Genomic DNA, 288,358 nt, shown 5'->3' with positions numbered 1-288,358 from the left:
TAGTCAGCATGAGTGTAAATTATTATAAAACAATTATTTTCTTTTTTCAATGTTGACCAGTTAATATTTTGGGGCAAAAGTTTCTGTTACCTAAAACAAACAACAAACAAACTCTGCATTTTTAAGTGGGAAGTATTCAGTGATCCCCAAATCATAAAATAGAGCTTTACCTGTCATCCCTTCTCCATAAACCAGATTAACAGATTAAGTTTTTTCAGATAGTGAGAGTATAGTTTGCATAAGTTCATGAAGAAAATCAGTGGCTCTTTGCCTTAGTATGCCTCATCGCTCTTCCCACACGGATGCAGAAGTACGTAAGGAGTGTTACACATACAGGTAGATGAAGAGGATATTGATTTATATTATTTTATTTTAGTGGATTAGGTTAATCAGAGGAAATTATTTTCTGGTTTGGGTCAATATAATTCTAGACATCTCTCTATGTTCATATGCCAAAAAAGGTACAGATATGTATTTGGATAAAGTATTTTTATAGAATTATGACAATAATATACAACAGTGAAGAGTTTTATAATATAAATCATTAGCTTTATTGAATTCAATTTAAACAGGAAGAATAACATGCTTTGAGAAAGATTATTGAACTTCATATAATTTTTCACCAAAACAGTATTTTTCAAAGGCATTCTGACTTCATATAATTTTTCACCAAAACAGTATTTTTCAAAGGCATTCTGACATTTTGCCCCTTGTTTATAAGGTCTAGAGATCTTTATTCAAAACTGGGAGAGTGTGTGAATGCTTCAGCCAATAAAGTATGCCAAATTCAAGGCTATCTTACTTCTGAGGTTAGTTAGGTCACGAAAGGTCATACAGCTTCTACATGATTCACTTGGGACTCTCACTGGGGGGAAGTCAGCTGCCATGCACAAAGCCCCATTATCCTCTGACAGCGTGGACTCATCAGAGCAGCTCAGTGCAGCCTCCTGTGTAGGTCCAGATGTGGGTGTGAAGCCCTCTTCCATCGCTCAGCTGGTCCAGCTGACAGCTGAGTATCTCTCAGTGTTCTCAGTCCCTCCCATTAGACACAGAAAAATCACTAAAAATCACTCTACTCATTCCTGGCCAAATTCCTGATCTACTAAGCCTGTGAGATAAATTAGAGTGGCTGAACTTTGTGGTAATTTCTTTTAATATAGTATTGTATAACTGGAACAGCTCCCCCCCCAAAAAAAAGAAAGAAAAAAGGAAATCTCAATGAGTTTCAAAGAAAGGTAGTATAAATACCTCTGTGCCAAACCAAGAAATCTCATATTGTATATTATAAGCTTAGGCCAAGAACCCAGCCTATATGAAGCCCAACACAAAAGATAAGCCAAGGATGCTGAAGATATTTTAAAGTAAAAAACAAAATAAATTCTTGTTCCAAATGACATGATCATGCTGAATAATTTGAACAAGAATATGGAAGGCTATTATAACACTATATATTTATAAATAATTATAATCTGCCCATTTCCTGACCTTATTCCTTCTCTCAGGTTTTCTTAGGTGTATTTATTATTTTAAAGAAAAATATCTAATAACTATGGACTATATTACTTTCTTCATAGCACAAAAATCCATTGCTTTTTGTTTTTCTGAAGTGTGTAAGTGTACACACATATATAAAACACTATATGGATTACTTAATAAAATAAATGTTAATTATGTTTCTATGTCATTTTATTTATAAGCACCTTGTTTTATCCAATATCCACAGGAAAGGTTGAAAACTGAAATGTTGTTAATTATAAGGCAGCATGACCAATGTAGCATTTTTTTAATACATCTATCACGTCACCCGCTACCATATATTTTTGTCAGAACTTTAGAGCTATAAATTTGGCTCCTTAGTTTAGAGAAGATAACCGGAAAATGTCAGTCCTTATTGTCATTATCTATCAGCCAAATTATTCCATTAGGGTAAGAGTCTGCCCTGTTTTTCAATTCAAATGAGCATGTTAATATGCACCACAGTCCTGCTCCCCCACCCCCACCTCCCAACACTAAGAAGAAAAGATGAGGCGTGGTAGCACCTTGCCTTCACTGTTTTTAAGGATGTTTTGCTTGTATTTGTTTCAAATGACTCACACTCAGATGTCATTCATCCTTTGACAAGAGGGAATGGAAAAGTTAAATTTTTCAAAATATTCCTCTGATAAGCAGCCAGATGTTGTCACATCTGGAGGCAACACTTCACTTTAAGACTCAGGATCCTTGCAGGAAGGGCCTTCTTTCTGGAGTGGAGCTTGGAAAGAGCAAGATGTAAAGGTGAGCCCCCTCGATAGCTATGTAAGTTGTTGGCACATTCTAAAGCAGATCAGTTTTAGAAAGGAATATATTTGTAAATTAAAAATCTATAAGGTGACTTGTTTAAAACTCCCTCCCTTTACCTACCACCTCTCTTGAAAATCCAGATGTAAATCAAGGTTTAAAAATGTCTTATTTAAAGAAATCAACAAACACATCAGATTTTACATTGATTTAATATATTACTTAATGGCAAGTAACTAATAAACTTAACTATTGTTATTTTATTTCTATTGATATTTATACTTTATTTATATTATTAGTATTTTATGTAATTTGGACTTTACTCCAAAGTCCTCCAACTCTATTGTTATTTATTATTTATTAACCCCTTCAGTGTGGGAATGAGTGTTGAGTAATGGGGAAGTGCCTATTATAAATCCCCAGACCATAGAGGATTAGCTATCATTAGTTGGCCCAAAATGACACAAACCATCAATGACATCTATATTATTTAATTTGTTGCAACAAATTAATAAAATTAAGATTATGCATTTTTATTAAAAATAATTCCATATTTGAAAGTATATAATATCAATTCATTCATAATGCTTTTTTATTTCCTTAAGGTCATATGCCCAGTCTGAACATCATTGTTTAGTAAGAGCTCAGTCATGTATGCATCATATTTCCACTGTTATTGTCTACAGTCTCTCACGTGCATCTCATCATTTGGACAACCCTCATCACCATTCCAGCCCAACATTTTGTGTGTGCCCTACAACCATATCTGTTTTGTCCAGCAATTAGCCTAATGTCTGATTTTCAGATGGGTTAAACAATTTTGAGGAATAAACTAATTAACAAATTTATTCTTGATTAATATTACTAGGCTTGCTATTTATTTTTCAGATTTTTGTTTGATTATTTTTTGGGAGAATGTAAATTAGCAGCACCCCCAAAAATTACTTAGCAGCTCCTAAATCAAATTACTTTAACCTAGGAAGCAAAGTATATGATGGCACATTGGCCAGGCTCAAGTTACAGAATTGTGTCCCTATCAAAATCTCTGAACGTTTAAAAAGAATAATAATACCATCTTCTTAATAATAATCATAAAATAACCCCCTAATCCATACAGCGGCTGTGGCACTTAATCTTTAAAAAATCTAAATGTTGACTTGTTTTTTTTTTTTTTTTTTTTTTTTTTTAAATGTTGACTTGTTTTAAATTTATTTGCTCTTTATGACTCTGATGAAATTCATGCCGTTTTTCCCAAGTTTGAGCATTCCTTTGATATATGTTATTTTATATTTTGGGATAATATCTTTCAGTGTCCTTGTTTTCTAGAATGCTTTAAAATAATTTTTGTACTAAGTGGACCCACGTTTACTTTGAAAAACATCATAAAAATTTTATGTAATGAAGTGTTATTTTAATGCAGTTGAAACCTATTTGTCTTATTGAAAATTTCTTCTCATTTTGTCCTACTATTATTGTCATTTGACAACTTTTTTGTTTACAGATTCTATCTATCCCTTTAAGAATAAATTTCACATGTATGCATGTTTTTCTCTCATGTATTTTTAAAGGATTTCACTTGGAATTATTTTAGTATAGCTATTCATTTTTAAATGATTTTATTTTCATTAAATAATTGAATTATATCTATGATCTTCTATCTGTTTATATAAAATGCTGTGTTAGAATAATCACTGAGCAACCTTTAATTGCGAGTTATAATATGTTTCATTATTATTATAAAACTGCTGACCTGTACTTGCTGGACTTGGAAAGACAATATCCTGTTCAGTGGACATGTCTTCTGTGAAAACTTCTGAAAAGTAATACCGGGACCAACATGAGTACTATCCAACTGTGCTTGGTTAAAAGCCCAGTACACTAATTTTTTATAGTATTCTCTGAATGCTCTTCTTTGTCCAGAATTTTGAAGGCTACTCCATCTCCTCTGACTCAGGTTGGTCCAGACTGACTTTGCTGATAATGACTTGATAATTTATGACTAGCTGTCTCCACGGAAGAGGCCTGTAATTCTATTTCACAAGCACTTCTGTATAGTTCAAGGAGATGACAATGCCAGGAGATAAGAAGAAGAAGAGCACCTTTTCTGATCCTATGATTATAAAAGCTATCAATTTCATTGTAGTCTGAGGTTTTTATCTGAAAACTGAAAAAAATTATTGATGTAACGCATCCAATTTATTGCTAGGTTATCGAACTGATTGCTTTTTGGTCAAACATCCCTGTAAACACCTTAGCAACTGTTTTCTAAACAGATATTCAAGTGTACTTCAGGTTATTAAGTTAATTTTTTTTGATAAAATGAAGACACCTGGAGAAGCCCCCTGGAAGGTCAGAGCCTGTGATTTAGGATTCAGATTGTGCATGGGAATGTGTGTGAGAATTCAGGACGACTGCGCCAAGGGAGCCGATGCACTGTATCTGGGAGGCAGAGCAGGGAAGCTGACCGTGAAAACTCTAGAAAGGAAGGTAAGAAAAAAGGTATGTTCGTCTCACTGGAGCACACAGTTAGTTAGATGGGAGGAATATTAGGATGCCTTTGGTAGAGGAAAAACAATAGTATCCTGAATTATATTAATTTAATTTGCTTTAATTTATAATAATTTCTCTGAATTGTGTTAAATGTTAGTGTACTGATATTTTTCTCAGAGTTGACTGAAATAAAAGAATATTGCTTTAAGTACAAATGTTTTCTTATGTAATGATAGTAGAGAAACTGTTTACAGGAGGCAATAGTATATTGATTTTAATAAGGATAATGTTTTTATATGAACCAATAAATGAATGGTAAATGTTTTATTCAGTTCATCAAACATTGATTGAATATATGAAGAAGAGTTCTTGTCTGAAGTAGAAGTTATTTGGCTGCAAGTGGCATATTGAATGAGAGCTGGCATAAGCAAATAAGGGAATTTATTGGAAAGCCAGACTATCTTGTCTCACAGAGAAGCAGAAATGAAAGAGATTAGACATTAAGTCGTTTCCCCCAGAATTTCACTTTCTGCTCAAAGTTTTTTTTTTTTTAATTTGCTGCCCAGATTACAAACTCTGCCAAGAACAAAATTAGCTTCCCTCAAAATGTCTGTTGCTTTGGAAGTATTGAGTCGAGGTGTAGCGTTTCATGTCCAGCTGCCTGGAAGGGCTGCCTGCGTGCGTTTGCACTGTTGCTCTGGCTTCTTGGGCCCCGATCAATGAGAAGAGCGCCGTTCTGTCCCGTGCAGTTCTTTGCGTTGGATGATGGCAGCTTTGCTTGTGCTCAGAGTTTTACCAGACCCCTTGGGAATTATTCCTCTGCTTCAATAACTTTGTAGAATTTTAGATTTCTCCCGAAAATTTTACCTTCAGTAAAATTCTCATCTTGAAATCCAGTAAGCTCATGGCAAGTCCAAGCAAACCAGAAACCACCATCCCATCCCTTTAATCTTCTACCTTTCTAGGCGCTTCACCCTCCTCCTATCAAAGCTCCTGCGAACCCTTGCTGTAAGCAGGTTCTAGGTGAGGAGACAAGCGTACACATATTCGCTTTGGCTCTAGGATACAAGTCATTGTTACTGAGAAAAGATCTTTCCTTTTGGATGAGAGAAGACTTCAAAATGCAGGTCTCCTTTCCTAGACTGTAGTGCTCTTGGCCTTATTAGTGTCACTTGCTTCTTACACTCAAGTTGGCAAGGCGATCAGTTCTGCTCAGTCCTGACTTCTACATCCTGACATTAGAATGGGACCGACAGTTGCCTCAGTCAGAACACCTTCTTAGTGTGTTTTCACCAGTGGCTGGTGGGTGCTCTGCAGATTAATTCTGATCAATGTCCTGGATAAATGTACACTTGATTATTGATCATTTCTCTGACTGATAGGTTCTTAAAGGGTTTGATTTTGATGATGTACATTTCTGACCCTTAGAAATCTGGAGACATAATCTACAAGCATGAATTTGGATTTGTGAATGTTTATCAAGGCCTCTGACTCACTACCCTAATCATTCTGGGGCCCACTTCAAATGAGAAAGGGGAAGATGCTTTCAAAAATTAACTATTTTAATGGCCTGAGCTGTACTTGACAAGAGTTAAAACAATAACAAAAAAATCCTATTTTTTCCCCTCTCTCTTTAAAAACTGCTCTGTGAACCACTCTTTGCTCTCTTTTTGAATGAAATATTAGGCAGGCACAATAGTTTTTCTCAGCACTCTTGGGTAATAAAAAGTCCTCCAGACATTTCCTTACTATATAGGGCAATCATCAAAAATGTAAAACATGTTTGTTATAAATCATATCTTTTTTTCCCTCTCCCTAATTATAGTAGGAAGGCTGCAGTGGTGTAAGAGAACATGAGGGACTTCTGCACTATTTCTACAACATGCTTTTGTTTTGTTTTGTTTTTTTGCTCCCCTAGCTTACCATGGTTCCTGATGTATGTAGAATTGGTGCTATCAGGGGAGAAGAATAAAGGAAAAGCCACATGGCCACATATATGGTCGCCACTGCCATGTTTAGGTCCCAGTGTTTGGCGGATACTTAATGTTCAGTATCTTGCAGAACACTTTTTATGTTTTTAGAGACTTTCCCAGGGAGTATTCGAGTGCAATGCCTGTGGTGTGGGCTGGGCAGTTTGTGCTGCCGTCTCTGAGGTTCTGAGAGCTGCAACTTGCAAGACAGAATGCTGCCGTGTTACTCTTGTTTGTCCTTCAGGGCGTGAGGCTCTCTTTGTCGGAGTCGCACAGGCCCCTAGGTAGGCTTCTTCGGCAAAGCCTTTTATGGGATGACTTTTAGTATTTGTCGTGGCCCTGGTCATCGCAGGAAAAGCAGTCTGCTTCAGATGCATCTCTCTTCTTGGATCTACTGTCCCAAGCTTGAGGTGGACTTCAGTCACTTGTTGCTTTAGACTCTGGGGGACACACACAAGAATAACAAGCTCTCTAAGTGATCATTTGAGGCCCTTTTGACTAAACCTTCAGGAGAAGAAAGCATTTGTCTCCTAAGTTGATATGGGGATGGAAAATAATTGTAATTCTACATATTTTTTAGAACAAACATCCATTCTTTAAGCATAGCCACAAATGTTTAGACTCTTCAGATGGGTCATGGGCTGAGGATGACTCAGTCAGTTTAGGCAGCTCCTTGTACAAGTCCTGTATCAGCGGTCTTGCAGACCAGGTGCCCCAGTAAGGGAATGGGAGGTCAACTTGGCATCCCTTACATTCTGCTCTACTTGTGAGTTATCAGCTGAAACTTTCATCTTAATATGCATTCATATATTATCATTGTATAGAAGGAGAAAATAATGGAAGCTAATTCAATAATATCAGTGGGAGGAAAATAAAAAATGAGATTGTAGATAATACAATTAAAAGAAAGGCAAGTAAAGAAAGAGATTATAGGGAGAAGGCCTAAATAGCAAAAATCCTGTAGCAGAATGACAAAAGGATGATTGATTCAGTCAAACCATTTTTATTAATAATTTACAAAGTATAGGAGAGAGTAGGAAAGTGTTCAATTTAATAATATTTTCATATTTCAATAATATATCAATATTTTGAAATCCTAAAGCAAAGGCGTGAAAGCTGAAATATAATTTAAAATGTTTTTAAGTTAAAGATGATTATGATGTAAATAAAGATTTATAAAAATAGACTAGCGTGTTTTAAAGAGAAATAGACAAAGCATTTTTGGTGTCTTCTAATGTCTAAATGCAGTTAGATGTGATTCAGTAGGACTAGAGTGAAGTGTAAACAAGTATGACATTGTGGTTATTCTTAAAAAATTGTTTTGGTAAAACATATTTTCAATGACTCTGAAAGTAAATATCATGAACCATTATTAACAGCGTGTCCATTAGCACCTTAAAAAAAGAATGACATACTCCATATGGTGGGTAATTTTTATTGTCTGACCACAAATATCAGATTTCATTTGCATCAGCAATCTGATACAATAAATGTAGAGTGGAGGGGAAACAATTTTTAAAAAATAAAACTAATCACACTGCAGGGTAAAACGGAACTATCCTCTATTGTCATATGATTATTTTTTGACATCAGTAAGTGTATAATCATGTTTTTCAATTGAAAATGCGAACTCATTTTCACTAATTCTTTTAACTTTTTTCTATATGCTTAGAATCAATGGTAGTCAATCTCAAGGGATGGTGATTATCAAAATAGCTAAAACAAGACAGCTATTCCAATAGCTCAGATCTACAGAAAACATAACCTATTGCACAATATAAAATACGGAACACTGGTATTACTTTTTTTGAAAATTGTGGTTGAGATCTTGTTAAAAATGTAATTGATGCTAAAACATATTTTAAAAAAGTGTATAAGTGGTTTACTTAAGTAGTATGGATAATAAAATATCAAAATGCCCAATACTATAAAATATAATTATTGGAAAATTACTATGGACAATCTTTTAGGAATAGCCAGGAACAACCCCTCAAGAAAATGAAATAAAACAAAACAAAAACAGGAGACAGTTGACATTGAAATTGCCTTTATTCTCATAATTGAAGAAGATGGATGCTGCAGAGTTTGAAACATAATATGAATCTTTCCTTTTTTTATCCTTACCCTAGGACTTTTATTCCATTGCTTTTAGAGAGAGAGAGAGAGAAACATCAATAAGAGAGAGAAACATCAATTGGCTGCTTTCTCGTAAGTGCTCTGACTGGGGATTGAACCCACAACCTTCTGGTCTACTGGATGACACTCCAACTAACAGAGCCACACTGGCCAAGGATAAGCATAATATAAATTTTGAGAAATCCAAAGGAAAAGCTGTAAATAATAAGGTCATAAGTAGTCAGAAATACAATCTGGGGTTAGGGCTGAAATGGTGGGAGCTAATGAGGATACACAAGAAAAGGGCTAGTGAGGCTAAATTCACTTCCTCTTCTGATGTGGTTACTACTCTCACCGATGTGGAAAGTAGTGCAAGTAATTTGTATCTATATTATACTAAACCATTTCACAAAGGCCTGCACAATTTTCGTGGAGCAAGAAGAAGAATGACAATTGAGAGTTTTTAAATATTCAAAAGTGGTTGGCATATTGTGCTTATCAATCACTTATTATCTGAAGAGAGGTGACTGATTGTGTTACTTGGCAATTGAATTGTACCTGTCCTGTTGTTTTAAGCTTAAAACAACAGTTCATACAAACACATGGTTTTTCTGAGCAAGCATATGTTCAAAGAATTGAATTTTAGAGAAAGAATGAGAAATTTAAAAAGTTGACAATTTTGAATAATGGGCAGACACAACACAAAGAAATGTAATAATTTCCCTTGTATTAGAAAACAATAAACAAAAACAAAACTGAAATTAGGAGCTTCAACACAATAGGTGTTTTTTTCATTAGTTTTGACTATAATCCCAAAGTTAATAGAGTAAATGTTGCTATGCATAAAATGATTAACAAAGCCACAAGTCGATTATTTTTAGTCCATTTAAAAATGTATCATTTACAAAACTTTTTTGAGTACACATATTTTAATGCATTTTATATAAAGATAAGATATAATGAAATATTTTAAATGATAGATGAAGTTATTAAATCTTTAAGTCCAATGTAAATGATTTTTAAATGAACAAGTAATAAAAAATGTGTTTTATAATTGCAGATATTTTTACATTTAGAATACTGCATGGAGAATAAATAAAAGTAAGAATATGTGGATCTTTCAAATGTTTAAAGGAGACTATGAAAGGAAAGAAATCATTATCCTTGTGGGCTGAAAAGATTATCGTAAATGCTAAGATGCTGATATAGCAATATTCATTAACTAATGTATGTTCACTCTCTCTTTTATCATAATGAAGCTATCTAACCACCTTCAGGGGATGTTATAAAGATTAATTACTTCATTTTTGCAAGACTTCATAAAGTTTAATAATATTAAATAAAAGGACAAATGAAAATTGAGGGAAGCGCTATTAAACATTGTTATAAGCCCACCCATTATTATTATTACTTATAGGGCTGAAGGTCATCATTTCAGTTGCAGTCAGAAAACATTGTAAAATATTATTAAAAATTTAACGAATCTACTTTATATATTCTGTGAATAAAATGTTTATGGGGGTTTTAATTAAACCTTGACAAACTATACTCTTTCTAACACTTAACCTTCTTTCTCATTCATGATAGTGTGCTCTGCCTCTGTTTCTAGCTCTGTGACCCTTCTTCATTCTCTCTCCTTCATTGGCATCTCCTTAAAGGAGGGTATTTCTTAGTGTTCTAACACTGAATTTATCTAAGTGTCTGCATTTTTAGAGTATATTAGCTTTCATCTCCTATTAACTAACTTCACAATCTATATTAGTAGGTCTTAACTATCTTTTACATTCAGATACAAAACTTCATATAAGTTAACAGTTATACATGGGGTGTACTCTAAGGACAGCTCAAAATTAATATACTCAATATGGAGCTCCTTATGTTACTTCTAGAACTTATGATTTCTAAGGACTGGATCAATACATTACAGTATAATCTCTGGAGCCCAACTACCTGGGATTGTATTACTCATTTTCCAATCACTGGTTTCACAATGTTGTGTGAGTCACTTATCTTTTCTGGGATTTCATATCCTCATCTGTAACTAGGGGTGATAAAAAGTTGTTATGAGAATTGAATGAACTAATAAGTGTGAAGTGCTACAGTAGGCATCTTAAAAATCTGGTTATATTATTGCTTCTCTTTTCTTAGTAAGAAACCAAGTACTTGTCTTTTGGTCATTAGGGCTCAGATACATACTAGGCAACTTCACTTCTCAGTTCAACAAGTTACTCAAAACAAAACAAAACCACAACAAAAAAGTTTGATTTCCACATTACTTTTTAGACAAGACAAGGACAACCTCCAACTCATCTCATCTCATTATATTATTACTTTTAGAATTCTCCTCCTACTCTTAATCTGCTGGCAAACCTTTGTTAACTGTTAGACCAATATAAGGAATCAGTTGATTACCTTCTGACCTTCACTCCTATCAGACAAAAAATACAGTTTACCCCCTTTCCTGTATTACTGATAGATGTACCTACATACATAACATACATACATACATATATACATACACATACAGTATATTTACTATTACATTTTTTAACTGAATCACTTAATAGTTACAGTGTATTTCATTATGTTGACACACCTTATTTAACCAATCCTCTATGGTTGGCCTTTAAGCTGCTTCTTATTTTTTGCATCCTTGTACATACATTTTTATATATTTGTCTGATTGTTCTTTTGGGTAAATTTTTGAAAGTGTAACTGCTTGATCAAAGAGTCCCCAGATGTTTTTAGACTTTCGATTGGGTTGCCAAGTGGAATGGTTGGGGACGTGTAATGAGCTGCATCTGGAAGGAGTTGAATTGAAGTGACAAAAAATGCTGTTATAGAGAGTGGAAACAGTGGTATAATTTGTACTTAAAATTACAGCTGAAGGGAGGAGGGGAAAATGAGACATGACTTTAACTCAGAATTTATGTCCTTGAAAGGTGGAAGCATGCTCAAGTGGGTACCAGAAAACCTAATATATTGGACTGCTGTCAGAGATCTTGTAAGTTTGAGCTTTGAGACTACTAAGCTCAGCTGCCTCCTGGGCTATAAATATTATTTCTTCTGTTCAGATTGGGAATGTGCAACTGTATTAGCTCCTGCTGCAGTTCCATTATGTTTCCCATCTCAGTGGTTCAGAATAACAAATGCTATTCTCACTCATCGTCTGCAGGTCAGCAGCAGTGACTCCTCTTCAGGCCGAATATGGGCTTTCAGGGTGTAGAGCTCTCCTGCGTACCTTCTAGGACCCATGCTAAAGGACCATGGGCTTCTAGAGCATGATCTAATTGCAGCATCCTGCAAAGCTCCTAAAACTGCTGCACAAATTGTCACCTGGACATCTTTGTCCACATCCCATTGGCCAAAGTGAGTCACAAGGTGAAGCCCACTGCCTGAAAAAGAGGGAGGCAGACTCTTCCATTCATTATGCAATCTCCCACTTAATCCCTCTGATTTCACTTGCTGTTTATTTTTACTTTTTATGTCATCAGTTCTAGAGGTCAGAAGTCTAAAATGTGTCACTAGAGCTGCATTCCTTTGGAGGATCTAAGAGAGAATCCCTTTTCTTGTCTCTCCAGCTTCCAGAAGCTGCCTGTATTTTTTAGTTTGTGGCCCTGGATCACTCCAGCCTCTGCTTCCATCATCTTCTCTTTTTTATTCCTGCATTTGATGATGCGCTCTGGTAGGAATGGACCAAAGCTTATCATTGGTGTACAGAAAAGTGTCCACTATATAATGTTTACAGAATATTTGTTAAATTTCAATATTTAAATTCTCTGAAATGCTATTTGTAACTGTGCATAATAGCAGTTTAACAAATTATTACAGTTTTGCCTTCCATGACCTGTTCTTAACAACAACAAAAAAAGGAAAAAAATGAAACTGTCTATTGTTTCTTTTCTACATTTTAGTATATTAACATAAGTTGTTATATAAGATACATAAATTGTTGCCCCTGCATTGGAACATTTGTCATAATCTGCCTGAGGTAGAGTTGCTAATTTGGAGTAGAAGGATAGGTAATAAGCTGTGGGCTTCAGAAGGAACAATGATGCTTCATTTTGTGGCTAAAATGTTTATTGAACTAACTTAAACTAGTATAAACTAATAAGAATATATTTCTGTCTTGCCCTCTCTGGGTGCTCAGCTGGTTGGAGCGTCATCAGGTAGACCAAAGGCTGTGGGCTCGATTCTCGGTCAAGACACATACCTGGGTTAATGGTTCTCTCCCTGGTGGGGGTCTGTACGGGAGGCCACCAATCAGTGTTTCTCTAAAAATATTGTCCTTTTGTCTTGCTTATAGGAAATGAGATTTTTTGTACATTTTATTTCTATAAACATTCAAAAGAGAATGACAGCTCTGTGTTAGGAGTATGTGTGGTGAGTGTGTCACGTGCAAAGAGCAAACTTCCCCCGTCGGGAACATAGGAAAGCTGAGCAACTTAGATCAGTTTACTGAATGAGAATTAATATTCTGAAGAGAGGACATATTTTTGAGTATAGATACTTACATTCAAAGGGACCCCTGGTATAACCTTGGAGAAACCTGAACTTTGTGTATACAAGTATAGGTTATCTTTTCTTCAGTATGCTCAATTCAAAAAGGATAGTGATGTTTTCTGCATGGGCTCGAGTCACTAAAGTGAATCATGCCTGAAATGGCAAAGCTGAATTAAATCTCAGTCCTGAAGAGGCAACCAGGTTTACCACCTTAATTTCTTCCTCCTATGTACTAGCCTCTCAGGATATTTTATTGAAAATTGGGCTTCAGAAATGTTGCAAGTTATTTAATTTTTAAAGGAAACAAAACTGAATGGGTATTTTGTTCTAGGTTAAGAGATCTCGCAGGATATAGCAGTGAATAGGGGAGATAAAACCCCTACACTCATGGATGAACATGTCCACTAGAGGAAATAGGGATTGAACACAAACACAACAAAGTAATTACACTGTGATAAATGTTATAAAGAAACATACAGAGCATTACAAGACTCTATAATAAAGTTTTGATAGCTAATGAGAAGTGATATTTACAGTGATGAATATCATGGAGGAATTGATATTTAGGCTAGGACCCGAAAAAATTATTAGCAGTTGGCCATGTAAAGTAGTGAAATATTCCAAGCAGAAAAAATCAGCATGTTTATGAACTTTTTTCAGTCCTACATAAAATAAAGTACCTACAGAATTTAGTAGAATGTACTTTTATTTCGTTGCTGTATTTTAATGTACATATAGTATCAATTTTCTACTATTTATGGAAGTGGTAAGCATACAAAATAAATAACGATCTGGTAAATGAAAACCCTAGGATTCTTTCCAATGTTCATATTATTTTCTAGAGTTCAGATGGGAGAATATAAGCAGCTTATCTGAATAACTGACATTTAATTGCAAGTTACAATAAGGACTTTTCAGTGGAATAGAATATCTGGCGCACATTTATTTGAATTTTCGTGAATCACTTAACATATGTATATTCACAATGATTGGCTCATACAAGATATCCTGAACTGGGGATCAATCTTGAAGATTTATTTACTCATCAAAACTTGCATATACCCCTGAAAGTAATGATAATTGTGAAATTACAGATTCTGCCCTAATTGGCATTGTTCTGTGCCTATTTTTGTACTCCAAGACATTCTAAAATGTAACTCATTAAGGCAAGGAGGATGTGGAGAGGATATGTAAAACAAGGACTTTTTAATCAGACATTTCTGGTTGAAATCACATCTTCATTTCTATGTATCATGGAAAATTATTTAATTCCTGCGTGCCTCATTTCCCTTTCATTGAAAATGCAACTGATAATATCTCTGGCAACTCCTATAGTTAATACTGTTCTGGCCTTTGACAAGTTGTTGTTTTGGCTATTAGGACCCATTCTGTCAGTGATCATGGTGCCTTTGGGGTCCTGAAGTAATAAAGAGGACATTGTGAGGATGGAATTTTGTGTTTTATTTGTTACAGTATGTTCTGCCTGATCTGAGAATATGTTAAGTGCCCATTAGAGCACAACTAAAAAATATTCACAAATCTATTATAAGCTCAAATTTTTAATTTCTCTTCTTAAATTTTTCTACCTGTAACATAAAACCATAATTTCCAGTATTCTATGGTTGGGTAAAAGGAAGCTGCAATGGGAAATATGTTTAATTTTGTCTTTTCCCTTTATCTGAGATGTATTCTCTTACACTGTCCTCCTAAAAAAACTTGGTATTTTACCATATTTATCATTAGCACTTAAAAAACGTAATAATTGAGAGTGGGTTTGAATGTGGGTGTGGATGTTCACCTGGAAGTGGAGAAATGGATGTAAATATATATACTGGAAGACAATGAAGCTTTTTTTCTTTGTAGACTCCAGCTTTTCTTTATTTTTAGAACTGTCCCGACACATTATATTTTCTGACATTTTTTCCATTATCGTCTTGAAGTTCAACTACCTTCAAGTTCAACTACCTTTACTTTAGGTCATCCCTAGCTGAGTTAACACACAGATAATATTATCAAATTGGACTCATGGATCAAAGTTCTCACCCAGTATCATGTTTTAATATTACTGTGAAGAATATGAGAAAACAACAGGCTCCGTGCAGGTGGTCCGGGGTCATCAAGGGTAGCTCCTCAGAACCTGTCCCTCACTCGTTATGTACTTCTGCTCCCGAACAATAGACATGACCCACAGGTAAGGCCACAGTATCATTTCCCACTGAGGGAGCATTTCCATCTTGAACCATCTCCATTCTTAACCCCTGAGTTGTGCAGCTCCTCAGGGAAACATGCCTCATAGATTCTGAGTGCTATTTACCAGCGGGAGTCCTTGGTCAGGGATATCTTGTTGGGGGCAATTCAACTATGAGATCTCTTTCTCCTAGCAGATAGCAGTAGACTGTGTTCCCAGAGGTCCAGTTGACAAAAAGAGTACACCAGCTTATCTGCTTACTCCCCCCACCGTTCGAGCATCACTCCTGTAAAAGAAGAGACTGAATCCCCGACCAGAAGCTTTAAAACTTCTTCCTGCCAGGAGTTAATATCACTTTTCATTCTTATCCTACCTGTTTTCCTCTAAGTCTGTGCCAGTTTGCGACGACTACTACGCAGCTCAGTGCAATGCTGTACCTGCTTCTCATAGGATATTCTCATTAAATATTGCTGCTATGGTTTTCTGCTTAGTTTCTTCTTGTATCTTTCTCTTGATTTCTATGAATGAGTCATCTCCTTTTATAGTTATTTTTTAAATAGACATAGTCTACATTAAATTTGCTGGAACTTATAGACAAGTATCACTTCATTTGTTTTTCACCTTTCTCTTCTTTAAATACAACTTCTGCCAAGCAAATTCTTTGTTCTTTTCCATATCATCTTATTGCCTTTTACTTTTTCTCAGAATTTTTACATAGTCTCAATAATATTTACTTTGTTAATTGTATTTTAATTTTATACCTTTTCATAATATTTTATACAAATAGTTTTACAAGTCAAATATTGCTAAATATCTTCTAATTAAATTTACTGTATGTTTCTTTCTGTGCTCAGCCCTATCCAATAATGTAAAATCTTGTCACTGATTTCAGTATGAATCTTTCAATTTTTGAAATGTGTAACTTGTTAAATCTATCTAAACATATATTTGCTATTTTATTACTTATTTTTATTATATATAATTTGTATTTTTATTATTATCTCATCCCTTGATTACTATTTTTGTTTATTAATTCAATGATTATGTTGATCAATTAGTATCCTTTTAGGGATTCCTTTCTTTTTTTTTCTACCTTTTTTTTATTGCTTTTCAAGTACAGGTGTCTCCATTTTCCCCACACCATTCCCTGCACCCCAGCCTTCCCCACTTCCCACCCTTGATTCTAGCCCCCTTTGGCTTTGTCCATGTGTCCTTTATACATGTTCCTGACAACCCTTCTCCGCCTCCCTCCATTATCCCCTCCCACCTCACTTCTGGTTACTGTCAGTTTGTTGTTAATTTCAAGGCCTCTGGTTATATTTTGCTTGTCTAAATATCTAAAACCCTATCTATTATATATTCTATTTGTACTCATAAGCTCTAGTGTCTCTTTTGAGTTTTAAACTTCCTTCTACTTCTCAAGTTTTTATACCTCATAAACCACACCTTTATTGTGATATATAAATGTCTTTGGTTTATAGTAAAAAAAAAAATCTGTTTCCCAGGGTGGCAGTTACTGTGATTCTGTGTGCTCATTTCTTTCTCAGACCCTCACTCCAGGAGAACATTTGCTAAGCTGAGATTTACTTCCTGCGGAGTCTGACTGTCAGGGTGAAGCTTGCAGGTACGGGCTGCACGCCAGACTGCCTTTCTACTCTTGGCGGTCTCTCACTCTGGGAAGAAGTTTTGCAACGCTGACATTCTGTGTTTCCTGGAAGATAACTCTGTAAGGAAGCTTTTCCTCTACACCCATGTTTCTTATAAATACACCTCTGCCTTCTGGGATCTAAAAAGGGCTTGACCTGTGTTATTTTACTTATTCTTCACAGCATGTTCATAAGGTAGATACTTTTCTAGTGATTACAATTTACAAATAAGAAAACTGAGTTTAAGAAGTTAAATTACCAAATCACTCTGTGAGCAGTAGAGTTTGGACTTCAATTCCAAATTGCCTTATTACAGAGCCTTGAAACAATGTGTATTATATTAGTTTGGTTGCAGAACTGTAGGCGTGTAGGTGTGGGAAGTAGGGGTGAGTTTCTATGACTTAGATACTTGTTCATTAATCATCAACTCTCACAGGAAGCTTTGCCCTGAAGGCTTACTGCTTAGTTGAGTCACTTTCTCAATAAAAAAAAATCTTCACAACACTTGCTGTTTGCCGTTTCTTAGCCTGCATGTCCCAGAGCTATGTTCACACTTCCAAATAAGGGGTCAGAATATGATTTTATTAAGGTGCCCTTCACTGCTTTCCAAGACCTTCTTTCACCTAAGTGAAAATGAGAGTTTATCTTATGTCTCTTTAAGTCTGGCCTTCTATGCCTTTAACAACCAAATTATTAATGTTTCTGCCATATATATGAAACTATATTTACTTTTCTGTGTGGATGAAAATATGTTTCTATTTGTGTGCTTAGCTGATCATTTCATGGATACCCTTCAATGGTAGCATTGGGCACCAGTTTTCATATCACTATTTTAATTCACCTGATGTTTTTTTCATTAGGAGTGATCAAAACAGGGCAAGAGGCAAATAGGCTCATCTGATTTTGCCACCTTATTTCCTTTCTTCACAATTTTCAAATACACATACTGTAGTCAAACATGTCTACTTCTTCTCTGTAATGCTAAGCTAAGTATAGTCAGTATATTCGTCATATGTCACTATTATTTCCTTAATTTTTATTATCTCCTTTACCCTTCTCTGAATTTATCCAAATCCATTCACAACATCCATCTTAAGTCATATGTTCTCTATAAAGCCTCCAGAGGTTCCTAAACAAATCTGTAGCCAAGTTTGACAACACTTGCCCTAGCATTAGGTTGAGAATTTGGGTTTAGTACACTTGAAATTAACCATACATCAAAGAACATGGAAGAGTCTGAAATCATGTGGTATTTGTCTTTCTCTGAGTGGCTTAATCCACTTAGCATAATGTTCTGCAGGTCCATCCATGCTTTCACGGAGGATAAAATCTTCTTTTTCATAACCAAGTGATATTCCATAGTGTAAATATACTATAGACTCATAGATAGAGAGCAGCCTGACAGCACTGGAGTGGGGATTGGGGGTGGAAGGATAGAGAAAAAAAAAAAAGCCCTCATGGACACAGACAACAGGGTGGTGATTGTGGGGGGAGGAGTAGGGGGGAGGTTGAAGAGTGTATAATGGGATAAATGGTAGTGAAAAAATACGTAAAAGAAAAAAAATTAAAAAAGGATCAAAGAAATCCAGGGAAATTCCAAGTAGGAAAGCTTCAGACTTCAACATGAGTCAATGAGCCATAAATTGTGAGGGCAGCTGATTGAAGCAAAAGTAATGATTTAGAGATAATTGATAAAAGAGGTGTAATAATGGAGACTTTCAAGTTTTTCAACTAAATTGGATTTTATAAGCATAAAAAATAAGGTACCATCGATATAAAAGATAATTCAGACTCTGTCAATTTGGCTTCATCTGAGTGAGGAAAAATGGAAATACAGCTAGTTGAAAAGTAAAAGATTGAAGTGTCAGAGTATGAAAGAAGGTCTTTGATAATAACTATATGAAAATAATTAAACAGAGTATAAGCTGTAAAATGAGGAGCTTATTTAGCATAGCTGCAGGTACCTTCCTGCCTTGGATGATGGGTGGTTTGGGATGTTGGAAGGAGTTAAGTGGAGTTTAAATAATTGTAGCTAAAGGAAAAATTCTTTGCTGATCTTACCCTCTCTGATGAGTTGACAGGTCCAGCTACTGGTAAGCAATAAAATAAAGAATTTTAAAAAGCAAACTGGCCCAAGAAGTTATGGAAATTAAGAAGCAGAATTACTCTGGTTTCAGGCAGTTAGAATACTAGGTTAAGATGAAAGATTAATTTGAGACCACATCTGAAGGAAGCAAGAGGACTTATTTAGGTCCTTAATGCATTTTTCAGGACTGGTGCAGACCCTGCTGGAGCTCTGCCTGGCCTGACTGCTCAAGTACAGAGAAAATAAAGTTCCTATGTGTTTAAATTAGTGTGCTTGTTGGAATGTAAGTGAAGGCATTGTGATACAGCTAAAGGCAAACCTATATAAGAGAAATATTTGGGAAGCAATATAGATAAAAGTACACTACATAATCATTGCTTGAATGCAGCCAATTTTGTTACACAAACATCTTTCACCTGTAGGCTTAATAGATGATCAAGTGTGATTCAATAATTTAGTGATATTCTGAGTTTTCACAGATATTATACACATACACACACATATAGCTACATGTGCATACATACTAACACACCCTCATTTTTTACTTTTACTGGAAAGTAATCCATTTTTGGAAAAATAAAAATATTTTTCCCTGCTGTCATGTAATCTGCTCTTGACATTCATTTTTATTATGTTCTGCAAAGTACAGATTGTCTCCACAGTAGAGCCTTAACCAAAGAACACACCTTCAGAGAGGAAAAAGGCATTAAAAATATCTACACATCTGCTTTCAGCCTCTCCATTATTACCGAGAATGTTCTAAATCACCTATGTCTGATGACATTAAATCAGAGAGAACAGGCAAAGGAGGCCATGGCAGCGCGCTGATAATGCATCCCCTGCACTGTCTGGTCGGTTTATACTCTGCCACTTTCCATTGAAAGGGCACTAAATAGAGCAATTTTTATCCAGGACAAGTTTGTAAAAGTAATTCCACATTTTATTTTTTTGTCTGCAATAGCAATTAGCTTGTAATGACAATTGCAATATCATGTGTCTGAATTTTCATTGAATTCATTTCATGTCTTTTACTTCTCTCTTGCTTATTTTAAGCCTTTTACAAAATACAGTATAAAACTGGGAGGATTCAAAAATTCTCCTAACTTCAGTTTTTTTAGAGCTAAGATTGCCAGGGTGGTTTAACTATACTGCATGCATTTTATTTTTTTAATTTAGGAAAGTTTACTAATACCTTCTGCAAGTTGTTCTGTTTTCAGATTTTTAGAAATAATATATGTTTGTTGTAGAGAATTTAGGCAATAGAAAAAATATACAGAGTAGAAAATAAAGAACATCCTAAGGGCAAGGATCCAGAAATAGTTGCTGCTACTGTTTCAAATATAACTTTCCAGTCCTCTGTGTGTATGTCTGTGTGTTGTGTGTTGTGTTGTGTGTGTGTATGTGTGTGTGTGTGTGTGAAAACAATGTTCCAGCCAGAGGAGAGAAACCACAGTTGCTTTGTAATCTGAATAAGGGAAGCTTACTCTAACGAATAATTAACTATTTGTAGGAGATTAGCTACTAAAAGGGAATGAACAGAAATCTAATGAAGAGCCTAGAGGTGAGGGAGACTAACCAAGGACAGCACAAACTTGAATGTAGGCCCCCCATTTCTAAGGATGAAATTCATACTCCATTGGAAAAAGCAGGGCTGACGTCTACTGGACAGAGAAGCAGTTGGCTTACCCTGGGATTCAGCTAGTCTCCTGACGGTGGACCAAGACTGGGGTACTACTGCAAGGTGAGCACTGCTGCATGGCTTGCTGGAGAAAACTGAAAAAAAAAAAAACATATGAGGGTAAGCAAGATACCCCTTTCATCCTGCACTGTCCCTCCAGCACCTCTTCTGACGATGGAAAGATAACAGCCAGCTCCACTGTGACAAGTGGGCCAACTATGGGTGGATCTGGAGGAAATGAACTGTAACTGACACAGTCTATAGCTTTGTCTTTAAAAAAATATATTACACATGTTTTCCTAAATTTGCTTTTTTATCTGTCAATGTATGTCAAAGGATTTTTATATCTTTCTTTTACAGCAGAATTTTAAAATCTAAATACCATTTTATAACAACCATAATGTTCCATGGAAATTTTAGGCATACTCTGCCTGCATAGCAGAGACAGGGCGTGCCTTGGTAATTCACTTAAGTAGTATCTGTGAAGAAACATTGTTTTCTTTCCACTTTCTCCATTGCTTTGGCAGTTTCGATTGTCCCTTTGTCTGATGGGCTCCTAGCTGTTGCTAATCAAGATTGTCCTCATATTTTCCCTTGCAGTTCTGGGAAAATTCATTCACTAAAAATTCTTAATTCTGAGGAAAATAAATCCTAAGGCTGAATATTTTCTTGTATTTGAGATCACAAAGCCACAGCCATCTTGACAGTAATCCATACTCATCTCTACCAGTAATTATTCACTTCCTATGATAACAGAGTTTTATATCATGCACATTCTTTTTCAGGTAGGAATTGTTGAGAAATCCAAACTGGAAATATTACCAATATTTTCTTCATTTGCAATTGAACTCACTTTATGTACTCAAAATTATTCTCTCAGTGTCTTCTGGTCCCTTACTTGTTATTATTAGTTATGAAGAAAAATACTCTGATGTTTACATCAAAAAATGAAATATGTATCTTGAATTAGTTTTGTTGCATTTTTAAAAACTCATAAGTAACACATTATCTCTAGATATCATTAAGATAAAGCTATAGTTCTTTCACGTGATGCATAGAGCAGAATTCACATGTAATTAATTTAAGCATTATAAAAGAAGTTAAACAGTAGCCATGAAAAAAACTAACGTTTCTAGTATTATTTCCAAACTATTCCCTTCCTCCTCATTTAAATGCCCCCCAGTTGTTATAAATTACCTGACTCTAGTTATACCCTTTCACTAATTATTGAACAATTTTAGCACTTTGCCTTACTTTTTTATATTTAATTGAATCGTGTCACCATTATTGGTGTTTGTAAGTCTTTCTTCAACTGATTCAAAATTTTTGTTCACACTAAAATCTGTACATGAATGTTCATACCACCTTTATTGATTATCATCAAAAACTGGGAACATCCAAGATGTCCTTCAATAAGTGACTGGAAAAATAGATTGCAGTACACCGACACTTTGGAATATTATTGAGAGTTTAAAAGAAATGACTATCAAGGTTCTCAAAGACATGGGTGAAATGTAAATACATAAAAGTAAATAAAAGAAGTCAACCTGAAAGGCCTACAAATTGTATAATTTTCATTATGTGAAATATAGGAAAAACAAATTTATAGAAATGCTAAAAAAGATTATTTGTCACCAGGGGCTTGAGGAAGGGGAAAGTTAAAAAATTTATTTTGCATGATGATGTAATGATGGATATGTGACAAAATTCATTTGAAAATCCATAGAACTTTACTGAAGAAAGATTAAACCTTAATGTATGCAAATTTAAGAAAAATCCATTTGGAAGTCAAGGGATCCCAGGATAGAATGCAAAGTGTGATAAAGTGATTTAACTGTATTAAAAATATATGAAGTCACCTTGCTGAAAGGGGGGGGTGGAATAAAATGATGCTGACCTGCGTAACTTTGAAGTGGAGTCTATTAGAATAAAGACAAGGAAAACTGTACATGGTACTGTACTCCAGTTGATAGTGGTTTTCCCTGGGGTGTGTGTTAACATTATGAAAACTGCAAGAAATGTGTACTGCAGTTGATGGGTTCCATACGTGTATGGCAGATGATAGGAGTCAGGTTTTTCATGTGGGAATGGGAGTTTATCAGTAAGCATGGGAAGGAACCTAGAATGATCTACATAGCAATGGATCAGAGCTGGGCACGTCAAAATGAACTCAGGATTTTATTTTTAGGTTACTGTAAAGATAGATGGCTACATATAGGAATATTTATAGTTTGGTATATATACACACGGGTTAGTGTACAGAAATGTATTTCCTTGCTCTGTTAGCTGAGAGGACTTAGAAAGAAGATCCCAATAATGATGAGCATGCCTAGCACTCAGAACTTGATTTCTAATATCATTTCATAAGAGAGGTACCAGGGCCCCTTGGAGAGTTGAACTATTCTAGGTTGGAGCAGGAAATAGATGCTGTGAGCTTGGTGTATCTTTGAACGCTAGAATGTAAGAAGTGCTTAAAAAAGAAGAAAAGTGAAGACGAGACAATGATGAAGTGTCAAAGAAAAGGACATAGAAGCCAACTAAAAGAGCTCCCCATGTCCAAATTTGGGACAAGTTGAACCCCCAAATAAATAAATGGTATTGGAATATAAATGAGACATAAATAAATAAGTTATTAAATAAATAAACCAACAAATAAAGGAGAGAGGACATATCTGTGCAGAAGAATTCCAAACATCTTCCATAGATACTCCACCCTCAAGAAAGTGGAACATAACTCCCCATACCTTAAGTGTGCATGGCACATAGTTATTTACTTCTAAAGAGTAAAAAATGGAATGGGGGAGGCTTTTATCGTGAAGAGACCTCGCAAATACGATCACAGCCATGTGGACAAAGTAACACCCACAGTACATAATCTTTGTACTTAACCACAGCTAGTGCATCCCTTTGAAAAAATGTGATGAAAATGCCATTTTACCTCCATGGTCTTTCTATAAAAATATATAGCCCCAAATTAATAATGAGAAAAAAAGTCAGACAAATCCCAATTGACAAATATTCTATAAAATTCATGATCACTTCTCCTCAAAACTGTTAAGGTCAACAGAATCAAAGCAAGTCAGAGAATTTGTTACAGCCAAGGGGGGCCTGAAGAGACATAAAAAAACATGTGATCTGGTATCCTGAGTATGTCTTGAACAGAAAATGGACATTAGATAAAAACTAAAAAAATCTGAGTAAATTATAGGCTTTAGTTCATAACAATATATAGATATTGGTTCATAGCGAATGAACCATACTAATGTGAGATGGAAATACTAGGGGAACGGGGTGTGGAATGTCTGGGAACTCAATTTTTGTATTCTCAGTTTTTCTTCAATCAGTAACTGTTATATAGTAAAATGTTTATTTAAAAACAATCAGAGGAGAGTGAGTGGTATGGGGATGTGTGGGGAGGTGTGATTTTACATAGGGTGGTCATGATACATTTGATTGGTAAACTGACACTTGAGGATTTGGAAGAGGTGAGGGCATTTGCCATGTGAAAATTGAGAAGGGGGCATTCCAAGCCAAGGGATCAGTCAGGGCAAAGGTGCTGAGGCTGAGCATGTACCCCCTCTTTTAGAGGAACCCATATGGCTGCTGTAGAGTTAGTAAGGAGGAAATATTGGGAAACTCATCATCATTGGACTGATTACGACTTGTACACAGAAACAGATCATGGAGACCATTACAAACACAGTTCTTTTTACAGTAATTGGAATTAGATGTCACTGGAGGGATTTGATCAGAGGACTGGCTTGAACTGACTGATATAAAGTATCTCTCTGCTTCTTGTACGAAAATAGAGTGTGTGTGTTTGCAAGGATTGGGGGAAGAATGGAGGACAAGGTTGGGAACACAGAAAGTTAGGTGGTCACTACTGTAATAGAGTTAAGAAATACTAGCAGCTGGGACAAAAGTTAGAACACTGGGGTTTCTTGAGGAATGGTCAGATGATGGACATATTTTGAATATAGAACCAACACATTTACTGATGAATTGTGAAAAAGAGAAAACTGTCAAAGATATATACTAGATTTTGATCTAAATAATTCAAAGGTCATGTTAAAGATGCCAATATTTTTAGTCATCTAAGTGGAAATGTGAATAGGTGCACCTATCTGAAAATCAAGGGGGAAGACCAAGGTATAAATGTAAACCAGTGAGTTATAATATACTGATAGTTTTTAAACCCATGGAAGTTGTTAGCATCTTCAAGCAGTGAAGACAGAGAAATAAACAGAAGGAAGGACTTAGCACTGTGAGACTACAAAATAAAACGACCAGGGAGAAGAGCCACTGAAGATGTTATAATGGAGCGGCCAGTGAGGACAGAAGAAACCAAGAGAGTATAATGTCTTGGAAGCCAAGAAATGGATCAAAGAGAGCAAGTGATCAACTATGGCAAATGCTACTGATAAAGTAAGTGAGGTTAAGACTGAAAAATTAACTTTATGCTTAGTTATGTAGCCATCACTGGTGACAATTGTAAGAGCAGTACTGACAAAATACTGTGAATGAAAGCCTAAGTCACTGTGAGTTTGTTCAGGATGGGAGAAGAGGGATTGCAGAGAGGAGTCTTACTGCAAAAGAGAACAAAGAAACAACGGCATGGTATTTGGTGAGGAAAGTAAAGTCAACAATTTTTTAATGAATAGCACATTTATATTTATTGATAGTAATTTCGCAGAAAGGCGTAAATTATGACGTAGAAAGAGGATCACTGCTGACGTGATGCAGGGACAGTCCCATGCATGGTTAATAACCACGTGGACGAATCGGCTTTGGATATGAGCATGGAAGGCAGACTATCTGAGTGTGGGTGATGACAGCTGTGTTGATGTGTGGAAGCTCTCAGATTAACTGACATTTTTTTTCATGAAGTAGAAATTAAGGTTTCATGTAAGAATGAAAATAGAGCAGAAGGTATTGAAAGTTTCAGGAGAGATTAGAAACTATGAAATTGTATCGTGGATGTCAGGACAGTGATGCATCTAGGGAAGTATGATGAGATTACCAGGAAACACTTAGGACTATTTTAGGCTTATGATTATACATTTATTTTATTTTTAAAAGATTTTATTTATTTTTAAATTTTTATTGTTATTCAATTACAGTTGTCTGCGTTTTCTCCCCATCCCTCCACCCCACCCCATCTGAACCCACCTCCCTCCCCCACCTCCACCCTCCCCCTTGATTTTGTCCATGTGTCCTTTATAGTAGTTCCTGTAAGCCCCTCTCCCCACTCCTCTCTGGCCATTGTTAAATTATTCTTAACTTCAATGTCTCTGGTTATATTTTGCTTGCTTTTTTCTTTTGTTGATTATGTTCCAGTTCAAGGTGAGATCATATGGTATTTGTTTATTTTTAGAGAGAGGAAGGGAGGGAGAAAGAGAGGGAGAAAAACATCAGTGTATAGTAGATACATCAATAAGTTGCCTCTCACACACCCCCAGCTGGGGACCTGGCCTACAACCCAGGCATGTGCCCTGACTGGGAATTGAACTGGCTACCCTTCAGTTCTCAGGCCAGCACTCAATCTACTGAGCCACACCAACCAGGGCTATTATTATACATATAGAGTGATGTAGTCAGTGGCAGTCAATGTAGTTGTATATTGTTCTTTTTAAATATTTATGTTGCACCAATTTCAGGTGTAGGGAAGGCAGAAAAGTTGAATTAAACAGGCTTTTTATTTTCCTTGGCGAATACAACAAAATGTGGAAAAGGCCAGAGAGTGGAATATGTGTATAAAAAGGATTTAATAATTGACCATGGTATTTGAGCTAGTTTAGGGGCAAGTAGAAAATACCACAGATCTGAGTGACAGAAGAAAATTATAGGATAAATACATTGGAGAAGTGGGTAACAGAAGAATTAAGAAAACAGGCTGATTATCAAAGAGTGACTTGTATGTGATTGTTATTGTGGGGGTTGTCTTCATTGGTAATATAAGCGCCAGGATAAGATCATGTGAGTGTGTGGCAATGGCCAAGTGGAGGGCAAAATCACTGGGAGGTACATTAAGGAAATCAGGAGCCTGGTGATTATCAGGATCCAGTACATATATACTGAAATCACCAAGAATTAAGGCTGGAGTAGTGCAGAAAGAGTGACAGCGAGCCAGGAACAGACATCATAGGAACACACAGGTTGAATGACTGGGATCTGAAAATGACAGTAACAAATGATGAGTAGTAGGTGACATAATCCATTAATGTGAGATTAAAAGCTGGCTGTTTTAGGGAACAGATTGTAAAATTTTATAAAAATAACAGAGAGGGGTGAAAAGACCCCTACCACACCTCCTATCCCAATGAGCATAACAATACCATCTACCACCCTGGAGGATTGCAGGGGACACAGTGTCCTCAGGGAGAAACCAGGTACTTTTGTTTAGCACAATAAAATAAATACAACATTTCAGAGAAGAAGTTGAAAGAATGTATTTTGCTTATGATGGTCTTTGAATATGCTGTTTTGCATAACTGAAGAATTTCTGGAATTGAAGAGGGATGTGATGAGGCTATAGAATAGAAGGTGCTCACAACTTCATTAGATTAGTGCTTGTGGAAGAAACAGGCTATCCGGGTGTCTTGGGATGCTAGGCTGACTGTGTGACAGGAAAGTAGGAGCATAGTGAGATTTTTTCCTGGTAGTCTCAAGGCTGAGAATGGTAATCAGACTGATGACTGAGGGGGTGGGAATCATGGAGGCCTAGGCTTCCTCTCCACTCTTGTAAAGGGCCACTAGTTGGTCTCAGGAAAGCTGCGTGTGGATACCCTGCTTGACCTCAAGTAATTCACATGAAAGGCTTAGGAAAGATGTAATTTCGTTTTCAAGTGATGTAATTTTCAGTGTATGAAGGCTGTATTTGACATAGACCTGACTCAGAGTCTTATCATGAGTCTGCTTACACTTCGTTTCACACTAAGGACACTCATTTTGTACTATTATGCTGATGATCTCAAGGTTATAAACTCAGCCCTGACCTTTCCCTGGGATTTTGGGTTTGTTTATCAAGCTATATGCCTGGTGGCATCTTTGCTTGACTGTCTAATGGGGTATTTCAAACTTGAGTTGTCCAAAACAGAACTTTTAACTTTAAATGTTTTTTCAAATGCTTTTCTCCCATTCTCCACATTTCAGTCAAGAGCACTAGCATCCATACCACATTTTAAGAGAAAAATTGGGATTATCCTTGTTTCCTCTTTCATCCTTCTTTCCTCTTTTCTGATGTATCTGTATGTGCTCTTGAATACCTATCAATCCAAGAGCAATCTCCACGTGTTCATCTAAACTATAGTCCCAACAGTCATAATTTCCCAACTCCACTGATTTAACAGCCTTACAACTAATATAATCATGCCCCTATGGGATTCATTCTATATCCAGAAACCACGCTGGTATTTTAAAATAAAATTAGGTGATCTACTTCACGATTCCATGTTTCTACCCCCATACCTACCACTAGCACATACTCCAAAGGCTTAACGTCATTTTGAGAATACAACTACTTTCCTTACCCCAGGCTATAAAGCCCTGGGATCTAGCTCCTGCCTTTTCCCCAGTGTCACATCAGTCCTCTCTCGTTCTTGCTCATTGCACTTCAGCCGCATTGTACTCTTCTTTGTTCTTTAACTAAAGCTTGTTACTTTCCTCGGGTCATTCGCAAGCCCTTTCTCTGCATGAAATGTTCTTATTCTGACAATGAATAGCTTTTTCTTACTTTTTTTTTTCTCCATGAAATATCACTTCTTCAAGAAAGCTTCTTTTTTCTTGAACTTTCAATTTCACTTGAAAACTTGCAATATCCATCATTTCAGCCAATTTAATTCTCTGAAGTAATTAATACTATCTCACATTATCTTACTGAGAGAAGTTTTCAGTTGTTTACTGCTCTAGTTAGTCCCAACACTTAAAAAGCAATCCAATTAGTGCTCAATATATATTCACTGAACCAATGAGCAAGTAAGTGAATGACAAGTATTTCCCAGATAAGGTCAGGTTAAAGGAGTTCATCATCAATAAGCACTTATTATATGAAATGTTAAAGGAACTTATCTAAGAAAAAGAAGAAGATATATGAACAGTAAAATGACAACAAACTCACAACTATCAACAACTGAACCTAAAAAAACAAAAACCAAAACAAACTAAGCAAACATCCACACCAGGAACAGAATCACAGAAATGGAGATCACATGGAGGTTATCTTGGGGAAGGGGAGGGGGAGAATGGAGGAAAAGGTACAGGGAATAAGAAGCATAAATGATAGGTATAAAATAGACAGGGGGAGGTTAAGAATAGTATAGGGAATGGAGAAGCCAAAGGACTCATATGTACGACCCATGGACATGAACTAAGGGGGGAGGGATGCTGCTGGGAGGTGGGCTGCAGGGTGGAGGGGAATAAAGGGGGGGAATAGGACAACTGTAATAGCATAATCAATAAAATATATTAAAAAATAAAATAAAAGAACAAGTGAATGACTAGTGAATGATCGTCTGACCTGATTACCTCTCTCCTTACATGTTAACCCACCCCCACTCCAGCCACAGTGGACTTCCTTTTAGCACACTTTAAGGTGTTAAGCTTCCTTCTCTATCTGTAGTGAACTTGTATTTATCCTTTAGATTCCAGCTCACATACTATCTCCTCCTCAGAGAAATCTTTTCTGTACTCCATGACAACGGAAAATGTTTATTATAAAGTTTCATAACATCATGTACACTATTTATATTCAATTTTTTATTCCCATGTTTCTCCTCAATAAAATGATAAGCTCCTCGGAGTTGGGATTAGGTCTTATTTTACACTTTATTATATCCTCATCAAATAGGCAGCTATGTCTTGCTCAAAAATATTCATTCTCTTTATCTCACTTATTTGTCTAAACAAAAATGAAAATTTAAAATTCCATGAAATCACCCAATAAATACATTCTCAGCCAGAGTACTATTTCCCTCCACAACTTGTGACTGAGTTAAGTCAACAATTAGAGCATTTTGAGCTCAAATGGACCATGGATAGCAATTTGCTTGGTCTAGCTCTCAGTTCTCCCAAAGATACATGCAGGTCAGACAGAAACAAGATGGCAGAGCTGCATAACCAGTGAGGTAATCCTTGTGGGCACCTGGACACCCCCAATAATAGCTGACAGTGAGATGGCGGAAGTAATGACTGAGCACCTTGCCTGTTTCTCATTCTGGCGGCAGGCTGAGAATTGCTAAGGCATGTGAACTTTCCTCCTTATTATGTGTCTTTAGTTGACAACAGGGTAGGCCAAATATTTCTCTCATTGTCCCTATTCTTTTGTTCCTTGTTCAAACTGTACTTCAAGGAAAACCTGGGTTAGAGTAGACATGAGAAGTTGGCCTGTTTTTCAGAACATGCTGTCAATGAGCTCCTGTTTCTCCTCCATTCCTATGGGTTTTGTTACTTTTAATGAAATGTGATAATTAATAACAAATCAGTCTCTTAAGCAATAGGGCTAAATAAATGATGTTTGACCTGGTATTTTCTGCCACTTTGATATTGATTAAATCATCGGAGGCCAGGGCAATCAATAGAGGCCACGTGCTGTGGACACTGAAGAGCTCCAGGGCCCTGGTTAGGATTTCTGAGGTATGCGAGCTCTAGGTAGCAGCAGGAAACGGGGTTGCGATGTGTCAGTAACTTCTGTTTTGGAAAAATAAATAAATTTGGCTTTGTCCTACCCCCAAACAAATAATAGCCATAAAATGAGAACTCTACCAGATGACAACATTTTGGTACACTCAGCATATTCTGACCCCTATCGTAGGCATTTTCCATGTGTTACTTTTCATAACAAGTTTATGTATTTGTATTTTTCTTATAACAAATTTGAGGCTCAGAGAAAATAAATCTCCTGCCAAAGTGCCAAAGTGAAATTTGAACTCCACATTGATTTTTCTGCATGAAAAGATATCAAAGGAAAACAAGATAAAAACACTAAGATTAAACAATAACCTTTGCTAAACATAATTAACATCTGTTGAACGAGAACAAACACTGTGATAAACAAGTGGGAGTTCTGGGGAACATGGTTCTGATATTCTCTGTTACTACATCTGAGCTACATCGTTCCAGTTTGGCAGTTACAATAGCCAGAAAAGAGTTACTGTTTTCTTTACTTTGCAATTTGAGAATACTTGGAAAATACGATCTCAAGTGTCCTAACTGTGAAGTATATGAATATCTTGCTGTTGTCCATCTAGAACACCTCACGGTTGATTGCTACAGCTTCATCCATCTGTACCTAACATTTGCCATAGGACTTAGAGCCAGATATAGGGCTACAATTTGCTCGTATTTAGGTGTTATAATTTCTGCTAAAGTCAGACTCTCAGGGTAAATGGCAGTGAAAAATAGTAATAGAAATTTTCATTCAGCATTCACTTTGTTTGCTATTTATGATGATTTCAGAGACAATTCTCAGCTTCTGTGTTCTGCATCCTCCTCATAACTGGCTTTCCTTGCACATGAAATGTAGACTCAAATCTAGATGAAGTCTAGATCCAATGCTGACTGACCTGATAACTGTATGTAGTGCTATGTCATCTTTAAAATTTCTGATATTGAAACGTTAGATGGTACAGCTCTGTAATGCATTCAGTAAACAGTTGAATTATTTTTGGAATTATTGTGCTGAAATATAAATGAAGGTGTTGGTGGAATGATTTAGCCTTAAGTGAAGTATAAAAAAAAAGTGAAAGGTTTAATTTGCATATGATTGAATTTCAGAAGCTCTTAAGATGATAGCATAATTTTCTTCATGCCCTTTGGTTATTATTTGCTTCAAATTTGAATAAAAGACTTTCAGTCCAAATATTAAAATATATTATACAATTTTAGGGATTAAAGTAGACACTTACTGGCATTGGAATTGACAAACTGGTGAAACAGAATGGAAAAGTCTGAAACTTGAAAAACAAATAAGAATTTAATGTGTAATAAAGGTTTTAGATATATGAAGAACTCTTACTTATCAATAATAAAAGGATGAACACTGATGTAGAAAACTGCCAGTTGACATGAATAAGAATTTACAAAAGAATAAATATGTAACATGTATGAATATATAGAAAATATTTGATGTCAGGAATAATTTAACATATGCAAATTAAGTCTACCAAAGACTACTTTTACTTGTAGAACTCAATACATATTTAAAAAACTGTAACAGTCCTAGCTGGTGTGGCTCAGTAGACTGAGCACTGGCCTTCAAAATGAAAGGTCACCAGTTGGATTCCCAGTCAGGGCACATGCCTGGGTTTCAGGCTAGGTCCCCAGCTGGGGGCGTGTGAGAGGCAACCAATCCATGTTTCTCTCATACATTAATGTGTCTCTCCCTCTCTTTTTTTCCTCCCTTCCCATCTCTCTAAAAATAAATAAAATCTTAAAAAATGAAAAATAAAAACCTGTAACACTTATTGATAAAGCTATATGGAAATAGGAACTTTCATGCCCTACCAGTGAGAGTATGGTACAGACTTTAATTTGGAATAACTATGAAAATCCTTAAAACATGTTTAATCTATGACCCACCATTTCAGTTGACACCTTTTCAACTCTGAAACCTGGACAGACCCTAAGACAAGGAACAAGGTAAGGATGTCTACTTACCCCACTCCTAGTAAACATAGTCCTCTAAGCTCTAGTCATTATAATAGGCAAGAAAATAAATAAAAGAATGTAGTTTGGAAATAAAGCAATAAAATGGCCCTCTTATCAATGGTATGCTTACCTATGTAAGAAATCCCAAGAGGTTTACAACACTCCTAGAACTAATCAATGGGTTCAGCAAAGTTGCAGAATAAGATCAATAAACAAAAATCCTTCACATTTCTGTGTACTAACAATGAATATGAAGAAAAGTAAATGAAAAACAATACCATTTATAGTTTCTTCAAGGAAATAAAATAGGTATTCATGTATCAAATCATACAGAATCTTTTTGCTGAAAATTAAAAATTGTTTATGAAAGAAATTTTTAAAACTAAACAAGTGGAAGTCTGTGTCCATGGGTTCATGGGACATCATCACAAATATGCCAGTTCTCCCCAAGCTGATCTATTGTTTTAGTGCATTTTTATCAAAACATTAGCATGTTCTTGTTAATATTGACACATTCTAAAATTTATATGGAATGGAACAGCCCATAGAATAGCTAAAATGATCTTTATGAAGAAGAATAAGATGGAAGGAATTACCTTACGCAATATTTTCAGATTATTCTGTAACTACATTAATCAAGACATTGTAGTGCGGTATTAGTGGAGGTGTAGATATACAGATGAATGGAACAAAGTAAAGAATCCAGAAACTGCCGCACAAATATCCTCAACCGAAGTTTTTACAAAAAAGCAACTCAAAGGAGGAAGGCTAGCCTTTTGAACAAATGGTTCTGGAGAACATAGGTATTCATTATAAAAATATAAGAAAAAGAAAGAATAAAATTGTCCAAAACATCATAGTTACATAAAATTTAACTCAAAATGAATCATAGATGTAAAATACAAAACTTCTATGAGAAGATATGAGAAAATATTCAGGACTTAGGATTAGGTAAAGAGTCTTTGACTGGTTACCAAAATATCCTGCAAAGCAAATATTGACAATATAAGCACAATGAAAATGGAAAACTTTGCTGTGTCAAAGCCAGTATGAAGGGGATGAAAAGACAAGCTATTTGACATGAAAAGACAAGCTAGAGATTGGGAGGTAATATTTACAAACCACGTTTTTGACCAAAGACTAGTGTCTAGAACATATAAAGAACCTTCAAAACTCAAGAATAGCAAAACAAACAATCCAATTAGAAAATGGGCAACAGACATGGACAGATATTTAGGTGAAGAGGGTACATAGAGGACAAATAAGCACATGGAAAGATGTTCAATTGTATTAGTCACCAGGCAAGTGCAATGTAGAGTCACGATGAGACAAGGCCACGCACTTACTAGAATAGCTAAAATAAAAAGTAACAATGCCATCACATCCTGACAAGGATGCAGAGATGAATCAACTCCTGCGTTGCTAGTGGGAATGTAAAATGGTCCAGTCATTCTGGAAAACTATTGGCAGTTTCTTATAAAACATGCAATTTCCATACAACATAGCATTTGCAATCTTGGATAAATATCCCAGACAAATAAAACTTATGCCCACATAAAAATCTCTATGTATTAATGTTCATAGATGTTTTGTCTGTAATAGCCAATAATTGGAATCCCTACAGATATTTTTCAACAAGTGGATAGTTAAATAGTGACATACACATAGAATACCAGTCAGCAATGAAAAGGAATGACAGTTTGAATCAATTCCCAAGGAATTATGCTGAGTGAGAAAACCAATCCCATGAGTTTGCATACTGTATCATTTCACTTACATGAGTTTTGAAAAGACAAACAATTAACAGTGGAAAAGAGATTACTGTCAGCCAGGGCTTGGAGCCAAGCTGGCACGAGAGAGGTGAAGGTTGTTGTAAAAGGTCAAGGTGTCTATGTGGTGATGGGAATTTCCAGGACCTTTACTGTTGTGTTTGTGTTTCACAAACCACACATGTGACACAAGTGTGTAGACCTACTATACACTCAAATGAGTATAACTAAAACTGGGAAATCTGTATAAAATGGGTGGGTTATATCAATGTTAATATCCTGGTTGTGATTATTGTACCACAGTTTTGCAAGAAGTTACCATTGAGAGCAACTGAGTTAAGGGTACATGGAATCTTTCTATATTATGTCTTACAATTGCATGTGAATCTACAATTATCTCATTAAGATAGGAATTTAAAATTCATGAGAGTATGTCCAAAAGACACAGGATTCCCACTGGCCAAATCTAGGACAATATAAGCATAAAAAAATTATGATAATGATCAAAACTCCTTAGGTAATATAATTACCCATGTGCTACATTGATACAAATAAATAAATAAAGAGACAGAAAAGTGTTTTCTTACCATAGAATGCCAACTAATAAAAAGCAGAAGTTATGGCTTTTAAACAAATGTATGAATTTTTTTCGAAGGAATGTGGTATTTACATGATTTCTTCTTAAATTAGCTATTAATTACAAATGAAAAAGTAACTTTATAGTGGAGAAACATGGAGAATAATGATGAAAAAAGGTCATCTAAAATCACAATTATTGGGAAAAATACATCAAATGCCTTATAAGGAGCACATAGAAACATATACCACGTCCGCAGTATCCCTGCCAATAATACTAAACCTAAACTCAATCACAAGGAAACAGGCAAATCCAATTGAAGGACATTTTGAAAAGTGTTCCTAACACTCAAAAGTGCCAAAAATGCCAACAATGGAAAACAGAGACTGCTGCGAACGTGTTCTAGAACAAAGGGCACTAAAGAGCCCTGACCACTAGATCCAGGGGCAGTCCTGAATCGGATCCGGGTTCAGGAAAAGAGAATCGTACATGAAATTATCGGAGGTATTAAATATGGAATATGATTCAGACAAGAATTTCCTATCATTGCAGTGCTTTTAATTTTCAAACCTGTACTTTATAAAAGATACCATCTTTATTCTTAGGAAATATACATAAAGTATTTAGGGACAAAGGGGTATGGTTTTGCTAACTTATTTTCATATAATTCAGCAAAATATAATTTTTATATGTAAATGTGCTATTTTATATGAGGAGAGAAGGTAAATAGTGACAGAGGAAAGAAGGAGAGGGAGAGAAATTTGAAAGTTAGAAATTACATCAAAATAGGAAGTGAATGAGATATGTGGGATATTAGACAATGGAATGATATGCGACAATTACAAGTTCTCTTGCTGAAATATATCTACTGGCACTGACATGTTCGCAAGTATATTTTAAAAGTGGAAGTTACAAAAACATGTTATGGAATAATTCATGTACAGACATTGTACATGGTTTTAACAATGAGTTGGGGCAAAAATTAGCTATTATTTCTTTGCTTTTGCTTATCTCTCTGCTTTAATTTGTGAGAAACATTTTGCTTTTCTAATAAAAATATTAAAAAATTATCTTTTAAACAAAATACCCTTTCAGCATTTATAGCCCAGGAACAAATTATTATTATTTTTATTGTTCTAGTACAGTTGTCCCCATTTCCCCCCTCCAATGCTTTCCCCTGCTTTGCTCCCACATAATAAAACCTCCCCCCATTCCCACTGTCTCTGTCCATGGGTCCTTAATACACCTTCTATTTTTTCACTTTACCCTTCCCCTTCTTCCCTCCATTTTCCCCCTTCCCCCACTCTAATCACTGTCAGTTTGTTCTTTATTTGCTCACTTGTTTGTTTTGCTGAATAGGTTCCACTTAAAGGTGAGATCATATGGTATTTGCCTTTCACCTCCCAGCTTATTTCACTTAGCATAATGCTCTCCAGTTCCATCCATGCTGTCACAAAGAAATTATTTTTTACTGTATTCCTTTAAGCTATCATTTAACTGTGGATGGAGACTATCAAACTTCAGAGACCATATTCAGCACTTGCCAGTTTTAACTGGGATGGAATTTACTCTACCAGCTGTATTTTGTTTTCCCCTCTACTAGTGTTTCATCTTGATTGACTTGAGCTATATGGTGTGACTCGAAAATTGCAAAATAAAAAAAAATCCTAACTTTAATGTAAATCTCCATAGAAACTTGGCAATAGATGTCAGGAGTACAAAATACACACAAATACACACATAACATAAAAATCATCATTTAAGCTAAATTATTTATTCCTGACATATACTCTCAAGCTAATATAGAAAACAATCGAGATTATTTCTTTTATAGAAATAAATTAAGTGTTGTTAAACAATGTTCCGGCATGCTATAAATAATTTCTTGTTATACAATGTTAAATGATCCCAACCAAATGAGAATTAAATAATCATTTTGGGGTAAATTAAAAATAATTCATACATTATATCTTATGAATATGTTAAAGAATTTAAGACGTGCCAAATATTTGTTTATAATGGCATGTTTTAGGTCAGCTGGGTATAAGAACTTATTATAAAGGGATGCCATTCTCTTACAAAAAGGTCACAGTTCATCCCCAATGTACTACTTCCCCTATTAACAATTTAAAGGCAGTAAGTTACAGAGCTATCAAGGTGTTCAGCAAATAATTTACATATGAAAATTGAAAAGTGTCAGTCCACTAAATAGTGGCAGAATTCGGCAAAGGTATTGAATGACTTAAAGTGCAAGTTTATCTCCATGGAACCTCTCTAAAGTGCCGTTTTATAAAATCAACATAATGTAACTCTCATAACTGGTTTATGTAAAGTATCTGTACTCTCATCCTTTACATTAAATTATTCTTTTTCCACTAGGTAATTCTTAAACTGAAAATTCCTACCATAATAATTGATATAGGACCCTGTACCTTCTTTTTTTGCTGTTGTTGAGAAGAGCAAACCATAATTGTTATTTGCTAGTAATAAGCAATAAACAACCTCTGTGAAAGTACCCTAATCATTTTCTTTCCTTTGACTCCCTGAGCCAATTAGGCAGTGACCTTGCATTTGCTTTTCTTCCAATAATTATGTCAAATTATATAGGACAAGAAAATGTATCTATTTCAGAGTATGCAAAACGCACACACACAATAACCCCATTTTACCAGAGTAATAGGAGTATTAATTCTATCACTATTATTCATGTATGAGTAAGTGAAATTTAATGACTCTAATGAAATAAAAAGTTCTTAAAAGAATCATTTATTTTTATGCCAGACAATAGAGGAGACAGAAAAATTGAAAAATGAATCAAGTTAATAAAATATTGTAAAAGGGAAACCTATTTTACAAATAAGCTATGTACAAAATGTGAAATATAGGAAAATAGTTGGAAAATAATGTCATGTATAAGTGGTTTGAAATATTGAACTCATTTTTATCTTCCCATAGAATTAGAAAAAAAGTAGGTATAAGAGAACCAGTGAAAATTATCATCATCAACTATTCATTGAACACTGTCTGTGTGCATAGATTCACAATTATGGTCATTGATCAAAAGCAGGGAAGGTATGTTGACCTTGGAAAATGTCGACATGGTAAAAAAAATAGTAAACAAACAACTACAAGTTATCTTTTATTTTCAAACCCATACTTTAAACAAGGAATTTTGGGGGAAGAAGATAACAAAGGGCAGATAACTTTCTTTAAATGGTTACTTAATGTTAACATGTTTTGGGGGTATGAGCTCATACTTGGGGTGCAGCTTCATGCTGCACATCAATTTCAGATTCTGTTTTTTGTCATATTCTTAGCAACATCTTTGCGAAGAAAGGGTGACTGCAATTCCTTATTCTATTATGAGTCTTCTCCTCCTGTTTTTTTCTTACCATCTATTTCTATCCTCATTATTCAAAAATATTCTTATACACATATCTTTTCCTCAGCCTGCTTTTCTAATGTATGAAACTATTTTACCAGGTAGCTAAACTTTATTTTTCCAATCAAATTAGCATTGGAAGATAACTTTCCAATTCCTTCTATAGGATTTTAAAAATAATCTAATAATACTGTTTAAAATGTCACTACTCCCAGTAATTATGACCCCCCCCATGGTAATGACATATTAGGATTGTAATTCTCAGTGGGTGATGAAAACATGATATCCCTCTATCAAAATCAACATCTCTTAAGTACTCAGAATCATTTATTTTAGAATAGGAATATAAAAACTACATTAAAGAGTACAGGTACAAAATCATACAGATTATTTCATTTTTTATTTCAAAATTACAAATGTTATTTTTGTAGTTTTCCTATTTCCTATACTTCCAGTTTTTCTAAATCTGTGAATGCCACCAGATTATATGATAAAAATTAGAATTATTGGCATATTTGTTCACCCATTCATTTATCCAAACTTGAGAAAAATTTTCTCACATGTATAACAGGCAGAAATTTTTACTTTTTATGTAAGTAGTATCCTAAATTCTTATGGCAAGAAAGAAATATGGTTTTGTTCAAGACAACTTGTTTCATTTGCTCATACAGAACTGCATTATTAAAATCTTTTTCATATTGTTTGCCATATATGAGCAGTTCTTTATTTAATGCTGTTACTAAATTATTTTTAGCTGTTAAAACATCATAACCCATAGACATCCTAAGGCCTTTATACTGTGAATACTTTAGTTGTAAAAGATCACTTTCTGTGATAATATATTTTTAGCTATTGCAATGCTTACATAGTACTCCACAGGTAAAATTTCAATTTACAGATGAACAAATTTAGCCCCAGAAAAAATAAGTAACTCACTTAATATCATATTGAAATATATTTACTCTTATTCCAGTTTATTCTGTTATACTGGCATTTACAGAACCTTTTTTGTCAAACTTTGGTATAAATTCCCAAAGTCGATTTGCTTGATATTACATTTTTTAGGCTTTCAGAGGTGTTCAAAAGCTAGTTATTTAGAAATGCTTTGGGGGCACAGAAAAAGTATGGATGTGTGTCTCTGTCTCTTTCTAGTTTGGTCCAGCCTGCAAAGGTTTTTAGATTTTGGAGACATACATTTTATTTTAAATTAAATAGGAAGTCTTGGGAGGTTAAAGCAGGCAATTAATACAATCAGCATTAACCTTTGGGAACACCAGACAGTTTGTTACGATGGGGAGAAAGAGGTCTCTTAACCAGTTTAGACTTCAAGGGAAAAACATTTATACATGCACACACACACACACACACACACAGGTATCCGCATCTAAGTAACTAAGTTTCAGAAAATTCTAAGTTGATTTCAGTTCTTTTAAAAATGATCGCCTAGAGATTTGAGATGCTGTGGAAATGGGGCTGCAGAGGAGGACTGGGGGCAGTAGCTGTTGGCTAACTGTACCTTGTGTACCTGGGAAAGATCCCAGGGCCAACCTTGTGATCTTTCTAGGGCAGTGATTATCCACACAAGTCATGTAAGATGTCTTCCTGACTCTCGATAAACAAGATGTATCTGCATAGGTTATTTTTCCTCTTACAATATATGAAAATATTGGTAGTTTGTTGTTTTCACAATGGCAAAGGTTACCAAAAAAAGTAGTGAGTAACCCATTTAAAATGTATTTAAAGAAATTACCAGTTTTTGAGTATCAGATCTATCCTAAAAATCTCATGTAAATAAATGTGTTTAAGGTAGAAATAAGTTATGTAAAACTTTGAGGTGGTGGCTCTGACAATAAGGCTTGGGGAGACTAATAGAATAAAAGAGAAGAGAACCCGAGGGTTACAGAAATAATAGGAATGATAATAGAGAAAGGAGAGATGCAACTCTCTTCATCAGAAAATGCATATACATTAGTAAGAAAACATCATATCAAAATTATATTCTCTATACTGTGTGGTTTTTTTTTTCATTCAGTTTAGTCATACAACAAACATACATTGAACTTTGGCTATGAGCTGGAACTGCTCTCGTGCCAGTTACAGTGATGAAAAGAGAGTTGACATGGGTCTTCATAGAACTTTCATGATGTTAGGAGTACATGACAATAAACAGGTAAAAATATTAAATTCGATATAGGGATAGATATTAAAGTTGGGCATGGGGATAGAAAGTATTTTAGGAGTGAGAGGAGGGAATACTTTAGGTGAGATTTTTAAGGAAGAATTCTTTGAGAAAACGGTTTTTGACTTGACACCTATTGTTCAATAAAATATCATGGAAAACAGATTCCCCAGAGATATGGACAGAAAGAACAAATGCTTAAAGTGAGAATGAGGTGGTATATTTGAGGAACACAATTAATGTCAGCTCTGGAGAGCGGCAATGAGGGAGAAGGTGTATGAGACAAGGCAAAAAACACAGTCTGGACGTGAGGGATCCATCATCCCATCATGTAGAATCAGCCTAGATTGCATCCTGAGCAGAGTTACACCTCAGAGGAGTCGACCCAGCCCTGGCCAGGTGGCTCAGTTGGAGTTTTGTCCAGTACACCAGAAAAGTTGTGGGTTTGATTCAGGTCAGGGCACATACCTAGGTTACTGATTTGATCTTGGTCGGGTCAGGCAACAGATCTCTTTCTGTCTCTGCCTCTGAATCTCTCTCTCTTCCTCTCTTTCTCAAATCAAAAAGCATATCCTCAGGTGAGGATTAAAGACATCAAGAAGTGATTATTATAAAAGGATACTGGGTGTTTTTGGAGGGAGAAGAGCCATAATTAAGACAGGAAAATGGAGGGACTTCTGGGATGCTGCTAAAGTTCCACCTCTTGATCTGGGTGATGGTTATAAGAATATTCACTGTATAACAATTCACCGATCTCTACTTTCATTTTTTGTAGTTGTTTTTCTGTGCAACAAAAGGTTAAAAATGTCTTAATGAAAGTAGCCACCATGTATAAGGTCTATCCAGAAGGTATTCAACAATATATTATGAAAAATAGAGACATTTATTGAAGAAAATACAAAACACGAGAAACATTGTACATTGGACAATGATGCCTCAGTCCCCTTCAAAGTGGGCACCTTGGGACCTCACACCATTCTCCCAATCACTAACAGCTGCCCCATTGTATTTTCCCAAATCTCCTTGATGGTCTGAAATATCTTCCCTTTCAAAGGTGATTTTAGTTTTGGGAAAAGCCACAAGTCACAGGGCACCAAATATGGGCTGTAGGTGGGTGGCAGGAGGGCTGAGTCACCTGAGTAATTTGATGTTTCACCAAAAAACTCTGCATGAGATATGATGTGTGAGCAGGCACGTTGTTGTGATGAAGCTGCCAACCTCCAGTTGCTCACAGCTGCAGCCTTCTGAATCATCTGAATAGTTTCCGCAGCGGAGTGTTCATGGGTGACGCAAAATCTGATACAGGTTCATTGCTCTACTCAGTCAGTCATTCTGAATGTGATGGCCACACAGTACACATGCTCACTCAGTGGTGTCACTGCCCCCCATTACCTGGTAAAATGAGTCATCATTGTTCACAAATGTGCATTCCAGTCCACTCTCTTTGGCTACCAGGTTACATCAATTTCACACAATCCATTCTCGTTATAATAACAATGGCTGGACTTTTTCTGGGCAGACCTCATACACATATCTCTTTTTGGATAAAATTATGCTTATAACAATGTTTGAAATATTATTTCCTAAATTAGATGTTGTGTGCTGGGGTGGGGGACAGTGAAAGAAAATAATTGATCCATATGTTTTCCACTTTTGCTGTTCTTCTATGTTTTAATCTGTTGGAAAATTCAGCTCCTTGTTAAGAAATATGAAAATGCAGACCATTATACCTAAGTTACTTCCAAGCAAAGGTATTTGAAATTCTCTTTTCACAATGCATTTTTAAAAAATTACCTTGACTGACCGTTATTCTTCCAAAAGGAAAAAATATCATAGAGTGTATTTTTTAGCTGTTAAGAGTTGTCAGATATTAGTCAAGAATATGTAGGTGCTGACCTCTATTTCAGGATGCCTTTTTTAAAGTGATGAATTTCTATTTTAAAATAATTTTGTTTCCTGATTTCAACAGTGACAAATAGAACAGGAACTCTGTGTCATATCGGGTTTTTCCAATATTAGGTGATGCTACAGACTATATTCCGAGAGAACTAATGTAGCCTCTTTAAAAAGGAAGTATCACTGGCTGCATCCACAGTGCAAACAGAATGTGCTCAGAATGAGCCATTTTCAGTAGAGAAAGAGAATAATGTTGTAATATAGATTCAAAAAGTAGGAAAAATTTTTACATTATAGTTCAATCCCGAGACTATTATGACAAAAAGAAGCCAATAATTTACAAGCATTTTCAGAAGCGACTAAACCTGGATTTTATAACATTTGAATTCAAAAATGTTCTTTCTACCATTTCTTAAGTCTAAGTGTTTTTTCCCTTTATATCTACCAAGAAAACAACATCTACAGTGTTCAAAAGGATCTTTGCATTATGTACGCTGCTCTATTATTTTTCTGCTTGTCAAACTGAGATTCAAATCCATACCCTTATAATATGTGGAACATGCTGGGGTAAATACAACTTCAATATTAACACAATTCATCTTCCCATAATGTGACTTAGAATGTTTACTGGCAAGTAATTAAGGAATTTGCTTACAACATCTGTCATGCACCTTCTCCGTGGAAGGCGGTGTGCTGAGCACAAGGGCTAGTCTATTGCACAAGGACCACTGCCTTTGGTAAAGACCTTCCATTCCAGTAGATGATACAGATATATAAGTAAATACATTGATAAGATAAATTCCCGGTTGTGATAGGTGACATAATGGTAATGAAAAGCATGCTAATACCAAGATTGGGCATTTGGAGGGAGTGCACTTTATGCACTGCCATTAAGCCGACGCCCAAAGGGCCAGGGACTAGGCATGTGAAGACTGTGCAAACAAGGCTCTAGGGAGAGGAAGTGCCATGTCAAAGACTTTAAAAACAGTGAGACTGGAGCTTAGTGAGCAGGGAAAGAGGTGGAGAATGTTGTGATGAGAGAGGAGAGGCTGTCACACATCATATCATGGTGATCTTTCCTTTTGTAAAGGTTTTGTACAAAGGAGTGTGACATGGCACTATGCTCCCAGGGTCCAGTGGCTCATTTCTAGTAAACAGTAAATTGTTGTCAGAGTTATACTAAGATGCCACATTGTTTATATAATAATTTATGTGACCCTAATAAATAAATTTTGCTATGGAGATAGAGATTGGGTAAGCAACACTCCCTTTCTTCACCAAAAGATTCCTGATCTCCAGCCATACACATTGACCTTTGGAATATGGACCCCAGCCACCTTCTCAAAGTGATGAGTTGGCAATCCATTCAAAAGCATATATTTAGCATTTCTTAATGCACTCAGCAAAACCAGATCAAAATCCTAATATGTATTCTCTCTCATGAATTGGTAAAATATATTTTCTCATTCAATTTTATGTGCATATATACATATATTCTCACACATGAAATATACACATATACACAAAGAAAAGAATTTCAAAGCAGGGCAAGGAGGTGGGGAGGAGGGGAACTAGAGTGAGAGAGGGGCAGTCTAGAGTTTTGAAAAAAGCTTTACTGAGGGCAAGATATATAAGAAAAGGCAGGAAGTGGTACCGTTACAAATCCTAGGGATGACTAAGGATCTTAGGGAAGTGTATTCTAGGCAGAGAAGAACAAGTGCAAAGCCTATGAGGTTAGATCATTCTTTGCATATATGAGGAAGAGGAAGGTGTGGGATGAGAATGTGACAGAGTAGAACAGGAGGTAAGTAGCTTTAGAGGTAAAGGGTATGAAACTCAAGAGTCAAGTTATCTATAAAGTTCTCACCCAGAACAAACAAAAAATAAATGAAGTGGAGGATGTTATTGGTGAAGTCAGGATTTGCTTTCATCCATAAGCAATGTTAAGCCTTTTAGATACCAAGGTGAAGATGTCAAGTCACCATTCTGATTTTGCCATCTTTCTCCATGAAAATGAGCACCAGACATGTTTGGCACCGAGGGCTTGTGGTAAGAGAACAATGATAGACTCTCCGGATTGAACTTGACCCTAAACAAATGTTTGTGCTTAGGAAAATCAGACCTTAGTTAGTCATAGATGAACTCTAGGCCAGTAGTGCCTGAAAGAAATATAATGGCAGCTACATATGCAATTGGAAGTTTTCTAGTCACCACACTAAAACATGTAAAAATAAGTGGGTGAAATATATATTAATACAATATTTTATTTCACCCAGCTTATCCAAATATTATCCACAATGCAGAAATCACACCTCTCTCTTTCTTATAAGGATGTTTCTCGCTCTCGCTCTCTCTTTTTCTCTCTCTATCCTCTCCATCTTTCCCTCCCTCTCCCTCTCCCTGTTCTCAGCCCACCTTCTGTGCTCCTTATACAGAATTATAGTTGTATCCTTCAATGCATCCTTCAACACAACTTTTTAACTGTAACTTCTATTTTGAAAATCAGTTCTTATCTGCTAGTTAGCAAATTAGCAAATTAGAATGAACCTACTTAGTTTTCAACTTTTAATGTTTCTCTCTATAAAACTCTTCTACTTGTGAACATACTTTCTTCATTTTCTTTGGTACTTATGTATGATTCAGAGCTATCCCCTAAGTATAGTTTAGCTTTGTCTTTATCCACTTCTTTATTTTCTGTAAAGGTGGGTATTAATCAAGGGATCACATGTGAAAACTTTTAAATATATAAAACCCTGAAATTTGTGGAGATTTTGATTTAATAGTACTAATGTTAAACTTAGTTATCTGTATATTTGAAAAGACTCAAGACTAACATTAATGCCTATGTAGGACTGAGAAATACTGATCAAATAAAACCAATTGCAGACATATGTATACCCTCCTCATACTCTTTTCTGCCTCAGGGTACTTATTGATTACTCTTCTTTTGCCTGTAAGTCCTCAAATCAGAACCTGTGGATATTTAGCTGCACTTTAGTACCAAGATGCTTACCTAATTCCAGCTGGCCCAGCTTCATTACCTGTTCCCAGCCTTTTGGTTTAAAAAGCTCTAATTTTTTAGCTGGAAGATAAAGGACAAAACATATTCAGGGTAAGAGCCTTATTTATTTATTATTTTAATAAAAAAGTGGCAGTATACTTTACAATACAATTTTGTTGAATAAAAATCTCTAATGTGTTTATGTTGGTATGCACTTGCTGTCTCTGTATTTTCTATGCCATTAATACCTATGCCATTGTATCTAATTTGTACTCTCATAGAATTACATAAACACGTTCACATTAGTATTTCAATTTAAAAAAATGAATACCTTCTATTTACAATAACTCAGTTTAATTTTTTAAATGAAAGCATTGAGTATATACCATAATTCTAAAATAAATCTTTAAGACATGTAGCTATTATAACATTATAACTCAAGATGTGTGTCTTGAGACTATTTTTTCATGATTCATTGATAATTAATTACCTTCAAACATTTCCCATGTAATGATGATTTAACTTTCTAAGATATTGAAACCAGTCAATATAATTTTACCTCATAATACGCAACTAGTTCTATGAAAATGCAAATGAAAGAGCAGAGTATTAGGCAAATTGAATTTGCATGAATATGGTGCATGTGTATAAAATGATTCAGAATATTGGATATCATTATCCAATCATTATATTCATAGACCATAATAAAGAACAAGAGGAATTTGCCTCATAAAAGACATTAACAAAATGGAAACTTTTATAGGCATACAATTTATATCCTATATCCTAACATGGGCCTGAATGCCAATATCTATACAACTAAGAAAATGAAGGTAAAAACAACATTTCTTTCAATATACTGAAGAATATAGGGAATAAGCTTAAAGAGGTTGAATATTTTCTAAATCTATTCAAAAGGACTTGAAAATACACAACTAGTTTTTCTTTTTTATTTAGGTGTTGGGATAACTCACTAAAGTGAACATGATTATATAGTATAGTAAATAGAGGTTAAGAATATATTTTTGAAATTAGATACCAGAGGTTTGATTTGTGGATTTGCTATTTACCAATTATATTTTGCGTGAAGTGTTAACAATGCATTACCTGTTATTTTGCCATTGAAACAAATAGAAACATGCACTTTTAATCTTTTACAAATTATTTTTTAAAAATATAGTGTAAATGGAGTCAGTTTGGCTCCCTCACCCAGATGTCTGGGTGACTAAGATAAGCAGTATTCCCATAGCCTTGAGGCAGGGTCCAATAAACTGTATTCCCATAACTTCCATAACCTTGAGTGGCCCCACATGTGCAGAATCACACTCTGTTATACAATATTTTGGCACCCTGCCAGCTTTGTGTGCATTTAGTACATAAGGGACTTGGGGGCTTCCCACTGTGTGACATGCAGCTTGTGCTAGTGTGGCTCGCCCACCCTCGAATAAAGGCATGTCTGGCGTTCCCATGGCCCCACACATTTTCTTCCATCTGCCCGAATCCTGTGAACCTGCCTGGCCTTGACAGGCTGCAAGACAATAAGCTTAATTCTTCTCATCTTAAATGATAAATAAATGCATTTATTGGAAAGTCTTGAATATCAGCAAACACAGCACATTTCATAAATCAGATATTTGGAATGCTTACTAAATTCCACATTTAATATTTTTGAAAGTAGAAGTGCTAGAATACCTAATGCTAGAACACAAAGAAAACACTTAATATTTATTATTCAAAAGTCAAATTAAAAAAAAATCCACAGCAAGTTTTAAAAGAAAAAAGTTGAATTTGCATTTTTTCTTGGAGTCTCAAGATTTGAGCCCTTAATTTTAGCTCCTAGCTTTTATTTTTTTTGTGTAAATTTGAACAATTCACTAAACCTCTTTAAAGCTTAATTTCCTTCTGTAACATAGAAATAATAGCAAATTATAGCTTATACTTTTTAATTTAACTGGGGTTAATTATAGAAAATATAGAAAAGACTGTAAATATGAGAACTCTTTAAATATTGTTCATATATACTTTAAATTTACTCATTAGAAATGTAATAAAATATATATTCTTCACTTTATCTGCAATTTACTTAATTTAAAATATAAAAAATAAGAAAAAACAAATGTAATGCTGGAAGTTCCTTCTAAATGTAATTATATTTCATTTCTATCTTAAACTTTTCTAAAAGCTTTGTATCATGTTGGTTTCAGAAATTCAATGGAGTAAAAATAGTTCTTATGTTAAGGTCTAGCTCTAAAATATACCCAGGTTTATGGAATATTATATAGTCCTAAGAATGATTTGTAAAAAAAAATAACTGAAATTATTAGAAAATGAAAAAAGAGAAAATTCTCAGATTTGTAGAATAACATTTTTATATGAATTAATCAATTTTAACAGTGGTTCCCAACCTTTTTGGCACCAGAGACTTTCATGGAAGACAATATTTTCGTGGATTGGGTGGGGGGAGCAGGAGGCGGAGCTCAAGAAGTGATGTGAGGGGCATCCACGGAAGGGGAGGTGGGAGATTGGGGACCCCTAAATTAAAATATGCCTGTGTATATTTATATGTTTTTATGTCACTATAGAACAGGAAGGATATACATCAAACTATTGACAAACTGCCTCTGAGAGAAGGACATAAAAATAAAGGATTTTCACCTTTTACTTTACATACTTTTGAACTGATATTTTCAGTGAGACTATTTATATGTATTATTTGCATTATTGAAACACCAATAAAGAGAAAAAAACATTTAGTATTTATTAAGGAAGAATAGTTACTTGAAGTTAATATCTACATAATAGCATGTCAAGCCAAATTTCTAATATTTGTCAGATAAAATCTCTGATACACTTGAAAAATCTAACCTCAAAGCTAAGCAGTCAAATTTAAAATATATATTAAAGAGTTTAAACATTCCACTATTATTATTAGTTAAATCAATACCAGCTTTTAAAAATAGAAAGATATTATTTTATTCTCTTTTTGTGTCCACACGAACACTGTGGGGGCCAGAAGAGATATTCAGTAAGAACTATAAACATTAAACTATGTCTACTTGCAAAATGAAACTTCCTTAAGTTTATCCACCTTTGAGTCTGCTGATACATTTGTTTTAAAAAATTTAAGGTGCTATACATCTACTATTATGTATGCATATGGCATTTGATACATACTATATATGTGTAGTATATATTAAACAAATTTCTTAAACAGATTTCTACCATAAAGAAAGATAAATAGTTAAATGGTTTACTTTGTAGGTGATGCCCTATCAAGTTCTTAAAATTAAATGTAGTTTAGGTTTTCTGCCTTTATAATCTTTCAATTTATATGTAAGTATATAATTTATATATGTGATTAAAACACATATGTGACTTTGAACTTTTATTTTGTTTCTATCTAAACTGAGGTAGGAAACTGAAAAATCATAGAAATAAGAGGAATGGCTTATTGGATAGAAATATGAAAATGATGCTTTATTAAAGTTCTGGGTAGATATGTAATTTTGCCTTCAGATTAAACAAACAGAATAATTATGTTTATGTAAAACTCTGCCAGAGGTAGTTTCCTGATTACAAAAAATTGTTGAGTTGACATCATGACATATGGTAAAGAAATTAAAAAATGTTAAGCTTCTAGGAATCTCTCCTTATTCCACTGAAATAGACCTGCAGCCTATTTAAGTGGTAACAAAAATTTTTGATGAAATTATTAAAACTGTAATCAAGTTACATGAAATTTGACTTTTCATTCTTCCCAAAGCACTTTTATTAAAATTTCAATGCAAGATTTCAGAAGCTAAGCTCAGATATTGATAGTCTTTCTATTTGTTTTTTCTCATATTCATTCACACAAATATTCATTTTCTTCTCCAATTTCCACATGAAACATTTTTTTGACTGCGTCTTTGTGCTAAGAGCTGCTTTACTTGCATAAATTAAAATATTCCTTTAAAATTCCTGCATTCTAATAAGGTTAGGCAGCCATTGAATATAAAAAAATTCTGATTTATAAGGTAAGGAGGTTAAAAGGAAACAAACACTAAGACAAACCATAGAGTAAAAAACAAACTAAAGAGCAGGGCGTAGGCAAGGAGAACTACATTGCAGTGTTAACTAGAATAGTCACTGTATATGTCCAAAAGAAAAGGTGTCAAATGAGTAAGACTTGAAAGGAAAGAAGGAACAGACATACATATATCTGAAGGAAGATATTTCCAAACAGAGCAAGAAGCCAGTGCAAGGATCCTTGAGACTGTTAAGATAACTCCAGAAAGCTTTGTGTGAGGAATGTACTTTTGAGAGGAAAGAAGAGTAGAGGAGATCAAGTTAGTAAGGAAACAGGGAGCGAGTTAATGTATGCTCTTCAGGCCATTGTAAATACAGCCAAACATCACTTAACTACAGGGATGCATTCTAAGAAATGCGTCCTTAGGCAATTTCATCACTGTGCAAACATTGTAGACTATACCTACACTAACCTACGTGGTGTAGCCTACTACACACCTAGGCTATATTGTATATAGCCAATGGCTCCTAGGTTACAAGCCCATATAGCACATTGTTGTACAAAACATAATATTAAAGCACAAAAGAAAAATGATGAAATCAAGATATGTGATAAACACAAGGTGTATAAGGCTGCTGCCAGTTTAGCATGGTGTGTTGTTTTACCATAGACTTTTTTTTAAATAGAAGAGTATACTCTAAAATAATGAGTAAAAGTATGATACAGTAAACACATAATCCAGTAACAGTTACTTATTATCACTATCAAGTATTATGCAATGTACATAATGGTATGCACTATACTGTCATATGACTGTCAGCATGGTAGGTTTGTTTATACCAGCTTCACCACAAATACATGGTAATGCATAGCCCTCCGATGTTGCAATAGCTATGACATTACTAGGTGATAGGGATTTTTCAGCTACATCATATATGTAGTCTGTTGTTGACGGAAACATCATTATGCAGCACATGACTGTACATTGGTCATTTGTGGAGCTATTCTAGGGTTTTGCACAAGACTAATATGACATTTACCTATATTTTAAAATAACTACTTTAGGAGATAGGCTGAGTGTAGACTATAGGGGCCCAAGCGTGGAAGCAAGGATATGAAGTAAAAGGCTTAGGAGGCAACACAGCTCCTGCTGTGAAGGTCACGTGTGACACACATGCACCTCCTTTTCTTGTGTTCTCCTGACTTGGTCCGTGATGGGAAAGTCCTCACTGGGCCACTGAGGCGGTGCCATGGTGAGGCTGGGTAAAGAAACCAAGCAGTGGGTGAAGCAGCTCTCCAAGGGCAACAAGTTTGCCATCTGCTAGGGCTTTATCCCTCCTAATACTGACCTGGCTTACTTTGGAGATCAAAGACTATTTGATCATACGAATTTGGAAGCAATCAATGAACAGGAGCAACGTGGAAGGCATGTGCTTTGGCTGGGATGAGACATTCACTAGTTGGATGGCACAGTGTGCTTACTTCACAGATGCATCTGTGGCAGAATAGAACCTCTACTGATTTATGATAGACTGTATCAAAATAAACATTTTTCACAATGTTAAATGAAAGAGGGGATGAGTGGCTCAGTAGGAATACAAAGGACCATATGAACATTAGCATGCAGAAGTGAGGGATGACTCGGAATTCTGGGCCTTCCTATGATGACTAACATAAACAGATGAAAGGGCCTATTTAGTCTCCATAAATTCAAGGCCAAGTGTGGTGGCAAGGCTGGAGATGTTCTACACAGAAGAAATAGTTCTCTCTCCCTAAACATGTGTGAAGAGGCAGAGGAGTCTGGGAAAGTGGTATCTTAAACTTTATGCTTAAATATGATACTGGATAAAAATGCTGTAGAGAAAGCTTGTCTCACTTCCTATATGGGCTTCAGGATGTTTAGTTGGTGATAACAGTTTCAACTGCTGTTCTAGAAGAAATCTCTTTATTATAGCTAATCAATAGCATGTATCACCAGATAAATGGCTGTTTATCTAAAATGTTTGTTTCTTTATTACAAAAAAGTAAGCTGATTATTTAGTCCTTCTGATAGCAATATGCCCACCAGATATACTCATAGATATGACATTAAATTTAAATCTGGGGGACTTTAGAGATATCTGAAAAACATATCTCAGGCTCTTTAAATGCCTTGTAAAAAGTCATATCAAAGACAAGTCAATACTCCTTGAATTTACTACCACTCAGAAAGAGACATGCCTTTTGTTGGGTTTGGTGGATTTTCCATGGAGTTTGAATGCAGAGTATAACATATTTGGCACACGTTACCATGTACTTCACGGAGTGGTCCCTGATATTTTAAGTACACACGTGGCCTCCCATACATAGTTATTGCAATATTATCTGCTATATTCCCTATGCTGTACTTCACATCACGGTGACTGTTCTGTAACTACCAATTTGTACTTCTCAATACCTTCAGCTTTCTCACCCAGCCCTCCAGGCCCTCTCCCCTCTGGCAACCATCAGTCTGTTCTCTGTATCCATGTGTATCTATTTCCATTTCTATGTGTAAAACAGGACATTTTCAGATCTTAAAATTATCCCTTGAAATCATTATGCACCAATTTATTTTCCATCTTTTATAGAAATGAAGTTTCATGAGTGCAAGGACTCTGTCTTGTTCAATGCTATATCATCCATCAACTAGAAAAATTTTGTCACATAGTAAGAAATATATGAAACTAAAAAAAATAGAGTTCTGGTTCAAGATGGTAATGCAGGAAGATCCTAAACTCACCTCCTCTCATGGACACACTGAGTCTACAGCTATATGTGGGACAATTTCCTCTTAGTGAAACATTAACTCTGGTTGAATGATGACTACACTTTGGGAAAAGAAGAAAATCACATCAAAGCAGATAGGAGAGGCTGAGACACAATCTTGCCATAAATCCCTCCCCCAGAGTGATGACCCACAACTGGGCAGAAACACAAAGCGTGGAGCTTCTTCCTGGGGAGTGAAGATTTCCAAACCTACATTGGGTACCTCAACTTTTAGGACCTGAACCTCAGAGATGAGTCCCCCAAGATTCTAAATTGAAAATTAACAGGGCCCACAACCCAGGACCCACAAAAACGGCAGGGAGACAGCTCTTCAAGGGCCCACATACCTGGACTTACCATCTCATGACCCAGCTCAGAGGTAGCCGATCATACCCAGACTTAAGGTGAAGTAGGCTCACCTGCTTATATTAAAGTGTTCACCTGAGGGCAAGCGTCTGATTTAATACATTGATCTACAAGCCTGCAGGAACACTCTCTGGGATTGGAGACTGGTGGGTGCCCACCTCCTACTCTCCTTTTGCTATGCATCAGAGTACCAGTGTATCCTGGAAAGAAGCTTGTACATGAGCCTCTTTATTGCCTGATTCTGGAGGCCAGAGAGCTTATGCTCCTGGTCCCATGGGACTGGCAGTGATCAGTGGTACCCAGAAAGGCACTCATAACACTGTCTAGTGTGTTGATTTTTGTGGCTGCTGTTAGGGGCTGCTTGTACATTGCCTGGCTTTGGTGTCCAGTGGGACTTATGCTCATGGGTCCCAGAGGACTATAACTAATGGACAAAAACTGCTTAAACAGCTACCAGCCCCAGGGCACAGCAAGAGGCAACAAATGCAGGAGCTCAGTCTTGATGTGAAGGAGACATACTAGTTAATCATTATGATTGTGGCCTGAGGGGCAGTCTTCTAATTAAACACACATCTTGGGGCTGACTATAGTCCTTTCCAGTGACTTCAGAGGACAGGTGATATCTTCACATTCTCCCTTTGCCATGCTCCAGAGTGCCAGTGTCTCCTGCAGGTGACATTTACATGGCTTTGGTACCCTGGTTTTTATATCTGGTGCCCCAGATTTTACAGCTTCTGCCAAGAGGATGCCCCTTGATTGCTTGGCTGTAGTAGCCAAGGACACTTGGATTTTTGTGTTCCAGGGGTTTGGCAATGAGGGATGGTTTTTGGCAGGCTGCTACCTACAAAGCTCATACGATAGCAGGCTGAGGCCCACTCCCCTCTTTTTCTGCCAAGGAGGCCTGCATGCTTGTTCTGGAATTTCAGGCTTTAGGTTTGGTGCACATCCAGTGGATCACAGAGCTGCTCTCAAGGAACACAGGCTGTAGGTGCCGGTGTGGCATTCTTCTGTCTTGCTTCACCTCAAAGGTGTCCTCCAGAAAAGAGCTCATGTGCTTTTATGGAGCCCCAATTTTTGCAACTGCCACCCTGGAGACACCATCAGATTGCCTTGGGGCCTCAGAAACTATATATTTTCACATTTTTAAAGCTTCTGCCTGAGGGTTTTGTTTTCAAATAGCCTGAGTGTAGGTGCTGAGATCTGATCCTCTCTCCACCACTTAGGGGCACTGATGGGTCTTGGCACATCCTCAAGTACTGGGGGAATTTTAAAATATAGTAGATTGCTTAGACAAGCACACAGGTTTGAGAGCTAACAAAGAGATGGGCAGACTTGAATGACAAGTTTCACCTCCTCCATGAGGCCAATCCTTCAAGAATATGAGAGGTGGTTTCTTCACCTACTGTACAGACACCAACATGGAGGGTCAACAAAATGAAGAAATAGAGGAATGTATTTCAAATGAAAGAACAAGATGAGACCTCAGGGAGAAAAAAAAAGTAAAGAAATGGGAATAAGTAATTTACCCAACAGAATTAAGAATAATGGTTATAAAGGTGCTCACTGCACTGGGAAGAAGAATGGATGAACACAGTGAGACCTTGAACAAAGAGATGGAAATTATAAGAACAAATAAAAGTCACAGAACTGCAGCATATAACAACTGAACTTAAACATATACCATGGACATTCATCAGCAAACTGGATGAAGCATAAATAAATTTCAGTCAACTTGAAGACAAGATAAAAGTCATATGATCCTCTCAATAGAGGCAGGAAAATCATTTGGCAAAGTTCAAAACCCATTTATGATAAAAATGCTCAACAAAATGGATATAGAGGGAATGTGCCTCAACATATTAAATGCCATGCCTGGCAGACTCACAGACTGCATTACAATCAATGGTGCAATGGTAAACACCTTCCTTCTAAGATCAGGAGCCAGACAAAGATGCTGATACATGCCACTTTTGTTCAATATTGGAAGCCCTAGGCAGAGAAATTAGGCAAGAAAAAAATAAAAGACATCCACATCTGAAAGGAAGAAGTAGTATAATGGTTCCTATTAGTGGATGACATGATATTATATGAAGAAATCCCTAAGAGCTCCATCAAGAAACTGTTAGAAGTAGCAAATGAATTATGTAACATTATAGTATGCAAAATATACAATGATCTTTTGCATTTCTATACACTAATAAAAACTATTAGAAAGAGAAGTAAAGAAAACAATAACATTTACAATTGTATCAAAAAGAATGAAAAATAATAAAATGGAGGAACAAATTGAACCAAGGAGGTAAAAGGCATGCATATTGAAAACTATGCAATATTAATGAAAAATTGAAGAAAACAAATGGAAAGATATTTCATGCTCATGATTGGAAAAATTGATATTGTTAAAATGTTCACATTACCCAAAGCAATCTGTAGATTCTATAGAATGTCTAAGTTCCCATGGCAATTTTTACATAAATAGAACAATTAATTCTAAATTCTAGGAACCACAAAATACTGCAAGTAGCCAAAGCAATCTTGAGAAAGAACAACAAAGCAGGAGGCATCATGCTCCCTAATTTCAAATAATATACAAAGCTATAGTAATTAAACCAGTATGGTACTGGCATAAACATTAATGGGACAATATAGAGAGCTCAGAAATAAACCCACAAATTTATGGGCAACTAATTTACAACAAAGAAGTGAAGGATGTAGAGGATGTAGAGGATGAAGAGGATGTCCTTCATCCTTGATCATGTAGAAGGATGTAGAAGGATGAAAGGCAATCTCTTCAATAAATGGTGTTGAGAAAATTAGATAGCAGCATGACAAAGAATGAAACTTGACCATTATCTTATAGCATACAAAAACTTAACTCAAAATGAATTAAGGACCTTACACATAACCTGAAACTATAAAATTCCTAGAAGAAAGCGTGGGTGGTAAACTCCTTGACTTTGGTTTTAGCAATGATTTTTGAAAGCTGACAGCAAAATCAAGAGCAACCAAAGCAAAAAGAAACAAATAGGACCATATCAAAATCAAAAAGCTTCTTCACAGCAAAGAAAACCATCAAGAAAATGAAAAGGCAACCTACTGATTGATGTATACAAATCATGTATCTGATACGGGACTAATATCTAAAATATATATTTAAAAACATATATAACTCAATAGCAAAGACAAAAATCTAATTAAAAACTGGGCAGAAGGTCTGAATAGATGTTTTTCCAAAGAAGTTTTACAGATGTCAGCAGATATATAGAAAAATACTCATCATCATTTATAGTCAGGGAAATGCAAATTAAAACCACAGTGAGGTGTCACCTCATACCTGTTAGAATGGCTGTTACCAAAAAGACAAGAGAATAGCATGTGCTGGCGAGGATATAGAGAAAAGGGTACTTTTGTGCACTGTTGATTTGAATGTGAATTGGTGTAACCACTATGGGAGATAGTATGAAGCTTCCTCTAGAATATAAAAATTAAACTATATGATCCAACAATTCCACTTTTGGGTATTTATCTCTAGAAAATAAAAATACTAACTCAAAAAGATCTATGCACTCCATGTTTATTAAGCATTAGTTATAACAGCAACAATATGGAAACAATCTAAGTGTTGCTGAATGGTAAAAAAAATGTAGTATATATTATTCTCAACCATAATAAAAGAAATCTTGTTGTTTTGACAACATAGATGAACCTTGAGGGCATTATGCTAAGTGACATAAGTCAGAGAGAGAAAGACAAATACCATATGATCCCTCTTACATGTAGAATCTAAAAATTTTTTCTGAGATGAGAAACAAGAAAACGACGTCCACTCTTGCCTACGATTGTTTGTTGAAGGACTCAGTGAAAGGGAGTTACGTAAAATTTATGTTCTAGATCTAGATAGCCTGCATTCTCCAATAGCACTTTGCCCTTTCTGCAAATTGCTTTTTTAAATTACTATTTTTCTTTTGTTACACATGTGGTTAGTAATAGCTTCAACCATAATTATCTCCTATATTCTGCTTAATATAGTAATGAGGGGGAAAACTCCAGTAGAAAATAATAAAAGAAACAGTGAATAGGACTTTCTCCAGAGAAATTATTTCTAACATTTTGTAAGAATCAGAAAAGGAGAATTAGACTCATTCTAAAACTCTACATAAATATTTTCACATTCCTCTCATCATTCTACTCTGTGAATGGTTTTATCCAGAAATTTTAATATACTAACATTTGAATAGTACAATTAGTATTCAGTTAAAAATTTTTACCCTTTCTGAAATTTAGTTTGCAATTAAAAGGCTTGCATATAGTAATTAATCAGCTACTTTTGAATCCATATTATATTATTTGACTTCTAACCTCTGATAATGATTATTTTACTACCTACCATGAACAATATTTTCTCTAGGCTTAATTTTCCTTATTGAAATGTACTCTAACTCTGCATTATTCCATGGTAGTATAATATTATAACAACAAACAGAAGATCAATTTTTATTATATTTTTAGTAATAATGATAGAACCTTTCCATTTTTCAAATAACACAGTCAAAACACTCTATACAGCAATTTTAAAATAGAGTAGAGCTTCTATGATAGAATATGATATATTGAAACAGCTCCTAGAATATTCTTTCATTCTATCCTGACATACTAGCCTTATTTATTATTTCTAAGCCCTGGTGAGTCCTTTTAACAATATCTAAAGGCAAATTGAGTTCACAGGAGTCTTGCCATGTGGCTTGCATTATTTTTCTGGTGTTTCTATAGTCACACTTACAGTAAATTATAATAATAGCATTCATAATAATAATAATAATAATATCAAATAACATTTTTGTGAGCCTACTATGTACCAGATGGCATGTTGAACATTTCACATTTATCATTTTATTATAATACCTACTATGAAATAGGTGTTAATGATGTCTATACAGCTTAGGGAAGAACAGGAGCCTATGATTGTATAGCTGGCAAGTCAAATAAGTGGCATTAAAATTTAAGAGTAACTCTGTGCTCTGTAATTACACCAGCCCTTTACAGCCAGGATGAGGTATAGGTGTGCCAGTATTCATTTATCTTATAACCAGATATAATCCTTAATTGTGGCCCTTGAAATTTTCAATGAGATAATAAATCTTGTTTAATGAAAGGAAACATTTAATGAAAGGAAACCTATGTCTGGATAACTCAGGTGTTAAGCACATAATAGTAATGATGCTATTGTTGATTTTTGTTCGACAAATGACTTGTACTTTGTCATTTATACATTACACTGACTAAGAACATGCATCATTCATTGGGTTTGGGTGAACCACTAAATTCATCCTCACAATTTTAAGTACAGATTTGATTGTTACTGTCATGATTAATCAGATTATATGGCATTTTTAAGAGTGCATGGAAAATGTTCTAGTGCACATATTAGTCATTTTTGCCCAATATTTGGTGTATTTCAAATATCTATTTATTGCACCAAGGTGGTGATTAGTGCCTCCCAGGAAATGGTGTCCTGACTTTATCTCCAGCATCCTGCAGTCATGATGATTCTTGGAAAAAAGCAGTCATGCAGGGCTTAGTTCTCAGAGCCTGCAGTGATTCCCATGCAAAAGGACATTCTACTATTATAAAGTAAACATTGGACTGGTTTATTTATTTCAGTCCTGTCATGGTTGGCCACCTCTCCAAAATGAAGACTTTTTTCCTATCTTCTTTCACACTTCTAGTGGACAAGAAACACTATTGGAGAAGAATCACATAAATATGCAAATCAACCTATCTATGTTTGGATGACACTCCCCAATATTGTGTTTCTAATCAGCTCTATTGCACATTTTTTAATGCTACCCCCACTTTGTGTACTGTAAAGACATCACATCTAATCATTAAACATTATTACCTCACATTCTCATTTTTTAGAAGCATATTTTCACTACTTCCTTGCCTGTACCAAATTCTGGCTCTTCTATGTGGATGCTGCTTTCCTCAGGCTGCTCAGCATGTGGGCACCACGTCATTAAAATTTCGATGCAAAACTTTGATGCAAGTAACGTGTACTCAGACTACCTCATTGCTTCTTCCACGCCTTCGCTATCTTCATTACCAGTCACTACACTGCTTAACTACTGCCACCTACCTCCTCACCACTGCCCTACGTTTTGAGGACTTCATTATGTGGCTAATCTTCCTACACGTAAGTTCCGCGGAACCTAATGATCATATAAATGAAGTTTTTTCCACCTAGCACTCATAGTTTCTTGACATTCTCATTGTTAATTTCATTATCTTATTAGACCTGAATAAGGATGCTCCACAGACATTCTTTATATTAGCACAAATGCACACGATGTTATCCTCATAGAATTTGTCATAAGGAGAGCAGTTAGAAAATTTAAAAAATGGGGGGAAACTTCTCGAATATCTAGTTTAACCTGAAGGAGAAGAAAAAAGAAATAGATTTTAAAAAACAATCTTTTTCCTGTCAGTTACTACAAATTATTTTTTAATTTTAGAACTAAAGTAGTCATTTTTAAGCCTCTAATGTATTAACACTTTCCATTTTTGCCAACACATACCTTTGGGTATATGTGCATTTTGTTATTCATGGAAATGCTCTACTTTTGACATCTTAAACTCTAATCGCACACCTGGCAATTAGCACCATATCTTTTCAGACTCTAGCTCATTTACTCACAGTTGACATTCTATCTCTTTAGTTTGTTTTAACCACTTGCTCTTTGAGTGCTCTTGGGCTGCTTATGTAATCTTTGTGCTTCAATTATTTCATCTGTAAAATGAGTTAATAATGGCACCAATTTTGTTTGTTGTAAGAAAGAATTCAATCAGAACAATAAGAACCGTTCCTGACACATAGTGATCACTAAATAATTCTTAGCCATTTATATTAATCAAACTATTTATATCCCTATTATTATTCCATTATTATTTTATGTATTATCCAAATTAGCCCTTCCTCATTTCTCTTCCTTCCTTAACTAAGATTCTTCATTGTTTATACACTTTCTTCCAGGTATGTGCCACTGTTCTGTTGATGTTACCATTTTCTATACCCTTAAAACAAAGTGCCAATAATAAACTAATCCCATAAATATGTACTCTGTTTCTCTAGTTACACTTCTGAGTGCTTCTGAAGAAAAGTCATGAACAAAAACTGCTAGGGTCATTAGAAATTCATGGTTCCTTACATCAGCTCCCAGTTCAACACTTTGGGGCAATTCTATAATAGGTCACTTAGTCAACTCCTTCATTATTCCCTTGGGTGGCTAGTATAAATTTTCACTGCCCTCCTCAAGTCTCCTTTACCAACTTTTTCTTCCACATTATCTAGTGATTAAATTTTTTCTTACTTCATAACATAAACTAAAAATAACTGGATGTCAACATGCTGAATTTCCTAATGACTCTCATTTACAGATTCATCTACACTTGATGTCATATATACTTCCTATTTTCCTTGACATGGAGGAAAATTCACCCCTCTGTCTACTGCAGTCTAAGTCATCCATGTGGTTTTATTTTATTCTGGCTTCTCCTATCTCTTCTTTGGAGCTATTTTATCACTTAGGTCTGATTTTTTTTTTGCCTCAAAATAAACAGTTCGCACTGTATTCCATTAAGACAAGAAAATAAAACAAAAACCTTTCTCCTTCTAGCTTTTAACTCCTTCCTGCTACAGCTAAACTCTAAGCAAGTGAATCTGTGCTCATTGTTTTCATTTTCTCAGGATTAATCTACCCTTTCACCCAAACCATGTTGTGTTCTACTTACTGATTCATGAAGCTACTTTTGTTAAATAAGTTTATTGAACCGTTATTTGTAATGAAGAGTAAGCAATGATAAACATAATCCAAAGTATATATCTATATCTGTGTCTATCTTCATTTGTCAATTTATCACAGGCGTTGTCCTCCAGGGGTTATTCCAATTCACTGTAGGAAGCAAAATGAACAGCCTATAGAGCAAACATACAAGGTGCTGTATTCTCAAATCTGTCTCCTTTTAGTGCAGGGAAGCTCAAGGGTAACCAGAAATGATATGTTCTCATCCCAGTCCAGTGTGGCCCATGGATATTTCTGATGCTGCTTTAATAGACTGGCATTTTTTCCATACTACATTGGTAATTTTCAAAATTGTATACATTAGGGCAACTTTCTATAGTATGGTCCCCTTTGGCTTATTTCATTTATGTTGTTATAGAACCTTGTAATATGTATAGTGGCTGCCAAGCTCTTCCACTGGGTTCTTGGGGGTTATGCAGAACACCATTAATTGCTACTGCAGCAGGGAAGGGCCATAGGGGGAGAGTAGGGCTATGTGAGCACTTTTTCAATAAACCCCAGGGACACCACCTTCAACCAGAGTTATCCCATCATAAAATATATTCCAAATATATTTAGCTTCTCCATAAATTTTGTTCTTAAAGTTTCCATGCTCAAATCTAATGAACTGCACAGAGGCTTTGGCATTTGACATACCTAGGATTTATTTTTATCTCTCCCACTTTCTAGCAAAATTATTTTTGAATTTATTTCTTTATTTTTTTCTCGTCCCTTTCTAAGGGGTTATAATTTCAAATTTCAAGGTTGCAAGACATATGCAACACATAAATAATAGCAATAATCACCTTTATTTGCAAACTTATAAGGTAGGTTACATTATTTGCATTCTATAAATAAAGAAATTATAGTTTTAAAATATGATGTACATGAGATTTTCTGATTTTTTCCAGCACTAGTTATTGAAAAGGCTTTCTTTTCACCACTGTGTGCTTTTGGCTCCTTTGTCAATAAGTATTTCCCCATATACATGTGGGTTTATTTCTGGGCTCTCAATTCTCTTTGATTGGTTTACATGTCTGTATTTCTGTCAATATCATGCTGTTTTGATTACTGTCATTTTGTAGTATAATTTAAATTCTGGGAGTGTGATACTTCCAGCTTCATCCCATTTTTCTCAGGATTGCTTTGGCTATCAGAGGCCTTTTGTGTTTCCACATGCGACAACATGGGTGAATCTTGAGAATATCACACTAAATGAAATGTTAGACCGAAAAATTCAAGAACCATATTTTTTCACTCATATGTTGAATATAAATTTGAAAGCAACAAATGAACAAACAAGAAGTACAAATGAAAACTCTTAGATGTCAAAGGGAAGGGGGTGGGGAAGTAAAGGGTAACGGGGTTCAAATATTGCAATATACAGATAATGTATCATAGAATTTTATACTTTAAATCTACATGATTTTATTAAACAATGTCACAAAAATTAAAATGATGCAATGCTGAAGATGACTCAACTTGCCATGGATAGAACTAAACCCAGATAAATCTGATTCCAAGCTCTATACTCTGAAATATGATGTCATACTTGGTAATTTATGTAACACAGTGAGTGCTGGGCCAATGGGAAGTAATAGGTAGAGTCTAACAAAATTTGTTACCTAATAAGATCTTATTTAGAATAAGTATATTACTTACATTTATAAAATAGCTTAAATTTTACATTGTTTTTCTATGGTCATGTTTATATTTGAAGCTTAAAATACTCCTATAAAGGAGACAGAATAGATACTGACATCCCCATTTTACAGATAAGCACCCAGAGATTTATAAAAAGGACTTACTAAAACATTAGTAAGTGGCATAACTATATGAGTTTTTGCATTTTCCCTTCAATGTCAGAGTGATATATGAGAAACAAACTTTTTATTCCACTTGTAACACAGAAGAACAATATTATAATATAGTTCAAACCATTCTTATTTAGTACCACTTAGTTGTATTAACTTGAGAAAATCTTACTTTATCTCCTCATTTCCCATTAGCTTTAGACACCCTTTCCCTTCCTTTCCTTTCCTTTCCTTTCCTTTCCTTTCCTTTCCTTTCCTTTCCTTTCCTTTCCTTTCCTTTCCTTTCCTTTCCTTTCCACTTTACTTCTCCTTCCTTCCTTCCTCTCTTCCTTCCTTCCTTCCTCCCTCCCTCCCTCCCTCCCTCCCTCCCTCCCTTCCTTCCTTCCTTCCTTCCTTCCTTCCTTCCTTCCTTCCTTCCTTCCTTCCTTCCTTCCAAAACAAGTATCTTTAGTCAATGCTTAGATGTGAAAGGTAACACAGGAGACTTAGATTTAAATAAGCATTCTCTGAATGTTAACTAGTTTTACCACAATCTCAGTATTATAATATTTTCCTCAATCATTTATCCTTTAATGTCCCTTGTTACTGACCTTAAACAATACTCTGCTGATTCAGATGTACTCTGATTCACTGTGATTTAGAATAGTCTGGTGGTAGACAGTAATCATTGTTATAATTGTGGACTTCAAATAGGATTCTGTTATAGTAGTTTCAGATATTTACTGAATAGAATATCAGATGCAGAGAATAGGGAACCCTAGTTCACTGTTAGTGGGAATGCAGACTGGTACAGCCACTGTGGAAAACAGTATGGGATTTCCTCAAAAAACTAGAAATGGAATTGCCTTTTGACCCAGAGATTCCACTGCTGAGATTATACCCTAAGAATCCCAAAACACCAATTCAAAAGAACCTATGCACCCCTATGTTCATAGCAATGCTATTTACAATAGTCAAGTGCTGGAAACAGCTTAAGTGCCCATCAGTAAACGAGTGGATCAAAAAACTGTGGTACATTTGTACAATGGATTACTACACAGCAGAAAGAAAGAAGGAATGCCTACCCTTCTTGATAGCATGGATGGAACTGGTGTTATGTTAAGTGAAATAAGCCAGGAGGCAAAATGCAAATACCATATGATCTCACCTATAATAGGAACCTAGTGAACAAAACAAACAAATGAACAAATTAGAACCAGAGGCATGGAAATAAGGAACAAACTGGCACCAGAGGGGAGGGGGGACAGGAGTTACGGAAGGAAAGAAGGGGAAGGGCCTAGTTAAAGAGCAAGTATAAGTGGAAAACATGTTCGGAATTGACTGTGGGAAGGCGGTGGGGGTGGGAATTGGGACAACTGTAATAGAACAACAACAAAAAAATTCATGTGTGTTTATATGTGCATGTTAGAAAACAACTCTGGGATATAAAATAAAATGTTAGTCATGAAAAAAAAAAAGAAAAATAGAACAGCAGTTTCTCTTCTCTGTATCTCTTTATATGTACGTTATTTTAAAAAGGAATAAAAATGATGTGACATATTTGATTTTGTCATACACAGGTTTAGTTGGTGAATATAATTATAAAAGAATATAATTTATTTCCATTTTTTTAAAAAACAGCATATGTCTTGGCATTCAAAATTACTTTTTATTCATTAAGATAATTTTTTGCTTTCCATCATCTGAATAGCTTTTGAATTGTCACAAATCCCCAAATGTTAGTATACTAGCATTTCCAAATAACTTAAAATAGCGCTAAGAGTTTTAGACACCTTGTATAAAAGCCAGTTGCCTTCAATCACATAAACTCATATTCATGGCCTTCCTTTTTTAAATTGCATTTTAAAGTCTACAAAGACCTTTCGACACTTGTGCTTAAAAAACGAGATAGGACAGTATTTCTTCAAGCATGGCGCTGCAGGTCGGATTCTTCAGAAACAGATTCTGAGATGAAGGTGGAGGTACGATCGTTCATTTGAAATCAATACTTGAGAAAGGAAGGGAGCAAGGCAGCATTGGGCGGAGAGGAAATCAAAGTATAAAGCAGGCCTGACAAAACCTGGGGCACTCCTGTGGGGAAGTTTGGAGCAAATATATTGTTGATCAGAATTGACATGCATTGAGTTGAAATGGCCAGACCTTAGGACCACTGCCTCTCCGGGAATCCAGGTTCAGGTTGCTCTGTGAGAATGTGACCTCTGGTGAGCTGGTATCTGCAGACCTGACCTAGAAGGAGCTGACGGCTGGAGGCTGTCTGCTGACCATGATCCTGGGAGCAGGGCAACACGTCTTTCCTTGAAGGCAGATCTGGACAGCAGAGCTCTGTGTGCATGAGATTGCTTTCGGACAAAGTCAGATGAATAGTAAACATTTTAAGGTACAGAGGCAAACATTTATGTCATTTTTCATTAAAATAATTCCACAGAAGAAAGAGTAAAACATATAGGATATATGGCTGTCATTGAACTGGAAGATTAATTCTTATTAAAAAAAAAAGTTGATAGGATGGGGAGAAAATTCAGACAACTATAACTGAACAACAATAAAAATTTTTTAAAAAGTTGAAACAGATCACTGATTTTCCTGTGAGAAATTTGAGAATCTAGCTGATGAAACTACCCTTTAATGTCTGTAGCTATAAATGCCTCAGCATTTATGAGCTTTAAGAAGCATGTAAGAAGCTCATGCTTCTTACATGACCCATCATATTGTAATCCAGTGTGAACTAACTTTCTGGTCCAGAGATTTGTTTAAAAATAACAAAACACAAAAACCTGAGAAACAGACTATCTACATCTAATAGTAGACAAATGTCAAAACACAAGTAGCTGGGACTGTTAGTATCTTTACAGACTCCTGCTCTGAATTTTATTCCCATAGGTGAAAATGGTATCTCTATAATAGCCAAAAAAAAAAAAAAGCCAGAAAAAAAGAAAACGCTTTGCATTATGTTTAGAAGACAAAAATATAATTGCCTGCATACGATATCAAATATTGTAAAAAGAAAAATATCTTCTAGTAGTGTGAACATTATATTTCTTTAAAAATAGTAAGATGCAGAGGTAGTGATGGAGAATATAGAATCTCAAACAGTAGTGATTAACATAACACTATAAGATTGCATTTATTATTGTCGATCAACATATTGTGATATTTTATACTAGTAATTTTCCTATGAGATCGCATATTTTTATGCAAATTCTCTTTGATTAGGGGTGTGTATGTATCTCTATGTGTTTCTTCTACTCTTTCTTAAGATTCTATAATTTTAGGTTGAAATGATGCATCAGAGTATTGTAGGGTATCATACTAAAATATGAAACACTGAGTGTTCTGTTTATGTTTGAGAGTTTAGATCACTAGAAATTTTAACTTTGAGCCCTGGCTGGTGTGGTTCAATGTATTGAGCACCAGCCTGTGAACCGAAGGGTCACTGGTTCGATTCCCAGTCAGGGCACATGACTGGCTTGCATGTGCCCCCTACTGGGGCCAGGTTCCCAGTAGGGGGCATGTGAGAGGCTACCACACACTGATGTTTCTCTTCCTTTTCTTCTCCCTCCCTTCACCTCTTTCTAAAAATAAATAAATAAAATCTTAAAAAAATAAACTTCAGCTTTGGGATGTAAAAATAATCAGTCAGTTACTAAGAACTATCTCCCTAGCTATAAGCAAGACTGTATGCTAGTGGAAGAAGGAGTGATCAGTTAGATCAGCTCGTGCCAGCCAAGTGCTGATGTTTCCATTTTAACTAATATAGAAACTAAAATGGATTCTAAAAACTAAGGATTTTGTTTAAACTCATTCACACAAATGCACACTTATAGTAAAAGTAGCATAGTAGTTCCAAATTTGAAATATATACTTCTATAACCTAAATTTTCAACTTCTCTTAATCTGAGAAAGGAAATTATGTCTACATACCTTAGTTTTCTTGCCTGTAAAATGTGAGAACAAATATGATTGTTGTATAGGTGAGTTAATGGCAAATTCTTAAAAGAGACCTTGGGCTTATTCATCAACAATGTTCTATGAGATATTCTGATTCTGTATTAGTGATTTCTGCTATTATTATTTTAATAACTTTCATTTCTATTTCTATTTGCATTCTACCTCTGCACATATAATGCTACATATCTATGCAAAAACTAACTTTCCAGTAAACAAAATTTTATTTATTTTCATTTTGACTTTTATATGTATTTGATATGTTGCAGTATAATGTTTTAGGATTCCTTTCTCTGAGATTCGCTATTCACAAAGATGCACATATTGTCCTTCCTTCTTTCTAGTCTATTTTCAAGGCTGCTTTAGTATTGGCTGAATTTTCCCTAAAATACATGTAATATTCTTGGAGCAATAAGTTTTGATCATGCTGTACCTATTAATAAAGGTTTATGTTTTTATTTATTTACAGTTGGTTTTTGAACAAAAAATGTATCACATAATTGAGATTATTTTTTTTAATTCCTGCAACATTTAAAGTAAAATAAAAAAATGATAATTTAATGTAATTTAAAAATTATTTAGTTTGTATTTACTATTTGGATTCTTTATTAGGCTGAGAAACAACTCAGTTTGGTTTCTCAGTATAAAATCTTTATTGTTTTTTCTGCATTTGATGACATAACAATAAAAATATTAACCTGTTTTTAAGGCATTAAGTGTTCACAGGTGTAATTTTGAAATGTGACAATGGAAATCAAAAGAAAAAGCTATGTTCTCTCATAACAGGAAATGATGTGACAGGTACACTTATTAAAATAATGGAAATTTTCTAACATTAAACATTACATAAAGAATCAACTCCCTAATCTATAAATTTGCAATATGTAATACTTTTATAATTAATTTTGCTGTAATGTATGTTACTTATTTTATTCACTGACAAAATGTCAAACTGAAAACAGAAGAACTTTGAAGCATTACATTAAATTCTTGATTCTTTTATATTGTGAAAATTTAGACTAGTGGGAATAATGCCCATCATATTGCTATGTGCTACACACAGGTGGTTTGGTGGTTATCAAATAGGCCTGCTTTGTTTCGGCATTCCGCTACCTTTGCGACTATTTATTGACCCATATACTCAACTACTATAAACATAATGCCTTCTTTAGAAAATGTATTGTGATGGAAAAAAAGCACTAGTCAAATAATGATTTATAGCTTGCAAGAGCTTTATCATTTAATTCAGAGTATAAACACATTAACATATCAATATTAAACAAGGAAATGTTGGGAGTTTGCTTTTAGTTTATGTATTATACTATAAATCATATAAATAGACTTAAGCACATGTGTCCTTAAGTTTTCAAGCTATATATAAGATTTTCTTTTTATCCTTACCTAAGGATACGTTCATTGATTTTAGAGAGAAAGAGAGGGAGAGAAAAACTGTGACAGAAACATTGGTTGTCACCCTCACATGCCCCCACTGGGGATTGAACCCATGACCTGGGAATGTGCCCTGACTAGGATCGAACCCACAACTTTTTTTTAATGTATGGGACAATAATACAACCAATGAAGCAACCAGGCCAAGGTATGTACCATAAATTTTTTGACATACATATCTGTATGACATGCCTTGATCTTAGGATGATTTATAAGAGAAAATACTTTAAAGGTAATTTTAATGTCATGCAGGATCATTCTTATTGTTTTAAAAATTAATGGTGTTATTTAGTTCTTTCTTTCTTTTAATTTCATTATTAAATGGTTTACCCATGCTCTCATATACAGGGGTACACAATGAAAAAGAAATTTTTAATTAAGACATTTATAGGCCTTATATTTGGTAGGAACCCTGAGGATATTTTAATCTGTTCCCTTCCAATACTCTATGAGAACCTGAAAGTTAAGGGGAAGCTACACCTTGGCATCCTATAATCAGAATCAGACAGGGCCAATACCTAACCAGCCTGAGCCAAAGGAGGCTCGTCCAGACTAATAGGATCTACACAAACACGATTTTGTAATTTTCTCTGAACAATGGATTCATTTCTGCTTGCCTACAAGTAGTACTACGAGCATATTATTTCTTCTGACTGAAATATGACACTTATGTCACTTAATTATCACATCTGCTTGTCATTCATCAGGGAAGAAAGTAATTGATAACAGCTGTTGTAAACAGCCTGCGTTTGATCTTTGGCTCACCAAAATTTTTTTGTTGTTTTAAGTTCTGGAAAAGTAGCAAATGTAGAGTATGTAGTACAGTTTTGCCCTAAATATGCATCATAGCCTACTTTGTTTACTAGACTTTTTAAAAAAAATTTTATCGTTATTCAATTACAGTTGTATGCCTTTTCTCCCCTTCCCTCCCCCCCACCCCAGCTGAACCCACCTCCCTCCCCCACCCCCACCCCCCCAATTTTGTCCATGTGTCCTTTATAATAGTTCCTGCAATCCCCTCTTCCCACTGTCCCCACCCCACTCCCCCCTGGCCACTGCTAGACTGTTGCCAACCTCAATGTCTCTGGTTGTATTTTGTTTGCTTTTTTCTTCTATTGATTATGTTATACCCTAAGAACCCTGAAACACCAATCCAAAAGAACTTGTGCACCCCAATGTTCATAGCAGCACAATTTACAATAGCCAAGTACTGGAAGCAACCTAAGTGCCCATCAGCAAACGAGTGGATCCAAAAACCATGGTATATTTACACAATGGAATTCTACGCAGCAGAGAGAAAGAAGGAGCTTATACCCTTTGCAACAGCATGGATGGAACTGGAGAGCATTATGCTAAGTGAAATAAGCCAGGCGGTGAGGGACAAATACCATACGATCTCACCCTTAACTGTTTACTAGACTTTTTAGGTAGTGTTTTTCAACACTAAAGTCTGCAAAGAACTGGTGTGTACTGAAAGTCTATCAAGTGTGGAACAGTTTTGAGGTGAAAGGGAGTTAAGCAATGACACATCTGACATATATGAAATATATTATTAATTATTATTATTACATATTTGGTATTCACATTATGTTTTTTTATACTTTGTCCCACTTGTCAAAATCGTGTTCTTAGAACTTAAAAAACATTTTTAACTGGTTAAATGTAGACTTTCAGAAGGGTTGCAAAAGTAGTATGGATATCATATATCTTTCGTAGCCAGGAAATTAACTGCTCTGTAAATGTACTAAAATGTTACATAAAATATTATGTTACTTAATTTAAGTAATATTTAGTTAAGACTACAATGTGTTTTGTAATGTATTTTCATGGAATTTTCTTATGTGTCAATATTGCTTTGCATAACTTATCTCTAAATCACAGAGACTGACCAATGCCTCCAAACTGAAAAGGTAAATTAATGACAAAAAAGTAACAGAAATCTATGGGTAAGAACAAGTTTGTAAATGCTCATATAAATAGTCGTGCTGATGTAGAATGTGAATTCTATTGATAAACAGGAAAGTAGCAGAATCTTTCAGGGCTCTGCCAGTGTACCTCAGATCCATTTACCATTTCAATGTCTGTCAGCCTGAATTCTGGTGGTCAACACCTACATCATGGTCATTGTCACCTTTGACTTGCCCTATGAACATGCTTCCTATGAGCATACCAATTGGAATTTGCTAAGATTTAATGTCCCTCAGAGATAGCTCTTAACCAATGACTGATTTGTGTGTAAATATAGATAAAATATAGTTTTATACACATATAAAACTATAATTATTCCAGCTCCCTTACCCCATGATCAATTTGAAGCATGTGCTTTATACTATTTCCACGATTTTCTCTAAGAGTTTAAGCTCAGTCACTCACTGCAATAACAGCTGGGTCAGTGACTCTCCTCTTATTGGCTGCCTGCACTTTGTTTATCACTTCCTTTCTGCGTCCAATGTCCCTTCTACCTTTCCCGTTGAAGACCTGTGCTTAATCCTTCTCTCAGGGTCTGTTTCTTAGGCATGCAGAGTGGATTAATTAAGACAATACATATAATTGATAATTGTTTTAAATCTATTATCCATGGAATTTTTTGCTAAGTTAAAACAGTTGGCTTTCTGCATTTCGATGTGATATATACATACCTCTTTTCCCAACAATGGATTTTTCTGAGAATTTTGTTTAACTTATGAGTTTATTTTTTTCCAACAAACCAAACATTTTCTGATATAATTATGAGATGTTGACTCTTGAGGTAAAGCTCTTGATATTTTCTGATTTAGTAGAAATGGTATGAAAGAAAAGATTCTGATGGATATGGAATTGTGGTACAATTTGTCACCTAACCAGAGACCCAACTGGTGACTTTACAGTCAATATAATGCCGGCCAATCATAGGAAACAGCTGCATCTACTAATTTTAGTTATATCATGTTCTAATTTCATGGTATAAAATTGTGATGACTCATTTTCTTTATAGTTATCTAAAATATTTTTCCATTTGTGAGCTTATGCTCATTAAATGGATTTTAACTGTCAAAATTATTGAGCAAAATAGGGTAAGGGTAACATTGCAATGCTTTTTAACCATAATTGTAGAATAGTGAAAACAACAGTTATGGCTACTTAAGTATTTATAACTCTTAAATAAGAGGGAGTGCTACTAATGAGTTGTAACAGGAATCATAAAAAGAGTCTTTATTCAACCCCTTTCCCAATCCTATAATTTCTTTTCTTTTTCGGAGCTCATTCTTGTTTTGAGAAGCAAACATATCTCTTGGGGAAGTTTACCACCAACATCGACATTCAGGTCAGAAGGATTTTATTTCTATTGTAACTCAGTAATGTGAGATGTTTAAATGTATGTTGTCATTCCCTACATAATATCAATACACATACTTTTTAGAGTATAAATGTTATATTTGGTATAAAATGAATTAGGAACTGGTTATGAGTGTCTCTACTTACCTATCATTTGTGTCTCTTCTTTATCATTCAATATGTGAGATTTAAACACTTATTTCCCATACTAATACACAAAAACTTTCCCTTGACTTCTCACAATAGCCTGAGCTTTTCAAAATTATTTATAAACAGATTAAACTCATGTAAAGTACATTTAAATAATCCACATTTCCTGCCCCTTGTATAATCAAATAGTCAACACTGTGGACTCAACAGCTATGTGATTAGAATATATTCTTACGTATTCTCAGAAATGGAAGGGATTTTATGATGTTTATTTTTCAGTCTTTATTTAACATTCTACCTTTGTAAACAGGATGTATTCCTAGTGTTGATAAATGAGCTACTGAGATTTTAAAAATTCTACTCTCATACTCTCCTGAATGGCTATTGCTTAATTTATAGTAACCTGCCACTCCTTATCTAACAGCTTTGCATTCAGTGTTTCACTAAATGGACTCCATTTAGCTCAGGAAATTTACATTTCACATTATCGTGGGCTTTGTTTCTCTGGTAAATCAGCATGAAATATCATAAAAGAGAGGGAGAAGAAAGAAAATTCAAATAGAAAATGTACTTGCCATCCTAAAAGAGATTACTGGTTTTATTTCCCATCCCATAATGAATAAAATAGCTAATATTGTCTTAACTTTGGAGGCGCCCTTAGTATACTTTAAGTAATGAAAGGGAAATGATTTATGATGATGCATTTTATGCTATTACATTTGGACATGTATAAATGATGTGCAGCATTTCTGTAATGCATCAATTTACCCATTTTATCTAAAGGTACAGCACCTCTCTCTTTTTGGCAGACTGTGTACTTCTGCTGTATAAAAATTATTTCAAGCCATATGCAGAAAAATACCCTCAATTTGCATTGAAATATAAGTATAACATGAACAACATAGATTTGATGTTATTTAATTATTTAATTAAGTCAAACTTCTGTTATATAAACATGCTTCATAAAAATATTTGATAAACATGTAGAACAAACAAGTTTTGTTAATGAGATACTTTTCATAAGTTATTATCCAAATCCTAATTTCATTTTCATGTTATATTATTTCATATTAACTCATTCTTAGCAGTTCAATCCAAAAACAGACTTCAAGGATAGCTCTTTAGTAAAGTTTAAGCAAAATGTCTTAAATGCCCAGATTATTCCTCATATTACTAGAACAATAATAATTTCAGCATATATTACTGCAGTATGTATTGCACTGGGGCCTCACAATTTAAATTAGACACAAGCTAGGATGATATGCAGGCAGCTGGGGACAGTCATACCTATGACAATCAGGCAGTTTGCGTCTGTTATTGCATACAATAAAAAGACTATTCTCTAGGGGCATTCCCGGGGTGGTGAGGATCCCCACCAAGCCAGAAGAAGAAATTTGGCTTAATTATTCTCAATACAAAAAAGTAATGGTGAGCATGTAACATGACGGAAGCGTTAGCAAACCTTATGGTGGTTTTGTTTTGCCTTTGTGTATTGTTTTTTTTATGAAATGAACTTTGGGAATACTAATAATTTACTGATTATAATAATAACATTTTTGCCTGTCTATTAAATGGTTCAAAAATTTGTTTTTGTTCATAATTCCACTTAATGTACTTTAATTACATTAGTTTCATCAATCCAGCTTTAAGTTACCATTATAACCGGATATGTTGAATGAATTTTGACAATCCTCTGAAGCTACCATTCTGTTTTGGGAATTTGTTTCTCACTAGAGAGTATTTGGAGAGTACATAGAAGATATAAAATTACTTACACTGAAGAACAAATGGGTGGGTAATTAGGTTTGCATAAGAATATTATGGAATCCAGATGCAGGGCTATAGCTTGTGCTAATAGGAAGTAGAAGATGTAAATTTGTGCTGGATTCACTCATTTTTTTATTTGTCTTTTGGTTCTCTACTCTATTCTCCTTTCTGCAACAGGATTACAAAGGTTTTACAAAGGCTTGAGGTGTCTCCTTACCACTGACATGTGGATTGCTCCAGTTTACCCTTCTACACTCTGGGATGGTCTTGGATTTAGCATTGAGGATTAACTGACTAGAATATCTATGTCTTTTGTCATAACATTGTTCAAAATAATGTAGTCAGATTATGTCATTTTGTGGATTGATTTCTCTTCATTTGGTTCAATATTCCCACTCCATTCAGCTTTGTTTTGGTTAGTACAAGACATGGGTTGTAGATAAATCTGGATCTGAAGAATATGTTTTATTTTTCCAGGTAGACATAATGGCCAAAGTTACCTGGTGACTTTTTTAGTAGAGTAGATTATCAGTTGATACACAGTAAATCTATAACATTGTAAAGAAATTGTATCACTTGGAAGTGAAAGAATTAATCAGCATGTAATGAAAAGAAGCTTTTTACAGACAGGAAGTAAGTTTGGGAAGAGAGTTGCAGACTGGGCCACTTTGTACAGAAATGGAGGTGTCACTCAGAGAATGGAAGCAAGAGCCCAGAACAGAGTCAGAAGGCAACGAGAGCACTAAGCAAGCACTGACAAGCCCTAACTGAGGAAGTAGGAACGTGATCCTGGCTGGAATTTTGAATTGCTATGAACCAGTGACTATAATGTGCTTTCAATTTCCCCATTTTTGGACTTAATGTGTTATGGATTGAATTCCCCTCATAATCCATATGTTGAAGTCCTAACCCCCAGTGGGACTACATTTGGAGAGAGGGTCTTTAAGGAGGTTATTAGTGTTAAATGAAATCATGAGGTAGGGCTCTAATCCAATAGAACTGACACCAGTATAAGAAGAGGAGGAGACACCAGAGATAGGAATGCAAAGAGAATAGGCATGTGAGGACACAGTGAGGAAGAGGCTGTCTGTAAGCCAGGATGAGAGGTCTCACAAGAAACTAGAGAGAAACAAGTATGATGCCCTAAGGAGTAGTCCCAGTAACACCATTGCTGGAAGAGAGCCAGGAGCCAGGAGCCAAGGAATAAGGACAGCTTCTAAAAGTTGGCAAAAGCAAGTGAACTTCCCGCTGGAGTCACCAGAAGAACAGCAGGCCTGCTGACACCATCACCATAGCCAGGTACAAACTCCTGGGAGGAGCACTGAGTTGGCTTTACTTAAGTCACCTGGCACCTTCTGGCTAATCTGGGGTAAGGAGTGGAAGATCTGTAGTGGGAAGCAACCATCTCCTTCAGGGCCACACAACTCGGGGGATTCCACAAAAGGAAGTTGAGTAAACTGAGGTTCTGAGAAGAATAAAATGTTCAAGGAATCACCAAGATCCAATGGTAAAGATACTATGAAGTTCAAGAAAATCAGCCAGGGAATCTTCCCTCAAATTGTCTGAAATTCAATTATACCAAAATTTCTAATTTCACATTTTATTTGCCATTTTGATATCAACTAGAATATCACTTCCCAGTATTAGATCCACGTTGTAAAATAAAACCAACCTTTATTTTGTTTGAGGATTGTGAAATTAAAATACCTTTCTGTTAAAAAAAAAAAAGAAAGAAAGAAAGTAAGAGTGAAAGAAACCTTCCTGGCACTCTGATCTTGGGCTCTCAGCTTACAGAATTATGAAAAAATAAATTTCTGTTGTTTAAGCCACTCAGTTTGGGGGATTCTATTATGGCAGCCCAAGGAGTCTAATATAGAGTATGTATGGTTGTTATTCTATGCAAGTCACATTGTTACATGTTGGCTATAGGAATGGTAGAAGCGTTGTCTTTTCACTCTACCAGAGGAACTACACTTGGGGAGTCTATTCCACATGTGGAGCTGATAGAGATCACGAGTATCTCAGCTTTGGGTACACAGTCTTTGAGCGAACAGTGTCATGAGCTGAGATTGAAGTCTTTAGGGAAAGACAGTATATTTTGCATATAAAATGAGGTGAATTGTAGCCAACAAGCAGACTATGGCAGGTTATACTTTTCATTGATGGTAAAAACAAGTTCTGCCATGCCATCTACTTTTCTACAATGTGACCTTTATAGTTCTATCAAGAGAGAGATCTATGGGTAGATCTGTGTTCTGTCCTCTCAATCTCGAACAGCCTTGTGACTTATTTTTAACCGAGAACAGGTGGAATAAATACTGCCGTATTTTGAGGCAAGGTTATGAAAGGCGATGTTGATTCCACCTCATTTGCCCACATACTTTCTTTTAGAGTCCCAAGGTGCTATATAGAAGAAAATATAACCATCTTGGTCCCAGACCATAGAGACAAGGCACTCCTTTTTCAAACTCTTCTACCATGGATTCTGGGAGAATAACAAATTATTTTAACTCACAACATAATAATTTACTACAAAAGTTAGTAGCTTAAAATATAACCATCAGGAAGAGAAAGAGATTTTTATACAATCTGAGGAAAAACAACTGCTCGTATATAGATACAAGGGAAAGAGTCACATGATTTTAACTGGGGATGACTGAGATAATTATACCATTACTAGAAATAGAAAAATTGGTGCAGAAGAATGTTATTTTGATAACTGAATTTTAGAGACTGGAAGGAGTTGTGGAATTTATTGTCTGATAGTATGAAAGTATGAAAAGAAAATGGAGAAAATTGAAAATAGTAGGTTATTTGTCAGAGAAATGTTAGAAGCCATAGGGTGGTTTCTTGAACTTTTGCTGAGAGACTACATGAAGAGAGAAGAGGATAAAGTATATTTATTGGATGATAAGAGAAAGGCAAGCTGTTGAAAATTGGAAAACAAGGTAATTTACATATTTCTGAAAATAAGAAAATAAAGAGTTATAAGAAAGAGTAATCATCAGCGTCAAATAACATGTAAAGGGCACCTTTATTTATTTTGCTGGCTGATTAAAAATAGAAATACATAATGGTAAACTTTCACATATCTTAAAATGCATAGAAGTCCTGTAATGACGCAAGTAGAAGTAAATGATGCCTTTTTGTGGTTTATCACAATCAACATCAATAATATTTATGTGTTGGTCACTTTGATAGGTACTGGTGATAAAAAGACAAGGAAAACCCTATCTTACCTTTGAGGGATAGGCATATAATAGGAGAGGGAGAGATTTGAATAAGCAAATCCAATAAATTGCATAGGTGAGCTGATACATCTGTGTGAGTCCTACAGTAGAATACTTCTGAAATACAATTCAGACTGATTCGTGAGTCTGTTAAAGAGATGTTATTTCTGGGAAATGGCCCATCAATTCAAAAGTGCTTAGGAAACATTCAGGGTTACACACAGCATGCAGCCACTTGAGAGGGTAGGCACGTAGCCAGAGTTTCTCAAGCATTTCAAATAAATCAGGGCATGAATCTGAGAGTGGCAAAGGAAGATTTGTGAAGGTTTGACTATCATCCATGTAGGTCTGATCGTTATCCTTGCCCCAAGTGGGACAATTTGTACTTTGGCCCTGTGATAGGGGATTGTAGACCTGGGAAGTTTGCCTCCTGCTCAGATACACAGCTGTGCTTTCCACTATGTGTGGGGACCCGTGCGCAAATGAGTAAAAGCCTTGACCTTCATCAACAAAACTTTGCCTGTGTCTGTTGATGTCTATGCATCATTCACTCAACTTTAAACTCTTATAAAACCTGAAGCTAACAGGAAAGGGAATTCCTGTTGAGCCAGATGTCAGGATAAGTTTTATCAAAAGAATACCTCAACCTGATTCTTGAAAGGTAAAAAGCTGTTTGCCCTGTGAGTGGGGGAGAAGGTAGATCTTTCTGACACAGTGTGAAGTTTGATTAAAATTCAGAGATATCAATAACTTGACATTTCTGTGGTTTGAAAAATGTATAGTATAACTATAGAATAAACAAAAGGGATAGTAGGAACGTATCTTTTTTTTTTATGTAAATGTTATTTGATCCAGGAGACCTTTGCAGTGATGAGATTATGTGGTAATACTGAGTTCTGTTAGAAATTCCTTATCAGTCCCCACAGTTAAGTTCCCATCTCCATGTTAACCATGAATGCATATTAGTTAGAGGAATGTTGTAACTACTGAAGGTTCAGGCTAACTAAATAGAATGATTTAAAGATTTTCCCTAGGATTGTTTTCAGATAGGATAGAGAACTATATTAATAAAATAGCTTTAGTTCCTTTTATGGATAGAGAGCCAGACTAAGCATTTTCTGTAATTCAACCTACCTTGCAGATGCTATAATTTATTTTTTTGCATCTAATTGTAAGGTTAATGTTTATATAGCTAAATAAAAACAAATATTTTACTTTTAAAAACAATTCTGGATTTTGATTCTTATACATGATTAGGCATGTCTTTGATTTTTTTTCCTGAAAATATATAAAATAAAAGTACTTCTAAAATATAAATAAATGCTAGTGAAAGCCATCTGGGTGAAACCTTATAAACTATTATCAGGAAAACCCAAACTATTAAAAATATAATGAAAGGTGACATATGTTTAAAAAATAAGATATTCCCTATCTTTTAAAAATACATTTATTGATTATGCTACTACAGTTGTCCCATTTCCCCCCTTCACTCCCCTCCACCCTGCACACCCCCTCCCTCCCACATGTCCCCCCCTATAGTTCATGTCCATGGATCATACTTATAAGTTCTTTGGCTTCTACATTTCCTATACTGTTCTTACCCTCCCCCTGTCTATTTTCTACCTACCATTTGTGCTACTTATTCTCTGTACCTTTCCCCCTTCTCTCCCCCTCCCACTCCCCTGATGATGAACTTTTTTAACTTGATCTTATCTGAGAAGCACTTTATCTTCCCTTCCATTCTAAATGATAGCTTTGCTGGATACAGTAATCTTGGATGTAGGTCCTTGCCTTTCATGACTTGGAATACTTCTTGCCAGCCTCTTCCTGCCTGTAAGGTCTCTTTTGAGAAATTAGCTGACAGTCTTATGGGAATTCCTTTGTAGGTGACTGTGTCCTTTCCTCTTGCTGCTTCTAAGATTCTCTCCTTTTGTTTCATCTTGGGTAATGTAATTATGATGTGCCTTGGTGAGTTCCTCCTTGAGTCCAGTTTCTTTGGGACTCTCTGAGCTTCCTGGACTTCCTGGAAGTCTATTTCCTTTGCCAGATGAGGGAAGTTCTCCTTCATTATTTGTTCAAATAAGTTTTCCATTTTTTGTTCTTCCTCTTCTCCTTCTGGCACCCCTATAATTTGGATGTTGGAATGTTTGAAGATGTCCTGGAGGTTACTAAGCCTCTCCTCATGTTTTTGAATTCTTGTTTCTTCATTCTTTTCTGGTTGGATGTTTCTTTCTTCCTTCTGGACCACACCGTTGATTTGAGTCCCAGTTTCCTTCCTATTGGTTCCCTGTACATTTTCCTTTGTTTCTCTTAGCATAGCCTTCATTTTTTCATCTAATTTGTGACCAAATTCAACCAATTCTGTGAGCTTCCTGATTACCAGTGTTTTGAACTGTGCATCTGATAGGTTGGCCATCTCTTTGTTGCTTAGTTGTATTTTTTCTGGAGCTTTGATCTGTTCTTTCATTTGGGTTTTTTGTTTTTGTTTTTGTTTTTTTGTTTTGGCGCTGATGTCCCCTATCTTAACTGAGTTAGAAGACTATGTCTTATAGGCAAATTACCTTCTGTTATAAAGACTTAAAATCTCTTTGCATGAGGTTTTCTCTTGATTATGGCTTTGTTTTATTTAATTCACTATTTGATCACTTGACTATGAAATCATATAATCCATGCTGAAATGGGTAATCAAGCCTGTTTTATTATTTACCAAATATATTTCTAATGTTCCTAGGTTAATGGTATGAAGTAGTTTGTGTTTATTATTCTACATAAAAGGCTTTTTTTTTAAAGCTAGCCTAAGTATAGAGATATGTTGATTTAAAATACATTTATTCTGAGGGGAAGGAAAAGCTGAATAGTGAACTAAGTAACAGAAAAATAAAAGTCTGAAAATATCATCCATTCTAATATTTCTCGTAATGTAGAAATGCCTTTCTACATGTTAAGAAGACTGTCCTTTCAGATCCAAATTCTTCCAGCAATGGTAAACTCCCTATGGTGTATCCATTCATCTAATGCTGACTTGTGCAGGACTTCCTGCAAATCATCTGAAACCTGCTTCCTTGTAACTTCCAACCATTGATCCTGTTCTTTGGAGAAATGCAAAGACTAACCTCCTTAAAGGATCATGATACAGGGAAAATGTTTTGCTTTAATGACTTTTTTTTTTTGCCAAGTTCAACTTGATTTCCTTTTTTATAAGAAATTGATTTGTGCATAATTGTATAATTTATATTTCCCGAGATACTCTTCTCCTCCTTTCCCCTTTTTCTCTTCTATAATACATGTTTTTGCATGTTATCATTTACTGTATTTGATTGTGTTCAGTTGCAAGATTTGTTTAATATATTAGATGAATGTGAAGTGAAAACAGTTATACATATACACACATATACATTTGTTTGCCTATCATTTATCTATATATCATTTATATCCACATACACATATCAGAATATCTTTACTAGTATGTAATATCTTCTCTTTTATTATCCTGATATTTCAATGATCTTATATTTTTCAAATAGCTCACTACTTTGATCAACTTTTCAGGAAAAAGAATCCTTTATAGAAGCCATATTAAGGAAGGACAAAGATGGTGTAAGAAAGTAAAACATTTATCATAAAAATTATGGAGTTTTGAGGCTATATTAGCTCTGTGTAATAAGTATCTGTCTCTATACCCACCTTGTCCAAATTTGTTTCCTACCTCTGCCTCAAATTATCTATATACTTGCAAACAAGAGGGCTGTGTGCAAAAACTGCAAGAACTATTATGAAATGCACCTATTGCATGCTAAAGGGTAAAGGGATTACCCATCATTTTCTGTGGATTCCTGTCTCTGGAAACCAAAGTGTTTTTTTTTGTTGGTTTGCTTGTTTTTGGTTTTGATTTTGTTTTGTTTTTTAACTAAAAAGGGGGTCAACAAATGGGAATGGTGAAGAAAACCTGATAGAGGGAGCTGAGAGAAATTGCTGATAAACTGAGGCACCTGGGGCCAAGATCAGATAAGTTTTTACTTTTATTTTATTTTTCTAATGTAACATCTATTCTGATTTTGCTGAAGATATGTCCCTTTAAAAGGAAGTTCTAGAAAATAAAAATTAAACAGGGCTTAATGTTTCCAAGAAACAGGTTAGGAAATTAATTTAGTGGACCAAAGGTAAGACCTCTAATATGACCTTATCTTATATCCATTTACTTAAAATTAGTGAATTATACTCATTATAGTTGTGATATTAGCTGATATAACATGTTTCCCTCTTTCTGTTATTATCACAGTAAATGTATAGCTGCGACCTAGAAGGCTCTTCTGCATTCCATGGCATATCTAATGGCCTATTCACAATTTCTTCCTGGATTTATTCAGCCACAAATAGTTGCCAAGGGCATAATATGAAGGATACTGCTCTAGCATGCTGATCGTGATATCAGTAGTTTTCTACTTAAAAGCTTGCCTTCCAATGGAGAAAGTAGGAGTGTGAACCAACTGTCATACATGATTAAAACAAAAGAGACTGAGAAAATATAGAGGTTTTCATTAGTTTCTTAGGGAAGATCTCAAGAAAGTGAATTTAAGCTCAAGATGAAAGAAAAGAGAAGGAACTAATCATAAAAATGGTGAAAATGTATCCCAGGAAAAATTCTTTGTGTGTCCAAATTATTTTATTAAGAGAAACATGATTTCTGATACAGAAGGGAGGTTGAGAGTGAATAAAATCAGGTTTGTGATAATAGGCAGTGGTAAGATCATATAATGAACCATGGTATGAAGCATGATTTGATTTTAAGTAGAAGTACAATGACAAGGCACTAAAAGATTTTAGTTAGCAGGGGTGACGTGACTTGATTGAGATATGGGAAGGTTGGTTTCATTATTGTTTAAGTTAGACGAGAGGGGAACAAATGTAGAAATTGAGAGAAAGGTTATTTTGTGTAATGATCCCTGATAAAAGTCATGGATGAAGCAGACAGCAGTGATGATGAGAAAAAGGAGGTAGAACTTGAATTATACTCTAAAATAGGATCAGGGCAGAAATACTGTTTTGACATAGCTGACTTATGTAGAATTTCATTCTAATGAACCAAAACCTACCTCATTAGAATTGTCAACCATTGATTCTTTTCTTTGGCAATAAGCAAAATAAGACTTAATCTTTCATCTCACCCCACCATGTATCATGAAACTTTATGGTAGATTTATTTAAACTCGTGATACAGAAAAATACTACTCTGTTTTCTAAGGAATATGTGGTTACATGAAGCAAGGACTCATGGATAATTCAGTTATGGGGCTTCTTGCATCAATGGCTAGTGATAATATTTAACTTGATGGGGGAGACATAAAATAGGAAGTAGGTTGTTGGAAAAATATAGATTTCTGTTTTATATATGTTAACACATATATCTTTATTATGATTTATGGAAGATGTCTAATTAGAAGTGACAAGTAGTCCTTTGGATATTCAAGGTTTGAGCTCAGAGGAAAGATTTTGATTAAGGATAAGAATTTAGAAGTCATCTACATAAAGATAGCATTTAAACAATTGGGAAAGGATGACATTCCTTGGTGAGAGTATGTGGGAGAGAGAAGAATTCCCAGGGACAGCCTCTGAGAAACCCAATCTTTTCAAGAAGAACCAATTTAAAAAAAACCCTCAAAACATTATTTGTTTTAGAAGGATATTCCTAGGTATGACAGAAATATAAACTCATCATTTCTGAGCCAGCTTCATCTAGCTATATCTTCATTGTCTACTTTAATATTGGCTCCTTAATCTAGTCAAAGCGTATGTTCAATATTCTAGTATAAACCCTGGTTTGAAAACCCTCCTGGGATAGGCTGAGTGGCTTTTTAACCAGCTTTTTTTTTTAACTCAAATGATGAAGAATATAATGAGAGATCAGCCTGAGAATTTCTGAAGCAACTAAGAATATTGGGAAGTAGGAAAGGAATCTTTGCTTTGTGATGGTATCTCACCATCACAAAGCAAATTTAGGAAGAAGAGATGGAGATACTAATTATTATTGTAGTACTGGGTTTAACATTAAGTTTTTATATTATCTCATAGTTTTGTTGGCTTATTTCTCCACTTGAAAACATCAGGTAAAACATTTTCCACTGAAATAAAAGAATATGGAAAGCATATCATCTTCTTCTATTAGAATATTTTATAGTCTTCTGATTCTTTAGCAGGTACTAATTTTATGTTCTAAATTGAGAGATGATGGTTTACTGTGAAACTAGTCTGAAACCATTCCAATTAAGTTAAATGATGAAAAAGAAGGTTAAAAATTTGGTTCTCAAGATATCAATATATGTTACTGTTATCTGAGAAATTATATATTTCATTCTCTGAAATTATTTTTTATAGCTATTCAGTACCTTGGACACACAAATTATTCTCCTTTTATAGCTATTCAGTACCTTGGACTCACATAGCTTTCATTTTTATAGAACTGGGTTATTTGAATAAATGTAAGCATCAGATTGATCAGATTTTTAAAAAAATTTTAAAGATTTTATTTATTTATTTTTAGAGAGATGGGAAGGGAGGGAGAGAAGAGAGAAATGTCAATGTGTGGTTGCCTCCTGCGCCCCTACACTGAGGACCTGGCCTTCAGCCCAGGCGTGTACCCTGATTGGGAATCGAACCCATGATCCTTTGGTTTGCAGGCTGGCACTCAGTCGACTGAGCTACACCAGCCAGTGTTCAAATTGATCAGATTTCAATCTGCATTCATTCTGTAAAAAAAAATAAAATAATAACATACAGCTAAAAATGAAAGTAACACTTTCAACAGTGTTAACATTAACAATATACAATATAAACCAAAAACTTCAAACATACTTTTTAAAGAAAGCAACCTGGAATAAGATTCAATGCTTTTTAAATACAATAAAAAGTCAAGAATATTGCTTGTAAAATAGTTTTTCTAAACAAAATTGTGACTTCCTAAAGTTTGAGCTATTTTACTTTAACAGCTAACATTGTTTATAATAAAATCTGTGTGAAAAATATGTTGTTCAATAAATAGTAATTCATTGACACAACATTACTACATTCATTGACTACAAACAAAAAGGTAAATGTTCTTATTTTAAGATAAGAAAAAGTGTACTCCAAAATTCTTCAGTATTTTTCTTACACTTGAAAACTTTACAAATTCTGCAACATGAGTAGATTGTGTTATAATAAAAAGAGACTAGAGCATAGTTATCAATTATTGCAGATTTACCTCTGATTTTAGCTATTTATGTGTGGTAGCAAAAAATGTTGAAATTCAAATTGAGCTAAATTTATATTTATGTTGTACTTAATGAGGTAGTGATTGAGAGAGAGAGAGAGAGAGAGAGAGACTACCACAAAGAAAATTTAGAAAAAAGTGGAGATGCTGATTATTATTATAGCACTGAATTTAAATTAAGTTGTTATAGTTTTCCTGGCTTGTTTCTCCACTTAGGAATTTGAAGATCTCCAGTTTTCACTAACTCCTTCTATAACTAATTCTTATAGAAGGTATTTGCCAAAATAGAGAACTAAATACATTCAGGTAAGCAAAAAACAGAAACTCTATCTTCAATAAAAGCACATGAAACATATTGAAGGAAATGTTTTTAGGCAGAAAGAGAATGGTTCCAAATATAAGCACATTAACATAAGAAGGAATATAGAGCACAGGAAAAGGTGAATATCCAGGTAAGATTAAATGAATATTAACTATTTAAAACAATAATAATATCTTGTGCAAATATATGTAGAATTATAATGAATAAGAAGTAAAAAAGATAGGGGTATGTCACAGGAATGAAAGTGCCATGAGACTTATAATGAGGTGGAGTGACGAAGGTAGTAATTTAATACAATTGTATTGTCATGAATGCATAGTGTAATCTGAATGCAATCTCAAAAAGATGAACAAACTATTAATAGTGAAATAAGATAACAAAATTACTTGATTAATCCAAAATATGGAGAAGAAATTGTTTATACACACATGCACACACAGAGCACAAATATAATTTATTAATAAAAAGATCATCCAGGCAATATAAACATTGTCTGCAAGCAAATATGAGAAAAAATAAGCCACACTCAACACATCATGCAAAAACTGGATTATTTGCTCTCAGGTTATGATATGCTTGAAATGAGACTAACAAATTCTAATTCATTATACATAAGTATCTTCTAAGAACATACAAAAATAAAGATCTTTTATTTCCTTTCCCCCCCTAAATTTCCTTTATGTAATCTTTCAGAAACTGGTCCACTTGGAGTCTTTTTCAAATTAAATATATTGAATTGACAAAATTAGATTTTACTGTATTTTATCAAAACAATTGATAATATTTTATCTAAAATGAATCATGAGTAACATAAATTAATATATATAGTTATACAGATATGTAATGTGTATAGTCATATATCATAAAAAAGAGAGATGGAAGGAATGTAAAAGTTATGAGGAAAAATCAAATATTTGTGAAGATTTTATGAACAGAAAGAATATGTCAAATTTTCAAAATGACAGATTTTCCTGAATTCCTCAAATATACCAAAGGATTAATTAAAATTAATTTTAATGTATATAATTGAGGATATAACCTAGGACTGAAATTATTATTCAAGTAGTAAAATTAAATAAAAATATAACAACATTTGTTTTAAAAAATCAAATATACTTATATTTAAAATGCTCCTATTATCTCTGGAATTAAAGTTTAAGTTTTAGGAAAAACAAATTTCTAACACAAAAAGAAATAGGTTGGAGAGTAATGAACCACTGAAGATGGCCATGTGTGTATTTTTGAAGATAACTATAAATGTGCTTTTCTAAGTAATCTCTTTTCCTAGTGGAGCATGCCAGATTATCATGTAGTTATTTGTGTATATTTTTAATGTCCTGATTAAAAGAGGGAATAATTCCAATTATAACTCATTAGCATAAAAATGGGAAAGCCAGATGGTGTATTTATAGAAATAACTGGCTCAGGTATTGGCCTTCACACTCCTGACTTACAGAGGTTTACCCTTTAGGCATGTAGCACATGCCCCTTTGCTATTCAGAGTAAGACAACTCTTAGAAATAAACAAGGACAAGTTAAAATACCCAGTTCAAGTTGTACACAGGCAAATCAATGGAGACAATAAAAAGATCAGCAGTTTCAGGGGGTTGTTGGTGGGGAGAAGAACAGGCAGAGCACAGAGGATTTTAGGGCAGTGAGAAGACTTTGTATGATATTATAATGATGAATATATGTCATTAGATATTTGTCCAAACTCATAGAATGGATAACAGTGAGTGAATCCTAAGAGAAGTTATGGAATTTTTATCTGAGCTATATTTTCTCTAACACATGCTGCATCATTTTAAAATATACACTTAGCTTCTGTATTTCAGAAAAAAATCTTCATTGTATAAGTCATACATATGAATACCTGGATTTTTTTTCATTCTATGTCTTTTATACTTGGTAAATCCAAAATTTATGTGTTGTTTTTCCAATATTACCAATCTTTATTTAAAATTACTAAAATTTTGTTACTTTTTGTTAGTTTTTCTCATTAATATCTATGTCATTTTCATGGACTCAATTGGACGCTCCCTAATATTTGCAGAGATCTCCTGTTGATAAAGGAGGAGCTATTCTCCTAGGCTTCATGGTTGGTTACATCACAGGAAACTTTATTGTTCAATAGAGTCTGTTTGCCATGTACTACAATGGCTCCTTCTTGTCTTTAACTTTTTTTTTTAACTGTCAATTTTATTTATTTATTTATTTATTTTTTATTGTTATTCAAGTACATTTGTTTCCATTTTCACTCTACCACCCCCCCACACCCCATTCGTCCCTGACTCCCATCTGGATCCTACCCCACTTTGGCTTTGTCCATGTGTGCTTTATACATGTTCCTTGACAACCCTTCTCCCTTTTCCCCCCATTATGCCCTCCCAACTCTTGACTTGTTTCACTCAGCATAATGCTCTCCAAATCCATCCATGCTGTCACAAAGAGTAGGAGCTCCTTCTTCCTTTCTGCTGCATAGTATTCCATTGTGTAAATGTAGCACAGTTTTTTTATCCACTCATTTACTGATGGGCACATAGGTTGCTTCCAGCACTTGGTTATTGTGAATTGTGCTGCTATGAACATTGGGGTGCATAGGTTCTTTTGAATTCATGTTTCAGGATCCTCAGGGTATAATCCCAGCAGTGGTATTGCCAGGTCAAAAGGCAGTTCCATTTCTAGTTTTCTGAGGAAAGTCCATACTGTTTTCTACAGTGGCTTCACTAGTCTGCATTCCCACCAAAGTGCACTAGGGTTCTCTCTTCTCCACAACCTTTCCAACACTTGTTGATTTGTTTATGATGGCCATTCTTACTGGTATGAAGTGGTATCTCATTGTGGTTTTAATTTGTATCTCTCAGATGCTAGTGATGCTGAGTATCTTTTCAAGTGTCTCTGGCCCCTCTGTATGTCCTCCTTGGAGAAGTGTCTATTCAGATATTTTGCCCATTTTTTAACTGGGTTGTATGTCTTCCTGGAGTGGAGTCATGTGAGTTCTTTATATATTCTGGAGATCAGACCCTTGTCCAAGGTATCTGCAAATATGTTTTCCCATACATTTGGTTCTCTTTTGACTTTAATGCTCTTGTCTTTAGCTGTGCAGAAGGTTTTTATTGTGATGATATCTCATTTGTTTTTCTTTCCTTTATGTCTCTTGCTGAAGGGGACATATTGGCAAAAATATTGCTGCATGGAATATCTGAGATTTTCCTGCCTATGTTCTCCTCTAGGACTTTTATGGTGTCACAAATTACATTTAAGTCTTTTATCCACCTTGAATTTATTTTTGTGTATGGTTAAGTTGGTGGTCAAGTTTCATTTTTTTGCATGTAGCTGTCCAGATCTCCCAACACCATTTGTTGAAGAGGCTATTTTTACTCCATTTTATGTTTCTGCCCCCTTTGTCAAATATTAATTGACCATAAAGACTTTGGTTTATTTCTGGGCTCTCTATTCCATTCCATTCATCTGTGTTTCTGTTCTTATGCCAGTACCATACTGGTTTGATTACAGTGGCCTTGTAATAAAGTTTCATATCAGGTATTGTGATCCCTCCTACTTTGTTCTTCTCTCTGAAAATTGCTGAGGCTATTAGGGGTGTCTTTAAATCTTTGCTTAACTGAATGGGGAGTCATTTCTAAGAATGTTCTGCCACCAGACCTGGTGGCCTTTGCATTCTACACTCACCCTGACCTCTTCCTCAAGTAGCTTATATTTTTATATATTCATGACTGTTTACAATTCTCTGAACATTATCAATACAACTGCATATCTAAATTTTTGAAAATTAATACTATTTTTAGGAATGAATATTGTGTTTATATTTTTCCCATTTGGTTCACTTTCTATATAATATAGTTTCAAACCACAAAGATAACTGTTTTGTAGTAATCAGTCTTAGACACAGTTACCTTGACTCTATTAAATATATGAAATATATTTTGAAAAACAATGTTATTGAGGAAAATATTATTCATGTATAAAATTACCTGAAAGTATAATTAAAATGTTAAAATTTGCAATGTAAACAATCATTTATAATGAAAACAAGTGACACTGCAGGGAAAAGTTAATAACTATAAGAACAAGATAAATCGATTGAGGGGAAAAAAAGAACCTAAAAATGCATGAAGCAAGGAAAGTAATTTGAATAACATTACTTCCAAATAACACCCAAATCACTGGGAATTATGAATAGAAGAATTAAGTTGCAATTATTAAATATAAGCAATAAGATAATCCTACACACAGATCATGTGATCTTCCTTAGCTGAAGAATCTAATTAAAAATTGCATTACACATTTTATATGACAATGTTAAATTTGACATGAAAATTTTCAAAACTGATAATGGGACTAGTTTGGAAATTTGAAATTATGTTTTAAATAATTATATTGCTCATAAAATTTTATTTTTTGTATAGTCAAAAGTGGGGAGATTACTGAATATAGAACCAAAATGGTGTGTATGCAATTAACTTGGTTACATTCTCTTTAGTGAGTTCAACTGAAAAATTGTCAATGTGTCTTAAACATATCACACTGCCCCTCATTCTGGTGCATCTCCATTGACCCATTGCTTTTTAATTTATTGGGTAACATTCTGTACTGAAATACAGAAATGTGTGTGTGCTTACAGTGACTTGCACTATGAAAAATTGTCATAATGTGTTATTAGAATATGTATTTATTAAATATTCACTTATTAAAAGCAAAACATATTTACTAGCTGATAATTTTAGAGTGTTCTAGTTCATACTAGGATATGAAAGCCTTCTTGAATGACTTTTGTAATATTAATTATTATTATCATACAATATTATGATTAATAAACATTTTTATTTGAAAATAGAGTATACATAGGTTTTCTGAATGACATAGAATGCAAGTATGTGTCTATCAGTATTTTTATTTGTTTTGTTCTTTGAATGACTAATATTCTGCAAAATCAGGGATTATTTCTCTAATTTAATCTGTTGCATGAATTTAAAAAGATCCAAATGAAAGCAGATCTTTAATTAGTAACAACTATTTTTCAATCAACTTGAAAAATGCATTTTTAATCCAGATTTCCTCAGAGTAAATGAAACATTGCTCAACTAATTTTAATAGCATTATTTGAAGTTCCTAAAATGCTAAAATATCACTACCGAAAGAAATTTAACATGCTTTTGTCAACTCAAAGGAAAAAAAAATTGGGATTAGCCTAGGGATGTGAGAGTGATTTACATAATTTAATATATTAACAGATTAAAAGATCACATTTGTATATGTTAGAAATATTTTATTAAAATTTAATATCTATTGATAAATAATTCTAACACACTAAAATACAGAAAACTTCCTTGTCTTTATGATATATACTCTAAAATGTAAATAGAAAATATTAGGTAATAGTAATATTTATTTTGTGTAAATTAACCTTCTTAGAAAAAGTTTTAATGTTATGAAAAGTTAGTATCAAAGTTATTTAAATAAATAGGTTAAATTATATATATTTTTGAAATGCAATTAATAATAAAAGTTATTTTATGTTCTCTTTTTGATGTATTTGTGTCACGTGTAAAAATGCAAATGAGATTTTAAGAGTTTGTGACTCCTATTCATCTTAGTGTTACATGACCATTTATATTAGTCATTTTATGTTCATATTATATTATATAAGTACTCCGCCTACTTCAGCTATCCAATGGTGGACTAGGTCATATTAGTCTGTTGGTTACAGAATATTTCTGGAACAAATAAGAACATTTACAAACACAGCCTAGTATAGTTATCTCTAGTCTCTCTTCAGTTTGGGGGTATCTTGAACATCCTTTAAAAAGCAAGCAATACAAATGAGGTAAAAATCTTATCGAGCATTACTGACCAAATAAAAAATAAATGTTGATACACGTTGCCTTTCTTCTCCACTTTTCCATGAATAGCATTTGTTTCCAGTACTTCATTTTGTGTCTTCTCATCCTGACTCTCCAAGGTTAGTACATCACTAAAAGTAATCTTTTATTTCTCTGAATCCTGTATGTGTGTCAGTAAAGTGGTTGCAGTGATACATGCCCTGTTCACCTTAAATGTTCTATGAAGATCAAAAAAGTAATTGTGCAGAATTGCTTGGGATATTATCTGTGCTCTACTAATTTAAAGTAATGGCAATAGATCAGCATACTTGCAAGGAAGCCTGATATATCAACAATGCTAAGACATTTCTAGATATATTATAATTGACTCACATAATTTTCAGATAATAAATAGGAAACCAGAGACTTTGGTGCTGGATATATCTTCCCTTAAAATAACATGTCTTAGTAATAGAGACTAAGCTCCAAACAGATGATGCAGTGGCATTAGTCTTAGTTATTCTGTTTGGATTAGCTACAACCGAATGATATTCCATTTGTTTCTAGCTACCTTCAGTAGTTTTTAGTCTGTTTTGGAAGTTCCTAATTATGCCATTAAAGTCTGTAGAATTGTAATTTTGTAGGGTAAAAGTTATTTTAATTATTTATTTTCTTATTCATATAATATTCTGGCATGAAAATACATATATCTTTTTCATGGGCTACACTGACTATTGAGATGTACATGAGGAATTTCTTTTAGAAATGGATATTGATATAATTTTTTTCCAATAAAGAATAGTTATGTTAGTATTGTCCACAGTGACCAAGATAACTTTAAAGTTCCCTTTGTCTTAACCAATCTTTAGACAGCAATCTTTCTGATTATAGGACCCTGACTTCCCTTTTCTTATATTATTTACTTTGGAAAACTTGTAATTACAAGTTGCTTCTCTCTCCTTTGATATGTGAGGATCCTCTTGCAAGTCTTACAACCTAAGAATTTCTTTCTCAAGATCCATCCCTGGGATCCATCCCTCTTAAATTTCAAGTGCTTGAAATAATCAAGAAATACAGTATCTCCGTCTCTCCATCTCTGTAGGAAGATAGGAGCCTAACCTCATCAAGTGGCAATTAGCAAACACAGCTGATCTCATCACATGACCAACCTCCCACTGACATCTGCCTGTTCTTTACCACCATCTCAACCAAATGCTTAAATAACTTCCCACTTTTTACTTCAACAGAGTTGAGTTCAATCTCTATCCTTGTTGTAGTAGTTCTTCTTAAGTCTTCCTTGTTTCTTTAATTGCATTTGGTGCATTTTTTCTTGGTCAACAGAAAATATGATTCATGTAACTGAGTATGCTGTTTGCTAGGAAGTTCAAAGCCAGTTTTGGAGCTGAAATTGAAAAAAAAATCATATAGTATATTCTCTTAGATCCTGTTTCCATGACAAAATATCATAGACTGATGGCTTAAACAAATTCTGGAGGCTGGGAATTCCAAGAATAAGGTGCTAACACTTTTGGAGTCTGGTGAGAGCGCCTTTCATGGTTTGCAGATGGCTGCTTTCTTGTTATGTGCTAACAGTGTCTTCCTTTGGTGCATGCTCAAAGAAGTGGGGTGGGGAGAGAGGGCAGGAGAAGAGAGTGAAGGAGAGTTATCCTGTATCCTTCTGTTTTTATAAGGACCATAATCCCATGACAAGGATCCTACCCTTATGACCTAAACTAATCCTAATTAGTTCCCAAACATCTCATCTTCAAATATCATCAAACTGGGGATTAGGGATTTAACATACTAATTTGGAGGGACACAAATTTTCATTCTATAGTAGGTACTGTGACCTGTGACTATGATCTAACATTCCTTTTATTAATTAATGTTTTAATTACTTAATGCTGAATTTTAACTTAATTATTGTATTTTTGTTAGTATTTCAATATTCTTTGCAAGTAAATAGAATATTGCATTAGAATAAAAAACAATCTTAGCTAAATTTATAAATTTTACAGAGAGAGGGAATCAGTTAGAGCTTGATGGGACTTAATATATTATCTTGTATACTTTACCAAGGAATGAAATGTGTTATCTAGAAACATAATTGTTAGGGTTGTCTAGTACCTACTTTTAAAAATCTAACCTGTGTTTTTTAAAAATATATTTTATTGATTATGCTATTACAGTTGTCCCATTTCCCCCCCCTTCCATCCCCTCCTCCCTGCACACCCCCTCCCACCCACATTCTCCCCCTATAGTTCATGTCCATGGGTCATACTTATAAGTTCTTTGGCTTCTACATTTCCTACACTATTCTTACCTTCCCCCTGTCTATTTTCTACCTACCATTTATGCTACTTATTCTCTGTACCTTTTCCCCCTCTCCCCCACCCAGTCTCCTGTTGATAACCCCCCCATGTGATCTCCATTTCTGTGATTCTGTTCCTGTTCTAGTTGTTTGCTTAGTTTGCTTTTGTTTTTGATTTAGGTGTGATTGTTAATTAACTGTGAGTTTGCTGTCATTTTACTGTTCATATTTTTGTCTTCTTTTTCTTAGATAAATCCCTTTAACATTTCATAAAATAAGGGCTTGGTTATGATGAACTCCTTTAACTTGACCTTATCTGGGAAGCACTTTATTTGCCCTTCCATTCTAAATGAGAACTTTGCTAGATAGAGCAATCTTGGATGTAGATCATTGGCTTTCATGACTTGGAATGCTCCTTTCCAGCCTCTTCTTGCCTGTAAGGTCTCTTTTGAGAAACCAGCTGACAGTCTTATGGGAACTCCTTTGTAAGTAACTGTGTACTTATCCTTTGCTGCTTCTAAGATTCTCTCCTTCTGTTTAATCTTGGGTGATCTAATTATGATGTGCCTTGGTGTGTTGCTCCTTGGGTTCAGCTTCTTTGGGACTCTCTGAGCTTCCTGGACTTCCTGGAAGTCTATTTCCTTTGCCAGATTGGGGAAGTTCTCCTTCATTATTTGTTCAAATAAGTTTTCAATTTTTTGTTCTTTCTCTTCTCCTTCTGGTACCCCTATAACTTGGATGTTGGAATGTTTAAAGATATCCTGGAGCTTTCTGGAACATAATCAACAGAAGAAAAAAGTAAACAAAATATAGCCAGAGACACTGAAGTTAAGAACAATCTAACAATAGCCAGAGGGGAGCGGGGAGGAAACAGTGGAGAGAAGCATTTTCAGGAACTACTACAAAGGACACATGGGCAAAACCAAGGGGTGGGGTGGAAGCAAGGGAGGGAGGTCGGTTTGGCTGGGGTGGGGGGGAGGGGTGGGGAGAAAACACAGACAACTGTAATTGAACAACAATAAAATAATTTAAAAAAAAGATGTACTGGAGCTTTCTAAGCCTCTCCTCATTTTTTTAGATTCTTATTTCTTCATTCTTTTCTGGTTGGATGTTTCTTCCTTCTGGACCACACCATTGATCTGAGTCCCAGTTTCCTTCCCATCACTATTGGTTCCCTGTACATTTTTCTTTATTTCATTTGGATCTCATTCCATATTTCATTCATTCGTTGGGTCTCTCCAACGAACTCTCCTATGAGGTTGGGAGTTTCTCCTGATGCTGCTTCAACACCAACAGGTGTTTTCAATCAGTGGTTTGAGGCTTTATTTCCCTGGGCTGGAGCCCTGGGTTACATGGTCTGTGTCACTCCCTAATTGTTCCTCTAGGTTTTTCTGCACGAGAATGTGGGGCTGCCTGCTCCACAATCCACCACCTCGCTTGGTCCTCCAGCCGCCACCTTGCCAAGAGTCCTCTCCACCCGGCTACCCATCTCCACCCCTCCTACCAGTCTAGATGAATGTGTCTTCTTTAACTCCTTGGTTGTCAGACTTCCATACGGTTCAATTTTCTGTCAGTTCTGGTTGTTTTTTGTTTTTAAATTGTTGTTGTCCTTCTTTTGGTTGTGCGAAGAGGTGTAGTGTGTCTACCTACACTTCCATCTTGGCTGGAAGTGCTAACCTGTGGTTTTAAGGTAGGCAGGGTTGGGAGGGGCAGGCCTGCCCTATTTAATCAGTACTATCCCTCCCCCATTTCTACTTCACGCCATCTGAAGGGCTTCCAGCTCTAAGATCCCATTGTCAAAAACAGTCAGCTTGTCTTTTTCTTATTTGCTTACCAGATGCATGTTTTAAATGCCAAAGAAGAATAAGTAAAATTAATCTAATGTAATATATCAAATTAGATACAGAGACAAACTAAAAATCTAGTCTGTGTAGGACATTTCTTATATTCAGAAAATGAAATATGGAAAATGTAATGGTCGGTCTTCTGATATTTCAAGGAAACAGTAGGACAGATTTGTTTTGTAACCTTGTGTTACTTTTCTGTTCTATGCTTCACTGTCAAACAATAAAAGAAGTATCTGTTTTTTAATTTTTTGAAATGGCATTGATTTTAAATACAGTTCCAAGTATCTTTAAGTAGATTTTTTTATTGAGATCGCCTGTTAATTTTATATGTAATATTTAATGCTGATCACCATATACAGCAAACAGATTTACCTTCTCCTGTCCATGACTTGCATAGGTTTTCCTTGTTTGTAATTCCAATTTGGGTCCATTTACAAATGTTATCTTATAACTTTCTTAAGTTTCAGCAAAGACAATAAAAGGTATTTAAAAGCTCAGAAAAATCCCAGCGCTATCTATGGCTGGACTACATGCACCTCTCTTTGAATCTTTGTTACAGAAGTCAGAATTTCCAAACAGGATTTTGAATATCTAATAGGTAGTTACCTGTTCAGTTCATCATATAATTTTAATAGCCTTGCAGAGAGCACACAAGCTCTCTTCCTCTTTTACTTTTGAAATTCCAATTATTTAGTAGATGATCTTTGTCTAATGGATCAGAGACTCACGAGTGACTCAGACTTCGCTTTCTTCAGATGCTTAGAAAGGAACATTAACTTTTTCAGGCCTCTCGGGGCCACTTAGTGTACTGCAGCTCAAAACACATAATTTTCCTTAGATAAAGAGGTTACACTTGTACTATTAGATGACATTATAAATCTATTTTTTATTATCCTTCAGGTGACGTTTGCATATATTTTCAAAACTAAATAGTGCTACAGGATGTTCTCCATAACAGCAATGCCCTGCTTCGTCCTTTCCCAGTTTTGCAATGGGTCCGCAGGATCAAACCCTTCCAAATATTTCACATTTCTTTTGGTACATATTTTGCTATTCTGAATAATGCCCTTATTTTGAATGCTCTTGACTCACTGAGTTTTACCATAATACAATAAATTGTATTACAGTAAATGAGTCTGTTCGTCTTATATCTTTATTATGTTTGAAGCCTTTAAATATGTTCTTTTAAAGCAATTTTTTAATTAAACCAGTACTCAGTTCTCTGCTATTACACTAATATAGACATGACTCAAAGCTGAGTCAACTAGTTTACCAAAATTACCTTCCTCTCACCCTGGAATATAACTGTAGTCCATTTGTTTAGCCACCTAGTATACCAAAGTTATGTTATTTTCCTCTTGAATTGGCTTTCCAGTATACTTAATTTTTCATTTTTTAAAACTATTGCTAATCTTCCCAAACACTCTTACATCTTCCAATTCAATATGTAGCAAGTTAAAGGGATTTCATTTCTTCTTGAAGCTTTAGTTTGTGAATTTGAATCCTCCTGGTCCAGTGTAGTTGATTATTTTCAATGCCTATCCATTTGTACTCTGTAATGATGCGCTGGGGAAGTGATTGAACACTCTGGGCACACGGACAGGATGCCAACTATTGGGCATTACCATGAGTCAATTGTGCTATAAAGCAGCTGTTTTATGTGGAATTTCAAAACTTAAATTGCCTTAATTTTTCTGGAGCCCTTTCCTTCATCTAGAGGATGCTTCTTCAGGTCCTTGCATAAGAGATTTGTTTTTCTGCATTTAAAAAAGTTACCACAAATAAAACATATTACTATCTCACAGTTTTTGTGGATAAGAAGTCTGGGCATAGCCAAGCTAGGTCCTCTGTTTATACCCTCTCAAGGCTACAATCAAGATATCAGACAGGCTGAGGTTGAGGTTCTCTTCCAGCTTCATTCAGATGCTGGCAGGATTCAGTTCCTTGCATTTGTAGAACTGAGCCCCTTAGCTCCTATAGGCTGCACTTTTCCATTGGCTGTTAAAGCAGTGCTGGATCCTTCAAGGCCAGGGAAGGGCATCTCAGAGTCCAGGAGAGAACTAAGCCCTCTTTAAATGATTCATCTAAATAGATCAGACCTATCTTGGATGATTTTTCTTTGAAAAGTAAGATTATTAGGGACCTTATTTACATCTGCAAAATTCTTCCACTTTTGTAGTGCAACCATGGGAGTAATATCTCACTATATTCACAGGTCTATTCACACTCAGGAGAAGGAGATTAAAATAGGTGTGGGTCACTAGGGATCATCAAAATGTTCTGCCTACCAGAGTTCTAAGAGCTCTGTTGCTTTTCAGTAGTGAGGAAGGTGTAATTCTAAGTTTTCCAGGTAAATCTGATTTTTTTTCATATCAGAGCCTCATCCTGTTCTCAGCTGCATCTGGTGTCACTTGGTTAAACAATCATTCTCCTGTAAGGGTGAAGATGGGGTTCTGAAATTTTAAAAGCTGTCTTGTTTTAGAATTATGCCTTCTGCTTATGGTACCTAGCTTTTCAGTTCCTCAACAGAGACAAGTTCCTGCAGAATGAAGTGGCTGGCCTTTCATAGGTACCTCCATCTGCAGCCAGTTATGTTCATACTGCTGCTGCTCTGCCTTCCCTGTCTGGTGCTCATCTTTAAGTATTATTGTAAAATATACAATATTCCTATTTTTCTACTTTTATTATATTTTATCAAAGTCATTTTTGTTATCTTTTTCATGTGATTTCTGAGAGGCAAATGGGACAGAAGACTCTCTATAACACATTTAAAAACATATTTCTGATTATAAATAATAGCATGGAATGATGTAATCATCACTCAACACAGGAAATGTAGGACATTACTAACACTGCAGAACCTCACCCTCATGTATTCTTGCAATCAACCCCTTTCCTAATCCTCAGAAACGAATATGTGCCTGACTCCTAATACTTGTGGGGGTATCTGTTTTGAGTGGAATCATAAGGTAAGATCTCTTCCTTTGTGTCAGAAATCTTTCAGTCAACAATATGTTTGGACATTTGTGTTGTCCAAACATATTGTTGTAGTTGTAGTTTTGTCCATTTAAATTACTTTGTGATGTTCTGTTATTTGACAACACCAAAAGTAATTTATTCATGCATGTAGATGGGTATTCGGGTTATTTCCATTTTGGGTTGTTATGAATAGTGCTCACTAGGACATTCTTGTTCATACCTTTAATGCACATAAATGTATTTCCGACAGACATCTACCTTGTGATGGAATTACTGGGCCATTATGTATGCCTATGCTGAAGTCAGTAGATATTGCCAAACTATTTTTCAAAGCAGTGAATAAAAATTCCCATTTTTATATATTTGCTGACTCTTGCTATTTTTATTTTTTAAGTAATTTTAGCCATTCTTATGGAAAATTAATATTACCCATCTTTATTTCAATTTTTATATTCACGATGACTATAAGTTGAAATTCTGTTGCGTGTTTATTGACAAGTTGGGTTCCTTTTTTTTGTAGTGGTGGTTTTCCATTTTGCCCAATGTTCTCTTTCCTTTTCTCTGGTGGGTGTTTCTTACCTTTTAAAAATTTCTTTGTAATTTAAAAAAATTTAATCTTTTTTTAAAAAAGATTTTATTTATTTCTTAGAGAGGGTAAGGGAGGGAGAAAGAGAAACATCAATGTGTGCTTACCTCTTCCACACCCCCTACTGGGGGCCTGGCCTGCAACCCAGGCATGTGCCCTAGACTAGGAAATGAACTGGCAACCCTTTGATTCTCAGGCCAGCACTCAACCACTGAGCCATACCAGCCAGGGCAAATTTAATTTTTATTGTATTTTTCCCCATTACCATTTAGTCCCTTAAACGCCTGCCCCCACCCAGCAATCACCACACTGTTGTCCATGGCCATGAGTTCTTTTCCTTTTTGCCCAATCCCTCTGCCCCCTAACCTCCCCTACCACTAGCTGTCATCCTGCTCTCTGTGAGTTTGTTCCCATTTTCCTTGTTAGTTCATTCAGGTTGTTCATTAGATTCCACATATGAGTGAAATCATATGGTATTTGTCTTTGACTGACTGGCTTATTTCACTTTGCATAATGTTCTCCAGTTCCATCTATACTGTCACAAAGTGTTAAGTTGTCTTTTTTATAGCCAAGTAGTATTCCATTGTGTAAGTGCCCCATAGTTGTTTTATCCACTGATCTATTGATGGACACTTTGGCTGCTTTCATTTTTTGGCAATTATAAATAACACTGCAATGAACATAGGGGTGATTATATTTTTTCAAATTAGTGTTTTGGGTTCCTCTGGATATATTCCCAGAAGTGGGATTGCTGGCTCAAAAGGCAGATCCATTTTTTAATTTTTTTGAGGCAATCCTATACTTCTTTCCACAGTGGCTGCACCAGTCTGCATTCTCCCCAACAGTACATGAGGGTTCCCCTTTCTCCACATCCTCGTCAGCACTTGTCATTTGTTGATTTATTGATAATAGGCATTTTGATAGGTGCGAGATGATATCTCATAGTGGTTTTACTTTGCATCTCTCTGATGGTTAGTGATGCTGGGCATCCTTTCATATGTCTCTCGGTCCTCTGTATGTCCTCCTTGGAAAAGTGTCTATTCAGGTCCTTTGACCATTTTTAATTGTTTTTTGTTTTTTTCGGGGGGGGTTGGCATTGAGTTTTGTAAGTACTTTATAAATTCTGGATAATAACCTCTCATCAGATATATCAGTGAATATGTTCTCCCATTCTATGGGTTGTCTTTTTATTTTGTTGATGATTTCCTTTGCTGTGCAAAACCTTTTTAGTTTGATGTAGTCCCATTTATTTATTTTTTATTTTGTTTCCCTTGCCTGGGGATATATATCTGATAAAAAATTGCTATGAGCAATGTGCAAGATTTTGCTGCCAATGTTTTCTTCTAGAATTATTGGGGAAAAGGTAAGGATGTCTACTTTCACCTCAATTATTCAACATAGTACTGGAAGTCCTAGCCACAGCAATCAGATTGGAAGAAGAAATAATAGGCATCCAAATTGGAAAGGAAGAAGTAAAACTCTTTATTTGCAGATGACGTGATACTTTATATAGAGACCCCAAAGATCCCACCAAAAAAATACTAGAACTGATAAATGAACTCAGCAAAATAGCAGGATACAAAATTAATATCCACAAGTCAGTTGTATTTTATGTGCTAATAATGAAAACAAAAGGAAATTAATAAAGCAGTCCCACTCACAATTGCTTCAGAAAGGATAAAATACTTAGGAATAAACCTAACTAAGGGTGTAAAAGACCTGTACATGGAAAATTATAAGACACTCAAGAAAGAAATTGAAGAAGATACAAATGAGTAGAAGCACATACCATGTTCATGGATAGGAAGAATTAACATCATTAAAATGACCACACTACCCAAAGCAACCTATAGATTCAATGAAATTCCTATCAAGATTCCAATGACATATTTCACAGAACTAGAACAAATATTTAAAAAACTTATAACAACCACAGAAGGCCCTGCATAGTAACAGCAATGCTGAGAAAAAAGAACAAAGTTGGAGGATTCATGCTACCTAATATCAAACTATACCACAAGGCCATAGTAATCAAAACAGCATGGTACTGGCATAAAAAGAGACACATAGATCAATTAAACAGAATAGAGAGCCCAGAAATAAACCCATGGCATTATAGTCAATTAATATTCAACAGAGGAAGCAAGCACATATAATGGGTTAAAGATAGTTTATTCAATAAATGGTGTTGGGAAAGTTGGACAGATATATGCAGAAAAATGAAACTAGACCACCTTCTTACACCACACACAGGAATAAATTCAAAATGAATGAATGTAATATTTTTAACCTTTATTTTTATAATCTGAACAAAAATCCTTTTCCAATTTTACATGTTGCAATATCTTCTCCTGCTCCATGGCTTCCCTTTTCACTGTTTGACTAGTATATTTTTATGAGTGCTATTTCTTACTATTAATGCAGTTCCGCTTATCAGTTACTTACTTTATGATTAATGCTTTTTGTGTCCTTTAAAAGGAATCTTTGCCTCTACTCAGATAATGAAGTTATTGTTCCATGTTGTTCGTGAAAACACTTAACTCTTATAACTTTCACATTTAAAAATACAGTGCAGACAAATTGTGGGGTGTGGTATAAGTTACTGGTTAATTTAATTTTGTTTCTTCTGTAAGGAGAGCCAGTTAGACCAGAATTATCATTAAAAAGAATGACATTTGCTACTGAACTGAATATTATTGTCATCTGTGCATAGGTCTGGTTTCTGAACTCTCTTTTGTTCCAACATTCTATGAATATCTTTGTGCTGATACTAGACTTGGTATGTAATATAGTAAATTTGTTCTACTTTTCTTTTCAAATTTGTCTTATGTATTCTTGGCTCCTTGAATTTACAGGTACATTTTAGAATTAATTCATATATTTTCATGAAATTCCTATTGGGGTTTTAATTGGGTCTGCCTTGAATGCATAAATGCATTTGGGGATAGGTAGCATCATTATAACAGTGAATTTTCAAATGACTGATGACCATATATCCCTTCATTTATTTAAGTTGTCTTTATTTTTGCTTAGTCTAGTTTTACTCTTTTGTATGGCAAGTTCTTAAGCATTTTATACATAGGGGTTAAACACTTGGTATTGTAAATGTAATTTATTGAATAGTTGGTTTCCTAACTGTTCTCTTCCAGTATATAGAACCACAACTGACTTTGAATATTGGTCTTGTATCCAGTAAAGTTACAAATTTTCTTTGATTATTTCTAATTTTTTGTGCAATTTAAAATTACTACATATGTAATCATGTAATTTGTTGATAAAAGTCCTTCAATTTATCCCTCTCCAGTACTTATAGTTTCCATTACTTAAATTAAACTAATGCTCAGGCTAGTACCTCTAGTGTATGTTAAATATGTTGCATGATAATGGGCATCTGTGTTCCTTTTTTATTTTAGAAAGAAATATTTTAACATTTCACCATTGAGTATAATTTTCTTGTAGTATTTTTCAAATATCTTTTATCACATTAGGTGAGTTCCATAACTTACTACAGTTTTTGTCATGTATGACTACTGAGATTTATCAATTTTTCTTAATTTGTTGAGAGTATCATATGATTTTTATTTCTTTTAAAAAAAAAATTCCTATATTTGTACTAATGAGCTTTCTCCAGTCAAATGTACATGAGCAGAACTTTTTCATGACAGCACTGAATTATAATTTTTCTTCTTTTAATAGACACACAGTGGCTCTTTAAGGTTCCAACATACTATTAGTCATTTCAAGTCTCTAGGGTGTTAAAATATAAAGGATCTTATAAAGTTTTCAAAGTAGCAACATGGAGACATAGGTAGACATATTTGCCTCCTTGTACAACCAAAAGAAGGACAACAACAAATTCAAAAACAAAAAACAACCAGAACTGCCAGAAAATCAAACTGTATGGGAGTCCAACAGCCAAGGAGTTAAAGAAGAAAGATTGATTCAGACTGGTACGAGGGTGGACACAAGCAGTCAGGAGGAGAGGACATCTGGAAAGGTGGTGGCTTGTGGACCTGGTGGGTGAGGCGGCAGCAGCTGGTGGACCAGGCAGCCCCACATTTGCAAGAAGATAAACCGGGAGGAACAACTGGGGAGCGAGATAGACCACACAACTCACGGTACCAGGATGGGAAAAGAAAGCCCCCCAAACTCTGTGGAGGTTGTAGCAGTGAAAGAAACCCTCATCCTCACAGGAGACTTGTTGGAGAGACCTACAGGGTCCTAGAACATATACAATCCCACCCACCTGGAAGTCAGCACCAGAAGGGCCCGATTTGATTGTGGGTAGCAGAGGAAGTGACTGAAAACCGGCAGAGAGTTGAGCAAGGGGCATTGTTCCCTCTTTGTCCCCTCCCCCACAAATAGCACCACGATGCTGCAATGTGAATTGCCCTGCCCTGGCAAATACCAAAGGCTCCACCCCTTACTACAAAACAGGCATGTCAAAACAAAAAAAAAAATATGTCCCAAATGGAAGAAGAGATCAAAGCTCTAAAAATAGAACTAAGTGATGAAGAGATATCCAGACTGTCAGGTGCAGAGTTCAAAACACTGGTAATCGGGATGCTCACAGAAATGGTTGAGTATGGTCACGAAATGGAGAAAAAAGTGAAGGCTATGAAAGGTGAAATAAAGAAAAATACACAGGGAACCAACAGTCAAGGGAAGGAAACCAGACTCAAGTCAATGGTTTGGACCAGAAGTTAGAAATAAACATTCAACCAGAACAGAATGAAGAAACTAGAATTCAAAAAAAATGAGGAGAGGCTTAGGAACTTCCAGGACAACTTTAAACATTCCAATATCTGAATCATAGGGGTGCCAGAAGTAGAAGAGGAAGAACAAGAAATTGAAAACTTATTTGAAAAAATAATAGAGAACTTCCCCAATCTGGCAAGGGAAATAGACTTCCAGGAAGCTCAGAGAGTCCCAAAGAAGTTGGACCTAAGGAAACACACACCAAGGCACATCATAATTGCATTACCAAAGATTAAAGATAAAGAGAGAATCTTAAAAGCAGCAAGAGAAAAGGAGACAGTTACCTACAAAGGAGTTCCCATAAGACTGTCAGCTGATTTCTCAAAAGAAACCTTGCAGGCAAGAAGGGACTGGAAAGAAGTATTTGAAGTCATGAAAGGCAAGTACCTAAATCCAAGATTGCTCTATCCAACAAAGCTATCATTTAGAATGGAAGGGAAGATAAAGTGCTTCCCAGATAAGATCAAGTTAAAGGAGTTCCTCACCACTAAGCTCTTATTATATGAAATGTTAAAGGAACATATCTAAGATAAAGAAGATGATCCAAACTATGAACAGTAAAATAACAAACTCACAACTACAACAGAACCTTTAACAAACAAAAACAAACAAAAAACCTAAGCAAACAACTAGAACAGGAACAGAACCACAGAAATGGAGATCACATGGAGGGTTATCAGTGGGGTGGGAGAGGAGAATGGGGAAAAGGTACAGGGAATAAGAAGCATAAATGGTAGGTATAAAATAGACAGGGGGAAGTTAAAAATAGTATAGGAAATGGAGAAGCCAAAGAACTTATATGTACAACCAATGGATATGAACTTCGGGTGAGGGGGCAGTTGCAGGGCAGAGGGGAATAAAGGGGAGAAAAAAAAAATGGGACAATTTAATAACATAATCAATAAAATAATCTTAGAAAAGTTTTCAAAATAAATATTTATTTTGAATATGTGTAATTATTGAAAAGTCCACGCCTGTGAATTCTACCTTCCTCCCCTGTTTTAAATGATGTTTTTTATTTTGCTGATTTTTTTCAAGTGCAGTTCTCTCCATTCCTCACTCCCCCACACCATTCCTTCCCACCCCAGCCATCCTCTCCTCCCACCTCAATCCTACCCACCTTTGGCTTTTCCATGTGTCCTTTATATGTGTTCCTTGACAAGTAAATTCTGTGATTTTAGAGCTTATCCAGTCTTTAATGTGATCCTAAGAAAAGGGCTTTATTGGTAACACAAAGTTAAATATAACACAAAGCTTACCTGACATTAAGCTTTTCTAGTGATTAGAAAAGACTCAGAGAGTGAAACAGTAGCCATATACTCAAGAGTCAACTCTACATCTGGAAGGCTCCACATCTATCAGATGCAGCCACCTAAATGTCCTGCTTTTCCTCACCAGGACATGTTTTGGGTTCAGAGTGATGAGAAAAGAAGGTAGTCTATCTAGTTTCTTAGTTTGGGGGATCTATTTTGTTAGCTATAGTTAAAAAGTTTACATCTTCAGCATATTTCAGGTTCAAAAATATATAATTACAGTTATATATACCAAAAAATCTGACTTAGATGAATCCAGTTAAAAGTGTTTCTTAAAAAATAAATCAATACATATCTACTAGAATATTATCTTTTCTAATCTTCCATCCAGTAAATCCTAGTAATATGTTTACATGAATCTCTAGTCAAGGTCAACATAGTTTCACCTGCCACTGAGGAGGAAGAAAATTAATTACTATTCTACTGCAAAAAAGCTTTGTCCCTTTGATTCTCTAACTGCTTAATCTATTATAGCCCATTGTTTTAGACCTTACTGTGTTTTCATAACCTACTATAGGTTATGGCCGTTATTCTCCTGACCCTTGAAGTCTTTGGTACTCTACCCAAACTCAGACTTCACTTACTCTGTTTTATCATATTCTGAGGAAAACTTATTCATGTCATCAATTTAGGATATTCTTTCCAAAACTAGAATCTTAATCTTGCCCTAGTATAGTCTAACACTTATGTACAGCTTTAATTCTGACAATACTAGGAATTACCCTACTTTTAGAAAAACCTCTTCTAAAGGCTTGTAATATTGAAAATATATTTTTTACTTTGCTTACATTTTCACTTACTTACTTTTTACTCACTATACTTAAAAATATGAGAAAATATTTTTCTCATGCCACAACAAAATGATGCCCTTACAATAATCTATATTCTTCTTTTGGAATGGATTTTTTAACAATTAATTTCATGTAATATTATTTTTACTAAACCATTAATATATTTATTAGTTTATTTCAGTAAACTAATAAAGCTCTAAACTGGGTGTGTCAAATTACCTCCTAATGGTATAGCAATCCCTACGAATTTATAGTTGCAGCTTCAACAATATTATTAACAGAATGCTAGAACTAAGACTACACTTAACATGAAATAATCTTAAATGATTAATGATGTTTGCCTTCAGTATAAAAGAGAAAAGGGGTAGCAAGTATAACTCAGGTGTGCTTTACATTTCCTTTAAAAAAAATTTATTTTACATTATGTCATTTGACTAGAAGTTCAAACAGATTTAAAAGCTTACACGACAACAAAAGATTATAGATTTTGAAATGATCACCATTTATAGATGACTTATTTTTAAAAGGCCAGAAAAGTGAGAACAACTGTAACAGCATGAACAATAAAAATAAAATTAAAAAAAATTTTAAAGGCCAGACTGAAAATATTTTTACCTTGTAAAGTTCCTTGAGGGAGAGTGGTGGGGAGTTAACACAGACAACTGTAATTGAACAACAATAAAATAATTTTTTAAAAAAGAGCTCCTTGAGTCTTGAGCTTAATTATAGCAAATTATTAAAATAATCTATTTAATTGAATTTGAGATAAAATAATCAAGGCAGTTTTTCCTATAGAACTGTTTGTATGTTAATTTTCATACTTTGCATTATAATGGATTACCCTCACAGTTTATTTGTTCCATTGACCATGGTCTCAGTTCTGCTATGCTGCACCTAAATTTAATGAGTCATTGTGTTAAATCATCTGTAGATTCTTCTGAAATAGAATATATTTGAGAGAGAAAGCAAAGATTAGGAATGCAAATGATCTAATTGCTGCTTTGGGTATTGTTATATTAACTTTTTCTTTCTTTAATTTACTTTGTATGAGAAAATCAGACGATTTTAAATTAGTCACCACATTTCCTTCCAATGTGAATCTCTTTTTATTGTGATTAGAATTTTACATTTAGTGTTAATGCTTTTTACTAAGAAGCAGGTTAATTGTGCCATCTATTTTCAATTAGCCCTAATAGGGTTCGGGTATAGCTGTGCGGTCTATTGTGCATGTCCTTATAGACGTGAGGGAATGGAGTCAAAGCTATTATTTTGATGTCCTGATAAATTATACTCCATATTATATTAGATTAACAAAATGAATGACTAACATTCCATGTACACATGAGCTGTGACAGTATTTTTGACTCTTAATAAATCTGAATGCTGGCTGATAACCAGTTCTCTTTTATATTAAATGCAAATTGAATCAAGATTGTTTCATTACCTTTAGTTACTCATTTCTAAAAGCAGATATATATATATATACATATATATATTATATAGTTATTATTGACTTTTCAACACTAAAGAGGCAAATTCTAAAATACTTAAGTTCTTTATTATCTTATAAGAACAATGTATGCCAAACCTTAAGGGAAGCTACAGAATTAAATCCATTGTTCTTAGCTTATTGTGAAATGGAATGTAAACTTTTACTTTTGAATTGTGACATACTCATATTGGTAATTTTTATATATATGTGTACATATATATAATTTTTATTACATATATTCATGAAAACATTCTAAACAATAAAATGTGAATTTTTAAGGATTGATAGCAAAGACAAAATCTAATAACTGAGATTGCTTACATTAATTATGCTTTTAAAAGTCAGGTCTTTTGTTTGTAAGTGGAACCTAATAAACAAAACAAACAAATAAGCAAAATAGAACCAGAGACATGCAAACAAGGACCAGACTGACAGTGACCAGTGGGGAGGGAGGAAGGAGATAATGGGGAAAGAAGGGGAAGGGCCTAATCAATGAACAGGTATTAGTGACCCATGGGAATGGACAACAGGGTGGGGACTGATTGTGGGAATGGGGGGTGGACAGGGACAGGGCAGAGGAGAGCAATGAGGGAAAATTAGGACAACTGTAATAGAACAAAAATTTTAAAAATAAGATAAAGTCAGGATTTTCGCATACCATATTTTGTATATATTTTCAATTCATGAGCACCACTAAATCTAGAATATATCAAATAATATTGAGTTGGCCAAAAAGTTCATTATTTTTTCTATAAGATGGCTCTAGTAGTGCTTAGTTATCTTTAACTTCATTTAAAACAATTTTGTTGGATTGTATTGTGACAACTATCATATCAGCATGTATTTTTAAAAAGCTTACCAAATTGGTGAATTTTTGTGTAGTCATTTTCATCTCAAAGATGGAAGAAAATATGCAACATTATTGGCATAGTATGCTTTATTATTTCAAGAAAGGTAAAAATGCCACTGAAATGCAAAAAAAGATTTGTGCAGTGTGTGGAGAAGGTGCTGCAGCTGATTGAGCATGTCAAAATAGTTTGCGAAGTTTCATGCTGGAGACTTCTTGCTGGACAATGCTCCAAGGTCAGGTAGACCAGTTGAAGTTGATAGCAATCAAATTGAGACATTGAATGAGAATGATCAATGTTATACCACACAGGAGATAGCTGATATACTCAAAATATCCAAATCAATAAAGTTATTAGTAAAAATGAAAAAATATATCTTTATTTTACAGAAAAAACTAAATGGACTTTTTTGCCAACCCAATGGTGTTGAGAGAGGTGATTGCAGTTAAATGACAATTTTTAAATAATGTGGTTATTGTTTTATTTTCTATATATTTGCCAGGGTTTTAGTTCATAATCCATTTCTCAGAAGATTTCAGCCCTAGTGTTTGCCTCTTTTTCCTTGTCAAAACCAAATTAAATGACTCCAGAAATGCTAAAATTTTAAAAAGTTTAAGAACTGTATAGATTGAAGATAATTATATTCTTCTATATGTACAAAATACATTTTAGGAACATACTCTAAAATAACCCTTTAAACATTTTCAATCCAGATAAATGAATTAATTCTGAAAATTTCATAAGCAAAGAGAATTTTAAAAATTTATATAATGTAGAATTTTCAAAATATATTTAAACATATATTTCACTTTTTTAGAGATCACCTATTAAACTTCATCAAACTAATGCTCCTCCAAAAATATTGAAAATAACTTTATAGACTCAAGAAAACCAAGAGAAATAGTAGAGTAAGTAATCACAAATCACATCAAATTGTACATTACTATTTGATCACTAAAATCAGTTTGGAGCTATTTTAGGTCATCAAGGACAGTCAAAACTTAAGAAAATTATTAATGCATCAATTTTATTAATGCAACAAAATTATTAATGAAGCTTTGGAGGAAACTCACATTGACATTCTAAATGCCATTTGAAAAATACAAATATAGTTTCTGTATAAAATTTTATATTAATTATGAAATAAAAGCAAGCTTTCTTAACATGAAGAGTATTAGAATACTAAAAAAAACATCAATCCTAGTGATTAAACATGATGGGAATGCTTGAATGACATTTGTGGCATTGCAAATGAAAACCAATTTTAAACCATGATGAATATCAGAATTACTACTTGATTTTTAAGGAGTAAAAATGGTATGCCATTAACCAGGTATTTTGATCAAGGAAGTTTTCATGCATCTTTATTTTTAAGTGTTTACTTCAGTATTAATAATAATAATGATTATAATAATTAACATTTATTGAGTGATTTCTCTATGTCCAAACTCTTCTACATTTTTAGATATAAATTCTTTAAACTTCACAAAATCTGTATAGGAGCTCTTATTATTTCCTTTAACAGAAGAGAAAACTTCCGTGCATAGAAAATAACTAAATTGCCTATGTCCCATATGAGACAAACACTGGGGCTCACTTTGTTAGCTGAGAGTCAATGTTGGTTTTGACAGTGGAACAAAATCTCAGGCACAAGTTTCATTGGAACTATATTTAAAAACATTCCTCTAATTAATATTGAAATAGCACATATAAATAGTATATATCTTCTAGCTGAGGATTCTGAGTCAATTTCCCTCGGTCTCCATATAGTCTTTGAATATGAAGAGTGGAATCTTACTGTATTTCAGGAAAGGTTCCTTGAATTAGAGTGTTATTTATTTATTTATTTTTTAAGATTTTATTGATTTATTTTTAGAGAGGGGAAGGGAGAGAGAAAGAGGGAGAGAAATATCGATGTGTGGTTGGCTCTCACGGGCCCCCTACTGGGGACCTGGCCTGCAGTCCAGGCATGGGCCCTAGGCTAGGAATCGAACCAACGACCCTTAGGTTGGCAGGCCAGCATTCAATCCACTGAGCCACACCAGCCAGGGCTGAATTAAAGTTTAAAGGGATGTTCTGTTTAATCAATTTGTTTGTCTTCTTATCTCCAATTACATGCATGTTGAATTTTGTCAGTCTTTGCAGTCTCAGGACCCATTTACACTCTTAACGTATTGAGAAGCACAGAGAGGTTTTGTTTATGTGTATTTTATCTATGAAAACTTACCACTTTAGGAATTAAAACTGAGAATTTTTTAAAAACACAAAAATGTACACATTTCATTAGCCATCAGAGCAATGGTGTCAGCCAGGGTCACATAGACTCTGGAAGTTATCAGACACATTCAAGAATAAAACGTTGAAAGGTAAACACTGTCTTAGTGTTAATACAAAAGTAGTTTGGTAGCTGTGGCCCATCTGGGACGTTTCTGGGGACCTGAAGTGTCACAGATCACATTTCGAGAAGTGCTGTATTATTTAAATTTTGTTGTCATCTTTCACATCTCTTTTTTATATTTGTCTCCATTTCTTGGTTTTATGACTTTTACTCTATATGTCTCTTTCTATACTTTGAAATATCTCTATTTTATTTATTGTATCTGAAAGTCTGATAATTTAGTCATCACTTCTGAGAGTATTGTGTATTTTTCTTTAATTTCTACATTCCATCAATTCCCTTTTCACCTATTCTTGTTATTTCACCACTTTTCTGAGATTTTTTTAAATTAAATTTATTGGGGTGTCATTGGTTAATAAAATTATTATATAAGTTTCAAGGGTCCAATTCTATGATACATTGTCTGTATATTGCACTGGGTGCCCACTACCCAAAGTCAAATCTTCTATCACTATATATATGACCTCCTTTACCCTTTGGTAACCTTGTAATGTTGTCCATGTCGGTGAGGTTTTGTTTGTTTTTCTTGTGTGTTCATTTGCTTCTTTCAGTTTTGTATTCCACTAATTCTTGGCATTCTTTGAAATCTACAATGCTTTCTAAGCTGCTTAATTAAATACAAATTGCAAAATTGTATTAAAGTTTCCTTTTCTTTCTAACAGAGATATTTCTTGGGTAGTTATGTCTACTGAAAGTATTCTCTTTTTTTGTTATTTATCTCATATATATTTTGTAGATTTAGTACTTTTATATTTCATGTTGATGTTAAATGTTTAGCTTTTCCTTAAATAAATATGTGTGTTATCAGCAGAATAAACCAGGGTTTTGAATGACTTTCCTATTTTCTCAGTGTAATGATACTGATTTTGGTCTGGTCTCCTCTGATTTTTGGTGGTTCTCATATTTCAGTAATGTGCTTATCATTAGTTATATTTTCCTTTTCACAACTATTTACTAGCTACATGGGATATCCCTTCTTTACAGCGTAATCTCTTTCTCAGGAGGGGTGTCTTATTTAGACTGGCACCTCCCATTCTGTACACTTTCTACTCCTTTTAAAAAACATTTTTTATTGCTGTTCACTTAGAGTTGTCCCCATTTTTCCCCCGTTGCTCTCCCTTGCTCTGTCTACCCCCATCCCACATTCATTTCTTCCCCTGCCCCCCGGTGTCCTTGTCTATGGACCCTTTATATATGTTCCTTGACTTGACCTTTTCCCCTTTTTCCTGTTATCTCCCTCCCCCTCCCCTCTGGTCACTGTCAGATTGTTCTTTATTTCCAAGGCTCTGGTTCTATTTTGCTCGCTTGTTTGTTTTGTTGATTAGGTCCTATTTATAGGTGAGATCATATGGAATTTGTCTTTTAACACCCTGATTGATGGTGCTTTGACACATTCAGGTCTCAGATACACTCTGAATTGTTAATACTCAGAGTTGTGTCCTCTCCTTCTGGTGGTAAATGCTCTTGATGTTTTCTGGGGTCTCTTTCCAATCAATGAATTCCTTCATACTGGAAGGGTTTTTTTGTTTGTTTGTTTGCTTTATTTTGTTTATTTTAATTTTTGTAGCTCCAACTGAACTCCTCACTGCAGAATGGGCTCAAACACTGCTTCCATATTTTCAGTGTTATTTCCCAAGATATATACAAGGTGTAGTTTACAGCTACCTTTTTTAGGTATACTGTAGTTATAAATAGTAGACTTTTTTCTTTTTTCAGAAAAAGTATGAATTCATACCTATGCATCTGCTCTTATCTTAAAATACCCTAGAAACCTCCTACTGAATCTGTAATTATGATTTCCATTTAAATTTGCTTCTTGGCTATTGTCAAATATGCATGTTGATTTTTATGGTATCTTATTTTGACTTATATTTTCAAGCTTCTATTTTATTTATTGAATCAAATTGTTAAGCCTATATTCTATGTCTCATAAATTCAATCTCCTTAATATTTGTGAACCTCCTTCAGCTTTGTATTGATTTGTTGTTTCACATTCCCGGTTTCTAGTTTTATTTTTTCTTTTGCTATCTTTTTTTGTTTTTTCAATTTTTAATTTTGAGCTCACATTTCTTACACTTCCCATGCAGTAATTACTAGAGATCTGGATTGAAATTATTCTCCTTCAGTTGCACCACAAATAAAGGATTACTTCAAAATACTTTCTCTCCTTGAATTTTTGAGACCACAGTGGGAATATGAATCAATCTTAAAACTGTATGTTGAGTAATTTGTGATCACAAATTTCAGGGGAGAATGTTGCTGTTGTTTTATTTCTATTCCTTGATGTCAAAACCAGAATAGACAAGATTTTTTAAATTAAATTTATTGAGGTGACATTGGTTAATAAAATTATATAGGTGTTAAGTGTACAGTTCTATGACACATTGTCTGTATATTGCATTGTGTGCCCACCACCCAAAGTCAAATCTTCTGTCAGCATGTATTTGACACCCTTTACCTTTACTACCCCATCACCCCTCTTCCCTTTGGTATCCACCATATTGTTGTCCCTGTCTAAGAGTTTTTGTTTGTTTTTCTTGTTTGTGTACTTGTTGCCCTCAGTTTTATATCTCATCTATTAGTAAAATCATACAGTTCTTGCCCCGGCTGGTGTGGCTCAGTTGGTTGGAGCATTGTCCTCTCATCCCATAGACTAAGAGGTATTAGGTTCAAGTCCTAGCTGGGGTCGCAGGTTCAATCCCCAGTTGGGGTGCTTATGAAAAGACGGCCAATTGATGTTTCTCTCTCACATTGATTTTTCTCTCTCTCTCTGTCTCTTCTTTCTCTAAAAGCAATGAAAAATGTCTTCAAGTGAGGATTAAAGAAAAAAATCATACGGTTCTTGACTTTTTCTGTCTGACTTATTTTGCTTAGCATATTTCCAGTGTTCATCCATGTTGTCACCCATGGCAGTATTTTATCTTTTATATGACTGAATAGTATTAGACTATACATATGTACAACGTCTTTACCCAGTAATCTATCGAGGAACACATGGGTTGTTTCCATGTCTTGGCTACTGTGAATGATAATGCAATTAACATACTTGTACATAAGTCTTTGCAGATAAATCTTTCAGATTTTTCAGATAGATACCCAGAAGAGGAGTTGCTGGGCCATACTGTCACTCTGTTCTTAATCTTTTGAGGAGCCTCCATACTGTTTTCCATAGAAGCTGTACCAAGTGACATTCCTACCAGCAGTGAATAAGGGTTTCTTTTTTTCACAACCTCTCCAACAATTTGTTTTTACCTGTCTTGTTGATAATAGCCATTCTAATAGGGGTGAGGTTGTATCTAATTACAATTTTGATTTGCATTTTCATAAGAGCTAGTAAAATTTAGCATCTTTTCATATATATGTTGGCCATTGTATGTTTTTCTTAGAGAGGTGTCTGTTCAGGTCCTGTACCCATTTTTTGATTGGATTGTATGTTTGGTTAGACAAGATTACTTGTTGCTCCTTTCAGGACAGAACAGTTACTTCTCATATGTGCAGTAGTATCCCTGTATTTGTGGCTTTACTTTCAGTGTTTTCAATTAACTACATCAAACAAATTCTAAAAATATTAAATGGAAATTTTCTGAAATAAACAATTTATAAATTTTAAATCTTGCTTCATTCTGAGTAGCTTGACAAAATCCCACGTCATCCTTCTCCTTCCCAGCTGGGACGTGAAAGGTCCCCTTGTCCAGGGTATCCACTCTGTAATTGCTACCTGCCAGTTAGTCTCTTAGCAACAATCTCAATGATCAAATCTACTGTTGTGGTAGCACCAGTGTCCAAGTAACCCTTATTTTAATGAAAAACTATCCCCAAAGTACAAGAGAAATAATACTGGCAATTCAGAAGTAGCAAAGAGAGACCATATTATGCTTCCTTTAAGTGAAAAGATGAATACAATACAATATTTGGAGAGAGAGAGATATTACATTGATATAGTTTTAATACAGTATATTATAATTGTTCTATTTATCATTGTCATTGTTAATTTCTTCCAGTACCTAATTTATAAATTAAACTTTGTCATAACTATGTATGTATAAGGAAAACATAGTTTATATAGTGTTTGGTACTATATGTAGTTTAGACATCAACTGGAGGTTTTGGAAAGTATGAAGTCTAGCCAGAAAAAGTCCAGCCATTGTTTATATAACGAGAACAGTTTGCACAACACTGATATAACCTGGCAGCCAAAGAGAGTGGACTGGAAAGTGCATGTGGGCACAATGATGATCTCACTGTACTAATCAGTGGGGGCAGTAGACACTGCTGAGTGAGCTGTCACATTCAAAATGATACACTGTGTGGCTGTCACATTCAAAATGACTGAGCAAAGGGGAGCAACCAATCTATACCAATTTTTGCGTTAAGCTTGAACATTCCTCTACAGAAACTATTCTGATGATTCAGAAGGCTGGCACTATGGACAACGGGTGATTGGCAGCTTCATGATGACAAAGCACACACTCACATCTTGTGCAGAGATTTTTAGGAAAACATCAAATCACCCAGGTGACTCAGTACCCCTACGGCACAGATTTCGCACCCTGTGACTTCTGGCTTTTCCCAAAATTAAAATCATCTTTGAAAATGAAGAGATTTCAGACCATTAATGAGATTCAGGAAAATATGACGGGGCAGCTGGTGGCAATTGGGAGAACTGCGTGTGGCCCTAGGCACCTACTTTGAAGGGGACTGAGCTGTCATTGTCTTACATACAATGTTTCTTGTATTTTATATCTTCTTTAATAGGTGTTTTTATTTTTCAATTACATGGCTAGATACCTTTTGGACAGCCCGTGTATTCCTGTCAGATAAACAGAGACTACTGTACTTACAAGGAGTGTGATGACATTTGGAGATCCATCTTTAAGGACTTTGAAAATCAGATGGATCTCTGTCCTTATCTCCTTTTCCCCTCTACCCAGCACAAATCCAAATACAGTAGCGAAGGGAAAGTTTCCACAGATACTATGCATTTCATTCTTGTTTCACCTTCAGGTTTCCTGCTATTATTTTTATTTTGCCACATTATTCTTTCCAGCCAACTAAGCATGTGAAAAGAGATTTTACTATTTTTCTGTATATTTGTCTGTCCTTTTTTGGTTATTTTTATGGGGAACAGAATTCCCTTAGCTTTCCTTGATTGTTATAATACCATGCTTTGTATGTCAAGCCTAGAACTTTGACTGCAACCAATCCAGCATGGCTGCTTCAACAATGAAACAAATTAAAAAAAAATCTACCTTTACTCATGAATAATACTAAAAGTATATATTCTACTTTATGTTACACCAATTCCTTAGACTATTTGGTTCTACGTGTAAATCACCTGCAAGATGCCTATATAGGAAATTTAAAATCCATGAATACAAGGTGCATACAACAGTACCTGAGAAAGAAATAATGCTAAATGAAGAAATTATTTATTAGTTATTTGTTCTTCCAACCAAACTTATTTCTAATGACCTAAGAATATATCTTAGTTTAGGCTTGTATTTATTTCTGAAATTCTCAAATTTATTTTTAGCAATATTTGTCTTAAAATGTATTTGACATAAATGTATGAAAAAACTAGAAGCAACTATAATTCTTAACTTGTAATTTATATAAATTGGGTTATTGGAAAACTAAACTAGAAACTAACAAACTTTTTCATTAGTCTTAGTTCTTCCATTAACTCTCCTATTCCTTTGAGTAACATATATGAGTAGTCCTTTCTTTATCTATAAAATGAAAAAAAAAAGTTACAAATTCAGAAAATTCTCCTACATATTTTAAATCTTATATTTTTACCTTCATCTAGCTGAACTCCCAAACAATTGGCTGTTGTTTTTTATAGTTGAAATTTTTAGGATGGATATTTTAAAACTCCCACAGAATTAGTCAATTAAAATAAATCTTTACTTCTTTATTTAGCAATAGAATATCTAAATTTTAGTTATGACCATCCAGAATGAAGACTATATTTTCAGCTTTTCTGGTAACTGATCAGATCATAGGACTAATTTCCAACTAGCATTATAAAAGCATGCCCTGTTTGGTGTGACTCAATATATTGAGTGCCAGCCTGTGAACCAAAGGGTCGCCAGTTCAATTCCCAGTCAGGACATATGCCTGGGTTGCGGGCCAGGTCCCCAGTGAGTGTGTGTGTGAGAGCCAACCACATATTGATGTTTTCCGCCCTCTATTTCTCCCTCTCTTCCCCTTTCTCTGAAAATAAATAAATAAAATCTTTAAAAAATAATAAATAAAAGCAAGAGTGATGTAAGCCCTTTTAAGTACTGCCTTTAAAGAGAATAATTGTGTTTTGCATTTTGTTCCACTACCTGCTGGGTGAAATATTGAAGTGAAAACAGAAGGTGATTATCTCAGATTATGAGCTGGAATCTATATGTAGAAAATAGAGCAAGAAAATAATGGAAGTTGGAGTCTCCAATCACATAACCACTATATTGCCTATGGCCTGTGGCCTATGATACAATAATAAACTTCTAGTTTCCTTAAGCCATTGGTAATTTGCTCTTGTTTATGACAAATCCCATTGTATCAATTATCATAGCTTTATATATTATAAAGTCAGCATAGACATATGTTTTCCTTTTTACTTATAACTCTCAGAAACTAATGTACTGAGTTTTGTAATTGAATAATTCACTTCAAAATCCTGCAAAATATATGAATCAAGTATGAAAAGTAACAAAATCCTGGGGTTATCTATTTATATATCATTTAAAATTTTACTTATACAAATTTGCTTATGTATAAATAATATACATATTTATTTTAAGTAAAATAAATATGTATATTATTGTTGTGATTAATTCTTTGTACATGAAGATACAAATCTAGATGGTGGACAGACTTAATCAAGCTTAACAGTAGTTGGATACCATCATTATATATTTTTGTAAATGTAATTACCAGAAAGAAAAATCCAGCATAGTCTTACAATATCAGGAAATGGTAGTCTTTTTAATCCCTCATTACCTTTCACCTTAGCAAAATTACCTACTAAACTACATGTTTGCCTCTAAATTTTTTCTCTCTCTTCCTATAAATCATAGAAACAAGATTGAATAGGAATGAATTTGTCTTCTCTGGGCATAGTTTTTAAATCTTTTCCTAGGCAATTATATATTTTCCTCTTGTTCTTTCCTAAATTTTCTTTATTATAGACATTTTTATATACACTTTTGTACTTTTTATTGTGGAAGAGTTCAGCCATATCCAAAAAAAGAAGAAAGAAGGAAGAAAGGAAGAAAGAAAGAAAGAAGAAAGGGGGGGGAGGGAGGGAGAGAAAAGAAAAGAGGAACAGTTCAATGAACTCAAAGTGGTCATAATTCTGTTGCCACAATTATCACCACAGGCTGAATCTTATTTAATCCATACCCTCATCTGCCTCATCCATACTTTGCATATTTTAAAGCGAATTTCAGACACCACAGCATTTTCTTTTAAATATTTTAGTTAATAACTCTTAAATATAAATCTCTTCTTAAAGGTATTCATGATATTGTTAAATCTATAACAATTAGAATTGATTTTTATACCTTAGCTTCCCAACTAAGTCATGTTAAGAATAGTGTTTCTCAAATTTTAATGTGTATAAAAATTACTTGAAGACTCTATTAAAAATGCTTATTCTGATTCAGGTGTTCTGCAGTGGGATAAGTGATTTCATTGCTCCTTGTTATACTTTGTCTTTGGAAATTATGTTATACTTATAGAAAATTTGAAATAAAGTAAATCATTAATACAGACTTCCTAATAGACAATATTTTACTGTCATTGTGCTCTCTCTCAGTAGTTCTCTCATTTTCTACATTATGTCTATGTAACTTTATATTTAATGAAATATTGAAAAAATCAGACACAGTTCATGATAATCCTTAAAATACCTAATTGTTTAGTTCCTAAAAAAAAATGGGGGCTCCTTATATAACCAAGGTACACCTATCAAAATCAGGAATTAACATTGATAAAATACTACCTTCAGAGACCTCAATCACTTCTGGTGCAAACTTAATCCAACATCACATGTTGCGCTTAAGTATCATACTTCTTTAATCTCCTTCAATCTGGAAATATTTCTCAAAATTTCTTGTTTTTTCTTTCATTTGATTTGGATACTTTGAAGATTACACGCTAGTTACTTTGTAGAATAATCCTCATGTTCCTATGATTAGATTCGGATTATGGATTTGGGGCAGTGACACCATAGAAACGATGCATTCTGCTTCTCTATCATGGGAGATCAATGACCATGTACTGCATAACTCATTATATTAGTTTTTTTAATTTATTTTTTACTGTTGTTCATTTACCATTGTCCCTATTTTCCCCCCTGTTGCTCTCCCCTGCCTCATCCAACCCCTGCTCCCAAAGACAATCCCCACCCCATTGTCCTTGTCCATGGGTCCTTTGTACATGTTCCCCTTGTTTCCCCTGTCATCTTCCTCCCCCTTGCCTCTGGTCACTCTCATTTTGTTCCTTGTCTCTAGTTCTATTTTGCTTGTTTGTTTGTTTTGTTAATTAGTTTCCACTTATAGCTGAGATCATATGGTATTTGTCTTCCATCACTTGGCTTATTTCAGTTAGCATACTGCTCTTTAGTTCCATCCATGCTGTTACGAAAGGTAGGAGCTCCATCTTCCATTCTGCTGTGTAGTATTCAATTGTGTAAATGTACCACAGTTTTTTGATCCACTCATTTACTGATGGGCACTCAGACTGTTTCCAGCACTTGGCTATTGTAAATAACACTGCTATGAATATAGGGGTGCAAGGTTTCTTTTGAAGTGGTGTTTCAGGATTCTTTGGGTATAATCCCAGCAGGAATCGCTAGATCAAAAGGAAGACTAGTATAACCACTGTGGAAAGCAGTATGGAATTCCTTAAAAAACTAAAAATGGAATTGCTTTTTGATCCAACAATTATATTAGTTTTGATCATTTTGTTAATGTGTGGTTTATAAGGTATCCATACCTGAAAGTTAATTAGAAATATTTTGGGGAGTAAATTTTAAGTTTATATAAATATCCCATTTCTCACACAATATATACCAAATAATTTTAAAATTTAATTCCTGCCTGAATAAGTTATTACTATGATGGTTGTCTGATGGTGGTTTAATTACCAATTTAATTATTTTATGATTTCTCTGTTTTCTTAGTTGACACTCTACTGACACATAGGTCTCTGTTTCTTTTTGACTCTTTCTGGTCAGTATAGACTCCTAAATTCCTTCTTTTACTTAATGACACACAATTTTTCACTTTTAGTTTTCTTTTGATGATCAGTTTTTCTTGAGTTTTAGTCAGAAACACATTTTCCATATACTTATAGTAGAGAAATTTATGTGTGAATGTTGAATAATTAAAGAATTGTACCTGATAATATTGGGTTAAATATTTATAAGAAAAAAACTATAAATTAATTCAAATAGACAACATAAGAGTTTAAAAGAAACATGTGCTTTCATTTGTTAAGCTCTAACCTTTTCTGTATTAGAAAAATACTTTGACACAAACACTTTACAAATGTCAGCAGAAAATCCATACTCTATTTCTTCACGTTGGTTTTGTGACATTGTGTTTGCTGATATTCGACAAGGGATAAGTTAGGATTGATTTCTTCAGCTGCTGCTCTTTTTTGTTCTATTATGGGAAATTAAAGGGCTGAAATGAACTGAGTCCCTCACAACTCCATCATTACTCATGTGTGCAAATCTACAAAAGTTAAACCTATGTGCCTCTGGGTCTTAAAGGTCACTAGAAATGTTAGGAGTAACACATCACTTTAAGTTGAAGAAATTATAAAAAATTTAAAGTCTGTTAGGAAGACACTTTGCACTGCATAGTTTATAAAAATGATTTCAACTAAAAATAGATTTTCTCTTTTGGGAAGATACCATGAGCCTATTTCTACACTCCCCCTACATAAGATGCATCTAGAATTGAATACTTACATCTAGCCTTCATCATTGTAATAGATTGTGGAAAATCTAAAGCATCTCAAAAGAGATTCAAATGTTATTAAATGACAAAAAATACAATTTAAAAGAAGAAATGTATTTAATTAATGTAAGGAAATTTAACTTGAATCAGATGGAGAATAATGAATTTCTGTTACTTCAAAGGTCTTTTATATTCAATTAATTTTTGGTGAGTTTCTCATTTGGTACAGCTATTTTATGAAGATAAATTTAGTAATATTCCTCAATCAAATTTAATATGCAAGCCCACACATATATGGAAAATTAATTTACAACTAAAACAAATGAGCCAAGAATGTACAATGGGGAAAGTGCATAAACGGGGCTACATCAATCTAATACACTTCTACACAGTGAAGACAGGCAGCATTAAAATGAAAAGCCAACCTACCAACTGGGAGACCTTCATAACCATATATTTTATAAGGGATTAGTACCCCAAATGTATAAGGAACTCATACAACTCAACAACAACGATGGCAAAAACAGCAACAACCAGAAACACAAACCACTTAATTAAAAATGGGCAGATGATCTGATGAGATTTTTATAAAAAAGACATATTGTTGGCCAACATTCACAAGAAAAGATGTTCAACATCACTAATTATTAGAGAAATGCAAATCAGAACCAAAATGACATAGATATCACATCACACCTGTTAGAATAGCTCTTACCATAAAAAAAAAAAAGAAAACCAAGAAATAAGTGTTGGAGAGGTTGTGGAGTAAAGATAACCCTCATGTTGGTAGGATGGTAAATGGTACAGTCACTGTGGAAAACAATATGGAAATTCCTCAGAAAATTTAGAATAGAACTGCAATATAATTGGCTTTTGCACTTCTGAATATTTATCCAAAAACATCAAAACACTAATTCAGAAAGACATATACACCTTCATATTCATTGCAGCATTACTTATAATAGCCAAGGTATGGAAACAATCAAAGTGTCCATTCATGGATAAATGAATAAAGAAAAAATATATATACACACACCACAATGGAATAAAAAGAATAAAATCTTGTCATTTGTAATAACATGGAAGGACCTGAGGGTATAACACTAAGTGAAATAAATCAGAAGGAGAAAGAAAAATATCATGTAATTTTACTCTCTTGTGGAATCTTAAAAAACAAAACAAAACAAAAACAAATGAACAAACAAAGTAAAACACAAACAGAGTTCCCAGGTACAGAGGACAGATCAGTGGTTACCACAGAGGAATGGATTTTTGGGTCTGGGGTAGGTGAAATGGGCAAAGGAAATTAATTTTATGATAGTGATCATTTTAGGGGCTGATCACTTTTTAATGTATATTGTAATGTTTTATACTTGAAGGCTATAATTAAAAAAAATGAAAGAATATACAAAGTCTGTCTGGAAAAAGTCCAGTCATTGTTAATATAACAAGAACCATTTACACAACATCAGTGTAACCTGGCAGCCAAGGAGAGTGGACTGGAATGCCCATGTGTGAACAATGATGGCTTCACTGTACTAGTCAGTGGGGGGAGGTAGACACTGTTGAGTGAGCATGTGTACTGTGTGGTCTTTACACTCAAAATAACTGAGCAAGTAGAGCAAAGAATCTGATTTTGCTCAGAGCATCAAATTTTGCATTAAGCTTGAACATTCCTTTGTGGAAACTATTTGGATGATTCAGAAGACTTTTGGGGATGATACAATGAGAGCACAGCAAATTGAAGTGTGGCACAAATGCTTCAAAGATGGCCAAGAATCTGTTGAAAGTGATCCATGTTCTGGAAGGCCTGCAACAAGCAGAACCCCTGAGAATGTTGACCATGTATGGGCTGCAATTAACAAATATCAGTGACTGGCAGTGCAAGAACTGGAAACTGACCTGGTGATTCTAAAAACTACTGTGTCCAAAATTTTGACTCAGGATATTGGCATGAAATGTGTCATGGCAAAATTTGTTGTGCGGCTTCTGCTACCAGAGCAGAAGGAACATTGCTAATAACTTGATTCAAACTGCTACCAATGAACCAGATTTCCTCAAGAAGGTCATAACCAGAGATGAATTGTGGGTCTGTAGCTACGAACCATAAAATGAAGGCCCAGTCATCCCAATGGAAGTCATCTGGTTCTCCAAGCCCAAGAAAGTACAGCAAAGTTTCAGCAAGATCAAGACCATGTTAACTGTGTTTTTTTTTTTTTTAATTGTGAAGGTGTTGTCCCTCACAAGTACATCCCTCCAGGCCAAACAATTAATAAGTAATACTACTTCAATATTCTTCATTGGTTGAGAGATGCAACATGATAAATATGGCTGCAGCTATCGGCAACTGGTGATTGGCAGATTCATCATGACAATGCCCCCAGTCATGCATTGTGCAGGGTCTTGTGCAGAGATTTTTGGTGAAACATCAAATTACCCAGGTGACTCAGCATCCCTACAGTCCAGAAATGGCATCCTGTGACTTCTGGCTTTTCCCAAAACTAAAATCGCTTTTGAAAGGGAAGAGATTTCAGACAATTGATGAGATTCAGAAAAATATGACGGGGCAGCTGATGGTGATTGGGGGAACTTGAGAAGTCCCAAGGTGCCTACTATGAAGGGGATGGAGGCATTGTTGTTTTATGTACAATGTTTTTTGTATCTTGTATCTTCAATAAATGTTTCTATTTCTCAGAGTATATGGCTGGATACTTTCTGGACAGACCTTCTATGTGTGCATGTGTGTATAAATAATCTTTAGTACAGAATTTTAATTAGTAGAAATATATCATTTGTATGTATTTGCAAAATTAGCCAGTTATATGTCTTCACATATTCATTGCCATATTTTTTGAGTTGCAGAATAAAAATATTCAAATCCATTTTTTTTTTAAGATTACAACTCACTTTATTGTAAAACTCTTTCTATTGCAATGGTCTGGAACTGATTCCACAGTGCCTCTGAAGTCTGCCTATACACTATTTTTTTCTTTTTAACAATTTTTTATTTTTCAGTTACAGTTGACATACAATATATGTTTCAGGGGTACAACACAGTGATTAGACATTTATATACTTATGAAGTGATCACCTGATAAGTCTAGTACCCATCTGACACCATACATAGTTAACACACTATTATTCACTATATTCCTTATGCTATGCTTTAATCCCCATGACTATTTTGCAACTACCAAGTTTACTTTTTAATTCCTTTCCCTTTTTTACCCATCCCCTTTAACCTTCCTCCCATCTGGCAACCATTAAAACATTCTCTGTGTCTATGAGTTTGGTTCTGTTTTATATTTTTCTTTATATTGTGTTTTAGATTCTACAAATAAGTGAAATCACATGGCATTTATCTCTTTCTATCTATTTCACAAGCACACTACACTTTAGTTCAAACAAGGTTGCTGCAGATGGAAATATTTCATTCTTTTTATGGCTGAGTAATAACTCATAGTATATATTCACCACTTCTTTATCCATTTATTTATTGATGGACACCCAAATTGCTTCCCTGTCTTGGCTATTGTAAATAATGCTATAATGGACATATGGATGCATATGTCTTACCCAAAATAGAATTGTTGGGTCCTTCTTTTTCTCTTGTTATAGCCTTTGTTTTAAAGAGTATTGCTACACCAGCTTTTTTAAAAAAAATGTTCATTTTCATGAAATGTATTTTTCATCACTCTACTTTCACTCTGTGTGTCTTTCTCTCTGAAGTCACTTACAGACAGACAGCATGTATAAGTGTCTTGTTTTCTTATCCATTTAGTCCCCTTATATGTTTTTATTGAAACATTTAATCCATTGACATTTAGAGTATGTGTTGAAGGATGCAATTATTGCCATTTGATTATTATTTATATTTTTACCTTATTTTAGTGTTCTTTAAAAAGTTATTTTTATTATTTCCTGTAATACTGGTTTGGTGGTGATTAATACCATTACCTTTTTCTTGTCCGTGAAGCTCTGTATCTGTCCTTTGATTCTAAATGATAACTTTGCTGGGTCGAGTATACTTGGTTGTATGCCCTTACTTTTCACCACTTTGAATAATTTGTGCCAATCCCTTCTGGCCTGCAAAGTTTCTGTTGAAAAATAAACTGACAGTCTTATGGGAGCTCCCTTGGAGTTAGCTAACTGTCTTTCTCATGTGGCTATTAAGATTCTCTCTCTGTCTTTAACATTTGAATGTTTAATACAATGTGTTTTGGTGTGGTCCTTTTGTGTTCATCTTGTTTGAGACTCTTCTACCCTTCTGGCATGTATGTCTTTTTCTTTTGTGAGGCTAGAGAAGTTTTCCTTCACTATTTCTTCAAATGGTTTTTCAATTTCTTGCTCTTTTTTTTCTCCCGCAGGTACCCCTATCATGTGAATGTTGATATGCTTGATGTTGTCCCTGAGGCCTCTTAAACTGTCATTTTTTTTGATATTTTTTTCTTTTTGCTGTTCTGATTGGGTGTTTTCTGCTACCTTATCTTTTAAATCAATGATTGAATTTCCTTCTTCTTCATCTAACCTACTGTTGTTACCCTCTTCAATTATTCATTTCAGTTATTGGATTTCTTTCTGACTGGTTCTTATTTTGTTTTCTTTCTCCATTTTTATGTTTCCTATCTTTTCATTGAAGTTTTCACTGAAATCATTGAGAATTCTTATAACCAGTGTTTTGAGTTCTGCATTGGATCGATAGCTTTTCTCCACTTTGTTTAATTCTTTTTGTAGTTTTGTTCTGTTCTTTCATTTGGGACATTATTTTGCCTTTTCATTTTGGCTGCCTCCTTGTATTTGTTTTTATGTATTAAGTAGAGCTGTTACATCTCCCAGTTATGTTACAGTGGCCTCATGTAGTAGGTGTCCTGTGAAGTCCAGTGGCACCATCTTTCCTTCTCTACAGAGCCAGGTTCTCCAGGCATGTCCTTGTGTGGGTCAGGTTTGCCCTTCTGTAGTAGATGAGCCTTGATTGATGTTGGCATTTCATCGACTCTCAGACTGATTGTGAGGACTGGCTATGGTGGAGGAACTGTCGTTCAGGGGCTAACCCTATAGAACAGGATTTACTTTAGTGGGTCTCTGGTGCCTGCCAATCTACCCTTTGAGTGTATCATTTGTAGAGGTGTTTAGGTGGTGTTCTGGTATGGTCTGAAGCTGGCCACCATGCATTTTGATTCTGAGGCTTCTTGGGAGGTGCAAGCCAAAATCAGCTGCTGCCTGTGCCATATCCTGGGACATCTGGTATGAGCTACAAAGTCATCCACAGATATTTGTTACTTGCTCTGGGCTTGGAGGTCCTTAGGAGAAGCTAAGTTGCAAACTGAGGCAGGCTGACACTAATTCCAGGCTTGAGGCTGCTTAGCAAGTTGTATGAGGCATCCTGAGTCCAGATGCTGCTTGTTTGAGGTTTGTGAACTATTGAGAGATTTTAGGGAAGTCCAACACATAAGCCAGGATAGGCCATTTGCATGTAAAATTCACTGGAAACAGCTTGGGTGGGCCTGAAAGTTGGGTGTGGTGGGTTCTCAAGAAATCACCAGGGTGTGGCACACAGTGTTAGCGAACTTGATGAAGACTCACATATGGCACCCACCTGCGCCTTCAGGGAAGGGGCTGAGCAAAGGAACAATGGCCTCTGCCAGCACTTCTATCTGGGAGAAGTCTTCCCCAAAACCAGAAAATTCAGTTTCTCCCTATATGTCCTTGGTGCCTTTTGAGCTTCTGCCCCAGCACTGGCGATCAGAGCAAGTAAGTTAGTGTGCAGGTTCTTTAAGAGGAACTCCTGGGACTCCAACAGCACTCTTTCTCACTCAACCACAAACTCTATTGGTTTTCATAGCCAGAAATTGTGGGACTTCTCTTCTTGAACCCTGGGCTAGGGATACTGGTGTGGGCCTGGGACTCCCGGATTCTCATGAGGAAAATTGTAGCCTTGATATGCTTCCCAATTTTTAACTGCCACAGGTGGGTGTGAGGCCAACCCATTCTGTATTTCCACCCCTCCTACCAGACTCCATGTGTCTTCTGTAAATGTTTTAGTTACAGGACTTCTGTTCAGTTAGACTTCAGGTGCTTCTCAATGATAGTTGTTCTGTATTTCGTTGCATTTTGATGTGGTCATCAGTGAACACAAATACAGTTCTACCTACTCCACCATCTTGGTGTGTTCAGTGTGTTTACTTCTATATAAAAAATAGATACATGATATGAAGTATTCGAGTTGTAGGCAAAATTTTAGGAGAGTGTGGATAGTGATTACCCTTGCGAAGAGACTCTGTGTCTGGAAGAATTTACTTTTTATTATTCAAAATTTTCATGTTACATTTTTCTAACTAATTAGAAGTATAAATTGATAATCGATGATGGATAGCTAGATAAGTGTTTCAAATAAATTCTAATGACAGAAAGATTTTTGCACAAAGGTACAAAGCTGTTACTAAATGTTTAAGTGAGACCTGAAGTAAATAATGAATAATGTAAGACTTCTGAGAATTGAATTGGGTTAGTAGATTTTCATGCTTTGGTTTTTATGAAAAGAAAATATGATGTTAGCCCTGGCTCGCATGCCTTAGCGGGTTGAGTGCCTGCCTGTGAAGTGAAAGGTTGGCAGTTCCATTCTCAGTCAGGGCACATGCCTGGGCTGCGGGGTCAGGTCCCCAGTAGGGACATGGGAGAGGCAGCCAATTGTTGTACCTCGCACACATCGATGTTTCTCTCCTTTCCCCTTTCTTTAAACTTAAATAAATAAAATCTTTACAAAATACTGTTACAAACAAATATTTTAGAGTACATAGGATTTCATTTAAAAAATAATGTTTCTTACACTTGAAAGATAATAGCCAAAATAATGAAAAACAAAACTACCATACTTTGCTGGGTATAATGCTCACCCATATTTTCGGCTCAAACTTTCAGAAAAAAAAATTTTTGTTTTAATTTTTAAATTTAATTATTTATTTATTTATATTTAGATACTTAGTTTTTGTACTGTAAAGGGTATTATTTTCATAGACATATTGTTAATACTTTACAGAGTTACACTTTTAATGCATAAGAATAAAATAATTAAAAACATTTATAGAGAGACGGAATTAGTATTACCCACGTACAATGTGCATCCTTATTTTTTCTTAAAAATTTGGGCAAAAAAGTATGCATTATACATGGCAAAATATAGTATATATAACATATAAATTACACATAAGCCTGCAGTAAAAATGATGTATGCACTACCTTCAGATGGTGGCTTCAAATGTTATCATTGCACTCAAATACAAGTGAAAAATAGAAATGGCAGATTACTTCCAATTGAATAGTGCTTTGCTTTATGGACTGAAATGTGTCACCACTTTTTCTACCTCCTATTAAGGTCAAGATATATGGATCTGCTTAAGTTAATAAATACATGCTATTCATATAAGAATTGTATCATAGATTAGTTGTTTCTTCTTCTTGTAGCTATTACCATTTATTTGCTCCACTGCTTTAATATTGCTAATGCATACTCCCCTTAACCTCTCCTAAATACCTGCCACTCAGTATACAAACAATTATATGTTGCCAGGTTTATGAAATAAGGACATATATTTTTTGTTATTGTGTGAAGTTTATGAATCTAATGCACAAGCTTCTCAAATCAAACAGATAATGGTCCTTTATATCATAAGACACAATTTAATTAATTTTACCATACAGAGTAGGCAATTTCAGTTAATATTCAAAAATTATATTTACAGAAACTTAAAATTGATCTAATCATCTACTCTAAATGTTTTCTTGATATAGTTTTTCATATCTATTGAACGATGTTCTATTCATGCAGTAGCTCAAACAAATGATGGGCCAGAAGTATGGATTGAGTAAATAAAAATGACATGCATAGATCAAATATTAATGTACATTTAATTAAATTTCTTATTCTCACCCTATAGATAAATGTCCTTGAATTCCATTGGCAGTGGAAATCCACAAATCATGACAGCATCAGGACTCAGCTGAGTTTTGTTTCATATGGCAAGAGAGGTGGAAAGGCTCTTCTCTAAAGACTGAAGTGTATTGTTGGGAACCTGGTTTCAGAAGCTGTGAACCCCCATGGCTAAGGCTGAGTCAGAGACCTTGGGGCCATAAGCCACTAAGGAGACAAAGCTTATCTCCCTGGCAGGGGTGCCACCTCTGCCCACTTTACTTTACCCTGCTTGGCCCTGAGCCTGACCAGTTAGCCAGTGATGGGTAAGATTCCTCAAGGGAAGGACCACCTAAGACAGGCATGGTCATGAAGAGGCCCACAGGGAAGGACTGGGGGGCTATAGAAAAAGGGGGTGATGGACCCTCACCCCTCAGCTTTGACATAGCCTGAGTCCTCATTCTGTCTGCAAGAAGTTTCCTAATCTCTTGTCTGCCTTATTTCCCCTTCCTGATTTAAGCCTGAAACAATGACAGAGGGTGGTGCAGTCCTGTGCTGGAAAGGGCAGGTTCCCTGGGGAGATCAAGCCTAAGAAAGAATGCATAAAATCCTGTGAGACCTGCTTTGCTAATACCATCAATTTAAATGATAAGGGTCCAAGCCTGAAATGAGCTTGTTTCCCAAAGTCTTATAGCCCTTTAGCTAACTGACCCTGACTCAGCATAAGCCCTCAGAGTTCTTTGTATGTTATCTATTGTTTGATCCTTTCTGCCTGACAGTGATTGATGAGCTTTACCTGTATTCCTGTACAAATTGAACCCAATAAAAGCCCATTGAGGAAAAGGTTCTTGGCCCTTCTTCTTTGAGAGATCAGCCACCTTTCCTCCCCAAGCAGATCATGTCTTGGTAGACTTATTCTCATCTGTGGCAGCCGGAGCGGCCCTGCGGGAGGAGCCCCTCCCCGCCCCGCCCCCACAGTGTATGAGTAAAAAGAACTGATGTTTAGGGCTAGGATCATGCCAGCTCTCAATATCCCAAGTTACAGAGATGTATTCTCATTTTATAGTGGTGTGTGTGTGTGAGAGAGAGAGAGAGAGAGAGAGAGAGAGAGAATCTCAGGGCTCATGGAGCAGCTTCCCTTGCCCATGTCCAAGGACAGTCATAATAAAATAAACGTATTTTGGAAATCTGAATGAAATATTATGCCATTTTCTTTGTATCTATTAATAATAAGGACATAGTTAAATAATAGGTTTAATATGTTTTAATTTTTACTTGATTAAACTTTTGTATTCTGCACATTAACTATATGTACCTTAAAGTTCTCAAAACGGGGTCATTAGGGGTTTGTATGAGTTCAGTTCAAAAATATTATCTCTTGTTAGCCTACTATTTTCTAAGAAAAAAATCTGGGTTATATTCTGATATTAATTTTAAAGTGACATGGATCAATGAACAAAGAGTTTAAGTATTTATTTCTCTGAATATACAATATATTATGCTACTGCTTAGTTGATGTCAATGATAAGAGACTTACACCTTTCTGATTAAGCACCTGTTGAACTTTAGATTGCAATAATCAGACTTGTTCAATTTAAATTTTAGATTATTTAGGAAGTCTTCAGCAAAAAAGACATTATAATATGTTGTGATTACTGTAGATGTTATGAGGAGGCTGTTAAATCTAGTGGGAATGTTCATCAGCATACTGTAATCAGCAACTAGAGCAAATGCTTAATTACAGTTATTTAGGTGACAAGTTGATGTAGTAATGGCATTGAGAGCAGAAAATGATGCCTGCATTACTACTTGCAACATGTAAGAGGATATGAAAATACATCAGTATCAATGAGGATCTCAGTGTATGGCTGTTTACATTAATTTTTCTTATCTACTAATTCCAAATGCAATTTCACTTTACTTGCTGAAATATTTCTGAAAGAGAAACACAGTATTTTGTATTAGATATAGAATCCTAGATGTTAAAAGAGGCTTATTTGTTTTATTTTATTTTACTTTATTTTATTTTAATGATTTATCCAGTGTTTAGTCATTACAAATAACATTTTTTGACTACTACCTTACTTCAACTCCTTTGTAGCATAGAACACATGCAATTATTTCTGATTTATTAAACAAAACTTTATTGTAACCTATATATACAAAAGGAGATTTTTAAAAGATTTTTAGTTATTATTCATATTGTTTATAAATAATTAAACTTGAAGAAATCACTTCTTAAATATTGTATTAGTTTCCTATGGGTGCTGTAACTAATTACTTCAAACTGTGTAGCTGAAAACAATAGACATTTATTTTCTCACACTTCTGGAAGCCAAAGACTAAAATCATGTTGTTGGCAGGGCCACAGTCTCCTCAAAGTCTCTAGGAGAGAATCCATTCCTTGCCTTTTAAAACTTCTGGGGGTGGTGGTCAGCATTCCTCAGATTGCAGCTGCATCACCCCAATCTTTTTGTGGTCACATTGTCACCACTTCTTTCTATATCTCTCCTCTTCATCTCTAATAGGACACTTACTGTTGGTAACCACCTTGCCTGGTTTCAGAAGCTATAACCCCCTCCCCCCATGACTAAGGCTAAATAACAAGACCTTAGGACCATAAGCCACTAAGGAGATGAAACTTACCCTCTCAGCAGGGGTGCAGCCTCTGCTCTCTTTACTTCACTCTGCTTGGCCCCGGGAGGATGGCTGGAGAGTCAATGATGGGTAAGATTCCTCAAGGAAGGAACAACCTAAGACAGGCATAGTCACAAAGGGACCATCAGGTCTGAAACAATGCTGGAGGGTGGTATAGCCCAGTGCAGGAATGGGAGGTTCCTGGGGAAGATTAGGCCTAAGAAAGAATGCATAAAATCCCGTGAAACCTGCTTTGTTAAGAATACCCTCAATTTAAACAATAGGGGTCCAAGCATAAAATGAGTTTGTTTCCCAAAGTTTTATGGCCCTCTGGTGTCAGTCTATCTATCTGACCCTGACTCAGAATAAGCCTTTATAGTTCTTTCAATGTTATCTATTTTTTGATCATTACTGCCTGACAATGATTGATGAGCTTTATGAATATGTCCTGTACTCCTATACAAACTAAACCAAATAAAAGCCCATTGAGAAAGAGGCTTAAGGCCTTTCTACTTTGAGAGACTGGTCAGCCTTTACTCCCCAAGCAGATCATGTCTTGGTAGACTTATTCTCATCCATGGCAAGTGGGGGAGCTCTGAAAGATGGAGCCCCCCAAAACTTACCACTAAATTTAGGGCCCACCAGTTAATCCAGAATTATATCCCTATCTTAAGATTCTTAACTGCATTGCATCTGTCCATACTTTTTTTCTTATTCAATAAAGTAAAATTCGCAGATTGTAGAAGATGGATATATCTTTAAGGATCTATCCTTTCATTAGAAAAAAAACAGTTTTTAAAAATAAATCCTAATAAGATATGACAGATTAATTAAGTGAACATGATGTATCTTTAAAGACCATATTAGTAATGTCACATTTTAATATTGAGAAGGAATGTTAACATTAAGTATATTTCTTGGTTATAATCAAGTCTTCAAATGGTTTTGTTTTGACAGAATATTGCTTGATTAAACAAAATTATTTTATTGCTTTCAATTTTTACAGATTGCATTGAAATACTTCGTTCTGACTGATATAAAAATGAATGTGGACTTCAGTTTTGTTAAGTGTGCATGTAGTTATTTTGCCTTCTGTGAGCATTTTCAGTGCTGGGCAAGCACATAAAAGCACTGCATGTGTTTAGAACTCTAGTAAACTACACCTGACAGAATACAACCATGTGGTTATAACACTGTATTGCAAAGTTTCAACACATATGCATGTGTGTTATGTAATATTATGTACATTATAATTTTCTATCTCCTACATACATATAACATAGCATAACAAAATAGAGAGAAAATTGTGATTAGCCTTGATTTAGTGGGCATGTTAGGCAAAGTTTTGAGGAGTATGTGGTTTCTGAAAATTAAAATAAATAAAACATGTACATGTTAAAAATAATAAAATATAAGTTTTGAGAAAGTCCTGACAAAGTTCTGGGTAGAAAAAATAGTGAAAGAAATAGAATTATAATGATCTTGAATTGCTTATAGTAAATAGAGTGGCTATACAATAACCACAGTGAGATTTTTGATTCCTTCAGTTTATAAATTATCTTGAAATGGAGACTAAAACATCTCTTATACCCCACCTGTGGACCTAGTCAACAAAGTATCTTGCCAGTACTATCACTTATCAAATTCCAGCTTGCCACCTCAGACTGAGGATTTTGTTAACTACAAGAAAATCTTTTACCCCATCCTAACCCTTGCCTTCTATCATCTCTGGACACTTTTCATTTGTACACTAATTTTTTAAATATTAAATCCTCCCTATACTTACTCCAGGGATTTTTATACTCACTGTATCAAAACTCCTCATAATGCTAAACTTAGTATTTTGTGAGATATTATTATTTATAATAACTGCATATTTTATTATTCATATTATACTGATTTATAATTATAAATTTACTGCCATAAGTAAAATGGGAAACTTGAATACCTTATTATTACTGAGAGCTCCCCTCTCAGTTCCCAGCCTAGCACCAATTTACAACTTAGGAGCCAAGCATTGATGTAAATTTTTGCCCAACTATGGGATCAACACTTCTTTGTGACCTTTTATGTAATTGTTCTTCATGCTCAAAACATTTTTTTCTTTCGAATTTATGTGAGAGCAGTCTCTCTCTTTCAAACTCACCTAGTGTGCTTCAGTGGCGTACTTCCATGGACTCACTCCCTATATCTTCTTCTAGAAATTCAGTTTCATTCAGTCTATATGCTCTCCTGTTCTGTGCTCATTGGCTCACAATGTTCTCAGTTTATGCTATAATCAGACAATCCTAAATATAGACAAGTTGCCTGCAAATTTTGGTACTGGATTATTTGGCACACACTTATTAAACACCATGCAGTTCAGATTTATTTAATATACCAACAGTCTACCAGGCACTGTTCTAGAAACCAGGGTTATAGTGGTTAAAAATCAGGACATTCTGCCTTCTAGGAGATTGTCCTAATAATTATCTGATACTTACCATATCTATGTAAAAGATATCATATATATTTAACAAATAAATTTATAATTGATATATTATGTACTTTATGCTTATTTATAATTATAAATTCACATATAATTTACACATGAAATATGCATTTAATTATATATATTTGTAATTTAATGTTTATGAATTTAAAAAATGCTTTAAACATGGCCCGCACCCAGAGAGTAAGAAGTAGCATAAATGCCAGTAAATTAACCTACCTTCTTCCCACTCCTCTGACCTCACCTGCTGTACGACAGCAGCCCCAGTTAGGAGGTTGGAAACAAGAGCTCTGACACACTTCCAAGACCACAATTTTGTGGAAAAAGTTTTACATTAGACAGCATTAGAGTCAATTATTATTTGGGACTAGAAATTTTAATTACTGAATTAAAATTTGTAATTAAAAGTTACTTTAGGACTTTCTTTGAGTGACCATTGATTGCAGTCACAGGACTTGTTGAGTTTATGTTTGGTGCCTTAGAATAAATCTCTTCCTGTGAATGTATTTTAAGTAATGAAGAAGGCAACATAAGCAGCTTTATTTTGGACTCAAGCTAAGTTAGGTGTGATATGAGGTAGGAAGAGAAACATGAGACTACTTCTATAGGATGCATTCTGTCTGTTCCTTATATTTTTATTTATAATTTTGTTTATTGGTTATTTACGTAAAATGCAATTACATTTTGATGGAAATAAAGGTTGATAATTTTACAGAGAGTGACAGAGGGAAGGTTGGGTACATTAGTTAGATAAGGTACTCATAGAAATACTTCCCATGTGTATTTTAAATTATTTTCCATACACTATCTATAAAAAAATTGTTACTTTATTTCAGGCTCAACACATTCAAAACTGGATTCCTTATAATTTCCCTAAATACACCCTTATTTCTTCTTTATGTCTCTTTCTTAACTTACATGATCCAGGCTTTGGGGCTTGGTTATTCTGTGCTGTATGGGAGAGTAGAATGAGCTGCTCCACTGAGAACTGCCGAGCAACAGTATTAGAGAATACAGTATTGAAGAGTTGGCAATCAAATGGACAGTCAGAGTTATGAGTATACAAGGAGAGATAATATATCATTGTCCAGGGCATAGATTCCAACCAGAGAAAAGACAGAACAGAGATGCCTCCTAAACTACCAAAAGTGAGGTGCATATTGTATTGCATTTTCTTCTTCTACCGTGTGTATAGGAAAAATACCACAATTATCCAAACACATAAATTATAATGCTGGATGTTCCTAAAACTTCCTTCTTATTTGCCTCCCTCTCCAGACTGGTATTACCATTCAATCAATTATAAAATCCTGTAGGTGTTAATTTATACATATATCTTGATTCAGATCTCCATTTCTAACCATACTGACCTGATATATGCAATTACTAATCTCTCAGTGGGCATCATTTTTATGTATTTTCCCTGATTTCAGTCTTGTCTCCAATCCAGATTACACTCATGCTTCTTGAGTTTGAGCTGTCTCAGAAAAATCCAACTACAGAACTCAACTGGTTAAAGCCAATCAATGTCTACCTGTATAGTCCTGTTTAAATGAATGGCATTTTTATCCCCAATTTTCTAGTGTGACTAAAGTTTCATTCATCTCTTCAACCATATGTGCCTGTACTTATACTTTTAATTTCCTTGGCATGACTTTTCCGTTTTCTTTACCTGTTCTAGGTTCTTTGAATCCTTTTTCTTTGCTTAGGGTCAAGTCACCTTAGATTAGACAACCTCCCTCAGTATTTCTGGAGCATATCTCCAAAAGGACAAAGATTTTTGTTGCATTACATTTACAAAATCCCTTTAGATTATACACCACCAGCTCACCAGACTGTAAGTACTTAGATGGCAAAGACATCTCATTTACTTTGCATTCCTAATTTTTATCACTGGCATTCAGGAGGGACTCATTTTTTAAAAAGTGATGTTTTTTGTTTTACTTAGACATTATTTTGAAAATGGAAAGACAAGTCTCAGAGTTAGTCAGTATTTATACAACACATGTGTCCAGAGTGTATATGTAAGGAACTTCTTTAAACTACACATAGAAAAGAAGCATGGACAAAGCCAAGAGGGGGTAGGTTCAAGGGTGGGAGGAGGGGATTGGTGGGCAGAGCATGTAGCAGGATGAAAATGGAGACAACTGTACTCGAACAATAATAAAATAAAGAAGCAAAAAAATTATAAAAACAATGGGAAGAAAACTTGAATGGAAACTTTACCAAACAGTTAATGTTACTGAGCAAGGTGGGACTCAGCCACCTGGCACCTTGACACATGACCCAACAATTAGTGTTGAAGAAAACAGGTTTTTTTTTAACAGGGTTCCAACCTCAGGATTGGGGGCCCGAGAGAATTCCAGCTCAGATCCTTCCTCTCTCACGAGACCCAGAGCCTCCCTTGCTCTCCAAAAGGCTACAAGCTAAAACCATGCCCAGAAGTTCCCCGTCTCCTTACTGTCTGTAAGCCAGTCACACAAACAGATCTCCATCCCTCTGGGATGTGCATTTGTGGGTTTCAGAGTCACCATCCTCTCACAGCAGCTCTCTCCTTCAGGATCTCAGGTGCACAGTTCTCAATCTCCGTGAGGTGGTCCAGGAAAATATGTGCTGTGTTACAGTGGATCATGATGGAGTCCAGGGAGGCACACATCCTGAGAGTGACTTCTCCTTACAGAAAAACAGAAGTGTGCGACTCAGCTTTCCCAGTCCCAGTTCAGTTCCAAGCATCTCTCACGAGTCTAGGTGGCTGGGCAGGTCACTGCAGCTCCATCACTTCTGCCACTGTCTTTTCCAGTCAGACTTCCTCTCTCACTGCCCACCTCACAGCTTTATTTCTTTCAGACCTCCTGGTGGACCTCCTCTCTTCCTCCAGACCTTGAGGCTCTCTCTTCTCTTTTAGCCTGCTTGATTTAAGTGCTTGGTCTGGAACTTCCTGTGTGACCTCATATCTGGCCCTCTGTATGGTGTGTTATTGTCTGCCATTTTTGCTCTTCCCCAGTGTCATTTACCCTCTTTTGGCTGCCATCTTTAGTCAGGGCAACAGTTTCCAGGGATGCACGGGCTGCTGGGGTGGGCATCCACCCCCTGCCTCTCACACAGGTGCTGTAGGAACTCCCCGCTGGCTATGTCACTAGTCACTGAACATTGCCACAGTCAAGACCTGATTTGCCCTGGGTGTCAGCCCTCTTCCTTCAGAAAGGCAGGGCTATCAACTTGGCTTTTGTTATGCCATGTATTTTAAACACTGTACCATTTACTCTTCCCTTCTTCCAATCAAGGTTATTCTCTTATTTCCAGGGGACCCACATTCTGCAATCCTGTTACATTCATACAAATGGCAAATAAGCACATGAAAAAAAGTGTTCAAAATGATGAGCCATCAGGAAAATGCAAACTAAAGTCAAAATGAAAACTCTAGAATTCATTCACTAGTATGGCTAATATTTAAAAGATGGACAATGCTTAGTATCAATGATGATATAGAAACTTTACATACTGCTGACAGAAGTTAAAAACAGTACAATAATTTTAAACATCAGTTATTCAGTTTTGATGAAACCAACAAGATAATTAATGATATGAACTAAAAATTCATAGATGTTTATCTAAGTGAAGTGAAACCATGTTTACTCAAAAACCTATACATGAATGCCCATGATGGTGTTATTTAAACAACTGCTAATTTACAAATATTATTGGATAAACAAATGTGCAGCATATACATTCATTAGAATACTATTCATCAATACAGAGAAATAATAAATCCAACATTGTACATGGATCTCAAAAGCAGTATGTTAAATGGAAAGATCCAGATCCTGATAGCTACATACTGTGTGATTTCCCTCACAAGAAATGCTAGAAAACACAAAATTATAGTGACAATAAGCAGATCGTTGATTAATTTTAAGAGGAAATCAAAGGCATAATATGAAGAGCAATAGTTTAAAACTATAAATCCATTGAAAATAATTTCATAAATCAGTTATAAAGAGGCCAGTGATTTCTTTCAAACTTTATCCAGAACTGTGGAAGTCTTATGAGCTGAAATTCCTGCTGTGGTTAAGTTTGACAATTCACTATTCACTATTCTCTGACTTTCATAATCAAAGGCTTAACCATGGAGCATGTGAACAGTGTTGTTCCCCACTGCTTATTTTATCAAAGAAGAATACATACTGCGAAGTGTCAAATATTTGTATGCCTTAGGGCAGATATTGATAGCTTGGATTTAAGAAACATCAATACTTTGTTCCCTACCAATAATAAAATAGACCTACCATCTATCTAGCTGTTCATTGATTTAGGTTATCAAATGATCACATTTTTCAGTAAAACTATTTCATTCTTATCACAATTGTTTCTTGTTAATCACTATATTTTCTCTACTCTCTTTTTCATTAATCCTGAACACATTTCAGAATGATTTGTATTTCAGATAAAGTCTTGAAATATTTGGGTAGCTAGTTGCTTAAAGGTATGGCACTAGATTAAATAGTTAATTGCATTATATTGAGTTATTTCATTATATAATTAAGTTATATACTTTAGGTAGTATTAATATTTAAAACGTTAATCACAAGGATGTGTTTAAATTTGTAGCATAGATTGCTTTGGGAGAATGATGGAAATGAAACTTTAAATTTATTGCCTTACATATTATGTACAACCACTTCAGAAACACCAATCTCAACTGTCACTTACACTGCCTGAGAAACTAAAATCCTGCTTCAATAAAATCTTTCTGGTACAACAGTATAAATTCCAAATCTGATCATTCATGAGATTTTTGGCTGGGACAATAGAAGATCCTTGAGTCAAACTGGCTTTTATGATAAAGTAATTGTTCCCAAAATGTTGTCCGAGAGCAGCAGAATCACCCAGAAACTTGTAGAGATTCAAAATTTTTAGTCCCACCATGGATATACCAAACTCAAATATTTGAGGGTAGGGCACAACAATCTCAGTTTTAACAAGCCCTTAACAGGATTCTGAGAATCTGCCATCAAGTGCATTATTCAAAGAATGGCAAACACAGACATGGAGCAGGCTCCAGTATGTGAAATAATAATATAAATTTGGTGGACATCACTTGGCAAAAATTTTTAAGTGAGAGCTGGTAATCAAAATTAAATTTGAAAGACAAACTTTTACTTAAGTAAACAAGCTGATATTTTGATTCAAAAACTCTTTGCATATGTTTCAAAATTTTTCCTAACTAAAAATTGACAGGCTTTGTTGTAATGGTTGTTGCTTTTCTTGGTAGCTTTTCCTCCTGCCAAAATCATGAAAGAAATTATTGTCAAGTTGACAATGGTCTTTAAATAACACTCAGGTGGTCTAAATTTTCAATTTTTCAACCCAAACTGGAGGATAGATTATTAATTCCACTCAAGGAGTGGATTGATTCTATGGGATTGGTTTTGGAATTGTGGCACAGTTTAAAATTGATATTGTTTCAAATCTTTTCTATATCAAAAATTTCTCCTTGTGAGTTTCAGAATGGGTACTTTGTTCTATTGCAAACACTTTTATTGTCCATTCACTTGATTTCCTTCATGATTTAGCCAGTTAATGCAGAAAAAAGTATTTTCTCCAGTACACTTTTAACACACTGTATCTGCAAACATCACTTTCAAGAGTCTCTCTGGTGTGAGTCTCTCCTGTTTTATCTGGAAAGCCATCGGATTTTTTTCTAGTTTTTTTTTTTGCTTTTGTTCTAATTATCTTACATATTTTCACTTCAGAGTAGGCAATATGGAAATAGAACTATTTCTTATTTCAGTTTTTGCTTCTGTGTTAAATACCTTATTTCTGATTTAAGCTCATTCATCAAAAATGAGGAGAGAACTGATGTTCCATCTGTTTCAGGATTGACTCCTGAATGTTTTCTGAAGACTTTGTAAATACTATTCCTGATATTTGGGTGAGAGAGAACTTCAAATATGAGATTCTATTTTATAATAATTGATGTGTGTTCCTTTACAGCCTTGAGTTAATTTAACAAAGATCTGTTTTGTTTATTTATCCGTGGGAATATCAGGCTTCAAAAAGATAACTGGGAACACGTATAATGACATCACCTTTCTCACTGTTTGGGATTTCTATTTTTATCAATTTCATCTTTAGAATTAGGAAGTATGATTTATTAATATAGGACTGGCTCCATAATCTGTGGGCTCAGTGCAAAATAAACATTTGAGGCTCCTCTTTCAAAAATTAAGAATATCAACAGCCTCACTAAGTCTATGATAAATTGACATAGATTTTGTAAAGCCTAGTAGGCAACCATTTATTGTAAACTGCTAGACTGACATTATATGTTTTTTCTAAATATAAAATCTTCTAACTACAGAAGCAAATAAAGATTGCTGTTTTTTTCCCAGCAGTGTACTATATTGTGATCACCAATCCTGTGCAGCCTCAGATATTGAACAGTAATTTTTTTAAGTGTAATAAAAAAGAAAAAGAAAAAGAAAAAAGGAAATTAAAAGAACATATACTCCTGTATCCACTCCCCATCATTGTGGAGTCAGTAGAAATAGCACCTCATCATCATTATGTACAGTTTTCTAGTTTGTAGACCACAGTGTTTGGAGAGTTTTATTCTGTTTTTTTTTTTTTTTCCTGTCTTCTTTTCTTGGTAGAAGAGACATCTGAAGAGATTATTCCTATGATTACCTTGGAAACCCTAACACCATGTAACAATTTTATATATTTCCTCTGTAGAGATAGTCTCTCTCTCTCCCTTTTTTAAAGGCCCATTTGAGTGTTGTATCCTTTTGAAGAGATTGAATCACCAGACCAGACTAACTGTAACAAATCCTTCATATGAATTAAAGGCCAGAACATAAATTAATAGTAATGATGAAAGATGTTAATTTGTTTTATTTCATGTTTTTAAATTTATTTCTCTTTTGTTCTTTTTAATGTAATTGTAGAGATATTCTCCCTCCTTACCTTAACTTTATATCATCTTCATTTTGGGTCACAATAAATACTTCTCTTTAGTTACCACCCACTCACAAACAAAAAAAATATTGGGTGACTCCTAAAATACTCTTAATGCTTTCTTTTCTTACTATATAACTTCTCCTTAGGGATGGTTTCCCATTATTACTTAGCTTCAATTACAAATCTACAATTATTGTTCCATGAATATGAATACCACAATATACTTTGTACTTTTTTATTCAACTATGAATCTTTCATTTAAAACTCACTGTTTTTTTTAAAATATCAAACCTATTATCTTTCTATACAATGTGGTACTCTAGCTGCATTGTCTAATTATGTGACAAAATTCTGAAAAATGTATATTGATGTATATTGATATAATGGATACTATTAGAGTAACACATAAAACATGCAATTCCATTAAGTTATTTTCACCCAAAGTTAAAAATATTTAACATAAGAATAATTTAAGACAAAACACTTCTGTTTATTAAGTTTTCTATAGAGTTTAATTTTAATACATTTATTTACAGTGAAAGGATAACTTGATATTGAATTAATTTGATTTGAACTTAATTTGGTTGCTTTTATCTTTTGAAATGTGTGTATTCATGCACATATGTGTTTATCCTTAAGTAGCTTTGAAATGGAAATAGTCTGTCTGTGAATTGACATATAAGTATTTTTTGAAGCAGGTTATCAAAACAACTTGTGTGAATTTGCATTACAGTCTTCACTGAGCAAAGTAAAAGAGTATTGCTTAAAATGATATTAAAATCAGTCTCTGAATGACATTTAAAAATATGGATTTACAATTGATCAAATTTACAGTTCTCTTAAAAATATGTATGAATCTTAAAGTTGCTTTATATAGAGACATCTATCTATAAAACCATCTAGGTTTAGCTTTTTATTTATTTATTTAGATTTGTTTATTTTTATTGTTGACACTATTACAGATGTCCCTGCTTCCCCCTTTGGGCCCCCTTGACTGAGCCTTCCCGCCCCGACCAGGGCCTTTACCACATTGTCATCTGTGTCCATGGTCTATGCATCTATCTATAGATGTTCTCTGTCTAATAACTTCCAGTCCCTCCACGCCCTCCCTTCTGAGATTTGTTGTTCTGTTCCATGTATCAGTGTTTCTGGTTTTATTTTATTTGTCAGTTTGTTTTGTTCATTAGATTCCATATATGAATGAGATCATAAGGTATTTGTCTTTCACTGACTGGCTTATTTCACTTAGTATAATGTTCTCCAGGTCCATCCATGCTGCCGTGAAGGGTTAAGAGTTCCTTCTTTTTCTAGCCATGTTGCATTCCATTTGTAAATGTACCACACCTTTTTTATCCCCTTGTCTACTGATGGGCAGTTGAGCTATTGTAAATAACACTGCTAGGAATATAGACATGCATATGTTTTTACTGACTGGTGTTTCATAATTCTTGGGATATATTCCCAGAAGCAGGATTGCTGGGTCAAATGATAGTTCCATTTTTAGTTTTTTGAGGAAACTCCATATCGTTTTCCACCCTGGCTGCTACAGTCTTCATTCCTGCCAGCAGTGCACTAGGGTGTCCCTTTCTCTACATCTTTGTCTGCACTTGTTTACTGATTTGTTGATGATGACCATTCCGGAAGGTGTGAGGTGATACCTCCTTGTAGTTTTAATTTGCATCTCTCTGATGATTAGTGATATTGAACATTCTCAAGCTCTTATTCCTTTATCTTTTAAATATATGAAAATATAATAATGGAATGAAAATTATAGGGTAACAGTGTAATATGAAATATGGGAAATTATGTTGAAATTTATTTAAACTATTGTTTTCTCCTTTAAAAAATATTAATTGCTTCATAACATTCTCCAAGTACAAATCTCATTTTTAAAAAATAACTAAACCATCTCTAAATATCCACAATTTGACATGAGTCTGGAAATTGATTCCAATATAGAAGATATAAATATATATTTATAATTAACCCCATTTATAGAAGTTAAGAAGAGTTCCCTCTGAGAACTCTCACCCGCTAAGAGAAACAACAGTTAATATTTTTACTAAAAAATCATTTCATTGTTTTCTGATAAGACAGATATTTTGGTAAGAATCTTTTTAAAGCTGGATTTAATTATTTTTAATTTTTTAGTATGTTTAGTATTTTGAATATGACAAAATTTAGGAAAATGTTTTTAAAATGGTAATATCACAATTTATGTAGTGAGTGAACATTCAAAATCATTTCAGGTATAAAAATCAATGGAATAAATACTATCACATTGTAATGATTTCTCATACATAAATATGAATCTATTTATTTCCAAAATAGCATGCAATTATTGTGAGGCCACTCTATTACAATTTTTTATGCTGTGAAAATAAAAGATTTATGTTGACGTAATTTATTAACTTTTCTCATTATATTACTATTATTGTTTTTATTTATTTATTTTAATTAAATTTATTGGGGTGACATCAGTTAATGAAATTATATAAGTTTCAGGTGTACAATTCTATAATACTTTATCAGCATATTGTATTGTGTGTTCATCACCCCAAGTCAGTATATTTTTTAAAGTTTTGAATTATTTAAAATTTCAGTGTAGTTCTTTAAATCGAATCCTTTATTTACTGAAAATATTATTTTATTTATAAATAAGATATAGTATATAAGTATGTTTAATTAACTATATTGTTGCAATTTTTATTTTCAACAAAAGTTAATAAATTATGTCAACATAAATCATTTATTTTCACAGCATAAAAAGTTGTAATAGAGTGGCCTCACAATAATTGCATGCTATTTTGGAAATAAATAGACTCATATTTATGTATGAGAAATCCATTACAATGTGATAGTATTTATTCCATTAATTTTATATCTAAACAAATGATTTTGAATGTTCACTCACTACACAAATACTCATATTGCCATTTTAAAAACATTTTCCTAAATTTACCTGTTAGGTCAATTAAGAGTAAGAAGAATAAATATTTTTATTTTACCTACACACTTTCCTTCTCTGATGCTATTCCTTTCTCTGATGCACTTCTGTTTTCTGTATAATTTTCCTTCTTTCTAAAGAAGTTTTAATATTTCTTATAGCAGGTCTACTGGCAAAAAATTTCCTCAATTTTATTTTTTTTTAATCTGAGAAATCCTTTATTTCTCATTTACTTTTGAAAGATAATGTTGCAGGGTATAGAATGTAGTTTTGCATTTTTTTCCTTGACTTTTACTTCACTTCTTGCTTTCATGGTTTCTGAGTAGAAGTGAGTTGTAATGCCTATGTTTGTTACTCTCTATAGAAGATTTTCCCCTGTTTTATCAGAATTTTTCTTTACCTTTGATTTTCTATAATTTGTAAATGATATGCAAAGGTATAATTTTGAGGGGCATTTACTCTAGCTGATTTTGTCTGAGGTTTCTGGACCTGTGGTTTGTGTTTGACATTAATTTGGAGAATTCTCAGTCATGATTGTTTCCAATGTTTCTTTTGTTATTTTCTCTCTTTTGTATCCTTCTGCTATTTTTATTACATATATGTTGCTCCAAGTCCATGGATATGCTGGTCTTTACTTTTTAGCCTTTGTTCTTCTCACATTTTGTTTGTTGAGGAATATATTGATACGTCTCCTACTTTAAGGAGACGTATCAATATATTATTTTCTCATACATGCCCACACTACTAACAAGCCCATCAAAAGCATTCTTTATTGCTTTTCATATCTAGCATTTCTTTTTGTTCTTTCTTAGGATTCCCATCTCCCTGCTTATATTGCCCCCCTGTTCCTACATGCTTGCTACTTTGTATATTACAATACTCTTTACCATATTAATCATAGTTGTTTTAAATTCTATAACTGGTTATATGCTTACCTTTTGTTTTTTAAATTGTGATCCTTATTTTTTTAATTCCATGTAATTATTTTTTGATAGCTGGACATATGATACCAGGTAAAAAGAACAGCTACTAATAGACATTTAGTAATGCGGCGGTGAGCTATGAGGAAAGGGAAGCCTTCTGAAACAGTTCTGTGATTAGGTCTCAGTCTTTTAGTGAATCTATGACTCTGGACTGTGAACTTTACAAATGTTTCTCTCTCACTTAGGTTGGATAATATGGCTTGAGTGCACTGGATTTGAATATTTTCCTTCCCTACATGGAAGGCTAAAGTTAGTTGAAGTTGGGTATTTCTCTCCCTCAGGTCAGTGAGGTTCTGATAACACCCCAGTAGATTAGGCTCTGGTGAACTACTTTCCCCTATAAGCAGGTCCATATGATCTCACCTGTAAGTGGAAAATAACTAACAAACAAACAAGCAAGCAAAATATAACGAGAAACATGGGAATTAAGAACAAACTGACAGTAACCAGAGGGGAGGGGGAAAGGAATTAATGGAGGAAAGAAGGGAAAGTGTTGTCAATGAACATGTATAAAGGACCCATGGACAAAGCCAAAGGGGAATAGGATTGAGGGTAGGAGGTGGGGAGGGGGAAAGTGGTGCTGGGAACATGGAGACAATTGTATTTGAACATTAATTAAAAAAATAAAATAAAACTTAAAAAAAAATACAAAGCCGCTCTGGCATATTTCAAGTGGTTCCTTTCTTTTCCACCTGCTGAAAGCCCAAAGGAATTTTTCTCTGATATTCACTATTAGAGCCTGATTGAACCCCTGGAGGTAAACCTCACAATAGTGTGGGATGCCCCATATCCCTGGGTCCCCGTAAGGTTTTTAACTCTCAGTGTTGTCTGCAATACATATCTGGTAAGTGTGGCAGAGGCGACTTCCAAGTTCTTCACAGTCAAAGCTGAAGTGGAAGTCTCACTTCTAAATCTAACTCTGCTAATTTTTTGTCATTTGGCTGGGTATTGTTATCTGATGTTTACATAGGGTTTATAATTTTATGAAGTTGGACACCTATTTTAGGACAGTAGAGACATAGGTTTTTATACCTATAAACATGTCTTTTCTTCAGCGTGGCCTTGTATGTGATAGTTTAAGTTCATCTACACCGAAGTGTTTGAATGGCGTGTTGGTGGTGGTAGGGGCACTATAATTAACCTCAACATGCAGCAGCCTACACATTCCTCAGGGCTGATTCGTGATTAAGGTAAGGGCTGGTCTGGGCATAGCGGTTTTCTCAGTATGTATCCCACCTTCAGCTTTAGGTCTCCCTTTCGTGTTATACTTTTCTAAGGATTGTCTATAGAGACAAGGGGACATGTCTAGAAATAAATACAGTTGACTTTGAACAATGGAGGAGACCCCCCCCGACACACACAGTTGGAAATCCACATATAACTTGGACTCCCCCAAAGTCTAACTACTAGTAGCCTAGTGTTAATGAGAAGCCTTACCGATAACAAAACAATTGATTAACATATATTTGTATGTTATTTGTATTATACACCGTGTTTTTACAATCTAGTAAGCTAGAGAAAAGAAAATCATAAAGAAAAGGAAATTCACTGACAGTATTTTTTGAAAAAAAAAATCCACATATAAGTGAATCTGCAGATTTCAAACCTGTGTGTTCAAGGGCCAACTATGCTGTTACTTTTTAGCTGATGCTTGCTGCCCTCAGGGCTAATGACATTCTCATGAAGCCACAGTCTTATACCAGCACTGTGTAGGTGCCTCTCAGAGGATTAGACTTCCAAGGGATCTTGTCCTTTCCTCATCTCTAGTTCTGGTCTTAGCATGTATCCCTCCTGCACACAAATGGTAGGGGATATTTTTTCTGTTCCCTTTCTCCAGCAACAATGATTATATACCTGTGCCTTCAGAATATAGTTCTTGCTATGCTTTCCCCCACAGATAATGGCTTTTGTTTCCTAGGGGAACTAAAACAAAGGGTCCTGACAAATACTGTGCCTCTGTCATAGCTCATTTTGCTCTCCACTCCAAGGTATGTACTATGATGGAGACTTATTAGGACTCTGGTCAATACTCTTGTGAGCACATAGTGAATAATACTGTGAAAAAGTCTTCAAATCTTGGCAAGTTGTTCCTATATTTATAACATCATAAGGTTCCACATTTTTTCACAAAAATCATATGATGAAGACACTGTAGAAAGCCATTGCAGCCAGAGATATAAGATCAAAAAGTCCTCTTCTAATAAGGAAAGAGTAGGAATGAGTGCTGAGCCCAGAACTAAATATGGGAAGTGGAAGGAGGGTCAGAAACAGCCAATCCTCCAAGGCCAGAGACACAGTGCCTGCATGAGACTGAGGTTTAATCAGACAGATATACCTAGTCCCCACCATTGGGTACTTGTAAGAGTTTTTGGTGAAAACACAAAAGAAGACGCACTCCAGGCCTCTACCAGGTAGTCCTATCTGAAACCTTCATTCCCGAGCCTGACTCTGTCTGTGACAGGTAACCAAATGTTCACGTCCTGTACCGCATCAGATGCCTACCTCTCCATAGAGTAATAGATCCACAGTCCTGACACCTCAGCTTTATGATAGGTTCAAGTGAAGTTGTAAACATGCTGTTTGCCTGGCTGTTTGTTGTTATAGGACTGTGGCACTCTTTCCAGTTCTTTGCATGAGACATAAAACCCAATTGGTCTTTTAAAAATTTTATCTAACTGTTAAGACATTTTTGGTAAGTGAGTTACTATAAGTTGCTCCTAGATAGTCTGAACAAGAAGTCCTATCATTTTTCCCTCATTTGTTTTATTTGGTTTGCTGTAAACTCTTTTAACATATACTTTAATTGGTTTATTTAACTTTCAGATGATATCAGTTTTAAACATTTCTTCTTCTCTACCTTGTTTGCAGGTTTATTCTATGATTTCTAATAAAAGCTTTGGGGGAACTTTCTATATATGGTTGTATATATCTCCCATTTTGTTTTGCAAATAAGCTCTACCTGCTGCTCCTAAATGCTGAATTTATTATTCAGGCAAGTCAATGTGTAAATATTGTAATATTGTTTGAATTATGAATCCAACTCGGTAATGTTTGAATCTTCTCCCTGTAGGTCAGATAGATAGACATGTGTCCTTAGAAGATAATTTCATGGAAAGTACAAAATTGAGTGTATACTATTTTATGAATTTATTGGTGCTATGGACTGAATATTTGTGATCTCCCAAAATTTCTAGTGTGTGATAGTGTTTGAAGATGGGACCTCTGGGAGGATGATTAGTTCATGAGGATGGAACATTTACATTGGAATTAGTGCCATAATAAGGAGAGACAGGAGAAAGGTTACTCTTGTCTCTCTCTTTCTCTCTCTCCATCCCCTCCTCTTTCTCCCTCCCTCCCTTCCTCTCTCTTTCTCTGTCATTCCTATGTGAGGATACAGTGGGAAGATAAAAACCATGAAGCGTGCCCTCATCAGAAAAATTACTGGCACATTGATCTTGGACTTTCCAATCCCCAGAACTAAGAGAAATAATTTTCTGTTGTTTAAGACACCCAGTTTCTATTAGTTTTGTTATAGCAGCCAGAACTAAGACAATTGGTTTTGCATTTTGAATTGTAACTTTCTTTATATCAACTTCGGGCTTGCAGTAATCATGGTGTTGAAAAGCGAGCAGGAAAAAAATGTATTTATGAAGACATTTTTCAAAGATGATTAAGTAAGAAGATTGTTCTCTGTGACTTTGGATTATTTCATACATTTCTTTTATAACTTGTAAATTTAGAGAATGTTGAATTTATTCTTTAATCAAACACCTATTCTACTTGCATTTCTATTGCTTCCAGATGCATCAAATTTTTTACTTCCCTTAAAAGATTATGAGGATGAGCCAAGAAAATATTCAGAAAGCCAGTTCCTGCTTCTGTAAAGTTAAAGTGAATAAAGTTAATATTAGTATTATATTCTATATTCTTGTGAAATATTCTACTGGGTATATTTCTCAAATTTCAGGCAATCTGGGTCAGTGTTCTGTAGCAGTTTCTGAGAGCTTTCTGCTTGTATTAACATTCTTAATTTCCTAAATTCACCAGCAGGCTCCCTCCATTGAAGTCAAGAAAAATCTTCATTTTTACATGTTGATAGATTTTAATTTAACCTCTCTGCGAGGTTGTCATACTTCCTGTAAGATCTCCTTTGATTCTTCCTGCCAGTGTGTCAGCTGGTAATTCCAAGCTGCTGCACTTGGCCTGCAATCTTTAAAATATTACTTCAGTGTAGAGTTCTATTTTAACTTTTCACCGTCATTCTTCATGAAAGGTGTAAATGAAATATTGACACTTTCCATATTTATTTAAAACATTATATGCACCCTCTGCAGTTCTTCACATTTTTGCATGAAATAGTTTTAAACATGGGGATATATAATTTTACAGAAAATTCTTACCAGTTTGAGCTTTCCCTGACAAGCTATTAATCTTTGAAATATTTTGCCCAATGCTATGATGTACTGTCAGAGAAGAAGTGGTACTCATTGCTTCCAAATTCATTTGGGCAGAAATAGAACATCATTACAGACATTTATCATTTTTCACACACTCAAATTTTTGGTAAATGAAGTGCATCTGGATTTTCTGTTGGGTCATCACAATTAGCACCCAAACAATGTAAGTGTGAAATATCATTCATCAGACTTGATAATGACTTAATGTTCTTAATGTTAATGTTTTATCTCTACAATATTTGTACCAGTCAAAATCTTTACCAACTTTAGCACTTAAATTCTTCCATCAAAATCCAAGAGAATTGTTGAGGAGTTAAGTATGTGACTGCATTATTATCAAGTTTCAATATGCAAATAAGTATGATTTATGTAACTTATTTGTTTTTACTTAAACAGTCATCATTTGAATGAGAAAAGTGTATTAATTATAAAAAGTAAGTTACGTGTTTATAGGAACATTTCAATTTTCTTAACTTCCACATTGCCAGAACCTGGTAGAGTGCTTTCTATAGAGAATGAGCTTGATAAATATCTATTGAGGAAGTAAAAATGTGAATAAATAATTGGATTTGGTTCATATTATATGAAAGATTATTTAAGTCATTGTCCAAGTTTCAGTTCCAATTTGAATTTTGATAAATGATTTAGTTTTGGGGGAATCTCAATTTACTACTTAGTAATATTATAGGGCTGGGTTCATTGGTTTTCAATATATCTCTTAAGATGAATGTCAATTTTATTTGATTTATTTTAGAAGCTAGCATTTATTATAATACTCTTTCAAACTTTATTGTTCTTTTCTTTGAATTGATGAAATTATGTAATTTTTGTTTTTACTTTAGTATATTGCTAATTAAAACAAAAGCAGGAAAAATGCAATGTAGTGCCACATTAACATAAAAGCCAGTATAGTTACCTGAAATCATTTGTTGATTCTCATTCTATATTTGTCACTATTTTCTTGTTTAGAGTGATATCTTTCAAATAGTGACTTTAGATATATGCTTATTTGTTCTGTGACTCAGAATTTAATAATGTCATCTACAAATAAATAGCTGTGGCTACTTAATAGGGATATATAACTTGCTTAAGCAAAGATGAAGTAGAAACTCTTATCTTAATAAGTGGAATATTTTAGGAATCTTTAAAATATAGCCTTATAATATTGATTAAAATTTATAAATAAAATTCTAGAATTTAATTTTAAAATGATAGCTCTATTTTGTGTTACTGCTGAATGTAAAATATTTAAATGTTATTTTAATATGGATGCCATCTGTATTCTGATTTACTTATATCTTTCATGAAGTAACATGAAATATTATATTGAAAGATGTAAATAATTTATCATAAATTATGAACATAATTTTTTATAATATGAACTTGTAGGAAAATATATTATTTTAGATTTTCTCATGTGCATCGTTAAAATAGACTGTAAATTCAGATTTTAATACATGGAATGCAGGCCTCTTATAATTCATAGGTATTTTGTTTATTATTTTAAGATCTTATTTATTTATTTTTTAGAGAGAGGGGAAGGGAGAGAGAAAGAGAGGGAAACATCAATGTGTGATTGCCTCTCACACACCTTCTACTGGGGAACCTGGCCCGCAACCCAGGCATGTACCCTGACTGGGAATCGAACTAGTGGCACTTTGGTTCATAGGCCAGCACTCAGTCCACTAATCCTCACCAGCCAGGGCACAGTTATTTCATTTTTAAATTAGCTGATAAGTTTAGTGATATGCCTCATTTTTAGAGAAGTTATGACAAAGCTAACAACTTATAACAAAGCCAATAACCTATTAACCTAAAATGAAAGAGCTGGCTTAACTACAAATGTATTTTTTTAATTTAAAAAATGATCTTATGAAATTATTAAATTATTTTATCATTTCCTGTGGGATAAAAGATATGAAATGTAATGGAGACATTTTTTGTCTAATAAACAAATTTAGTAATTTTAACTATTTGCAATTGCCTTTTCAAAGTGTTTAAAATATGAAGAAATTAATTAGAAAAAATGTTGACTTTATGCAATTTCCATTCTTTTTTTAGACCTGATGAGTGCTCTTTGAAATTATGTACTGGGACAAAATATTGACTCTCCATATTTTGACATTGATTATAGACTGATTTTATCTCTGGGCATGTACAATTTCTTTAAAAATTAGTCACCTAGATTATAGCTAATACAAAATAAATTCTTTAAAAGACATATTGTACTATCTTCAGTTTTAATTTAAGTAAACAGTTCATTCAATTATTGGTAATTGAGCTTTGAAAGTTCCAATGACTGAATACAAATATATAACATGAACACTTTAGGATCTATAACTAGAAAGTAAAAATAAAAGTAGAAAACAGACCCATTTCTGATAAAACAATATATATTTTTCCACCAAATTCTTTCAATCAAAAATAGTGTTTTACTCTCAATGTCTATATACATCATTGCACACATAGATGAGATTGTTAAAAATATCTAAATCCATATAATTCAAATTGTTTTAAAAGTGTGTACCCATTATTTTATGCATTAGCATGTTACTATTTCACAAATAATTTCCCTAATGATTTGAAAAAAAGTCATAAGGAAAACAATTCCTAGTAAACAAGAATAAACATATCCTATACAGAAAGAAACATATAATGTGTAACAAAAAATATAATTATAAAATATTTTGACACACTGGTGATAAAACATACCAGTCATATCAATAAATATAAGTAGACTAATGCAAATAAAATAAAATAATTTTATTATAATTCATCTTCTGGGACAGGTAACTCTTTTATAATTATCACAATGACCATGTTACATTAAATTTAAAGAACAAATTAAAACTATTACATGCACTTGGAATGATTTATTTAAATTTGTCCCTAGCAATAAAATTCCTTCATAAACCTAGTAGCTTTTTTTCTGATTTGAATTACATTTTAGAACTTCACTGAAACCCCTTCACTATAATTACCAGATATTGAAATGACAAAATCAAAAGCTTAACTACTAATTACCTCTTTGTGTGATTACTTATATAAAATAAGATCTAAAAGTAATAATTTTTACCATTCCCTCTTTGCTGAAATTTCTTTAATATCTAGTTATTTAGCTATAATTCATCATCATGCATTCAAATACATATTAAAACAAAGCTCACTAAGGAAATAACTAGACAACTTTTCTATTATATATCTCAGTAGATCTACCTCAGAAGGCTATTATTTTTATTTTGGTTGACATTGGACACATAAATACTTCACTCTTCCCACTTTCAGAAAACACACATGGTCTTTGGAATATTGCGTTATAACTCTGTGCCACAAAAGAAAAAAAAAAAGGTATCCAAAAAGAGTTAGAGAAGAAGAAAATTTATTTATGAAATTTTTCAAGGAACAATTTGTTTATTTGAAAAACAACTGTATTGTAGGCATTTCCTTTTCTTATTCTAACAGTACTGATATCAAATATGTGCCATCCACCTTTATTTAAACAGCAAATACCCAAGAAGTTACTTTATTTATCAGAAAACACACAGAAAAAATAAATTTTCTTGCCTCTACTTCATGTTTGAATCTCTGGTGAACAGCTTGCTCATTTCCAGTGAGCATGTTGCAGTAGTATGAATATCAGTAGAGTGACATTTGGTTGATAAGATTTGCCTTAAAATATATTTACAGAAATTCTGTTTAGGTAATATACAGCTCTTCATAACCTTTATCAATTTCAAACACACTTGGTTTTCTCATACATAAAACTTACTGAAATGTTTGCCAAGAAAAGCAATTCTAAATGGGAGGGAAAATAGGTAAATAATACTCTACCTGATATGTCTCTGAGATGAAGCAGAGAATCAAAGACAACAAAATAAATCCTATTTTATTCAACTGAATTTATTATACAACAAGTGTCTAATGCAAATATACACAATTAACATCATCATATTTAACACAGTGGTTATATACTTTTGTTGGTGTTTTCTCTTTGATCTTCTCAAATTCTACTCCCTGTGTTTTCAAGAACTTACTATGAAAAGTACTTCTTATCTGTAGTTTATTCTATCTTAAGCTGTAAAAGTGTTAGAGTACATGAACACTTTTTCTGTCCTAAAGTATCATTCTGCTAATTTATATTCATCAAACACAGTAATTGCATATAAACTGACAATTGAGTTCCAGTTCATGTACAAAGTTTAAAATATTTTATAGTTCAAGTTATATATAGTGAGTTGTCATGTATTAAATCTTATATAGATTTTACCTCAATTTTAAATGTAAAATAACGTTTAGGTTTTAAAAAAGCAATATGTTGTTTCCTAATATAGAGTTCATTTATTATATTAGTGTATCTGAATTACAGTATCAAAATAGACCAGTTTTTGTTCTGAATACTCTGAAACTGTAAAACTTCTAGCAGAGAATATAGAGGAAACTCTTCATGACATTGGTCTTATCAATTATTTTTGGATATGACATCAAAATGCAAATAATAGAATCGAAGATAGACAATTGAACCACATTAATCTAAAACACTTCTGACCAGTAAAGGAAACAATCAATGGAGTGAAAAGGTAACCTATGAACTGGGAGAAAATATTTCCAAATCATATATCTGATAAAAGGTTAATTTTCAAAATATATCAAGAACTCATACAACTCAATGTCAAAACCCAATCTATTGGTAATTCAAAATTGGGCAAAGGGCAATATGTATGTGTATATATATTGAATAGAATATAAATTGAAATCCTTGTGTATTACTGGTGGGAATGCTAAGTGGTGCAGCCACTGTGTAAAATACTGTAGAGGTTCCACGAAAATTAAAAATAGAACTACCATGGGATAAAGCATCCCACTTCTGGATGTGTATCCCGAAAAATTGAAATCAGGATCGCAAAGACAGATATGTGCTCCCACATTCATTGCAGCACTATTTACAATGGCCAAGAGATGGAAAACACCCAATGTATATCAACATATGAATAGATAAAGAAAAGTATATTTATAACATGTAATGGAATATAACATAAATATATGCAATTGAATATTATTCAGCTCCCTAAAAGAAATCCTGCCGTATACAACAACATGGAGAACCTGGAGGACATTATGCTAATTGACATAAGCCAGGTCAGAATGACAAATACTGCATGATCTCATGTATTCACGGTATTTAAAATAGTCAAGTTTATGGAGAATAGAATGGTGGTTATCAAGGACTTGGAGCAATGGGGATGGGAATGTTTTAATGGGTATAAAGTTAGAGTTATACAAGATAAATAAATTCTGGGGATCTTCTGTATCACATTATGTCTATGGTTAACAATACTGTATCAGGGACTTAAGGTTTTTTAAAGGGTAGACCTCATTTTAAGTGTTCTTACTACAATATAACAAATAAATACATTCTTTAGAAAAAATACATATATAATGTTGGCATTAATTTTGATACATATGCATGTACATATGCATAGATAAACTACAATAATATCTGTCAATATTGTCTACTGGTTATTTAAAATTTGAAGTTGAATAGAAATAAAATGGTACTACTTTGGTTGTTTATGTACCTTTAGTACATGATAAAAATACTTTTATCATGTTAAAAATATCTTTTTCCTCAAACACTGAAACCAAAAGATTCAATATTATATGAAGTTTAAAGGTAAAAAATATGAAAGCTTCTGCAAAATGTTCTTTTTTCTTAATATAGAGTTGAATTTTGGGCTTTTCTTAACTGAGAGTTGTACTCATCATATTATCATTCCAATCTTTAGAACGAATATCTCTTTTCATAAAGTTTAGCTATAATAATCATAGAGGTACTTAGTCCATTATTATGGCTGTGGTATTATATTATTTTCCTTCCTTTTATAAATCTATATTATGCTACATGTTTCTATTTTTGCTGAACTAATCTTACATAATTTTCATTATTTTCTTAATATCCCAGTGATGCACTATGGTATTTTTAAGTTGGAATATATCCTAACCATGAATCAGTGTTTGCTCACTCCCTGAAGAATCAGACTTACTGAGTATGGAAACAATATCAAAGTGGTGAATATCATAGAGGGCATTCTCAAAATATTGTTGGCTATGAGAATAACCATCTGTCTAATTCTTAATCATGAATTTTGCAGCAGTTTGGGTGAGGATTTGAACAAGAAGTTCTAGCTATCATAAAAGCTATTCATCAATGAGGACATTTTAGGTAATGTTTTAATGTACCATTTGAAGATTATGTCCCAGAGCAACTTTTACAATTTTTTAATGGCCTCCTTGATGTTTCTTTCCTAATAGGCCAATATGAAACTTTTTGCACAAGTTAATTGTAACCCATGACCTGAACAATTTCAACTGAACTTTTCCCGTGAATTTTCTATGCATTTGTCAGTTGAGAAAAACACAGAGGAAGCTTTGATCTTCTAGATCATTACACAAAATAATCAGTGCTATATGGCCCTCCAGTTTTTTTTTCTTTCTCTTTTGGAATCTTAATGACTTTTTATACTAGATTTTTAGTAATGATGTGTTTGCTTTTGAATCATTTACAAAGGAATAAAGAGTAATTTATCATAAAAGATGAATTTAAATAATGTTTAAGTTTATTCTTAATTTTAAATTTTAATTAACATTTAATAGAGGCAGGGCCTGGTGATTTATATCAAAGGATGCAACTAGTCATCTATATTGTTTGGTGTCAAAACCAAAATGTATAACCAAATTCATGCCTTACAAAAGAGATAAAAGTCACTACAGAGTGCAAGAGGAGAGGTAGAAGGAAAATGACTATTTGCTGTGTAATCATGGAATGGATCATTTAATTGTGTCAACTTCTATCAGTTACATATTTTGAATTTTTATAGATATGAGAAATAGGCTTTTATATTTTGTCCAGGTATTCAGCTAATTATTCTAAAGTCTTATTCTTATTCCCCTTTTTTCCTCTAATTTATTGCCTTAATTTTATAAATAGAATAAAGTACCAATAAATGCAGTAAAGAATAGCATAGTAGAAATGCCTTACTTGAGCTGGCATGCATTGAAATATGAATAAATTTAACTTCTCCATTTTGTCCTTTAAAACACAGGACAAATTACTTAATTTCTCTATTTACCTTCAAAGTGAGGTTGAGTATAATAGTGATGACAAGCAGCAATATTATAGGGGAAAATGCGACAATTTATTTAAATCACTTACTGTATCTTCGAACAGGGATTTATTAATATTAGGTATTAATATTTTTATTTTTACAATGTATTATTATTGTCATTACAATTGTTATTAGTATTAATGCTTGCAAATTGCATGAAAATGATAGAATATACCTGTAATATAGTTTCAGAGCTCTGGATCACTTTCTCTCAGCTTCATTTATTATTTCATGCATTTATAAGCTGCTTCTTCACTTTATTCAATTAGTAGGTTTTTACTAAAAACCAATTTTGCACCAAGCAGTATGCTATGCATTGGAGGAAAAAGAAGAAAATTAGGATTCCCTTCCCTCAAAGTTTTTATTCTTCACTGAAAGATAAATAAAAATAATAGTACCTTTATGATACATGTAATAACAGTTATTAAATACAGATATATAATAACAGAGTTATTAAATACTAAATACATGGTGGGGCAAAGTAGGTTTACAGTTGTTTGTATGGAACATAATACAATAATTAATGAGTAATAGTACAAGAATAAACTCTGTGTTTTGTGTACTCACAATGTCTATACACTATTTTCATTTCTTATCTCTATGACCACAGTTGCCTCTTGAACCATTCCTCTTCCTTCCACTCTTAATGCTCTACAATCCCTTCCCCACCTGGCAGCCAGGTTAGAGCTGTAATACCATAAATGTTATAATGCAGTGCTCTTGCTTAAAGCTTCCCAATTGGCTTCCTGGCCTACTTAGAATAAAATCCAAAATCACATTCCTACTACTTTATTTGAAGAACTAATCTTCCCTAATGTCTCCTTTTCAGCCAATTTACATGAAGTTTGTCCAGAACGTATCCAGCTATGTAATATGAAATATGGACATTTATTGAAGAAGATGTAAGATACAAGAAACATTGTACATAGGACAATGACACCTCAGTTTCCTTCAAAGTAGGCACCTTGGGACCTCACACAGTTCTTCCAGTTGCCATCAGCTGCCCCATTGTGTTTTCTTGAATCTCATAGATGATCTGAAATCCCTTCCCTTTCAAAGGTGAATTCAATTTTGGGAAAAGCCAGAAGTTGCAGGGCACCAAATTTGTGATGTAGGGGGTTGAGTCACCTGGGTGATTTGGTGCTTCATTAAAACACTCTGCATGAGATGTGATGCATGAGCAGGTACATTGTCATGGTGAAGTTGCCAATCACCAGTTGTCCATAGCTGCATCCTTCTGAATCATGCAAATAGTTTCCATGGAGGAATATTCAAGCTTAACACAAAATTTGATGCAGCTTAATTGCTCTGCTCACTCAGTCATTTTGAATGTGATGGCCACACAGTACACATGCTCACTCAACAGTGTCTTCTGCCCCCACTGACTAGTACAGTGAAGTCATTGTCCGTGCATGTACATTCCAGTCCACTCTCCTTGGCTGCCAGGTTACATCGAAGTCACACGAACCATTCTTGTTATATTAACAATGGTTGGGCTTTTTCTGGACACGCCATGCATATTTTTGAAAATAAATGTGTGAATTTAACAGGAGATTCAGAAATGTACTAAAAGTGTATGGGATCATTTGTGTTTGATGAGGAAAATACACTTAGGTAGATGAGTCTATGTATCCAAATTCTTTTTAGGGTTGGCTTATGGAACATTTAAAAAGCTATGTTAAAACAATGTTCTGATATTTACCACTATTTAGTGATATGTTTGTTCATTTTATATGAAAAAGAACATTTACCATCAATACTTATATTAAATTTTATGGATTTTTTCAGTCATATAACAATATAAAACAAGCTCATTTTCACATAGTATGCCACAATTTACAATTTAGAACAATCTTTTCTTTAATATAAATTGTATTTAGAATACTTTGTAAGTGACCTGTACTTTTTATATACTGTCAATACTTAATATCTTACTGAAACTTTGCTAAAGACTCCTTATGTATAAATGCAAACCTAAGAGGTAAGCACTAAATTTATTCAGCATTCAGATCTCCCAGGTAACAAGTGACAAAGAGGATTGAAATCATATATGTCACTGCCAACCTTATGCTCTTTCTCTTTATTGAAGTAATTGGACATTACAGCTCATACTTCAAAGTGCTAAGAGTTTCTCATTGTTCTGAACTCTTGCTGAACACTATTCTTAATTCAATTTTTGCTTCAAACACAGAAATTTCAGTTGTTGTCCCTAAAGCTTCTATATTCTATTTGTATACAATTTTAGATATTTTTATAATTTAAAATAAAGCTTATGGAATTATTAAAACAGGAATAAAATATCCAGCTTACAATATTAAAGTCTTAGTTACTGCTTCAGTTATTATAAGAGTGATAAGAGAATATGGAATTTTGTCATTATTTATGAGTATATTCAAGTACTTCTATTAAAATGACTTTCATTAAAATTAGTATTTTCAGGGTAATACTGATTTGGGTCAATTAATATTTGATTTTTAGAAATATTTTGTATATAATTAAATACAAAATTAGTCATATTCAAGTATATCATCTTGTTTGTCTTCCTGGAGTGGAATTGTGTAAGTTCTTTATATAATTTGTAGATCAAAACCTTGTCTGAAGTATCATCTGCAGATACATCATCTGCACATATATTCCATATGGTTGGTTCCCTTTGCATTTTGTGTATGTATTCTTTAGCTGTGCAGAAGCTTTTTATATTGATATAATCCCATTTGTTTATTCTTTCCTTTATGTCCCTTACTCTAGGGGACATATCAGTGAAAATATTGCTGCATGGAATAGCTGAGATTTTCCTGCCAATGTTCTCCTCTAGGGCTTTTATGGTGTCACAACTTAAATATTTAAGTCTTTTATCCATCTTGAATTTATTTTTATGTATGGTGTAAGTTTGTAGTCGAGTTTCATTTTTTCACATGTAGCTGTCCAGATCTCCCAACACCACTTATTGAAGAGGCTATTTTTACTGCATTTTATGCTCCTGCCCTCTTGGTCAAATATTAATTGACCCAAAAGACTTGGGTTTATTTCTGGGCTCTCTATTCTGTTCCATTGATCTATGTGTCTGTTCTTATGCCAGTACCAGACTGTTTTGATTACTGTGGCCTTGTAATATAGTTTGATATCAGGTATTGTGATACCTCCTACTTTGTTCTCCTGCAAATTCCTGCAGCTATTTGGGGTCATTTATGGTTCCATGTAAATTTTTGAAATGTTTGTTCCATATTTGTGAAATATGTCACTCATCTTTTAATAGGGATCGTGTTGGATCTATAAATTGCTTTGGGTAGTATGGACATTTTTGATGATGCTAACTCTTCCAATCCATGAGCATGGTACGTGCTTCCATTTGTTTATGTCTTCCTTAATTTCTTTTTTCAGTGTTATATAGTTTTCTGAGTACAGCTCCTTTACCTCCTTGGATAGGTTTATTCCTAGGTACTTTATTTTTCTTGTTGCTATATCAAATGGAATTTTTTTCTGATTTCTGTTTCTAATATCTCATTGTTGGTGTACAAAAATGCCTTCAATTTCTGAACATTGACTTTGTATCCCACTTTTTTGCCAAATTCACTTATTATGTTGAATAGTTTTTTGGTGGAGTCTATAGGACTTTCTATGTACACTATCATGCCATCTACAAACAATGACATTTTTGCTTCCTCCTTTCCAATTTGGATGTCTTTTATTTCCTTTTCTTGTCTGATTGCTGTGGCTAGGACTTCCAATACTATGTTGAATAGAAGTGGTGAAAACAGATATCCTTGTCTTGTTCCTGATCTTAATGGGAAAGCTCTAAGTTTTTGTCCATTGAGTATCATGTTGGCTGTAGGTCTCTCATATATGGCCTTTATTATGTTGAGGAATGCTCCCTTTATTCCCATTTTGCTGAGTATTTTTATCATAAATGGGTGCTGTACCTTATCAAATACTTTTCCCGCATATATTGATATAATCATGTGATTTTTATTTTTCATTTTGTTTGTGGTATGTTTATTGATTTGCAAATATTGTACCATCCTTGCATCCCTGGGATGAATCCCACTTGATCATGGTGTATGATCTTTTTAATGTATTGCTGGATGCAGTTTGCCAATATTTTGTTGAGGATTTTAGCGTCTATGTACATCAGCGATATTGGCCTGTAGTTTTCTTTCTTTGTTGTGTCTTTATCTGTTTTTGAGATTAGGATGATGCTGGCTTCATAAAAAGAGTTTGGGAGTCTTCTCTCTTCTTGGATTTTTTGGAACAATCTGTGAAAGATAGGGGTTAGCTCTTTCTTAAATGTTTTATAAAATTCTCCTGTGAAACCATCCTGTCCAGGGCTTTTGTATGCCAGGAGTTTTTTTTGATACTGCTTCATTTTTGTCAGCTGTTATTGGTTTGTTTAGACTTTCTGCGTCTTCATTCCATTTTGGAAAATTATATTTTTCTAGAAATTTGTCCACTTCATCTAGGTTTTCAAATTTCTTGGCATATAGTTCTTCATAGTAATTTCTTACAATCCTTTGTATTTCTTTGATATCTGTTGTAATCTCTCCTCTTTCATTTCTGATTTTGTTTATTTGGGTCCTCTCTCTTTTTTCTTGAAGAGTCTGCTGAAAGGATGGTCGATTTTGTTTATCTTTTCAAAGAACCAGCTTCTGGATTTATTGATCCTCAGAATTGTTCTTTTAGTCTCTATGTCATTTAATTCTACTCTGATCTTGGTTATTTCCTTCCTTCTACTTGCTCTGGACTTTGTTTGCTGTTGTTCCTCCAAGGAGGTCATACAGAGGGCCCAGAGACATTTGAAAGGATGCTCAGCATCACTAGCCATCAGAGACATGCAAATTAAAACCACAATGAGATACCACTTCACACTGGTGAGAATAGCCATCATAACCAAATCAACAAACAACAAGTGCTGGTGAGGTTGTGGAGAACAGGGAACTCTAGTACATTGTTGGTTGGAATGCAGACTGGTGCAGCCACTGTGAAAAACAGTATGGAATTCCCTCAGAAAACTAAAAATGGAACTGCCTTTTGACCTGGCAATTCCATTGCTGAGACTATAGCCTAAGAATCCTGAAACACCAATTGAAAAGAACCTATGCACCCCAATGTTCATAGCAGCACAATTTACAATAGCCAAGTGCTGGAAGTAACCTAAATGCCCATCAGTAAATGAGTGGATCAAAAAACTAAGAAAAAGAAGATAAAAAATATGAACAGTAAAATGACAACAAACTCACAACTATTAACAAATGAACATAAAAGAAAAAAACAGTGAAAACAAAAACTAAGCAAACAAACAGAACAGGAACAGAATCAAAGAAATAGACATCACATGTAGGGATTTCAGAGGGGAGAGGAAAGAGAGGAATGGAGGGGGGGAATGGTACAGGGAAGAAGAAGCATAATTAGTAGGCATAAAATAAACGGGGAGAGATAAAAATGGTATAGGAAACAGGACTCAGAGAACTTATATGTACAACCCATGAACTAAGGGGGGGAATGCTGGAGGGTTGGGGGCAGGGTGGAGGGGGGGTAAAGTGGAAAAATTGGGAAAACTGTAATAGCATAATCAATAAAAAATACTTTAAAACAAAAACAAAAATCTGTGGTACATTTACACAATGGAATACTACCCAGCAGAAAGAAAGAAGGAGCTCCTACCCTTTGTGCCAGCATGGATGGAACTGGAGAGCATTATGCTAAGTGAAATAAGCCAGGTGGTAAAAGGCAAATACCATATGATGTCACTTATAAGTGGAACCTAATCAACAAAACAAACAAGCAAGCAAAATATAACCAGAGACATGGAAATTAAGAACAAACTGATGGTAACCAGAGGGGAGGTGGGATGGGGATAATGGGGGGAAGGAGAAAGGGTTGTCAGGAACATGTATAAAGGACCCATGAACAAAGCCAAAGTAGGGTAGGATTGAGGGTGGGAGTTAGGAATGGCAGGGGTGGGGGACAGTGGTGGTGGGAAAATGGAGACAACTGTACTTGAACAACAATAAAAATATAGTATATCATCTTGTATTTTGTATTTGAATAGTAAATAGCATTTATTTCAGTTCAAACTCATGATGTAGTATTTTTATGAAGATTTCCTTTAGATAATACAACTAGTATTGCATACTTCCAATATTATTATTTTAAAGAAACTGAAAAAAACAAGTACCATTTCTATTTAAAATTAACTCAATTACAAAGGGAAAAATGAGATATTTAATTAACACCTTGACATATGAAATGTATTCTTTTTCTTATATTCTTTTTAATTAACCCAACAACTGAACCAGGCTTACAGGAAATGGCTTACCTCCCTCTGTACATAAAGAAATGCAAATTTAGAGGTATTAAGAAATTTAATCTTAGAAATCAGAGGAATTTAAAAAGTTAATGAAAATTTAATCAACTTAATTTAAACAATTTAATAAATCTGAAGTTCACAGATTGGTTCATTTTAAAGAGTTAGCCTTTGAAATTATTTAAATGTATATTTCAGTCCTGCTTCTGTCCTTTACTAGCTTTGTCACCTTGGACAACTTATTTAAACTTCTTGAACATCAACTATCTATAAAATGAGGATGACATTTATATTGACAATTCTTATGAAGAATAAAGATAACGTGTACTTGACATACGGACATTGTGTTGATAACAAGGTCACATAACTCCTAAATAAGTAAAAGGAGGCTAAAACTCAGGGATTTAGAATTTAAGCCTGAAGATCTTGCTAATAAACATTTTTGAAGGTACTTAAATCTGAAACTAATATCTCCCCTTAGAATAACCATTCATTTAGATTTAGATAGATATGCTTGAATTAACCAAAATGCAGGACTAATCAGAGAAAATACATACACACAGTATCTAATAAAACAGTAAAAACACTCTTCTGAGGCTATCATTTGAACTTTGACATCTTCGGATAAGTTCTACTTTTTATCTGAAGGATGTAAATGCTCTCAAAGAGAATTCTTCAATACAACTTAGGTGAGGTTTTTGTATGTATACATATATATCAGTTACACATTTGTGGAGTGGTAACAAAACATGCATGACAATATTTCATGCTTCTATAGGAAGGGACACTAATATCGTATGTATTCCGGCTTCTCAGAGTGAATTGTTCTTCACCAACTCTCCCTTTAATATTGGGTGTCCTATCTTCCTGTCATTGACATGCACTAATGAGACATAGTGACAGTGGAAAACTTAAAACAAAACAAAACCTGCTTTCAGCATAAAGAAAAGTAGACCTGAACTAAAATTTCAACAAATTACTTACTTTTTCCCAACTTTAGGCATGATTTTTCTACTTCCAGCTTTTCCTATATTGAGATTACAATTCAGCAGCACTTTTCCTGTCACATTCACTGTCATATGGAAAATTAAAATTGCTCCTACATTCTTAAGACATTCGCATCCTTTGTGACAGATTAGCATGTGAATTGCCCTGGAAGTCACTTTCTTAACACTCTCATCTTTTGATTGGTTCAGGATCTTTAGCGCTGCTAGAAGTAAAAACATTTCCTCTTAATTATTAAAAAGTGTTCTAGTAATGATTTCCTAGGTACAGTGTCCCAAAAGATATTCATAATGTTCACTTTATATATCTTAATTGATTATGTTTATAAAGGATAAATTATGAAGTTGGATTCTAAAAATGCAGTGCTTTTAAATCCTTAAATGATTTCCCCTGAAGCCTGCAATGCCATTTTTAGAATTGGTGTTTCTTTCAAATCTGTTAGCTATTAGAGTATAAGTCTTCTTAGTTTGTTAGTAATACAAATGTTATGACTGAATTAGAAAAGCTTCCCGAATCACTAAAAGGTCTTTGAAAGCTCCAAAGTAATTATATCTTATAATTATCAGAAAGAAAAGTTCCCCAATCATTCCAACACTCAAGCATTTACTGGTTCTGAGCCTGCAGCTATGTGTGGGTGAGATTAGCTGCTAATTATAGGAGGGAAAATGATTAAGGTGAAATAAATTTTCATTTTAACTTGCATATTATATATTTAATAAGGATGTTTTTCTGCCCTTGTGAAAGTATTTCCAGAAATACAAAAAGATGGAATGTGATTGCACTTTAAAGAACAATGGTGAGGAAGGTAAAGGACTGTACTTTTTAAAATAAAATAAATAAATATGCTAATAGTTATGCTTTAGTTAGTAGTTTAGTTTTATTATGCCAACTCATTTATTGGGTGGATGAAATTAAAATGAAGCATAGACTGACAAATAAATTAATGCTACTGTTTAATGAAATAATAATAATTGCCATATTGTCTGTGGGACTGACTTGTATAATGTTTGCATTAAATTCCATTATTAGGAAATCAACTGTCTTGTCCATTTTCCCTAAAGTATCTTCCAACTGAACACCAATTCTGCTAATAAAAAGAAATGTTACATGTAATAAAAACATCATATGCATTTTGAATATCCCTGGTTAAATGAAATTACACTGTTTATTAATTGAAGAATTTATCATGTCTTTTTGAATGCACTTCGTTCCTTCAGTTGGGCATTAGATGATGCAGAATTTCCCAAACATATGTAAACAGATGTCTAGAGAGTTCCCTGGGTGGCATTTTGGAACACGCTACTGTAGATTTTATCCACTTACATGCTTTTATGAATCAAGTAATCAAGATAATCCAGGTGAGAGTAGTTTCCTCCAATTTCCACCTAATTTCTTATGCTTTATGATGATATTTTAAAATCCTCAGTTATGTTCTTTATAGTAATATTTTTCAGTTATGTTATCTTTTAACTACCTTTACCAAAGTAAATTTTGATAATATTAAATTAATATTTTCATTTATAATAATTACTGTAGCACTTAAATGAAATAATTGATACTTGTGAACTTTAATGAAGCTACCCTTTCAGGCTGATTTATGAAGAACACAAGCCATTCTCAGATTCCACCGTCAGTTTCTTCTCCTAACGTGTGTCTCCACTTAGTGCCATTGCAAGTATAGGTCATTGAAAATGGCATCCAGGATTGGAATAAATTGTCAGACATTTAGATACGTTCAAATAACACTTAGAAACAAAAATTGTGTCTTCTTTTCAAAGACTATTTTCTGCTTCCAACAGGCACAAAAGTGACGGATTTCACTCAAAAACTCTAGTTTGAACATTTTAACCTGGGTGACAGAATTAATGTTTCCAACCCACTCCTTTTGCCGTGTCTTCTGGAAAGGAGTTCTTCATGATCTGCTGCAGCAGTAGGACTGCTTTTCAAATAGTCTTAATACTGCATCAGTTTCTTTCACCAATACGAGAAGATACGTTGAGAAAGAATAAAGCTGTTGGCTATCAATCTGTTTAGACTCCACTTCAATTTTTTGAAGAAATTATCTTCCTGTCTTATCAACATTAAGAAATCATATATTTTAGTCCTGAGGGTTCCAGCAAATGTGGATAATGAAAGTGTCATTGAGATTTGCCACTAGAGCAACACTTGACCTCACAGAAATGGTTTTCAATGGCTATACTCATGTTATGAAGAGATTGTGTTATCTCATTCCTCCATTTAAAATCCACCATTGAATTTCTAAGAAAATTTAGTGGAATAGCAGCAGCGAAGTATACACATAGACCACATTTTTTACTCAGAATGCTGGAAAACTGTATCTCCAGTGACCAAGAATTGAATCCATTTACATTTACTGTTTTTTCAAGGACTAATGTGTAAAGAAGAAACTTATCAGTAATGACCATTTGCTTCTGTTTCAGAATAAGGATAGGCATTATTAGAATTTAGATAAAATCTCTTTTTCTCACATACAATGACTTCCCTTATGGCACATCCAGGGCATCATCAGGACTGACACCAGGGCATTCTGCAGTCCGTATTAGGACTTATAACATGATTGTGAGCTAAACAAAACATATCTACTTTTCTGTTACATGGATTTTTGGGCAAGACAAAAATTAGCCTTGCTGTTCTCCCACATAAGTGTATATAGTATATGCAATGAGCTCTGATTCAATTCAGCACACTAAATACTTTCTTGAAATGTGCAGAGAAACATGTCCATACGTGTGATCATAACTGCTGTAATGCTTTCCGCACCAGTGGTATGCAACATTTTCCTTTTGAAAATGTGGGTATAGCACATTTCTTCTATCTAGGAGTAATGATTGACGGTAAATTCACAGTGGTTATACAATTATATATCAAATTGTGATTTCTTTCTGTTTTTGATGTGAGGAATTATCGATTTTGAAAGAAACATTTATATTTTTTCTCTTCTAAACAGTTACAACACTTATTATTACATACTTTAAAAATTACATTGATGTTGTTTTATTAAGGACCCTAGTGTATCCCAGAGATATCAGTATTGCTTTCGGAAATAAAGTGAAAGCTTTCAGGTTTTCATGGTAATACGTGCCAATACCATGTAAGATTTGCATTCTTTCATTTTTAAATGCTGTGGCATATTTTTGAATTCATTTGTATTTTCATTTAGTTTCCAAGTGCTTTTTTTGGTTTACGAATCACTTTAGACATTCATCCACTTTGTGAGTTGAATCTCTTTAACAGCAGAATTATGTTCTGATCATCCTCTGGTCTGAACCCCCATCCCAGGCCCATGACCAACCTGTCCCTGCTCTGCTTTCTACCCCTCTGGGATGTATCACCAGAGCCACTTTGTTATGATGAGGATGCTGGTTGGGTTTCACCAGTGGAACGCAGCGGACAGAGATTAAAAAATAGGAAGAGAGAAGGAAATCAGTGTATTTCTTCCTGTTTTCTTTACAGAATCTGTATTCCTTCAAAACCCAGATCCAGGCTGAAGGAAGCTTTTCTTCTGTCCCACGTTCCTGCTAACGCAGCATCCATGCTCTCCAGCCCCCTCCGTCAAGTTGTACCTCTTCCTGACATTCTGGTGCTTCAGTGTCTTAGCTTCCTTTGTTCTCTTGAGATTCCTACCCTTTCATAATTATTCCTCTACTTAAGCTACTTTAATTACATAATCTGAATAAAATTTTTTCTTGGCAGGATGAAGGTTAATGCAGTAGTTCAAAGAATTAAAATTCTAAAAAATTTAAATGATAACAGGGACAAAACACACATTGTGTAAAAGTAAAATAAAATGAATAAGATACTAGTAAGATCTTGTAGGGCACGTGCAGTCTACAACACGTACTTTTTTTAGAAAGTAGTAAGATTCCTTTTTAAAAAATCATTGATTATTAATACTGTATTTAAGGTTCGGGTACAATTAAATTTTTTGTTGCTTAAATTTTCATGAAGAACCAAACTGTAAAAACACAAATAAAATCTACAAAATATATAAGAAAAATTATTGGAAGTTATAAAATCTTTCGTGAAAAATATATGTATATAAAACTAACCAGTAGCTTTGAGTATACATGAATGAATAATTTTAGTTGCATAGAAACATGTAAGCACATATCACATTCAAGGAAGTAACAAAATAAATGAGAAAAAGACAATGCAACAAAATTCAATGAATTACTTCTAGTTTGAAGTCCATGTAAGGAGCTTAGAAGTGGACACTCTGTCCTAACATTAAGTATAGGTAGACAGATGCAGAATATTAGAACTACTGTAGCTGAGATCCCCACACGTAAATCTCCCCAGAAACCAGTGCCAGTGTAGGGAAACCTGAATGTAACTGATGGATTACTGGAAGCTCAGCGTGGACAAATCTGAGAGCTAAAAATACACAGAACCCAGTCATTGGAGGACCCACACTTTGGGGAGTTTTATCTCTGGAAGCTGTAAAAAGCTCTCACAGTGAATATGGCAGGGAAATCTTCTGGGGCTTCTGGCAGAAGACTGGGGAAAATAAAATTTTGAAGTACATGAGAGCATTCTGTCTTGGCAAGGCTTGCTCTCAAGAGAAACTGTGTACCAGAGCCTAACCTATTGGAGTTTTATCCATGTGTACTAATTCTGGAGAGAAAGAAATACGCTATTCCAGCCACTTTATGTTTCCCCATGAACAAAGAAAAATACCCAGCTATAGCCCAATCCGGCCATCCTGTCCCAACCTAAGGGAGGAATAGTGCTGAGAGGCACTTGCATTGTTCACAGCCCAGGGACATAGGCTCACTGAAGGTCTGAGACCTAACTATAGGACTGTAGAACTCTTCTCCTTACTCTATACCTCACCACCATGTCATTAAAGGCCTTTTACAGCAATGCCTTTTAGCCAGTACATCATGTCCATCAAAAAAAAAAAAAATTTACAAGACCTCAAAGAATGTGAAGAACAGTTTGAAGAGACAGAACTAGCATCTGAAGTAGACTCAGCTAAGGAAGTGGTGTTGAATTTTCAGACTGGGAACTTAAAAAACTATGACTAATACACTGAAAGCTCTAATGGAAAAAAATATACAGCATGCAAGAACAGATAGCTAATGTAGAGAAATGAAAATTCTAAGAAATAAAAAAATTGTTGCAGATCAAAACCACTGTAACAGGAAATTAATAGAGTGAACCAATAAAACCAAAGCTGTTTCTTTGAAAAGATTAATAAATTGATGAGTCCATTCCTAGGCTAACTAAGAAAAAAAGAGGATACACAAAATACTAGTATCAAAAATGAAAGAGGGGACATCTCTACAGAGGTGAGGATGGATATTACAAGGATGATAAGGAAATATTATGAACAACTCTATGCCACCAAATTTGATGACCTACGTGAAGTGGTCCATGTCTTGAAAGAGATATCTGCTAAAGCTCACACAAGAATAAATAAGTCATCTGAATTACCCTGTATTTATTAAAGAAATTGAATCAGTAATTAATAATCTCCAAAAACAGAGCACACCAGGCACAGATGAGTTTAGTGGTGAAGTCTACATTTATGGAAGATTTCATACCAATTCTCTTATCAGAAATAGAAGCAGAGGGCATACTCATTCTACCAAAACCAGACAAAGACTACAAAAATACTGTAGCCAGCATCTCTCATGGACATAGGTTCAAAATCTTCAACAAAATATTAGGAAATCAAATTCAGCAGTGTAGGTAAAGAATAAAATACAATAACAAGCAGATTTATCTCAGATATGCAAGACTGTTCAATATTCAAAAATCAGTTAATATAATCCATCACAGCAACAGAATAAAGAAAAATCATGTGATCATATTGACAGATGCAGAAAAATCATTTTACAAAAATTAACACCCACTCATGATAACAACTTCCAGCAAATTAGGAGTAGACGGGAACTAGCTCAACTAGTAAAAAACATTTACAATAAACATACAGCAAATATTATACTTATTGTTGAGAAACTAGAAGCTTTCTCACTAAGGTTAGAAACAGGATAATGACCTCACCTCTCACTGCTCCTTTTAACATTGTACTGCATGTCCTAGCCATGTAGTAAGGCAAGGTGAGCACATGAGAGGGATACCTATGGGAAGGAAGAAATAAGATTGTCTTTGTTCATGAATTGAATGTGATTAAGTAGGAAGCCTGAAAGAGTCCTCGATAAAACTAGTCTTCTATTCTCCTCTTGAACTAGTTAGTAATAATAGAAAATTTGCAGGATACAGGTTAATATACAAAAGTCAATTACTTCTCTATATACCAGCAACAAATAGGTGGAATATGAAATTGAAATCACAATACCGTTTATGTTAGCACCCAAATAAATAAAATACTTAGGCATCACTTAACAAAATGTGTGTATAAATCAACAAAACAAATAAGCAAGCAAAAGAGGCATGGAAATTAAGAACAAACTGACTAACCAGAGGGGAGGTGGGAGGGGATAATGAGAAAAATAAATCTGATATAATCTATAAACCTTTGATGAACAAAATTCAAGAATTACATAAGTGGAGAGTATTTCATGTTTTCAGAGAGAAGGAGTCCACACTGTCAAGATGTGAATGTTTTTCACATGACCTATGGGACCAGTGTGACGTAAATACAAATCCCAGCTATATAGCTTGCCCACATGAGAACCTGACACAGGTTTATACGGTTAGAGGAAAGGCCCAGAATAGTTAACAAAATGTTGAAGGAAAACCAAACTGGAAGGCTGACAATTTCTAATTTCCAGACTTTAAAGATGAAGTAATCAAGACATTGTGGTATTAGTGAAAAAATAGACGAATTAATCAATGAGCATAATAGAGAGTCCAAGGAGCCAGTGGGTCATGGGAAGTCTCTGTACTTCCAGATCATTTTGCTATGAACCTAAAACTGCTCTAAAAAGTAAAGTGTGCTTTTTAAAAATTCAGTGTATTAACAGATATGGAATTATTCTCTGGATAGTAGTGTGTTTGTTTTTTAACCAGCATCCCTTAACCATGAAACCATTTACTCACAAATAGGCAAAAATTTACTGTTTGTAAAGGTAATCTTTATGTTTTTGCTCAATACTATCTTTAAAAAAATAAACCAATGTGTAGTCACATGTAAAAGGCATACCTGGTGTTTTCCATTACTTTGCAATGATAATAACGCATGACATTTATGTGTCGTAGTGGATTGAATTGTATCTCCCAGAATATATATCTAAATCCTGAACTTTGTTTAAGTGTAATTTGGGTAGGCGAATTCGTGTTCCTGAGGCCTAATTAATCTTAGAAAGCTATGAGTGAATCTCAGAAACTACATTTCAAATTCCTCAGGTTCTAGAAAGTTATCATTTGAGTTTGTTCACCATTTTCTGGTATAGTCTCAGCTGAAGGTTCTTTAAAACACACTTCCCTACATTAGAATTTTATATTCCAAATTCCTGGAGAAAAAATTTGTGTGCATTTTGTTTTTTTACAACTAAAATAATCTTCAGGGTTTTGACAGTGATAGATATCAATATGAATAGGATTTTATCCCTGAAGTTAGTAACTTTCCAGTCTCTTACTTCATTCAAATGCATTATGAAATATATAAACAATGATGCAGCAGATTTTTGCCTCAAGAAGTTTTTTAATCTGCTTCTGTTGATAAATATGAATGCTCTCTGTATGGCTGATCTTACATTTTATTAAAATTTCTGAGAACTTTTGAAATAAAAGATAAAATTGATATAAAAAAGCAATGATTACAAGGAGATCTAATTATAGCCTTTACCACACATGCTCTGAAAGACTGAAAAAATGCTTTCTAGAACTCTTCATCTGAAAAATAAACTAGTGTCTTTTTAAGTGGGATTATTCAGGTAATATGTACTACACAAAATAATCCCTTGAATCCCTTCACATGTCACTTTATTTTCTTGGATAACACTTCAAATTTATTTCTCATCATATTAGATCTGAAAGATAATTAGTTATTAATTGCCAGCTTTATTTCAAGCATAAAATAAAGTTTTGTTGTTTCCTATGAAAATCAATTCCTGTAATTTTTTTTATTGTTTCCCTCTGTTACCTATTGGGTTCCTTTCTCTTTTCATAGGGTTGGTAATAGTTCATTATTTCTTTAAGTGGCCATCCATTATATTTTTAAATTTTTTGTTGCTTTAGTTTGTAAAGAAGATATACTACTTTCTCTTATTAGAGTTTCCTTGACTCCTTCAAAAACTAACATTAAAAGTTAAAACAGGTGAATAAAAGCAAGCCAGATGTAGTGGGTATGTGCACATGTGTGCCTTCCTTTCAAACTAAGCATTGGAATTTTATTTGGTATGTTTTTCTTTTACATTCATTTGAAATAATACTAATGTATGGTATTGAAAATAAAACATTTAAAAATATAAGAAGAAAAAACATAGTACAATTTTATATCTTTCAAGTATTATTTCTGGTTGAATTTCTTTATTTCCTGGAAAATTGAGAATTTGGAATGCAGCTTATATTTTGGAGAAACACAGGTTTTCTACTCTTTGTGACTGTGATAAATTAGTCTAAGGAAAAGAACCAAGATAACTGCAGAACTTCTCACATGGAATGTTATCTCTTGTGCTTACTATGTGGAAAATAAAAAGAAAAAAAAAAAACATTTCCTGTGAGCAAGTCAGTATCAGAGAGAGAATACCAGGAGGTGCACAGATATGTGTGTGCTTTTGTATGCACATGTGTTTTTTGTGTACACTCTATGGAGAGTTTCTACAGTGCCAAATTAGAGCTAGTGAGTACATTTTTTATTAAAGTTGGTTTAGGTACAATAAATTACTTTTTCAAAATTAACTTGCAATTCTATGCATGTTCTGGGATGCCAAATATCCTTGTTCTCCCACTGATTTTTTTTCTTTATTTCTCAGGAAACTTCTAGAGATCATAGAGATATAAAATAAATTAGAAAGTGGCTCCTGTATTGAAGGAACTTGTGATATAGATTTGGAGGAGATTGTGATATAGATTTGAAAATATAAACAAATAGTTGTGCTTTAGACCTTATAGGATAGGTATGAAGTAAAAGAGCAATGTTAGGAAAAGTATAATGATGACAACCTTTTTTATCAGACAAAAGAAAATGTGTTAATCAGTGGTCAAACACACATATCTGAAATAGTGCAGAATTCTTAACACTAGGTTCTTGGAAATGATGAAATGCAACTGAAATAACACCTTGAAACAATGTAGATAATTTGAATATAAAGAAGACTAATTTGTAAGGCAGGGATGAAAGAGGAAGTATGTGGTTCCAGCAAATGCAAATACAAGGATTTTCTAATAAAGGCCCTGTTTCAAAATGGAATTGGGTATCATTCCAGTTACATATTTTTATGCAGATGCTGAATTATCATCTCTCTGAGATTAAATGCATGAGAAGTTTAACTAGATTATTTCAGTTCTTCTTTATTCTAAGCACCTAAAAGTACAATTAATGGACCTACTAATTAGATATTAGCAAGAATTACATATAAATTCCATTTGTCACAATACATGTCAGAGTTTATCTATTTTTAACCCTAAAAAACAGTCTTTAAGTAACTAAAGTGTGAAAGACACTAAGATTGGGACTAGAAACACATAATTTATCTAGTAAAATTAAAGAATATAAGTAGGTAATTCACAGTATGTTATAACAAGTGCTTGTTGCAGTCAATATTAGTTGTTATCCACAGCTTTTATCCTTTTCATTCTCTTTAATATTATTGGTAGTAGTGTTATAGAAAAAGTTACTTAGAGTATAATCCCAGCAGCGGAATTACTGGGTCAAAGGGCAGTTCCATTTTTAGTTTTCTGAGGAAATTCCATACTGTTTTCCACAGTGGCAATGGATTGTGCCAGAAAACACTGAGCCTATGTGAAGACTTCAGCCAGAGATCTCCTGACAGGAGGGACACCACGCCAGTGACTGCGTGCGAGGGATGTTTACATAGACTCAGGAATAGGTTTGGACCGAAAAATAAAAACATTACTGGAGAGGCCACATCTGCTCTTGAAGGAGCTGCTGCCCCATTTCCAGCAGAGCTAAAGAGGTCGTCGCCTAAGGAGCAAGAGTGCCCTGCAAAGCAAGTCCTCAACTGCAGTGAAAGTTGGCTTCCAGAAGAAGATGCCCAATAGTAGCTACGTTCAAAAAAGTGAAAATGAGGCACTGGGCACAGAACATGGGAGGGCAGATTAGGTCTGGTAATGTGTGGCAACTCTGCAAGCCATATCATAAATCCAAGCACCGTGAATAGAGGGAAGAAAGCACATGCTCTCAAAATCAAAAGCAAAAATTATCTGCCGTGGTCCAGCAACAGAACCAGAAAGCGTGGATGACAGCCATCATGTTCATGGAATTGCTCCCCCGGGACACAAGGAGAAGAAGGAGCACCCAGGGCTTTTGGAGTCTGGTTCATTTACACACCAAGAGCTCTGAGGAGTCGGGAGGCAGCACCTCCCCTGGAAAGCTAGGGGAGGCTTCTCCAGGGACCCTCACTGCAAGACAAAACTTTAAAAATGTGCAGTGCACAGAAACTTGCCCCCACCCTGCCAAGCCAGACCTGGGAATCTGCCACTTGTTCTTGGAACTTAGGTTGTGCTGGGCTTGTGGGCCTTCTGTTTCTTCGCCTAGAGTTTCTTTGGCAATTACTGAAAATTAGATCTGATTTTGCATGGCTAAAAAAAAAAAAAAAAAAAAGAAAAAGTTACTTAGATCTGAGAATCTCAGATGGACTTTTCCTCCAGCTCTAGGGATGAATCATACCAACACTGTCCCCACTATCTTTTGCTAGTTATCTTCCTTGAAGTTCAAGATGAGCTTATGAGAACTACACAAATCAAGGGCTCTTATTGTTACTCCCTCAATGCCCTACCTTGGTTTTTGTCTTTGAATATAATTGTGATCTCCAGAGCTTCCACAGGTATCTTATAACTATGAGGCAATAGCTATTTGAGGAATAGTTGCTCATAAAGCTGGGAAATCCTGAGGCTTTACTGATATACTTGAGTTGCTGTGGTGGGCGGGGGGACCCTCTAAGATCACCCACCTCTGCACTTTCCTCATGAAATTAATAAATGTTCTTAGTTTAAGCTATTATTTGTCAGGTTTTCTCTTAATTGAATCTGGAATTATTCTCAACTTATCTAATATTATTTGTGTGTGTTTGTATGCATGCACATAAGCACACACACACACACACATCCCTCCAGTGGAAAATAAGTTCCATGATTAGTACCACTGTTCACCACTGATTTTATATTACTAGCTGGGATCACATCTGTTGTTAGTTGAATCAAAAGGCCAGGAGGTTGCAAGAAAAACTGTGTGATAAAAACTGTATATTCATGTAAGTCCCTCATTTTGATCTCTCATGTCATGCTTTTCTTTTTGGTCATGTTTCTCTGTATAAGTTGACTATCTAACCAAACTTTCAATTGCTTCTCTATGGTAGTGTGTTATTATTCTCCTATGTGCTTCTATGTCCTGATAGAAAACACATTGCATACTTGAACTGGATAATTTGAGAAAATGTAATAAAGAACTATCTATAAAGGTGTGACAGGGTTTAGAGGAACTAAAAGAAATGGAGAAGGACCCCTGGGGCAAGCAACAGCAAGAATCATCACTACTATCAGCTCTAAAGGCACGGGAAAGAGGGATTACAATAATCCTGAGATACAGGTATCAGGAGAGATGTCAGGTCATTGCTGGATGTCCCGTGGGAACATTAGTCTCTTGCCAAGGGAGCCTGTCCCTAGGGCAGTGTACAACAGACAGCTGATTTCCCTCAGAGGAAGCAGTTGAGAGAGTGAAGCCTCAGTATCTTTGTAATCTGATTTTAAAGTGATATCACATTTTTTTCATATTCTATTCATAGAAATGAGCCACTAGGTCTAACCCACATTCAAGAGGGGATTAAACAAGGGCTGGAATACCAGGAAGTAAAGGTCTTTGGGAGCCATCTTAAAGAATGCCCACAACAGATGTTAACAATCTAAGAATTGATTTTTATAAAAGGAAGTAATGTGAATTACAGAGTTGATCCTGAAATAAGTCTGAAGCATAGTAAATAAGTAGGAAACAAGAGGGAAAGTGGTTAGAATAGTATTCAAGACCCAGTAACGCAGTGACTTGTAGGTCATGAAAAATCATTTGGATGTTATGGTTATACTTAAGTGGTATCCATTAAAGCATTTTAATTAAAGCATTGAAAGATCTAATTTATATGTCAACAATAACTGTTGTATTTGGGAAGAGAATGGGTTGCAAAAAGTTAAAGTGAAAGAGGGAAATCAGGAAAGTGATAGCAGTAACTTAGGTTAGAAGTAATTTTTATTTGGCCTAGAGTGATAATAAATATGGAAACACGTGGGTGGATTTCAGACATATATTTTGTAGATTGAATTGTCTTACTGAGTATTTACTATAGGGAGGTAAAGAAAAGTAAAAGAAAATCAAGGGTCTGTCCTAAGGTTTGGGTACTAATTATCTAGGAGTTTTATAGTTCTTTTTATTGAGCTGTGGAAGACTGAGAGTACAAGAGTTCTGTTGTAAAATCAGTTAGTTACACTTCATCCGTTTTAAGTTTGGCCCGTTACTGAACAGACAATAGATGATACCAGGTAGGAAGCAGGATATAAAAGTTTGGAGTTGGTGGTATTTGTCAGGGTAAAATATGTGTGTGGAAGTCATCACATATACATGACATAATCACAACAGTACAGAGATATTTAGTGTGGAACTGTTGTACCAAAGCAAACCTAGAGCCTGTGTGGTGCTTCTACACTCCAGTGGCCCCACCATTTATGTGGCCACACCAGAAAGCATACTCTTCCTGAACATCTTCCTTCAGGCTTAAGTGACTTCACCATTTTCTTCAAGTTGGTCCTTGTTTTAAATTCGTGCAAATAAATGATTCATTCAAATTAATGTATAATCCAAAGGAACCATCTACACTAATGATAAACCCCATTTTCCATTATTACATGACAAAAAGCAGCTTGCCACCTTGAAATTAAAGTTCGTGTAGTTTCTAGAATTAAGGTTTACAAAAATATGTAGATATAATCATAAGAAACCATATTAAGCTTATAATTATATGATATTTACTATTTTGGCATTCTTAATTTTTCACATTGCAATCATTAAGTATGCCATTGGAGAGTTTCAATAAGCATAGTTTTAATCATTGTTATAGTTCAAAATGTAGAGGTATGAAGTTTTATGTAATAAAAATAGAAAAAAAGCACATCTCAGATAGTGGGCTGTTACTTCCAGACCTAAATGATTAGTAATGACAGTGGAGTTACTATATAATTTTTTATTGGAAAGTAATTATTTAAATAAAGATTTATTCAGAATATAACAAGAACCATGTTAAGTTGGACCCAGAGGATGCAACAGTAAAGAAGAGACAATTGCCTTCCTTTAAAGAACTCATATAAAAATGGAGGATCCAGGGTAGCAAGCATATAACTATAAAACAGAAATATAATTCTGATTCTAATCAGAATTATTTGGACTTCTTCTTTCAAAGGGAAAATAATTCTATTTTAAGCATAGAGAATCTGCCTTTTGTGATAGAAGGAATTTGGATATGTTTATAAACCCTGAATTTTACACACATGGTATAATACCTATGGCAATAATATATATTTATGGGGTATAATGGAAGCAAGAAGAGTATACTCATGTGACTTTAGGATATTAAAAAAATTGTTATTGAAAACAGGTCTTCTATAATTTTTGATTATCACACAATAAAAATAAATAAAATTATAGTCCTACCTTTCTAGGCAAGCTTGTAGAGCATTACCAATCTGCAGAACACACTTTGAGTTACATGATTATTGATCGTGTAAATAAAACCTAAATAAGTCCAGTGAAGAAATAATTGCTAAAATAGTCAGTGGGTAGGAAAGCTCCACACCCACCTGGCACAGTGAAGATAACTGGGCATTTTAGCATTGATACAATGTGGAGATGTAGGAATACCTGTACATGTGTGGGTATATGTGCAAAGAGGGATAGTATATTTGGGTGGAAAACAACAGCAAAAGTGTTATATCAACACAAGTTAGAAATGAGATGTTGTGGCCCCTGATGTTATCCTTATATTGTTAAAAATATAATGTTATTTTGCTGTAACATAAATGTCACTATTTACCTAATTATTTAAAAAAATATATAAAAACTCTTCTTGCTTTAATCTATTAGCTGTCACATTTTTTACTTTTATTCCCAAAGTAGATATATCAGAAACTATCATATGCCAATACCCAACCCCTAAATAGATGTCTTCTTTTTATATTTCTCATAGGAATGCAAGGAGGGATTGTAAGAACTGGATTGGAAAGGAGTTAGTCTTAATTGCTGCCATCAATGGACATTCAGTAATATGAATACCCTTAACTCTTATGAATGGTTATTTGATATATCCTTAGAGACTCCTACTATAAGACTGCCTATTTTTCTCATTTACTTCCTCCAATATCAATTAGGCTTTATAAAGCAGAAAAGGCTGAATGTCACATTTGGTGTGTTTCTGGATGACTGCATTGATTTTTGGCTTGTGGATAAATTCAATTACATGCAGCATTCAGAGGTTTCTGTAATTGTAATTTTGTTGGATCTCCTCACTCAATAACTTCTAATTTCCTAATCTCCTGAAAGGTCAAAGGTGGTAGAGTGTAAAGTAATTTTTCTAAAGCAGTACATGAGTAAAATTTATTATCTAATAATGGGCAAAGTAAATACTATTATACAATCTGCATTCTGCTTTCTAAACTTATATTAACTGCAAAGTACCACCTGCTCAAGTTTTGCACCTCTTCAGTAGCTGAAACCCTGGACACTTGATTTAGAAAATAAAAGCCATTATTTCCTGAATGCTGTAGATTTAGCAATATTAACATTTGAAAGAGTCAGTTATGGAATCTTGAAGTTTAAATTTACATTATAAGAGCTGATAATAATGAAAAAAAATATTTGTATAATGTGCTATGAATATATCAAAAACATTCACATCATCAAAAGACAGATTCAGGAAGGTGTTACATTCCCGACAAGAATTAGTAGGGAGAGATGGAGAGAAAGAGGTTGATTACAATAAGTATATTTGCATGAAGAGGTTGATGAGTGAAGTTGTTTCTTTGTCAGAATTTCTTGCTATTTTTCTTCTTATATAGTCACTTGACCAATCACTGTGAACTTTGATTATTGGCTCTCTGCCAGACTGGCAGCTGGCTATTGCCACATGATGCAACACACCCACACACACATGCACAGACACAAACCCTATAAGGAACTACAAAAATAGGATTTATTTCTCTACATTAGTTGTGGTATATAAAATTGTTGACGGTCCATTCTCTGTTCTCGGTGTCATACACTGTGTCATTGACGCCATACACTGACTTTTGAGCTTGGCTATGACCATTCGCTTCCTAGTGATCTCCTGGCTAATGGTTCTCTTGTTTCTTTCTTTACTTCCCCCCTTACTTTTTGTTGTGTATGGTATTGGGAAGAATATTAACTAGTAGTGAGATCCAGAATTTGAATGCTAGCTCAGCTACTTTGTAATTCCGTTGTCATGGACAAATCACTTCCCTCTCTGAGCCTCAAGGCACTCATCTGTAGTAGTTATCCTACAGGGTTTTGTGAAGATTAAATGATGCAATTAATAAATGAATATACACTTGGAGCATGTCCGGGCAGAATGAATGGTCTCTAGAGCATAAGACAATTTAAATGACAATACAGTAGACAAAAGCATATATAACAATTATAATTAAATTTACTATTAAAACAAGTATTTTAGTAAACCCTGAGGAAACAACAGATACAAATTTATTTTTTAAAATTTTTTTCAGATACAAATTTAAATACCAGTTATTTCTTGGTTGGTAGAGATGCCCATTCATTTTATTTTCTATATGTCTCTATTTTTATAAGCTTCTAGTAAGTATGTTTTGATAGTCAGCAGAATATATATCTCTATCTACATCTATATCTATACCTATACACACACACACACACAAAAAAAAATCACAACAGTAAATAAGAAAGCTGGCCTCATATTTTGGGAAAAGAATGAAAGGAGACTAAGGGAAAAAGTTGAAGAGAAAAGTCTGAAAATAGAGTAAAGCAAAGTTTCAGTTACTTGCTATAACCTATCTCCTTTTTCTCTCTGAAGTACAAGATAAAATGGCCCAATGAGATCTAAGAAAGAAACAGTGAATAAGGGAGTTTAAAAAATACTGAGATGAGAAAAAAAATAAAACTTTAAGCAGGTGTTGGTAAGGTCAATAATTGAGATAGAAAATTCAGACTCACTATATTGAAGAAAAAAACATAGAAGATAGACAGGTATGAATATAGATACAGGTGGTAAAGATATAGTGTAGAGGTGCACAGCAAGACAGATGTATATAGAGAGGTAGATTTTTCTGTTATTAAAGGCACAAAAAATAAGAGAAATCAGTGAAGGAAACAGAGGAAGGTCAAGCAAGGTTGTACCTGTGAGTGCTAAGCCAATGGACACAGCAAGCTGAGAAAATAGGAATAATGGATACTAATCAAGATTAAATAGAGCACTGAAATATAAGGGCAAAAAGAGATGTGAGAAATGAAGAATGTTCGTGGTCATTGAAAGTAACCCATTCTAAAAACAAGGCCATTTATTTAGTTGTATCCTCTGTTTATCTGAGCTGTCCCCCAAACTATTTCTTTGTGTCTCTAATCAGAGACACAAATTGGCCTGGAGGAATTAGAGGCCTGAAGCCGGTAGCACATTCCCCTGAAGCTGCAGCCCTATTTCATCCTGCCATGAGTTCAAGTTATGCTGTGGTGATACTGCCACTAAATTTGATATATTTTGAATAGAGGGATTCAAGCATCTTTTTCCTTCCCTCCCTCATTATCATTCTCTTACTGTCACTACACTACAGCCCAAGTCTCGTGAAATATGGTCAAATTCACTCGACAACCTTGTTTGATGATATCAAAGCCAACGTATCAATCCAGCAGCTATTTTATCAGAATCAGGCTGTTTATGATGTGTCCTGATTTGGGCATCGGGCTCCTTGTGCCATTTCCCCCCAGGACACTGCAAGGAGCCTCATCCCAGGATTCCCTATAGTGCTTTATAGAATGTGACAGCCTCAGATTGCTGTCTGCCATGGTGAATGAAGTAGAGAATCCCTCCTATTTTTCTTATTTGACCAAAGGAGAAAGCAAAAGTTCAGAGTGATTCTGTGCCTTCTTTTTGTCATGCCAGTTTGCCGACATTTCTGAGGCCTGCATTGACCTCTTTTGATTCTGAGTCTAGAATCCTGGCCTCCGTCAAAGGATAGGCTAGTTGAACTTACATTTTGGAAGTAGTGAGGCAAAGGTAATAACATGAGCCCAGTGCATGTGGGTAAGGATGCTTGCTTGAAGTGGAAGACAAGACATCTGAAGCTAGGAAGGTCAAGGACCTGAGCGAGCAAGGTGTTGAATTGACATTTTTTAATAGATTTAATTTATTTATTTTCAGAGAAGGGAAGAGAGGGAGAAGGAGAGGGAGAGAAACATCAATGTGTGCTTGCTTCTCACACACCCCTTACTGGAGACCTGGCCCAAAACCCAGGCATGTGCTCTGACTGGGGATCAAACATGTGACTCTTTGGTTTGCAGGCCAGCACTCAATCCACTGAGCCACACAAGCCAGGGCTGAATTGACATTTTATGTAGATTTTGAGAATACCAAAAATAATTATAGGAGTCAAGGTATAAATAGAAAGACTCATGTGTTGTTATGGAGATTTTTAAATATAATTTGTTTGGACATTTTTTCATGAAAAAATATATTCACTTCTGATTTATGTCTTTTACATTATCTTGACATCTTTATGTTGAATGTTTGCTTGCTATTTGTTCTTAACCATATCAATCTTTACAATTGGGGATGCACGAACTCAGCATGAAACGCCTAATTGCCCTTGGCTGGTGATATAAAGTAACATTTAAGGATTTCTCAATTAAAAGTCTAGCTAGATGGTGCTCTGTAAATGATGAGAATTACATACAGGCTCACTTTTCTGCCTCACCATTTCTGTGATGCTTTCTGATGTGGTTAGTATTGATATCCTGCAGGAAAGATATGTTGCGTGGCTAATACAATAGCAGCTGATAGGGGAGACTTTGGGCTGTCATATTTTACAATAGTTTATGCCTAGGACATTCCATTATATACTTTGTAGATACAAGTGTCTGTAACATGGATGTTAAATCCTTCTCAGAGTTCTAAGTGTCTTCCAGGAGAGAGTGTTCTCAAAATTTAGGATAAAGGGCCCTTTTATTAGAAAATTAGCGAGGAAACTAGAGGGAGTTTGATGATCATATATTTATTATTTACGGTATTAGAATTAAAACTAAGAAGAGTAAAAAATTATTACAAACATCCCCTATAAATTTTCAGAAATATTTTATGAAAAATATTCTCAAAAATGTAGGAGGAAAGGCACATTGCTCTATGGTTTTGAAACTCCCTATAGTGTTTACCTTAATGAAAGAAAGCTGAATTTTCATGTTTGCCTCTGTAACCAATTTGATGTGATATAATTCTTGGTGGAAATACAGAGAAAAATTTGGCCTTACACAGATAATTTTGAATATGCCATTTGTCTGTAAAAAACTCCAGTATATGGAAAATAAAATAAAATAAAGATTAAATTGCACAGAAAAGAAAGCTCCAGTATACATTCATGAGAGAATTATAATGAGTAAAGAAAGTAAATAATGTATTAATATTATTATAAAAATCTATGTTCATCAGCAATAGTGGCCTGAAGTTTTCTTTCTTTGTTATGTCTTTATCTGGTTTGGGGATTAGGATGATGCTGGCTTCATAAAACGAGTTTGGGAGTCTTCCATCTTCTTGAAGTTTTTGAAATAATCTGTGGAGGATGGGGGTTAGCTCTCCCTTAAGTGCTCTGTAGAATTGTTGGTGGGAATGCAGACTGGTGAGGCCACTGTGGAAAACAGTATGGAATTTCCTCAGAAAACTAAAAATGGAACTGCCCTTTGACCCAGTAATTCTGCTGCTGGAATTATACCCTAAGAACCCTGAAACACCAGTCCAAAAGAACCTGTGCACCCCAATGTGCATAGCAGCACAATTTACAATAGCCAAGTACTGGAAGCAACCTAAGTGCCCATCAGCAAATGAGTGGATCCAGAAACTATGGTATATTTACACAATGGAATTCTATGCAGCAGAGAGAAAGAAGGAGCTTATACCCTTTGCAACAGCATGGATGGAACTGGAGAGCATTATGCCAAGTGAAATAAGCCAGGCGGTGAGGGACAAATACCATATGATCTCACCTTTAACTGTAACCTAAACAACAAAAGAAAAAAGCAAACAAAATATAACCAGAGACACTGAAGTTAAGAACAATCTAACAATAGCCAGAGGGGAGTGGGGAGGGGATAGTGGGGAGAGAGGTTTACAGGAACTACTATAAAGGACACGTGGACAAAATCAAGGGGAAGGGTGGAGGTGGGGAAGGGAGGTGGGTTTGGCTGGGGTGGAGTGGAGGGATGGGGAGAAAATGCAGACAACTGTAACTGAATAACAATATATTTTTTTTAAAACTAGAAACAAAGGAAAAAAAATATTATTATAGAAACGTTTTTGGCCTTCTGGTCTTTGAGTGCAGCTCTCCATACTGTTCCATCTAAAGTGTACACACACAATGCTCACAATACTCAGGAGACTTATGGTATATGGGAAGCAGTTCAGCTGAGAAGAGTATGAATAGATAGGAAAAGAGAAAATTTAGAAAGAATAAAGGTAGGAGGGTCGGTAGGAAGTACAAAGCATTACTGAAGAATTGCATACCTAGGCTGTAGCTGAGTTAAGAGGTAAGTGTTACTGACTGGGTGTGCATGAGTCAGAAAGAACCAGTACCAGCTGCAGTTATTTACAATGAAGATGACGGAGCAAGCCAGCCAGAACACATGATCAAGAAGATAGCCTTAAGCACCAAAAATCGAAACTGGAAACTAAGATTTGGATTGCTCTACAAAGGAATTGTTGTGTAAGTACACTCTATAGTAAAGGATAAAGTTTATAGTAGTTCACCACATCCCAGATGTAACATAAAAAAGCATCAAAAGGCTGTATTTCCCAGGGTTAGAAATGTTGGGACACAGGGAGCTACTTCTTGAATAGTGTTCAGTGTGTACAGTGAGTATTGCTCCTTCCTCTCATTATAGGAAACAATCAAATTTGAGGTGGAAAAAATTGCCCTTAACTTTATGTTCTTCCCCTTATTCTTACTCCTTCTTCTGTCTCCTAAGTGCTACTCTAAAACCTTTTATTTAATAACACCACCTTAGCTTACACACTTCCCATTCCCCTTATCAATCAATTGTCCTTTCTGATATCAGAATTAACAGGATAAGATGTTAATCTAATCAAGACTGTACTTCTTAAAGTGTTTCTCTGACTTATCTCTGATTCCATGATAAATATCAAACTTCTTAGTTCATCATTCTTACCCTGCTCACTAATGCAAGTTGACCTTCACATTTCCCAGAGATATTTTTTCTAATTGACCTGTGTAGAATTTGCTCCGAAACTCTCTCTCTCTCATGCATGCACACAGATGCACATGCACAATACACACACAGTTGAGACCTCTGGATGCTCACCTGCATCTCAGAGACTAGCTACCCTACCCACACACTGATCACCTATTGTTCTGCCTTGCAAAAAAAAAAAAAAAAAGTAACCAAAGAGAACATTCCAGAGTAAATAAGAAAATCAAACCAGTGATGACAAAGTCCTTCTATAGGTATAATGGAAACAACCCTCTTCCCACATCAACAACGTTGCTAGTAGATAACAAGACCAGAAAACAAAATGCATGCAAGACTACTTCACAGGTTATATGGGAAATTAGGTCTCCATGTCTTAGAGGAATGAGCATTGTTGAAGAAGTTTTCCTAAAAGGACTACTTGAGGGGGAGCGCCACACAACCATCCTTTAGTATAAAATAGGCACTTCCATATCTTCACTGCAAAATTAACTAGTTAGAATAATCAAGAAATGAGTGTATCTACTTTTGGTCCTGGTGATATGAAATGTATAGAAAAAGGAAATATCTGTTTACTTGTTTGGATCAATTATTTTTTAACAGTCTAATAATTGAGAGGGTTTAAATCTTTCAGTCCAATATGTGAATGGAGCATATTGTTGAGACAGGTAGGGTATCATGATTTGCAGGCACATTTGTATAACACACCTGTGAGGGTCAGAGCTACAGAAACTATGATTCCCAAATAAAAACAAGTAAGTACAACCTAAGTCTACAGAGATGATGATATTGGCATACCTATTATTGACATCTCTATATCAAAATCTATATTATATTCACATATATAGCTATATTTATATATTGATATATACATATATTTTATATATCATATATTTGTATGTAAACATAAAATTTAAATAAAGAATATTTAAAGGATTGAGACAACTCTCAAGACAGGCAAAATTGCTATCTCATAACTTTCAAATATTTTTCTATCAATATATTAAGTGACAGTAAAATTGCTGAAAATGTTATAAAATAATAACATTTTAAAAGCTATGTGGAAAACATGTTCATTCATTCAGTGTAACACTTAAATGGGAAGCCAAATTACAGTAAAATGAGTGAGCATGAACATAGAGGCAGGCCAAATGTTTAAGGGCGTAGAATGCCTCTACCTAGACTTCTGAAATATTTGTCGATACCTCCAAAAGGCATTGGCTAGGAAGATTTTGCCTACGTGTGAGGCCTCCCTCTCCTCTTGGAGACAGCTTAGATGGGCATTGCTGATGCTTGCTTATTTCTCTTGTGTATCTATCCCTATCTTTGCCTCATCATTCTTCTTTTGACTAAGGTAACACATTCAGTTTCATAGAAGTTCTTTTCTTTTTCTTTCTGGTAACTTTGCTATCCCTGTGTTTCAACAAAACATATATTGATTTTATAATTCAACACTCAAAGGACCATATTATTTTTGTCACGTTAATAGAGGACTCTTAACTATAAACCTTAGTAATCTCTTTCTCCTTTTCTTAAAAACAAAGAAAAAATGTTGCCTATTTATTGACTACCTGAATGCCACTTTACATCAATAATTCCTTTAAAATTTCTCAATAACACAGAAAAAAAGATATTCTGTTTGTATTGATGAGGACAAACTGGTGTATGGGTGTCAGATACGGTAACTTGCTTAAGATCATATGTTACAACATGGCAGAACCAACATGAAATTCAGGTCTGTTTGGGCCTAGTTACTCCACCTGTAACTTTCTAATCTTTGTGAAAGTCCACAATTGCTGCTGCAACATATTTGGTATATAATATACAACAGTAATCAAAAGATGAACTTACCAATATGTTTGCCATAAGTATTGTGCATTTAATGTGGACAATGAAAGGATATATAAGAAACATACATGTATTTGGATGAAAGTATGGAAATATCTGATATAGAGACTAAGGTTTCTAGTTATATAATACATAAAAGTAATTTTTGTGTGCTCTGTATCGAGAGTATTGTCCCTGAAAATGGCTTTGTAAATTTGCATATCAGCAATTTTAATTCTGAAAGTGAAAACTGGCCTTGGCATTAATGCTGTATGATTAATGACAGAGAGAGTCTTGGACTATTAATTCTGTGTATAACAAAAGTTAAACTTAGTTCTGTTGATGACCAATTTTGGCTAATCAACATCTTAATAAGGGGCGAATAGATTAAGAGCAATAAGTAGTCTCACTTTCTTATTGCTGATTGCTATGATATTTTAAAGATTGTAATCAATAATTAAGATAATTAAGTCATTCAATGTCAACCCTCTATGCAGACATTTAAAACTATTTAAATAAATAGCTGGCATGCATCCATCTGACATTTGGGTTTTTCTGAAATGCTTTGCTCTATACATGATTAGACACAAAAGAGGCTAAATTATATATTTACAAATATACTAAATATAAGAATTTGCAGTAGGACTTCCTGAATTTAACTTTAAAGATATAGAATAAGGCATTGTTTGATTTGGATGTGAAAAGCTCCAACATTTTCATTTTCATGAAACTTGTTTGTTTACTCATATCACTTTATCATCCAGTGGTGATTCAGAGAATTGTAGACAGCTCAAAGGACACCCAACGGAGTACTCAATCCATCTGCTGTCCCATCAACCTTATGGTGAATATGCAAAATAAAAGGGTTGCCATAGGTCACAAAAGGCAAAATTTAGTAATGGCAGTTAAAAAAAAAAGTATACCTTTCTTTTCACTAAATTTGTACTGAAATAATTACCTTTATAAAATAATCCAACTAAAATCTGAATGACAGGTTTTAAACAGCTATCTTGAATCCTCTTTTACATTTGACAATAATTTAGTTGACATTAAAATAATTCAATCAGTTGAATCTATATAAAAATTGTAAGGGCAATATTTATATTTTTATGGATAATTTATGCAATGTAAGAAAATGTTAGATTTTATACTTTTTAAAATATGGGTAAGGAAGTGCATAATATATCTAGATAATTGTAACTGAAAATGTAGTGGTCCACCTGGCCTCTCCTTATAACAAAGAATACCTCAGCCCTGGCTGGAGTGGCTCAGTAGATTGAGTGCCAGCCTGTGAATCAAAGGGTCGCCGGTTTGATTCCCAGTCAGGGCACTTGCCTGGGTTGCAGGCCAGGTCCCCAGTAGGGGCTGTGCAAAAAGCAGCCACACATTGATATTTCTCTCCCTCTCTTTCTCATTCCCTTCCCCTCTCTAAAAATAAATAAATAAAATCTTAAAAAAATAAAATAAACTGTTTTTCCTCAAATAAATTCCTCAGTATTGCTTTTATAATAATCAGTCTTTAGAGAAAAATCTGGAACTTAAAACATGTAATTATGCATGTTACATTAACAGAAAACCTCTGTACTATACCTACATGATCAGATAAAGTTATAAATACATAAATATCAAGCAAATAATGTGTATTACAATATAACGAGAAAAGGTACAGTTTCATGCTTTATCTTATAACTTTATATTCTAACTTTTATTAGAATGTCTGTAATTGTGGTTTTCTTATTTATTAATTGCTTCAACCAATATTATTAAACAGAAATTATGAAAGTTATTTTTCAATATTGATAATGCTAAAATTAATGAGAGATTATCTGCCCTCAGATTCCTGGTGGGAGAGACAAAAAACGTGCCATTAATATGCAATGAGAGTGTTACACACAACCTGACTGGTCCGGGTTGGTGGATTGAGTGTCATCCTGCAAAGCAAAAATGTCGGTTTCGATTCCTGGTCAGGGCCCAGGCCTGGGTTGCTGGCCAGGTCGGTTGGGGGCATGCGAGAGGCAACCGATGGGTTTCTCTCACACATAGATGTTTCTCTCCTTTTCTTTCTCCCTCCCTCCCCCTTTCTAAAAATAAATAAATACAAATCTTAAAAAAAATCATAATGTAATAAGAGCTGTTATGTTCCTTAGTTTGAGGACCAGGCAGCCTGCAGGAAAAGCATATAATCTATTCGTGAGTATCTTTAAAAGCTTCACAGTGAAAGTGGCATCTAAGACAAGACTCAAAGAATATGTAGGAGTTAATCAATGAGAAAAGAAATAAGCATTCTAGGTAGAACGAAGTGAATGTGTAAAGCTCCAGAGGAGATGCAGTACACGACATCTCTAAAGAACCAGAAGTTTTGACTCTAAAATAGGCTGATTACAAATGATTATCATGTGACAACATCGCTATGGTGGTGTTAATTAGAGAGAAGTCTGGTAGGTCTTGATTCAAGTAAGAGATAACTCTGCCTCACCAAAATGGTGGCAATAAGGATGATGAGAAATGGATACATGTGATGCATAATTGGTTAATCATCTTCTATGATGTTAAAAAATGGGAGATCTACACATAGTAATTTGAAATAAATAAATCATAAATAATAACTCCATCAATAACAGTGAAAAATTCATGTGCAGATCTGGTAAGCAATAAGTAGGTTCTAAGGAATGAATTATAGAATGCAGAAAAGATTTTGGAAATCAGTAATATATGACTTAGGGAGAAGAATAAGATTTTAATTTTTTTTTTTTGAGCAGCCAGTGCTCAGTATTTCATGGAGAAAGATGACAGCTAAACCAAAGGTAGAACAGAGTCACTTGCTGACATTTTAGATATAATCTGTAATTCTTAGACAATGAAAAGGGCTCATAGCAGACAGAAAAGTTTCAGGAAAATATAATAAATAACAGTTAATTTCCAACTCCATGTTACAACAGTAGAAATTATTATATCTTTGTTGATGAAAAACCATTGCTATAGCCTGAATATTTGTGTTCCATTAAAATGTGTATGTTGATACTTAATCAACATCCCTAATGTGATGGTATTTGCAAGCAGAGGCTTTTGGAGGTGGTAAGGTCGTGAGGGTCGAGCTTTCATAAATGGGATTAGTGCTCATGTAAAAGAGACTCCAGAGAGCTCACTTGCCCCTTCAACCGTATGAGGATCCAGTGAAAAGACTGCTTTGAACCAGGAAGTGTGTCCTCACCAAACACGAAATTTGCCAGTGCATTGATCTTGGGCTCCTCATCTTCCAAAACTATGTGGAAAAATTTTCCATTGTTATAAACCACCAGTACATGGGATTTTGTTACAGCAGCTCGAATGGACTACAGTAGGAGATGAACTACAGTAGGAGAACATAGATAGGTTTGTTTGTGTTTGTGTGTGTATGGGGGCTGGGTGTTAGGGGTAACGGATGGCTCACAAGGAGAGGAAACATGAAGCCAGCTTCATATTCATGCCCCAAGGAGGTGGCAGGGTGAACATATTTGTTAATCTGTGGCCAGAAACAATATATGTCCAAGAAGAACCTGAAAGACCCAGCAGACTGAGAGGGAAGAAATACTGTGTGGCATATCTAGAAAAGCGGTCTTAACTTCACAGAGGTTTCTAATACCTAGTACAGAACAGGAGAATAATTGTAGTGCTTCTACAATGACAAAGAAGGAGCAGAAGAGTCTTTGAAATTGGTACTTTTGAACATTTTAAGTCTCAGAATATAGATGAATCAAAGAGAAAGGAAAGAGGCACAAAATAAATAGACTGATATGACATCTACAATGGGAAAATTCCTGCTCAAAATAAAAATTAAGAGAAATTAATATATAATTCTATATCTAGTTAAATTTATATAGTTAAATTTATATAATACATGTAGTATACATTATTACTTTGTATATTGAGGTATAATTTTCATACAATAAAATAGAGTGACTTTAAGTGGTTAATTCACTAAATTTTGAAAATTGAAGAAATTCTTGTAACCTGCACACCAAACAGGTAAAAGAACATATGCATCATCCCAGAAAATATATTATTGTCTCTTCTCATTTGAGTCCCCAACCAATTCCAAGACAACATATGAGTTAATTTTGCTTTTATTAAATTTCATATAATGTTCTGACTTCTTTCACTTCACTTAATGTTTTTTGTGATTCATTATATTTTTGTGTTTGTCTGTTTGTGTTTTTTTAATTGTTAAGTAGTAATCTATTATATGAATATACTACAGTTTTATTACTTTTTTGTTGATGATTCTTTGGGTTATTTTCAGTAATTTGGCAACTATGAATAAGGCTGCTATAAATGTTTTTAACGTTCTTTTAGGAATGAACACACGTTATACTTCTATTGGGAAAACACCTGAGTGTTTAAAAATTGGTTTATACCCTAGGAGAATGAATAATTTTGAAAGAAATTTCAAATAGTTATCCATAATCGTACCATTTAAAATTATAAATGTATGAATGTTCTAAGTACTCTGTGTCTTTACAGACATTTGATATTGTTAGTGATTTGTTTGTTTTGATTTTTTATTGTTTTATTCCGTGTTTTTTAAAAACTGTCTCCACATATACCTTCTCCCTTCTCTTTAAGTTTTTTTTCCTTAATATAGTTATTATGGTATATTTTGTTGTTTCCTAAACAACTTTATTGGAACATAATTAACATATGAGCATAAAACTGAATGAAATAAACAGCTGAAATAGAAGAACCTGGATAATTTTGAAATAGATGGAACTACAGAATTCACCAGTCTGACCAAAGAGGCTGAGTTCTCATTACATTCAGGTACAGATCAGGATATTATTGATCAAAATTATTTAATTTTTATGTTAACATTTTATATAAAAGTGCACAGTAATTTTTACATAATCAAATTAATGACACTACAGCTAATCTAAATCAGTGATTACTGGGAGAAATAAGTGATTTCACCAAACTTTGTACATATGGGAATGAATTCCATAGTGAAAGAAGTAGGTAAATCTAAAGTGTTTTTACAAAATCATTTGTTTCTGTTAAAATATTTGAGCTTTGTATCTTCAAAGAGCTCTGCAACACATGTGGGGAAGTAACAGAAAGGGGAAGAGTATCAAAAAGAAACTTTACTGGATGATTAAAATACCTTTTAAAAATTATTTACCAAGTATATAGCATGAATCATACCTCAAAATTAAGGATTTTTTTCTACATATCCAGAATGCTATATAAATTCACAATAATATAGTAGTTTAGAAAAGGAATCATTCTCTTTTCTTTCTTTTAGAGATAGGAAATTAGATTTGTAAACTGAGAATAACCAACATTGAACTCATGCTTTCTTTAGAATTTTGTTATAATTTTAATGTGTTCTTCCACCAAGAAAACATGTTCTGTAACCCTAACCCTTGGTACTTGTGAAGTTGATCTTATTTGGAAATAAAGTTTGCAAATGCAATTAAGTTACATTGAAGTGATTAAAGTGGGTCCTAATCCAGTATGACTGGTATCATTATAAGAAGAGGGACATTTGAATATAGAAATACATATGAAGAATGTCAAGTGCAGACTGAGGCAGAGGTTGGAGTGATGCATCTACAAACCAGGGACAGCCAAGGACTGCCAGTTTTCACCAGAAGCTTCACATACAAGTCAAGCACTGCAAAGGCTTGCTAGCTATTACCTGAAGCTAGGAGACAGGCTTAAAACAGATCATCTCTCAGAGTTTTCAGAATAAATTCACCTTGCCAACGCCTTGTTTTTGGACTTACAGACTCCAGAATTGTGAGGCAATACGTTTCTGTTGTATTAAGCAGAACCAGGCAATTCATATACATATCATTGATAGATTTTACTTATTTTAGGCACATAATTTTATAAGAAACTTGAATGTATCATTTTACATTTCTAGATAATATATAACTCATGTTTTGTGTTAATTTGAACTGCTGGAAAAATACCATAATAATTATATAAGACAATTGGGGATCAGTTAATAAAAAGGTATTTTTCCCAATATTTAGCCATATATTAAGTTGTTACTGTTCGTATTACATGTAGCTAAATATATCTGAGTAGTTATATGTTTGATTAACCAGCATTTAAAACCAGAATTTCTAATTTTTAATTCTCTGCAAGCTACAGAGCAGTACACATTTGCTGCTCAATGTTCTCATTTTTCTCAAAAATGGAATTGTTCCTTTTCTATTGAATTTTAATGAGCTGCTAACTTAGGAGATGCCACCTATCTTTGTGAGACTATTTTTCTTAAACATGGAGAGCAAGATGTAAACGTTCTTTCTTTAGGATGAGTACAGAAAGCTATCACAAGTTCTCTTGTTACTTTTAATCTTTATGTGGCCTGTGATTTAAAGTGCCAAAGAAAGAAGATGTAATTGAAAGCTGTGTTTCATCACAAGATTTTTTTTTTACCACATAACGATAATTGCAAGCCTTCATTAAGCAATCCATATAAATTTATGGCATCTCCTCTGTTTAAGCTCCCCTATAAATCACTTTAAAAAGAATGGGTTAATAAACTATTTTAGAACTATCAAAAACCCAGATACATTTTTTACAGGTATTTAACATAAAGTAGCTTACCTAAAGATAAGAAGGCATTATAGGAGCCTAATTAAAAATTGGACATTTTATATGTTTTCTCAGGTTTAGTATTTAAGGACAAAATATTATTATTATTATTATTATTATTATTATTATTATTATTATTATTTTGCCTCATAGGCATTAAAGGGAACACTCATAAAGGAAAGAATACCTGAGAGAAGAAAATACATTGACATTAAAAATAGAGACAACACTTGGGAGAGTCCTGCCTGTGACCTGTTGACACAGATTTAACAGTTGTGCTAAACACGTAACCGTGACTTTCCCAGAATACTGCTACTGGGGAAAAATAAGAAGTGCTTAGAATTCTCAAAAGGGCACATATGGCAGTAGTGGCCTTCTACCATTACATGCTAAGTCAATTTTGTTAAGGCTCCTGAGAAATACAATAGGTAATGATGATTTCTTACATTGGAGTTTACCACCTACAGAGCAAAGACTGTAATGAAGACAGATTTAAACTTGATGTTTATTTAAAAATAGAAAATTTATAGTAAGTCCACTTACAATTAGGATCATGGTGATTTTATTGCAAATAGCTTATTAATTATTTCTTAAATATTTAATTAGTGCCAGTGCATATCAGATATTAAACTAGGTACTTTTAACATTAGTGGTGTCTGCTCTTGAAGAATACACATTTTGGTATTAGGGATTTGTTGGGAACAGCCCTGCCTGGTTTCAGAGGCTGTAACCCCCCATGGTTAAGGCTGAGTCAGAGTTGGGACCATAAGCCACTAAGGAGACAAAGCTTATCTCCCTGGCAGAAGTGCCACCTCTGCCCACTTCACCCTGCTTGGCCCTGAGCTTGACCAGTTAGCCAATGACGGGTAAGAATTCTCAAGGGAGGATCAACCTAAGACAGGCTCTGGTCACCAGGAATAAGCTCGCAGGGAAGGACTCGGGGGGCTGTGGAAAAAGGGGGTGATGGACCCTTGCCCCTCGGCTTTGAAATAGCCTGAGTCCTCATTCTGTCTGCAAGAAGTCTCCTAATCTCTTGGCTGCCTTACTTCCCTTGCCTGACTTAAGCCTGAAGCAATAACAGAGGGCATTGCAGTCCTGTGCTGGGAGGGGCGGATTCCCTGGGGAATCAGGCCTAAGAAAAATACATACATTCCTGTGAAACCTACTTAATTTGTACCCTCAGTTTAAAAGATAAGGGTCCAGACCTGAGATGAGTCTGGCGCCTAAAGTTTTATGGCCCTCTAATTGGCTGTAACTCAGAATAAGCCCTCAAAGTTCTCTGTAAATCATGTCTTGTTTAACCCTTACTGGCTGACAATGATTGATGAGCTTTATTTGTATTCCTGTGGGAATGAACCTAATAAAAGCCCATGGAGGGAAAGGCTCTGGGCCCTTCTCCTTTGAGAGAAGCGGCCACCTCTCCTCCCCAAGCAGATCATGTCTTGGTAGTCTTATTCTTCATCCATGGCGGACAGGGGCTGCGTTAAAGCCCCTGACAGGGATTTCACTAAGCCAAGAGACAATAGTAATGAAGTGTAGAAAGGATTAGGAGAGGGTTACCACCACCAAATAAATGCTTTGGGCAATGCATATGTGAGAGTTGCTTTTGTAATTAATAATTAAATTATTTTCTATGGAAAAGTTTAATTAATATTTGATGTTTGAAAATATTCTATTCATCAGAAAATAAATACAACCCAGGTTGCATTATGAAATTTACAGAAAATATATGTTGTTTTCTGTAGTCTAAATTTAAAAAATTAAGAAGCTATAATATATTCCCTACTATGCAGAAGATTTCAACAGGACAGTGTGTTATTTCTCTATCAATGTTTGCCAAACTTGGCTTTCACACGTTTCCTATAACAGTAATTTTATATTTTATAGTCTAAACATATAGAAGTACATTATGGGCCACCCAGAAGAAAACGTGTAACTACATATAATCATATGTAATCAGCTATTCAGGGCCTGAATTTACATTTTTTTTAGAGTAACATAGTCTCCCAATGTGAATTGGTGCAGGTGGATGGGAAAGGTCAGAGGGAGACCTATAAAGAAGATTCTTGCTAATTGATGGATCTTGAGGCATAAAAGAGTTTACAGTAGTTCAAATAAAGACAAAAGTTGGGAGAATTTAATCACATATGACACAGAGTGACCTACGTATGGTGAAACAGGTCAGTAGGATAGTACTTTTTGTCACATTAAAATGTTGCAACTTTGAATGTCATTGACTTTATGATTTGTTTGTTTTACAGATATAAATATGTCTTTATATATAATCATAAAGATGCATATATTAATATTTTATTATTTTTAATACTTAAACATGTTTTAAATAAAGTTATTTACATGATTCAAAGGCTTCTCATATAACTCGGAGTCCTGGGCACCCATGTTGCTGGAAAGCCTACAAAAAAGCAAATCCACTCTTCATTATGAAGTGTAAGTTTTGACTTCCGCAGAAATGTGTCACAGAAGGCATCTCATTTTGGTTAGTTCCCAGCTTTCTCTTATTTGAATTTATCACAGGGCACTAAGTAGGAGATTTCAGATTTTTTTCATAATCATAGGCAGAGAAAGACAAGTATACATCACCATCCCTAAACTAGACAGTTACATAGTCACATATAAAAGTCTAGGACTTATTTCTTAAACTTGACTGATAGAAACCATGCCAAAAACACACACACAAACAAACATGAGTGCTGAGTATTTACGTACCTACTTCCCTTGGGTCACTTGGTAAAGTACAAATTAGTGAAAAATTATCTTTCTTTTTTGACATTATAATTCCCTTCTGAAATTATTCTGAGTTTTCAATAAAGAAATATTTACAGTAAATGAAGCCCCCTATGATATTCTTGGGGGAGATTAAATGACAGGCTTGTCAGAGTAGGGACGGTGTCCTGTCGTTTGTCTTCTCACCTTCTCCAGCAGAGAACTGGCATGATGTATCAAGAGAATTACAACTCAGAGGCCAAGATGATGTCTGGAAGCCCAGGAGTGTGAATTTGTTTAAATATAAAACTTGATGTACTACATATATGATTTAAACTTTGACGGGTTAGCTGAAAAAACATCTTTGATTGGACAGTGTAGGAGCAATAACATGGAATAATCCTGGGCTCCAGTCTTAATTCACTGCCTCATATTATGTGGCCTAGTTAAGGTACTTCCCTCCATATGCCTTCATTTTTCTATTGGTGAGATGTTAATGAATTATTTCTCATTGGTGTAGTATACTCATACATTAAATTAAGGACTATGAAAAATAAATAACAGTGAGTTGCCTTGTATATATTAATAAGCATTTAATAAATTATAGATATAATCATTAATATATATTTTATTTAATTGGAAAGAAGCTGTTAATTTATGCACATAATGACACATTTAAGTGGATTTTCTTTGCCTAAGGATCTAAAGACAGCTCACTTAGTGGATAAATTTGCCAGTGAAAATAAGATTAGAATACATTTTATATGTTGGAATACATTTTGGCAAGCATATACACGATATCATTTTAAAAATGGAATTTCAGGGAATTTGATTTTTTTTTATTCTTACCTGAGGACATTTTTTCATTGCCTTTTTTTTTTTAAGAGAGAGAGGAAGAGAGAGAGAGAGAGACATCAATGCAAAGGAGAAGAATTGATTGTTTCCTTACCATACGTGCCCAGAGTGGAGAACATACAAGTCTGGACCAGGGACAAGCACCTTCATGGGGAATGGAACCTACAGCCTAGGGATGTGTCTGACTGGGAATTGAACCTGAATGCAACCTTTTAGTTATGGGACAACATTTCAACCAACTGAGCCACACTGGTCAGGGCAGCAATTTGATTTTTAAACACTGAAAATGCACATGTTGTTTATTACAGAATTTTTCATTAGAATTTTTCTATTTTGTCAACTGTGTTTACCTTACAGTAGCCCTAGGCTGAGCAGAAGTCATAAAATAGGTACTTATTCCTATTTTCTAAACTTCTATCTGTAGTACCTAGAAGTGCTATATAAAAAATGCACCTTAGACTACAGCACATAGATTTTATTTGTGTGTGTGTGTATATACATATATACATATATACTTATTTACAAATTTAAGGAAGTTTTACATTTAATCAAATATATATATGTTTTACATTTAATATTATTTTGTATTAGTTCCATGTGTACAGCATAATGGCTAGACAATCCTATACTTACAAAATGTTCTCATGATATTTCTAGTACCTACCTGGTGCCATATACAGTTATTACAATATTACTGACTGTATTTCCTATGCTCTACTTTGCATCTCAATGAATAATTTGTAACCACCAATCTGTACTTCTCCATCCCTTCACCTGTTTTACCCAATCCCCCAACACCCCTCTCCTTCGACACCATCAGCCTGTTCTCTGTATCTGTGAAGCTATTTGTGTTTTGTTTATATTGTTCTTAGATTCCATATATAATATAGTTCATTTAAAGTTCATTTGGCACCCCTTATTTTATTTATTTAAATATGCATTACCGTTTGTTTTATATTCTTCTAAAGGACAAAATTACTTACAGAAAAATTTTCTAGGAGCCTCATGTGTGAAACAGAATTGAGAACCATAAATGCATTAGATTATTTAATTGCTACTCAATGGAAGGGCTATGTGTGTACATGGAATTGTTATCGATGGAAGTGGGGTTCTTGTGGTATCGTGAGGTGAATAATTTCCTGAGACCCATATAGAAGGATGGGGCTCCATGGTGAACTTTACTGAATATATAAAATTAAAGGGGTTCCTCCCCTTTGACCCAGCAATTCTGCTGCTGGGATTATACCCTAAGGACCCTGAAACACCCATCCAAAAGAACCTATGCACCCCAATGTTCATAGCAGCACAATTTACAATAGCCAAGTACTGGAAGCAACCTAAGTGCCCATCAGCAAATGAGTGGATCCCAAAACTATGGTATATTTACACAATGGAATTCTACGCAGCAGAGAGAAAGAAGGAGCTTATATCCTTTGCAACAGCATGGATGGAATTGGAGAGCATTATGCCAAGTGAAATAAGCCAGATGGTGAGGGACAAATACCATATGATCTCACCTTTAACTGTAACCCAATCAACAAAAGAAAAAAGCAAACAAAATATAACCAGAGACATTGAAGTTAAGAACAATCTAACAATGGTCAGGGGGGAGTGAGGAGGGGACAGTGAGGAGAGGGGATTACAGGAACTACTATAAAGGACACATGGGCAAAATCAAGGGGAAGGGTGGAGGTGGGGGAGGGAGGTAGGTTCAGCTGGGGTGGGGTGGAGGGATGGGGAGAAAAGGCACACCACTGTAATTGAATAACAATAAAAAATTTAAAAAAAATTAAAAAAGGGGTTCCCTTTCTAACATCCCATTGTCCCACCTCCAGATATCTGCCATGGAAAAAGTCCAGTCTAGTCTTCAGTGGGGTCTCATATTCTGAGCCATTTCTGATTTCAAATATTATATAATTTTGAAATAAAACACTATCAAAATTGAACTTCTGCCCTGCCCCCCGTCAAAATTAGGTATCATCACTCTTAGACACCTTACAAACAGTGAGTTAGATAACACAGACTGAAGTTCTTGCAAACACACTTATAATTTTAAAGATCTAGGTTCTAGGCAAATACTATATTTGAGAACATTTACTTTTAATATCAAGTCTACTTAAAATGACCTCTTCTGCTGTATCATTGTCATGTAAAAGAGTTACCTCCTTCCATTTAAATGTAAAATAGTTTAGCCTTTGTTTTTTTTGGAGTAGAGAACATTGATTTTAAATGGAAAATAGCTAAATTTTTTACTTTTACAAGACTGAAAAATAGAATATTATGATTTTTTCTATTCAATAACAATTGCTATGATATTTACATAATTTTCCCTTATACACAAAGTGAAGACTATATATTTTTAAAAGCCAGATTAGTTTTAAATATATAGTTAGTTGCACAATGTCATATTTAAAAGTTTGGGTAGTGTTTATAAATACAGGCAGCAACTCGAAATAATAGGAAAATTATTTAAAATAAACCTTTCATGAAAAATATAAATGCATAACATTGTGTACTTTGAACCTAACATTTATAAAAATGAAATAGTATAGACTATTTGTTTTGAGTGCTTTGAATCCCATTTTTTTCAACTTCCGCACCAGGCCCTCCCCAATGATACGAAGCTCATCATGTATTTCCCTGTCTGTCTGAGTCCCTGTATGTCTTCCTTCCACAGAATTTTGTTTATCTTTTACCACACACTGTCTCCATAAAACTCTTTCCTCTATCCATATTCAAGATGCAACCTCTTCTACTGTGCAACCTTGCACTCATCATACAATCTTTGATAATTATAACTGTAATTTAAAAACACTTTAAAGTTTACAAAGAAATATCTGATTATTTATTTTATTACATTTGTTAAAGTTCCACATGAGATGCCCTTAAAAACATTTTCCACGGTGAGCCTTACGTGTACTCAACTCTCAACTCATCCTCACCAGGCCCCTTGTTAAATAAAAATTGTCCAACTAATGACTTCTAAACTCCAACAAAAATTCCCTTTTCCTTTGAGAACTGGTTTTGCCCAAGTATTCATGAAACCAGCTGGACATTTGTTTCTAAGGCCCTGTAAAATCTTGCATTTCATTCCCCCCAAAAGAACAGCCCTGGACAAAGACACTTTTTCTGAAAAAACTTTGGTCAGGCTCCTCTAAGTCCTCTTCCCAAGCAGGTCTTGACCTTGGGCTTCATTATTCACTTGTTGGGACTGCATTTGACAATTTTAGGAAGACTCTTGCTAAGTCATTTGAGAGAGAATCCCTCACTACTGCTACCCGATCACCTTCCATTATCTACTTACGTTTCTACCCACCATTGATATCAGGTCACCTCGGCCTACTACAGCAAGAATCCTTTTAATCAGTTTCACAAGAAATCTCTCTGCTCTTTAAGTCTTTTCTTTATAATTGTTCATCCTTGGGCACTGATTCCCTCACCTTTCCCTTGCCTATATGTCCCCATTTGTTCTTGTTATTTCTGGAATTGAGCTCAGTTCTCTGCAGAGGTTCCTTTTCTTCTATTTCAACAATTTGTGCATATAATCTGTTTTTATCACTAGAGTTACTGTCTTGTTTTACTAGAATTTAGAGTTATTCACATGTTGCATTTTTTATGATTAAAAGTTTATGCTTAACAGTGCTCTAGTTAATATTCATTCACACTTATGGTAGGATTATTATTGTTCTAAGAGTTTTGAGTCACTCCATTTTCATTTGCATTTGTAAATAATATTCCAGAATACTATTCACTATTCTTTGCTATAAAAGTCTAAAATAAATAATCCGTATCAAGTACTAGCATTCTCTTAACCTCATTTAGCAATAAAATTTATTCATATATTTCATTTAAATAATGGAAATATTATGTAAAGGGCATAATATAAATCTTTAAGATAACAGTGAAAAGCTTCTAGGAAACCTTTTTTCAATATGCAAGCATATATTTTGAGAATTGTACATCTTCAAAAAGAATAAAATTTACTTAAAACTTAACATGGCAGGCAATGTTCATAACATTTCTGATTGCCCTTTCATATTTTAAGAGTATTTCATGGGGGCAGGTGAAGTACATAAAAAAAAAGCACTTTCTTATTTACTTTAAGGAGTTTAAGGTTAAGATGTTCAGTGATTTGTCAAGACCATTTTGTTATTTAGAAAGAAGACACTAGAGAACCTTACTCCTTATGGGAAAATAATATTTCTTAGATCTATCACTGAGATAAATAAATTGGAGGAAGTATTGAGTAAATAACACTTTAAATTAATGATAAAAGATGATTCTGAGTTTATTCTGTTTTGTAAAATATTCAGCCTTTTCATATGGTATCCTTAATTTTATACACCACAGATTACTTTGAATTACTGAAATAATAAAGTTAGCGGCTTCACACTTGGTCACGAAAAAGAATAAATAAAAAGGGTTAGAAAGATTATGTGTCTGTATATGAGTGCATGTTAATCCATAATCTTTCTTATATTTATTGGAGATTTGAGTAATTTTTTATTAATAAGAAAAATATAAATATCTGTTCATTCCAGCAACACATTGATAAATGCCATCAGTCCGGACCATTGCAGACCACTTACCCTTGCAAATAAATTATAGTGCAGGTTAAGTATAAAATCAATTTCTCAAACTATTTTTGCTTTGCTCACGTAAATATAAAAGGTTAATTTATCATAAAGGACTAAGAATGCAGAAAACCTAAAATATAGGGTTTTTCATGTCAAAGATAGTGAAACAATCATATACTTCCTAAAGTTTACACAAATGTAATGCCACATAAAAACTGAAGGGCTTACATAAAAATATATTTAGATGAATACTTTTATTATTATGTGTTTTGGATTTGGTTAGTTTACTATATATTTCTGTAGTTCACTGAGTTCTTTTGTTTCAGCCACCTTCCCTAAAGCAGCTTACTTTCACTTCATCTTTAGCTCCAAGCACCAAAGCTGGCTTCTAAAATGGTAGCTATTTAGTAAATGTTAGGTAAACAACCGAGAAAATGAAGACTCCACCATAAATTAGTACATTTACACATTCAATTTATCAATAGACATGTATACTTACCAATCAAGTGTTGTCCTAAGCAATGGAGATTCAGTGTACATATAATTTTTACAAAAATAATAGAAATGTAATGGGAAAGGTAGGCATAATAATAAATGGATATACTCCAATTTTGTGACTCTGGGGATAGTGAGAGTTATTGCTGGAGTGACATGTAATGACTTGGCTTGCTCGTACCCGGGCAGAGCTCCTTTGGTGATGAAACAAAAGCCAACTCTCAGAGAATGGTATTTGGGACTTCCTTTACAAAGAAATTAAAAAAAAACATTATTTTTTCTATTTTTTAATGCTTGAAACCCTTATACACAATCTGTCTACTTAATTTCACGGACAAGAAAAATACTAGATACTGTTATTATCTACTGTATATGCTATTTATCCTTTAAATTGTATCTTACCCATATAGAATTCCATTTGTGAAACAATGGCGAACATGGGCCAGAATTTCCTTCCTGGAGATTTTGAATTGCGCCTGGCCTTCTTCCAGATGATTGATGGTAATAAAGGATGTGGAAAAAGAGGGCAGACTCTCTGAATGCTCACACCATTAGGGTTTTCTATTTAATATTTTCTTAAAGCATGTTGTTTAGTTTTTTATGGAATTTAGAGTCTTTTGGACACAAACTGAAATTGCTTTACATTTGAACTAATGTGTGTGGATTTTTATCTTTGCATTCATTCATTATTACTCACCTTTTATCCTCATGTGCTCAATACTCTAGGAAAAGAAACTCTTAAGAACATTAACAGCAAGAACCGAAACTAGTTTGTCCTGCCAATCAGTCTAGCTTGACTGCTTTGATGTCCAATGCCTGTATTTTAGTAACAAACTGCTACCTGCCTCGCAATCTTCTGTTTTAGGTCATAACAATAGACACATTGAATTTAACTTGTTCAAGACCATAAATCATTCTTTGTTTATTATGGCTTTCAATTATTCTCCAAGGTTATTTTTTAATTAGTATTATTAGCATTATTTCAAATCATAATGAGAAATTTGAACATGTTGAAGAAAGAAAATATTTTGTATTAAATCAGCTTCTTTTTGTTTCTTTTCTGAGGGTTATTTTCCATAAAAATTTACTTTGAGTAATCACTAAATAAATTGTGGAAAGTAACATTACATTTGCATTTATCTTTTATTTTTAAGTGCCCCATTAATTAACAATGCACACACTATGACGTTACTGACGTTACTCATGTACTTCATTAGAACATCACATGTAAAACACATTAAAGACTAAATTTGTGAACTATATAAATCTGGCATGTGACTTATACTTTGCTAAAATTTTACTCAGGAGATATATTGTGGAGTAGTTTCTAGGGTACTTCTACTTACAGTAAAACATTCAGCAATATTCACTAAATTTGTATAAACAATTTCAAAAGTAGTAATATATTACCATTTAAAATATATCACTCAAAGATAGCTATAATCCATACTACATGTCTATAATTTTATATCCTTGCTTTTACAATTCTGGTGACCTTATGAGTCATTTTTTAATGTAAATGACAAATGGACATTTTGCTAATCATGTTGCTAATATATGTGAAGCGTGCTGCTAGGACCTGGAAATAACATGTTGAATAGACTGACAAGGTCCCAGGATGCTTGTGTTTGGAAAGAATGGTCAGAAAATAACTCCACAGTGAGGTATCATTGAAGTTAAGACCTAAAGGCTGAAAAAGAGTGAACCATGTATAGTGTGAGAAGTCATTTCTCAGAATTAGTTCTGTTTCTTGACCTTAAAGATTTTAGTAGTACCACCCATATATTATTTTTATATTTGCCATATGTGTTTATACAATTTTAGTATGTATCTTACAATATCATATTATTCCATGCTACTAGTATATATTTTAGAAATCAGTTTCAGGGTATAAACACACTTAATATTTGCTCTCATTCCCTTACCATCCTCAATAAGATAACTATAAATGTTGAACAAATTTATAAGGTAATATTTTAAGGAAAAAAATTATCAGTGAATTGAAGAATATGGAATTACTGACACTGGAATATTTCCTTTGCTTCTTTGAAATAGTGTCAGAATTTTCATACCACCTTCAGTGATTAACTCATATTTGCTTCTTCTTATCTCAGATTTATCTGTGATGTCAAAGGGGATATTATTTGAAATTGTTGGTTAACAATCTAAAATATAAATTGGATAAACTCATTGGAATACTTTTTCTTGAAAGAGCATAGTAATTTGTCTTGCCTTCTATCTATATTGCAAACAGAATCACAGATAATAAAAATAATTTGATATAAATATTTTAATCTTGGAAATATAATTCTGTCATTCTAAGACTTCTAGCATTCCATAGCTGTTAAAACCTCCATTCTTATAATAACCTATACAGGTAGCCACAAGGATGGATTGATATCTTTGATAATAATACACTGAAAAAGCCTTTTGAAGATCTCATATGGAATAACGTTATAGATTAAATCAAACACATTTATTTTCTGCGTGAGATAAAAATGTTAAATATAAGTTATTGACACTTATCTAATTCAAAGAAAACCAGTACAGATGTAAAAAATATAGGAATTAACTGATATGTATTAAATAATTTTGTATGTGAAGTAAATATACTTGGAGGTATAAATTATGCATTTGCTGAACATTTAATACAAAAAAATCTTGAGTCATGATTTAGTGAAGCAAATCAAATGTGCTAAGAAAGATATCTGAAATTTTGGTTACTCAAGGACAAAGTAAGATGTTAAAATGTTTTTGTAAGAAATAACATTATTAGGATAATAATTACATAAATTGTTATTCAATTAATATTAGGATTGCATTCTTAAAAATGTGTGTATTTATTTCTCTGCTACTCCAGAGTATCATCACATCATTACTTATGAGCAGTAAAGAAAAACAATACCATTCACACTGTAAACATCTTCATTACTTTGACATGATTTCATATTCTAATTAGGACTATTGACTCATGAAATAATGATTTGTATAACAATTATGAAAGTTAGCACAAGACAGTATGAGTATTCTGATAAAATATTAGTTACGAAATTTTCCAGTATATGAGTTTTTCTAACATATGACATATTTTATTCTAATTTTGCTTGGAAAAGTATTGTTAGCTTTATTTTTTAAAAACCTTAAATTGTTCCAATTCAAGAAAAAATGAAATTGACAGGAGCTGGAAATCAGTCTCCTACTTGAAATAAACAAAAAAAGATAAAATATATTAAACAACATTTTTCAACACATTGGACATCAATAAATAAATGATGTGTATCTCTGAGACGTGAGACAGAAATGATGCAAGCCTTAAATTTGCTCCACCTTCATGCTGCAGAGAGTGGAAAACCAGCAGAACCCAGTGTGTACCTGGAACCTCGAGACAAATGGGTCGAGTTCACAGGATAGACAGAGAACCAGAGAGGAGAAAGCTGGACAGAAAGAACTCTGGCAGCCTGCAGAGGATCCTGGTTAAGTCATCGAGCTTAGTGTTGATCAGCAAACGTAGATAAACTAGTGAGGAAGAAGGATATGGTGACTGAAAGGATTAGAGGTCACGCCACCCAGTGGTCACACAGGGCGAGGCATTTTTAATACATAGAAACACAAAGAGTGTACGATGGATTATTAATATTAATAAATATTACAGGTTATAAAAATATCAGTATTTTATAATAAAATAGTAATGGTTTGCTATAAAATAGCAGAAATTAAATTTTAAAAGTGATATAATTAAAGCAACACAAAATAGTAAAAAACCTAGGTTTAAGTCAAGTATTTGATGTTGTTTACAAATTCCTTATTTCTAGCAATTTATTTTAAATATCTAAGTCTTATCAAGATGGCTCTAGTCCATATGTTTCCTGGACTATGCAACTATTAAAACAGCCGCTTTTGGTGTGATGCAAAGCGAGAGATGGTGCTATGACAAGTTCTCATTTTTCATGGTCAGTGTGCACCTCATGCAGGCAGGCAAATACTTCTGCAAACTTCATGAAACCTCACCACAAGACATTTTTAAATGATGAGTCTGGAAAGGGGATAAACAAAATTTTGGTTTCATTTATTTTGTATGAATTAAAGGCATAAATGCATCTATAAGGAGAACAATGGAATGTTATAGATGTGTTATCAATCATCTAAATAAATGGATGTATTTATATGCATTTATATATTGAAAGACTCAATATTATAAAATGTCAATTGTCTCCAAATTTATATATAGACTAAATGCTGTCACAATAAAAATGACAGCAGGTTTTAATGGAAACAGAAAAGCTGACTTTGAAACATATGTGGCAATTCAATTGTCAAGGCTAGCTAATAATTTAATGAAGAAGTACAAGGTGCAGAAACCTAAGACCACAAAACTTAATATAAAACACAAGTATTGAGACATATCAAAGAGTGTGTGTTGAAAATATATTTTAACTTAAATTGGAAGCTTCAGTTATTTTGAAAGTTTACTTTTGTACTGCTTTACTGTGCTTGACACATGAGGTGTTACAGCTCTACTTTCCTAATCATCTTTAATATTAGAAACAATCTTGTGATTTTTTTTGGTGTTATTAATCATCACTTTCCCTGGAGCACAGCATTTCTGTAAATGGAGCAGTTTTTGCTGTGTGTGAAAAACCTAGACATAAAAGCACTTTGACAATATATAAAATGGACAAAATAAACATTTAAAGAATGATATTTTATGTCTTTTCTGATACTTAAATAAAATAGCAAAATATTGGCTCTATTTAAGGTAAGCGCTGATATTTTAAAAAGCTTAATAATTACTGTGAGTCAATTTGATGAACTCTACTTCCCCTTCTCGAATACAGTAAGAAATGGTATTGTTCACTTAAAGCTTATTAAACTCTGGCTCATGTTATTTCTTCCTATCCTGGAATGTCAGTCCACATACATTATTCACACGAAGCAGAGTGAACTTTAAAGAGTGAGATTATACTGGAGGGAAATGAGAAAGCCATCATTCTCAATTTTACCCCATACTGTTATTAAAGGTTACATAGAAAGTGATCTTTCTTTTTCCCACATTTTTAAGCCTTATCTCTTTTCTTTTTTTCTGGCTGTCTATCTTACTCCTTTTCATCTCCCTTAAAATCCACATATTCTGCTTGTTTTCTCTATTATGCGAAGGAACTGGTTGTTAGTTTAAATGATTCACCATCTTCAAGTTATGAGCTAGACATTTAAATAACTTGTGATGAATAAGATATTGTATGCCATATTGCTTCCGTATATTTTCTGTATAAAATGTGGTTGTTATGATGTAGTCATGGAGTATGAAAATATTTGCTGAAAAACTTGAACACTGCAATTAAGACTAGTATGAGTTAAATTATTAAACAATTACAGTTACAATAAAAATGCTAACAGACAATTTACTGATAGTGTTTCCTGACAATCATATACTATTTATCAGCAAAATGTTTCCATCACAGCACTTCAATATCAGATGACTGATGTATGCTTGAACAGCACAGTGAACAAACAAAAGCTTTGCTTCTTATTTAAATATTATTTAAATATTATTTTATGATTTCTGAAGAAATATTTAACTGAAAGTTACAAAGTAAAATATTCAACCTTATTGCTACTTTAAATTTTGGTTATAAAATAAAAGGTAGCAGAACAATCTATGTTCTTTATATATTATTAAGTACAATAACTGATGTTATTAATTACTACATTTATTTTTACTTAAAGTTTTTAACATGTTTTGTGGCATATGAAGAAATTTTAAGGAAAAAAACCTGAGAAATTTCAAAAGTCAACCATTAAATATTCTTGAAAGTCTATGTAAACCATAAGGAAGTGAGTTTTGGAGGAAATAACAAAGGCATTGTGGTATAACATATATTTTCTTCATTAGTTTCAATTGTTGTATTTGTAAGGTAAAGTTACTTAACAACCATAAATTCAGTTTCATTATCACATAAAAAGGAAATAAAAACAAACCCATGGATTTTTTTCTCTCGGAGAATAAAATAATAAATGCAGCCGTGAGGAGTGTGAGGAAACGTGCTGACTAAAGATAGCTTGGCATCTTGGATTGGATGCTGGGACAGAAAAATGGTATCGATTAAAAATTAAAATAAGAAATCTGGCAAAAAGTGAACTTTATTAATAATAATATGAAAAATTCAGTCCTTTAAATTGGTAAGATCAAAGAAAATAGTAATTACTCAAAAATTTTAAAGCACATATTCAATTGAAAATGTTGAAAAGATAATATTCATAGAAAATACAGTCCAAAATTTCATTATATACCTAGCAATTTTAGAAAACAAAATAAAACAAAAAGTGAAAAATGAGAAAAACATCAACAAAGAAATAATAAATGATAATCGCATTAGAAAATCCCAAGTCTTCATATGTACCAGTGACCACAAGTGTCCAAAAGTGAATGTAAAGGAAGATCTGCACATAGATGCAATTTAATGAGGTTTCAGAAAACCACAGGGTAAGGCAAAATCACATAATTCTAATAGGAAAAAGAAAAAATAAAAGACCAGCCTGAGGACAATCGGAGTCATGTTGGCATCAGACATTTCATCCCACACTGAGAGCTAGAGCAAAACCATCTTCAAAATGCTGGTGATGAATAAAAACAGTAAAATACAAAAAGTGGATTTTAGAATTACTAATTTAATATATAAGTAGTGTCCATGCAAGCAATAAAACATAACTTTGAGGAAACAAAATTTAAATTGTGAAAAATAATTAAATTCAATTTTTAACATTTTTGACTAACACAGGGGGTGCTATAAATTGTCAAGAAAGCTGGTATGTGGTTAAAACTTCTCAGTTTTTTTCCCACCGTGTTTGACTAAGGACTTAGACAAGTATAGCTGTATTTTTCTGGGGGTGGAAAGGAATGTGGACAGTGCAATTCCGACTTATCGTTATTCTGAGGATAGAGCTTTTTTGCTGCTCCAGCTCTCTACTATTTGATTCCACTCTCTGGATCTGGGACCTTGTCTTCAAATAATTTTACCCCATGCCCTCAAAGTTAAAACACAAATCTACCCGTATCACCACAGGCCTGCAGATGAAAGTGTCTTCAGTAATTACATGCCTTACTGCTCCAGGGTCCTGCATTTTGTTAACTGGACTTGGTAGACCTTCTTACTTGTCCAGTTATTTGATAAACTTCATAATTTAAGAATAAAAATATTTTACTCAACATTTTTACTTGCTTTTTGTGGACAGATGGGTTTAAATAACCTAGTCAGTCATGTCTCCAGAAAATAATCTACAAATATAAAACAGTCATTTCCAACTATTAAATTTGCAACACTATTGGGGAAGTTAGAGGTGAATGTGGCTGGCACATTGACACCTAGCTGTACCTCCTTCACTCTATCTTCATTATTATATTTATATCCTCTTGTGGAGAGCAGGACCAATAAAATGGCATTGGTCTGGTCAAGATAGGATAAAGTATATAAAATAAAACAGCATCTCTCATGTCAACCAAGATGGCTGCCAGTAAGCCATGACACTTTGGGGCAAGAGGGAAACTACCTAAGTCACTCTAGGTACATCTAGCAAGGAGACACACCTAAGATATCTGCACGTGTGACCAGAATAGCTGTGTCTGCAGGGCAGGACCACCCACAAATGGGCTCCTGGGGAAATTCTCCACTCACTATCAGGGATGCCAAGACACTTATCAAGAGACCCAGAGGGGTGGAGTACACCACCCTCAAGGGTGTAACTGAGGCAGATTCCCGACCACTGCCGAGACAGCTGAGCTCCACACATCAGAGTGCTGCTCCACGCCATGCTGAAATCCCTTGACATCATCAACTGAAGGCTCTGCTTGGCCGGATCAATACTGTACCCTCTCTGACCTGTGAGACTGGCTCTTTGTCAGATGCTGATGGCTCCCTTGCCCACTGTACTGTTTCCCGGACCCATTGGCTGACACTCTGGAACTCATGTTCATTACCCCCCATTGATTGCTCTGTGTGTATTATATTCCTCCAATTGTTAGATTGTGAGTAGGATATTAATGTATGTTCTACTTTGAGTGAACCTGCATTCAATAAGCTGAGTGAATAGCATAGTTGCCTTTGTGACTCTTGTCTATTCCTTGGTGCTGGGTTGCTCCGTGGGCAGCTAGACAAGCAGTTGCCTGGCTGTCTTATAAGAAAGACTATATCATGATACATGGGCTTGTGGCACTTATGAACTTATGGGAACTGGGAAACTAAGTAAAACCATAACCACATGGTTGAAATAGTGTTTTTGGAATTATAGTTCCTGTGTTGAATGCTTAAAAGCTAAAAGATTTGATTTTTAGACACTTCATTTCATATTTGAATGCTCTGTAAAGACAGTCCTCAGTTGACTTTGAAATAGAGCTTCAATATTTACACTTTGTCTGCATAAACAAACACTAAACATGGAGGCAGGCTAACAGGTATTATGCTGATTTTGAGAGAATACAAAAAAAAAGGCATATATAAATTTAACAGTAGTGATATAAAAATATTTACAGGTATTGCAGAAGGAAGTTGTGAGTATTCTTATAAAATGGGATTACTTATTGCAATAATGTCCAAGACAAGTTTCTCTCTATAGAATAAAGAGGATGCAGGCAGTTTGAAGAGAGAGATAAATTTGGAGTAAAAACTGAGGAAAATGGGAGAGTTAGTAAGAAGGCAGAGAAAAAAAAAAACTATAGACAACATTTAAGGTCAAGTTAGAGTATAGACCAGGGAATTATAGTGAATCCAATACATACATTTCTAATTTTTTTCTACAGCAGTCTGAAAGGTTGGAGATTTATACTGGTTAGATGATTTATGGTTGTGGTGGTTTTGCAGAGCACAAGCGATGAAAAGACAAGATGGAAACACACTTCAGGTAAGGGAGAGAGAGTAAATAATGTGATGGCTCATGTAATTATGGCTCGATTGTGAAGAAAATTAGGCCAGAATAAAGCTTGTAAATATAAACAGATCTCAATGGTTTTAGACGAGAGAGTTGGTGAAGTTTTGCTCCTTATATCATTTAAAACCATGGCAGGTAGAGATTCCTACTGTTAAATGTCCTGGGTCACTTCTTCAAGCCACGTAAAAAAACTTACATCTGTCAGCTTTGGGTGCATCACAGGTATAAAGAAGGCGACCCTAAGGAAAAGGGATTATAAAATTTAGTGGGAAAAATGACATTTCTTCTTTTTACTATTTTTGTATTGTGTTTGTAAGACTTTTACAAAGTTTACTTGGCATTTATGTGCTCCAATAAATCAGTCATTATACAACTTAATCTTTTCATTAATTTAAATAAATTAAAATGTATAATCAAAAAAAGGAAATGAAAGCACATAATATATAAATATCTATTGATTAACTCGTGAAGCAAAGATGCATGCCATTCAAACAAATTAGTGATTCCTAAATATCAACGTTCTCTTATTTTTTCAGTTTTTCTATAATTAGATGCATGTAGTTTATTGCCACTGTTAATTTTAAAGCAAAGTATTTTCACCAGGTGGTCCACTTGATTTTTATGAGCACTTTGGAATTGGTTGGTTAAACAGGAAGAAAAATAATCTCATTGATCACATTACTAAATATTTTTCATGTTGTGAAATATACTCTTATATCCGACCTGAGTTAGAATTCAGTTACTGAAAGCATGATTTTGCTGAGAGATTTCACTTGTATTTGCTTCTGAAGTGTATGCAAGGGTGAATTGGTATTCTTAAGTGTGAAGCTCCTTTTAGCATAATTTATTTCTAAAATTTTGAACATCTTTTGGACTAATTTTGTCATTATATCACATTAGTACTAAGTGAAGAGAGTCAGATTTAGAGTCTTGTTTCTAGATGAAACATAATTTATATTTCAAGAATTGCAGACTGCCATTGTTTCTCATGTTAAATCATGCTGATATGTCTCAAAGTAACTGGAACGTCACAACTAAAAACTTTCTCTGAAACTTTAAAGAAGTAATCACGATCATAAAGCAAAAATTAAGGGCCTAGTTGCATTAGAGATTAGACTATAACACATAGAGAAAATGGTATCAATTTTGGCCTTTGCTCTCCAAAACCCTTAAAATTAAGTCCTACTTTAGATCTATGTGTTAGAAATATAGAGCAGAGAAAAATATTATTAACGCAAAATATAATTGACACCTATCTATTTAAAAGCACACATAATAATTCACTCCAGCCTCCTTTTACAAAGGCATTTCTATTTACTTCTTTCCTTCCCTATTTCTCATGCTTCTGTGAACACGGGAAACACGCTTATCAGAAATGTTTACTTCTTCCCAAAGAAACTGTTAGAGAGCTGAAGCAATGCTGTATTTACAAATTAGACTGCCTAGGGCATATCTAGGGATTTGGCCATTTTTACATTTCACTTATTACCTCATAGCAGTTCATTTCAGGAGTAATTATATAAGGCCATCAGCAGAGATACATAAAAAGTCATGGACAAAATGACAATCAGAGATACCTTTGAAGTAAACTCATGAAGATAACAATAAGAATAATCTTCTAAAATGAAGAAAATGGCCTACTAAATCTTTTTCTTGCTGTTACTCCAGATGGAATTGATATTAAAAGGTCAGTTTTCTGCTGTATCAAGGAATTGTTTAAGAAAACAAACTTTTGACTACAATTAAGTATGATATATTGTACATTTTTCTAGAAATATTATCCACATTAAGAGCAAATTTTTATAATCATGTTGACCATAATCTCCAAAAATCACTGAGACATGTTTATGTGGGATATATGATAAGGAAGGTTAAAAGTAACATTCTATTTAAATTCTGTGTAATTACTTTCCAAAATCACACATGAATGACCCTATTAATCTAGATTAAAAGACATTTACATAATAAAGTTTCTCCCTAGAAAATAAAATAGCATGAAAACACTGCTTATAAACTATGCAAATATTAATATAAAATTATAATTAATCTGAAGGAATCATAATTCTGTCATGCTAGAATAGCACTATTGTTAAAAAATTATAAAATTATCATAATTTGATTGAAGTTTATTTAAAATTTTTATTCCACAAGAGTTCTGTAGGTCCATGACATTTTAGGTTCTACATAAGTTTTCATAAATTTCAGCATTAATAATTTTCCTTGTTAAAAACATCTGCAACAGTCTTTAATTTTTTTGAGAATTGAAAATGGTTTGTTATGAATTATCAAATGTTTTAGGATTTGAATTTTAAAAACAAAACTACATCTTTCTTTCCATTATTCTCCCTATGAACCCAACAGAAAATAAAATTTCTGAGAAATCCTTTAGCTAAGGCTGTAAAGAAATAAACATTTAAAAATGGTTATAATCTTAACACTTACTGAATGGAGAACAGGGTGTAGGCTGGTGAGCCCCAGTTCTACAACTGACCTGAGACACATTTAAATAGAGAAGTTTATTACTCATAAGTCCTGGAGAAAGTTTTAACATCCTGGAACAGCACCGCAGGAAGGCTGAGGCGGAGTGCACGCACAGAAGCGCAAGACCTGGAACACATGCCTTTGTTCGGATCTGTGAGGAGAGGACTTGAAGGTCTCCACGCTAAGTGCAGTTTGGCCAGGTCAAACCCAAAGAGGAAAGTTTGGGTAAGCCACACAGGCTTTCACCTGTCGGATGCATAAGGGGAGGCGGGGGAGATTGTTGTGCACGAGGGCTATTAGGGAAGGCACATCAGTTGCTTACATTTGCTTGTGACTCTGTGGGCTGCTGTGTAGCACGTGCACTTGCATGAGGGGGTTACTGTCAGTTTAAAGTCACTGTGGGCTTCTTTGACAAATAAAATGAAAGCCAAGGCAGCAACACCACAGAGTAGCTTAGCTAAACTCTTGCCAAATAGAGGGCTGTTGAACATATTTTTCATATACTGACTGGACATTTGTATGTCTTCTTTGAACAAAAATGTGGATTCTAGTTCTTAGCCCATTTTAAATATCAGGTTATTGTTTGTTTGTTTTGCTATTGAATTGTAAAATTACTCACAAATTATGGATATTAACCCCTTATCAGATAGATAGTTTGCAAATATTTTCTCCCATTCAATAGGTTGCCTTTTCATGGTTGGTTTGTTTTTTCTCCTTTTTGTGCAGAAGCTGTTTAGTTTGATGTAGCCTCACTTTTGAATTTTTGCCTCTGATGCTTGTTCCTGTTGGGTAATATTAAAAAAAATCATTCCTCAGACTACTGTCAAGATTTTTCCCTGTTTTCTTCCAGCACTTCTATTGTTTCAAGTCTTGTATTTAATCCATTTGAGTTGTATTCTGTATATGATGTGAGATCAGGGTCCAGTTTCGTTCTCTGGCATGTGTATATTCAGTTTCCCAGCACCATTTGTTGAACAGACTACCCTTCCTCCATTGTGTGCTCCTTGCATCCTTGCAGATTAATTGACTATGGATCTATATGTGCATTTCTGAATTTTCTGTTGCATTGGACTGTATGTTTATTTCTATCTCAGTACCATACTCTTGATTACTGTAGTTTTATAATATACACTCAAATCAGGAAGTGCAATGCTTTCAGCTCAGTTCTCTATATGTCTGTTAGTCTCTACTGTTCTGAAATGTTCGAGTCTGCTCTTTATAGATTTTCTATGTGGATTTTGTTTTCCATGATCAATAGTGGGATATTGAAGTATCCCACTATTATTATATTGCTATTTTTCCTTTCATATCTGTCAACGTTTGCTATACTTAACTCAGTGCACAGAAGTTGACTGAATATATATTTATAATTGTTACATCTTACCATCAAATTGTTACATCTTTTATCATTATATAATCACCTTACTTGTTTCTAAATACAGTTTTTTACTTAAAGTGTAAGTATATTTACACATTAAGTAAGTTTTTAACTTAATATGTAAGTGTAGCTACCCCTACCTTCTTTTGGTGACCATTTGTATGGAATATCTGTTTTTATCCTTCAGTCTGTACATTTTTTTAAAAATTTAACATGAGTCTCTTGTGTATCCTTTGGTCTTGTATTTTATCCACTTAGTCACACTATTCCTTTTGTTTAGGGATTTTTAACTCACCTATATTTAGAATAAATTTTATAAGGAGGAGACTTACTATTGCCATTTTGTTCATTGTTTTCTATCTGTTTTGCAGTTTTTTGACCCTCTCTTTCTTTGTCTTTGCTATTTAATTAATTTTTGGTAGAGATTTCCTTTCATACTTTGTCTTTACCTTTTGTGTACCTGTTATGTGTTTTTACTTGGTCATTACCTTGAGACTTGCTTAAAATATCTTATAGTTGTAACTATTTTAAGTTGTTAATATTTAAGTACAATCACATACAAAAACTTATACTGCGCTCCAACACACACTTTGCATTCTTGTAGTCAGTTTGATTCTTTTATATGCATTGTGTATCCATTAACAAATTTTTATCTTTTAACTTTTATATTAGGGTTGAAGTACATTATGCACCATTGTTATAGTGATACATTATTCTGTATTTTCTCTATATTTAACTTTGTCAGGGAGATTTACACTTTATATCCTTTTGCATTACTGTTTAGTATATTTTCATTTCCATCTAAAGAGTTCCCTAAAAATGTCTTGTAAGTCAAGTGTTTTAGTATGATGTTAAGTTTTTTATAACTAGACAATGCCAGTTTAACCAAATTCGCTATTATTACTAGTTTGCTGAGAGTTTATTGTATTAATTTTTTTATGCCTCTATTAAATGTTTTCTGGTTTAGGTTGTTAATATGGTCAGTTAAATTGATAACATTTCTAAAAGTAAAATAAACTTATTTATGGCATAAATTCTACTTTGGTATGGTGATTATACTTTTATGTATTTTTAATTGAATGTCATAACATTATGTTCAAGGATTTTGTTTCTCTTTTTAATAATATTGGTCAGCTGATATATTTTTTGTCAGAGTTTAATATCAATTTTAAGATGACTTCTAAAATAAACACTAACACTGTATCCATTTTCTGAAAACATTTGCACATTTATATATTTTTATTGTATATTCATTTAATGTTCAATGTAATTCACCAGTAAAACCATCCAGGCCTGATTTTATTATGTATGATTTTTTGTAATAAATTCAAATTCTTCTTACCTTATTAGCTTATTAAGACTTTATGTATCTCCTTGACTCACTCTAAATATGTTCATTTGTTAATTAAAATATATCATCACTGCTGTTGAATTTTTGATAATAAATATTCATATTATTCTTGTATCCTTTAATGTTTGTAGACTCTGTGATGAAAATCTCTTTTTCTTTGCTGATATTTTTACTCTAAACAACATTGTACATGTCATGAATTTAACAAATAATTTTAATGACTTTTTGGAACAATTTTAGATTCACAAATTAAGCAAAAGATACTGAATTCCCCACAAACCTCCTGCTCTTACATGTACATAGCCTCCCCATTATCAATACCTCCCACTTGGGTGGTGCTTTGTTATGATTGATGAAGCTATATTGGCATATTATGAGCAACCAAAGTACAAAGTGTGCATTTGATTTCACTCTTGGTATATTCCATGCATTGGGGGAAATGTATAATGATAATACTCACAATTATAATATCATACAGATTACTTTCACTGCAATACAAATTCTTTCTGTTCTACCCTCCTTAAGCCTGGTAACCACTGATTTTCCAGTGACTCCATAGCTTTGTCTTTTGCAACACTGTCATATAGTTGGAATCATAAAGTATGTAGCCTTTTTTTTTCTTGTTTGTTATTAATCTTTCTTTTTTAAAAATTATTATTGTTATTCAATTACAGTTGTCTTCATTTTCTCCCCATCCCTCCACCTCACCCCATCCAAATCCACCTCCCTCCCGCTCCTCCACCCTCCCCCTTGATTTTGTCCATGTGTCCTTTATAGTAGTTCCTGTAAACCCCTCTCCCCACTGTCCCCTCCCCACTCTCCTCTGACTATTGTTAGATTGTTCTTAACTTCAATGTCTCTGGTTATATTTTGTTTGCTTTTTTCTTTGTTGATCATGTTCCAGTTAAAGGTGAGATCATATGGTATTTGTCCCTCACCGCCTGGCTTATTTCACTTAGCATAATGCTCTCCAGTTCCATCCATGCTGTTGCAAAGGGTATAAGCTCATTCTTTCTCACTGCTGTGTAGAATTCCATTGTGTAAATGTACCACAGTTTTTGGATCCCCTCATTTGCTGATGGGCACTTAGGTTGCTTCCAGTACTTGGCTATTGTAAATTGTGCTGCTATGAAGCCTTTTAAGATTAGCTTTTCTGCTTAGTAATATGCACTTAAGATTCTTATGTCTTTCCATTGCTCAATAGCACATTTCTTTTCAATGCTGGATAATAATCCCATGTCTGGATATACCACTGTTTATTTATCCATCCATCTAATGAAGGACATGTTGGCTTCTTCTAAGTTTTGTCAGTTAAAAATAACAATGCTATAAACATTCATGCGCAGGTATTTCTGGGGATGCAGTTTTTTACCTTCTTTGGGTAAATACTGAGAAGTGTAATTTCTGTATTGTATGATAAGGATATGTTGAGTTTTGTAAAGACTGTCAAAATATCTTCCTAAGTGTCTATACCAATTTTCAGTCCTACCAGTAATAAATGGGAATTCCTGTTGGTCCACATTCTTACTATTAACATTATTCTTGATTTTGACCTTTCTGATTAGTGTATAGTGGTATCTTGTTGTTGTTTAATTTGAATTTAGCTATGACATATGCTGTGGGCCATGTGTTCATAAACATTAGATAAGGTGTTTCTTTCTGCATCTATGATTATTTCTTTGTCTTTGATTTTCTGCAGTGTGAATATGAGTTGCCTAAGTGAGTATTTTTTAAAAATATTTTTCCTGCTTAGTGTTCTCTGAAGTTCTTGAATCTATGGTTTTGTGTCTGTAAATAATTTTGGAAAACTCTTAGTCATTATGTCAAACATTTTTTCCTTCTAATTTCTTTATTCTCTCCATTACATGTGTTATACTTTTTGTAATTGACCTGTTGTGCTTACATATCATTTTATTTTTTACTATGTTTTCTCTCCATATTTTAATTTGTAGATTTTCTAATGATATATTTTCAAAATCACTCTTTTATTTTCTTTGACCAAGTCCAGTCTACTTATGAGACCATAAAAGGTATTATTTCTTTCTATTAGGGTGATTTTTATTTCTAGCATTTCTTTCTTATTCTTTCTTAGGGCTTCCTTCTCTTATTACATTATTTATGTACTCTTGTATACTTTTTAATTTTTACATTAGAGCCCTTAGTATATTAATCATACTTATTTTGAATTCCCTGTCTGATACTTCTATAATCTGTCATAACTGAGTCTGATACTTGCTTCATCTCTTCACACAGTTTTTTTCCTATCTTTGAGCATTGTAATTTTTTTGTTGTTGTTGTTGAAAGCTGCACATACATGATGAATTGGGTAATAGGAGTTAGGGTAATTAGGCATTTAGTGTGAGATATAAGCATGTGTTCAAATCTTTTTTCTGCTCTCTGAAACTTTGCTACATTGAATTAGGAAATGGCTTTCTTCAGCTCCCAGGTTACATCCACGTTCTACAGCCTGCGGTGGCCCATTTCCCCAGTCCCTTTAGTAGGACGCATCTTAATTTTTGAGGTTTGGATCCACTAGTCAAAGGTGCTACAAAAATAAAATGACAAACTCAATCATAGATAATTACTTCTCTACATTGACTCCGATCTAGTCTTACTTTAAGTTTTTTTTTTTTACTGTAGATAGTTGTTTCTGTCCAGATATTAATTTTATTTGTAATGGGAGAATGGTGGGTTTTATAGATTTATGCGATCCTTATGGACCTCAAGCCAAGATATTTTGTACTAAAACTTGATAAGAAAGGCTAATTGCTATTCTGGTTGTATATAAATGATTTAAACATGAGGGTGAAATATAGGAGTGTTACATTTTTGACAAGTTCTGTGTAGTTTAAAATTAAGATTTCATTGGAAACAAATAAGTTTGGAATTCACATCTTGTGAAAGATTGTGTTTTGCTTGACAATGTATTTAATCAGATTAAGGAGCGTGTGCCATAATTTAAGTAATATACTACATTCTCAACAAACATATCTTACATGTGAATATATATATTTGCATGTTTATATATAATAAACATATATATGAATTATCATTTTAGCTTATTCCTGTCAGTTTAAATCTATTGTTAAGCCTCTGGAGGAAATTTTTCAGGAGAGCTATTTTCCTTATCAATTATGTAACTTCCATTTGATTTTAAAAAAATTATTTCTACTTTTTATTGATGTTTTATATTTGATATGATACATTCATCATACCTTTCTTTACTTCTTTAAACTTGGTTTCACTTGGTTCTTTGAACATTTTTTAACAGGTATTTTACAATTTTTATCTGTTCAATCTGACTTCTTATTGCTCTTCCAGGCATTGTCTGTTCTCTGATATTTCCAGTGTTTGGGTCATACTATTGTGTTGAACAATTCAACAATTCTCGGAGGCACAGCCATACCAGAGGTGAATTTCTTTGAAGGGATAGTTCCAGAGGTCAGGATTAGGGGTTTGTTCTCACTCCAGGAGGGTTTTTCATAGCCATCTCTCTATTTAGTGTATATCTTTAATGAATCTATCAATCCCTTTTCAACTGGCTTTCACCACAGCTTCTCCTTTTTGGGGGGGGGGCCTTAGTTTTTCTGAGAGATATTTGAAGCTCTGTGTCTTACTGTTTACCCACATACACCCTTGAACAAAATCTCTGAGCCACAGGTCTATTGCTGTGGGAGGAGACAATACAACCAAATACTTCTCTCTGAGTGAAACTTCTGCTTAAGGTGCTAGGCAGTTCGTGGAGAAGGGGAAGTCTGAGATCGTTTTGGTTCACCATGAAACCCTTTCTTCATGAACTAAGGCAAGGACAGTTGGAGCACTGGTGTTGTCAATAGTGCTGAGCCTCTGAGCCTATTGTCAAGTTAGAGCCTCTGTTCAATGATAGGGGAACAGGCAGAAGAAAGGAGTCCCCAGCTCTCAAACACATTTACCCAAAATTTAACTTCAGCAAATGGGCCAATGGGAGAAGAAAGAGAGCCCTCTGAAAGGGTATAGCTTTGGGGAGAGAGAGCCTTATGTCCTTGACTGGACTAGTCTAAAGTGAATGTTTTTTATTTTTTAAATCTCACTTAGCTGAAAAAAGAAAGGGAAATCATGATTCTCGGTTAAAATATCACAGTCTCATAGTTCTTACCAAATTTTAGCAGATTGTCTTGAATTAATGTTTCTCTGTTATATGTCATTAAAGTCATTTCCAGAGATTTTAAATGTTTTATTTTTGTAACCGTCATCAGTTTCACAGGGAGGCAGTTCACGAACCTCTTCCACTGAGGAATGAAGAATTCCACAGAGGAAGTAGCATTCTTAGAAATTAATTTTTATTTTATTTTGCCAAATAATTGGTCCATGACATAAAGAAAAAATATTAATGCTGGCATTACACCACAAATACTCTGTGAAGCATTGAATAAGACAGGTGTTTAATGCTCAGATTTTGTCTGAAGACAAAATTATTTCAAGATGTGAGACTGAATCAAGTACATCAATCAAAGTAAAGGTCAATTGAATGAAATAACCTTCTTTCTTTGACTTTTTAAAAATGTTTTTCGGTAAGAATTCCTGAAAATGTCTGCTTATCAAACAATGTTATTATAATAAGTTATTTTCAACTATTAAAAGACGGGAAGCAAAAATGTCTGGACATGACAGAAGATCTGGGTTTTAGTCTTGGGTTTGTCCCTGCCTAGATATATGAGCTTGGGGAAAAAAACAGTTATGTGTGTTCTTCTTATTCATTCGTAAAATGAGAGGATAGAACACTCTTAGAGGTCACACTCGGCATTCCTTATGTAAATACTAATATTTCTTTTAATGCTTTTCTAAATGCAGATGCCATTTCCTCCTAGTTGAGCATTGTCCCTTGTATGAGAATGCAGTACCGTTGTGTGAGTAATTCTAGAATACTTCTAGAATAGTACTTACACCATTCTATCAAAAATATTTGTTCATTTGGCTCTTTCTTTTATAAACTCTAACTTGTGAAAGTAGATTATATTTTGTGAAGATCTGAAAGAATATTTTACATGAGACTCAACTCAAAGATTTTAAAATTAAAAATTAACTGAATTGAAATTTTGTCAACTATATTTACATTTTCTGAAGTCTACTCCTTGTCATAATTTGTAGAAATATTTCTACTGTGATTTGTATTTTTAACTTTTCAAAAATCAGATTACTTTAAACTTTGCTCTTTTAATTACTCTATCTTTCAATATTTTGTAAGACATTGTATATAAGGCTGTCTTTATCAAACTTTCAGGTAAATAGTTACAAAGGACAAATACACAGAATTCAAAGAAATATTCCAGAGATTATTCAGCTAAGGCCCCACGCAAAACTGTTTCATCAGTTAATCACTATGCTGTAGGATTTAACAATGAAGCAGAGTTAATCTTTGCAGATCAAGAAACTAAACTGAGATAATTAATTCTGTTGATCAGGTAGTCCGCCATCAATTTTCACCCGCCATACCTAAAAGAGAATGAAATGTACAAAGATCAATTTTATTAAATTATAATGTGTTCAATAAATTGATTAACAAAACGTAGTGGCATAGATAGTAATTTGTTGTATGTATTTTTAAATATCTAGGCAAAACTTATTATGTTTCTGCTTTTATTAAAAAAAAGTGTATTCATTCTTATATGTGTTGGATCAGATGAACAACTGTTTCCTAGGCATAATGTTTCCACATTATTTCATCTCACAGATTAAATAAAGATGGAGCAGCAGCCATATACTGAGATAAGAGTCCTAATCCATGTCATTAGTTGCATAAAAGGTCAAACCAGTCCTCCTATATTAACTGTCAACGCATTTTTATTTTCTGCTAGTTGACAATGAAAAAACTCTCTCCCCTGCAAATTCTGCAAAGAAATTTTAGATCTTTAACACTCCAGTGACCGATTCTTATTAAAAGTTAAATTATTATACTATGGAAGTATTATTTGAAAGGTAGCTTAAATTTCATCTTATATGCAAATAATTATAGAATTGAAAGTGGAAAGTTGCTGTAATTAACCTTGTGCCGATTAGCTGAATGAAGCGTACAGATTTTACAGGCGATGCACTAAAACAAACATATCTCTGCTGTATTCATGAGATATTGGAAGGAATTTTTCCACTCCATTAAAAATCAACTTTCTGAGTACTTACTGTTTTTTGTTAATCCTCTCAGTGAAAATCATATCTGATTATGTTTGACTCTGTCTTTAGAATGTCAGCCGAATGTGCGATCCACTTTTAACTGTTAACTGTATTCTGTATGTATGTTTGAGTTTAAGTATTTCATATTATCTTCTTCTGCAGATTGCCACATATTTATTATTTAATATATTTAACGTATTCATTTAAAAATAATAATCAGATTGAGATGGCTACTAGAATTTTATTGAAAACTGTAATATTTCTTGAAATATCAGGGACTTTTCATTACTGGAAATTTAAAATTATGGTCAGAAGGTTGCTTGCAAGGACAAAGGGAGGCTGCTGAGGGCAGTCTGAATTTGACTCTCCCACATATTCTCAGTGCTCCAGAAATTACTAGGGGAATGGAAAAACATTCACTCTTCAGTTAGCTTCATAAGAAGGCACGTTGGCTTTCTTATGTGCCAACTGGGTTTGGAGTTTGGCCCTACTACTCAATAGCTGTGAAATGATTGGTAAGTTACCAGCCTTTTGGTGTCTGTTTTTAATTTTATAAAATTAGAATAATAGCAAGACCAGGACCTACCTCATAAAGTTTTTATGGGTATTAAATGTGAATGACAGATACACAGACACACACTCAAAATGTGGACTAGTGCTTGGTGTGAGGTAAGTGCTAAATACACGTTAGCTTTTAATTTTTTGGTAAAAAAGTGTATAAGTAATTAGAGAACCATGTAATTTGGCAATATATAAATTAATGCCAAACTGATTGTACATAATACATACATAATTAATATATAACTAATGTCTTAAGATAAAGCAGAATATTCTTAATAGGTAAAATAATAATTTAAACTTGGCCAAAATATAAAGTCGGACAAAACCAATTCTTTTTCTACCATTTCACATTCACAAATCTCTAACAGGCATACTATATACTAAATCATTTTATAATTAGTAAAAAGAATGGAAAAAATTTATAATATTGGATTTGGAATCTTATCTTCAAGGTATATTCTGTTCGCTGTGCTTTATAAATTATATTGGTGAAACTTTAAGTGAATAGAACAAGTCCAGTTATTAATTTTGTTTTGGTTATCTTTAAACAAAAGGCAACACACTAGGGCATCATATAAAGAGTGTCTTATAAAATAATATTTTGTTATATTTCATGTTAAAATAGTTATTAAATCAGCTTGTTTGGAGCTTATGATAATGTCTTTTTCTTCCAAGTGTTGATTGGAAATATTTATGATGGTTGCAGCATTAGCAACTAGTAAAAGATACAGTGACTCTTTATGACCACATGATTTGGATCTCAGCATGCTAATGATTCCTTGAAGAAATGCAAACCAACTGAAATGTGATATGGAAATTACTTATCATAAAAACCAGTAGTGGAACTCCATGAAGTTTAATCCTCTTCTAATTTTATGTGTTTTTTGCTGTAATTTTTAAGAAACTTCATTAGGTTCAGGGGGAAAAAAAGGTTTACTGAAATAAAGGTAATGACTCACTTTGAATAATTGTCTTTCCTCCAAATAATCCATGGTAATTGAAAATTGTGACTTTTAGGGGTTAAGTTTAACTATCTTTAAAATGATTCTTTTATTGCTGACTAACAATTCAAATGAGCTCTGATTTGAAACAGTCATCTTTTCATAAGCCTTCGGCAAACATTGCTAGGTGCCACGCACCCACGCTCCCTGTTCAGTCATCTGTGCCCATCGTTTGTCATAATGAACGCAGGCTCAGACTGGTCCTTCTGGAGCTATTCTGAGTGGACAAAAGATATTAGCAGATCTTTGTGCGTATGATGTACACATGTGACATCCGTAGATGCTGTAGGAAGGCACTTCTATTCCAAATATATAAAAATTAAGCCACTGTCGTCAGTCTCTTTTTCCAGACCAAAATGCCTTTATTAGATGATAAAAATTGGATAGGAAATTGAGGAGATGCCAGTTTATGACATAGTTAAGGCTACATATGCACTCTGAATCCCTGTGACTTTTGCTGAGGGGTCTCTGCTCTACTCTGGAGGTTTCCCCTTCATGAGCAAGCTGACAGCTGGCTCAGTTCCGCTTGGTTACATAACTGCCCAGGAGCTCAGCTGCCTGTTTCTGGGGATGTGGTCAGCAAGAGGACTGATGAGATTTCAGTTAATAAAATTTCACACAGGCCAGTAAGTTTGATTTTTCAGCTCCCACACAAAATCCTGCCAAGTCCATTTTACATAAATACTGAGCTGTGGTTAAAAAAAAAAAACAAAAACAAAAATTGCTACAGCTGCTTTCTCAGCCAAATGTTTTCTTTTCTTTTTTTAATTTTTATTGATGTTTTCTAGTGGTGAAGTCTTACAGATAGGGCACCCTTTGCTATTTATTTTTCAAACACTAGAGAACATATGAGAAGTGGAGTAAGACAAGAGGCAGGTGTAATGTATATTTACACTAACTCAAGGTACAGCATCACAAGCAAAAATTATCAAGAAAACTCAATACAGGTCAAGCTTCAACTTGAAATGAGATGGTCATCTCCTTATCTTACCTTTATGTCAGGTGAAAGCCAACTGGTGCCCTGCATATAAGAATCCTCTTCACAGTGACATTTATAACCGAAGGGCTAGTGGCAGGGATTTGAAAGACTAGTCAAAGGTGGTGCAATGTTCTGATAACTACTGAAGAGCTCCTGGAAAAAACCACGTTTTTCCTGGGAAGTACATTATGTCTATGTCAAAGCACACATCTCCCCACATGGCAATTTCTTTATGATCAATATTTTAGGTTCTATGTACAAACAGCTTAATTAAAACACACTTGAAAATGTCTCTATTTTCCATTCTTAATACCATCCCCATTGCTTTCCCCTCGATCAATTTTCACTGTACTAGCAAAATCTAACCCTCTTAGACCTTAATATGTTGTCCTTTTAATCCATCTTCCATATTCTTGCTGGAGTAATCTTTCTAAAATATTCACTTGAAAAGTGAACTCTCCTGCTTAAAACAATTAGGTTCACTGTATTTCTCAGTTTTCCTGAGTTTGACTGTTAACTATCCACAAGTGGTTTCACCTCTTTACCCAGTGTACTTTTTGTAACTTATGCCTAATATCCAAAAATGTCCTCTAGTCAGGTGAAAACAATTAAAAATAAACACAGCAAAGCTTATCAGTTCTCCATACTTTTTCTGTCATTCATGTTGTTCAGTTTTGTTCATGATGCTTTCTTGAGTGAAATTTCCTTCTGATCTTTCTGACATTTAAGTTTCTAGTCAGGATCTAAGACTCAATTTCCTAAGAACTTGTGAGTTTCTTCATTATTCATACAAAGTACTGTAATTATTATATTTTATAGCTATTGATTATGTTTTTATATTCAGTCTGAGAGTTTCCTGATTTTACAATAGTATGATAAGTGATTTCCAGTTCAAACCTGGACATTGTTTATATCATGTTATGAGACTTCAGATGTTATGTAAAACTTCTACTTCGACTGACTCTTCCTGACATTGCTGGGCAGGAGAATGTGGCTCTACGTCATTACTACGCGGAAATAGAGGTCCAGAGTCTTCACTTGGCTTCCATTGACACGGGAGAGGGAAGCTGCTCAGTATATCTGGTGGTGGCAATTCTGATTAGCCACAAGCTCTCTCTACTGACACCAAGATGGGGCTGGCGTCCTTACCCGTGAGCTATAGTAAAAGACCTAAATTTCCTCCTCTGACACTATTCCAGCAGGGATGAGAAAGGGGACATAATGGGTGTGGGCGAATCCAGGGTCACTTGCTTAGCCTTTGCTGAAACCATACTGTAACAGAGGGAAATCATAAAGGTGGGAAATTGTAACCCAGCCCACCATTTTTTTTTGACATTGTTTCTGTAAGTGCTGCCTCTGACTAACATGTGGCTTGTAGATGTTTATGTAACAATCTTAGGAACTAACTTCAAAAGATACAGACTCCAGACTCTGTGACTGACACGTAGGCAAGGCTAAAAGCTGCAAAAATGGGAACTTTTTTACTTCATACAGCTGTTCACTTGGTATTTTCCAGCTGAAGAACCTACTACCATAAAAGAACTTTGTCCAGGTGTAGCTGGCTTGCCTAAGATTGCTAACAACAACAACAACAACAACAACAACAATGGAGTTTGTGGATTTGTGGGACATGGTTTCCTGGAAAATGTATAAAAGTATGAAATAGAACTTTTTACCACTAAAACAGCTCTCATCAGTGTAAATGATATAATTGCATGTATCGCTTCATGAAACCTGGACCAGCGTGCAAGCTAATGTGGTAAGAAACTACCCTGGAACATTTCGCCAGTCCTGACTTAATGCCTGCTTTGCCTGTGTCTTGAGATGCATTTCATTCTTAAAAGGATTCATACAGCGTTATATTGTGTAAGACAGGATTCTTGCAAGTCTGATTTAATGAGAGGACCCTTTGCATTTCCTTAAAAACCATTACAACTTATGAAGCAGACTTTTGTGTGATAATGTGAAATATCCAGATAAAGGCTCATTATGAAGGTTTGATACATCAGGGATTACATGTACCCTTCCCTGTAAAATAAATTGAATGTAAATTATATGTAATTGGGTGCCATGAAGTTTCATAATTATCTATGTACCTCAAAACTTTTAAAGTTATATATAGATCTACCATCTATAATATCTAGCTATCAACACAACAGGTGGTGTTGAGGGAGGGCAAATTTTGTTTTATAGCACTTGTTTTGGTAGAATCTTTAAATTATGGGATAGTCTTATAGGTAATTAATCAATAGTAAAGTTTTTCATATTTGGTAATGCCTAGCCACTATGTGAAACAAAGAAAGTACTTCACATTTCCTTTGTTCACTTATGCTTAACTATGAGGACCAACCTGAATATATAAAAATTTCTGGATAGCAGGACATGTTTATTTACCTGTCACAATATGACTACATGGTCTGCCATTCTCCCGCCCAAAGATTAAGAGGCCTAAATGTCTCAGTTATCTTCAGTCCACACAGTGTCCTGTTACAATAAATAATAAACAATAAATTATACATGTTGCAGCAGAGAAATAGTAGATACATCCTTATCTTTTCCTTTGAATACCTTCATTATTCTGCTGAAATTTAGTATTTAATGCTTGTTAAACTACTATTCTCAGATTTTTTATCATATAACATATATGTAATTTTAAGAACAAAGGGCCTATATAATGACATACTTTTCTGCTATGTTTTGTGCATTATAATTGTACATAATTTGCTCTGTTAATATGGTAAATGTTGAAAGATAGCTCTTTTTTATATCTCTAAAACACTCTTATACATATATACAACAAAAAAAAAGAAAAAAGAGAAAGAAACCATGGGCACTGTGGGGGGAGGTAGAAGATGGTATGGGGTGATAAATGGTGATGGAAATAAAATAAAATAAAAAATAAAAGTCTATGAAAGTTAGATTGTATCTCTTAAAAAGATGTAAATATTGAAAAAGTAAATATTTGAAACTGTAGTATCCAATTACAAGTCTAAATGGAGAATTACGATTTTGATATTTTCCTGGCATTACTCGGAGCTGTGCAGGGAAAAGGATGGTTGCACACCTAGAATCGCTGTGGAAGTCGGTCTTCTGACATCATCACAGAAGGCTTACTACAGGGGGAGCTCCAGCTGCTGGCTATGTGAAACTTACTTATTAATCATTTATATTACTTAAAGTTAGGTTGACTAAAAATACATATTAATTTCATCAGCCAATTTACTATTGCTCAGCTTTACTATAAAAATTCATCTAAGGGAGAAGGTAAAATTTTGTCATCTATAATTAACAAAACAAACAAACAAAAGCACCTGGTATCTTAGTGCCAACTACGATCAGTATTAGTATCAAACAATAATCAGTATTAGTGTCAAACAATAATCTTCCTAGCATTCTCCATAAATATCTCTAGGCATGCAAATGTTAAAATGACGTTGATGAATGAAATGCTTTACAATAAGAAAGTAAATGCAGATGAGAAAATACTGGATATTTTTAAATCCCTAATATGTTATGGAATTGTCTTTTTATATTTCCATGTAAGTGATGCAGTTACAAACTAAGCAGAACATTCATAGCATTCATTGTTTAGATGTAATTTAGGAATGCTTGCAATAGATGGCATTGAGAGATGAAAAAGAAAATTGCCACTCAAGTCAACCTCTTTTTCTAAACCTGGGCTGTCTTAAGTGAGTTTAGATAACTACCTAAATTAGTCTTCATTAGTCATCATTAAAGAGTCACAAGTTCTAAAGCTTTTGACTTTATGTTGTCTTATATTTAGAAACTGTTTTGTAAGAAAGGGCTAAGCTCACTAAAATATAGAAAACTGAGTTCATATATCATTTATAATTTTTCCTTTCTTGATGTGATTCATATTTATTAATTCAAATTCTTTAGATAATCTTCCTTATCTAATCAGTACTAATGTAAAAGAAAACCTCTCTGGAAGGTCCTATTTATTATTGCTCAAAGATTATGGACATGATAAGAAAGACGCCGTATTTTTGTGATGCACATAAAATTAATTTTATCAGGTTGATGAGAGAGTTTATCTCCAACCGGGCTGGGTTCACTTTTGCAAAAATAAAACAAGCAAAGAAACAAATATATATTTCTAGTTTGCTTTCATTCATGCCCAGGCATTTGTTATATTCTTTATTTAATTATGTTGAAGTCAATTATTTTTAAAATAATTTTATAACATCTATTACATATTTTTAAAATTTTGCTTGACACTGAGATGGAAATACGAAGTGAAGGGTAGAAACACTTATATTTACTGAGCATCCACTCTGTGCCAGTATCTGTGCTGGGCATTCAACATACGTAATTGGAACTTATGTAAGGATAAACCCCATTCAAGATGCTATGGGGGAATTAAAACTATGGTTTATGGAGAGTTAAAAACTATTTTTATCTTAGTTCAACTAGCCTTTATATATGTAGCTCCTGTTACTTCTTTGTTCAATTTTCTTTTTAAAAAATACATTCAGATAAACCTTATAAAGGGAATAAGAAATATAATTAATAAGTAATTCCTAAATAATAATTTATATACAGGTAGAAATGAATGTGTGGACATATATGTGGACATGTAATAAATACCAGTGAAGCCTACCGAGTCTACTAAAAACAAACAAAAATCCAAAATCAATCCTATTATATATTTTTATTTGTTGACAAACATACCTGCCTGAGATAGAAAAATATGTGCCTTTACCGAAGGATTTTTTATCTTCTATTTAGTTGCAATGCTTGTTTTTTCCTATGTCTTTAGCTTGTTCTAGAGTTTGCTGTCAGCCGCATAACTTAAAACTTAACGTGTGTGTTAGTGCGCAGCTTCATGAACAATGCGACTGGCACAATGTGAGCCCACAAAGCTGCGTTTCCAACTCAAATTCAACACTCTCATCTTTGTGCTCTTCTTATATATTTTACTTCTGAATACACTGTGATCCCTTACTTCATTTTTATTAAGTTAAACAATTAATAGTTTTGAAATGTTTTTAATTTTCAGTGCAGAAAAAAAGTGCTTTATACTTAGTAACAACCACACTTTATGGAGTTTTCTGGAATTTTCAAAATTCCTGCAGAACTAATACTTTACCTGCCAGCAATATCCCTGAAATCTAACTGCCTTTTTTTTTTTTTTTGATAGCGAAGTGGCAAAAATTCTTACTCTAGTCACACTTCTGAGACAGTCTTTGTTACACTTTCATTTTTGAAAGCATTTTTTGAATATAGAATTTTAAATTGATAATTTTTCTTCAGTACAATAAAGGCACCATTTCTTTGTCTTTGTTGCCTCATGAAAAGTCAACCATCTATTATTACATTATTATTATTTTTTTAAATTATACTTCATTAATTATGATTTTAAAGTTGTTCTGACTTTTTTCCCTTTTCCCCTCTCCACCCAGCTCCTCCCTACTCCCTCAGGCAATCCCCTACCATTGTTCATGTCCATGGGTCACGCATATAAGTTTTTTAGCTACTCCATTTCTTATACTGTGGTTTACATCCCCAAGGCTATTCTGTAACTACCTATTTGTACTTCTTAATCACCTCACCTCTTTACCTATTCCCACACACCCTCCTCCAATCTGGCAACTATCAAAATGTTCTCTGTATCCATGATTCTGTCTCTGTTCTTCATGTTTACTTAGTCTGATTTTTGGATTCAATTGCTGATAAATGTGTATTTTTGCCTTTTTATTGTTCATAGTTTTGATCTTCTTTATCTTAAATAAGTCCCTTTAACATTTCATATAATAATGGTTTGGTGATGATGAACTCTTACAGTTTTTATTTGTCTGGGAAGCCCTTTATCTGCCCTTCGATTCTAAATGATAGCTTTGCTGGGTAGAGAAACCTTGGCTATAGGTCCCGCTTTTCATGACTTTGAATATTCCTTGCCAATCTGTTCTAGCCTGCAAAGTTTCTTTTGAGAAGTCATCTGACAATCTTATGAGAACTCCACTGTAGGTAACTAACTTCTTATCTCTTGCTTTTTATAAAATCATCTCTTTATCTTTAAACTTTGGCATTTTAATTATGATGTGTTTTGGAGTGGGCCTCTTTGCATCCATCTTGTTTGGTACTCTGTGCTTCCCAGACTTGCATGTCTATTTCTTCACCAAATTAGGGAAGTTTTCTTTTATTATATTTTCAAATAGACTTCCAATTTCTTGCTCTTTCTCTTCTCACTCTGGCACTTTTATGATATGAGTGTTGGGCCACTTGAGGTTGTACCAGAGGCTATTTGTACTCTCCTCATTTTTTTGGATTTTTTTACTTGTTGTTCTGATTGGGGGGGTTGTTTTGTTTTTTTTTGGGGGGGTTGATTCCTTATGTTCCAAATCATTGATTTGATTCTTGGCTCCATCCACTCTACTGTTGTTTCCCTAAAAATTGTTCTTTATTTCAATTAGTGAGTGTATCCTTTGTTTCTGACTGGATGTACTTACGCCATTGAGGTCCTCAGCAAGTTTCTTGAGCACCCTTATAACGAGTTTTTTGAATTCTGCATCTGATAGGTCGCTTATCTCCTTTGTGTTTAGTCCTTTTTCTGGAGTTTTGATCTGTTCTTTCATTTGGGCCATGTTTCTTTGTCTCCTCATTTTGGCAGCCTCCATGTGTTTGTTTCTATACATTAGGTAGAGCTGCTATGACTCCATGTCTTGGTAGTATGGCCTAATGTAATAGGTGTCCTATAGGGTCCAGTGGCACAGCCTCCCCTCTCACCTAAGCTGGGTACTGAAGGTGTGCTCTTTCTGTGGGCTGAGTACACCCTCCTCTTCTAGTTGAGCCTTGATTGTTGTTGTCAGGTCAATGGGAGGGATTTACTCATGTCAGTCAGCTGCAAGGACTGGTTGTGACCACTGACTACCACCTTCTTCCCTGTGTGAAGGATCAGCTGTGCAGGGTCTGGGTGGTGGTGCTGTGACTTGGTTTGTAGCTGCACACTGTGTGTGCACGTTCTGGCATTTCCCAGGTGGTGTGGGGAATATCAGCCCCCGACTTTGTTTTGCCCTGGGCCACCATACCTGAGATAGAAAGCAATTTGTGATGGTTGCTATTTGTTATGGGTTTGGAGATTCCCAGGTGAAGCCAAGCTGTGAATCTAATCTAGCTGCTGCTAGTGCTGGGCCTGGGCCTCACTGAGGCCTGCTGTTGCTTGTTTGAGAGGATTTAGGAAGTTGTGATACATGAGGGAGACCAGCCTTTTATATGGAAAAACAGCTTGAATGGGCCAGTTAGTTGGGTGGACTGGAGTCTCAGGGAATCCCCAGGGTAGGGCAAACTGTTTTAGGTCAGGTCGATGGAGTCTCAGATTTGGCCCTGATTACTGGTTCTGTGGGGGGAGGGTTTAGAAAAGAAATGATGTCCTCGGCTCGCATTGATGCCAGGCAGTTCAGTTTCTCCCTGTATGGCCCTGGTGCCTTTCAAGCTGCTGCCCTGCTGCTGGAGTTCAGAGGGAGTGACTCTGAGTAGGTGAGTCCATGTGCGTAGGTTCTTTAAGAAGAACTGCTTGGGACTCCAGAAGTTTCTTCCACTGACTCAATCCCTGCTGGTGTTTGAAGCCAGAAGCTGTGATGACTTATCTTCCCGGCCCTGGAACCCTGGGTGGGGTGCCTGGTGTGGGGCTGGGACTTCTCGCTCCCAAGGTATCCCTCCTGGATTTTTATCTACCACACATGAATGTGGGACCAGCCTGTTTCACATCTGTGCCCCTCCTACCAGTCTGGATGGATGTGGTTTCTTTAATTCCATAATTGTCAGACTTCCATTCTTGATTTCTGATGGTTCTTAGTGATGGTTGTTCTATGTTTTAGTTGTAATTTTGATATGGTTGTGGGAGGAGGTGAGCCATGGCTACCTATACCACCAACTTGACAAGAAGTCTATTAAATATTATGATCTGTGCGCTGTGGCTATTCTTTATCTACTTGCTTTCAAGATGTTTTAATTTCTTTTATTTTGTATTTGTTTTATGTGTACTGCTAGTGGTTAGAAATTATATAATTTACAAAGTGGTTCTCCTGATAATTATACCCACCTAGCACCATACATAAAAAATATGTTTTTATTTCTTATTTTTCAGTAGTTTTATTTTAACATTCCCAATTTTTCTTTGTCTTTATTTGAAATATTCTGAGATTCTCCATTTGTGAGTTGATATTTTTAATTAACATAGGGAAATCTTGACAATTATCTCTTCATTTTTTTTCTTGCACTATTATATCTTTCTTTTCCTCCTTAAACTTTTGTCTCACATATGTTATACCACTTGAGATTATCCCATTGATTCCAGAATGATCTGGTTTGATTTTTTCTCCACATTGTATTTTTTTTTCTGTTTTATAATTTCTCCTGTTCTGGTTTCAAGGTAAATGAATTTCTCATGTTGTATAGGCTCTCCTGTTCAGTGTCTAAGAATTCTTTGTCTCCCACATCACAGTTTTCATTTCTATAATTCATGTTAGCTTCCATAGCTTTGCTGGAATTTGCACTTGTTCATATATCTTGTTCACCTTTTCCAGTAGATCCTTTAAAGCATTTATTATAGCCAAAGATAATTTAAATAACACATTTATCACATTTATTTTATAGCCCCTTCCTGAAAATTATAGCATCTGGGTAATTTATTTGTCTGGCCCTATTACTTATTTTTTTTCCTCAACAATAAATCGTGTATTCTTGTCTTTTTCACATGTCTGATAATTTTTGATTGAATATTAACCACAGACTATGACATTCTAATGTAGATATTTAAGTCTGGAAAAATGCATGCCTCTTCAGTCAGGTCTTTGGTTGGGGCAATTGAATCAAGCCAGTCTGCATTGGACTGGTTTGGGGATTGCTGTGCTCCATTTATATTCAGTTTACCACTGGATTCAAATTGATGGCAGGGTTATACTTTTTTTTTTTTAAAACAGTGATTAAGATCTGAATGATTGGAATTTTTTACTTATTTCTCTACAATTCATCAGGCATCAACAGACCTCAGAATATTTCTCAGGTCTGTTTCACTTCTCCAGCAACAGACAGGTTTGATGCCGGGTACTTTTTGCAAGGTCTTATTGCCTAAGGAGTTTCCCTTAGTAATCTCTCCTGACATTGAACCTGAGTCTCACAACAGTTCTCTCTCAGCTCTCCTGTGTCTTCACCAGTAGCACACACTGGCTGCCTGATTTTGGTGTGTGAACCAGACTTGCTGTGAATTTACTCTCAGTTCTCCTCTCTGCCCTCAGACTAATAAGTCGCATATGCCTATGACTCAGGATGTGCTGCTCCGCTCTCCTGACCTTCTCTGAATACTAACCACAGAAGTTTGAATTTCTCTATTGCTAACCCCTGATGTATAGACTACACTGAATTCTTCTACATGTTTAATGTAAGCAAACCTGTAACTCTGTCATTTCTCTTCATAAGTATAAATGTCATATTGATGTCTGTCACTGTAGTGATCTCACAGTAAACAGGAATATAACCAGTGACAATTTCTTTTGGAATTTCTTGAAAGATTACTCAAATTTTCCCTAGCTAACTTGCATTATTCTACTTAATAAAACATTTATAATAGCAGGTAATTTAAAAGTCCTATTTATAGTGTGTCATATATGATAAAAAATTAACCATTTAAAATGTCAAACTAATTAAAGCACATTGTCTTTAAATATTTAAATAAAATATGATAGAATTGGATTTTGGTTTGAAAGTGTTATTTTAAATTATATAGCAATTTAAAGTGAAATCACTGTGTTACAAAGTACAGTCTGCTAATTCGGTAAGACCTGCAGCCATTCTTATATTTTCTTTCTGTTGGAGAATAGTATGAAATTTTTATTTGAATAGATACATTGTAGTAAAATAAATAGCATTAACTTTTTAAAAATTATTCTTATGTTCATGAAATAAGCAATTCCAATGTCATTAATTATTTCATCTTAGGTGTGCCTCTTCCTTAATTTGTAGAAACTCAAAACTATGCTTTGTGTCTTCACTTTGAAGATTTGTAATTTGTTCATCTGAGTTAGATAATTCAAGAACATATGATTTAAAACAATATTTTCCTGATGCAAAAGGAATTAGCTTATGTCATCAATAAAAGCTTAAACTGTGCTATCACACATAGTTTTGACCATATGTATAATTTGGAAATGCATATTACATATGTGTATATATCCTATTTGGGAAATTGAAAATTATAGTACTAATATGTTAGGGTTGCTATGGTAATTAAATAAAATAAATTACATAAAATTGTGTAGCATAATGCCTGGACATTGTAACCATATGTCACAGGTTACGTAAAATTATCATTAGTATTATAACTGTATCATATATGATAAATATTTTGGGCAGTACTAATATATGTGGTAGTTATTACATAATAAAAATAACATAGTAGTCCTCATCATTAGACTTTGTGTATCAAAGTAGAAGTTTTCACTGCGTGAAAAATACAACTCGCAAGCGTGAGGGAAAAGCATGATCTTACTATGTACCATATGCCATGTGATCTCTAATGAAACTTCCTGGCATTTGGGGATATATATTCCATTTTCTAAAAACAGATTATTCCTGAAATATATAACACAGGATGCCATTTTACATTAAATACAGTTTTAGAAATGATGATACAAAAGAAGTAAGATGCTCTTAGAATGAAACATGAATTTGAATTTTCCCCATTTTCTTGAGAACAAAAAAAAAACATATAAAATGCATAACTAATTCTGAAACGTATAGTAGGTGAGGAATAAGTTATTTATTTTCCACCTGTTTGTATACATATTGCATTATCCATTTTTAGACTGTATTCTCTGAAAACATACAAGCCCTGTCTTGTAGACTGTAGGACTCATCCTAATGCTTAACATATAGTAAGTGAATGGCTAACACTGTATTGAAAATGAGAATATTGACAAATAATTTTAAAGTAAATGGATCTTCCCATTTAATTATGTCGATGCTAAGAAGAAGTATCTAATGAAATCAAATCATTGTATATAGCTATGTTTGCATGAGGTAGGCTGACAAGTCCCCTAAGTAGATTTCGGTTTCAATAGTCCATTTCTGTATTGCATTGGAACTGTGTTCATAAGTAGATTTCTCACTAAACAGAATCTCTGGATTGGCTTGATTACTTTAAAAAGTTGATACATTAATTGTGATTGAGCTATGACTGCTTCCTAACCATATATTACTCAAGTGTTCTCTATTATTCTCTTATTTGATATTTCTTCTTTATTCCTCAGATCTGTTCTTCTCATTTGAGATAATCTCTAGAAAGGACTAGCCTGAGTGTTCAGCTAATCACTTACTTAAGTCACAGATATAAACCTTCTCTCTGGTTTGAATCTCATTTTGAATATAGATGGAAAACATAATTATTATGTAACCTAGTTTATCCCTGGTGAATATAGAAAATCTTGAGGAAAAGTCATATCAAAAAGAGTGTTAATTTATATTACTTTTTATTCTGGACACTTATTTTCCAGACAGACCTCATGAAAAGAGTGGTTTGTCCAGAATAAGAATTTGTCAGCTCGGTCTAAAACTATTTATTCTAACACAAAAAGGAGAGTAAATAATGAGAGAACATATGTTGCCTAGTAATCGTAGCCATTGTTAGGTCCTTCCAGTCACTGACGCTGCGGTGTTGGTGGGCTATGACCTTGTGTGCTTGTCAGCCCAGGACACAAGGGGAAGCACACCGGGAATGTGGTGTGTGCCGTTAGAAAAAGATTAAAGATGTTAAAGTCAGAGCCTATCTCCTTTATGAGAAAATTCACAAATGTCATCATCCAAATTAAATTCATCGGGAGATACATAAGATGTCCAGGTAAGCAGTCATCAATAGTAATCTTTTAAACCATCATTGCCTTGTTTTCTGTCTCACTTTAACACTCTCTCTACATAGATATTATTAAATTCATCATTATAAGCAGTGATTACAAAACAGCCCTATATAATTACCAATTGGAACTTCCCAATCCTCCACAAGAAAACATATTTATTTTAATTCTTACTATTCTTGGTATTCTTTCCTAAATATTACTAGTATTTCTAAATATTTTCTAAAAAATAAACACGTGAAATTTACCCTCTTTTTTTCCTTACCAAAACACTTATAATTTAGAGTTATGTGTTTTGGTTTTGTTTTGAGACAAACTCGTCTATTATAATAAAATTAAATAATTGCTTCACATAGTATTCCTGCAAATAAAATGCTTTTCAGGACATATTCCACATATAAATAGTCTTACTATTGCCATATTCTTGGGAGTTACTTTGTTTAAACACTGGGGCTATCATTATCTGAAACAGGAGTAAGAAGGGCATCTTCAATATATGTGGATGTGACAATCCATTTAAACTCAAGACACAAATTTGTTATGTAAAATTAGAAAAATGGATGACTATAAATATGTAGAATTAACATCTGTATATTTCTGGGTTTCAGTTATAATGTGGTGACATTTTTCTTTTTTCCTAATTTTTTTCCATTAGCCCACATTTTATACTTAAGGCACAGCATGCAATTCAGCTAGAAAATTATGAAATCATTGTAAACACAGCATAGCTGTTCTAAAAAAATATTGTGAAAATGTGAAAGTTGGAGTTATTTCACTGTTATTGTCAACAGGACAGAAGGTGGCCCTTTCTATTTTAGAAATACATAATCAGGTGTTGACATTCATCTTTAATATTCCTGTTGACTCAGAAGCAAGCCATTATTGTATTTTTATAGGATTCAAAGTTTGTTTAGATTTCACTGTTTCAACCAACAATTTAGAGGTCAAATATATGATTTGATTATTTTATTGCTGACTTGTACAGTAAATGTCTCATTTCTACTTACCAAATAACAATCTAATTTATTTTCTTCTTTTTTTTTGTTTAACAAGTGTTCACATTAAACCAGTTAAACAACAGGAATTACTTAAATAATCATTAACTAAAAGTAGTTGTGTTTTGTGAATGATAGCAAGCTCTAAATGTGATTTATAGAAGTCATTTTAGAAATTTATATTATTTAAATGTAGTGCTAGTAATTTTTCAATGGGTAAATAAAATGTAGTAGATGATTATTTATCTCATTCTTGTTCCTACTAATATCCCAAATCTTATTGTAAACAAACAAACAAAAAACTCCAAAAACATTTTGAGTATTTTTGTGTGCTGCAGCAATTATTTTATTTGTTATGTCCTTGGTTATAACGATTATGCAATTGTGTTAGTCCATTACATTAGTTACTGTCAATGAACCACAGACATTCAGCATTCATGCCTTTGGGTAGGATCTTCCCCCTTCCCCTAGAATGTGTGATGAGACAGTGCTTTGTGCTTTAGCCAACTGAATGTGACAGATTGCACAATGTGCCAGTACTGGGCATAAACCTTAAGAAGGCTAGCAGCTTCTCTCTGGCTGGTGCAGCTCAGTGTGTTGAGCACCAGACCGGAAACCAAAAGGTCGCTGGTTTGACTCCCGGTCAGGGCACGTACCTGGGTTGTGGGCCAGGTCCCCATTTGGGAGCATGTGAGAGATGTATCTCTTACACATCAATATTTCTCTCCTTCTCTTTCTCCCTTCCTTCCTATATCTCTAAAAATAAATAAACAAAATCTTAAAAAAAAAAAAAAAAAAAAGAAGGCTAGCAGCTTCTCTGATTCTCCATGTACAAAGATTAGCTATTCTGCTAGAGATTTCAAGTGGAAAGACCAGGTGGAGAGACCATATTGAGACAAGGATGCTTCAAAACTAATTGGAGAGAAAAAACCCGTTGTCTCAGTGTCCCAACATTGTGGCAACTTGCTAGCTAAATGTAGCAGCTTGCATAACCACTACCCAGGCATGCCAAAAAAACTACCAGCTGAGCCCCGTACTACACTCTGAGGATTCAGAGAAATAGATTATTGTTTTGTTAATCCAATCAGTTTGAGGATGATTTGTTACAGAAAACATTAACTGAGATAGAAATTGCTAACAAAAGTGGAGTGCCGTTGCAACGAACGTATGTCCTTAACTTTGGGATCAGGCAGTTTGCAAAAGCCCGAACTATTAGTGAAGGTTCGTGACAAAATGCCATGTAGAAGTTGGAAAAAAAGGACCCAATTTGTATATTGGAAATCAATTATTAATATTACCCTTTTCAATAACATGGTCAAGATATTTAATAATCTTCTGGATCTGGCTAATTAGATTTCCAGGCAGACTGTGAAAATGCCAAATACTTTCTTTTCGCAGCCTGTGGTTAGATATAGAAGGAAAGAGAGATTAAAAAGCAAATGTTGAGTTTTCAAACAGAGTCAAGAAAAAATAGAAAGTAGCCAGGATTTTTTTCTATTGCAAAATAAAACTTACTGCTCATTTATAGTGTTTCCCAGAAAAAAATTCTCAAAGAAAATGGCCTCAGGACAAAGATCAAATTGAGGACACTGTCAGTAAAATATGGTCTCATGGTCAAAGTATACAACTCTGTTGTTATGACCTCAGAAAGGTATTAGTGATGTTTATAAATCCTCTCAGTGAAATAAAACAGATCAAAGTATCTTCACAGTATCTTAAGCATATGGCTAGTGGACCTTCTCAGGAACATACTGTATAATTGCACTTCCAGGACCCCTACAGGTGTTGGCTCATAGCACCCTGACTGACAGAGTGCAGCAGAGAGGGGTAGACTCAATTGTAATTAAATACATAGGAAGTCCACAGTGTTTTAAAGAAAATTGTACCATCTGTACTAAAAAGGATTGATATTTCAGAATTAAAAGAAACCAGTTGACTTGAAAACATTTTGGCATATCATATTCAAACTGCTGAAAACCAAAGACAAAGAGAAAATCTCGAAAGAAGCAGGAGGGGAAGCGAATGAAGGAGGACACACCTTACCTACAGAAGAAAAAATACAAATTAGAGCCAACATCTTGTCAGAAACCAAGCAAACAGGATGAGTGAAGTAAAACATGAAAGAAAAAACTATAAGAAAATTATCCTTCAAAGTGATGTGGAAAAAAAACTCTCTCAGGAAACATAATCATAGAGAATTCTACAGCATATCTTCTCCTCAACACATTTTTAAAAAAGCTTTTCACATTAAGCAGAATCCCATAGGTTAGAACTCAAATTCAATTTAAGAAAAATGAAGGTATAATAAACTATTATTTTTCTTATTTGAATAATAAACAAACATTTGTTCCTATTAACATAGAGACAGTGTATTATATGGTTATAGCAGATGGATAAGTGCAATGAAATGTCACAGATTTTAGAAAGTTCAGGGGAAGAAATGGGAAAACTGTTATGGGTACTCTGAAATGGGTACCTCTGTTAAGGCACCTGAACTATCCTGGAAGTAGTATCGCATTTTTCTGACTGTGAGATACACTCCCCCCCCCCACCAAATTTGCCGAATGTAGCTTATAGACCAAATGTAGCTTACATTTACATTGGTGAAATATTATGTTATTTATGTTATTAAATATTTTACCACATGTTATGCTTCAAAATCTTTTTTCCTATTTTCCTCCTCTAAAACCTAGGTGCATCTTATGGTCCGAAAATACGGTATATATAGTGTTACTTGAATGTACACATGGATTAGTTGTACATGTATATTGCTAACACCAAGGGAACTACTAAAGTGTTTTTAAAGCAATATAAATGATATGTAAAATTAAAACCAGGAAGAGCAGAATAAGAGGGAAAGGAAAACCAAAGAAGCAATGCAGAAGTACACTAAATAGAAACTGTTACAAACAGAGTAGATTTTAATTCAACTATATGAATAATCTCTTGAAATGGGAATGGTCTGAATACACTAATTATAGACAGGAATTGTCATAGTATATGTAAAAAAGAAACAAGATTCAACTATACACTATCTACCAAAACAAACAAAAAAACAAATTCTTTATACAAAGACACATTCCATTTTGAACCAAAGTTTGATGTTTTTCTTTTTCCTCTTACTCTAGGGTATTTTAATAATTATATGTAACTATAGTTATTATTGTTTTCTCATTTTTACAACAGAGAACTATGCAGAGGTATACTCATGAAATTCAGGTGTGTGATGGCACTTGAGCTCTTGACCAACAAACTATATGCATTTAAAATTCTCACTCACGTTGTGTAACTTCACAAGTCTGTCTGTATACAGCTCTAATCTCAGGTTTGGATGTCAAGCATAAATTAATTAAATAATTTCTCCAGAACATGTGACTCAATTCTGCTTATTCTGGCCATGAAGTTTAACTATTTGGTTTGTAAAAGTTATTCTCAATGGTTTTTTTTCTTATAAAACATACTGTAATGAGCATCTTTCTATCTAAATATTTGAGTATAATAATGATTTATTCCATTTGTTCCCCAAACCATAATTTTTTTCTTTTTGAATTCTGCATCATTGTCATGCATTCCTCTAATTCTTTTAGACACAGTTTTGTGTGGTTCTTTGAATATATCTAAAATCTCCATTTCAATTCCCTTTTCTGGGAAGTCCAACATCTGTGTCCTCTCAGAGATAGTTTCTATTAACTATGTTTTCCCCTCATATATGCATAGAGCTCTTTGTATATCTCAGAACTTTTTGCCAAAACTGTTTGTTTTGGATAATATAAAGTGCAGTTCTGGAAATCAGATTTTCCCTATTTAGGCTTTGTTGTTGCTGCTGCTGCTATTTGTTTGTTTTTTGTTTTTTGACTTTCCTGGACCGAATCTGTATAGCCCAAAGTGTGCAGACCCTGAATTCCATGTTCAGTTAACTTACTGCTCAGAGAATTGGTCAGACTTTTCTTTAAATACCTTAAACAATAAGTCTTTTGCCTTTTGCCGAAAGCCTGCAGTGCTCAGGCAGTTCATGAATTGGCTTTAAACCTTCACTTGTTCAGAACCTCAAGTCAGCCAGTGGTTAGAGACTGGTGCTCTCTCAGGGCTTTCTCGACCAGGTGCACACCTCTGAATATATGTTCAGCTTTCTGAATTCCCAGAAATATGTTGGAGATTTTCAAAATTGCTGAAACTCATCTCATTCTTCACCCGTTTTCAGCCAGGTTCTTGTTTTAACCAACTGGTTTATGGCCTCAGGCAGCAATGATGACAAACAATTGCCACTGATTATTTTTGAAAAATATCTAAAGATATGGCTTCTCCAATGGAGTTGAATTCTAGGTAAAGCAAATAATAAAAATATCTGGGTTTTTCCAGAGAATTTTGAGATAAGATTCAATGAGTGATAATACTTTTGGGGTTCAATTTTTTAAGTTCCCATCTCAGTCTGTCTCCTTCCGTCTGTCTCTTGAGGCTACCACAGATTTATAGATATGGGGATGGGAGTAAGTCTGTTTGCAGGCCACAAGTCCTGACCCTCCAAATTCAGCATTTTCTAAAGTAAACACTCCTCAGACTGTTGAAAGCCTTTGGTTAATTTCCAGAGTCCTGAAAGTGCTGATTTGGACACTTTTGCCAGTGTTTCTGTTATTTCTCCAGAGGAGTAGACTCATGGTACCCTCACTCTGCTACTGTGAAAGCCCTGTCAAGACTACTTTATGTAGTTTTTCTAGAAAGGCTCTTACTTGGTATAATACGTACCTCTATTTGGTATAGTTTGCTTACATTATTTTCAAAAAAAGCTATAAAAATGTTACTACAGAAAGAGTATTGTTGTTGTGGGAAATGAAGCTCTTCCATGGGATCAGGAGGACAGCATTCCAAGGACCCATGCGTGGGAGATTGTGCGGTGACAAGGGTTATTTGGGTGGAAATAGAAGCTAGCCCATGGGTTTCTAATTACTCCCTTGTTCCGCCATGGAAAAAGTTCAACCTTGTCCTCAGCAAGGACAAAACAAAGCACAGTGTCCAGAGTTTCTGGTTCATATCAAAGCTTAGTTCTTTGGAGCCTACGCCTTGTGCTGAGGTCCCTGCTAGCTGCTAGGCCCACGTGGCTGCGTGCTCCCAGGTGAGAGAGTGCGCAAACAAACAGGGCCAGTGTGGGTCACCAAGCGTCAGAGAGAGAGCCAGACAGACAGACAGGAAGAGACAGAGAGCAGGGAAAAAGGAGGGGGGAGAGAGAGAGAGAGAGAGAGAGAGAGAGAGAGAGAGAGAGAGAGAATCTTTGTTCCCCTGGGATTTTATTAGCTTGGGTCTGGGATGGACCAGGTGCTTTTTCAAAATAACCAATCAACTTTCCAAGCTTTTGTGGGCTTTTGATAGGCCTACGCTCCAGGAGGACTGGCAGGCCTCTATGGTCAAGCACCTTCCACCGTGTCCCTCAACAATCTAGTATCAGAGGGCTCCTGGGGCTCCTGGGGAGATTTCCTGTGCTCTGAGGATCCAGTCTCCTCAGCGGTAGTCCCATGCAGTGTATAAATGATTCTGTAAATGCTGTAGATTCCTAACTAAGCAAACACGATTAGGCTCCCCAGTTTATTGAGCTCAATGTCCAACTGCCTTTGCTCTCTTTCTTATTAATCACTAGTTAACTGCCTATGGTAACAGTGTCTGCCTTCCACTACACATGTTGAAATACTATTTTAAAATTTTTGCCAATATGAAAGACCATACATGCAACCAATTATTTTGTCTTCTCATTTTTTAAACTCGTACACACATGCACACACATACAGCTTGCTTAGTTAATGTATTCATTCAGATAACTCATGTCAGCGAGTTTTAAGAACATTATCGGAAAGACTTGGCCAGTCAGAAAGTATGCTATGCCTCCAAGAATGCTGTGAAACCCAGAAGAACCCACTCCCTCAAGCCCATCTTTGTGAGCCATAAAAAATCAGCCTGGCCGAATAATTCAGTCCCATCTAATTTTGTTGTGCTCAGGCAGATACATACATACAGGGATCTTCTGGGTAGCCTCTTGCATGTTTCTATCCTATATTCTCTTAAGTTATCCATTAGTTTTAATGTTTTTTCTGAGAAAATATATATTTGATAAGATCTAATAAGTGAATTTTTATAACAAGGGTGTGGAGGGGAATTTGGATAGAGGTAGGCTGTTGGAAAAATAAAAAAAATGGTAAGTACTGCAATAAAAACTGTAATAACTTATTTTCCAAATGTAGCATAATTTTCAGTTAATTTAGGCTACCTAACATTTTCTGGAAACCACATATTTAATTTTTTCCATACATCTACTTATAAAGGGATACATATCGTTTTCAATTATATTTCTGCACCTATTATTAATGTCTTACATGTAATTCTAAGATAACCTATTAGCTTTTCTATATTAGTTGTTTCAATTGTAAAATTAGAACTGAATAGCTTGACTCATGATTTATTATATGAATAAATAAAAATGATTGGACATTTTGGAAATATTGGTTAAATAAAAATTAGAGTTTCTGCTCCAGTGGGCTCTTTGTAACCACTAACCAATATGAAATTTGGGTTGGGAAAAATGCTAACTTTTAAGATGTTTATAGCTATAATTCTTGGGTATGACTTTGAGTTCACTTTTTTCAAAAGATGCAGCTTTTATCTCCCAAGTTTTTTGAAGTATAATTTCTTGAGTCTATTTTTTTTTGTCCTTTGGAGAGATTTGGTAGCAATAAACAAAGTGACTTGCTTTTGTCAACATATTGGAATTAGTCACATACTTTTAAAGCTGAATGTCAATGAGTCATTTCATGTTCTTAATTAAAAAGTTTTCAGAATGGCGCTGAGATATAGAACAAATAGACAAATTAAGTCCATTTTGTATGACAGTTAATTTACTCTTTTCATTACATAAAATAATTTTAAATGGTGAAGTTAAGCAATAAGGATAATGCTATAATATAGAGAACTAAATTTACTTATTCTTATGACAAAAACATCCCTCATGATTCTCCTTTTCCTTTTTATCTAATAGCCTTTGGAAACATTCTGTATAAAAAAATATTGTGTTAATTTTGAGCAAAAAGTTGTTATGCTTTGTCATGGAATTTAATTTGTTGTTTTGGTACATTAAATTTTAGAGATTGTTATTTAAAACATAATAAAGTACTGACAATTTTTTTAATTCTGGAAAAATAAATCTCAATTATTTCCTTCTTATCTTTTATCTTCTCTTTTAATACCTAGCTACTCAATGTTTCTAACTCCCATTGTACTGAACCTATGTCACTAAGCAACTCATTTAGTTATTACCACTTATTGTTTATTCAGTTTAACCAATTGAGTATTTCATATGAATTCTACTTCATTCACCAGTACAGTTCAGTTTTATGCTGATTTTTTTTTTGTTACAAAGAAGCTGTGGTATTACTTCTAAAGTTCAGGATAATATTCTGTTAATTCTAAGGTTTTCCTCAAAATTTCAAAAAGCAGATTCATTTTATTTTTCTTTGATGTGTTAGTTGTTGATTTGCTAAAAACTAAGATATAATTATAAAACCAGTATTTTCCACTGCATTTTTCCACCTATAACAAATTTCTTTTGTAATCATTGTATGACAAAGATAAGAGACACACACGTTGGCAAGGACATTTGTCTTAGTGTTGGGTGTACTGGTAGGGTGAGTGTGGCTGTCAGAAATATCTGAATGGGTATGGGTATGGTATTTTTGACTTTTTCTTATGTCATTGTTCCACTGTGATGTTTTTGTAGTGGGAGTGCTAGTCCATCTGGGTGTATTGTAAAATGTTATAAACAGAGTTTTGGGGTGGGTATATGTTTCTCATATTTATAAGTTTGTGTTTGTAAATACATTTTTTTTTGACATATGCCTGTTCTCCCTGATAAAAAAATATGTTTCAAGTTCACTTTCTTTTGCCTTGGAAACACTTCTCACATCTTTTCTCTCTTTATGACTACTCTCACTAGTTTTCAGTTCCAGCTCTCATCACTTCTCACCTGAGTCATTATTACAGAGGCCCCTTGAAGAAGGACTGTTTATTGCTCTGTGAGCATGTTTCACTCCTGCCTTCATAGATAGTACCCTTGACACAGATGAAACTCACAGCCACTCTGCCCACATCCCAGGCTCCTCAACAGCTTGAAATGGAAAGTGTCACAAAAATCTTTTCACAACAATATCTCACAGCAGTTGGAAAAGTCATCATGGCAGGTTCCAACCAAATAGTCCCAGATTATATAAATCTCAGAGTACTAATTCAGGGGGTGAATTCCACAGCCTGCTTTATCTGCATGTTCCGTAGTCTGTTTAGACTAAATTCCTAATGTAGCTACTCAACTGAAGATGTCCGAGCGGGAAATCTGACCTCTGTTTCTATGATGTCGTGAAACTCATGTTGTATTTCCTTTCCTCTGTATTGCAAGCAATCTCAGCATTTTTATCATGAAATCTCACCCACATTTTACCACATATTTTCAATAAGAGAATTGTGGAAGTGTATGGTGAAACACAATTATTCAACTGAGATTTGCTGTGTAATTAATACGCTGGTTCTTTTGTTCTATCTCTGTCCCTATAGCATTTCAAAACACGTCCATCATGAGTCTCCTTTTACTTGTCATTTTAGAAAAATTAAATTTTTTCCTTCTCTCTGTCCCCACCATTACTTCTATAGTTCAGCTATTCATTATTTTTAATATGCACTTTCTTAGAAGAGTTATGAACTATTCCATATCCCTACAATGAATCCTTAACATTTCTGCCATATAGGTTTTTCCAAAATCAGACTTAGTCATAAATTTTTTCATCTTAAAAATATGCTAATTCTCTCCTACCTATACTGGCACATATGGCCCAGAATATAGTTAATAAATAAATATTTAGTTGCCAATTATTGTGCAAACATTGAAGAATAAGACAACCTGGGGCCTTTCTATTAAGGGATTTACATTCTAGAGGGCAATGGAAAGTGGTTCACACTCAGAAAAATAAACATACATGTGAAAAGTTTAACATGAGCAGGGTAATTTGAGTTTGGGTAAGAGTGGTACTTAAGTGTGAGCATGTTAACTGTGAGCAAGGTAGTCATGACCAGATGGAACTGTATAAAAAGATTCCTGATCTAGTATTGTGGACCAACTGCTCCATGGGCAAAGAGAACTGTAACAACAGCCACCGTGGCATTTAAGCACGTTTCCTGAGGTCCTGAATGGAGGCTACTGTGACTGAAAGTTAGCGGACTGGGAACAGAATATTGTAGAACAAGTTCAGAATGTTGGAATTCTGATCACATAGGACTTTATAGGTGAAAGTTATAGTTTAAATTTCAATTCCAAATGCAATGAGAAAGAACTGGAGAGTTTTAAATAGAGAAGTGATGTGAGCTCATTTGATTTAAGGAAATCATTTGGCTGCCCTAAGGAGAACAATTGGAAGGGATTGCATATGATAGTAATAAGACCAGCCAGGTGGCCACCGCAGTGCCCCAGGTCTGAAATGCTGATTTCTTGGACAAGGACACCACTGAGGACATAGAGCAAAGTAAACAGATTTAGAACATACTCTGTAGTTAGATCTAAGACAATGTAATAGAGAAGGAAGAAAAGAAAAATTAAAAATGACTTTGAAGTATGTGCTACGAGTATCTGGATGAATAGCAGAATGGTTTACTGCACCTGGGATGAATGAAATTGCAATTGATTAGGGGAAAGAGGAATAAAAATTGCTGACTTGAAAATATTTAATTTGCCATATTTCTTAGATACTCAAATAAAGGACCAAGTAGGCCAATATATGAGGTCTGTCCAGAAAACGTCCAGCCATTGCTAATATAACAAGAACAGTTTGTGCGACATCGATATAACCTGTCAGCCAAGGAGAGTGGACTGGAATGCACATGTGTGAACAATGACAACTTCATTTTACTGGTCATTGGGGGTGGTAGAGACTGTCCAGTGACATATGTACTGTGTGGCCATCACATTCAACATGACTGAGCAAGTAGAGCAACAATGAATCTGCATCAAATTTTGTGTTAAGCTTGAACATTCCCTTGTGGGAACTATTTGGATGATTCATAAGGTCACAGGTACAGGTAACTGGTGATTGGCAGCTTCATCACAACAATATGCCAGCTCATGCCTTATGTCTGCAGAGATTTTTGGCAAAATGTCAAATTGCCCAGGTGACTCAGTCCCCCTACAGCCCAGATTTGGTGCCCTGTGACTTCTGGCTTCTCCCAAAACTAAAATCACCTTTGAAAAGGAAGACATTTCAGACTGTTGATGAGATTCAGGAAAATATGATGGGGCAGCTGATGGTGATTGGGAAAACTGTGTGAGGTCCCAAGGTACCTACATTGAAGGGGACTGAGGCATCATTGTCCTATGAACAATGTTTCTTGTATCTTGTATCTTCTTCAATAAATATCCCTATTTTCATATTACATGGCTGGGTACCTTTGGGCTAGACCTCATATTTCTGGCACTAAGAAAGATAACAATAGGTTAGATATTGTTTTTTAAATTATTAACAAAAAATATTTGATGCCTTATTTCCCCTTATGATACTTCAGAATAGTTATCACTATATGTTATTATAATATTATCTTTAGTTTTCTGTCTATCCTCCAGGAAATATAAATTCCACGGACCCAGTGCTTTTTTTTTTTGTGACAATTATTTAGTTAGCCTCAAACAGTATGTAACATATAAGAGTCACTCAATAAGTATTCTCTAAGTAAATAAAATAAATACATTTTTTATCATGCCCACTAGTCTGTGCTGTCCTTAATGGAAGAAACTGGCCATGACAAATGCTTTGTAATAGATGTTTAAGCGATATATGTTGAATCTAGTAAACAAAATACTGGTCTAACAAATCGAGGCCTGTTTGTCTTCTTTATGACAGAGTCATGTCAGTGTTTTCATGTTCGTTCAGCATCACCATTTAGGGCTGAGCATAAAAATGTTATTTAGGCTGAAGTCGTGCCACATGCATTTTTATTCTCATTGTAGTCAAGGCTTTCACAACTTTTTACTTTTTTCTTATTAAAAATAAATTTTCTTTGAAAAAAATTATTACCAATAACAGCCTTTCTGGTTTTTAAGAGCAACATAATGGAAATACTTGGTTTAATGACTCTATGCCTGGCATGTCTGAATAGCACAGAAACATTTAAAATAGAAATAAATCACAGATCAAATTTAAGTCATTCTTTTTATATCACAACTGTGATAACAAAGGGCTAGAAATAAAAAGAGACATTGCCATCTGGTGTGATAATAGTCCTTAAATTTTATGGAGAGTTTAAACTACAGGCCCTATTTTATAATTTTTATTTGTATTATTTTAATTCTCATCATGGCCCTATGAAGTAGATGCCCATTCTTTCATCATCATTCTCCTGGTGAGGAAATTCAGGACAAATAACATTCTTGAGACCACCCAGTTTACAAGAAGTAAAGCAGGATTCAAAGCAGTGCCAGTAGAATTCAGGAGTTATTGAATGAATTATTGTAATAAATCCATTCTTCATTACTCTTTTGGTTGAATTATAAAATTACCAATTCACAGGTGCCAAATGTTATTTCTTTGATATGGTGATAAGCACCATATATTATAATTTTGCTACTTACAATGAACAGATGAGACTTCCCCTTTAGATCACGCCTGAGAAGCTGGTGCACTTGGCAGAGGCTGTCGTAAACAAACACACAACTGGAAGTGTGTATGGAATGCCCGCTTTCATGCATTGAATTCAAGACGGCTCACCACTGTGATCTGGAGACAAGGGAAAGGTAAGAGTTGAGGCCTACACATGCCCCAGCTTTTTGCCTGGGCGCACATTCCTGTAGCAGAGCTGAAAAGTGGAGGCCAAGTAGAGCAGCAGTCAGTCTGCTGAGCTCATGAGGAAGCTGATAGAGTTCCAGGTGGCCAAAGCACTGGAATTTTCAGAGCAGAAATCTGAAGTAGAAAACTGGGCTAAGGGTTCACACCAAATACCTGCATGGGAATTCAAAGAGAGTCTTTTGTGGAGATTAAACTCTAGATGAGACCTGCTTATATGCAGGGCATATTTCAAGCCACACCCCCCCCCCCCCCCGCCCATTCATGCCTGAAACTGTGGATGATAGTACCAAGCCCTACATATAGTTTTTTTTCCTATATGTTCATACCTATAATAATGTTTAAGTTTTAAATTAGGCACAGCAAGAGATTGACAACAATAGCTACTAATAAAATAGGACAATTATTGTCATGTATCACTTAACGATGGAGATCTGTTCTGAGAAATGTTCTTAGTTTTATATCATTGCAACCCCCAAATATTTCCAAAGTATAGTGACAGGCTGGCTCCACACTGCCACAGAAAGCTTTTACTAAAGTGGCAGTGACAATTCATACTTATTAAGGTAGGTCCTGTAGACCTGTGTCCTTGGACAGGATCTTAGGTTCTCAACAAGGAATTCATAACAATGTACTCTGAAGACCATCAGGCTGGATCTGGGAGGGCTGTAGGGGCCATATGAAGATGCAGCACTAGAGGGGCAGGCTCCTTTGTGCTGAATCAGGTCAGTGGATGACTGATTGGGATGTCATGTGTGTACTCTAAAGTTGAGGGGCTGTGAGAGGGAATCTTTTGCCAAATCCAAAAGATATTGCTCCCATCAGAGAAAAAAAAAATTCCTCCTGAACCATATACACATCAATTTCTACAGGCATTTCAGCTCCATTATAATCTTAAGGGACCACTGTCATAAATGTAATCCATCCTTGATGGAAATGTCATTATGTGGCACATGACTATGTAACAGTGCAACAAAAGTTACGTGAATATGGCATGATTAAGTAAAATAACAGTTACTTGTACACAAGCCCTGCAATGCCATGACAGTGGATTTGATAACCCAGATGGCTGCTACATGACTGACGGTCAAGCGGTATATACAGTTTAGATACACTGGACAAAACTGATGTCCTGGGCAGGACAGAGTAGGCCAGGTGACAATTCATCACGCTATTCAAAATGGCATGAATTTAAATCTTACAAATTATTTATTTCTGGACTTTTATTCAATATCTTCAGAATGCCCTTTGGTTGAGCTCGGGTAACTGAAACCATGGGAAGGGACCTGCAGATAAGGGGGGGAAATTGTGTAAGCACATGGTGAGATGTGATGAGGCCGTGCGGAAATTCCTGCTGCAGAGACGAGAACTGAATGGAGACAAGAGAATGTGAGCAGAGCTGGAAGTCGAAGTTTCAGACCAAACAGTTGACAAGACCTCACTTCTGAGCCTCTTGAGCAAACAACGCAGCCCACAAGAGGCCGCAGACTGGGACGGTCTTCCTATACTGAAGTCACAGCAGAAGATCAAGTTCCAAACCAAGACGATCTACCCTGCAGAGTAATAAAGCTGTGTAACAATAGGAAAAACTGTTACACATTTTTGCACATATAATAAAAACTACCAGACATGAGAAGAAAATATTTCAAACTAAATTAGTGTTGGCAACTCGATACCATTTATGGAATGCTGCTAATGAGATGCTTAGAGAGAAACTCATAGTTCAAAATGTATATATTAGAAGAACATTTAAAAATCAATGGTCTGAGTTGCTTTATTAAGATTATATAAAAAAAAGAACAAATTAACTCCTCAAGAAATTAAATAATGACAAGAACATAAATTAATATAATAGAAAAAAGCACCATAAAAATTAATAAAACCAAATAATCACTATCAGAAAAATTAAATTTATTCAAGATATTAGATATATTAAAAATTAAAATATTAATAGGGTGAGCAAAAGTAGGTTTACAGTTGTTTGTATAGAAAAAGACATGCAGGTTATGATTATTATATGCTTTATTAACTGAAAAGAATGTCACAATGACTTAGTGTGATTCACATCTGTAAACCTACTTTTACTACCCCCTGCTGAAGAAATTTTATGCCAATATATTTTTTAATTGTTGTTTAATTTCAGTTGTCCCCATTTCCCCCCATTTCTCTCCCCTGCCCTGCCCACATTTGATCCTCCCCTGACCTGTTGTCCTTGTCCATGGGTCCTTTATTCATGTTCCTTGACAACGCTCCCCTTTCTTTGCCCCATTATCCCCTTCCTCCTTCCCCTCTAGTCACTGTCAGTTTGTTCTTTATTTCTGTGCCTCTGGTTATATTTTGCTACATTTGACAACTTAGATGAAATATAAAAATTTCTTTGAAAGCCATAATATGTTAAAGTGGACACAAGACGAAATAGAATTGTAAATAGCTAATTTCTATTAAATTAATAATAAATAATTTTACTCAAAGTAAACCTTGAAGCCCAAAGAGTTTTATGGTTGTTATATCAATAACTAAAGAAAGGATAATAACAATGTAGAAACTTTTTTAGAAAATAAAAGAGGGGACACTTACAAGTTTTAAGTCTAGTATAATCAAGATAAAACCTGACAAAAATTTTTATAAATGTAATACACAAAAATTCTAATTAAATAGCACAAGATCATATGCAGAAATAATTAAAAGGTTTTATCATGACCCAGTGAGTATTATTGCTGGGAGGCAAGTTTGATTTCACATTTGAAAATCAATGAAAGTGATCACCACATTAACAGAAGAAAGATTATAGAGCATAACTCTTGCCCTGGCTGGTGTGGCTTAGTGGACTGAGCGCCTGCCTGTGAAGCAAGGGGTCACTGGTTCGATTCCCAGTCAAGGCACATGCCTGGGTTGCAGGGCAGGTCGTCAGTAGGGGGTGCATGAGAGGCAACCACACATTGATGTTTCTCTCCTTCCCTTCCCCTGTTTCTAAAAATAAATAATAAAATAAATAAAATCTTTAAAAAAATAGAACAACACTTATAACCTCAAGTTTAAAAAAATCACTTAACCCATAATCCAACACTTATTCATAATGATACTCAGGAAAATAAAAAACAACTGTAATTTCATAAACTAGTCTATTAAAAACTTATTTAATGTAAAACACCAAATCCTTTAACTCTATGATTAGGAACAACATGAGGCCTGCAATTATCAAGGCAAGAAAAGTAAGTAAAAGGCATGCAGTTTTGAAATGAAAAAGCAAAATTCACTTTGTCAACAAAGTACATTATTATATACCAAAATCCTTTAAAAATCTGAAATAAAAACTATGATAATTAATAAGTGACTTCAGAAAGATTGCATACTATAAAGTCAATATTAAAAACAATATTTCATTCCTGTATGCTAACTGTAAACAGTTAAAATTAAAATGTAAAATAAATTTTAAACACCCAAACTAAATACAACAAAAGGCATGAAAGTCATCTGAACTACAGCTAATAATCAATGTTCATTGACTGCTTTAAATTAATATCTTACATATTGATTTCTTGATTTCAGGTATCCTATTCAGAACATGGATAGGCTTTGTTGTAGTAATTGATAAACTGATCATAAAAAGTTTTAAATGCATAAGTCTAGATTATCCAAACAACAATGGAGGAAAAAATGTAGATGGAGTACTCATAGTATGTGATTTGAAGAAGTAATCAGTATTCATAACAGTGTGGCATTGAAATAATGATTGACAAAAATGATCATTTAAACAAGAGAAAGTGAAAATACCCACACATAAATGGTCAATTTATCTTAAACAAAGGCAACATGAAATTCAAAGAAGAAAGAAATGTTTCAACAAATTATGATGGAACAGCTGAATAACTATAAAAAAACCAAACAATTCCTACCTCACACCATACATACACATTAATTTGAGGTAACATATATTCCTAACATAAAAACAGACTATGGAACTTCTGTAAGAAATAACAGAAGAATATTTCACAACCTTGTGGTAGGCAAAAAATGATTTAGATGTATTAAAATATTTAAAACTATTTTGAAATTTTATAACTTTCCCTTCATCAAATAAGAATTTGCTCATCAAGAGTCAACATTAAAAAAAATGAAAATTTAAGCTTCCCACTGGGGGAAGATACTCTCACAAAGACTGTATGATAAGAACATGAGGAGGGATCTCCCCCCCTAAAAAACCCTGAAATGTAATGATAAAAAGTTGTGTATTTACTCTGACATGTTTAAACTTCAGTCACCTTCAAAGTACTCTCCATTTGATGCAAGACACCTATTGAGATGGTTTGTTTTATCACTGTTCCAGTTTTTGAACTGATTTTGATATCTTTTAGTGCTTCTGCTATTTTTTTGTTTCACCTCTTCCGTGTTGGCAAACCTTTTCCTTTGAGGGCTTTTTCATCTGGGAAACAAATAAAAGTTGTTCAGAGCAAGATTGGGTGAATAGGGAGGGTGGGGTACTAGGGTCATGCCATTTTTGGTCAAAAACTGCTGAATACTCTGCAAGCTGTGGGTAGGTGCACAGGTAACTCACCCATCATAAAATGGGCAAACGTGTTGAAAGAGTCTTCAAACAAACTTCACTGAAGCTGAATGCAGCCTCTCACAACACCACCGGCTGGTACACTGATACTGATTGGTTCCTAGAGCACTAACAAAGGGGGAAGCCTGTACTACAAGGGGCCCACCCTCCAGAAGATAATTCTGGGTTTTTTGGGGGGGTGCCCTCTCATACATGAAGAACATGCACAATCAATAATAATAATTTAAAAAAACACCTAAGGATCCATTTAAATGGCTAAGACTTCAGTATGATTAATAGGACAACATATACAAAACATTAGTAAGCTTATGAAAAATGCTTATTGAGAAATACTAGGAAGCCATAAGTGCTCATCAGGGAAACACAAATTAAAAATAACACTTCAGAACACTGGATTAGATAGAATTAGAGATTTAATTTTTAGGAAAATTTGGAGCAATAGAAATTTTCATGTGTTGCTGCTGTTATAACATCATATAGCCACTTTGGAAAACTGGAATTTTCTTATAAACTTAAACACGAAGCCAGCTAATGATACACTAGTATTACTTCCGGAAAAACAAAAGAATGTATGACCTCAGTGGATATGTACAATATGCTTGTAACATTATTTATGATAAAAGTGACTAGAAACACCTAAAATATCCACCAGAAGAAAAATGGATGAACATATTAATATATACTCAGATAATAGAAGGTGACTCAATTATAAAAATTAAGTATAACTACAGATAGATACAGCATGTTGAATTGTCAACAACACTATGCAACCCCATATAATTACATGGTATCATTTATATATATCATTTATATAATTACAGGAAAAAAAATCCATAAGATAATACAGAAGATGTGTCACCTATGTAAGGTTAAAATAGCTGTAAGAGGACACAAGGGAAAGTTTAGGCTGAAGGAAATAAGCTGTATATTGATAGCAGTGTATACATCTCTCTCTCTCTCTCTCTCTCTCTCTCTCTCTATATATATATATATATATATATATATATACATAAATAAATTTGTGAAAACTTCTTGAACTTCATATTTAAAATCTGTGCAATACAATGTACATAAATTTTATTTCAGTTAAAAATGTAAGATTCTTCTAAAAATAATTAGAAAAATACTATAAACAAAATTTTGCTTGAATTCATTTGTCATTTCTAATTGTTCTCTTTAAATATATATGGAATGACCACTTTCATAGCATTTGGTTTTCAAGGGTATGTTCTCTAACAAACAAATTGAAGTTGCAAATGGAAAGAACAGCCTTTAGTGTAAAGATTATGGATAACATCAAAGACTAAGGAAAATATTTCTCTTTTTAAAAGCTAAAAACAAGTCCTGATTATAGACCCTGCTATTTTATGAATTATGGGAATACTCAAGAAAAAGCTAACTAGTTAATTGCCAATTTTTAATGTGGTGGTTGTATTCTACCTGGCCACAATTATGTTATAATTTTATTCTGTACATAATTTCAGACAATGCCTGCCTTCAGGTGGATAAGAGATTTGTTTTTTATTCTTTTTTTTCTCCATTCTAACTTTTATTTTATTTTATTTTTTAAATTATTTTATTGTTCATTTACATTTGTCTGCATTTTCTCCCCACCCCTTCCCCCCCACCCCATCCAAACCCACCTCCCTCCCTTGCTTCCACCCCCTCCTTGGCTTTGTCCATGTGTCCTTTATAGTAGCTCCTGAAAGACTTAAAGTTAATTTTACTGGGTTTTTCTATCCTGAGATTACAACTGCATTAAAAACATTGTCTGATAGATAATATTTTTCTAAAATTTCATGTATAGTTTTATTGTATATAAATAACATATATAAAATTTAATTTATAGTTTTAATTATGTATCCTGGAAGGAAATATGTAAGTTTATTCGTGTTTTTATAAAGTAAAAAATATTTAATGATAATCATGCAATATTTCACCAAGTTTTTCTCCTGTTTTTGTTGTATAATCTGAAATCTGATCATAAAATTATTAGGAAATTCAATAGACTGAGAACTAAATTGTTTTAGTTTAAAAATCATGTATTCGTCTTTAGTATGGCTTATATAGATTTCATTTTCTATGGTCTTTTCCACTCTCTATTGGGGTAACATAGGTTAATAAAACCATGCAGGTTTCAAAGGTACAACTCTATAACAAATCATGTGCATCCTGCAATCACCAGCCAAAGTCAAGTTTCTAAGCACCATTTATCCCCCCCATTGCCCTCTTCTTCCTCCTCCCACCCTCCTTTCCCACTAGCAATCACCATATTGTTGTCTGTATCTGATTTTGTTTTCTTCTTTGCTTAAACCCTTCACCGTTTTCACCAATTCCTACAATTCCCTCTCCATCGGCAGATGGCAGTCTGTTCTCTGTATCTATGAGTCTATTTCTATTTTGTTTGGTAATTTATTTTGTGCATTAGATTCCACATATAAGTGAAATCTTATGATAGTTGCCTTTCTCTGACTGGCTTATTTCACTTAGCATAATACTCTCCACATCCATCCATTCTGTCACAAAAGGTAAAATTCCCCTCTTTTTTATGGCCAAGTAGAATTCCAACATGTAAGTATGACACTGCTTTTTACTCCATTTATCCACTGAGGGGCATTTGGGCTATTTGCAAATCTTGGCTATTATAACTAACACTGCTATTAACACAGGGCTGCATACATTCTTTCAAATTAGTGTTTTGGGTTTCTTCAGGTATATTTTCAGAAGTGGGATCACTGGATCATGAGGCAGTTCCATTTTTAAATTTTTGAGGAAACTTCATATTGTTTTCCAAAAAGGCTTCACCAATCTACATTCCCACCAACAGTGCTTGAGGGTTCTCTCTTCTCCACATCCTCACCAACACTTGTTTGTTGATTTATTGATGATAGCCATTCTGACAGGTGTGAGGTATATCTCATTGTGGTTTTTACTTGCATTTCTCTGATGATTAGTGACATTGAACAACTTCTCATACATCTGTTCGCCAATTGTACGTTGCCTTTGGAGAATTGTCTATCCAGGTCTTTCGCTCATTTTTTAATTGGAATGCTTGATTTCTTGGCATTGAGTTGTGTAAATGCTTTCTAAATTTTGGAAATTAACCCCCTATCAGATGTATCACTGGTGAATATGTTCTTCCATTCAGTAAATTTTCTTTTCATTTTGCTGATGGATTCTTTTACTATGTAAAGTTTTTAGTTTGATATAGTGACATTTTTTATATTTTCTTTTTTTTCCCTTGCCCAAGGAGATATATCCACAAAAATATTGCTACAAGGATGTTTGAGATTTTACTGCCTACGTTTCCTTCTAGGATTTTTATTGTTTTGCTACTAACATTTAAGTATTTACTTCATTTTGAGTTTATTCTTATGTATGGTATAAGGAGATAGGCTAGTTTCATTTGTTTTGTATATATCTGTTCAATTTTCCCAACATCATTTATTGAATAAACTGTCTTTATCCTATTGTATGTTCTTGCATCCTTTGTCAAATATTAATTGGCCATAGGTGTGTGTTTATATCTTGGCTATTTATTGTTTCATTGATCTAAATGCCTGTTTTTATGACAGTACCATGATGTTTTGATTACTATGGCCTTGTAGCATAAGTGGATATCAAGTTGTATAATATGTCCTAATTTATTCTTCTTTCTCAAGATAACTGAGGCTAATCAGGGTCTTTTCTGGTTCCATATAAATTTTTGGAATATTTGTAGTTTTGTGAGAGATGCCATTGCTATTTTAATAGGAAGTGTGTTGAAACTATATATTGCTTTTGGTAGTATGGACATTTTAATGATGTTAATTCTTCCTGTCCATGGACATGGTATATGCTTTCATTTATTTATATCTTCCTTATTTTATTTCTTCAATATCTTATAATTTTCTGAGTATATATCTTTTACCTTCTTGGTTCAATTTATTACCAGATGCCTTATTTTATTTTATTTTTTGTTTGTTTTTGTAATTGTAAATGAGATTTGGGTTTATTTTTTAAGTTTCTCATATTGGTGTATAAAGATGCCACAAATTTCTTAATATTAATTTTGTGTCCTGCTACATAACTAAATTCATTTATTAGTTCTAGTAGCTTTTTGGTGGAGCCTTTAGAGTTTACTATATACTGTATTATTTTATCTGTAAATAATGACAGTTTCACTTCTTCCTTTCCAATTTATATCCTTTTATTTCTTTTTCTTGTCTGATTGCTGTGGCTAGGACAGCCAGTACTATGTTGAATAAGAGAGTGGTGAAAACAAACATCTCTGTCTTATTCTTGCTGTCCAGGGAAATACTTTTAGTTTTTGCCTCTGAAGCATGATGTTGGCTGTGGGTTTCTCATAGATGATCTTTATTATATTGAGGTATGCTCCCTCTATTCCCACTTTACTTTGAGTTTTTATTATAACTGGGTGCTGGATTTTATCAAACTCTTTTTAAGCACATACTGATATGGGCATATGACTTTTAGCCTTTATTTTGTTTATGTAGTGTATCACCTTTATTGATTTGTGGGTATTGTACCAATCTTGAATCCCCCTAATAAATCCCTCTTGATCATGGCATATAATCTTTTCAGTGCATGGCTGGATCCAGTTGGTAATATTTTGTTAATAATTATAACATTTGTGTTCATCAAGGATATTGGCCTAACATTTTCTAATTTGCCTAATTCAGTTTGGGAAGATTGTATATTTCTAGGATTTTATCCATTTTGTCTAGATTGTCCAATTTAATGCCATATGATTGTTCATAATATTTACTTATGATCCTTTGTATTTCTGCGGTGCCAGTTTTTACTTCTCTTTCATTTCTGATTTTATTTATATGGGTCTTATCTCTTATTTTCTTGATGAGTCTCATTAAAGATGTGCCAATCTTGCTTATACTTTCAAAGAACCAACCCTTGGTTTCATTGACCTTTCACATTTTTAAGTCTCTGCATCATTTATTTTTGCTCTAATCTTCATTATTTTTTCTTTCTACTTTGTGCTATGTTTGTTGTTATTTTTCTGTTTTTATAGATGTAGTATTAAATTGTTTAGTTAAGATTTTTCTTTTTGAGGTAGGCCTGTTATGCTGTGAATTTCCCTCTTAGAACTGCTTTTGCTGTGTCCCATACATTTTGGGTTGCACATTCATTTTCATTTTTCTCAAGGTAACTTTTTATTTCTTTCTTGATCTCATTGTTCAACCATTCATTGTTTAGTAAAGTATATTTAGCCTCCATATGTTTAAGTATTTTCCAGGTTTTTTATTGTAATTGATTTCTAATTTCATACCACTGTGATCAGAGAAGATGCTGGATATGATTTCAATCTTCTTGAATTTCTTAAGACTTGTTTTGTCATAAAACATGATCTGTCCAAGAGAATGTTTCATGAGCACTTGAAAAGAATGTATATTCTGCTGTTTTGGGATAAAATGTTCTGTAAACATCAAGTAAATCCATTTTATCCAGTGTATTGATTTAAGGTCACTCTTGCCTTCTTGATATTTGTCTGGAAGATTTTTTCATTTATTTAAATACACTGATTAAACTCTTCTACTGTGATTAAAACCCTCTACTGTGACTACATTACTGTCAATCTCTCCCTTAATGTCCACCAAAATTTTCTTATTTAGGTGCTCCTATGTTGGGTGCTTATATGTTTACAAGGGTTATATCTTTTTGTTGAGTTGATCTTTTTAGTATTATGCAATATCCTTCTTAGAGTTTTATTATGTCTTATGTTTTAAAATCTATTTTGTCTGGTATAAGAATTGCTCCCCCCAGCTTTTTAAAAAAAATTCCAGTTGTATGGAATATTTTTTCTATCCCTTCACTTTCCTTTTGTATGTATCTTTTTTCCTGAGGTGGGTCTCTTGTAGAAAGCATATGTATGTCATGTTTTATTATGCATTCAACTATCCTATGTCTTTTGATTATTTAATCCATTTATATTTAAAGTTATTATTGATGGGCACTTATTTACTGCCATTTTATTTTTATACCTATCTTCTTCTCTGTCCCTCTCTTTCTATTTTTCTATCTTTGTCTTAAAGAAGACCTTTTGATATTTCTTGCTATACTGGTTATATGGTAATAAATTCCTTTAGGTATTTTTTTTTCTCGTCTATGAAGTGATTTACTTTGTCTCCAAATTTAAATGATTGCTTTGCTGGAGAAAGTAGTCTTCATTGTTTTAAATTCTACATTTGGTATCTTGGTTGCTTCCATTTCATTTAATTCTTTTTCTAGGTATTTCTCTTGTTCTTTCATTTGGTGCATATTTCTTTGTCTTCCTATTTTTATGCATGTTTGTGTTTGTCTCTCTGTATTAGGTAGATCTGCTCTGACTCTCATACTTGATATGACAGCTCTATGATACAGGTGTCTTGTGGGGCTCAGTGGCACAGTTTTCCAGATCACCTGAGCCATAGAGACTCGGGAGGAGAGATCAAAGTTGATTCCCATTGGGGATAGTGTCAGTGGAACCTACAGGAGAGAGGCCAGAACATCCCTTCTCCCTGGCTCCACAGCCTCAGAACCCAGTGCCTGTCCTGAGTCCTGGAGAAGACCCTCTGAGAGAGATGTGATCCAAAGTCCCCAGAAAATAATTTTCAAATGTTCATTGTATGGTTTAGAATCCTTGAAAAATAGGAGATGTCTTTCTCACTGGCCATTAAAAAAGAGCTTTTAAAGGTGTAAAAAAGAGATCACTTTTCTTTTTCTGTTAATCAGCATTAGAGTTTGCCGGTGATACATCTCTGCTCCCTTTGAAGAGCCCACTGGACTTTGGGAGGATAGATTAAAAGAGTTTTCCATTGAGGGTGATACCAGCCAAGACTGCAGGAGAGGGGCTAGACTGGCTCCTGTTCCAAAGCCACATAGCTCAATGACTGTCTGAGTGTCTGCCAAGATCTTCTCCAGAAAAAGAGTGCACCAATGGTCTCTATTGGGTACAGACAATAGACGTTTGTGCCCGATTTGAACTTGGCAGGGTGGTGTCATCAGTAGATGGAGGTCTGAGTTAGTACACTCACTCCCCAGGCTAGTGCTGTAAATATACGAGTGTTTGATCCTGAAAAGATGGTGCCTGAGTGCAGTTTGGGATAGTGACTCAGCACAGAAACCTCAGGGGTTGACCCTCCAGATCTCTCCTCAAGGCTATGTCACCTCGATCTTCTCTTTATGACTTTCCAATGCCTTGAGTTGCCTTCCCTCTACTGTAGTCCCAGGTGAGGGTCTAAGAGCAAGATCCTGTTCATTGATTGACCTGTTCACAGAGCACATGGATTTCTAGCAGATGCCCTCCTTTTCCAGGTGGACAGAATTCCTAGTGATTTTCACTGTCAGGTGCTATACAGGCTCCCCCCCCCGGCTCTGGTGCTCTAGGTTGTGGATCCTGGTGTGGAATTCAGACCTCATGCTTCTCATGGGGAACTTCTGCAGCTGAGATACCCCATGCACAGGGGTGCAGGGGCCCCCTCTTCATCTCCACACTTCTTCCCAGTCTCTATGTGGTTTCTTCTGTAAGGTTTTGGTTATAAAACTCCTGTTCAGCTGACCTTCAGTTGGTTATTCAGATTAATTGTTTTATAATATAAAAAATATGGTTTGGCATTAGGAGTACATTAGGTGTAGCTTCTGCATACACCACAGCCTTTTCCCTCTTAAAAAAAAAATGTTATTTAAAATTAAGGTAGAGAGATGTTATTTGCTCCACAGGCTTTTGGTGCTCATAACCTCTATTAGGAGGTAAAGACTCTTTTATGAGATGTAAACATGGGAAGTCTCAATGTATGTTAGAGATTAAAAAATGCCACTTAGATGAATATTGGATGTTTTTATTGTTGAATAAACAAGTCTACATTTTGGATGGCAGATTTTAAAAAAGGATAGAGTTAAAATATTCATTTTAAGTTCTAGATCCTTTTTATAGGTATACTTTTATTTTTTTATCACTTCTGTTTGTTAGACTCTGGCTTTATATTTAAATGAAGGACATGTTACCTTTTATAATTAGCATATTGCAATTATCTCAGGTATACTTATGAATTTCTATAATTTTGTTTCTAAATGCTAATTTTATTAAAGATAATGAAAATTATATACCCTTAATAGAACATTCCATTTGTTTTAAATGTAACATAAAATATGTTTTTCTGTAGCACTTGATGGAATTGTTTTAGCTGAGATCACCGCATGAGATAACAATGCTGAGCATGTGCTTGCACTGAAGGGAGACTATTAGCCTAGTGTCTCACCACTCACAGTCACTGTTTGGAGGTGATGATTTTTCGCTTGTGCACAGTGAATAATATCTCACTTGATATATCTTTTATTTCTGCCTAAGTGAGTGCTATTTCAACAAGGTGAATGAGCCAATGAAAACACATATAATTAATAAAGGTTATTATCATGTGTGTTACACATTTTTAGGGAACAATATTTGAAGAAATAGAGCATGCTTTATTATTACTTACAAGTTAACCTAAATTTGTCTACTTTGGGCAAACAATTCCTTTCAAAACAAATTTAAGGAAATTTTATTTCCGTACTTTAAGACTTCCCCAAATCAAATCATGTTTGATAAATCAATAATGTGATTTTCCAAAAAAGAAGCATTTCATATTTATAAATAGTAAAGGCTTAACTTTTCTTAATATGTATTGGAGTTTTTGAAGTACAGTTGAATAGCCTCCTCGTGAAAGATTTTCAACTCCCTGTTATTCTCATGGGCTCTTTGTGCCTGCCACACAGTCAGGACAATAAAGTGTCATCAAACAGAAAAGCACAAACAAGCGTTTTATGATTATGCATTGAAGTTACTATTTGAAATTTTTAAGCTTCACCTATCTTTCTTTTAAAGATTTCTTTATTTCTTAATGTAGAGAAGACAGGAGGAATTAATGAAAGGATTACTTTTTATTTCTATTTTTAATTTTAAGAGAAAAATTCCAATTGAGTGCCACAAGTAATACAAAATATGTTGAACAGTGGAAATAATAATTACCATGTAAATTTATTTATACCAGAATCATAAGAAGAAAGGAAGTACATTCTTTCTGAAGTTAAAGATACCCTCCACACTTATGACTGCTTTTGGTTATTCTGTAGGGGGCAGTAAAATCCAAACAAAATACATATTGAAGGACTACTGACAGGAACCATTTAGCAACTGGTTGGCACTAAGAGCAAGTGGTAGAATACACCTGAATTGCTACAAAACTATCATGGTGCTAATTGAAATTCTTTACATTAGTAACAGTGGTTGCTTGTATTCCCCTTTATCTAATCTCTCCTTTTATATACACAGCTACTGAAGCTCAACAAAACCAGTGAGATAAAATTAACACACAAATTGTTTTTCCTCCTTTTGGGCAGAAAAAATCCTGTGTACAAGGAAAATTATATACATAAATATTTATGAAAAACAACAAAGAGTCAAACAAAATCATCAAGTTTTTATGTAAATTAGAAAAATAACATGAGGTAAAATACTTGATGTATTTATGAATAGTTCCACAGTACACTAAAATAAGATAATGTTGGGAAATAAAGCAGTTTCTCTTAGTTGCTATAGATGATTCATATTAGGTTGTGCCAGGTGAGAGAAACTGAAGACTTAACTAATATTGTGAATTAATTCAAGCTTCTTGTCCATCACATAATGCTATCATTTTATTATAGTGTCGAAGATCTCTATTTTCTTCACCCACACAAAAGGTTTGTAAGGAAAGAATTAATAAGCAAAGGGATACATTATCTTCATTAGGATTCTAGAGGGAAAATTTAATCTGATCAGAGGTATAAGAGAATTGAATTAAAATAAAGGGCAACACTTTTCATTTAATGAGACATCTACATCGACTTATAAAGTCATGTAGTTTTTAAGACTGTGAAATTCATTATCTTTCAGAAATAATTGCACCCTATTGTGAAAAAAAAACTTATATAAGGAAGCTCCAGGATTGTATCCTTACTTTATGCTCTTTGACTTTACTTTTTAGCTCTTGATTTTGTCCTAGATATAATAAAACAAGTAATGTGTGTGGTAATATGAAAGACTGATTACAATATTTCTTAAGTTTGTAATAAAATATGTAGATGATAAATTAAAGTATACAACAATGTGTGACACAGAGAGGGTGCATTCTTAAGAAGTTAAAGTAAAAATGATGCCCTGCCTGTTGTAGCTCAGTGGATTGAGAATGGGCCTGTCAACCAAAGGGTCACCAGTTCAATTCACAATGAGGGCATATGCCTGGGTTGTGGGCCAGGTTCCAATTGGGGATGTGAGAGAGGCACCACGCATTGATGTTTCTCTCCCTCTCTTTCTCCTTCCCTTCCCCTCTCTCTAAAAATAAATAAATAAAATCTTTAAAAAAATAAAGTAAAAATGAAATGAAATATTAAATTAGAGACTCTCAAATAATGCCAAGTTAAAAATAAAAATTTTGTTTATTTTTTCTTGTATTTGAAAGACTATATATATTTATACAATGTGATGTCATTTCTTTTCCCATCTCCCTCTATGTTTCTAAAGATTTTAGAATGGCTTCTGTTTGGGAGAATGGTTATTATTTACTCTCATGCTCTTTTATTTATGAACTAAAAACTCACACCCTCTGACTTCACTGGTGTCATTTCTGCTACAAAGGCAATTAAGAACCAATTATTCAGAAAATCATAAAATTGTTACTTTCATATTACAGTCTGAAGAAAAGCCTTAGATAATCCTGAGATTCACATCAAATAAAACACATTCATTAAAATATATATATTCATCAATTTGCCATTTGTTAATAAAATTTCTACCAAACACCTTTTTGATGGGCATGTATTCTGAGTCATTTTCCAGGGGTAGTTGTTAATGGTGTGCTGGATTGCATTAAACAGTCTGCATCCATTTGTTTTATAAGTTTCAACCATTGGCTGGCTGAAGATGAGAATGCAGTAGATCATATAATCTTAGGATAGCTATGTAATAGCTGTTTTCAATATAAATTGAACACATAGGATGGGATTTTAAAACCTATTTTAGCCACTTCCTTTAACAGATAAGCAAAGGGAGAGCCTGTTCCTGACAGTAGATTCAAGAGCCAGAATCACATCTTAAATTTCCTTCATTCCAGCCCAGCACTCGTTACTGGGAGTGGCATAATGCAACCAATCTCTGCTCAGGCATTTGAGACTGAACAAAGAACTAAATGAAATGGCATCATACAGGGTCCGCACCAATCTCTGCTCTGTCACTCATCAGTGTGACATTCTCCAGGTCACTTAACCTCGATCTTCATTCTCTAATCTGCTAAAAAAAAATGGTTCCGCTAATATGAAAAACAGTATGGAGGAGTCTTGAAAAGTAAAAATAGGACTATGATATGATCCCGCAATCCCACCTTTGGGTATAAAAGAAAGGAAATAAAAATAGGGTATTGAAGGGCTATCTGTACTCGCTTGTTTATTGCAGCATTACTCACCGTAGCCAAGATTTGGAAACCACAAAGTGTCCACTAGTGAATGAAGGGGTAAAGAAGTGATATCTACATACCCATTGGAATATTCTATAGCTCCGAAAAGTAAATCCTGCCACTGGTGACAACATGGATAGGCCTCCAGGGACTTATGCTAACTGAGATAAGTCAGGCACAGAAAGATGAATGCTGGTGGTATCACTTATGCAGAATGTAAAAGAGCCACATTCACAGAAACTCAGAGGCTTGGGGGAGGGGTGAGAGCAGGGATGGAAGATTTTGGTGAAAGACCACAAACTCCCAGTTAGAAGATAAATAACTTTGGGAGAGCTAATGTACAGCATTGTGATTATAGTTAATGGTTCTGTATGATATACTTTGAAGTTCCTAAGTGACTCTATCTTAAATGCTTTTACTACAAAAAAGAAATAGTATGTTATGTGGTGGAGGTATTAGCTAATTTAAGGTGGCAATCGTACTGCAATATGTATCAAATCAAGACGTTGGACACCTTAACCTTATGCAGTGCTATAGGTCAGTTATACCACATTTTTTAAAAAAGAAGAATAGCAATAGTATCTGCCTAACAATGTATGTAAAGCTTTCAGCACAGTGCCATTCGCTTGGTAAATATACCAGGACATTTGTTATTATTACTTGAACCATTAGTGCTAAATAGCTAATGTTGGCTTGATTTACCCAATTTCTGGAATAATTACCCTCTTCGATGAAGGACAACACTAGTACTTTATGTTTATATCTAAATTTTGAAAAATCCCATTTCTTTCTATATATGCATTCTATTCACTATGGGTATATGTGATTATGTATATATGGTTACATAGAATATGCCCACGCCAAAATTTAGGGTTAAATTTGTTGTCAGCTTTTAACACTAAGCTAAAATATTCAGTTGCTCTACAGAGTTTCCCATTAAATTCTTGGAATTGTAAGTTTAAAATATCTTCATTATACATACCGCCCCTTGAGCTGTCACTTCTGACAGGTGATGCTTTTTCACAGGGCTCCCTAAGCGTAGTGACGGGTTGAGAAGAGACTTCTGTGAGAGGTCCTTCAGTGATCATGGGTAGCCTTCAAAGGTTGGCAAGTCAGGTAAGTGTCACTTATTCTATTTTCAGATTTTCTTTTATCATTGGACTCATTTAAGGTTTTTTTTTTTTTTTTACTTTGTGGTCCCTTGAGATCTGTGAAACTTCATATGAGTTAAGCGCTGTCAAAATCATTCAATCTGTCAAGATATCAAATTTTTGCAACTCAATATTAAATTTTACTTGCCATTTTTAATAAATAGTGAAGATAGTTTCACCAAAATGGGGTGGGAATGTCAAAAACTTAGCTCTAACATTTTTAATATTAGATTAATGTGTCAAGCAATAATTTTATATTAGGTCATCTTTCCTCCATGAAGTCCCATGTAGAAATGAAAATATTCTGTTATGCTGTGTGATTACTTTGTAAATATTTGCATCTCAGAGAGTGCCCTTTGAGTGGAAGACTGAGAAGGTATTGGCTGTTGGACAACTTTCTGGCAGCAGTGGTAAAATTATAAGCTGAAAAAAGGAGCTCGTGATCATTTATGTAAGAATGCAGTCTGGTATTTTAGGAGACTCCAAATAGTATCATCATGAACATTTTCTGTAATGAAGATCTGCAAGTATGACAGGAAATTCAAACTTCTAATCTTAGAATCAGAAATCCCACTCCTGTCTTTCCACCTGTCCTGCCCTTACCCTCCAACATCTTTATACGTAGTCAAAAACAAACTCCCTAACTCCAGTTGTGTCCACTTGTGCCCATAGGTTGTAGGGTCTAGCTAGTGGGTTTGTTTTAGATAATCATATTAGAGTTTTATTTTCCTATCTCAGCTGTCCCAATCATACCTCTAAGTATCATCTGTAGTCCTGATCTAAATGGTGGCTTTTGAGTTCAGGGTCTGAAATCCAGTGTTCCCCGAACTGTGTTTGGCACAACGGAAGTCCATGAACTCTTTGCCACCATGCACCATAAGATAAAGGCAGCAATCAAAAGTATTTAGAAACATCTAAAGCAATTTGGCAGAGTAATTTTGTGATTTAATTTTTTAGTTAATTCACTTTTTATTGTATTTTGTTTATTAGTTTGCACTCTATTATTTTTTTTCAAAATAACTTATTTTCCACCATAGATAGGTTGAAAATTCTGTTCTAGTTCTTCTCTGGCTCAGCAACTCTCAAATAATGACATGGATGCTTTTGTTTTGCTTTTACTTCACAATGAAACAGAGGCCTGCATGTCAAAACTTCAAGGAGGTTAATCTGTAAACTAGGTGGAATTGAACCTTCTTCTAGATTTGGGAGCCTTGAGTAAAACTTTAAATAAAACTTCTGGTTTCATCATTCTGATTAGAGAAAAGGCTGGTTCAAATTACGTGCCCCAGGGCCAGCAGAAAAAAAAGACAGTTAATTAAGGTTGAAAGAAACCACATTTGTTCATAAGGTATGGGGTGGAGCTGGCTCAGGGCAACTGTTGCAGACCTTCTTAAATGGACTCAGTAATCCGAGGCTTTTTCAGCCTACCAGCATATCATGATGAATAGCATGTCCATTAACCCAGTCTAGAAACAAGAGGTTTGTGGTCGGAGGCCTTGATTTCTTCTTTTCATTCCCAACCACAGTAGGTCTCCTGGTCCTATTTACTTTGTAACTATTCCTCTTATCTTTGCCCTTTTGATCTTCCAGCTTCAGTCCAGACTGTCATTGATCCTCACCTAGAGCATTGTCACATACCCAGCTCATTTCCTTACTATTGCCTTGTGCATTTTCTGGTCCAGAGAATCAGATGCAAATGTTTCTGCCTCATTTTTTAGTATTATGGAGCTCACTAAAATTACTGATTTCTGCTTCTTAAAATACCACTCAAGATGGTTGTATCAAAGGTTGTACAAGTCAGAACAAGACACCCTGCATAATTTTAGAAGCTTTTAAATGGAGTTTCGTGTCAACATGGAATCAAGCCTTTTACACTAATAATGTGACATCAGTGACAGCTTTAATCTCATACTAAACCATAGGTTGAAAGGTACCAAGTGCTTTGTGAACCTTTATTTTAAATGCTGAGGAAAACAGAACTTGGTGATGGTTTCATCTGTATAATCATTCTTGGGAAGAAGCTTGACTATAGAAAGGGATTTAATCTGTCCTTGTAGTTAAGATTTGTATAAATTAAATGCAAGGAAGTCCTAGGATTTCTCATTCCAGTGTAAATTTGGAAGATCCACTGTGCAATTATTATTTTGCTTAATGACTCTTAATAATACATTATTCTATCTTATTTTAAATTGCCACCTGCAGTATATTCACACAATAAGAGCTACAAAGTCCATTTGAAGAAAAATAAACTATTTCTGTATTCTGCTAACCTATAATCATCAAATATCAAAGACTAAAATGACAATGTGGGTGGAGATGTAGGGAATTTGATTCAGGACATGAACACTAATGGCTCTCTCTAGTCAGAAAATTTCTTCAGCACTCTTCAAGAGTATGTGCTATCGCAGATTACTTACTGCAAAATCTGAAACCATTACTTATATAGTGTTTAATGGTTTTAAATCAGAAAGCATGACATATTTTCTTACATATGAATAGATATTTTTATCCAGACTATTGTGAAAAATATAGATAGCCTAGAAACTGACTTTATATTTATGTAAATATATCTCTAACTTTTACTTTAAATTTTATTTTTTACTGCTGTTCACATTTTGGGAAATGGATTAAAGTAAGAGATTATGCTGTCAGTGGAAATCAGGCTCTTCTATGGGATCTCAAGGAAAGCATTCCAAGGATCAATGCACAGGAGATTGTGGGGTGGCGAGGTTTTGGGTGGATATCTGCCCCTGGGTTTCCCATATCCCATCTCTCTCTATTCTGCCATGAAGAAAGTCCAACCATGTGCTCAGCAAGGCCGAAACACAAACCAGTGTCCAGAGTTTCTGCTTCATACTGAAGCTTCGTCCTTTGGAGCTAACACAGTCTGCCTTCAGCCAGGTAGCTGCTGGACCCACGTGGTCATGTGCTCCCAGGTACTAGAAAACACAAGAATGCCTGGGGCAAGGGTGGGCCACTAAGGGAGAGGGAGTGCTTCTTTGTTTCCCTGGGATTATATCCAGGAGCTTTTCAAAATGACCAACTTCCCAAGCTTTCCCGGGCTTTTTGATAGGTCTGCCTCCTATCAAAAGTCCTAGTCAGACTGACGGCCTCTAAAGTCGAGCACCTCCCTCCATGCTCCTCAATACTGTGGTACTGGGGGCGGGTGGAAAGAGGAGTGCTGTTCCCCTTGGCAGACCAATGCCATGACCCCCTGCTGTGTGAAGCTGTGGCTTTCTGGTGAAGTAAACACACTTATGCCCCCCAGTTTATTAAATTCAATGTCTAATTACCTTTCTTCTCTTTTTTTAATTAATAATTAGCTAACTATCTATGGTTACATTTAGCCAGAATTTCTGTGCCTTTATTGACTAGTTTCAGTGAGAGTATTGACCCAGAATCATAGCCTGGACTAAAATAGAAGAAGCGTCTTCTGGTCCTAGTATTTTAATTCATACTTATATATGATCATGTATTTCTGAATTAAATTATATACCGTGGCTTAGTCTTAAGTATAAAAATGTTTTACTATTTTAGGTTAAAGAGTGTTTTAAGGAAATAGAGTATTTTAATGTAGTATGTAGAATTTCATAATGAATGCAGTAAATTGTTAAAGAAACTGACATAGATTCCCAGAAAAAGTCACTTTACTCAATAATAGGAAACATTGATTGAGTATTAAGTACTGACATTATCATATGTGCTTCACATTCATTATCAATGATAGGCATTATTTTATTCTTTACTTTGTAGATAAAGACATTGACACAGTAAGAAGCTAAATTGTTTCTCAAGGTCTTGCAAATAGAAACAAGCAGTACTGAAAGTGAATAAGACTCTTGGATTTTTATGTTCTGGTATGCTTGCTCTAAGGATCACAATTAATATTCTACTTTGTAAATATTTATAAATTTACAAAAAACTACTTTGTTATTTAACATGATTTCATTTATTCAAAACTTGTCTAAAAAAAGTAAGAAATGCCTTTAGTAATCTGATTAAAATAGTATGTAAGCCAGACAAGTTCTCTTCTGTTATGAAGTTTTCAGACATATCAAAAAGTGAGTCCAACAGAGGCAAGATAGAAAGAATTTTGGGGAAAATCCTGACAAGTGGAATGGGGAACTGAGAGCTGGCATTCTCTCACAAGAGCTCCCTCCCCCCGCTCCCCCCCCCCTCCGCCCCACGGGCATTATCAAAGGGAAAGAGTTAATGCCAGGACAACCCTTCAGTGGTCCTAGAAATAACAACAAGTTCCCCTCCCAACCAGAAGGTGGAGCTGGAATTTGGCACCACAAAGTTTGGAGATGACGCCCCACCCTTGGAAACACATAGAAACCTGAAAATGAACTGGCCATGCACCAGACTCACTCTGGTACTGGCGATGTCCATTGGGCACATATGTTTTGTTTCTTTCACAGTGGAGCCCACACACTTGCCTCTTTTTTTTCTTCTTCCTGCATAAAACTTGCTTTATTCTCACTTGGATATATCCTTGAAATTTTCCCTGGGCAAGTCAAGGATCCGGAAGTCGCCTGCCACATCAAATGTCCCCAACATTTGCGGGGCAAGGCCAGTCCTACCCCCCAGCCCCAGTCCATGCAGCAGTGGTCTCATAACACAATTACATATTCAGGCATAAATCATTTATTTCATGAAGTCAATGCACTACAATAATTTGGGAAATCAAAGTGACTAGTGCCATGGTCTCAAGATATGCAGAGCACTGGAGGAGAAAATCTTTTTGAAGATAAATGGCCTGGGAAAGTAGACATCTGAACAAAATTAAGCAATCAGAAATAAGAAATACTGGATTCCAACAGTATAGTCTCTGTAACATGATTTCAGAGGTCTTGACTTTCTTGTCTTGTGAAGATATTGTTAAGGCATTTCTTCACTTTGAACACAAGCCTTGCTACAACTTTTGAGCTCTATCTCCTCTTGCTTGGCCTGAGAAGCATTGACAAGAAATGTGTAGTCCCATCTCATTTAACACAGGCCTCATTTCAGATAGTTCAAGATTTCACCTATAGGAGATTCACAGAGCCTATCATTAATATTAAGATTGTTTTAAGCTGGAGGCATTTGAAATTCAACACTGAAGAAAGAAACTTTAAGAGGCCCTCTCCAGGGAACTCCACTGGTTAGAGTGTTGACTTGATATGCCAAGACTGCAGGCTCTATCCTGGGTTAGGACACATAGAAGAATCAACCAACGAATAAATAAGTGAAACAACAAATCCATGTTTCTCTTTTCCCCCCTTGTTCTCTCTCTCTAAAATAAAACATTTTTAAAAATAAAAAAGAAGCCTTCTTGAATCTTCCTTTATCTGACTCAAAGTAGCAACTTCTGAGAAATGAGGTGCCCATAAATCCCCTCTTCAGGTCAGGTCTTCTTCCTGTAAGGAGACCTAGAGAAAATCTCCATAAATCCTCTCTCTGGTTGAGATTCAAGGTCATGAAGAAGGAGAGACCATTCTCATTTGCATAAACAAGCATTATTACATACTATCTTTTCTCCTGTTTGATCTTTCAATATTGTATTTCTTTCCTAAAGAAAACCTAGGCAGTAAAATTTCAGATATCCCACATAGCAATATTTTTGCTGATATATCTCCCAGGGCAAGAAAATAAAGGAAAAAAATAAACTAATTGGATTACATCAAACTAAAGAGCTTCTGCACAGCTAAAGAAACCACCAAAATGAAAAGGGAACCAACTATATGGGAAAACATATTTGTCAATGATACATCAGATAAGGATTTGATCTCCAAAACATATAAAGAGTGCATATGACTCCATATCAGGAAGACAAAAAATCCAGTTGAAAAATGGGCAAAGGACCTAAACAGATGCTTCCCCAAGGAGGATGTACAGATGGCCCACAAATGTGAAAATACCTTCAACATCATGCAGGCATCAGAGAAAAGCAAATTAAAACCACATTGAGATATTATCTCATACCTGTCAGAATGTCCATCATTAATAAGTCAGCAAAGAACTGCTGGTGAGGATGTGGAGAAAAGGGAACCCTAGTGCACTGTTGGTGGGAATGCAGACTGGGGCAGCCACTGTGGAAAACAGCATAGAATTTCCTTTAAAAACTAAAAGTGGAACTGCCTTTTGAGCCAGTAACTCCATTGCTTGGAATATACACTGAGTCCTGAATCACTAACTCAAAAGGACCTATGCACCCCAATGTTCATAGTGGCACTATTTACAATAGTCAAGTACTAAAAATGAAACAGTCTAAGTGCCCATCAGTAAATGAGTGGATCAAAAAACTGGTACATTTACACAGTGGAACACTATGTAACAGAAAGAAAGAAGGAACTCTTACCTTTTCCAACAGCATGAATGAACTGGAGAATATTATGCTAAGTGAAATAAATACCATATGATCTCACCTATAAAAGGAATCTCATGAATAAAATAACCTACTGAAAATAATAGAACCAGAGGCATAGAAACATGGAACAGACTGACAGTGACCAGAGGGGAGGTAGAAAGACGATGAAGGGACTAGACAAAGAACATGTGTGAATGGCCCAAGCACATGGACAACAGTGTGGGGATTGACTGTGGGAGTGGGGGGTGAGATGCACAGAGAAGGGCAAAGGGGGAAAATTAGGACAACTGTAATAGAATAATAATAAAAAATGATTAAAAAAAGAAATTATTTTTTTTTGCCGTAGAAGCCTGTTCTCCCCTTTTCCTTTCTCTGACCAACATAGGCAACATAGGAGTAATTTTCCCACAATAACTATTCAGTGAAATAGCTACTTTTTTTTTTAGCTCTCACATGCATACAAATAAACATGTTTCCCCTTGGTAATTCAAGTTTTGTAAATTTACTTTACAACCCCTAATGTACTGAAACTAAGATGGTAGAGGAAAACATTTTTCTCCCTCACAGTTACCTCAACCAACCCCTTGTAAATTAGCTTCCAGAGCAAATATGCTCACATAGGTATGGTTTCATGTGGTGCAGGAATTTGGTGTCTATGAACATATTTTTGCTTAACTTTGTCCAAGATGCTAATTTTACCTAGGACTAAAACTACATTTAGTATTTAATTGATCCGGGTAAAACCTGAGCATTAGTACGCTTCTCAAGATTTTCCAGTTAGGGCTAATGTTCAGTTTGAGTGGAAAATTAATGTCTTAAAAGATACTACCTGAACTTTTATTTTTTCTAGGGGCTTTCACCTCAATAAATGAGGCCTGGGGCTTCAGAAGTTTTATAGTGTGGGCTGAGTGGTATTGGTGGCAAAGGGGAGACAGTACACTTTCTAGCAGCTTGTCAAATGATACTGCTGTAAATATGCTTAGAGTGCAGTTATTGCCCACACGGAGTTTACAGTCTCTTGGGGGTCAGTGGTTTATGTATGACGACGTCTAACTTTGTGAGAAGGGACATGATAAAGCTATGTATGTACAAAGTGCAATGTGTAAAAGTAGAAACTTGACAGGTAGTAAAGGAAAGAAGAGAATAAAAGTTTTAGGAAGTTAAATAGCATATGTAGTAGACATACATAAGGTGTGTTTTCAATAACCCTAGGGTAGTATGAATGAGGCATACAGTGGGATATGGAGTAGTGACAAGAGGTCAAGTTGGCAAGGCTGACTTGAGTTAGACTGTGGGATTTGGATTCTACTTTAGTAGTAAAACCAGAAGGAGGCAACATATCTTCCTCCAAGAAAATCAGTATAGAATTTTTTTTTAATTTAAGCTTTTTAATGTTGATTTGAAATGTCAACAACCTAAAAAATCTCATATATTTTAAAATTATTCATTGTGAATTATGCTCATTGATACATATGGAATATTATTTAAACATTTTCACTAGAATTTATGACTTGCATTTATTTCAAACCTTTTAGCAAACCTCAAATTATATAGATTGTGTAAAACATTGTAACATTGCTTATCAATAAACTCTTATTTTTTAATTACAGTTTATGTTCAATATTATTTTGTATTTGTTTCAGGTGTACAACACAGTGCTTAGGTAATCCCATACTTTACAAAGTGCATAGGAAACAGCATGAAAGTTCCTCTAAAAATGAAAAATGGAACTGCCCTATGACCCAGTGATTCTACTTCTGGGAATTTATCCAAAGATGCCCAAACACTAATTTGAAAGAATATATGCACCCCTAAGTTCATTGCAGTGTTATTTACAATAGCCAAACTATGGAAACAATCCAACTGTCTGTCAATAGACAAATGGATGAAAGAGTAGCGGTACATATATACAACAGAATATCACTCGGCCATAAAACGGAACAAAATCTTACCATTTGTGACCGCATGGATGGACCTACACAGTATTATGCTCAATGAAATCAGTCAGTCAGAGAAAGACAAACACTATATGTTTTCACTTACATGTGGAGACATTGAAACAGACTCATAGACACAGAGAGCAGACCTGTGGCTGCCAGAGGGAAGTAGGTTTGGGGACTGTGTGAAAGGGATGAAGGAACTAAGAAGTACAAATTGGTCATCACAAAACAGTCACAGGGATGTTGAGTACAGCGTAGGGAATATAGGCAATAATATTGTGATAACTCTGCATGGTGCCAGGTGGGTACTGGAAATAAATTCTTAGTTTCATAGATAGTAGGAATTACCAAAGATAAAAATACAATTCTGGCATTGCATAAGGAGTCTGTAAGTGTTCTAATGAATGTGTATTGTATTAGTAAATTGAATGGTAATTAGGTATTTACTTTTAGATTTGCTGACAATGGGTGTGACTAATGGTTACAAATATATAAGAAAGTTTTAAAGTGTAAATAAAAAATACTTTTCCTCATTGTGATTCTGGAAACTAAAGGTTTATTAAGTTGTGTGCATTTTCCATAGAGCAAAGCCTGGTAATGGCCATTCAATGCATAGAATCAGCCTCCTTAATATCTCTAGAATCCCTAAATTTGACCCATTCCTGCTCAGACGTTATTAATCTTTAAAAAAAATTAATTGTTGTTCAAGTACATTTGTCTCCATTTCCACCTCACCATCCCCCCCCCCACCATCCCCACCTCCCACCATCAAACCCACCCCCTTTGGCTTTGTCCATGTATCCTTCATACATGTTCCTTGATGCCCCACCCCCATTCTCCTGTATCATCGCTCTCCTTCCTCTCTGATTACTGTCAGTTTGTTCTTTATTTCAGTGTCTCTGGTTGTATTTGCTCTCTTGTTTGTTGTGTTGATTAGGTTACACTTACAGGTGAGATCATATGGTATTTCTTTTTCATTGCTTGGCTTGTTTCACTTAACATAATGCTCTCTAGACATGATTAATCTTACTCAATCCAGCAGGACTGACTTGCTAGACCAACTCTCCGAAAATCCTGATGATGAATAGTTCACTGATGGTTCCTTTGTGCTTCCGTATGACCCCACTATAATTAAAGTCATTTAATTACTCCAGTACCTCTCTTGAATGTGACACTGCTCTAAGATATACTCCCTGTTATAATAATATTCATACCAGGGCCATTAACCCATTTGAAGCCCTGACCTCTCTTTCAAATTCCAGCTCTAGAGAGTCTTTCTGAGGGAGGAATTTTCAAACCTTTGAATTGGTCACACACAGTATGCTACCCGAATTATGATTCCAACTGCATTCCTAATGGTGCCCATTGCTTCTTTGACAAAACTCATAATGCAGATACCAATGTTAGTTCAAAATGTGTTCATTGGAAATTGAACCAATCCCTTCAAGGGGTATTAGCAAAATTTCTACCACCTGCTGCAGGAGGGGAAGATCGGGGAAATAATTTAGGCCCCCTTAGAGATTGCCTTTCCCCCTTGCCGTACGCCCTCCTTAACAAATATAACTCCACCGATGCCACAGTCAGTGCAGCACCTCCAGGCCTTGTCTGGCTACGTGGGACTCCCGATAACTGGCTAACACATCATTGATAACAGATCATTCAGAACTTCAAGAAGCTATTGCTTGTACACATCTCAGCAACTTTAAACATGGGGATGACTGTACCTTAGGGACCTTGGCATCCCAAGACCTTACTATTATAAATATAACCCAGGGTCCTGGAAGTCCATCTCTCAGCAGAAAAAAAAAATGAGCATTTTAGTCTAGTAGTAGCTGGAGCTGCTGTCACTATAGCTGCTGCACCTCCTGGGGAGGCTTTGCCTACCATGAGACTACCCTAAGGGAACTCACTTAAATTTTGGATGAGCCTCCACAAATACTGCCAATACTCTAGTTGGACTATGAAGATCAGTAGACTCACTGGCAAATGAAATGTAATCATGGATAACCACCTTGCCCTTGACTGTCTTCTAGCAGAACAAGGTGGGGTTTGCGCTGTTATCAATAAAACCTGCTGCACCTCACGTAAATAACTCTGGAATGGCTGAAACTAACATAAGGAAAATTTATGGACAGGCAGAGTGGCTACATAAATACAATCAACAGGGCCAAGGAATTAGGGATACCCTGACCTACTGGCTCCCTAGCTTAATGTGGCTACTACCTCTCCTAGGTTCCTTGATTACATTGCTGCTCTTATTACTTTTAGGACCTTGTTTATTTGATTTATTTGTTAAATTTGTACGTTCTAGACTTGAGCAGTTCCACATCAAACTGATGATGCTCTAGGGATTCCCAGGATTGGTTGAATCCCTGAGAGTGATGTTGAAGCTGACCGACATGTAGCATCTGTGGTGACCTCAAGAGTTCCTCTTCAACCTCCAGGTAGAATAGGGTAAGAATTCCAAAGTTCTTGATAGGCAGGGGCTACTGTCCCATATAAGCCAGAAGAAGTTACAGAAGAATGATCTTCACCCTTCAACAACCCCAAGAAGATTTTTGAGAACCATGTCTCTCAGAGGGGAAGTTGAGGCAGGAGATAGTCAGGAGGGAGGAAAGTCTGGAGGTGTCCCAGGCCTGGGGCAAAGGCCATCAATAGGGGACAGAAACCCTGTTCTAAGACTGGTGGTTCCCACTTTCTGAAAAGGCACTAAATCACGGTAAACCAGAAATGCACCTGTGCAAATGTAGCTACATGACCCCTGCTTCATTATAATTGCGTTATAGTAAATTAACATTGTGGGACCCCCTTCCCTGGTGGCCAATCAAGGAAAGTCGTGGAGACCACGTGTGCAGTAGCTTTAAAGTAATATAACTTCTTGTAAATGTACATTAAAACCCCACCAAAACTAGCCAGGAAATATCTGCCCTATAAGAATAGAATCCCTCCAGCCTCTGAGGTCAATCTCTGTTTGGAGATGACCCACTCCCATGTTCTGTGGATGTACTTTCACTTACTATATCTGCTCTCTCTTTCTAGTATAAAATATTTTATATAAATATTTGTTTTATACATAGGTAGCTATATCTACATAATAGTAAAATATACATTAACATAACTGTCTTCAAAAGACACAGTTATCTGAAAGCATCAAATGGCTTTGACTTAAAAAGAAACTGAATTGTTAGTCATCTAACCATCTTACTTCTTCCACCTGGTAAGTTGGATGTGGTATAAACTTCATAATGGTAATGTTAAATTGACAACAATAAAAGCTATAAAGGTCAATTGATGGGGTTGGGTGGGGTAAACTGAGTACTGTGATGGAAGAACCTTATAAAAAGAGAAACTGATTATTTCTCTAAAAGAAGACTTCTGTGTAGCTTAAATCATGGCTCTTGATGGTGAGGGAAGTCACTACAATGGTTCTACAAACACGTACACACATATACACACATGAGCCTCATCCAGGGGCCTTGTGATATATCTCAAATTATATACTGAATACTGAAAGACACATTTCAAAAAATCCATGTAACAACACTTTAGTAATTTTCCTCACATCATTAATTTCTAGTATTATTTTTTATTATTATCTTTTTTTATATTCAAGGGAAGGAAGGAAAGAAGGAAGAGACAAATGAGGTTTTTCTCTGCAAAATGCATTGTCTTATTCTGTTAACCAAAGATAGCATTATGTAATAAAATCACAGTATATAAAATTTTTGAAAAGGTTTTCATCTATAATTGAACATAATCTTCAATGAATAAAACACGAAATACCATTGAACTGTATGGATTAATGAAAGTGAGAAAGATTGTTCAGTGTTAGAAAAGCTTTGAAGTCAACTTTGAGACTATGGGACATGACTTGGATTGTATATTCTACATGATCAAACAGAGCACGTTAAGGAGAATAGATAGGATCATAGCAAAGAAAACACACACACAGAGCTAAATTGTAGGATAACACTGTGTGCTAGGATCAGAGTCTCTTACAAAACCCAGAAATGATTGTCAGTACGTAAGCATTTTAAGAAGATACATCTTGCCCACATGCTAGCTCTTGAGAGGAAGGGAAGGCAAGGGAAGTTAAATTAAGCAGAATTCTAATCTTCAGCAGCCACTTAGATATGTGGAGAAAAAGATTGTTGTGAGTTAAAAATTACTTATAACTTCTTTATTTTATTTAAAAGAAAAATAAGTGTGTTCTATTTGAAAACAGAGAAGCAGAGCCGTTACAACCATGTCTGGTGTCCATCACTAGTATGTATCTTATCTGCTTTTCAATATTTGGAGAAGGGCAAAATGTGGGAGTAACCTGAGGATTAAGAAAATTGAGTTCTATTGTGTAACTTATTAGCAAACAACTTTCCCTGGAATCTAATGTAAATATAATAGACTAAAAACAAACCAAACGTAGAAAAACACTTGGTGATATGGTAAAAGTGTCCAGAAAGATAGAAGAGAGAAAAAGCAAGAAAAGTATCTGGAAAGCCTGGCTGGAGGATAGTCTGAGCATTATATTCATTAAATTGTATTACAGAAGTGAATGGAGATGGTGGTGTTCAGCCATTACTTGGTTAATGGAATCAAATACCTCACATGGGTTTTGAGGATTCTTCTGTTCAAACCCTTTGTCTAAAGAAAGATGGATGTGTAAACTAGGTAGGATATACTTTTTTTTTTGTCTCTGAATATTTCCAATCTTAACAACTCTTTCCAATATTTTGTCCTATATTCTTTTCTTTATATCTGCTCAAAAATCATTCCCACTGAGAGCTGAGCATTCACTGTGTTTCAGGTACTATGTTAGACACAAGCAAAACATGAAGAGAAATAAAGACGTTTGTCACCTCCCCGTGGTACTTATTATCTACTAGACTTGTGACTACACTGAGGCTTTCTGTACAATTATTTCAGTAATTATGAGAGAAGACCCGCACTATAAATGTATCATTATTTTAGTCCTTACTTCTTAGGTTAAAGAAGGAGAAACTGCTCCTATATTTTTCTTTGAACATTCTGAGTTCTTTTGTTTTCCACACAATCATTTATAAGTGAAATTCTCTGAATTTTGAGACAAGTCTTTAATAGGGCATGATTAATATAAACTATGCTGGAAATTTTCTATTAAGTTTAGGTGGATTCTTTTCTACTCTCCTAAACTATTTTACATCTTTTATATCTTTACTTACTTATATAAGTAAAAGACATTTACTTATATAATGTCTTATATAAGTAAAAAGCAAACATTTTTTCTAGATTTTTTTTTTTTACTTCCCAGAATATTGAGATAAGTCACATTCATATTTGGTGATGCAGCTATAATGGTGGCCTCACACAAAAAATAAATAAATATAATGAAAATGTTGCTTTTTTATTAAATAATTTAAAGCTATTTGGCAGTGAATCCTATTAGATAGAAACTTTTCAAGAAAAAAAAAAAACAGATACCAAAATTTACAACAGTAAGAATACCATTGAAGACTTGATCCTTACTATTAACACTTTTGAATTCCAGGTAAGAAAAAATGTTGCTTTAACACCAGTGCAAAAATAAAACTTTTAGTGATTATAATCCAAATATTTCAATGATGATATCCCAATGTATAACATGTTAAACCAAACACACACGAACTTGCACTTATAACCACCTCACAAATAAAAAACATGATATTGCTGTGTGTGTGTGTGTGTGTGTGTGTGTGTGTAAAAGAAAAGGGAAGATAAATTTATTCAAGGGTCACTTATTTATAAAACCTGTTGTATGAAAACATGGATTTTACAGTCCGTGTAGGCTGGGGGTACATGTCTTCTTCCTTCTCAGGAATCCGCCCCCTCCTGTGTCTCTCCTCATGACATGACTGTTTTCATTACATCTGCTCAAGTGTTCCCTCCTCCAGGAGTCCTTCTCTGTTAAAATAGCATGTCTACTCACCTACCCAACTTTGTTTTTATCATGCCACTTCCAACTCCCTGAAATAATACTTAATTCATTTTTACTCAGTATCCTTCACAATTAAATTGCAAGATCGAGGTAGGCAGAGAGTGTCATCTTAAAAGATGTAATGTCAACAAACTTGCAGTGTGTAGTAAATAATCCTAGAGATCTAATGCAGAGAATAGTAAATATAGACAATAATTTTGTATTACAGTCATCAAATTTGTTAGGAAACTAGATCATAATTATTCCAACCACTAAAAATAAATAAAAATCATGTAACATGATAAGGATGCTGATTACCACTATGATTATAATCACATAACAATATACAAATGTGTCAAATTGACATATTGATCACCTCAAATATACACTATGTTATAGCTCAAATATATTACAATAAAAGTAAGAACCCCTGAAGTGTTGTTATATGTTCAAATAATGATAAATGATGGATTCAACAGTGAATTGAGAGATTACTTTTAAATGAACACTCTAGCCAAGATATTGATTAGATTCTAGGACCTATTTACCTGGAATACAAGATCTCCCCTTGTTTTGTTATCAGCAGTCTATGTAAGCTTTATAACATTACTTTGTTTTTCTGCCCTGTTTTTTAAAATTTTTATCAGGAGGATTTAAGTGTATGATTGTGTTTATCCCACAATAAAATATCTCTCTGAAATGAATGGGATATATGAAATGAAGAAAGTTGGAAACTTAAATTATAAACCTAGCTTTGCCTCTAACTAAATTCAGTTCTTCCAAGTGTAAAATGAGGGCCTACTCAGCTGGATTGCAAAAGCACATAACCGTGGTACCTAATCTCTGTATATTCTCCATGTGTTGTTTTTTTTTCTTTTAAGGCACTTTTCAGCTCCAATAATTAGTAATTTTATTACAGAATTCTAGTGGTAATGTATGCATGAGGAAAACGGGCAATAACAAGACACACCATTTGGAAGCTTTAAACTCCCTTGTTTAGGGACCAGGTAGTATGCAAGACCTCATAGTAATATTAAATAATGAAAATGCCACACACATATGTACTTACGTGCAATACTCACTGCAGCTTCTTAAAATCAAGCTAGTTAGTGATGTGCATTTCTAGGGACAAGTAATCCAGAATGATTCTGAGTCCGGCTTTTGATGCTGACTCTAACTCAGAGTGAGGAGACTAAGACAACATCGGAATATATTGGTTGGTAATATGTGACTACTGAGCTGTCATTAAAATAGTAGTAAGTACAATGACAGATACATTGGAACTATAAGCAGTATCAACTACATCCACAAAATTATTCAATAATATAGAAGCAAATGGTCTCTGGATATAATATTCATACCTGCCTAAAATCAGAAAATACACACATGCAGATTTCAGCATACTGACACTGACATGTCAGAATTTGGGTGTGCGCTGAGACAGCCCCTGGCACAACTCTAATTGTAGTCATCTCTGACTGCAAGATACTGCTGATGGAGTTCTCAGCTTAGTTTGTGTAGCAACCCACACATTATCTCAAAAGCAACTTCTGAATAGATATTTAAACTCAGATTCACCAACATGAACTTCCCTGTATAATTTCCCTATTGTCATAAATTTGTAAGTATTGTAACATAGTTAAAATCAATTCTAAATTTATATGTGCCTACTTCTAGAACAACAACAAACCCACATACAACTCTTAGTGTAACAATATATTCCATGTTAGAATTAGAGATGAAGATACATTTCGTGGAATTTACATTGGTGATAGTTTCCAAAGAAACAATATGCAGTAGTGTATCATCCCTTTTCCCACACCCCGAGAGCATCTAACTCCTAACCTGTTTACATCAGTTAATTGTGTTTGACTTTCCTTGATATTCAATATAAAATGTTCCCCTGAGTTAATAAAATGCTGTAGTTGACAACTATTTTTGTTGCCCCTCAATTCCTGGATGTATGCTAACATTCTCTTGTCTTTTAACATTCGAGGTGGCCATGTAACGTGCTTTGGAAATGCAGTATGAGCACAGGTGGTTGTTTTTCCTGCATTGCACCTTTGATGGCCTGAGTAACATTCCCCATACACTCTCTTTCCCGCTCCTTAACACATTCTTTCTGACCCTATGGATTAGTTTTTATGCTATAGAAATTAATGATCATATATGGTATGTATACTTTTGTCTGGCTTCTTTTATTCTGTATATTTTTTATCTATTCATTTTGTTGAATATCTCAATAGTTTATTTTTTATCACTGAATAGTTGTCCATGGTATAGATATAGCATCATGTTTACCCACTCACCTGTTGACTGACATTGACATTGGGTCATTTCTAATGTTGTCTATTAAATTAAATATTTTATGAATATTCACATAGATGTACTTGCATGGATAAATGCTTTCATTTGTGTTGGGAAAATAGCTAAGAAACTGTCAATCTATTTTCCTAAGTAGTTGTATATTGCAGGCAACAGTCTATGAGAGTTTCAGTTCTTCCATACGCTCACTAGAAGTCATTCTAATGTGTTTTTAATGTGCATCCCCCTACTGATTAGTGATGTTAAGCATATTTCCATGTCCTTATTTGTCATCTGTATTTCTCCTCTGGTGAAGTATCTGTCCACATTTTTCTCCTATTCTTTTATGTTAGTTGTCTAATTTCTTCTTATCTATTTGAGAGTTCCTTAAATATTCTGGAAGCAATTTCTTTATTTGATATGTGATTTGCAAATATTGTATTCTAGTCTATGACCTATCTTTTGTTCCTCATAATAGTGATTTTTAAAGGGTTTTTATTGATATTTTATTATGGTTGCCCAATTTTTCCCCCTTTGCCCTCCTCTGCCCCCTGCTCCCAACCCCCTGCTCCCACAGTCAATTCCCACACTGTTGTCCATGTCCATGGGTTTTCATACATGCTCTTTAACTAGTCCCTTCCCCTTCTTTCCACCATTATCCTTCTTCCCCCTGCCCTCTCGTCACTATCAGTCTGTTCTATGTTTCCATGCCTGTGGTTCTATTTTGTTGGTTAGTTTATTTTGTTCATTAGGTTCCTCTTACAGGTGAGATCATATGGTATTTTTGTCTTTCACCTACTGGCTTATTTCACTTAGCACAATATTCTCCAGTTCTATCCATGCTATCACAGATGACAGGAGTTCCTTTTTTTTTTCTTTCTGTTATCAGACCAGAAAAAGAAATAAAAGGCATCAAAATTGGAAAGGAGGAAGAAAAACTCATTATTCACAGACATAATGATAGTACACATGGAAAACCCTATAGTCTCCATCAAAAAACTATTTGACCTAATGAGTGAATTTAGCAAAATAGCATGAAACAAAGTCGATATTCAGAAATCAATGGCATTTTTGTACACCAACAATCAAATATCAGAAACAGGAATGAGGAAAATTATTCCATTTACTATAGCAATGAGAAAGTCCTAGGAATAAATTTTTTTATTGTTGTTCAGTTATAGTTGTCCTCATTTTTCCCCCATTACTCCCCACCCTATCTACCCCCATCTCCCACACTCAATCCTCCTCCACCATTGTCTTAGTCCATGGGTCCTTCATACTCATTCCTTGATGACCCTTCCCCTTCTTTGCCCCTTATCTCCTCACTCCTCCCCTCTGATTACTGTCAGTTTGTTCTTTATTTTCATATCTCTGGCTCTATTTTGCTCCCTTGTTTGTTTTGTTGATTAGGTTCCACTTATAGGTGAGATCATATGGTATTTGTCTTTTGCCACCTGGCCTATTTCAGAATTGAAGTGCAACAGCATGGATGGAACTGTAGAGCATTATCCTAGGAATAAATTTAACCAAAGAAGTAAAAGACCTATACCTAGAAAACTATAGAACACTGAAGAAAGTAATTAAAGAAGATACAAATAAATGATTTGTTTTAAGAACAGAAAATTTTTACTTTTGAGGATGTCCAATTTTTCAGATTTTTTAGTGAATCATGGTTTTGGTGGTATATCGAAGGATATTTAGCTGAGCCCAAGTAGCGAAGATTTTAATCCCTTTTGCCCCATGATTTGTTACATAGTATTAAGTTTCTTTTGAGTTAACTTTTGTTTATAGCCCAAGGTGGGTATCATGATTGGGGTTTTTGCCAATAAATATCCAATTGTTTTATATCAATTTATTAAAAAATATTCTTTAATATCATGCCTTTCAATCTTTATTAAAAGTTAGCTGTCCTTATATGTGTCAGTCTATTTCTTAACTCTATATTCTACTCCATTGATTTGTGTGTCTGTCTTTATATCACATATCCTGATTACTGTAACTTCATAATGTTTTAAAAACATTAATCCTGTAATTTTGTTCTTATTTTCAGAACTGTTTTGAATAATGTCAGTGTTCTGCATTTTCATATGAATTTTGAAATCAACTTGTCAGTTTTTGCAAAAAATTATATTAGGAGCCTGATTGGGATTGTATTAAACATACAAATCAATGGAAAAAAATTGACATCTTAATTAGTCTTCCTACACAGTAACTCACTATTACCTCTCCATTTGTTTTCATTAATTATTTTCATAATTTTTATTTATTTTTGAGGTTTAATTTGGGTTTTTAAATATTTTTAAATTCTCAATTTTACTAATAAAACATATGAAATGAAGTTATAAAGTAATTTCCCTCTAATTTTAACCACTGTGTCACTTCTGGGGTACTTTCATGTGATTGGTTTCCTTACTTACTATGGACCTATTTCCCTTTTTCTTTGCATGCCTGGTCATCCTTGATTTTATGTCAGACATTGTAAATTGTGCATCATTGCATGTTGGATATTTTATATTGGTATATATATATATTTCTGGATCTTTGTTTTGGGATTCAATTACGTTACTGAGACATAGCTTGTTTCTTTCAGGTCTTGGTTTGGTGATTGGTGAGGTAGCGGCAAGGCAGTGCGCAGGCAGCAGATTACGTTCCATGCATGAAGTATAGTCCTCCTGAGTTTTCAACCTGTTGCCTCATGAATTACGATTTTTTTGTCTTACTGGTGGGATCACACAGTATTCCCGGCCCTAGTGAGCACCAGGTACTTTTCTCTTTCACACTTTTGGATATTTCTTCATCCAGCCTTAGGCAATCAGTTTCTGCTATTTGAGGGGCATTCTAAAGCTCTCATGGGTTTTCTCTCTGTGCAGTTTCTCCTCTGTGGCATTCTGGCAGCAACCTCTAGCTGCTTAACTCTTCTGGAACTTTCAGCTCCATCGTCTCAACCCCTGTAGTTTGTCAGGCTCTTATTAGCATTTTGTGAGAATACACTTTCTAAACCGTAAAAAGGAAACTGCCATTTCCCTACTTGAGATTTATTTTGTACAGCGTGGCATCACCCTTTGGAGTCCTCATGATTAGGTTCTTCTTGACTGCCCTTCAATCTGATACTCTTTCCACTGTGACGTGTAGACCAGAGAGATCTAGACACTGCTCATGGTGTGATTTCCCTGGGTGCACTTTTCTGTAATTTACTATTTTTACACATTTCACACTTACAGAATTTTTATAAAAACTTGAGAGATTTTCCATATTATTTTCTTCACCAAAATTATTTTAATTTTAACATACATAACCATGGTAGAGGCATTGATATCAGGAAGTTAACATTTGACACAATACTATACTGACTAAGCTACTGACCTTGTACAGATTTTACTGGGATTTTCACTAATAATGTTCTTTTTTGTGTTCTTTCACTAATAATGTAGGAAGGATTCCATCTTGCATTTAGTTATTTATTTTATTTTATTTTATTTTATTTTATTTTATTTTATTTTATTTTATTTTATTTTATTTTATTTTATTCAGTAGCCAGGTCTTTTCTTTCATGACCATAACATTTCTGAAAAGCACTGAACAATTATGTGAAAAAAAAAAACCTCTCCTAATTTTATTTTAGTTAATATGTTCCCACTTTTAAAATAAAATGTAATGTTCTTTTGGGAAAGAATACTGCAAAAATGATATGCTTTTTATTTTTTTGGTATTGTATCAGAAACTTCATGGTGTCCAAAGACTTGTGATATTAGCCTTGATAAATTTTAAGACTTGTGAGATTAGCCTTGATCATTTGCTTAACTTGGTGTCTGCCAGGTTTATCCATTTTGAGGTTACCATCTTTCTTTTTGTAACTGATACATATGTCAGTATAGATATTTTGAGACTAAAAAAATACCCTCTTTCCTCTCAAACTTCACCTACTAGTTTCAATGACCCTTGGTGAAATTTGACTGCAACAATGATTACTGTGGTGTTTGCCTAAAGATGATTTCCTCTTTCCTTCTTTAATTTAAAATTTTCCATTGTAATTCTTCTGTAAGGAAGAACTTCCAGTTTCCTCTATCTATCTATCTAGCTAGCTAGCTATCATCTATTTATTTATGTACTTATGTATTTATTTAATATTCATTTGTATCAGTATGACTCAACTATGGATATTTAATTTATGGATTATAATCCAACACTACCATTATATTATTGTCAAAATTGATTGGCCATTAGTTCTACTTTAGATTAACTCCAGTATTCTTTTGTTATGCCTCTTTTCCCTTATGAGAACTTTCTTACTTTCTGGTACCCCAAGATGTTTTACGTCCATCTTGTATTTTCTTTGCCCCAACCCTGAATTCAACCATTTGTTTAAACATGTAACCCTGAGTTTTTTTGTTTTTGTTTTTTGTATGTTTTTTACTGGGGAATGGTGTTTAGAAAAAGTATTTCAGTACTTGTTGTACTCATTGCTACTGGGGTATTATTAATACCAAGTGTTCTCAGGGGACAGAGAGAGGAAATGCATGTATATATGTTAATCCATGCAAACACACATATCTAAATATCTGTATCTATATTTAATCCATCAACCAGCCATCTATCTACCATCTGTCTAATCTGTCACCGTGAGTTTATACTAACACTTCCGTATTTACAACTGCTCAGACAGATAATCAACTCTTACTATCATTATTTATACCTATATATTTGTTTAATGCTACTACATAAATAATTTTAGGAATGCTTGTTAACTCCAGGGCTATCTATTTAAATAGTCTTTATGTGGATTATAGTGTTTTTTTATTGTTGTTCAAGTACAGTTATCTCCATTTTATAGTATTTATTTACAGGATCTTTAACTTTGAAAAGTAAGAGATCAAATGTTGTCTTCCCCATTTCTTTTGATATAGTTATGTTATTGATTTGTAGAATAATTGGGTTAACTTTTTTCCCTTGGCCTCTTACCACATCCTGGCAGGTTTTAATTATGTGTTAGTAGTCAGATGATATACAAAGGACATATTCAATGAATATATACTCATCTGTGCCACTCATCCCCATTCTTTTCCTCTTTTCACCCTTTCAACCCACTCCTTACATGTAGTCATATCTTTCTGAAACAGTACCATTGCACTCTTTTCTCTTACCCAGCTCTTTCTAGAGTAATTATTTTTAAATGTATTGGGCCTAGAGCCATTCTAATGATTTTATAACCGTGCAAAAGATTGTGATTCTCATAAAACCATGCAAAATAGGTTTTATAAGAAACAAAACTTACAGTGAACTTGTCTTTAGCTACAAAGATATGTAAATAGCTAAGTCAGGGTTTACTTGATTCAGATCTGTTTGATTCCAGGGCAGCCAGATGTCCTTACCTTCCTTCCCTCCCTATTGCACAGTAGCCTGCTCATACTATTCATATAGCGTTTTGAATCCCAGTCTTGCCACTTCCTATTTTTATGATTTGTGTCATATAGTTAACCTCTCTGTATCTCCATTTTTAAATCTATTATAATCCTTTCTTCATACAGTTGTTATGAACAATAAATTAGTTAATATTTATAAATATTTATATTCCATATAAAACATAAAATTTAATAATTACAAAGTATAAAAGAGTCCAGTACCTATTAAATTATTAGTGTTTGGTAAATTAAAAAAGAATCTATTTAAATTTCTGTTATTTCTGTCAACTAGATTATGTGATTTGAGAAGTCATTCTTTATGATTAACTCTGTTGCTAAAAGAAGGCCTAGAACATAAAGAAGTGCTCGTTATATGTTTTAAGGAAATGACTGCATAAAAGTCAAGGTCTATCTATAGCAGTCCAAACATTTTTAAAAAGGATGAAATATATTTGAAAGTAATTATTTGAAAATGAAACTTAAACATAAAACAAATGTCAACATTAATATACAAATGGATCATGAGAAAACAGTGTCATTTTTATTGAAGATTGGGTGCAATGTAAACTAAATGTTATTGACAAAATAATTTCTCTGGAGACTTTTTTTCCTCTTGATTTAGAAAAAATAATCTTTTTGATAAAATGTGGAGGTGAATCGTCATGCAGTGCAGACTCCCTTTCTGCTGGGATCAGTGCAACAATAAAGCTTTCACACTGGGATCCTCAGGGACAGCTACAAACCTGAACTTGATGCCCTTCTCAAAACTGACTTCTGAAGAAACTCTGGAGTGAACTGTAAAATAAAAGGAGTGAAAAAAAATCTCTTAACCAGAATTCTTAATGGCACAGGCCTGAATAGCACTGTGTAGATACTTGAACTTTCACACAAATCCTAACGTTACCTTCCATGGATTGCTTCTGGTCCTTTACCTCCCTCTACCTGGGGAAGCAAATACAAAATGAACCTTTTTGTGTATTTAACAATATTCTGGGACAGGGAAATGAAATGGCATTTAAATGAATTTAATATGTACTATATTCATCTATTTGCTTTTTCATGTTACAGTAGTGAAAGAACCTACAGTCAAGGATAAGTTGCTTTTTTTCACTTCTGTTTATTTTTCTTTTAAATCAAATGCTTTGGGCCACTAATATAGTTGTGAATAATCAAGATGCCGCACTGTGGGAGAGGACACTAACAATCCTTGCAGCTGCTGAGATGAGCCAGCCTTGCTTAACAAGTCGTGGCTCGGAGAAGGGCATTGTAGGTACTCGGTGTTTGCAAAGCCCTTCAGGTTGGACATGTGGCTCTTTACATGTTGAGAGAGGCTGTGCTGTGTTTATTGACCAAGTCTTATGGGAGAAAAAATAAGAACTGCTTACTGAACAAATGATCTAGTGTACAGCTATTTAGAAATGCTCGGCTAATTCTAATGAAGTCAATTGAGTTATTATTGGCTAAATTAAGTTGGGAGATTTATTGCAATTAAATATTTCAGTTTATTCATAATGCTTATTTTTCATAGAAAGCAATTTACCTATAGTACCATCCTACTCTTGAATGGCAAGGATATTGTAACTTCATATTCTTATATATGCAAAAAACTTTACCTAGAATTTCCAAAAGTAAAATTACATCTCATTCAAAATACCAAATGCAGTATAAACATTATAAAGTTTTCTTGCAGTTACCAATGGGTTTCTATGTCAACACTTAATTTTGTATTATCTGAACAAAATATCAAGAAAGGTCTTTTAAGTACACATGGGTTACCACAGAAGGGGCGTAAGAGTAGACCTTGAATTCAGGGGTTATTTCAGTTTCTGTGCGAACCCACTTTTCATACCAGAAGTCAGAGATCTGAGTAGCCTACCTCTCCAAGTGCACTGTGAAGTCAGACAGGCCTTCAGAGGTCCTGGTGCCCACATACTTGGAATGTTCCTGCTGTAGAGTTGGTAGATCCCCTGCTTTTTATACAGAAAACATCAATACTTGGTTTTGTCCCCCTCCACCCAGATCCCCCTCTATTGTCCATATCCATGGGTTATACATTTATGTTCTTTGACTAATCCCTTCACCTTCTTTCAACCAGTCCACACCTCACCCCCCCCTCTTAAAGTTGTCAGTCTGCTCGATGTTTTCAAGATGATGAGCTTATAACTAAGGCACGTAATAGCACAACTGGTATTGAATTCTTATAGTGTCTACTGTCCAGTGAAAGCAGCATTTCATAGCAACTCTGCTTTTGAGCACACACCAGAAATGGTGGTTCTACCTTCTGCTCCTAGTGAGAAAAAAATGCAATCTTTTTTTATTATAATACAGTAGGAAATGTAATAGACTGTTCATTTAGCTATGAAACATACTCTTAGAATTTCAGATTTCTAGAACTTGTCATAGACCTCAGAAATTATTTCTACTTTTTCCCCTAAACTGTCAAAACAATTA

The sequence above is a fragment of the Desmodus rotundus genome, chromosome 11 (assembly GCF_022682495.2).
Source record: "Desmodus rotundus isolate HL8 chromosome 11, HLdesRot8A.1, whole genome shotgun sequence".
Classification (NCBI taxonomy): Eukaryota; Metazoa; Chordata; class Mammalia; order Chiroptera; family Phyllostomidae; genus Desmodus; species Desmodus rotundus.
This window is presented reverse-complemented; position numbering follows the sequence as displayed.